Below are 245,495 nucleotides of genomic sequence, written 5' to 3' on the forward strand. Positions count from 1 at the left end.
AAAAAAAAAGCAACTCTGTTCCTGAAAACATGCATCCTTGCCCCATCCTTGTTCCCAGGAGCAACATTTTTTACAATGCTTTTAGATCGCTGGCCAAATGCCTGAGATCATTATTGTGTGCCTAAATCTGCATTATCATTTTGTTGCAGCTCGTCAATAGATTATCCAGAACCATTTCAAAAATGTAAAAAAAAAAATTCAAGATTTTTTTTAGGCCTCACCTCTATCTGTTGTGGCTAGGGTTGCCACCTGGCCGGTAAAAATGATGGTTGATCCCAATATTATTAATAGGGAAAAAAGATAAATATATAGGAAGGCCAGTGAAATGATCCCAATGTTATTAATAGGGAAAAAAGATAACTATATAGGAAGGCCGGTATTTTTCTAGAAAAGGTAGCAACCCTAGTTGTGGCCGTATCAATAATAATCAGAAGTGCCCAAAATCCTATCGGTTTTCCCATAAGCCCTGCCCCATGATTTAGTTGTGTGCGTTCTGAATAGTGACAGTTGGGGGTAGGGTTAGACTTCATGGAAACTGCATCTTTCAGCATCTGAGCAGGACTGGGCTGGCAAGTGCCAATGGGCTGCCATAGTCAAGTCATTAGTTATTGGGCCCCTAGGGGGCTGGATGGGCCTCTGTGCACTTGGGCCTATTTTAAGTCTCAGTCCAGATCTGGATTGGTCTGTATAAGGTTAGAAAAGAACACTTGTCCATCCAGTTTACTCAAGTTAAACCTGACTCATTGGTCCAGAAAAAGTTGAAAATGCACAATTGCAATGGGTTAATTTTACCCCACCATCTCGCCCCTCTCTATGGGTAAAACAGGTAATCCTTTGGGTGCTATCCGGTCTTCTATCTCAGGCCCTGCTCCTTTTTACTTGCGGTGGGGTGGATTTTCCTTCCTGACTCCAGTAGGGCAAATTGACCTGTTTCTGGAACCTTTTTTTTTTTTTTTGCTAAAAACCCAAAGCATTTCTTGAGCCTATCTAACCTATCTGCCAGTCATATTGGCACATCCCATCGCTACTGTAGCTTATTACAGAGTAACCACCAAGCTGAGCTCACAGGGATATGCATGGCTGCACAACACAGTTACCATAAAAGGAGAATTCAACCCGTAATAAAAAAAACCCTGCCCCCTACCCTTGGTAGACCCCCCTCCCTCCTCCCCCCAGCTTGCCTAACCCCCCCCCCCCTAATTTTTTACTCACCACTCGGCCTCGGAGTTCACGGCAGCCATCTTCTTCTTCTTCTCCGGTAATCTTCGTGTCTTGACGGCATTTTTGGCGCATGCACAGTTTGCATAAATTTCTGGTCCCGAACAACTGCCGAAAAAAAAAAAATCTCTGAAAAATTTTCGTGACTTTCAGCGCATGTGAAATTTACTCCCAACTGCGCATGCGCCGAAACTTCCAAAAAAGAAAGAAGATGGCGGCTGTGAACATCGGTAGGCTGGGGGGGGGGGAGGGAGGGGGTCTACCCAGGGTAGAGGGGAGGGAGGGAGGGAGGGGGTCTACCCAGGGTAGAGGGGAGGGTTTTTTTTTTATTACAGGTTGAATTCTCCTTTAAAGGAGAAGGAAAGCTATGAAGGCAGTTCATTGCCAATAGATTAGCCACAATAATGCAAGCTAAAATTATATATTTATTCTGTAAAATGCTTTACCAAATCTAAGTAAACAGCTCTAGAAGCTCTCTCTGTTTGTTTAGGATAGCGGCTGCCATATTAGCTTGGTGTGACATCACTTCCTGCCTGTGTCTCTCCCTGCTCACTCATAGCTCTAAGCTCATATTACAGGAGGGAGGGGGGAAAGGAGCAAACTGAGCATTCCCAAGCTCTGGAAGTCTAAGCTGGAAGAGGGAAGTCTGATACAGAAGCCCATGAGTACACAATAGAAGGAATTAAATGCTGTGTTTCTTATGACAGAGGACTCAGATCAGCATTACTTTGAGGGTTTTCTGGTGTATTTATATAGACCTTTCTGATAAAGCTTACTTAATTTTAACCTTTATTTTCTTTAAACCTTCACAAATGAGTCTTTCAGCAACAAGCAGAATAAGTGTGGTTTTAGTTTGGCTGGAGTTTGGGTTGGTCTCCATTGCATGCTGATGAGTGTGTAGGTGCTGCTCTTATTTGCTCTCACTGACATAAAACAGACTCAAGTATCCCACAAAAGGTCAGTTTGTGGTAAGTCAAACTTTCCACTGCTGTTTATGAAAGGTCCCACACACACAAGTGGCTTGTCAGTTTGACATCACGTTATCTACATCCTTCCTGCTGCCATTAGACAACTCATTATTGAAGAGCCGTAATTATCACTAGCGTGTAATCACTTTGCTTCTAATTCAAGCGTCTTTCTAAACAGATTAAAAGAACAGATACTTTATATCAAATTAATTGGCATATTAAAGAATCTTACCAAACTGGAATATATATTTAAGTAAATCTTGCCCTTTTACATCTCTTGCCTTGAACCACCATTTAGTGATGGTCTGTGTGCTGCCTCAGAGATCACCTGACCAGAAATACTGCAGCTCTAACTGTAACAGGAAGAAGTGTGGAAGCAAAAGACACAACTCTGTCTGTTAATTGGCTCATGTGACCTAACGTATGAATTGTTTGTGTGCACCGTGAATCCTACGATCCCCGGGGACGGACCATATTTTTTAAAATGGCAGTTTTCTATTTATGATTACCCAACGGCACATACTACTAAAAAATTATATTATTATGAAAATGGTTTAATTACATGAAGCAGGGTTTTACATATGAGCTGTTTTATGCAATATCTTTTTTATAGAGACCTACATTTTCGGGGGTATAGTTTTCCTTTAATGTGATTCAAATACACCATCAGGGTTTCCAATATTTGTGTTGTTTTCTTCTAGAATTGCTACACTGCTGTCATGCGGCTATCATAAGGGGGCAGATTTATTAAGGGTCGAATTGAAAAAATTTCCGAATTTTTTTTATGGTAAAAACTGTCAAATTTGACTATGGAATTATCTAAAGCTCCCTGAATCTGCCTGTGTGCCCTGACCATTACAATCTATTGACTCCCCCTTGCTGTATTTAGGTCCGGTGCTGCCCGAAGAACTGGACCTCAGCCCCCCCTGTCTGTTTAGCACAAACTATTGGAGGACCAATCATTTTTCTTTGTGTTTCTTGTACCCTACTGATGGGAGGGAGTAAATAGAACAAAAGAAAGCTTCATGTAACCTTCCTGTTGCTCATTGATAAGAATTCTTCATTAATGTTATTATCACTCACTCCATTGTAGCCCTGGATTTGCTGTGCTTTATGCCAAAGACCTTCTCTGCTGCTTATTATCGACTAATCTATAGATTTTATTATAACAAAGAGAATGTGTTGCCTGTATAGTATCCATGATATAATCACATCCATACTCCATATAATATAGACATGTAAATGGTGCTTGCTCATTATAAGTCAGTATTATAAGAAATAATGTACAGGTATGGGATCTGTTATCCGGCAACCCTTTATCTCCCATAGACTCTATTTTATCCAAATAATCAAAATTTTTAAAATAATTTCCTTTTTCTCTGTAATAGTAAAACAGTGGCTTGTACTTGATACCAACTACAATATAATTAATCCTTATTGGAAGCAAAACCAGAATTTTGGGCTTATTTAATGTTTAAATTATTTTCTAATAGACTTAAGGTATGAAGATCCAAATAATTAAAAGATCCGTTATCCGGAAAACCCCAGGTCCTGGACAACAGGTCCCATACCTGTACATATAAAGTACTTTTATATGGTCAGTGACTCCTAATGCCTTTATAGTGTACATTATTCCTATATCTTCTGTACGGTCTTTTCATCTCATATACAATATTAAATATTCCTTAAGGTTTCAGCGCACAAGTAGCTTTGACATTCCTGACCCGGGTGCGGCCATTAGCCTTGTACATTATAATTTTTATTATTGATGGGCAAAAATCAGGTTTCGCTGTGAAAAAGACGCCCATAGACTCCAATGGGTGAAAAAAAATTGTTGCACGTCCAAAGAAATTTGTCACCCATTGGGGCTCATTTATCAACACTGGGGCAATTTGCCCATGGGCTGTTACCTATAGCAACCAATCAGATTGTTGCATTCATTGTTCTTCTTGCAGCTGGCTTTAAAAAACGAATCACTGATTGGGTAACAGCCCATGGGCAAATTTCCCCAGTGTTGATAATGAGCCACATTGACTTTAATGTATTCAGCAAATTTTTTGCCGTTTTGCGAATCGCCCTCCACTAGTTTTTATTTAATACATTCCAAATTCATGTAAATCAACATTTCAGTCTCTAATCTGCTAGCAAATGATGCCGGGAAGCATATAATGTATATACACTACAGGTATAGGATCCATTATCCAGAAAGTTCCGAATCGCAGAAAGGCCATCTCCCATAGACTCAATTTTATCCAAATAATCAAAATTTTATAAATGTATTTCCTTTTTCTGTGTAATAATAAAACAGTAGCTTGTACTTGATCCCAATTAAGATATAATTAATCCTTATTGGAAGCAAAACCAGCCTATTGGGTTTATTTAATATTTACATGATTTTCTAGTAGACTTAAAAGGGTGGTTCACCTAATGTTTAGTATGTTATAGAATGGCCAATGCTAAGCAACTTTTCAATTGGTCTTCATTTTTTTTTAAAATGGGGGTCACTGACCCCATCTAAAAAAAAACAAATGCTCTGTAAGGCTACACATTTATTGTTATTGCTACTTTTTATTAATCTTCTTTTTCAGTCCCTCTCCTATTCATATTCCAGTTTTTTATTTAAATCAGTGCATGGTTGCTAGGGTAATCTGGACCCTAGCAACTGGATTGCTAAAATTACTGAAACTGGGATTCGGCCGATTCTGCCCGGCCGAACTGAATCCTAATTTGCATATGCAAATTAAGGGCGGGGAGGGAAACCACGTGCCTTTTTGTCACAAAACAAAGAAAAAATTTTTTTCCCCTTTCCACCCCTAATTTGCATATGCAAATTAGGATTCGGTATTCGGACTAATCTTTCGCAAAGGATTTGGGGGTTCAGCCGAATCGAAAACCCTAGAAATAATGGGGCCCTAAGATAGGCAGTGCCTTTGCACACAGGGGCCCATTTTTCTGTTGAACTTATTTGTCCCAATGCAAAAAGAACACAAGACGGACATGTTGTTTTCCATCAGACGGACACTAGTGATCGACCCAGATCTGGCTTCCTCCCGTTATTTATGGATACGCCCCACAAATGACATCACAATAGGGCAGGGGCGTGACTATAAAAATGGAAGCCAGCAGCATTAGGTCACGATTGGGGAGAACGGGCAGAAGAGCTCACACCTAAACCCACCCATGACCGCAAATGTTGCAGCGAGATCAGCCCCGAACCCACTCCACCTGCACATCACTAGATACCTCCGCTGTAGCAGCTGCCTTTCACTTTTATAAATCATAATGTGCAGAAACCACATTTAACTTGTACCTTTCTTATATATGAAATATGAACTTCAAATAAAAATGTTTTCCAAATGCCTCTCTGTCTCAGCAGCCTGTATGGTGGGGCTGATAGAATTGCGGTGCTTTTATGGGCTGTTCTAGTAAGGGGAGGTTCCTATGGATAATAAAGTGATTACATGTGAATTATAAAGTCAGTGGTATAAAGAAGTGTAATATTGGGGGGGGGGCAAAGAAGCTGCAGTATTTATACACTCCGGATCAGGGTTGGAAGGACTGTAAATACATTATGCTGCTGACACATGTTCCAAGTCAAGTTATCCAGGGGCAGATTATTATATATGTTATACCACCCCACCCCGATTTTAATCATGTAGTGCTGAATGAGAGAGACACATGGGTATTTGAGCTTCTCACTGCAGTCACCACTGTGCAGCTTCTCCCCTGCCTTGTTACATAGCACTTGTGTCACTCACTGCTATTTGGGATATGAGAGCCCACTGACTCTCGCTGTATTTAATTTATTTGATAAACTAGGGCTCACTGACTCATTTTATATATTTATATCAATATTTAATTTATTTGAGATATTAGGTCTCACTGACTCTCGCTGTATTTGATTTATTTGAGAAACTAGGGCTCACTGCCTCCTACTGTATTTAATTTATTTGAGAAATTAGGGCTCACTGCCTTTTATTATACAGCTTTTTGTGTCTGGGTGACAGGTCCACTTTAAAAGGTTGAACCTGATGAATGTGTGTCTTTTTTCAACCAAACTTACTATGTTACTATGTTTAATACATACATAAAGAATATGCTAGAATAACTTTTTGTTTTATTTTGAGCGTAGACCCCATTTAATTAAGTGCGCTAAATGTTATCAAAGGTTCATTGTAAGGTGAACTTCCCCTTTAATAAGAAAGGGAATATTTGTGAAGACAGTATGACGAATAAGTGTGCGAATTTCCCATTTCCAATGAAAGCAGTGATTACAGAAACTTCTTTAGGAAACTGGTTGAACAACCCCCCCCCCCTCCCCATTTCGTGCACAGATTGTTGTTCTGTAGAAAGACACAAGGGATGGTGTCAGTCCTGGGTGTAAAGTGCAGCCCCAGCCTTCTCGGAAGTCTCCCCCCGCCTCCTCTTTCCTGTAACAGCAGCTTCTAATTGATAGTAATGGGGAAGTTACACTCAGCTTGGGGAATTACTGGCAGAGCTCGGAGCACTTCTCATTCATTAAGCCATGTGTCCAATCTACCTGCTGCTGCTGCTTCTCTCCCTCTTCATTACAGGTGAGGTCTTTGTAACAGATTCAAAGGTATTGTCTGAATTTGGGACTGGCAGCTCCTGTTTGTTTGGCTCTATTTCCCCTTTATAAAGAGGCGCTGGGAGTTTCAAATGGGAAGCCGGACCTGGAGATTCCCTGGAAGAGACAATGATTTCATTTTAAGGGGATCGCTGCTGCTTTTGGGGGCAAAATACTTACCGTAAATAATGTCTTTTTTTTTAATATGAAGTATAGTGATGGGTTCATCATGTTGGGGTGGGGGGTTTCAAGGCTAAAATAATTAAATTAAATTTTAAAATCTTTCAGCCAAAAATGATCCCAAACTAAAAAATTACATTAACATGGGGCATTTCAAGTTATTTTTTAGTTTGTTTGAGCATTTTACATTATATTTACTTACTGTATATCAGGTCAGTACAGGTGTGGGATCTGTTATCGAAAATGCTCAGGACTATCCGTAACCTCTCTGTAATTTGGATCTTTATACCTTAAGTCTACTAGAGAATCGTGTAAACATGAAATAAACCCAATAGGCTGGTTTTGCTTCCAATAAGGATTAATTATATCTTAGTTGGGATCAAGTACAAGCTACTGTTTTATTATTACAGAGAATAAGGAAATCATTATTAAAAATTTGGATTATTTGGATAAAATGGAGTCTACGGGAGACGGACTTTACGTTCTGTAAAGCTACAAATCTATTGCTACTTTTTATTACTCATCTTTCTATTCAGGCCTCTCCTATTCATATTGCAGTCTCTTATTCAAATCAATGCATGGTTGCTAGGGTCGTTTGGACCCTAACAACTAGATTAAAAAGCTAAATAACTCAAAAACCACAAATAATAAAAAATGAAAACCAAATTGTCTCAGAATATCACTCTCTACATCATACTAAAAGTTAACTCAAAGGTTGCAGTTGTACGGCAGGGTTGCCAAAAGAGCAAATTTTTACCTTGTTTTGTCAATGAAACTGGGTCAAATTGAATGAACCAATCATTTGCTCACCATGTCATAGATTTTGTGGTCACCTTCGCATAATGGTTTAATAATTAGTGGTAAGCATCATTTTCCCTTTGTTACTGCCTAGAGTTACACAGATTGTTATCCACAAAAATCCCCAAAACCTTTTCAATTAGGAAACCCCTGGTACACTACTATTTAGTGTATCCCTTGCACTTTTATCATTTTTGCATAATCTTGCACTTATCAACACTGGACCTCATTTGCCAGTTTGCTGCCCAATCATTCAATTTCATCAATCTCTCTGCTAAGTGGTGGGATCCTATGTGGCTGTTCCCACCTCAAGGTCATCAATAAACAAATAAAACAAAAGCAAAGGACCCAGGACATCAGCGATGATCTTAGGAAAAAATACACCATTTGAATTAGGTAGAAAAAAAAGGATTTTAATCTCTAATTCCATCACTAAATAAGATTACATTATTTTGGGGTGCTGGTGCAGTCACAGTCCCTGCACCCCCTTTATTTGCAGGTTCAACAAATCTCAGGTTTGTGTTGCAAAATTTAGCAAGTGCTCCACTATGACTATTAAAAGTGAATCCATGCCATACGCGTTTAATAAAGCAGTTTCCCAGGATTAACCCCACTAATTATGTTTGTTAATTAAGTTAGCTTTGTTCCATTGGGTAACTCCCTTGTTGTTTGGGTGATTTGCAGTGTTTGGAAGAGTTCCCAGGCCACAGAATGTCCGGATGGATTCAGTGAATTTCATGAACATCCTGCACTGGGATCCTCCCGCCACTAATGGAAGCGCAGCCTACACTTACACAGCGGAAAATAAAATGTAAGATATTATCATTCTGCAGAAATCAAAGCACAGGAAATGTTTATTTCAGATCCACTGGTAAATAAATGACATAGTAAAGGGGAACTATCACGAAAATTAAAATCTAATGTAAGTTTCCTCATGCTGAAATAAGAAACTTTCTAAATACAATCAATTAAAAATTCTGCCTTGTTTCTGAAATAATCAAGTTTATCTTCACTATTCCTCTCTCAGCATCTGTTTCTCTTCATTCTGTCTTCATGCAGCAGTTGGGTGTCAGATGAATGATCAGGGCCGGATTTCCCTGTTCGCTGCCCCGAGACCTCCAGGTCCTAGCGCCGCCAGCCGCACGTACATCTGCCCACCAACGTAAGCGTGCACACCATTTTGAGCGTATGCATACACTTTATCGCAAGGGAACTCAAGAGTTCCCAATGCAGTTTACTAATCGGCGCCGCACCTAAAATTCCGTGGCCCTAGGCCCGGGCCTCACCACAAATACAGGCCTGTGACTGATCCAATATATATCATAGGGTGGGCTTCCTTTCCTAGCAGATGTATTAGAGCTCACTCAAATAACTGATTCCAGTACAAACAAAATCTAACAAAACAACTGCCTTTTGCACAAATCCTGCATGTAGAGAGACATGATGTCTGGTGATTTTAATAGAGTGAGCTCTTATACATCTTCTAGGCAAAAGGAGCCCCCCTATAAGATATATTGGATCATTCATCTCACTCCCAACTGCTGCATGAAGAGAGAATGAGGAGAAACAGATGCTGAGAGAGGAATAGTGAAGATAAACTTAATTATTTCAGAAACGGTACAGAATTTTTAATTGATTGTATTTAGAAAGTTTCTTATTTCAGTATGTTTAATTTTCGCGATAGTTCCCCTTTAATAAACATGTGATATTTATTCTGACTCAGTGGCGTAACTAGAGTGCTCCAGGCCCCCCTGCAAAAAAATCTTCAGAGGGGCCCGGCACACTCCAATCCCCATCCTCCCACCCACTTCCTGTCCTGCCTCTGCTCTTCCCACATCCTGACTCCACCCACTCCTGCCCGACTTGCGTCCCCCTTCCTCGCCGCCGGTAAGAGAGCGGCTGAGGAGGGTTTTTTAATTACTTATAGAAGAAGCAGACCCCACAGTCTGGCCTCCATCTTCCCTGGGCCCTCCTGCAACTGCAGGATCTGCTCCCTCTATAGTTACCCCACTGTTCTGACTTCCAAACACATAACCTGCTTGATGGGGTTAATTTGGTGAGGAAAGGGAGGGAGCAGGTGGAGAGACAGGTAGGGACTGTGTTGTGCACTGGGCCCCTCCAAGCATTTTTTTGGGGAGGGACAATACACTTAAGTGATGCCACTTCCTTTGAGAGCTTATGTATGTGTCACATTCATGTAGCACAGAGGGGTAACTGCTGCCCAGTAAATGCCCCTGGATGGCATGCTATGGGTTACTTGACAAGTAGCAAAGTTAAGACCATGAGTCTTGAGCAGGGTCCGATTGGGGGGAGCCACTGCCGCAGTTTTAAAGGCCCCCTTCATGAGCTGCAAACCCTCCTCCGGCTCATACCTTTTTATTCTTGTGGCCACATCAGGGCCAGGTAGGGAGGATTAGGAGCAGAGACAGCGTTGTCTGTCAGGGAGCCGGTATGGGCTGGTGGGGCCCACAAAGGCCAGGGCCCACTGGGTTTTGTCCTGGTGTCCTGCCAGCCCAGCCCGACTTGAGGGACGGCCAGGGGCACAAAGAATAAAATTTCCTGAAAGACACAGGACTGCCTCACTTCTTACCCTGCAATAAAGCAGCAATTCTGTCTTCCTTTATGGCAGAGATTATATATATGCAGCAAGCATAAGATCCAGTACATTCCAAGCCTCGGATACAGGCACAGGGCCAGAGTTTGTACATTGGGCACCAGCAGGTCCAGACTGAGAATTAAAATAGGCCCTGACATTTCAGGTACATAGAGGCCCAATCAGCCCAGAGAGAGGCCCAAACAGCCCCCACCAGCCCACTAAATACTGACTTTTTATGGCACCTTATAGCAGCCCCTCTGGCATTTGCCAAAACCCACACATTGCCAGTCCAAGCCTGGGCACCAGGTAAGGCTCATGGCACATGTAACATTATCACTTCCATGGGTTTTCATTTAAATTTGATCCAAACATCTCAACTCGCCAGCCATGTCCACATACTCGTACTAAGTCAGTTGGAATAAAGTGAAAAATCTGAATTTCATGAGATTCCTATTGGATAGAGTAGGAGGAGAATGAATGTTGGCATTTTTTCAGGCTTCAGGGGCGTAACTACAGAGGAAGCAGACCCTGTGGCTGCAGGGGGCCCCATGAGTACCTACTTAATGAGCAATTTTAACATATGTTGGTAAAACAGGATAATCTCTGGATATGTTGGGGACCCTAAAATGTATTTGTTGTGGGGTCCAGTAACATCTAGTTACACCACTGTCAGGCTTCCTTAAATGAAAGCAAGAAATGGCCTTGTTGCTACTCCACAAACCTGACATTAAGTTTCTTTTCCAGGAATGTCCAAAGAGCAACAAAATACAATACAATCTGCCAGACTAACGATACGCATTGTGATTTATCGGTTATTAATTACAAGTCCATAGTGCGGGTGAGAGCTGAGCTTAACGGCAGCATTTCTAAATGGGTGATGATTTCCTTTAATCCCTACCCACAGAGTAAGTTTCCTCTTCTTCTTCCTTTCAAACTGTGTCTATATCTCAGTTATGCCAAGGGTGCCTTGTCTATTGGGAGAGGAACAAGGGGGCAAATTTACTAAAGGGCAAAGTGACTAAGGCTGGTAAAAATTCGCCAGCGTGAAGTAATTTCGGTACTTCGCCGAATAACTAATGGGCGCAGACGTAACTTCGCTAGCGAAGGAGACTGATGCTGGCGCTCATTCACACTCAATCGCCAGGCGAAGTTGGGCTCTGGCGATTTGACGTAACTACGCAAATTCACTAAGATGCGGATTTTACTGAACGTTACCTCTTGCGCCAGACTTGCCTTCACCACCTCAGACCAGGCGATGAGCAATAGAGTAGATAGGACTTCCTCCAATTATTCTAAGTCCCAAAAAACTCTGGCATCTTTTCCTTTTTTCAGGGTGATAGGCTGCAAAAGAACATCATTTTTTGGGGGGTACCCGGCTTCCCCCCTACATATCCTAACATATGGCACATAAACTATACACTGGGCTCATGTGTAGGGCAATATAACAACTTTATTTTATTTTATTAAGGTTCCCTGGGCTTGTGTAGTGTAATGTATTTGCTGCAACATATACGTCCATTGAAATTTAAATTTCCGCGGTATGCAAATTAGTCAACGCTAGCGCAATTTCACTCTGCTTGCCGAATTAACGCTAGCGGAAATTCGCCAGCGGTCGGCGCCCTGGACGCAACTTCGCATGTTAGTGAATTAGCGTTGTCTGAGTGAATTTTCGCCTGGCGAAGTGTTGTGCTGCCTGCGAAGCCGTCGCTGGCGAATTTTTGTCGCTTAGTAAATTTGCCCCAAGGTGTTTCATCTGCAGGTGCTTCACTCAGAAAAATAATATAGTTTGCCACAGGTGCTCCTGTATGGGTTACCACTAACCGTTCCAGGAGCAGAATGGATGGATGTAATGCTGAGGGTTATAAATGGTGTGGCCACCTTTTTCTGGTCTGATCTTTTGGCCAAACACCTTCCATGCCCAGTTCAAAAGAATCTACAGCAATGACATGGAAGTGCCAATGTGTAAATCTGGCTTCATGTTCTTTGTTCCTGCAACTGGCGCTAGAATTTCTAAAGGAGAAATAAAGCCTGACCCCCCCTCCAGAGACCTCCCCCTTTTCCAAACCACTCCTTTAAAGGGCCACCTAAAAGTGGCCACTTGCTGAATCTTGTTCTGAAAAGCAGGGTTGTTACCATTTTTTGTGATACACCAAGTCCTCCTCTCTGCAATCTCCTGGCAGGAGCATGGGCAGGACTTGCCTTCAACTGTCTGTTCTCAGTGTCAGTCAGTGGAGGGCCAAGCCAGCTGGGTGCCATAAACAATCTGGCCGGGCACGTGGCACACACACACACTCGTGCCAGCACAAACTAGCACATTCAGGCAGGTCAGACAATTGGAGACGACCCTTGTGTGTGGTGGGCAGACACAACGGCCAGTGCCGGATTTCAATGACCGGCGCCCCTAGGCCGCACGGTCCGACCAGGCGGCCGCGCGGTCCTAGCGCCCACCTCACCTCCCCTTCCCAGCGCGCCGGCGAAAAAACGCCGGCGCAGCTGCTTTAATTTAATGGGGATGCACACGTCCCCATAATGCGGCTGGGCGGCATGCCACCCCTATTTTTTTGCCGCCCTAGGCCCGGGCCTATGCGGCCTTGCCGCAAATCCGGGCCTGACAACGGCCACCAACCCTGCAGTGCTACACTGCTTTTCAGCACAGGACAACAATTAGGGGGTCCTCAGTGCTGTGGTTAGGGAAGGCTTTAGAGGGGCCATATGCAAATTAGGATTCGGATTCGGCCTGGCAGAAGGATTGGGCCGAATCTGAATCCTGCTGAAATCTTGGCTGAATCCCGAACCAAATCCTGGATTCAGTGCATCCCTACTTTATATTAATAGAAGCTGCTGCAGGTTTATCTTCAGACTTATCTGGGGTCTCCATAGGCCCACAGTATGATTTGGTCATTTAACTGGGGCCAAACAATTGGATCAGCCCAATATGACCGGGGCAGGTGGTCGAACAAGTGGATCTTCTGCTGTATTTGGGAACACTGGAATGTTAATCCCTACCAACATCCATACCACCTTCTGGTTTCTAGGATAAGAAAGTACCTGTAGAACAAAATGATACTGAATAAATATTTAAAAAAGAATAGAATAATATTGTATCCAGTAACCTACCTCACTTACAGGTAACCCAACTTTCCATTCTGTCTCTGCACCCAGCTGTTATCACTGCCCCGGAAGTAAAAGTGGCCTCACGGGCTGGAGACCTGGATGTGAGCTTTTTTGGCCCCATGAGAGGATCTGACGGCACGTCACTGAGGGACATATATGGGAGTTTCAAATATAAACTGTTATACTGGAGACAGAGCGAGCCTTCAGTTGTGAGTAGTCTGTATATTACATTAACTATTAGTGTATTTAGCACCATGATCGTATTTTGTAGCTGAAATACATCTGATTCTTGTGTTTCTTTTAGGTCACCAGCATGGACTCTTTACAGAACTTTGAAACTTTGGCCAACCTAGACAAATGGACAGACTACTGCATAAGAGTCCAGGCCTATGCCCCCGATTATAACAATACTGGAGAATTAAGCCAAGCCATTTGTGAGAAAACCACTAATGATGGTAAGAGCAGTTAATAAAATTACATCAGCCTTAAAGAGGGCTGCACTGTAGTGATGTGTGGGCTGACCCCTGGTGACCAGCAGGTTAGGTTGACCATTGATTGTACAGGTTTGGGTTGAGATTTGGCCATCGATTGTGGGTTTATAGGTCAGACTGGTGAAGAACTCTCCTCCACTGCTCCAGAAGATTCCCTGTCTTGGAATCAGAGGTTCACACAGAAGATGCGGGTGTTGGTTGGACGTGGGTCCTACAGTGGTAACATTTTGCAGGTTAGGGTCAGGTGCAGGTTGTTTTTTATGACCAACACATCACTACTGCACTAGGGTATTGTATGTATGAGGTTATTATATACACTGAGAGTTATGGGGCTAAATGTTAAAGCATTACCCCAGCCATATTACCCTACCACCACCATTTTACCCTGATGTTAACATCTTGCCTTCTACAATGCCGCACTCTTCCTAACGATAACTGCTTTCTGTTCGGTCCCCATCATGTGCTTGCCGGGCTGCCATCAGGGGGTATTTCTGTAAGGGGCTCTGAGAAAAAGGCCATTGGAGGGGGGGGGGTTGGCATATGCAGGTTTGTTTGAACAGATCAGCAGGGTGGCTATAGATGCATGGGACTTTTTTTATTGAGGTCCACTAGGGTGGCCTGGCCGGTAAAAATGATGGTTGATTCCAATGTTATTAATAGGGAAAAAAAGATAATATATAGGAAGGCCGGTATTTTTTTCTGGAAAAGGTGGCAACCCTAAGTTCCACTTACATAACTAGTCTACAGAAGATACAGACCCTGTTGTCGCAGGGGGGCAGGAGTGTAGAAGGCCCATTAAGGTTGTTATTAATTAGCAAGTTCAATATATCTTGGTAGAATAGATCAACACCAATATTTTAAATTTAATTTGCAATGGGGCCCATATAGTAAGGCCATTCTGCTGGTTGACATGGCCAACAATGGGCTAATAATTGGAACACCCTGCTAAATTGGGGTCCATGATTACTGATGGTGGACCTGTGTGAGGCCCTGGCCAGTTTACCCTATTCCGACCCCATGACAAGCTCCTCCTGCCCTTCCATTGAAGCAGCCATTCATCCTTGCCCACAATAATTGCTACTTGTACCATGTTGAGGTTGGACAGTATAAAGGAAACAGCAGGCCAAGACTGATCATGTCCTCTCTCTCTCTTTCTCTTTGCAGGTTTTATTCCAGGGTGGAAGATTTCTCTTGCCTTCTTAATCCCCCTATGCCTATCCCCAGTGATCATTGTTGGATTGTTTTATTTAGGCTCCAGGATAAATAAAGTAGCTAAATATCTGTTTGTCCCTAAATACTCCTTCCCAGAGCATCTGAAAGAGGTTTGTATTTGATCGAATGTTTTTTTTCCTTCCAACCAAAACCTGTTTGTGCCTTAGTGTGTGGGACTTATAGCCCGCAAGTGCTTGGAGCATCTTAATGGGCAAACATGCTTAGAAAAGCCCTTTGTTTGTTGTGAATGGTTTCACATTCTCTACTTTTGCTTTTATTATAGCAAACATGTCTCATTTTGGGCAGACAAACTAGCAATTTTGTTAAGAAACAAGTAGCCGTGATTAGTGATATCTAGTAGAGCAGGGGTCCCCAGCCTTTTGAACATGTGAGCAACATTCAGAAGTAAAAGGAGTTGGGGAGCAACACTAGCATGAAAAATGTTCTTGGGCTGCCAAAAAATGCTGTGATCAGCCATTAGGTAGCCCCTATGTGGATGGTCAACCTACATTGAGACTGTTTGGCAGTACACCTGGTTTTTATACAACTATAACTTGCCTCCACGCCTGGAATTAAAAAATAAGCCCCTGATTTGAGGCCACTGGGAGCAACATCCAAGGGGTTGGAGAGCAACATGTTGAGCTACTGGTTGGGGATCACTGCAGTAGAGATTCACTGTGGCTATGATCAACAGTCCTTTGGTTGGGTTTTAAAGGAGAACTAAAACTTAACTAAAGAAGTAGCTAGAAATGTTGTGCATTATGTTTGGGGTTTCTATACAAGCCCAAGGCAACCACAGCCCTTTAGCAGTAAAGATCTGTGTCTCCAAAGATACCACCCAAAAACATGTTTTAGTTTTAAAGGAGGCATATAGGTTGTTACCCCCCCCCCCCAATATTGTAGGCAATAATATAAATAACATATGGTGCTGGTTTTTACTGTGGGATAAAAATGATTATCTTGAAAAATGACTCCTTATTGGAGCACCCTGTAGATCTGCTAGGGTCCCTTGTTTCAAGTGAGGGGTGGGTGTGTCCTAATGGTCCCTGTCAGAAGCACAGCAGGAGGGGGGCAGCCAATCACAGCCCTGCAGTCATACAAGTGAAGACAGGCTTCAGTTCCCTATCAGGTCAGCCTAGCTGCTGATTGGTTCCTCTCCTATAATGCAGTGAGCTGAGTGCCAGCGGCTCTCCTGCACAGCCTGGGAAAGGAGGCAGCAGGAGTGGTAAAACATAGTAGGGATTAGTAGGGTTTTTACACACATTTTTAATAAATCAACCTGAAACACTACTTTTTTTCAGCACATACCATCTATATTGATATTTTTATATGATTCAGTGTATAAAGTACAGGCGCATTCTTGTTTTTCCCACAATATGTCTCCTTTAAATTTATTTGTAAATGGGTCTCTGGCTTTAACGTCTGAACAATGTAGTAGAAGTAATTTCTCCCCTGTTAATGAGCTGGCTTCTGCTCCATTGTTTCAGACAGAACTGAGAGTGCAGAGAACGTGAACAGCCAGATTAATAGATGCCGCTTGCAATACTTTTACATATAACTTCATAACCACTGCATATTTCTAAATACTTAAATGTATGGGAATTTGTTTAGAATCATCTTTATTTCTCAAAATAAAGATGTTTTGGGGGTGGAGTTCCCTTTTAGAAAGCACCTGTAGAACCCCCATTTAATTTTTTTCAGGGGACCAGAACAAAATGGTGTAAAATTCAGGAAAATGTAAAATCAGGGAAATGTATTGAGCATAATATATACACTAGATGAAACCACAAAATGATAAAATAATCGAAATCTTAAAATCAGGGGATGTAAAATTGAGGTTCCATTGTATATTAAAGCTAATGTACCTTTATTCCTTATTTCTCTAGTACCTAAGCCAGCCTTTCTACAGCCCTCCACACCTGACTCAGGGCCCCGATGATGGAGGCGACCCATGTGGAACACTGACTTTGGTGTCGGAGGAGAATCTGGAAGTGTAACTGCAGCCTCGGCTTTTCCCTATTTGCACTTGTGTGTTTGCTGAACCACAACAGACGCACCTTAACTCAGGAATGTGTTCATGTGTAACGAGTATGAATTGTGACGCACAGTGTGTGCACATTATATTTATATAAAAGGGCACTGGTATATGGAATTACTGGAACCTGGAGACCTTTTCTCAATATAACAGGACCTGGTGCTCATGAAGAATTGTTAAATGCATTGTGGGTAAGAACATTGGCAGTTTTTTGCATGATCCCAAATCTTTTCACTGTATACACAGTGTGGGACTGGTATCCCAGGGTACCGGAGAAGCTCCCAGTTGGCCCCAGCCCAGGGGAAGTCCCATCAGCCCATTCTTATTTCCACCATGGGCCTATATTTAAAGGAGAAGGAAAGGTCCAATCAATGGGGGGTGCCAAATGTTAGGGCACTCCCCAAGTCTTGGAATCACTTACCTGATACCCCAGGCTGGTGCTCCTGCTGGCAGAAAACTGCACTGTTCCAGGGACCTCTTCTCCCATTATTTCTTTGTATGGTCACGCATGCAGGGTTAAGAATTGGACTTAAGCAAAAAAAGCCGGTTACTGTGCATGCATCGCCTATGGGATTTTGAAGACATTGGAAGGGAGGAACAGGATCACTTGCTCTCTAGTGCCCCAGGCCGGTGTAGTTTTCTGCTAACAGGAGCACTGGCCTAGGGTATCAGGTAACTCATTACAATCCCTGGGGGTGCCCTAACATTTAGAACCCCCAATCCAATGGACCTTTCCTTCTTTAAACCTATAGCATCTGGAACTGTCTATAGCTAATTGCAGTCAGAGTGGCCCCAGGGTCTCTGGTGGGCCCTAGGAATAAGTCTATAGTTAACTCTAAAGTTGAGTATGTCAGCTTCATAAGAACAAGGTTTGCCAGAAAAGTAATTTGGACCTTGTTGCTAAAAAAAAAAAAACCAACGCCGTGAAACCATTATCCACCTTATTGTACAGGACATGTCTGATAGGCCCAGGCCGTATCCCAGCTATCTATAACACGGCCACTATTAGTGCATTCTGCAGCCACTGAAACCTGTACATCCCACTGGGTTCTTAAGGGCCACATTATGTGATGCTGCCTGATGCTGCTTCTTGACCCAGATTGCTTGCCATACACTTGACATGAAAGGTCATCCACCACTACTTTTCCCTGTTTACCCATAAAAGCCTGAGGGGCACATGTTCCAGCGCACTGGCCCACAGCAACCAATCAGCTATTTCCTTTGATCAGTCTACTGCAGGCAGAATACTGTGAGCAAATACCTGATTGGCTAAGAAAACACAAGGCAGAAGAAAGTAAGAGCAGGAGAATCATATCAGTAATCTATTGCTATTCCTTTGAAGATTCCTATTGGAATAAAGACATAAAGGCCTTTGGTAATCGATATTATATAAATAATATTACATATGTGAATCGTACTTATGGGTAACAATAATGCAGAATTTTTTATTTAGAATCTTTCTGTTTTTTATGGTTTCTATTTAACTGGGATTGAGAATATTTAAGAGAACTTTGTATGTTCATTTGATCCAGAAGTCAGTTTTTTTAGTTCACTTTTACGACTAATGCTTCTATGAACTCTTGAAAAAAAAAAACCCACAAAAAGTAGGACTCCTTGAAATAAAAGGTGTTTAAAACCATTCCAAAAACTACACAACAGTATAAAGCAAGACCAAATGCTATTTAGGCCATGGAAGTGCAAGGTAACTGCCGTTATCCTAATACTTGAGGTTTATTCAGTGGATATATATTTATAATACACAAAAGCCATGGATATCTTGTAATTTATATCCTTATAAACAGTGAGTAGTGATGTCATCAGTTATAAACGGTGAGTAGTGATGTAATTTCAGTCACATGACTCACTGAATTATGTGTATTATAATAAATAAAGTCCCCCCTGTTTCAAAATATGAGGATATTATAAGTTATCTCGGTGTATATATATATATATACATATATATATATATATCTTTACTGTGTATACTTTGTCTCTAGTGTCATAGGTACTGTGCCTTTATTTATTTATCTTTTTATTTAATTTGTCTCTGATGTCATAGGAACTGTGCCTTTATATATATTTATCTTTATATACTTTGTCTCTGATGTCATAGGTACTGTGCCTTTATAAATATATCTATATATACTTTGTCTCTGATGTCATAGGTACTGGGCATTTATATATATTTATCTTTATATTCTTTGTCTCTAGTGTCATAGATACTGTGCCTTTATTTATTTATCTTTTTATTTACTTTGTCTCTGATGTCATAGGAACTGTGCCTTTATATATCTATCTTTATATTCTTTGTCTCAGATGTCATAGGTACTGTGCCTTTATATATATATTTATCTTTATATTCTTTGTCTCTGATGTCATAGGTACTGTGCCTTTATAAATATATCTATATATACTTTCTCTCAGATGTCATAGGTACTGGGCATTTATATATATTTATCTTTATATTCTTTGTCTCTGATGTCATAGGTACTGTGTGTATATATATATATATATATATATATATATATTTATCTTTACTATATATACTTTGTCTCTGATGTCATAGGTACTGTGCCTTTATAAATATATCTATATATACTTTGTCTCTGATGTCATAGGTACTGGCCATTCATATATATTTATCTTTATATTCTTTGTCTCTGATGTCATAGGTACTGTGCCTTTATAAATATATCTTTATATACTTTGTCTCTGATGTCATAGGTACTGTGCCTTTATATATATTTATCTTTATATACTTTTTTTTCTGATGTCATAGGTCATGCGCCTTTATATGGTCATCTGTGAATACCTCAATTATGCCTTTATTTATGAGTGGGGTGCATTTTCTCCTGCACAGGGTACATGAATTATTCAACGGCACACGTTATGTTGAAAACCCAATTCACTACCGTATGTTTACCGACTAGGTGCTCTCTCTAATCTGACCTGCTAATAAACACCATTATTATGTTCCTGTTTGTTTATGTATTGTGCCCATGCCATTCAACTGGTGCAGTGGGAGAGTTTACCTCTGGGACACCTGCGGTTACTGCAAAATACTGACTAACAGCAGGAACGGCACTGGGTAATGAAAAGCAGCATTTAGTTCAGTGGCAATAGGTGCAAAGCAAGGGCAGATAATGGATAACAACCCATGGATCAATCATTAACAGAACTGGAATTTACTGGCAGAATGTTTGCAAACAATGACATGTACAGATACACGGGGGATTCAGAATGAGACTCCTCCATTTAGTACAATAATAAAAACATTTTGAGAAATAAAGGAACTGCTAATTTGCCAGATACCTTAAAATCCATGGCGCCAGCATAAATATATCAACACGTTAATGTCAAAAAGCCCACACTGTGAATCTAGGCCCTTTAGAAGGCAACAAAGTACAGATCTGTTATCCAGAAAGATCCACATTACAGAAAGATAACCTCCCATTTTATCCAAATAATCCAAATTTTTAAAAATGATTTCCGTTTTCTCTGTAACAATAAAACAGTGTATTGTACTAGATCCCAACTAAGATACAATTAATCCTTATTGAAAGCAAAACCAGCCAAATGGGTTTATTTAAGGTTTACATGATTTTCTAGTAGATTTAAGGTATGAAGATCCAAATTACAGAAAGATCCATTATCCGAAAAGCGACTGGTCCCGAGCATTCTGGATAACAGGTCCCATACCTGTAGTTGATTATGAACCCCGTCTGAGATCAACTAGGATAACAATTGTTAATTGAAATTCCTGAGGATTCTCCACCAGGGTGAAATTTGCTGTAAACACAAATGTAGCCGTCCTAGAGACAGTGGAGTAACTATAGAGAAAGCAGACCCCACGGTTGCAGGCAGGTCGGACTGGCAATTTGTGGGTTCTGGCAAATGCCAGAGGGGCTGCTGTAAGATGCTATAGACACTCACTATTTAGTGGGCTTGTGGGGGGCTGTTTGGGCCTCTGTGCGACCTGTTGGGGCCTCTGGGTACCTGAAATGCCAGGGCCTATTTTGGTTCTCAGTCCAGACCTGGTTGCAGGGGGTAGGGCCCGGACAGCAGGGTCAGCTTCTCTATAGTATTCAAATCCACGTCCCTGCCGCTCTTCTTCTTTAAAGGAATTGTTCAGTATAAAAATTCAAAACTGGGTAAATAGGCTGTGCAAAATAAAAAAATGTTTCTAATATAGTTAGTTAGGCAAAAATGTAATGTATAAAGGCTGGAGTGACTGGATGTCTAACATAATAGCCAGAACACTACTTCCTGCTTTGCAGCTCTCTTGGTTTCCTCTGATCGGTTACCAGGCAGTAACCAATCAGTGACTTGAGGGGGGGCCACATGGGTCATATCATATCTGTTGCTTTTGAATCTGAGCTGAATATCAATTGCAAACTCACTGAACAGTGGAAAAGAGGAGAGCACTCAAACTCAGATTAACTGCTTGTGATTAATATTTATTTAAGCTGCTGTACACGACATGTTTCGGGCTATAATTGTCGTGTACAGCTCTCCTCTTTCCCACTGAAAGTCTAATAGTTTTGGATGTTCGGTACATCTACTTAAGAGGATTGATGCATTCATCTATAAAGAGTTAATTGGCTGAGCGTGGATTCCCACTTCCTCTACAAAACTCACTGAACAGTTATGTCCTATGTGGCCCCCCTTATAGTCGCTCACTATTGCTATGCTTTTAAAGTGCAGTGCAATAAACGGGAATCTGTGCACGGAACCTTTTTTCCTCTACACATAAATGAAATGATCAAAATGTTGTGCTTCACATGGCTGAGCATTTCTCTGCCAGCCGAGAGTGTCTATATCACCAGCGCTGGATTTGCTGGACGGGCGTCCCTAGGCCACACGATCCGCATGGTCTTAGCGCCCACCCTCACTACCGCCAGAGCATTGGGGAGCAGCGCGTCCCCATAGAGCAGCTGGGCAGCATGCCTCCCTGAAAAATGTGCCACCCTAGGCCCGGGCCTGTATACCACTATGAACCACCAGTGCAGCCAACCATTGACTTTAATGTCACCCACCTGTAATTACACATTTAAACCAGAAAAATGCTTGTGTGTTTTTTAGTTCTGACCCAAGGAGCCTGTAAGTTCTATGATCCGTGGGTTCTACCTCCAGCTATTGTAACGTATCATTTCCAACAAGCTTTTTGCAGGGAATTATAGTTCATAATGTGTTGGATACCTTAAGATTTGTAGAGCATTTTTCTTAAAATTGAACCTCAAATGTTTCCAGCAATGCCATAGGCTCCTTTAAAGTGTAATCACACTGAATTTGGAGGGAACACCTAATCCTTTTCAGCCTCTCTCTCTTGTCTATTCTCCTTCATTACAAGAATCTGTCAGGATTCACTTTCCACAATGGAAATAATATCATACTGCTCTTCTGCCGAATGCAATTCTTTGCTTTTTTCTAGATGTCCATTCCAGGGGGGTTCTTGCAAGTACTAGAGAAAAAGAACAGCAATGGGTCACATATATTGTTCTAGTGAAAGGGAATGGGTCACAGAATATTTCTAGATATATTCCTTCACTTGTTGGAACGGGCACAGCACGATGAGAATAAGACAATTTGTTGATAATATATAAAGGGTAATTATAATATAAGGGGAATATTCTATTTAATACCAAAAATTAAAACGTAGGTAAAGCTTCGTGTTCAGTATAAACATGTAAGGGGGCATATTTATCAAGGGTCAAATTTTGAATTCGAAAAACTTCGAAATCCGAATTCAAAAAGACCGACTGAAATTTAAGTCAAAGTTTTTTTTTGGCCAAATAAGTCAGTTTACGATCAAATAAGTCCATATTCGGCCGAATTTTGAAATGTACAAATCGAAGTAATAGCACATTGGATCTAATTCAAATCAAAGTTTTTCCCACAAATTGACTCCAAATAGGAGGTCCACCATAGGCTAAAACAGCAATTCAGTAGGTTTTAGATGACGCATGATCGAAGTCTAATTTTTAAAGAGACAATACATGATGAATTAAGAATTTTCGATTTTTTTTTTCTAATTCGAATTGAATTTGGATTATTCCCTAGTCGAAGTACACGAAAAATAGCTCGTTATTCGAAATTCACCTCAACCTTTGATAAATCTGCCCCTAAGTGTATGACAACCTTAAAAGGCAATACAGGTAAGGGAAACTTTTATCCAGAAAGCTCCAAATTACGGAAAGGCCGTCTCCCATAGACTCTATTTTATACAAATAATCCACATTTTTAAAAAGTTATTCCTTTTTCTCTGTAATAATAAAACAGTAGCTTGTACTTGATCCCAACTAAGATATTATTAATCCTTATTGGAAGCAAAACCAGACTATTGGGTTTATTTACATGATTTTCTAGTAGACTTAAGGTATGAAGATCGAAATTAGGGAAAGATCCCTTACCTTGAAAGCCCTAGGTCCCAAGCATTCTGGATAACAGAACCATACCTGTATTACCATTATGTCAACAGCACCACACATAAATGTGTCCCTAAGGGTAAGTCTGCACCTAGACTGCATAGAATCAGTTTTGTTTTTTAAAAACATTTTTCATTAAAAAAGGTAAAAGTGGGATTTTGTTATTTTGACTTTACATCCCCTTTAAAAACAAACATCTTATTGGTTGCTATGGGTTACTGCTCCAGTGCAAACTTAGTGCCTTTTATTACATATGGGGGGCATGTGTCTATTTTTCAGTCTCGAGCACTATGCTTCTATATGATAAAGAGGGAAAGGAGTGCGTCTCACCTGCTCTATGTCGGGGGGTATATTGTATGGGGGATACAGCCACGTTTTGATACGTCCGCGGTGCCTGGAGAAAGCATAGCTGAATCCCAGGAATATACAGCAGAGAATAATGAGTCCCACAGAAATAAAAATAACTTTGTCTGCAGTGACACCTGAAATTAAAGAAAATCTGAATGTAAGATATAACATTGTGCATTTTTCACCAGTTACAGGCATGTACTAATACATTCAGGTTAAAGGGATGGTTCACCTTTACATTAACTTTTAGTACATTATTTTATAGAATGGCCAGTTTTAAAGGGATACTGTCATGGGAAAACGTGTTTTTTCCAAAATGCATCAGTTAATAGTGTTGTTCCAGCAGAATTCTGCACTGAAATCCATTTTTCAAAAGAGCAAACAGATTTTTTTATATTCAATTTTGAAATCTTACATGGGGCTAGACATATTGTCCGTTTCCCAGCTGCCCCCAGTCATGTGACTTGTGTTTTGATAAACTTCAGTCACTCTTTACTGCAAGTTGGTGTGATATCACCCCTCCCCCCAGCAGTTTAACAACAGAACAATGGTTAAGTAACCAGATAGCAGCTCCCTAACACAAGATAACAGTTCCCTGGAAGATCAAAGACCAGCACTCAATAGTAAAAGCCCAGTCCCACTGAGACTGATTCAGTTACATTAAGCAGGAGGAATAACAGTCTGCCAGAAAGTAGTTCCATCCTAAAGTGCAGGCACAGATTGCTGAAATAAAAAGCTTAATAACTGAAGAAAACACAAATAATAAAAAAATGTCATGTTCTTTATCATGTTCTTGCTACTGTCATGTCACAATGATACACCCATCATGTCTGACATTTAGCATTATTTACTGTACAAACGTATATGGATGAAATGACAACAAACTCACTCTTGACTCCTTAAAACCAATTGCAAACTGTTTCAGAATATCACTCTCTACTAACTAAGAGATAGTTCAAAGCTGAACAAGAGACAAAACTTCATGAATATATGTCCACCAGAGGTCACTGTTTCATTAAAGGAGAATTCAACCCGTAACATAAAAAAAACCCTACCCCCCTACCCTACGTAGACCTCCCTCCCTTCCCCCAGCCAAGCTGCCCCCCAGGGCAAATGCCCCTAACTTTTTACTTACCCCTCGGTGCAGATTCTGTCCTCGGCATTTCACGGCAGCCATCTTCTTTTCTCTGTTAAACTTCGGAAGCGGACCGGAATTTTCGGCGCATGCGCAGTTGGAGTAATATTCCAGTCCTGAACAACTGCGCATGCGCCGAAAGTCACGAAAGTTTCAGAAATCTTTTTTATGTTACGGGTTGAATTCTCCTTTAAAGCTTTGGGGTTTCCTTGTCAGAGCAATCATTGCTGCACCCATGCATATAAACTAAAAAAATGCAAATTAATAGTTTCCTGGACAATGCGTTTGGGCTTATTAAGAACAAGAAAAGCCCTACAGCATCTGCCTGTCTGTCCTTGTTCAAATGAAACGGGGTGGGATATAATTGAATCATCTATTAAGTCATGGGTGGCTACTACCTAGTGTGACATCAATTATCATAACAAATATATTGTTGAAGAGATAGTTCACCGCTAAATTAACATTTACAAATCTTAAAGAATATTCTTTTCTGTGCAATTTTTGAATTGGCCTTTTTTTAATAGTATATGGGGTATTTGCTTTCTTTTTATGCTTTTAAAGGGGGTCACGGACTTCAGCAGCCAATAAACTATATGCTCTGCGAGGGCTACATTTTAAGTGTTATTTTGACTCTTTATTAGTTATATTTCTATTCTGGTTACTCCTATTCATCTTCCAGTCTCTCACTGAAATCACTGCCGGGTTGCTAGGGGAAAATGGACTCAGGCAACCAATTATCTTTCAAACTAGAGGAGCTGCTGAAAAATAGCATTCAAAAACCATAAGGGTCTGGCCACGCAGGGAGATTCGTTGCCTGGGGGCAGGCACACGGGGGGCTTCACTTTCCGAAGTCGCCTGAAGTTTCCTTGTGAGGCAATTACAGGCGACTATGGAAAACGAAGCGTTCTGTGTGCCTGCCCGCAGGCGATTTACATTTAACCTTTTGTGCCTCAGTGTATAATATAATATAAGGACAAGGAGCCTTTTCATATGTATGTTGATTACCTGGAGCTCCTGGTGTTTTTGCACAAACTACGTGGCTTGTCTCCCCAGTCAGATCGGGAATAACAGGAGGAATCTTCATGACAGCAGTTACATTCACGCAGTACTCAGCTGAGGCCTCCAGATCTTTCAGTTTAAGCAATGTATTGGTCACCCACAGCTCTGTCTGATAAAGCAGAAGAAAGAGCAAGAAGTGAGAGTCCTGATGCTGCTCTGTGCTGGACATCAGTGATAATAGTGATCTTGGGTCTCTGACTTACTTAAAATTCGGACTTACTGCACCCCAAGCTTCATTATATCTATTATATTCTCCACTATCTTTCCACACCCCGGGCTAATTTCTGGGAACTGCATTCTATGATATATTTAGGCATGTGGAAGGCTTGGGTTCCCATGTTACCCATTACACAGAGGGTGATGCCATAATGTTTGAGAGCTCACCTTCACGGCAAAACCTTTTCTCCAGTATTGTAGCAAATACTTCATACTGTACTCTGTGTTTGGTGGTAAAGGAGACTCAAAACTGACATAGAGAGAGTTGGGTTCTTCCTCCCTGGTGGTCACCATTAGAAAATTTACAGGACCTAGTTTGGCTGCAACGAGACAAAGATCACATGCTGTTAGAAAAACATTGCCTACCTGCTTCCCAGCTCCATATGCTTATGATGTCGATATTAAAGCAGAAGGAAAGGCTAAAACTAAGTAAGCTTTATCAGAAAGGTCTATATAAATACACCAGTAAACCCTCAAAGTAATGCTGCTCTGAGTCCTCTGTCAAAAGAAACACCACATCTATTTCCTTCTATTGTGTATACACGGGCTTCTGTATTCTGCAGAATAAATATAGTCTTATAGCTTGCACTATTGTGGCTAATCGATTTGCAATTAACTGATTTGGTAGCTTTCCTTCTCCTTTAAAGCACATTTAATATTCTAGTAGTCGGGAACTCCTGCCCAGTGTAGAATTTGGCTCGGGGCACTGAAAAACTCATGCTTGTTAGCTGAAGAGTATGAATATTACATGGATTATTTCAGGACTCCCTGTCCGAATGGATCTACTTACTGTGACTTGCTGCTTGGAATTCAGATGTTTCAGTCCAGTTGGAATGTGCTGGTCCGCGTTGCGCTCGTACTCTTACAACAATACGCCACTTAAATTCAATCTCTTCTGTGAAATCACACACTGGCTCAATAAGATTCTCACAAAGGACAATATAGTCATCCTTATTTCCCCTGGAAAAGAGTAAAGTGCAGCCAGATATCAAGTAACTGGTTGGCAAACAGTGTGGTAAGCGTTTATTTACTGCCATGAATATTATTTAAAGGGATACTGTCATGGGAAAATTTTTTTTTTTCAAAATGCATCAGTTAAAAGTGCTGCTCCAGCAGAATTCTGTACTGAATCCGTTTCTCAAAAGAGCAAACAGATTTTTTTATATTCAATTTTGAAATCTTACACGGGGCTAGACATTTTGTCAATTTCCCAGCTGCCCCAAGTCATGTGACTTGTGCTCTGATAAACTTCAATCACTCTTTACTGCTGTACTGCAAGTTGGAGTGATATCACCCCCTCTCTTTTTCCCCCCAGCAGCCAAACAAAAGAACAATGGGAAGGTAACCAGATAACAGCTCCCTAACACAAGATAACAGCTGCCTGATAGATCTAAGAACAACACTCAATAGTAAAAACCCATGTCCCACTGAGACACATTCAGTTACATTGAGAAGGAAAAACAGCAGCCTGCCAGAAAGCATTTCTCTCCTAAAGTGCAGGCACAAGTCACATGACCAGGGGCAGCTGGGAAATTGACAATATGTCTAGCCCCATGTCAGATTTCAAAATTGAATATAAAAAAATCTGTTTGCTCTTTTGAGAAATGGATTTCAGTGCAGAATTCTGCTGTAGTAGCACTATTAACTGATGCGTTTTGAAAAAAACATGTTTTCCGATGACAGGATCCCTTTAAGCTACAGTAGGGCAATCACTCATGTATCTGCAACCTTGCTATAAGCTCTTGTCAGTCAAATCTGGAACTCAAGTAAGGCCTAAATGTCTAAACAAATGTCTGAAAATATGTGGTTATAAGAGAATAGTTATTATATTGGGCTGCTGTAAGGTACTAGTGGGCTCAGGTATATGGTTGGTGATACATCACAACCCTTCCCCCAAAAACACTCAAAGAGTTTCTACCCCAACCTGCTTAAAGAGGAACGAAATAAGAAGTTTTCTAAATATAATCAATTAAAAATTATGTACCATTTCTGAAATAATCAAGTTTATATTCCCTATTCCTCTCTCAGCATCGGTTTCTCTTCATTCTGTCTTCTTGCAGGAGTTGGGTGTCAGATATTCATTGACAGTTAGATCCAATATATCTAATAGAGGGGCTGCTCCTTCTGCCTAGAAGATGCATTAGAGCTCACTCTATTAAAATCACCAGACATCATGTCTCTCTACATGCAGAATTTGTGCAAAAGGTAGTTATTTTGTTAGATTTTGTTTGTACTGGAATCAGTTATATGAGTGAGCTCTAATACATCTGTTAGGAAAGGAATCCTCCCCTATAAGATATATTGGATCACTCATCTGACACCCGACTGCCGCATGAAGACAGAATGAAGAGAAACAGATGCTGAGAGAGGAATAGTGAAGATAAACTTGAGAAACAATGCAGAATATTTAACGGATTGGTAAAGGGGGGCCCAGCGACGCCTCACTTACTTGATTAGGCGGCCCCCCATCTTTCTGAGAGCTGCTGACTTCGGGAAGGCATGGACGTTTAAGGGGCCCTGGCCACCAATTTTCTCATAATGTGGGGGAGGGGGGCCTGCCATTAATTTTTTTTTCTCATGTTGGGTCCTAGCCACCAATATTTTTTAATCGGGGGGCCCTGGCCACAAATGTTTTTTATGGGGGGCCCTGACCACCAATATATTTTTATTTTTTTATTAACATGTACCCTAGATACCAATATTTTTTTGTTTTTTTACTGTGTGGTGTGGGGCGGATCTGAAGGTGGGGCTTGCGGTGGGTGCAGCCCAGGAAATTTTGTCGTATGGGGCCCTGCGATTTCTGATTGTGGTCCTGCATGCACCCCTATCCTTGGGTGTAGGATTTTCTAGTGTGGTTATACAGGGACAGAAATACACTGCTGTGTTTTGAGTTTATGTTTTTTCACTATATAGGCAGTAATGTATCCCTACAAGCCATGAAATTCCAAGGTGACATCATAAGCACGGATTATAACCCATGAGCACCGTTTATAATGATATTTCGTATATGACTTATATAGGAGCCAACAGCAGTTAGACGGTGCATGTCTCTGTATGTATGATAACTGGATCCTCTAATCATACTCACCACATCAAGTGCACCGTGTAGGTCACATTTTCCAATAAGATGGGATCCCAAAGCAATTTGTGCTGCAGATTGTAGGAGTCAATGTGTACATTCTTGGGTGCTGGTAACATGAAGATGCCATCTACAAAATAGAAACACAGCAGAAATGTTATGCTCCGATATAAACCTAGGGCAATATGAATAAAGCGACGTACTGCACTCAATGGGTAAGTGACACAAGCAGCCCCCATGCAAGTCTTTCTTTCAACTTCATCGACTAAATAACTATTTATATCAGTTACAGATTACCATAAGGTCTGTCTGGGCAAAGAATTTAAACAGGACCCACAGCCATTCAAATGTTATTTTCTTATTCAAATCAATGCATGGTTGCTAGGGTCATTTCAACCCCAGCAACCAGACTGCTAAAACTGCAAGCTGGAGAGCTGCTAAATAAAAAGAGAAATAACTCAAAAATTCCAAATAAAAACCAACTGCAAGTTGTCTTAGAATATTACTCTCTATGTCATACCAAAGTTTCATGGCGAACAACCCTTTTAATTTACGTCTTATCAAAACAGACAGATCGGCCGTAACTGGTTCACGCTCAGATCCAAGTGTAATTGGCCAGAATTATTATTTTGGCTTCAACTGTGTGCGAGGGAAAGGTGGGCTATAATCTCTGTAGACAAAGCGTAAATGTTGGTGCAGGGCACACGGGTAAACTCACGTTTTGATCAGATCAAAGGTAGTAGATAAAAAATTAAAACTTTATTTATATAGTCATCTCTCGCCTGACGCGTTTCGTGTCGCTGGGACACTTAATCATAGGCTTGAGCATTTCGAGACATGGATCAGTATTTAAAGGCTGAACCGCCAATCAAAAATGAGGGGGAGGAGAAAAGGAAAAATGACATCACATTATTCATCTAGTCCAAATTTAAAGGCAACATGCGCCCAATTACAAAAAATACACAAAAAAATCAAAAATATAAATAAAAGAAAAAAACTAAATACAATATAAAAACAATTATCGTTGAGCAAGATGATTATATAATTGCATTGTAGAAAAATTCTATAATCTCTGTAGAACACTGCAGATCTCTGTTTATCTTTGGACAGACGGAATCACAGCACCATGCAAATCATGTATAATCTTAAAAAGCCTTTATTGGATTTTTCTGGCTTGGATCTCAAACGAACAACGTTTCAGGCCTCCATGGCCTTTTGTCAAGTTAATGAACTACTGCAGATTGCAAGGTTTTATACTCACACATTAGATCGCCCTCTATAGGTGAGCGATCAGAATTAATTGATACAAAGAAAAAATGTATATACACATAAAGGCAACATTGTCAGATACATAGTAGTACATAGATAAAGTGTCCACTTATTTCCTGGTAATTGCATTCATCACGGTAAAGGTTTGAATCTCATAGTACAGTATCTGTAAAACAATAAAAATGACCAATATTTATAAAAAATTTTTGATCATAATGTTATGATTAAAAACAACCTTTAAAATTCTATCGGTATATGGGATGCAAGTCATATTCGCGATTAAGGCCATGGGGCTCCAGCGTTTCTAGGCGGCGTATCCATTTAGCTTCTTTTTTAAGTAACATTTTAACACGGTCACCACCGCGGCGAAGTATTGGAATATTGTCTATTACTTGAAACTTTAATTGCTGGACCCCATGACCCTTTTCAGCAAAATGACTGGAAACCGCCTGATCCAGTTTTTTAAGTTTCACTGCGGATTTGTGCTCACGTATTCTATCCTTGATGGCACGGGTTGTCTGCCCTACATACAATCGGCCGCATGGGCATTTAATCACATAAACTACAAAAGTAGTATTGCATGTGTAAAAGCCATGAATTTTTATCGGGGTGCCCTTCCGCGGGTGATATACGACATCCCCTTTAAGGACATTGGAGCAACAGTTACACGACAGACAGGGGAAGGTGCCATTATTTCTAGGGCGTAAGACCCGTTCTTCCCTTAAATTTCCTCCCAAATCTGATTTAACCAAAGTGGATCCAATGGTATTGTTCCTTTTGTATGACATAAGTGGCATATTTTGGAAAGATTCTACCTCAGGGACCCCATCTCTTAGTATACCCCAATGTTTTCGTATAATCTTGGCGACCTCTTGGCTCGCTGTATTGAATTTAGAAACAAAAGGGATACGTTTTTGATCCCTTTTGTAATCACATTGGGGATTTACCAGAGGATCCTCAAACCCCTCACGTTGCTTTTTAAGAATAATTATTAATAATCAATGGTTATGTCTTGGAGCATAGATCTTATTTAAAGGACACAAATGACTTTTTGCTTAAACTACAAAAATTTACACATATTCCGTCGCATGCGATCCTGGTCACGTTCGATGTGGAGAGCCTCTACACCTCCATCCCTCATGATGGGGGTCTGGAGGCTGTCCGCATCGGACTGACAAGGGATCCTACCATGGATGGATCACAAAAAAAGTTTATCATGCAATGTTTGGAATTGGTCCTTTGTAATAATTATTTTATGTTCCAGGACAGCTTCTATATACAGAAAAGGGGTACAGCAATGGGTTCAAATGTGGCCCCGTCATACGCGAACATGTTCATGAATGAATTCGAACAAAAATTCATATACTCAATATATTATTCAAGCAACATTGTGTTGCATGGTTTCGTTTTATCGATGACGTGTTCGCTATATGGACGGGGCCACAGTTGACCCTTAATGCTTTCCATCAAGAGATCAATGCTGCCTTACCCTTCATTAAGTTCACTCTGAATTCAGATAGTGAACAGATTGCATTTTTGGACACTTCCATCATTAAGAAGGGTGGCACTTTGATTACAGATCTGTTTCGTAAATCCTCAGATAGAAACACTCTGCTCCATTACAATTCATTCCATCCTATGCAAACTAAAAAATCACTACCCAAATCGCAATTTGTCCGCGTCAAGCGGATTGTGACAGAGGGCAGTTTACAACAGGAAAGACTGAATGAAATGGAGAATAATTTTTTGCAGAGAGGTTATCCCCCAGGTCTTCTTAAAAAGCAACGTGAGGGGATTGAGGATCCTCTGGTAAATCCCCAATGTGATTACAAAAGGGATCAAAAACGTATCCCTTTTGTTTCTAAATTCAATACAGCGAGCCAAGAGGTCGCCAAGATTATACGAAAACATTGGGGTATACTAAGAGATGGGGTCCCTGAGGTAGAATCTTTCCAAAATATGCCACTTATGTCATACAAAAGGAACCAATACCATTGGATCCACTTTGGTTAAATCAGATTTGGGAGGAAATTTAAGGGAAGAACGGGTCTTACGCCCTAGAAATAATGGCACCTTCCCCTGTCTGTCGTGTAACTGTTGCTCCAATGTCCTTAAAGGGGATGTCGTATATCACCCGCGGAAGGGCACCCGATAAAAATTCATGGCTTTTACACATGCAATACTACTTTTGTAGTTTATGTGATTAAATGCCCATGCGGCCGATTGTATGTAGGGCAGACAACCCGTGCCATCAAGGATAGAATACGTGAGCACAAATCCGCAGTGAAACTTAAAAAACTGGATCAGGCGGTTTCCAGTCATTTTGCTGAAAAGGGTCATGGGGTCCAGCAATTAAAGTTTCAAGTAATAGACAATATTCCAATACTTCGCCGCGGTGGTGACCGTGTTAAAATGTTACTTAAAAAAGAAGCTAAATGGATACGCCGCCTAGAAACGCTGGAGCCCCATGGCCTTAATCGCGAATATGACTTGCATCCCATATACCGATAGAATTTTAAAGGTTGTTTTTAATCATAACATTATGATCAAAAATTTTTTATAAATATTGGTCATTTTTATTGTTTTACAGATACTGTACTATGAGATTCAAACCTTTACCGTGATGAATTGCAATTACCAGGAAATAAGTGGACACTTTATCTATGTACTACTATGTATCTGACAATGTGCCTTTATGTGTATATACATTTTTTCTTTGTATCAATTAATTCTGATCGCTCACCTATAGAGGGCGATCTAATGTGTGAGTATAAAACCTTGCAATCTGCAGTAGTTCATTAACTTGACAAAAGGCCATGGAGGCCTGAAACGTTGTTCGTTTGAGATCCAAGCCAGAAAAATCCAATAAAGGCTTTTTAAGATTATACATGATTTGCATGGTGCTGTGATTCCGTCTTGCATTGCTTTTCCGGTTGGAGTGGACAACCTCGCACGTGCACCTGCTTGATAAATTTGTGGTTTGGGTGAGTGCTGACCAATTGTTCCAGTTTATCTTTGGACAGAGACAACTTTCTAATTTTGGTTCTGTACATTACCACAATGAATTTTAAATAAAACAACTCAACAATGCCATTGTCTGCCAACTGCAGACTTTCAGCTTTAATTCAGTGGGTTGAACAAAAAGATTGCATAAAAATGTGAGGAACTAAAGCCTTTTTTTAACACAATCACTTCATTTCAGAGGCTCAAAAGCAATTGGACAATTGACTCAAAGGCTATTTCATGGGCAGGTGTGGGCAATTCCTTCATTATGTCATTATCAATGAAGCCCTGGAGTTGATTTGAGGGGGGGGGGTGTTTGTATGTGGAAGATTTTGCTGTGAACAGACAACATTTGTTCAAAGGAGCTCTCCATGCAGGTGAAACAAGCCATCCTTAAGCTGCAAAAACAGGAAAAAAAAAAATCTGATAAATTGCTACAATATTAGGAGTAGCAAAATCGACAGTTTGGTACATCCTGAGAAAGAAACTGGTGAACTCAGACAAAAAAAAAAAAAGACCTGGACGTCCACAGAAGACACCAGTGGTGGATGATCACAGAATCATTTCCATGGTGAAGAGAAACCGCTTTACACAACAGCCAATGAGTGAATAACACTCTCCAGGAGGTCGGCGTATTGATATCCAAGTCTACCATAAAGAGAAGACTGCATGAAAGTAAATACAGAGGGTGCACTGCAAGGTGCAAGCCACTCACAAGCATCAAGAATAGAAAGGCTAGATTAGACTAGCATCTAAAAAAGCCAGCACAGTTCTGGAAAAACATTCTTTGGACAGATGAAACCAAGATCAACCTCTACCAGAATGATGACAAGAAAAAAGTATGGAGGAGGTGTGGAACAGCTCATGATCCAAAGTATAGCACATCATGTATAAAACATGGCGGAGACACAGAACACACCGGCACAGCATGGGTATTACTATGCGGATGCAATATTTCGGGGCGTAACGAAACGTTGCATCCGCAATAAACGAGCAAGGTGAAACCTGCTAGTAATACCCATGCTGTGCCGGTGCTGTTTTTTGAGGTTGCCCAATTCCTCTGTCATCGAGCACCTGGGATTCGTTTAATTTTGGACGGCCAGGGTGTGCGAGTGTAAGTTTTTCTTTTTTGCTAAAACATTTAGGAGACAGTGTGATGGCTTGGGCGTGCATGGCTGCAAGTGGTACTGGAACACTAGTGTTTATTGATGATGTGACACAGGACAGAAGCACAAGAATGAATTCTGAGCTGTTCAGAGACACTGTCTGCTCAAATCCAGTCAAATTGATTGGGAGGCGTTTCATAATGACCCAAAACATACAGCCAAAGCAACCCAGGAGTTTATTAAAGCAAAGAAGTGGAATATTGCTGAATGGCCAAGTCAGTCACCTGATCTGAACCCAATTGAGCTGCATTTCACTTGTTGAAGACTAAACTTGGGACAGAAAGGCCCACAAACAAACAGAAACTGAAAGCCGCTGCAGTAAAGGCCTGGCAGAGCATTAAACAGGAGGAAACCCAGAATCTGGTGATGTCCATGAGTTTAAGACTTCAGGCTGTCATTGCCAGCAAAGGGTATTCAACCAAGTATTAGAAATGAACATTTTATTTTCAGTTTTTTAATTTGCCCAATTACCTTTGAGCCCCTGAAATGAAGTGATTGTGTTATAAAAGGCTTGAGTTCCTCACATTTTTATGCAATGTTTTTGTTCAACCCACTGAGTTCAAGCTGAAAGTCTGCAGTTCAACTGCATCTGAGTTGTTGAATATGTCGTCACACTTAAAATCTTAATTGTGATACCAAATGTCCAGAGTCAGTGGCAAACTGCCAGATTTTTTTTCCAATGTTTCCAAATATCTTGTTCAATGTCATTAGACATCACATTATAATGAGTAATACATGAAATTCTATTTTCCTTTTTAAATCTCACATCATTATTTAAAATGGCCCCATCATGACACGTCTCCCACAGGTCACCCCTCTCACAACATGTATTCCTCATTTCATCCAAGCTAATGTCCAACCTTTCCATTTTCCAATCTATTCTTTATCTATTCTATTCTTATCCTGCACAACTGAGATTCCAGTAAGGATTTTTTTGATGTGAAAGGGATACTGTCATGGGAAAAAAAATTTTTTTTTCAAAACGTATCAGTTAATAGTGCTGCTCCAGCAGAATTCTGCACTGAAATCCATTTCTCAAAAGAGCAAACAGATTTTTTTATATTCAATTTAAATTTCTGACATGGGGCTAGACATTTTGTCAATTTCCCAGCTGCCCCCAGTCATGTGACTTGTGCCTGCACTTTAGGAGAGAAATGCTTTCTGGCAGGCTGCTGTTTTTCCTTTTCAATGTAACTGAATGTGTCTCAGTGGGACATGGGTTTTTACTATTGAGTGTTGTTCTTAGATCTACCAGACAGCTGTTATCTTGTGTTAGGCAGCGGTTATCTCATTACCTTCCCATTGTTCTTTTGTTTGGGGGGGGTGATATCACTCCAACTTGCAAAACAGCAGTAAAGAGCGATTTAAGTTTATCAGAGCACAAGTCACATGACTGGGGGCAGCTGGGAAATTGACAATATGTCTAGCCCCATGTCAGATTTCAAAATTGAATATAAATTGAATATGGAGCAGCACTATTATTAACTGATTAACTAATTCATTTTGAAAAAAAAATTTTCCCATGACAGTATCCCTTGAATGAGTAATAAGTCAGTCGGTTTTATAGAGGTCTGTTTCCCATCTCCCATTTTTCTCATATACATTCAAATCTAGGAAAATAAACTTATGCCGGTCATATTGCATTGTATCATTTCAAACATGGGAGAAGCTTAAGCTGGCCATAGAAATGCAGATTTTATTCTTTAAAGGGGTCCCTTCATCCCAAAAAAAATATTCAAAATCCTATTGTATCACATTCAAGCAAAATAAACTTTAATTACACTATATAAATTATTTGAATCTTGTTTCCTTTAGTCTGGGAAGTCATAATTCTAACGAGCAGGCAGGAGCCATTTTGTGGACACTTTTAAAGACAAGCCTTGCATCATCTCAGAATCTTGTTTGTGCACCAGAATGGGGGACCCGATGTCCACTGGCTACACAATTAATAGTGAAGAAAACAGGGGAATGTGGGGAGAGCAGCGACATCCAATAACTGCTGAATGGAAAGTGAAAGTAACTGTCTGCCCCGCCTCTATGCCTAAGGACAAAGAGGAGGGGCAGACAATATTTGATTGACAGCTGAGATTTTTAAATGAGCTTACAACAGCTATGAATGCATTAATAAAATATAGAAATTGGATTTCATGTTTAATTTGAAAAGAACTTTTATTATACAGATTTTTGTGTCTGGATGACAGGTCCACTTTAAGTGGCGAACGCTGGTTTGTGTCAGTCTGCCGATCTACAACTAACAATTCAGATCAAGTAGGAAAAATAACAAATCAGACGATGTTCTGGCCATTAATTCACAGACAGCAATGGGACGAAAATTGATGTCCAACAAATAGAAGTGGCAGTTACCTATTGATATTGTCATATAGGCAATACATGCAGAGATATTATCGTTAGCCAATATAAATCTTTTAACCTGTCCAATTGATTAAACGAACGATCTTCAGGGTATGAAAAATGTTGGGACAATCCACACACTGTCCAAAATTGTATGAATCTTTGTTTCATATGACTGTATATTTGCATCTATGGTCAGCTTTATTCTGTTCTCCAGGGCCAGGCCCTCACCAAAATGCAAAAATATCATCTATATGTCCTAAGCAATATTTACATTTACACAAAAGATTCCTCAAATACTTTACTGTAGGTGGTGACCTCTATAATTCTCTTCCTGTATAGTCCCACATGGGTCACATTTCCTAAACAACCATCAATCAGCAGATCAGGGGTATATGCCATCATTTAGGTCCAGAAATACCTGCTGCTCTCCAGTTTATTTGGATTTCCCTGCCTTGTATTTTGCAGCCACTTAACTAACTTCACTAAAAGCCATTGTTTTTTGTTTTTGTAAAATGATAACCTCTGGAAGTAATTTGTGGCATTTGCGTTATCTTGTTGCCGCAAGTAGAAAAATTGTGCCCGTGGCAGGTTGTTAACAGTCAAGAAATACTTTGTGTAGTTATGTGCCCAAACCAGTTTGATATAAGAAAGAGTTGAGTGGAAGGAGCAGCCGTGTTACAGAATTACAAATTGCACTTGTGACTACTATGAGTAATCAGTATAACCAGGAGGAGGAGAGCACCAAGTCCCTCATTCTTGGATTCAACGGAATCCTCCACAAGAAATTCAGCCAAATGGTCATCAATGCCCTCCTTCCCCCCCCCCCCAAGAACAACCCCTGACAGGGGTATCAGTTGTTTGGATTTGTGTACAGCCTTCCCTTCCCAGTTGTGCTGTGTCTCTGGCTGTTCTGTACACTGGATTGCCTGACCCATAAATACCATTATTAGAACCTCAGGGACTCAACAGGACTCAATGCACAGTGGCTGCTTGTGCTGTACCTGTGTATTAGGGAAATGTTTTGTTTATAGCTCTGGGTGTTACAACTTTAACTGGCGTTACTCGTATTAAGCTTTCAGCAAGGAATATTCACTAACTTGCTAGAATATAGACAAAGCCTAAAGCATTAATCATATCAGCTGAATGTGCATTACACAAGCTCTGGGAAAGGGTAAGTCACCCCTGTGAGCCAAAAAGCTAGCATTCTGCCTTGGGTCTATATACTCCCCCAAAGGGGGTCCAGCCTGCAGGCCAGTTAGAGGGAGATTAATAACTGGAAATTCGCCTCTTAAAGTTACCAGGAGTGTTTTTTTGCCACCCCTGGTAACTGCTGGGGAGCTGCCGTCTAAAGCAGAAACGCCCCTGGGTGACAGTTACCCCAATGTTTCTATATATCTGTAACCTTGTTAAAAACTAAGAGGCCCAGTCTGAAGGCCAGTTAGGGGGAGATTTGGGGTGAGTGCTTATTTGTGCCCTGGGTACCCTTGGAACTATAGCAGGGTGACTGTTACCCCAATGTTTCTATATATCTGTAACCTTGTTATGAGCTAAGGGGGCCCAGCCTGAAGACCAGTTAGGGGGAGATTTGAGGTGAGTGTTTATTTGTGCCCTGGAACGATAGCAGGGTGACTGTTACCCCAATGTTTCTATATATCTGTAACCTTGTTATGAGCTAAGGGGGCCCAGTCTGAAGGTCAGTTAGGGGGAGATTTGGGGTGAATGCTTATTTGTGCCCTGAGTACCCGTGGAACTATAGCAGGGTGACTGTTACCATGCTATGTTTCCATTTATCTGTAACCTTGTTAGTTGTTATGAGTTGCCCATCATGCAGTACATAAGTTCCTATTGTCATTTAATTTGTTTTCTAATCAGTAAACTTTACCCTGGGTGCAGCGCACCCACAGATATAGCAGAAAGGTAACTAATGTGGTTGTAAAGGTGACAAACCAAGATGGAATTAGCAGGGTTGCCATCAAGGGGGCACAGGAGGGACTATTGTCCCAGGCATAGCAAATTTGCGTTCTAAGGGGGCCCAGCCGTGCTGTAGAAGAAGCTCCAGAAAAGAACGAAGAAAACTGTTCCTAAGAAAAATGAAGAAGCCACAAGGGAGAACAAAAAAGAGGTTGCGACGGAAAAAAATTAAGAAGACCGCTCTGGAGAAGAACAAACTGCTCTGGAGATAACCGAAGAAGCCTCAAAGGAAAAGAGCAAAGAGGTTGTGACAGAAAAGAATGAGGGATCTGAGATGAAAAAGAATGAAGAAGACTGCTACAGAGAAGAAACCGCTACGGAGCAGAAAGAAGCCGCAAAGGAAAAGGACGAAGATGACTGCTTACAGAGTTGGATGAAGGCCATCTGCCAAAATGTAAAGACAAGTACCAACGAACACCAATATTCTTTTTTTTTTAACCACCTGACCTCTAATTAACAGGAGGTATTCCCTGGCCACCGATGTTTTTTTTTTTTTAATATAGGGACGGTGTGGCCCAGAAAATGTTGTATGGGGGCCCTCGATTTCTGAAGGTGGCTCTTGGAATGTCCAGGCGGATGGGTCAGTTCATGTGAACCGAACTGTGAGGCTGAATATCAGTAGGGAGAGCTCTGTCACACACCAGCCAATACACTGTGTAGCACAATGTGGGGTTCAGCACCCCCAAAACCGCTCTGCAGGTACTTTCTGGGCTCCGCCCTCTTTGCTTATGTGACAGACAGCACCACCTTCCCACCACTCAGGGTTGCCAGGTTGGCGGGTTTCCAGCCAAATTGGGCTACTAATTTAAAGCCCAGATAGGTTTTGAAAGTGAAAACTAGCCAAGGTATGGATTTGGGCTACTTTTTGGGCCTTTGAAAACCATGTTTTTTCTTGCACTAATGTGCCAAGCCTGCGTCTCTCAATGTATTTTTTGTTTAACAATTTGCCAACTGACAAGTTTAATGTAAGACTACAATACCCAGCATGCAATGCCTTGTATCGAAGACGGGAGTTTCAAAGAAGGGAGTTATCAGACTTTGGGCTCCGTATCCCAGTCTACTGTCCCTCTTAATCATGCTCACATTTTCCGGTGACTTTCCTCAATTTCAGACAATTTTGTGGCAAAAATCTGCTGGCCACCAAAATGTCTAGCCGCTGAGCTGTTTTACCAATATTTATTGGAATTGTATAAATATTATACCTCCTGCCCCCCCCCTCTGTAGTTACGTCCTTGGTGATGGGCGAATTTGTCCCATTTTGCTTAATGTAAAAATCTGCAAAACAGTGAAAATTTGAAAAAGGCGTATTTTCATATATTCTTTAATTTTTAGACTTTTTTCTCTGCTCATATTGTGCTATTTTTATGCTACTTTTGAAGTGCCTCTTGGCTGGATTTGTAGCTGACACCTGGCAACCCTGTCACCACTCACCACTAGAGATCAAAAGTGAAAGCCTGTCTTAACCCTTTCCTCATCCTGTCACACCTTTTGCCTCCAGAGCTCCAGTCAGACACAAAGACATTTAGCAATTACTCTCACACAGAAACACAGACTGGTTTATGAGAAATACATATAACTCTATTCCTCAGCACTAGCAGACAGATACATAGACTGGCCCACAGACAGAGGGGACAGATTAGCAGGACAGACAGACACTTTGATGTGAGGGGACAAAACCACAGGGTCCCAATCACAGAATTCCCGAGCCACGTGACACACAGATTGCGGAAGTGATTGTATGAGGGCACAGATGATTGTATGAGGGCACAGATAAGGGCATGACAGGAAATATCAGGGTACGTACTTGTGCGCAGCAGTAGGAGAAGGATGAGGAGCAGCGATCGAGGGGAACACTCTGTGCCCATAGTTGGCTCTTCAGCTTCCTCTCCCCGGTTTCCCCTGCAACGCGCCGCGCTGTGTCCGCTTCATGCCTACTCCGTGTCCTATGCTGCCAGTCACACGGTGCTCCAACCTCAAGATCCTTTCCCTAATGCCTGTAATCTGGAAATTCCCCAGCCCCTCCCATTATCTTGCTCCGCCCCTATCGGCTGTCCAGGCCCATCAGCCTGTGCGGGGATGTGTACAGAAGAGCTGCCTGCGGGCTGGAAGTTCTTAATGATTCGTAATGGGGGTGGCACTAAGGAAACTGCTCAGGAAAAACCCGAATTATATTAGATAACATGTCCTAACTGCAAGTCTCCTCCCATTAGCAGAAACAGAAAGTGGGATGAAAAGAACTGCTGCGCGCGCATGGTGACTTTGACCACGCCCACACTATCCCCTAACTGCAACTCTCCTCCCATTAGCAGAAACAGAAAGTGGGATGAAAAGAACTGCTGCGCGCGCATGGTGAGTTTGACCACGCCCACACTGTATCCACGCCCTTAAATTCTATGCCCAATTGCCAATACAGTATCCACCCTGAATACCACGCCCACATCATATTCATGCCTCAATACCATGCCCACGCTATATCCACGCCTCACTATCACGCCCACGTTATATCACGTCTCTATGCCACGCCCACTCTATATCCACGCCTCTAAATACCACACTAGATTTACCAAACTATCCCCAAGACCTGCCAGCAGTATAATCATGAGATAGAATGAGTAATGTGCAAGTTAACCACAGACATGACGGCACAGTCACTCTATAAAATGGATATTAAAGGGATAGTAACTTTTAGTATGTTATAGAATGGCTAATTCTAAGCAACTTTTTTTAAAAGTTTTTTTTAATTATTTGCCTTGTTCTTCTGACTCTTTCCAGCTTTCAAATGGGGGTCGCTGACCCCATCTAATAAACAACCGCTCTGTAAGGCTACAAATGTTGTGTTCTCACTACTTTTTATTACTCATCTTTCTATTCAGACCCTCCCCTATTCATATATATATATTCTCTTATTCAAATCAGTGCATGGTTGCTAGGGGAATTTGGATCTTAGCAACTAGACTGCTAAAATTGTAAACGGTAGAGCTGCTGAATAAAAAGAGAAATAACTCAAACACCACAAATAATAAAAAATGAAAACTAGTTGGCAAATATCACTCTCTACACTAGGGGTCCCCAAGCTTTTTTTCCCCGTGAGCCACATTCAAATGTACTTAGAGTTGGGGAGCAACACAAACATGAAAATGTCTGAGCTGTGATTGGCTATTTGGTAGCCCCTATGTGGACTGGCAGCCTACACAAGACTCTGTTTGGCAGTCCACCTGGGTTTATGCAACAAAAACTTGTCTCTAAGCCTGGAATTAAAAAATAAGCACCTGCTTTGAGGTCACTGAGAGCAAAATTCCAAGGGGTTGGTGAGGAACATGTTACTCCGGAGCCACTGTTGGTAGGGTTGCGACCTTTTTTAAAAATAATTACTGGCCAGTGGTGGGAGCAGGGAACTAAAGGGGCGGGCTATGACGCAAAAAGGGGCGGGCCACGTTGCCAGAAACCAAAAAAAAATGTACGTTTTCACCGGAGGGCAAGGGCTTTTGTTAAGTGTGTTACCGGCAGCTATATTGCCAGTAAATTGTAATACCAGCCCCATTGGGTTCGGGAATCACTGCTCTACATCAATCAAAAAATGACATCAAAACTCATTTTTAAAAAACTCTTCAGACATGCCAGTATAATTGCTGCATGAATGGCCAATGAGCACCCCACACATGCCAGTATGATGAATGCAAAGAATTGAAAGCATTAAAGGAAAACTATACCCCCCCCCAAACAATGTAGGTCTCTATAAAAAGATATTGAATAAAACAGTTCATATGTAAAACCCTGCTTCATGTAAATAAACCATTTTCATAATAATGTACTTTTCTAGTAGTATGTGCCATTGGGTAATCATAAATAGAAAATTGCCATTTTAAAAAATAAGGGCCGCCCCCCTGGGATCATACAATTCACTGTGCACACATACATACCAAATAAACTATACTTCTAAGGTCACCTGAGCCAATTAACAGACACAGTTGTGTCTTATACTTCCACACTTCTTCCTGTTACAGTTAGAGCTGCAGTATTTCTGGTCAGGTGATCTCTGAGGCAGCACACAGACCATCATGAAATGGTGGTTCAAGGCAAGAGATGTAAGATATTTACTTAAATATATATTTCAGTTTGGCAAGATTCTTTAATATGCCACTTAATATGATATAAACTATCTGTTGCTTAAATATTCATTTTGGGGGTATAGTTTTCCTTTAACTTGCACAAGCACAATGACACAAAGTTGTTGTTCTTTCCCAGCACTGCCACACTGCTCATCTCTGCCTTTGCTGAAGCAAAATTAAAGGGGTGGTTCACCTTTAAGGTAACTTTTATTATGTTATAGAATGGCCAATTCAAAGCAACTTTTCAATTGGTTTTCATTATTTATTTATAGTTATTTGCCTTTTTCTTCTGATTTTTTGCAGCTTTCAAATGGCCGTCGCTGACTCCCTTCTAAAAGACAAATGCTCTTTAAGGGTTCAAATGTATGGTTAGTTATTTTTTATTACTGATCCATCTATTCAGGCTCTCTCCTATGCATATCCCAGTCTCTTATTCAAATCAATGCATGGTTGCTAGGGTAATTTGGACCCTAGTTACCAGATTGCTTAAGATGCAAAAAGAGCTGCTAAATAAAATAAAAAAAAAAATAAGTCAAAAACCTTCAATAATAAAAAAAGGAAACAAATTGCAAATTGTCTCAGAATTTCCCTCTTTACATCATACTAAAAGTTATCTCAAAGGTGAACAACCCCTTTAAGGATAGCCGTGAGTTCCACAGTGAAACACAAAACCAACTTTGATTTTCACCTTCTCTTTCAACTTCAGCAAGCTAGGTTTTCCTTTATAGAAAAGGGCCAGTATTTACCACCCCCAATGACTTCGGCGTTTGCTGTTCTTTAAAGGGCACCTGTAACGTAAAAATTGTGTCCCACTCCAGAGATGTGGACAGAGCGATCAGTGGCTGGTGGGGCCCTGGTCAGGTCTGGGATTTAAAATAGACCCTGGCATTCCAAGTACCTGGAGGCCCAAACAGCCCCCACCTGCCCCTATGGCATTGTACAGCAGCCCAGAATCTGCAGATTGCCAATACAGGCTTGGTCCTGGGTGCTGCCCCTACCCACCTGTCTGCCCTGGTTTCACCCCCACCCAAGCCCAGTCCCCTTGTTTCTAAGGCTGGGTCCTTAGGGCAAGGCCAGACATGGCGTTTATAAAAAAAAAAAGCTCCGTCTGGCGTAAATACGCCACTGAAACCACACGCGATCGTCACCATGCGTTTTTCAGCAGGTAGGTTTCTTTTCCCAACATGCATTTCTCATTGTTCTCGTTCCCCATAATTCCGCTGGCTGGAAATAGAAAAGCTATTTAGAAATAGAAAAACTATTTACATGCAAAATGGAGCAGGAATGATTGTCCATACACAACGTAATTACGTCACCGGCTGTAAAAAAATATATGCGTCATTTATCTTGTGAGAATTTGGACGCCATATTTAAAATACGCTGCGTATTTGGTAAAGTGTGGTTTCAAACTTGCAGATCCCATAGAGTCTATTGATTTGGTAGTTTCTTGACGTATTGGCATTTCTGCTAAAAAAAAACTCCAATACTGGTGTCCCCTGGTGGATTTCAGCTTGCAAGCGTCCTGTGAGAATTGCCATAGTGCGTTTTCCATTAGTTTCAGTGGAAGTGAAGTTTATGCGTATTTACGCCCAACAGAGCTTTATTAAAAACTCAACATAAAAACGCCACATCTGGCCTTGCCCTTATACCTATAGGCCCTGTGTGACTACCAGGATAGACCTAATGGAGATCCAACACTGGGAGCAGCTAACAGAGCCTGCACCCGATAGTGAACTCACTAGTGATGGGCGAATTTATTCAGCAGGCGCAAATTCGTGGCAAATTTCCACTTTTTTTGGACACTGGTGATGGAATCTGTGTCAACATCTGCGTTTTGCGAATTTTTCTGGACAAATTTGCCCATCACTAGAACTCACTTATGTGTGCACGGAAAAGATATAATTGTATACAGAACAACCCTCACACTAATTTTTTGTGAGTCTCCACCCCCTCTTACATCACTTGATCTAAAGTTCAGGGGCAGAGAGATTAGATTTCTTCATGGACAGTATTGTGCATGCTCCAACCATGGGGCATATTTATCAAAGAGTTAAGTTAGCGATCACCACAGTCGTCTAGAGTGAAATTCCGTCACTCTCCATTAATTTTGAAAGGCATATTTATCAAAGGATGAACTTTCACCCATTGATAAATGCTCTTTTAAAAATGCCATAGAAATGAATGGAGAGTGGCAGAATTTCACTCTAGAGGACTGTGGTGATCTCTAACTTCATTCTTTAATTAATATACCCCCATGAATCAGAGGTAGGCAGGTGAGACAGAGGGTAGTGTAAGTTACATTCAGGGCAACAGGACCCAGGGATGGGTATGGGTGCTAGACACTCTATATAGAGGAAGTACAGTACAAGTATGTTTCACAACCTTTCTACAGGAAACAGCTTGTGGCTTTCTCTAGTCTCTGTTTGTGCTTGTGGTTTTTCCACTTAAACAACAGACTCCACATGTTACCACCCAAAACAGTGGCTTTGGTTTACAGCGGCTTAATCCCCCTTACATGTAAATCTGCTCATTTGGTACAAACTCCTACAAAATAACTGCTCAATACTGAATACTGGCAACTCCAAATCGGATGGATTGAACTTCACAGGCAGGTGTGTCCAATCATGAGAAATGGTATTTAAAGTGGCCAATTGCAAGTTGTGCTTCAGTTTGACTCTTCTCTGAAGAGTGACAGCATGGGATCCTCAAAGAAACTCTCAAAAGATCTGAAAACAAAGATTGTTCAGTATCATGGTTTAGGGGAAGGCTACAAAAAGCTATCTCAGAGGTTTTGTCAGTTTCAACTGTAAGGAATGTAATCAGGACATGGAAGGCCACAGGCCCAGTCGCTGTAAAACCCAGGTCTGGCAGGCCAAGAAATATACAGGAGCGGCATATGCGGAGGATTGTGAGAATGGTTACAGACAACCCAAAGATCACCTCCAAAAAACCTCCAAGAACATCTTACTGCAGATGTTGTATCTGTACATCGTTCTACAATTCAGCGCAATTTGCACAAAGAACATCTGTATGGCAGGGGGATGAGAAAGAAGCCCTTTCTGCACTCACGCCACAAACAGAGTCTCTTGTTGTATGGAAAAGCTCATTTAGACAAGCCACAGTCCTTTTGGAACAAAGTGCTTTGGACTGATGAGACAAAAATTTAGTTATTTGGTCATAACAAAAAGCACTTTGCATAGTGGAAGAAGAACACTGCTTTTTAAGAAAAACACCTGCTACCTACTGTCAGATTTGGTGGAGGTTCCATCATGCTGTGGGGCTAGTTCAGGGACTGGGGCCCTTGTTAAAGTCGAGGGTGGTCGGATAAATTCAACCCAATATCAACCAATTTTTTCAGGATAATGTTCAAGCATCAGTCACAAAGTTGAAGTTACTTAGGGTTTAGTTATTCCAACAAGACAATGACCCTAAACACACTACGAAATCTACAAAGGCATTTATGTAGTGGGAGAAGTACAATATTCTGGAATGGCCATCACAGTCCCCCGACTTGAATATCATGGAAAATCTATGGGATGATTTGAAGCAGGCTTAAAAGTAAGGAATCAGACATAAACAAGTGCTTCTTTTAATGCTTTTCTCTTAGAAGTCACTGTACAAACCAGAAATGTCTAAGCCACAACCTGTTGCTGAACTAAAATAACCAAGCAACAATTGTAGCTCAACAACAGATGCAAAGCTCCAAGGTTAACAGCTCTGGTATATACCATGTAGTGTGCCAAAAAAAAGTACACATTAAACAAGGAATTGGAATATTTCACAATCTAACAGCACCTCAGGCTGCCCATCACTACCCTAAACTGCCAGGGGCCTTTTTTCCATCTTGTTTCTTTTGAACCAATGAGGGCCTTGAACTGTGTATCAGACATTCTGCATTGTCTGCAGGCACATTTGTCTTAGTTAATATTAACTGTCTTTTTTTCACTTTAATATTTCTGAATCAAGTAGATTCTGCCCCACTTGAAGGCCATGAAATCAATATAGGAAAATATCAGTGTAGAAGTCAATCAGGCTTGGTTTCCAGAATATGTAGGACAGCAAATACATATTCATCCCAAATTTCATCATAACTAGGCAAGGCTTTCAGATGTATCTTTAAGTCCGATCCTTTTAACTGGCCTTCAGGCTGAGCCGCCAGCCATTGTTCCAAGCCCCCTGGGGGCAGTGCCACAGTTTTAAAACCATGTCTTTAAAGCAACAAACATTAAATGTTTCTTGTGTGAAGAATCTCTGCACTTCTTTAACAAACCATTCATGAAGAACCCTGATTGTAAGTTTGACTTTCCGTAGTTCCATTCCATGACTGAAAGTTTTTCTTGTTTACAAGTGGAAACCTAAGCTCACTCAGACTTTGACATTCAAGGTAAAACAAGTCTAGAAATGGTTTGAATCCATACACATTGGCAGATGCTTTTACTGGTGCTAAGAGCCATCCAGCACTGCATTTTGGCAAAGTCGTTTCTATGCTGTGGGAAAAAAAGCTGGTTCTTGGTTTAATTATCATTGAGATCCAATCTTCGTATGTGCTCTTTATCCATTGTCTCCCAGGTCCAATGCCTTCACTGAACTATAGAAAACAGGTTAATACAGTTCAGCTTTAGATTCCACAGTGAATAATGTTGTACCAAACAAATCCCTGCAATGAAAGTGTTGACAAATACTCCCTAGGAAAAGAAAATCTCTACCTCATTAGCCCATTCCCCATGAGTTCAGCACTTTCAGAAAGCGCCCATACTCTCAAATTCCTCTCCAGCAATGTGAGCACATATGAGATGCAGAAAGGAATAATCATTTATGTCCTTCCAAAAGCCAATAGCTTGGTGTTATTAGGAAATAGTTTGGTAGAAAGACTTTTCATCAGGCATCTGCTTTAAGTCCCACTCCTCATTACAGGAGTCCTTTCTATCATAGCCGGATCCATGTTCCACAATGGAAATATGATCATAATGCTCTTCTATTTCACATTGGTCGCCTTTTAAATACTGGAAAGAGGTATCCTGCAAGAACTAAAGAAAGAACAGTCCGTATTAGTTTACCATTATTAAAACTAGGGATGCACCGAATCCAGGATTAGGTCCAGGATTCGGGCATTTTCAGCAGGATTTGGCCGAATCCTTCTGCCCGGCCGAACCGAATCCTAATTTGCATATGCAAATTAGGGGGAGGGAAATTCCGTGCCTTTTTGTCACAAAACAAGGAAGTAAAAATGTTTCCTAAACATATGCACTTGCATTTATACTAAATTGTTTGTGAAACAGGGGACCAGGGAAGTGCATTGAAAAATAGCACTTCCCTTATACTTAAATATAAATTATATTTAGCCTTTTGAGTGCTCCCACAACCCCCTATTATTGTATAAAAATGTTTTCCCCTTCCCACCCATAATTTGCATATGCAAATTAGGATTCATATTCGGTTTGGTATTCGGCCAAATCTTTCTCTAAGGATTCGGTCGAATCCAAAATAGTGGATTCGGTGCATCTCTAATTAACACACATTTAGGTAAATATAAATAAATCAGCATATTCCGCAGCATTGTACAATAGTGGTTGTACAATAGAATGGTGTATACATCAAATATACAGATTGGCTGCAGGGCAATTTCAAGTGTTGTGTTGCCTGTGCTTTTTGCAGGTTTGTGGGTAGGGTTGGCACCTGGCCGGTAAAAATTACGGTTGATCCCAATGTTATGAATAGGGAAAAAATATAAATATATAGGAAGGCCGGTATTTTTTTCCAGAAAAGGTGGCAATCCTATTTGTGGGTGAATGTGAATCATAACAATGTGCTCAGTGAAGAGTGACAGTCTACATTCCCTCGCATATAATGGGTTAAACAGGGCAGACTAGCTTTACTCTGTAGAGAGTAGAGTTTTAGGAAAAATCAAAGTCTTTTTCTAAATGTTTTCCATTATTTCGACTTCAGTTCTGCAGCTCTTCGGCTTTGAAGTTAAAATGCAATGGACAAATTTACTTCGGCAACTAGGCAGCAGTATGACAGTCAGACAAGTCATAAAGTATCATTAAATATCACAAAATTATTAGTCAGGGTCAGTGATCTCAACAATAATTTTTTTTTGTAGGCTGGAACTCCTGGATTATTTTGCAAGAGGAATGCTATTCTGCCTATAGTACAGGTATGGGACCCGTTACCAGAATGCTTGAGACCTAACAGATCTTAAGTCTGCTAGAAAATCATTTCAATATTAAAGTAAACCCATTAGGCTGGTTTTGCTTCCAATAAGGATTAATTATATCTACGGTTGGATCAAGTACAATGCACGTTTTTATTTTTACAGAGATAAAGGAAATCATTTTTAAAAAAAATTGGATTATTTGATCCTTTCCATAATTCAGAGCTGTCTGGATAATGGGTTTGCAAATAACAGATCCCATGCCTGAACTGAATAACAAAGACAAGATGGCGCGCATACCTTTTCGACGTGGTATGGTATTGTCAAAGGAGGAGGAGGCAGCAACTTCTTAATCATTTTGTGGTGTTTGTATAAAGCCAAGGAACAGACAGAGATAACGCAACAAGCGCACACAAGTCCGACCACAAGCCAAATGTAGCCCGTTGCTGTGAGAGCTGTAATGTAAGATATTATACAGCCTTGTTAGTATAAAGTATACAGGTGAAAAGCATTTCATAAACAAGTAACCCCATAGCAATTAATCATTATGTACTGAACATCTTAAAGTGATACCGAAACGTTCCTATAAAAAACATAGGAACGTGTCCATATCAAGGAGGTGCTGCATGCCGAATATTTTCCTCTAAAAGCCACCCCCAGCCTCACAAACCTTCGTTAAGCTGACCCTCAGACGCTGCTAATGGTTCTTCTGCGTTGTTTCAGTGACGCTGGGCTGGGGGCAGATCAATCCTTCCATAGGCTAATTACAAATGAAAACAGAACTGCAGCCTATGGAATCGCTCAGCCCACATACCATAGTAACTGAAGCAATGCAGAAGATCCATTAGCAGTGGCAGAGGGTCGGCTTCACAATGGTTTGAGGGGCTGGGACCGGCTTTGAGGGGGGCTTTTTAGAGGAAAATATTTGGTGTGCAGCACCTCCTTGATATGGATACATTCCTATGATTTTTATAGGAATATGTCGATATCGCTTTAAAGGGGAAAGTCACTTTACTAAATTTACTTATTTGCTTGCTGTAAGCCATCACGCTATGAACGTTCTGCCAACACATTACAGAGGAAATGTAGTGATTTTTTTCTAGATTTTTATCAAAGCAAGGGAGGGGGAATAAAGAGGGAGAGGTAAGCAGGGGAAGGGTAAAATACAATGGGGGTTATTTATAAACACTGGGCAGTAACCCATGGCAACCAATCAGATGATTGCTTTCAGTGCTCAACCTACAGCTGGCTGAAAAAAAGTTAATCACTGATTGGTTGCTATGGGTTACTGCCTAAGTGCAAATTTGCCCAGTGTTTATAAATAACCCCCAATTTGCGCTCTAGGCGGAAATGTAGTGATTTTGAAGAACGACAGATTTAGAATATTCTACAGGTCATGTAATGAATCTGTTATTACAGAGAATCTGGATAATGGCTTTTCTAATGTTTTATTGTGGCGTGTTAGTAAATAGCCTGCTTTCAATAGGATGACTCATGCCGTCTATAACAGGGAAGCAGCATGAATCGTTTGACTGAACTTTTAAACTGCATTCCAGTGTAACCTACAGGATATGTCCCTGATGAGTCGTTTGCTATAAGGTTGGTGATGCATCGTGTAAAAACACCAAAATAACCAATTTGACAAAAAATGTATTAATGGGGGAATATTGTTTACTGCAGCTCACATTACCAGTGGATGATTTGTAAAAAAAAGTTAGCGTACTAGCGAGTAATAAAATATAATGGAACTAGCTAGTCCTGGAACAAAGCAGCCTCCATTCCCCGCCCTTTGGATGGTACCTGCAGCAATACTTAAAGGGAATCTGTTGTCATTTTCAACTTTTTTTTTGCCTTTTTATAAAGAGTACACCTCTGACAAATAAAATGTTAATTCACAATTCAATAAATCAGTTATTTTTATTTTGCCATGGGGGCTTCCATATCTGCTCATTATATATTCCTCACGTGCTGCACTAACAGCAGGCACAGCATTACCTGTGTGCTTGTGCTCACTGATCAGCCAAGTCTTACTTCGACATGAGGAGCTTGCTGGCTGAGAGTGGTCACATGGTCTGCAGAGAAGCTGCTTTCACTTCCAAATTACTGCCTTTTCTCCAGCATCCAGGAGCGGCCCTCCTTGCACAGAACACTATCAAACCTCCTGCTCTTCAGTAAATTCACTCTGCATTCCTTAGAACTAACATTTACAGAGTTGGGAGGGGGAAATTGTACTCTTTACTGCAAGTGTTTGTTTGTTTGAGGCTGGTTACTTGCAAGATAAGGTGAAAGAGCTGTTTCTTGCAACATAAGGTGGCCATACACGGGCAGATAAAGCTGCCGATATCGGTCGTTTGGACCAATTTGACAGCTTATCTGCCCGTGTATGGGGGCTTCCGACGGTTCTTCCCGATCGATATCTGGCCATAATATCGATCAGGAAGGTTTGATTTTTAACCGACCGACCCGTTGGAGCCCCTTGGCGTATCGTAATTCGATCGTTTGGCCATACGGCCGAACGTTCGAATTACCCCCGATATAGCCATGCAGTTAGTGGCATATTGGGGAAAGATCAGCTCGTTTGACAACATATTTGAGTCTATGGCCAGCTATAAGGTGAAAGAGCTGTGACCATGTTCCCTCTGCTATCCCATCCCCACACAGACCTTGCTCAGTGCCTGCAATGTTTATTTTTGATGGACTACCTATGGCCTTCTCTTGCTCTCCTTTCCTGAACTATAGAAACCAACCCTGAACTATTTAACCCTTCCTACACTTCATCCTTCTCAGTTTTTCCTGCTTCCCAAGTATGTTCTTTTTTCTGTTCCCTATCACCAGTCTTAGCAGTGCACTCCTGTTATATAAGGTATAAATAAACCATAAGCCAGTTCTATTTGTAGGACCTGCACTAATTCAATGATTCCCAATGGCACTCTGCACTGCCACAGCTCTGCTAACATTTCCTAGCCCACCACTGCCTTTCTCCTCCCTGTCCACTAACTGCCCTTCAGACTGGGCCCCCTTAGCTCTTAACAAGGTTACAGATATAAAGAAACATTGGGGTAACAGTCATCCTGCGTTAATTCCAGGGGTACCCAGGGCACAGATAAGCACTCACCCCAAATCTCCCCCTAACTGGCCTTCAGGCTGTGCCCCCTTAGCTCTTAACAAGGTTACAGATATAAAGAAACATTGGGGTAACAGTCACCCTGCATTAATTCCAGAGGTACACAGGGCACAAATAACACTCACCTAGGGTTGCCACCTGGCCGGTATTTCACCTAGCCGGTAAAACACCTGCCAAGGCCGGTATTACAAATTTAGCGGCAATGTAGCTGCCGGTAAATTTGTAATACCCTTAAAAAAGACCCCTCGACCCGCCCCCTGTAAACTTAGCTTGTCCTTCGGTTTTTGTCCTGGCCGTGCTGTGCCCCTGCCCCTTTGCGTCACAATCCCGCCCCCTTTGACGTTACACCACACCCCTTTTTGTACCCGCCCCCCACCAGCCGGAAAAAGAATTTGCAAAAGGTGGCAACCCTAGACTCACCCCAAATCTCCCTCTAACTGGCCTTCAGGCTGGGGCCCCCTAGTATTAGACAAAGAAAGTTACGACAGTGCATATTGCATGTTATTATTACACACTGAAAATACAGTGTTTCAGTGCCCCATAGCAAGTACAGTAAGGTACTGTATAATTCAGTCCAAGGCTGTGGAGCAAAGCACTGGTAACAGCAGGCTCCTCCCAGTCCAGTAAGCAGAATCCTTCTGGAGAGGTAGCTGTTATCTTGATACCTGCCTATTGTTCAACTGACAGGCTGACCAGACAAGGCTCTGTTTACATTACAGCAGCTGGTAGGAGGGAGGGGTGATATCACTCCAACTTGCAGTGCAGCAGTAACGCGTGCCTGAAGTTTATCAGAGCACAAGTCACATGACCTGAGGGTACCTGGGAAATGTCAAAATGTCTAGCCCACCCAGCAAATTTCAAAATTGAATATAAAAAAAACATTTGCTCTTTTGAAAAACGGATGTCAATGCAGGATTCTGCTGGAGCAGCACTATTAACCGATGCATATTGAAAAAAAGACAGTATCCCTTTAATGGAGAACTAAACCCTAAAAATTAATACGGCTAAAAATGCCATTATTTATATAATCACCTTATTGTACCAGCCTAAAGCTTCAGCTTTTCAATGGCAGAAATGATCCAGGACTTCACACAGGGGGTCACCATCTTGGAAAGCGTCTGTGACACTCACATGCTCAGTGGGCTCTGAGCAGCTGTTGAGAAGCTAAGCTTAGGGCTCGTCACTAATTATCCAGCAGAAAATGAGGTTGGTCTGTAATATAAGCTGATGCTACAGGGCTGATTATTAAATTCTGATGCTAATTGCACTGGTTTCTGTGCTGCCATGTAGTAATTATCTGTATTAATTACTAATCAGCCTTATATTGTGACATTTCTATTCTATGTGTACTGTATATTGTGAGTGGGTCCCTAAGCTCAGTAAGTGACAGCAGCACAGAGCATGTGCAGTGAATCAGCAGAAAAGATGGGGAGCTACTGGGGCATCTTTGGAGACACAGATCTTTACTGCTAAAGGGCTGTGGTTGCCTTGGGCTGGTACAGAAGCACAAAACATAATGTACAACATTTCTTCCTGCTTCTTTAGTTAAGCTTCTCATTCAAAGGGCTATAGGTTGGGAATGGTTGCCCATACACTATGGCTTGTTTTCTATTACACTGCATCTTCCAGAGGATTCACTGGCATCACTGAAATTATTGCTGAATACCTGGAGCTGCTGATGTTTTCTCACATACAGTTTCACTTGGCTCTCCAACAAGATTCCAAACAGAGGCAGTAACTTCCACACAGTATACAGACATGGGATCCAGATCCTTCAGTAAAATATGAGTATTTGTGCTCGAGATTTCTTTCTGATAAGAGACACATACAATACTTTTACATAATGAGTAGGTAATGAAGGTAAGCCAGTTGCGGGACATAATGTAGGAAACCTTCTGGTGATTATGCCTCTGAAAGTAAGCTTACCTTTATACAACCTTTTAACATGTTGCAGATGGTGATATCCTGAGACCATTTGAAATTGGTCTTGATTTTTTTAATTGAAAAGTTGCTAAGAATAGGCCATTCTATAACATATTAAAAGAGAACTTAAAGGTGATCTCCTCATTTAAAGACATTATAAATAGATTGCAATTTGTTATCTGTGGAGAATGCTACTTTATATGTATTCTGGCTTGAAAGCACTTGTATATAAATGGTTAAATTAATATTTTATATGTAAAGTAACACACTGCAAAAAGGTGGTGGCTCAGGGTAACCCCCCACCCCCAAGTAACTGAATAAGAGAAAAGAGTCTACGAGATAGGTTCCAGGCGTTTGGGGTTAATTCTCCCATTGACAACGTATGGGCAGGTCATCCTGAGCTTGTACCTTGGTTACACTTATAACAAACTCTTAAAGGGGAACTATAGCGAAAATGAAAATTTAATATAAGCTTCAACATACTGAAATAAGAAGTTTTCTAAATATAATGAATTAAACATTCGCTACTGTTTCTGAAATAATCTTCACTATGCCTCTCTCAGCACCTGTTTTTCCTTATTCTCTCTTCATGCAGCAGTTGGGTGTCAGATATTCATTGACAGTTAGATCTAATATATCTTATAGTGGGGGGCTCCTTTTGCCTAGAAGATATATTTGAGCTCACTATTAAAAATCGCCAGACATCATGTCTCTCTACATGCAGAATTTGTGCAAAAGGCAGTTATTTTGTTAGATTTATTTGTACTGGAATCAGTTATTTGAGTTAGCTCTAATACATCTGCTGGGAAAGGAGCCCCCCCTATAAGATATACTGGATCTGTCAATGATTATCTGACACCCAACTGCTGAATGAAGAGAGAATGAAGAGAAACAGATGCTGAGAGAGAGATAGTAAAGATAAACGTGATTATTTCAGAAACAATGCAATATTTTTAAATAGTTAGTTAGTTGCATAGTTAAACCGGGCTGAAAAAAGACAAAGTCTATCAAGTTCAACCCCTCCAAACAAAAACCCAATATCCATACACACACCCCTCCATACTTTCACATATATTCTATATACCCATATCTATCTTAACTATAGAGTTTAGTATCACAATAGCCTTTGATATTATGTCTGTCCAAGAAATCATCCAAGCCATTCTTAAAGGCATTAACTGAATCAGCATCACAACATCACCCGGCAGTGCATTCCACAACCTCACTGTCCTCACTGTAACGAACCACCTACGTTGCTTCAAATGAAAGTTCTTTTCTTCTAGTCTAAGTTCCTTTCTTCTAGTCTAAAGGGGGAGGCCTCTGGTACCGTGATCCACTTTATGGGTAAAAAGGTCCCCTGCTATTTGTCTATAATGTCCTCTAATGTACTTGTAAAGTGCAATCATGTCCCCTCGCAAGCGCCTTTTTTCCAGAGAAAATAACCCCAACCTTGACAGTCTACCCTCATAATTTAAGTCTTCCATCCCTCTAACCAGTTTAGTACCACTTAGTCTCTGCACTCTCTCCAGCTCATTTATATCCCTTTGAAGGACTGGAATCCAAAACTGCACTGCATACTCCAGATGAGGCTGTATACTCCAGATTATATTTAAAAAGTTTTTTTATTTCAGTCTGATGAAGCTTTTATTAAATTAAAATTTTTGTGATAGTTCCCCTTTAAATAAAAGGTTTCTACTGCAAATTTTGCTATAAAATGTAGTTTTCAACTGTAAACCCTCTTAACACCATTCTGCATATAATCTCCCAAAACGTCCCTCAAATAGAATGGGCCCTTCAAAGGGATTCTATGGACCCCAGTATATCCGAGGGCTTCATACTTGTTTGCATACCATCATTTACCCCCTTCCCCCCATGCATGCCCATATACCTGCTCACCTTGAGGCTCTCGTTACAGTATGTCCCCAGCTACAAACCCACATAATTTGGTTCAGTTACCCATGATAACCACATTGTGCAACCAAAATAAAAAAATGTGTTTGAATATCAAACCTTACCTCTTTACCAGAGCTGTTTTTCCAGTAATGCAATGTAAACTTCATTACTGAGCCATGTGGAAGGATTTCCCTTGATATAGGGGGCTCAAAGCTGACAGAAATGGCATCATGCACTGCTTCTCTTGGCAACAGTTTGAGAGATTTCACAGGCCCTAAAGTAGCTGCAAGGTAATAACAGAACATGTTGAGACAAACCAACAATATGGGGCAGATTTATCAAAGGTCGAAGTGAAAATTAGAATTTCGAATTCAAATTTTCGAGTTTTTTTTAGAGCCGAAACTGTCAAATTCAACTAGGGAATTGTTAAAATTAGATTTGAGGTTTTTTTTTAAAAAAAAAAAAAAAATTCAAATTAGATTTTTGAGATTTATCATACACTGGCCTTTTTTAAGAACTTAAATTCGACTATACGTCACCTAAAACCTTCTGAATTGCTGTTTTAGTCAATGGAAAACGTCCTGGGATCAATTAGTAGTTGTTTGCAACATTCAAGTTTTTTTTGGTGAAAAAACATTGAATCATGTTTTTAAACTCGAATTCGGTTCGATTTTTTCGATCCTTTTCACCAAAGTTTTGAAAATTCTATTTTTTTTTTTAAATAAATGTCGACTGGTCAAATTTCGAGTTCATGAGAGTTTTTAAAAACTCACATGAACTCAAATTCGACCTTTGATAAATGTGCCCATAAGTGTGCATACACAAGCGTAATGGCATACGGGCCCATTCAAATCATTTTGTTGCATATGTTTTTATTCACAGTTGGCAGGCGGCTGACAAAACCTCCCATTCATTGCCTGCAGGTGCATGTGATTATTGCTCCAAAATGCATTACACAGAGTTTTCGAGCAATAATTACCTGGCCCCTGAGTTTGTATGGGAGTGTCACCATATTCACAATTATTCCATTTCTTGTCCATTACCATTAGAAATCTACTTACTGTTTCTTGTTGCTTGAAACTTTGGTGTTTCACGCCATATCGAACTTAGGTTACCAACTTCGGCTCTGACCCTTAGAATGATCCTCCAATTAAATGGAACAAGAGCTGTAAAGTTACATTCTGTCTGTGTAGTTTTCTTACAAAGGGCTAAGTAATCATTATCCCCTTCATACCACCTGCAACACACAAGAATGATTCACATGTCTAAGATCTCATTTGGCGTACAGGTTCAGTAAGCCAGTGAGCTATGCAATACCAAATGTTAGAACAGTAAAACATTACAAACAATAAACATAAAAAAAAGCTATATAATAAAAATGTATGAATACATCTATCATGTACTCCTTCCTACCATGGGAAGTAGGGTGTCGGCTATAAATACACTTAAAGCAATAAAATGTGTTGATTGCAACTGATGGTCAGGCATGCATTGATTTGAATAAGAGACTGGAATATGAAGAGGAGAGGGTCTGAACAGAAAGAAGAGTAATAAAAAATAGCAATAACAATACATGCATAGCCTTACAGCGAATTGTTTTTTTTTTTAGATGCGGTCAGTGACCCCCATCTGAAAGCTGGAAAGAGTCAAAAGAAAAAAGGCAAATACATTAAAAAAAACTATAATAAATAATTGGAATGTTGCTTAGAATTAGCCATTCTATAACATACTAAAAGTTTACTTTAAAGTGAACCACCCCTTTAAATAAACCCAGGACGGTTTGCCTCCAATAAAGAGTATTTATATCTTAGCTGGGATCACATACAAGGTACTGTTTAATTATCGAAGAGAAAAAGGAAAATAATTTAAAAATGTGAATTATTTGTTTAAAATGAAGTCTATGGGAGATGGCTGTAATTTGGAGCTTTGTATTTAACATAATACTTACGATCTGTATTCCACCATGTAGGTTACATTTTCCACTTTCACAGGATCCCATTGAAGTATTTGCTGTAGGTTGAATGAGCTAACGCTCACATTTCCAGGTGCAGGTAACACAGAAACAGCATCTAAAAATATATATATGTATAAATATATTTTTAATATTTATGCAAGTAAAACTACACAGCCTCACCATCTAATTAACAATGATGATAAAGTTATAATGATCATTTTGAAACAAATGAACCAGTATATAAGATATATAAAAGACAACTGCCCCACAACATGTAAAATCTAGATTAAAGGAGAGGGAAAGGTTAAAAACTAAGTAAACTTTATCAGAAAGGTCTATATAAATACACCAGTAAACCCTCAAAGTAATGCTGCTCTGAGTCCTCTGTCAAAGAAAACACATTTCTTTCCTTCTATTGTGTAAACATGGGCTTCTGTATCAGACTTCCTGTTTTCAGCTTAATCCTCCAGGGCTAGGGCTTGAGCATGCTCAGTTTGCTCCTCTCTCTCCCTCCTCCGCCCATAGCAGTAATCTGAGCTATTAGTGAGCAGGCACAGAGACTCAGGAAGTAATGTTACACCAAGCTAATATGGCAGCTGCTAAGCAAACAGAGAGAGCTTGTAGAGCTGTTAGAATAAATATGGTGATATAGCTTGCACTATTGTGGCTAATCTATTGGCAATAAACTGCTTCACTAGCTTTCCTTCTCCTTTAACACTGTGTCAGTTTAATGAGGGATCTACCCACTGCTGTGTAATAGATATACCTAAAATGTATAAGGGGAATAACTGCAATCCAATCATGTGCATTCCATCAGCTTAAAGAGATAAACATAAGAAAACCAGCAACACTGAGCTTAGGGTAAAAAAAATGTTTATTGCAGCACAAACAGTGAACATGATGTTGTGGCCCAACCGGGATCTTTCTCAAGGATTAAGAAAGGTTACAAGTGGATCAATACATTGCTGGTTTTCTTTACAACATATACATTTTTTTACCATGCACCCAGGTATGAGTACTGGTATGGTGTGCCACCAGTGAGGGTGTGGAAGGTGTATATGCCATCCCTTGTTGGCACTCACCAATCATAAGGTACATGCCAGGTGCTGTCCATACAACCAATATCTAAGCAGATGAGAGCGCCTACGACAATCCCATGTAGAAAAGCAGTTTGGAACAAGGCCGGGGCTCCGTTTGGAACAGGGCCGGGGCTCCGTTTGGAACAGGGCCGGGGCTCCGTTTGGAACAGGGCCGGGGCTCCGTTTGGAACAGGGCCGGGGCTCCTTTTGGAACAGGGCCGGGGCTCCTTTTGGAACAACGTTGAGTCCCAGCTTCAACTTTTCAATTGGTCAGCATTATTTATTTATCATAGTTTTTATTTGCCTTTTTCTTTTGACTCTTTCCAGCTTTCGAATGGGAGTCAATGACCCCCATTTAAAAAAAAACAAACAAATGCTCTGTAAGGCCACAAATGTATAGTTATTGCTACATTTTATTCCTCATCTTTCTATTGAGGCCTCGCCTATTCCAGTCTCTTATTCAAATCAGTGCAGGATTGCTAAGGTAATTTGGACTCTAGCAACCAGACTGCTGAAAATGCAAACTGGAGAGCTGCTGACTAACAAGCTCAATAACTTAAAAACTACAAATAAAAACCAATGGCAAATTGTCTCAGAATATAATTTTCACACAAAGTTAAATCAAATCAAAGGTGAACAACCCCTTTAACTGGGGAAAATATTCAAAACACAACTTGGTGTTAGCACATAATTCCCTTTTAGGCATGTACATTACATTGTATGGAAGTTGCATACCACACAGCATTAACCACTTCCTGTTTTGTTCCACATATTGCACTACAAAGGGTGCTCAGCATGCAGCTGATGAATGACAAATATAAATAACACTGGTACTGGAGAAAACCCTGATTGTGAGCAAAATTGGATCCCCAATATCAATGCCCAACATCACTAATGCTCTTGTGGCTGAATGGAAACCAATCCCACAAACTAGAGTCCTGCAGCAGGTCGGGTTACCAACAAAAAAATCGGGTAACCTGCGGGTATGCGGCAGAACTTTCTGATGCTGGTATAGACGTGGGTCGGCAGTTCTGCAGGTCTTCTCAATAGCGATTTTTACTCCTTTACGTGTGTTTTAAAATCACGCCTATTTCTAATTATGTCACGTCCAGTTTATGACAGCACTTCCTGGTTCTTGGTGGTCAGCTGGTCGCAGATCGGGTTGCGGATAAGGCACTTGCGGGTCAAGTCGGGTAGTGTGTAAAAATGTGGGTTACGGGTGCGGGTTATGGGTCCAGGTCGGGTTTCAAAAATTGGTTCCGGGCAGGACTCTACCACAAACAATGTTCCAACATGTAGTGGAAACCTTTGCAGAAGAGTTCAGGCTCTATTAATCACCTTGGTTTGGGAATGATATATTGGGCAGGCAGGTGTCCAGATACTTATAGCAGTCTAGTCAATCAGAGCCATTGTTGTATCTGTCAGGATAAGTTACATGAAGTTCATAGGCATCCAAAGGACTGTGTGTGGGAAATCTCTGTCATATGCTTGTCATTACCTCTGGGCCATATTAATAAAATAAAAAAGTCTGTCTACAGCAAAATCAACAATTAAAGGAGACATAAAAAGAATACAGCTGGAAATTCTTCAATATTCTAAATTTACCGTACCAGAGTTTCGAAAGCCCTATAACTGCAATGATGCAGGCCTTCAATGCTGTCCACATGATTTCCCTATCTCAGACCAGCTCTTGTGTGTCAGTGGCACTGCACATGCTCAGTTTGCTGGGCTGCTTGTGAGAAGCGAAGCTTAGGAGTCGTATGAACCAATCAAAGCACTAGCAGAGAGTCAGGTTACACCTGTCATAGAAGCGGATGCTACAGGGCCCGATATTAATGAATTCACATTAGGGATGCACCGAATCCAGGATTCGCCTTTTTCAGCACGATTCTGATTCCGCCGAATCCTTCTGCCCAGCCGAACAGAATTTGCATACGTAAATAAGGGGTGGAGAGGGAAATCACATGACTTTTTGTCACAAAACAAGGAAGTAAAAATAATTTCCCCCTCCCATCCCTAATTTGCATATGCAAATTAGGGTTCAGATTCAGTTCGGTATTCGGTAATCTTTCTCGAAGGATTCAGGAGTTCGCCCACATCCAAAATAGTGGATTCGGTGCATCCCTAATTCACATGCAAATCCTCTGGTTTGGATGCCACACAATATGATTGTAAATGAATTACCTTAGTATGTTGTGCCTACCTATACTAGTAAACTGTGCGTCAATGCAGAGTTGCAGTTCTTGGCTAAATGGGCAGGGGCATGCACACACATTTACCAAAGCAGATATTCATTTGCACAATATTTAGCGGGCAGCTGATTTTCCTTTCTCCAGTTTGGAACTGAAACGGTTATTTGGTTGCTAGGCGGCGCCTACACAGCAACTGGGCACGGGTTTAAAAATGGATCGAAAAGCAACTGATACACAGCAACTGGGCACGGGTTTAAAAATGGATCGAAAAGCAACTGATAAAAAAAAATCCAATAAAAATCCATAGTGACTACACAGCATTTTAAAATTCAGGTGAGAGGCAGAATATAAAGGAAAATCATTCAGAAAACCCAAAAGACAGAGAAATAAAACCAGTACAAATATATATTTATTATTCTATATGTTAATTTTGAGGGAATGCAATTTAGGGTAATTTGGACACTAGCAACCAGATTGCTGCAACTGCAAACTGGAGAGCCGATGAATAAAAAGCTAAGTACATTAGAACCACCATTTTACATTTTTCAAGGAATCAATGATGTAAAATCCAGGAAAATGCGTTAAAGTAACTTTTTCTTCAAGTACAGAAAGGATATAAGCACAGGAGTCCATTATACTTGGAGATACAGTATTTACTGTGTTAAAGGAGAACTAAACCCTAAAGTTAAAAAACCCTACCCCCCCAACCTACATAGACCCCTTCCCTCCAGCCAGGCCCAGATTTGTGGCGAGGCCACAAAGGACCTAGGGCGGCAAATTTGTAGGGGCGGTATGCCGCCCAGCTGCATCGTAAAGAGTACCGGGAGTAAAAGTTCCACAGTGGTCCGGAGGAGGGATTGCGTACAGTCAGGGGCGATCCTGGCCCCTCCTCCGCCTGAGGCAGCAGCAGTTGCTGATGCCCCCCCCCTCCACCGGAAATTCACTCTTAAAGTACCAGGAGTAGCATTTTTGGATAGGATAGGATAGATGAAAAAATACTAGTTTTGTAGGCAATTATAAGTAATATATGGTGTTGCTTTTACACGGTGCTAAAAATTAATAGTATCTTTAAAAATAGCCCCTATAATACAAAAAAGCCATGAATATCTTGTAAATTATATCCTTATAAATGGTGATGTCATCAGTTAGAAACGGGGAGTTCTGATGTAATTTCTGTCACATGACTCACTGAAACCAGTGTATTATAATAAATAAAGTACCCCCAGTTTCAAAATATGAGGATATTAGAAGTTACCTCGTAGTTCCATGACCTGTATAGAAACAGTCGGCCTTCGGCCTCGTGTTTTTATATGGTCATGAAACTCCTCGGTACCTTATAATATCCTTATAATTTACAAGAGGGGGTACTTTATTCACTATATATTGGAGCTCCCTATAGATGTTCTCTGGTCCCTGTTTGTGTTTCAAATAAGGGGTAGGCATGTCCTAAAGGTCCCTGCCAGAAGCACATTAGGAGGGGGACAGCCAATTGCAGCCCTGCAGTCACACAAGCACAGACAGGATTCTGTTCCCTATCAGGTCTGGCTAGTGGCTGATTGGTTCCTGTCCTACAGTGCAGTGAGCCGAGAGCCACCAGCTCCCCTGCACAGCCTGGGAATTCAGGGAGCAGGAAGTGAAAGAGAAGGGAGGGATTATTATGGGTTTTGCAGAAATATTCAATAAATCAGTCTGAAACACTACTTTTTTAAGCACAATTGTTCTATATCTAAATGAGTATAACGCACTGGTACATTCTTATTTCTTACACAATATGTCTCCTTTAAGCATTGCAGTGTTAAAGGACCAGTTCAGTGTGAAAATAAAAACTGGATAAATAAATAGACTGTGCAAAATAAAAAATGTTTCTGATATAGTTAGTCAAAAATGTAACGTATAAAGGCTGGAGTGACTGGATGTGTAACATAATAGCCAGAACACTACTTCCTGCTTTTCAGCTCTATAACTCTGAGTTAGTCAGTGACTTGAAGGGGGGCCACATGGAACATATCTGTTGAGTGAGTTTGCAATTGATCCTCAGCATTCAGCTCAGATTCAAAAGCAACAGATATGACCCATGTGCAGAGCCGCTTCTGCCATGAGGTAAGGTGAGAGAGACCCTTGCCTCAGGCGGCAATGAGCAACCAGTTACAAGGGGCGGCAAAAAAGCCGCCTCTTGTAACTTTAAGAGCTAGTGCAGAGAGCACCATTGCACTTAATACACTAGCGATACTGCCCCCTTAGACCCGCTCCAACGCTAATTTTTAGAGGGAGAGGAGGGGGCGGCATCTGGGCTGCTGCCTCCGGCGGCGGCAGCCCCAGAGTCGGCGCTGCCCATGTGGCCCCCCTCAAGTCTCTGATTGGTCACTGCCTGGTAACCAGGGTAACCAATCAGTGGAAACTAAGAGAGCTGAAAAGCAGGAAGTAATGTTCTGGCTATTATGTTACACATCCAGTCACTCCAGCCTTTATACATTACATTTTTGCCTAACTATATTAGAAACATTTTTTATTTTGCACAGTATATTTAGCCAGTTGTTATTTTTACACTGAACAATTCCTTTAATGTTACACTATGGGGGCCATGTGCAAGTCTCTCTGTCAGTCACATACACAATCTAAAGCAATAAGTGATTGGTGCAGGACTGTATAAGGGGCAGACTAATAGGAATTGATCATTTACAGGCAGAACCCTGGCAGAATATACATCTGGTGCCTATTTGAAACCTCTATATTTCAGAAATAACATTCATAGATGGGAAAAATGCAGTTTTTGGGTAAATCAGGACAAAATGTTGTTAAAATACAGGAAAACATGACTTAAAACCAGGGGAAAAGATTATAAATTATTATAAATTGGTGGGAACACAAATAAAAAATGTAAAATGAGGGAAAACTTCAAATCAGGGGGCTAATATCAAGGTTTCACTGTAACTCAAAAACTTCAAGGAGTGTCCGGCTCCCTAAATGCAGCTCCGTGTGAAGCCAAAGACACATAAACCCATTCACCCACCACCCCTAGGAGGAGGCCAGGCTCTTAATGACACAAACCGTAGCCCTGTATTGTCTTCAGCTGGGCCCCGTACAGACAACTGGTCGGTGGTACCTGTGCAAAGCAGAAGGACGAGGATCAGAGGCAACGCTTGACTGAAACAGGCCGTGGCCATATTTAGTTCGGAGCATTTCAGCTTTCTTTCCTGGCTTTCCCCTGTGCCTGTACCCACTCCGGCTTCTTCATGTCCTTTCCGTGCTCGTTGTGGCAGCGTACTGATAGGCCCTGTCTTATCCAACGCTTACAACTCTTAGACCCGCCCCTCTCGACGCTAAAGATCCCTTTCTGCACTTCCCGCTTCTTAGGGACTTTCCTCAGGCAGCAGCGGGATTAGGAACTTTTTATTGGCTTAAACACGCGTCAGTCAGGGGCAGTCAGAAACACGTGCCAGTCATAAGTGTAGTGTAATAATAGTGTCCCAAAAAAATAAAAATATAAAATCACAATGCCCTGCAAACGTTTATAGAGTCGCAGGACAAATGTATTGAAATGTGATATTTGAGTTTACCACAGAAAAACACACCACTTAGCCTAATGGGATATTTGAAAGTGATTAAAACCATTTGGGTGAGTTTTTCTGTGGTAAACTGAGCTCTAATCTCACATTTTGCTAAATCTTCTTTCTGTATATATATAAAGCATATATATAAAGCAGCAGCATTGTGTGGTAGGAATTGCATCCTGAAGAAAGCTGTAAATGAGAAGCGCCAGGGCCGGCTATAGCGGAAGCCCCTAGACCCGCTGCTGTTCACCGCCCCTGTCCCCTCCCTGCTCCCCTTATATGTGCAAATTTTCATCATCGGGACTGGAGCAGTGGGGATTAATGGACGGGAAATTTAAAAAGCTATTGTATCTCCTGCTCATCCCCAGAGTTTCATAACCAATGTGGGTGTGGTTGGGCAGCATGCCTCCCCCTAAAGTCCTGCCGCCCGGGGCCTTGGTGGCCTTTCCACAAATCCAGGCCTGAGAAGCCAAAGTGCTAGTGGATTTATTATGTACTTTATTTCAGCCTTGAGGACTGAAGTGGCCACTGTATATTCTGGAGCTACAGGCCCGGGTTTGTGGCGAGGCCACATAGGCCCGGGCCTAGGGCGGCACATTTTTGGGGGCAGCATGCCGCCCAGCCGCCTGTGCTCCTGCTTTTGCGCCAGCGTGTGGTAGTGCGGGCGGGCGCTAGGACCACGCAGATCGCACGGCCTAGGGGCGCCCGCCCAGCGAATCCGGCGCTGTGGAGCTATAGTAGCCTCTGAGGGCAATGTACTGGCACCAGGCCCGGATTTGTGGCGAGGCCACAAAGGCCCGGGCCTAGGGCCGCAAACTTTTAGGAGCGGCATACCGCCCAGCTGCTTGCTGAGGAGCACCAGTGCTCCAGGTTTGCACTTGCGGGAGGTGCGGGCATGAGGACCGCGCAGCCTAGGTGTGCCTGCAATACAAATCTGGCTCTGACTGGCACTGAGGGTGTACTGGGCTGTGTGGGGGCATCAGGCAGGCATAGTGTTGGAATCTGAGTGGACAGTAATTCTCTCAAATAAATCATTCCCTTAAATTGTCATTAAAGATTGCCCTTCTGCTCAAGGCATTAACATAACTACCTGGCACAGGGCCTGGGTGCAGCTGTGTAGTTGCCCCCCCCCCATAAGCGATGTTTGCGGCGGATTTGCTTGTGCAACTACCAGTAGTTCCACCACTGGTCCACTTGGGCATTGCAGGGTTGCCTGGTTGGCAGTTTTCCAGCCAAATTGGGCTACTAATTTAAAGCCCAGGTGGGTTTTGAAAGTACAAATTAGCCAAGGTACAGATTTGGGTTACTTTTTGGCCCTTTGGCTGGTTTGTACTTTGGAAACCAGCTAAAGTTTTTTCTTGCCCTAATGTGCCGAGTCTGTGTCTCCTGGACAATTTTTTTTGTTTGTTTTTGTTTAACAATTTGCCGACTGCCAAGTTTATTTTAAGGCTACAATACCCAGCATGCAATGGGATGGACTAGTGCAGAAGTTGGGAGTTACCAGATTTTGGGCTCTGTACCCCAGTTCCCGTCCGGTGACTGCTAGCCACCAAAATGTTTAGAGTAGGGTTGCCACCTGTCCGGGTTTTGACCCGGACAGCCCGGTAATTTGAAGGGCTGACCGGGTCAAAACTTCCTGCCCGGTTTTCCAAATTAGGAAAACCGGGCAGGATTCCCCGTGATTGACACTGCGATCGGCCGATCGCCGCATCATAGCCACAGCCACTGATGGTTTAGAGGTTGACCTGTTTTACCAATGTTTATTGAAATTGTATATGTATTAGCGCCTTATTGGGCCCCTATACCTCCTGAGCCCCCCTCTGTATTTACTCCCCTGGTGATGGGCAAATCTGTCCCATTTTGCTTCATGGAAGTGCCTCTTGGCTAGTTTTGGACCCATTTTGTAGCTGACTTGGGCCGGTTTTGAAAATTAGACCTGGCAACCCTGGGGCACTGAGCTATTTGCAACATACGAGAAGTCCATGCATAATGTCCAGAGCTGTCGACTCTCCTGATTTTATCAGGAGTTACCAGATTACGCTTTTCCCCCGGTCTCCTGTCACTCTAATGCATTTCCCCAATTTCTGGCAATCCGGTGTGCACATGTGCTGAACATTTCAGTGGCGGCAGAGGAGGAAAGTGCACATGCACAGCATGGTTTCGGCGGCTTCAGGAGAGGTTTTGTGTAGCTCCCCCCAGTGAGTTTCTAAATAAATTTGACAGCTCTGAATGTCCCACATCTACCGTGAATAAAATCCTTATACTCCTTGTCTATAACAACACAACTACAAGTGTGAGAGTGAACTGATTCCCTGTCCATAGGATCATTTAAATACATCTATGTACTTGGTCATAAGCTCTTGTCCATGTGTTACAAAACCTGCAAAACCTGGATTTGAAGGAACAACACTGACATTGGCATAACTATAGGTTAATGGACCCCATAGCAAATTCCGTTTAGGGCACCAATATTGAAATTGATTCTATCAAGATATATTGAAATTGCAGTCAAGAATTCTTGGGAACTTTCTCATGGCTTGCAAACACATAGAGAAGGATTTATCAAGGGTCGAAGTGAGTTTTCGAAATTAAAAACTTCGAGTTTCGAGCTATTTTTTGTGTACTTCGACTGGGGAATAGTCCAACTTCGATTCGAATTTGAAAAAAACTTTGAAATTCGAATATCGAAATGTATCATATACTGTCTCTTTAAAACTTCAATCATTCGCCATCTAAAACCTGCCGAAGTGCTGTTTTATCCTATGGGGGACCTCCTAGAACCTATATGAATAGGAAATCAAAGTTTTTTGGGGGGAAAACTTTGAATCGAATTTGATCTAATTCGCTATTACTTCAATCGTACAATTAGAATTTGGCAGAATACGGAACTCTTCAACCCAAAAAGACTTCGACTTCACTTTGGTTGGTCTTTTTGAAATCGAATTTCGAAGTTTTTTCAATTCGAAATTCGACCCTTGATAAATATGCCCCATAGTCACCTTCTGGCTACCTTAAAAGGGTACTGTCATGGGAAAAAACATTTTCAAAATGAATCAGTTAATAGTGCTGCTCCAGCAGAATTCTGCACTGAAATCCATTTCTCAAAAGAGCAAACAGATTTTTTTATATTCAATTTTGAAATCTGACATGGGGGTAGACATATTGTCAATTTCCCAGCTGCCCCAAGTCATGTGACTTGTGCTCTGATAAACTTCAATCACTCTTTACTGCTGTACTGCAAGTTAGAGTGATATCACCCCCTCCCTTTTTCCCCCCAGCAGCCAAACAAATAACAATGGGAATGTAACCAGATAGCAGCTCCCTAACACAAGATAACAGCTGCCTGTTAGATCTAAGAACAGCACTTAATAGTAAAAACCCATGTCCCACTAAGACACATTCAGTTACATTGAGAAGGAAAAACAGCAGCCTGCCAGAAAGCATTTCTCTCCTAAAGTTCAGGCACAAGTCACATGACTGGGAGCATCTGGGAAATTGACAAAATGTCTAGCCCCATGTCAGATTTCAAAATTGAAAATAAAAAAATCTGTTTGCTCTTTTGAGAAATGGATTTCAGTGCAGAATTCTGCTGGGGTAGCACTATTAACTGATGTGTTTTGAAAAAAACATGTTTTCCGATGACAGGATCCCTTTAAGGGTATGCATTTTATAGTTGTTTTCTTCATTCAATGTGGTTTGATGCTGCTTAACAGACAACCTAATTTTTCACAATTCTCTCCATTGCTATAAAACTACTCGGCAAACCTCACACCTTGAGGAAACTAGAATTTTTTATTATCTTCCCCTGTTTGCGGTTTTATAGGCCTCTTTCTTTTGCTTTTGCTTGCTACTCTTGCAAACATCAAAGCTCAGGGTCGAACTAGCACACCAGGGTTACTGGGAAAAACCTGGTGGGCCCCAGTCCTACTGGGCCCCACTCACACCTCACAGCCTACATTGCTGTTGGGCACCACTGTTACACATTGCTCTGCTGGGCCCCCAACAGTGCACAACCCACCTTCTTTCTGGCCCTGCCACCCATTCACCCTGCTGGGCCTGCCTCTGGTCACATACTGTGTGGTAAAGAAAATCTTAAAGATGGCTGTGCATTCCACTGTGGAATGCCTGTCCCATCACTTTGCTTGGATGCCAGGACATCACCTGCTGGCCAACTGTGCCACCCGCCCATCACCTTGTTGACCCCCGCTGGCCTTGTACTGTGGGAGATTAAAAAAATGTTCCACTGTGGAACGCACGGCCAATCGCCCTGCTTAGCCACCGGTCATCCCCTCAATGGCCCACCCTTCTGTCACCTTGCTTGGCCCCGGTGCCCATCGTCGTGCTGGTCCCTCTGGTGCACTGTGCCACTGAAAACTCCTTTGTAAAATGGGGTAGAACAGTGAACTATCGTGATTATTTTACTGTTCATTTTTCTACCACCCATTCAGGTGGCAACCCTACTGTAAACATTTTGGTTGCTAGTGTGTCTGGGATTAGTATGTTTATTGTCCATTTTCTGCAGTGACTGGTTTACTGGCATGTATTTGGTGATCTTACTTGTCTGAGGTTAATATGCCCATTCATTCATATATCAGCCCTGTAGCTTCAGCTTATATTATTGGCCTACCTCATTTTCTGATTGATAATTTGTGACGACCCATAAGTTTAGCTTCTCAACAGCTGCTCAGAGCAGAACAGATGGCTCTGCTTGAAAACATCCATCCAAGTGAGGGGAGTTCGCAGGGGAATGTGCATACACAGAATTTTATTCTCTATCAGCAACCACAAAGCAGATTGACTGTAAGGCTAGATTTTTTATTGTTTATTGATTATTACTGCTTATCATTCCCCAACCTTCTCTATTCTAAATCTTCTATTCTGCCATACAAAGAAAGATCTGAGGTGCTTGGTGAGTGGACTACACTATATGGCCAAAGGTATCTGGACAACTGCCTATCCAGACCAACAGTATTAATATGAATTTGGTCCACTATTTGCTGCTGTAAGAACCTCTACTTTTTTTTTTTTTTTTTAATCATTTTTAGTTTTATTTGCAGATAAAAAGACAAAGAAAGGAATTGTACACAAACGTGGTTCTAGATTTGTAGTCACTGGGAGTATCCCAGCCTACAGAACTCTGAAGACACATAGTACTTCCACATTGTCATCCGAACCGTACAATAAACAACAATAAACAGTTTTGTTTCAAACCTTTTTGAGTACTGTCATAGTGGTTGACATATCAGTAAGGGGGTAGAGGACACACCAGAGGAAACATCAAGGCGGGCAAGAGGCGGGCACTCTGTGGAGAAGGGTACATTGTATAAGAGGTTATGTCATCCCTTCCATTGTGGGTCAAGGGAAAAAAAAAAAAAAAAAAAAGGGGGGGCCGTTAAGTGGGCAAAACGTTCCGGTACGCCATCCACGGTGTCCAAACTTTGTAGAATTGTTTCTGGGAGGCCATACGTATGCTGGTCATTTTTTCCAGGAGGAGCATGTTATCTAATTTGGTTTTAACCAAGTGGAAGTCCAGAATCAAAGATTTCCATGAGGATGCTATAACCTGTTTGGAGGCTGAAAAAATGTGGGTGATTAATTTCCGTATATGTTTATTTCCTCCTGGGATCCTCTTATGGATCAGTGCCTCCGCCGGGTTTTTCCTGAGCGACAGACCAGTAACGTTAGTTATTAAAGTGTATATGTGGATCCAAAATCTGGCAGCTTTGGGGCATTCCCACCAGATATGCATAAAGGTACCTTGGTGACCACAGTTCCGGAAACACAATGGGGAGCTAGTTGGGTACCATTTCGCTAGTTTAGTAGGTACGAGGTACCATTGGTGCAGTATCTTTTGAGAGGTTTCCTGGATAGCAATGTTAATAGAACAATGGGTGGCATCCCTAATTATATCCAGCCATTGATCCTCCTCCATACAAATTCGTAAGTCTTTTTCCCAAGCAGCTATAAACCCCAGGTGTTTCAAGGGGGTAGGATGATTTAGAAGATCATATATAATAGAGATGGAACGTTTCTGAGGAAAGTCCTGCAAGCACATCCTTTCATATAAGGTAGGGGCCGGGAACTTTTTCTCCTTCCATAGGGCATGTATATAGTGCCTAATTTGGTGATAGTGCAAAAATTCGCTCTGTGGGATATCATATTTATCACGTAGTTGTTGCCACGTTAGTAGTTCCCCAGATTTAGTCAACGAGTGAATTGAACGGAGGTTATGTTCCGACCACCAAAAATAAGAACCCGAGTGGGACCCTGGAGGAAAGTCAGTGTTCGCTTCGAACTGTGCTGCCGGAGTATGCGGGGAGCGAAGTCCCTGGGCTGAAAGCACCGTCTTCCATATCTGTAGTGAGTGGAAGACGATTGGATTAGTGCCATTCTTCTTGATCTGTGCTTTGGTCCATAGAAGGTTCCTAATGGAGTCCTCTCCAAGTGTCTCCTGTTCGATGTGGACCCACAGGGGGATATCAGTCGAGCGATGCCAGTCTACCATTGAACTCAATTGAGCTGCACGAAAATAATTTTTCAGGTTGGGAATTCCCAGGCCACCTTTGCTCCTATGTCTAGTTGCTGTGGAAAAATTAATACGGGCCTTTTTCCGATCCCAGACAAAGGCATTGATAGCTCGTTGGAGGGAGATCAACATTCCGGCAGGAGGAGAGATCGGGAGCGTTCTGAAAAGGTACAACAGATGGGGTAAAGCTGACATTTTAATAGCCGAGATCCGCCCGAGCCAGGAAAGTTTCAGGTTGCTCCAAGAGGAAATCATTTGTAAAATCCGCTGTGACGTTCTGTTGTAGTTGCTTGGTGCAAGAGCTTTGTAATCCTTATGGATATGAACCCCTAGGTATTTTATAGTTTTCAGCTGCCACTGCAGTTGAAAGTTAAGTTCCAGAAGTTTAGCCGTGTGGTGGGGGATATTAATGTTAAGAGCTTCAGTTTTGGACGCATTGATATGGAGCCCAGATATAGTCCCAAAAAGCTGAAGTTCGTTATAGAGAAATGGAAGGGATGACATAGGGTGGGAGACCGTGAGCATAATATCATCAGCATACAGTACACATTTGTAATCCACCTTACCCACCTTGATGCCCGTAATTTTGGGCTGGGCCCGGATTGCTATAGCTAGAGGTTCAATGGCCAGGGCAAACAGCAGGGGGGACAATGGGCACCCCTGACTAGAGATGTCGCGAACTGTTCGCCGGCGAACTTGTTCGCGCGAACATCGGGTGTTCGCGCTCGCCGGAAGTTCGCGAACGTCGCGCGACGTTCGCCATTTTGGGTTCGCCATTGTTGGCGCTTTTTTTTGCCCTCTCACCCCAGACCAGCAGGTACATGGCAGCCAATCAGGAAGCTCTCCCCTGGACCACTCCCCTTCCCTATAAAAACCGAAGCCCTGCAGCGTTTTTTCACTCTGCCTGTGTGTGCTGAAGAGATAGTGTAGGGAGAGAGCTGCTGCCTGTTAGTGATTTCAGGGACAGTTGAAAGTTTGCTGGCTAGTAATCGTTTTGATACTGCTCTGTTATTGGAGGGACAGAAGTCTGCAGGGGTTTGAGGGACATTTTAGCTTAGGTAGCTTTGCTGGCTAGTAATCTACCTTCTACTGCAGTGCTCTGTATGTAGCTGCAGTGGGCAGCTGTCCTGCTTCTGATCTCATCTGCTGACTGCTGCAATAACAGTAGTCCTTGTAAGGACTGCTTTTATTTATTTTTTTGTTGTTTTACTACTACTACTACTACTACTACTACTATAAGAGCCCAGTGCTATTAGTCTAGCAGTGTTGGGGAGTGGGACTGGTGTGCTAATCTGCTGCTCCTAGTAGTTCAGCAGCACCAACTTTAATTTTTTTTTTTAATATTCATTTTTTTTTTATTTTACTTTTTTTTATTTTACTACCGCTGTAGTAGTGTATAAGTTGACCTTTTAGGCATTATTTGCCCTGTAGGCATTATTTGCACACTGTTTTCTTCAACCCGCCATCGAGCTGTGTGACCTTGTTCCCATTCTGTCTAAATATCCATAATATTACCGTCTCCAGAAAAAACACCGGAGTCACTTTTTTCAAGCAGCATTCATATATTTTACGTAATCCGTATCCACCGCTGTAGTAGTGTATACGTTGGCCTTGTAGGCATTATTTGCACACTGTTTTCTTCAACCCGCCATCGAGCTGTGTGACCTTGTTCCCATTCTGTCTAAATATCCATAATATTACCGTCTCCAGAAAAAACACCGGAGTCACTTTTTTCAAGCAGCATTCACATATTTTACGTAATCCGTATCCACCGCTGTAGTAGTGTATACGTTGGCCTTTTAGGCATTATTTGCACACTGTTTTCTTCAACCCGCCATCGAGCTGTGTGACCTTGTTCCCATTCTGTCTAAATATCCATAATATTACCGTCTCCAGAAAAAACACCGGAGTCACTTTTTTCAAGCAGCATTCATATATTTTACGTAATCCGTATCCACCGCTGTAGTAGTGTATACGTTGGCCTTGTAGGCATTATTTGCACACTGTTTTCTTCAACCCGCCATCGAGCTGTGTGACCTTGTTCCCATTCTGTCTAAATATCCATAATATTACCGTCTCCAGAAAAAACACCGGAGTCACTTTTTTCAAGCAGCATTCATATATTTTACGTAATCCGTATCCACCGCTGTAGTAGTGTATACGTTGGCCTTGTAGGCATTATTTGCACACTGTTTTCTTCAACCCGCCATCGAGCTGTGTGACCTTGTTCCCATTCTGTCTAAATATCCATAATATTACCGTCTCCAGAAAAAACACCGGAGTCACTTTTTTCAAGCAGCATTCATATATTTTACGTAATCCGTATCCACCGCTGTAGTAGTGTATACGTTGGCCTTGTAGGCATTATTTGCACACTGTTTTCTTCAACCCGCCATCGAGCTGTGTGACCTTGTTCCCATTCTGTCTAAATATCCATAATATTACCGTCTCCAGAAAAAACACCGGAGTCACTTTTTTCAAGCAGCATTCATATATTTTACGTAATCCGTATCCACCGCTGTAGTAGTGTATACGTTGGCCTTGTAGGCATTATTTGCACACTGTTTTCTTCAACCCGCCATCGAGCTGTGTGAGCTTGTTCACATTTTGTCTAAATATTGATAATATTATCGTCTCTAGAAAAACCACTTGAGTTACTTTTTTTCAAGCAGCATTCATATATTTTACGTAATCCGTATCCACCGCTGTAGTAGTGTATACGTTGGCCTTGTAGGCATTATTTGCACACTGTTTTCTTCAACCCGCCATCGAGCTGTGTGACCTTGTTCCCATTCTGTCTAAATATCCATAATATTACCGTCTCCAGAAAAAACACCGGAGTCACTTTTTTCAAGCAGCATTCACATATTTTACGTAATCCGTATCCACCGCTGTAGTAGTGTATACGTTGGCCTTGTAGGCATTATTTGCACACTGTTTTCTTCAACCCGCCATCGAGCTGTGTGACCTTGTTCCCATTCTGTCTAAATATCCATAATATTACCGTCTCCAGAAAAAACACCGGAGTCACTTTTTTCAAGCAGCATTCATATATTTTACGTAATCCGTATCCACCGCTGTAGTAGTGTATACGTTGGCCTTGTAGGCATTATTTGCACACTGTTTTCTTCAACCCGCCATCGAGCTGTGTGAGCTTGTTCACATTTTGTCTAAATATTGATAATATTATCGTCTCTAGAAAAACCACTTGAGTTACTTTTTTTCAAGCAGCATTCATATATTTTACGTAATCCGTATCCACCGCTGTAGTAGTGTATACGTTGGCCTTGTAGGCATTATTTGCACACTGTTTTCTTCAACCCGCCATCGAGCTGTGTGACCTTGTTCCCATTCTGTCTAAATATCCATAATATTACCGTCTCCAGAAAAAACACCGGAGTCACTTTTTTCAAGCAGCATTCACATATTTTACGTAATCCGTATCCACCGCTGTAGTAGTGTATACGTTGGCCTTGTAGGCATTATTTGCACACTGTTTTCTTCAACCCGCCATCGAGCTGTGTGACCTTGTTCCCATTCTGTCTAAATATCCATAATATTACCGTCTCCAGAAAAAACACCGGAGTCACTTTTTTCAAGCAGCATTCATATATTTTACGTAATCCGTATCCACCGCTGTAGTAGTGTATACGTTGGCCTTGTAGGCATTATTTGCACACTGTTTTCTTCAACCCGCCATCGAGCTGTGTGAGCTTGTTCACATTTTGTCTAAATATTGATAATATTATCGTCTCTAGAAAAACCACTTGAGTTACTTTTTTTCAAGCAGCATTCATATATTTTACGTAATCCGTATCCACCGCTGTAGTAGTGTATACGTTGACCTTGTAGGCATTATTTGCACACTGTTTTCTTCAACCCGCCATCGAGCTGTGTGACCTTGTTCACATTTTGTCTAAATATTGATAATATTATCGTCTCTAGAAAAACCACTTGAGTTACTTTTTTTCAAGCAGCATTCATATATTTTACGTAATCCGTATCCACCGCTGTAGTAGTGTATACGTTGACCTTGTAGGCATTATTTGCACACTGTTTTCTTCAACCCGCCATCGAGCTGTGTGACCTTGTTCACATTTTGTCTAAATATTGATAATATTATCGTCTCTAGAAAAACCACTTGAGTTACTTTTTTTCAAGCAGCATTCATATATTTTACGTAATCCGTATCCACCGCTGTAGTAGTGTATACGTTGACTTTGTAGGCATTATTTGCACAGTGTTTTCTTCAACCCGCCATCTAGCTGTGTGTATTATCGTTTCCAGAAAAACCAACTGAGTTTTTGTTGTTGTTGTTGTTTTTTTTAAAAATAATGCCAGGCAAAGGCAGGCCGCCACGCAGAGGCCGTGCTAGGGGCCGTGCTGCTATGCAATCCTGTGGCCCTAGCAAATTGCCCAGTTTTAAAAAGCCAATGACCCTGAACTCCCAAAATGCTGAAGAGGTAGTTGACTGGCTTACACAGCACACCCCATCCTCTACCGTTTCTAACTTTACCACAACATCCTCCTCATCCTCCACTGCTATGGCCACCCCACGTAACACTTCCTCCACCACCGGTGCCCCTTCTTCACTGGGGTCAGAGGAGTTATTTTCCAATGAGTTTCTTGAACTGAGTAATGCGCAACCATTATTGCCAGAAGAAGATGAAGGAGATGAGGACCTTACACCAGATTTAATTCTGGCAGAGAACACGATAGAGATGGACATAATGAGTGATGAGGAGGAGGTCCCCGCTGCTGCTTCCTTCTGTGATGTGTCAGAAGAAATTGATGCATCTGAGGAGAATGATGATGAGGAGATTGATGTTTTGTGGGTGCCTAGTAGAAGAGAGCAAGAGGAGGGTAGTTCAGATGGAGAGACGGAGAGTCAGAGAGGCAGTAGGAGAATAAGACTTAGAAGAAGCAGGGAGGACAGCCCGCAGGGATCAGTAGGGCAACAGCATGTATCGGCACCTGTGTTCAGCCGGCCAACGCACCCGCCATTGCCGCCAATACCGCAAACTCCGCCAACTTCTACTGTTACCGCCAGATCGCACACTTCCAAAAAGTCAGCAGTGTGGGATTTTTTTAATGTGTGTGCCTCTGACAAAAGCATTGTAATTTGCAATGAGTGCAGTCAGAAACTGAGCCTTGGTAAGCCCAACAGCCACATAGGTACAACTTCTATGCGAAGGCACATGAGCGGCAAGCACAAAGCACTTTGGGAGCAACACCTCAAAGGCAACAGGCAAACTAAAAGCCACACTCCTTCTGGTCCAGCATCTTACTGCTCTACCTCTGCTCTCCTTGACCCGTCTGAACCACCCTCCACTCCGCCTTCCACCTTGACCACCTGTTCCCATTCCCAGTCATCTGCCACCAGCCAAGTTTCTGTGAAGGCCATGTTTGAGCGTAAGAAGCCAATGTCTGACTGTCACCCCCTTGCCCGGCGTCTGACAGCTGGCTTGTCTGCACTCTTAGCCCGCCAGCTTTTACCATACCAGCTGGTGGACTCTGAGGCCTTCCGCAAATTTGTAGCAATTGGGACACCGCAGTGGAAGGTACCCAGCCGCAATTTTTTTTCTAAAAAGGGAATACCACACCTGTACCAACATGTGCAGAGCCAAGTTACCGCATCTCTGTCACTTAGTGTTGGGCCAAAGGTCCATATGACTACTGACGCATGGTCCTCCAAGCATGGTCAGGGCAGGTATGTCACCTACACTGCCCACTGGGTGAACTTGGTAATGGCTGGGAAGCAGGGAATGGGTAGCTCAACAACAACAGTGGAGTTGGTGTCACCGCCACGGATTGCACGCGGTTCTGCCACCACCTCTACTCCTCCATCGCTCTCTACCTCGTCTTCTTCTTCTTCTTACTCTGCTGCTGGGTCCTCCTTCTCCTCCTCCACACCTGTGCACCCCCAGCTCCCCCTAGGCTATTCGACGTGCCAGGTACGCCGTTGTCACGCTGTCTTGGGGATGACGTGCCTGGAAAGCAAAAACCATACCGGATCTGTACTCCTGTCATCTCTGCAGTCACAGGCCGATCGGTGGCTGACCCCACACCAACTGCAGATCGGAAAAGTGGTGTGTGACAATGGAAGCAATCTGTTGGCAGCGTTGAGACTAGGCAATTTAACACATGTGCCCTGCATGGCACATGTGTTAAATTTAATAGTCCAACGTTTTGTCTCCAAGTACCCAGGATTCCAGGACGTTCTCACCCAGTCCAGAAAGGTGTCGGCCCATTTCAGACGTTCCTACACAGCCATGGCACGCCTTGCTGACATTCAGCAGCGCTACAACATGCCAGTCAGGCGTTTGATTTCTGACAGCCAGACTCGCTGGAATTCAACGCTCCTTATGTTGGAACGTCTGCTGCAACAACAAAGGGCCGTCAACGAGTACCTTTTTGAACTGGGTGGTAGGACTGGATCTGCACAGCTGGGGATTTTTTTCCCCCGTTACTGGGTGCTTATGCGCGATGCCTGCAGGCTCATGCGACCTTTTGAAGAGGTGACAAATATGGTCAGTCGCACCGAAGGCACCATCAGCGACCTAATACCCTTCGCTTTCTTCCTGGAGCGTGCCGTGCGACGAGTGACAGATGAGGCTGTAGACCAGCGTGACGAGGAGCTGGAAGCGCACGATTTCTGGTCGGAATCACCAGAACGAACCCAGGCACCTGCTGCAACGCAGGGAGAGGTGCCAGAAGTGGAGTCAGAGGAGGAAGGTGGCTTTGTGGAGGAGGAGGAGGAGGACCAACAGGAGCAGGCTTCCCAGGGGGCTAGTGGTGACCTTTTGGGGACCCCTGGTCTTGTACGTGGCTGGGGGGAGGAGACCGTGGATGATGCAGTCCTTGATAATGAGGAAGCGGAGATGGATAGCTCTGCATCCAACCTTGTGAGAATGGGGTCTTTCATGCTGTCATGCCTGTTGAAGGACCCCCGTATCAAGAGGCTTAAGGAGAAGGACCTGTACTGGGTCGCAACGCTACTAGACCCTCGGTACAAGCATAAAGTGTCAGAAATGTTACCAACATACCACAAGTCCGAAAAGATGCGGCATTTACAAACCAGCCTGCAAAACATGTTGTACAATGCTTTTAAGGGTGATGTCACTTCAGGAACTCATCAACATTCCAGGGGCAGAGGTGCCAGTAATCCTGCCACGAGCACACCTGCAAGGACAAAGCCCTTTGGCCAGTCTGTAACGTCAGACATGCAAATGTTTTTCTGTCCAAGGCAGCGCCACAACCCTTCTGGATCCACCCTCAAAGAACGCCTCGACCGGCAGGTAGCGGACTACCTGGCATTAACTGCAGATATCGACACTCTGAGGAGCGATGAACCCCTGGACTACTGGGTGCGCAGGCTTGATCTGTGGCCAGAGCTGTCACAATTTGCCATGAACCTCTTGTCTTGCCCAGCCTCAAGTGTGCTCTCAGAAAGGACCTTCAGTGCAGCAGGAGGGATTGTAACTGAGAAGAGAACTCGCCTAGGTCACAAAAGTGTCGATTACCTGACCTTTATTAAAATGAATGAGGGGTGGATCTCGGAGGGTTACTGCACGCCGGAAGACTTGTTCTGACTTCTATGCAGCTGTCCTTCTCTTCAAGCCTCATGACTCCACACACAGCTGTCCTTTAGCGTCCTCCTCCTCCCTCCGCCACCGTTACAAACTAGGGTGCAAACCCTACTGGTTTAATTTTTTCTGGCCTCTGTGCTTCAGTGGCTGCAACCAAAAAAATGCATATTTTCTGCATTTATATGGCATAATTTTTCTGGCCTCTGTGCTTCAGTGGCTGCAACCAAAAAAATTTATATTTTCAGCATTTATATGGCATAATTTTTCTGTCAACTGTGCTTCAGTGGCTGCGACCAAAAAAATGCATATTTTCTGCATTTATATGGCATAATTTTTCTGGCCTCTGTGCTTCAGTGGCTGCAACCAAAAAAATTTATATTTTCAGCATTTATATGGCATAATTTTTCTGGCAACTGTGCTTCAGTGGCTGCGACCAAAAAAATGACTATTTTCAGCATTTATATGGCATATTTTTTCTGGCCTCTGTGCTTCAGTGGCTGTGGCCAAAAAAACTGGGCAAACAATGCCTACAAGGTCAACGACGTTGACCTTGTAGGCATTGTTTGCCCAGTTTTTTTGGCCACAGCCACTGAAGCACAGAGGCCAGAAAAAATATGCCATATAAATGCTGAAAATAGTCATTTTTTGCCATACGTTGACTCAACGTATATGGCAAAAAATGACTATTTTCAGCATTTACGTGACATATTTTTTCTGGCAACTGTGCTTCAGTGGCTGCAACCAAAAAAACTGGGCAAACAATGTCTACAAGGTCAACGTATGGCGAAAAATTACTATTTTCAGCATTTATATGGCATATTTTTTCTGGCAACTGTGCTTCAGTGGCTGCGTCCAAAAAAACTGGGCAAACAATGTCTACAAGGTCAACGTATGGCGAAAAATGACTATTTTCAGCATTTATATGGCATATTTTTTCTGGCAACTGTGCTTCAGTGGCTGCGTCCAAAAAAACTGGGCAAACAATGCCTACAAGGTCAACGTATGGCAGTTGTTTAAAGAGAACAGTAGATTACTAGCCAGCAAAGCTACCTAAGCTAAAATGTCCCTCAAATCCCTGCAGACTTCTGTCCCTCCAATACAGAGCAGTATCAAGCAGATTACTAGCCAGCAAACTTACTATCATCTGTCCCTGAAATCACTAACAGCTCTCCCCCTACACTATCTCTTCCAAGCACACACAGGCAGATTTTTCAGATACATTTTTGCCCTTGATCCCCCTCTGGCATGCCACTGTCCAGGTCGTTGCACCCTTTAAACAACTTTAAAATCATTTTTCTGGCCAGAAATTTTTTTTTTAGATGTTAAAGTTCGCCTTCCCATTGAAGTCTATGGGGTTCGCGAACCGTTCGCGAACCGCTCGTGTTTTTGCGCAAGTTCGCGAATATGTTCGCGAACTTTTTTTCCGACGTTCGCTACATCCCTACCCCTGACGTGTGCCCCGCTCAATTGAAAATGTAGGAGAGCTGAAACCCATGTGGTGCACTGATGCTGTGGGTTGGGAATAAAGCGCCTTAATAACGTTAAGGAAAGGAGTAGGAAAACCACTGCTAGCTAAAGTTTTGCGTAGGTAGACCCATGACACCGTATCGAACGCTTTTTCTAGGTCTAATGATAAAAGCATAGAGGGGGGTGTTCCCTACCTTCGCAAGGTGTAGGAGGTTGACAATTCTACGTAAGTTATCCGAGACTTGCCTGCCAGGGATAAAGCCAGATTGGTCTCTATGAATTAAGGAACTCAGTATGAGGTTCAATCTCGAAGCCATAATTTTTGCCAAGAGCTTAATATCCAGGTTCAGTATAGAAATGGGACGAAAGTTTTTGCAATTGGTGTGGTCCTTGTCAGGCTTAGGGATCACTGCTATGCGGGAGGTGAGAGTTTCAGGGTGGAAATTGTGCTTGCCTTGCAGAATATCATTAAAAAGATTGAGCAGCCAAGGTGCTAGCAGAGGGGCGAAAGTTTTGTAATATTTCCCTGACAAGCCATCGGGACCTGGAGTTTTCCTAATTTTGAGGGATTTGATAGCCTGTTGTATTTCCAGGGGGTCTATGGGGGTGTTAGGCTTTCAATCTGTAGCTCCGACAGGTGTGGCAAGTTATGTTGTCTCAGAAAATCATCGATTTTCTGTCCCTCAACTGGACCTTGGTTTTTATACAGAGTCTGGTAATAGGAAGCAAATTCCTGGACAATTTTGAGAGGGTTTGCTGTTAACTGGCCATTTTTTGCCCTGATTTGGGTAAACGGAAAGTGCAAGGATTTATTAGAAAGGCGACGGGCTAACATGGTGTCAGCTTTATTTGCCTTATGGAAATATTTTTGTTTAACCCACTGTAGTCGTTTGACCTCTTGTTCTGTTAATAGCAAATTTATTTGGGTACGGAGTTGGACTACCTGTCTTTTGAGCGGGAGGTCCCTAGGATTCAGTTTAAGGAGGTCCTCCTTACTCTGTAATTCAGTGGTGAGGTTGTTGATGTTTTCCTTCTTTGCTTTTGATTGCCTAGCTCTAAGCTGTATAAGCACCCCCCTAATGAATGCTTTATGAGCAGACTAGAGAATGGGACTAGAGATATCGGGAGTAGCATTGGTAGTAAAATATTGTTTTAGTTCCTGTTGTATAGTAGCAGTTAAGTGGGGGTCCGAAAGCAAGTGGTCATCTATTCTCCAAGTGAAGGATTGTGGTTTGTAGACCAAATTAGATAATCGCACAATAACCAAGGAATGGTCGGACCAGGAACAGGAGCGTATCTGTGAGTGTAAGATCAGAGGGGTTAGGTGTTGTTGCAAAAGGACCATATCTATTCTGGAAAAAGAGTTGTGAGGGGAGGAAAAGAAAGTGAAATCTTTTAGTTGGGGGTTGCATTCTCTCCATACGTCAACGTACCCATGGTCATTTAATAGCTTGGCAAAGTAATGGGGACCATGCATTCGTTTGTTATGGGACCTTTGTGCTTGGGTTTGTCTATCCATATGGGGATTAAGGACTTCGTTGAAGTCTCCACCTATTACAGTGGGACCCCTTCTGCATTCGTCTAACAACGTAAAAAATGATTTATAAAAGGTGGGTTGGTGATCGTTCGGCCCATAAACCACCGCTAGTGTGACAAGTGAGTCCTGTAAGAGACCATTTAGTATCAAAAAACGGCCATCAGGGTCAAGTTTGGAATCTTGTAGTTGAAAGTTTATTCTCTTGTGAATGCATATGGCTACTCCTCTATGCTTTTTAGTTGAGGAAGCCAGGTAGACATGACGGTACGCATGATGGAAATACTTAGGTGTGGAGGTTTTAGAGAAGTGGGTCTCTTGTAAAAACACAACGTCAGCTCCCAGCTGGTGATAATGACGGAAGGCCATAGATCGTTTGGAGGGGGAGTTGAGGCCCTGAACATTATGTGTAACACAAAGTAAAGCCATCATGCATTCCATGAGAAAAAGCCTATGAGAGAGTGCAGCATCACACATATGGGTTGTGGGCAATAGCAAGGTGGGTCTAAATTAATGGGTAGTACAGCAGATATGTAACACAAAGTGACCAGTAAACCGCAAGTTGGTGACCTTAGTACCTCTACATGGATATGACAGTTGTTCAAAACAGTAAAGGGAGAAAAAAGAACATTAAACAGTAAACAGAAAACAATAAGCATATGAAATCGAATAGAAAAAATTCGTGGAACATCGTCCAGCAAAAGCGAGGTCCAGCTATCGTCCATGCGGGACAGCAAAGGCCTTCGGGTCGGGGGGGGAACTACCAGCCGGTGGACCCCCTATGATAACGTGAAAAATAGTTACCCAGAGCCAAGGAAGTTCAGCCATGATGTGGTAGATTGTTGTGCCACAAAGGCGAGATGGGACGGTTGTCAGCGCTCTTTGGAGGGGATGGAGGTATTGAAGAGGTGGGTGATGAACCAGACAGCTTAAGACGGGTCAGAAGCTCTAGACCGTCCTGCGGTGTGAGGACGGAGTATTGATGGTTGAGGTGAGAGAAGGATAGTTTGAAGGGGTACCCCCAGCGGTATCGGATCCGGTGAGAAAGCAGTATGGTGGTCACTGGCTTCATAGATTTTCGGCGTTGTATAGTTACAGATGCGAGATCCGCATAGATGGAATACTTATGGCCTTTGTATTCTAAGGCAGGTGCAGATCTGGAGGCAGTCATGATTGCTTCTTTGGAGGTGAAGTAGTGGACCCTCGCTATAACATCTTTTGGAGGGGCACCTTGAATCTTAGGCCCAAGGGCCCTGTGGACCCTGTCCAGGAGCAGTTGGTCAAGGGTCAGCTCTGGTACGAGTTCCAGCAGTTGTAGGATCTCAGAGTGTAGGTCCTGTACCGTGTCGGGTAGGCCCCGAATTCTAATGTTATTGCGGCGTGACCGGTTCTCTGAGTCCTCCATCCGATCATGCAGCTCTGTCAACTGCTTTTGTAGATCAGCTATCTGTTGGTCGTGAGAGTTTACTTTGGACAACACTTCGTCCACTTTGTCCTCCACTGCCTCAGTACGATTCCCCAGGTCGCGGAGCTCCTGCGTCACGTGGTCTGTTATCCGCGTTGCTACCGCCGTCAGTTCCGCCTGTAAAAGTTGTTTAAAGCGGTTAATCAGCACCGCGTCACCTGAGTAAGTGGGCGTCGGTTCAATGTCCGAGTCCCCTTTATCGGAATCTTTGTCCGTTTGTGGGGAGGCCTGAGGTGGTGTTTTCGCGCTGGCGGCCATTTTGGATTTCGGGGCCGCGTGTGACGGAGAAGACTGAGGAGAAGAAACTTTACTTTTTGCAGCCTGTCGCTTAGGTCTTCCTCCTCTAGTCATATTCCGGAGGTCGTAGTCGTCACTTGCAGATGGGTTATGTGCCTGGGTAAGTGCTAATTATCGCTCATGGGGATGACCGGGTGCGGAGCCCTGAGAGGATGCGACTGCTCAGTTCCGCGTCATAACCACGCCCCAGAACCTCTACTTTTTAACTAGATTCTTGGTCTCCTGGCTAGCAGTTACTGTTCATATTTATCCCACAGGGTGCTCAATTGTCAAGAATACCATTGCACTCTGTAGCCTGAAGGTTTTCTTTCAGTAAAACAAGGGGCTCTATCCAAAACCATCTACCACCACCATCAACGTTCAAGTGTTGGTTCATCTTCAAGTTAACTTTTAGTATGTTATAGAATGGCCAATTCTAAGCAACTTTTAAATTGATCTTTGTTATTTTTTATATATTTTTTTTAATTATTTGTCTCCTTCTTCTGACTCTTTCTCTTTCATCTAAAAAACAAATGCTGTTAGTGTAAGTTTTTTATTTTGTTGAGTTTCAAAAACCAACTTACTGTTCTTTGTCTTCAGCCTATTTTTCCTCTTCTTATTCTTCAAAGCTGTCACTCTTACAGCTTTGAAGCTGACCAATGTTTAAGAACATAATCATGGGGTCACCCTGAATGAAACAGCAACATTTGTTGGATGACCCAAAGATGGAGGAGCCAACAACAGCCAATCAAATTTCACCCATTGACTTTAATGGGAAAATTTAAAATGCCACAGCTTTGAAGCCTGAATCACATAGTCATGAAAAGATGATATTTGTCAGATGCCCAAAAAAAGGCGGAGCTATAAACAGCCAATCAGATTTCACCCATTAACTTTGGGGAAATTGTACCTGCTGCCATTCTCATGTTATTAATTCCATTCTTTAATATTAATACCAGGGTTCCGATGGTAGGGGGGGCTGGCCACTTTTCTAGTCATGGGTAACTGCAGTTCAAGGTTCGAAACTCCTCACAGTAGGTTACTAGGGGACTGCAGTTTTAGGTTTGAAAAAGTGGGCAGAGCCAACAACCAATCAGATTCAGTGACTTCACATGTTTTTCAAATAAACAAAGATTGTTCTCAAACTTATCTTTCTAGTTGTTATTTCTACTTTTTATTTAATAAATTAAATGTAGGGCACCAAATTACCTATTCTATCAAAATATATTGAAATTGATATTTAGGGCCTATCTGGGTCCTCTAGGCCCCTGAGACCCCCTGCAACTGCAGTGTCTGTTTACTTTATAGTTATGCGTTTTGACTGGCAGTTTGCTTATAGATCTTTATGGCATCCAGATTCTTGTTATTCATACAGTAACAGAAAACTGTTCTAGGCAATGAGGAACAAGCATTTCAGCTTATGATTTCTGTTCCCCAAAACGCTCACATTTTGACGTGGTCGATTTCAGTTTCCTGCTGTAAATGTTTTTAATACCACAGAGGGATGCAATATGCAAACACCATCTATCCCTTTTATGTTGGACATGATGGGAAATGTCTGATGGGAAATGCGTTTTTCTAACCGCAGTAGAGTGTAATTGTACACCAGGGCAGAAATCAGATGGAAGGATGGGAACTCACATGCCGGCATCATCTTCACACTAGCAGGTTTTCTTTAGTGCTGAATGGTCACTGAAATCTATGACTTGCCTCTCATGTTCCAGAAAAAAAAGAGAGGTGCCAACCCTGTGTTCACGTAATGGGATTCCATATTCAAATAGAAGACCTGTTGGAGGGAATAAGGGGCTTGTGGCTAGTCCTATTTAAGCAAACAATTCTTGTTTATTTTTCTAATTAAATCTTTTGTCTCGATATTAATGAAATAGTACCTTGTAATTGGTGGTAGCTAAGTCTGGGGGGGCTAATTTAGAAAATGTCTATTTGCGCTCATAGATACACCCAAGGCCGCCATCCGGGTGGTACAGGGGGCCCGTGGGTTTTTGTGGCTTAGGGGGGCCTGGCCGTGCTGCATTTACTTGTTCAGCCGGGCAGAAAGCAGATGCAAGGGCGGAAACTCACATGCCGGCATCATCTTCACACTAGCAGCTTTTCTTTAGTGCTGAATGGTCACTGAAATCGAAGTCCAAGGAAAGCTGCATGGGGAGCTGTACCAGGACTTAGACTTCAGTGACCAATCAGCAGTACAGAAAGAATATGCAGGCACCTAAGCTATCACCCTCCCTCCTGAAGTCTGCATTTCCCGGACAGCATTGAGGGGCTGTTAATTAAGTAAGTAAAGTATGGGGCAATATGTAGGGGGCCCTGGCCACCAATGATTTATTTAAATTAGTAGGGGGGGCTGGCCACCAGTGTTTTTTTTTTCTTTATAACATGTAGGGAGGCCTGGCCACCAGTGTTTTTTTATAACTTGTAGGGGGGGGTGGCCACCAGTGATTTTTATTATAACTTAAAGGAGAAGGAAAGCTACGGAAGCATTTTATTGCCAATAGATTAGCTGAAATAGTGCAAGCTAGAATGCTATATTTATTCTGTAGAATGTTTTACTATACCTGTGTAAAAAGCTCTAGAAACTCTCTGTTTGTTTGGGATAGGAGCTGCAGTGTTAACATGGTGTGACATCACTTCCTGCCTGAGTCTCTCCCTGCTCTGGGTTTAGATTACAGTAGAGAAGGGAGGGGGAATTGGAGCAAACTGAGCATGCTTTTGCCCAGGGCAATGAGGTTTAAACTGAAGGCAGGAAGTCTGATACAGAAGCCCATGTGTACACAATAGAAGGAAAGAAATGTGGTGTTTCTTTTGACAGGGGACTCAGAGCAACATTACTTTGGGGGTTTACTGGTATATTTAGCTGGACCTTTCTGATAAGGCTTACTTAGTTTTAACCTTTCCTTCTCCTTTAAGAGGGGCCCTGGCCAACAATGTTTTGGTTTTTTTTAACTTGTGGGGGGGCTGGGCTCCAAGGTTTTTTTTTTTTTTTTACTTGAGCAGGGGGCCCTGGTAGGGTTGCCACCTGGCCGGTAAAAATTATGGCTGATCCTAATGTTATTAATAGGGAAAAAAGATAAATTTATCGGAAGGCCAGTATTTTTTTCCAGAAAAGGTGACAACCCTAGGTCCTGGCCACACCTGACCAATTGATTAAACCAAATGACTTATTAGTACATAAGAAATTCGGGCAAATTCTATGAAGTGCCGTTTAGAGTCGTAACCAGCTTAAAAAGAGTCTACCTTGATGTTGTGGCAGACTTTATAATCCTTTTGCCAAAAGTGTTTTCATTGTTTTAGCGCTGGTGTCTGTGGCCTTTTTACTTATTTGCTGCCATTGATATTCTTGAAACAAGGGCTGATACACCAATGCTTTACCATCTACAGCTTTGATATGGAACCCTTATGAAATGTTGGACCTCTAAAGGGAAGCTTGTAACAAAAGAGCATGACTACTGCACTAGATGCACCCATTTAACAATATTAGGTATAACTGACCTGCAGGCAGCCTCAAACTGTAAAGGTTGCTTATGCTTGGCATAAAATACATCTAATAGGGGCGACATAGTACTTCTTGATCGTGGGGAGTCCCATGTATGTCCCTCGAACACAGAGCATATTCTTTAAGCTTTTTGTGAAAACCACCCTGGCCACCGGCTTTCACTGGATCTCCCTCTCAGCAGCAGAGGCAAGACAAAAGCAGTTTTACAAAAGAAAATAAAACAGCACTTTATTTAGAATCCAGTTCTATAAAAACATATATACACAAACAGGAAACAAAGACATTTCAATGAAGTTCTGCCTTCTTACAAAGTGTCCTCACTGAACACACTCACATTATACACCATCATCTCATGCCAACTATTTTTGTGTCGGCATCTTTTCGTCCCTATAGAAAATCACCCCATTTATCTGTAAAATGTCCGTAATAAAGAAGAGATGTGTTCATTCATAACACAAATGTAAAGCACAACAGTTATTTTTTCAAGAAATCTATCGGGCAACATATTAAGATGTTTAAAAATGCATTTTGTTACAACAGCGTCCCCTACTGGTCAGTTCCTCTGAACATCAGACCGGCCCTCTTTCTTTGTTGGATCATGGTTTAAAACTAACCGTACAGATTTCCTCTAATATCTTGGAATCTTAAAAAAAATGTACTGTAATTTTCAAAAGTGTTTAGAATAGCACTGTTGTCAATGATACATTCACATATTTTAAAGGTTTATGTAGCCTAATGTTTAAATGATTCAGTATTTCTGATCTGCATCTAGCCATTTGGAAAATGGAAAATAAATGTGCTTTATTTGTGTAGGACAGACAAGGGAAGCAATGAAGAGAAATAAAGGAGATTTTTTTTTGTGTTTGTGATGGCCAGGAGAGGTAGAAAAGACAAGGGAAAAGTAAAGTGCTTTCGTCCATAGATACTTAAAAAAAAAACATGACACTTTCACAAAAATGGCAAACCATTTAATCCCACCCCATAACGTTCAGGCCCCACAGCAGTCCCAGGGTCTGCTTTCTCTACAGTTAAGGTGGCCATAGACACACAGATCCTATCGTACTAATCGAGGATTAGTACGATTTTCGGATCGTGTGTGGCGTGTGTCGACATCTTTCGTCCGGCGGAGAACGGTCGATCAGTCAGGTTTGATTTTGAGCCGACAGATCCCGCCGGAACCCATGGCACATCGTAATCGGATCGAACAATCAGATTACCCCCCATATAGCCATGTTTGTTAATGGCATATCAGGGAATGATCCGCTCGTTTGGCGAATGCAGGATTCGGTTTGGGACTCTGCCTTTTTCAGCAGGATTCGGACGAATCCTTCTGCCCGGCCGAACCAAATCCTAATTTGCATATGCAAATTAAGGACGGGGAGGGAAATCTTGTGAATTTTTTTTCACAAAACAAGGAAGTAAAAAATGTTTTCCCATTCCCACCCCTAATTGGCATTTACAATTAGGATTCGGCCGAATCTCTCGCAAAGGATTCGGGGGTTCGGCTGAATCCAAAATAGTGGATCCGGTGCATCCCTATTTATTACATTCCTACAATAGTGTTTTGTTTATTAAAAGAACTTGCTATCCTTCATTTTATTAGATATAATTACTATCTTACTTGTTAGATAAATTATTTCTGTATTGGTAACACTTGTACTACTATGTAGCTGTGCATTTCAAACACCGATTTTTCATGTTTATGTAAAACAAATAAAATGGTTATGAAATGAATTAGGACGTTTTCCATACCTGATTTACTGCCCCGCTTTACAGTTCCAGCTGAACATCCAGTAGTCCGCAGTTCGGTTTACTAAATATTAGCCATATTTAATTTATGACTGTATAGTGCCATGCTATTAATTAATATGTGAAATGTGAAACTTTGTATATTTATCTAGCCTGTGTTTCATACATCACATAATAGGACTGTGGGCTGCTGTATTATATGTGTAAACAACCAATAAAATATGTGAGTCAGGCGTCCATATGAATGGCTGTAGAGGAGGCTACATTATCTGTATGGAGAGGCCACCTCCCATAGGCCTCCCCTGTAGCTTCATCTTCGTTTGAGTAATTACCCGAGTCTGCGCTGCTTTCTTTCAACGAATATTTATGATTTTGCACATGGTCTTCATCAAGCCCACTGTTCCTAATTATATAGCACACATCTGTAGCCTCTTCTTCTTGAAATACAAATGGAATTTTGACACGTGAATCAAGCATACCCTGCAAATAAAAACAACAAAAAAAAAAGTGAGAAAGTGAGAGAGAGAACGTCAGCTGTCGAGATAAAAAAACAGATCGATAGCCATAAACACTTTTGCTTGGTATGATACGGTATATTGTTGTTGTCCCAAAGCATAGCTCAATTAGAGCCGTTCAGAGCACACTGTGTATGGTGAGGGTTTCAGAGACTAAGCGGATATTGACATGGACCAAAGCATTCTGCGGCCATGGTGGTACATTTGTAGCATAATACATATGCAAGTAAGTTACATTTTACTTATACCTTTACAGGAGAACTAAACTGTAAAAAATGAATTTGGGTTAAAAATGCCATACTTTATATACTGAACTTATTGCACCAGCCTAAAGTTTCAGCTTTTTCAATAGCAGCAATGGCACAGGACTTCAAACTTGTCACAGGGGGTCACTGATTTCTGAGCTGCCATGTAGTAATTATCTGTATTTATCACTAATCAGCCTTATATTGTGACATTTCTATTCTGTCTACAGTATATTGTAAGTGGGTCCCTAAGCTCAGTAAGTGACAGCAGCACAGAGCCTGTGCAGTGAATCAGCAGAAAAGAAGATGGGGAGCTACTGGGGCATCTTTGGAGACACAGATCTTTCTGCTAAAAGGCCTGTGGTTGCCTTGGGCTGGTACAGAAGCCCAAAACAATGTACAACATTTCTAGCTACTTCTTTAGTTAACCTTAAGTTCTCCTTTAGGCAAAATGCTTTTGCCAAACCATTCTTTACTCAAATTTTGCCTTAGCAAATTGTGGCCAAAACATTTACTCTCAGGACGTCAATATCATGTAATTTAGTTGATGCAATGCACAAAGGCAGCCCTGTACAATTACATGTGTAAAAAAACATGGCTCCCTTGCTTCTCTATATGGTGGGCCTTGCACATCATTAATAATATTAGGTGCAACTAGCTGCTGACCCAAAGCACTAGATGCTTGCAACAAAATTGCCCTGTGCATTTAGCAATCCCTACTGGGTTTTGACACATGAGTTTATGTCTGTTTTCTAACCTAGAGTTTGCTGTTGCACGTTGAAACTACAATACAACAGACGCTGCAGTTGTGAGTGGGCCCGGAGGACGGGACTGTGGGGTCTGTTGTTCGGTACAGGGAGGAGGGTCTGAGGGTGTGCACTAGGCAGGTCTGGACTGGCAATCTGTGGGTAGCTGTAAGATGCTATAGACAGTCACTATTTAAGAGATGGTGGAGGCTGTTTAGGCCTCTTTGTGGGCTGTTTGGGTACTACTATAGTTTATATAAACAAGCTGCTGTGTAGCCATGGTGGCAGCCATTCAAGCGCATGGTTTCACAGTAGATAACAGATAAGTACTACTATAGTTTATATAAACAAGCTGCTCTGTAGCCATGGGGGCAGCCATTCAAGCACAGGATACACAGTAGATAACAGATAAGTACTACTATAGTTTATATAAACAAGCTGCTGTGTAGCCATGGGGGCAGCCATTCAAACACAGGATACACAGTAGATAACAGATAAGTACTACTATAGTTTATATAAACAAGCTGCTGTGTAGCCATGGGGGCAGCCATTCAAGCACAGGACACACAGTAGATAACAGATAAGTACTACTACAGTTTATATAAACAAGCTGCTGTGTAGCCATGGGGGCAGCCATTCAAGCACAGGATACACAGTAGATAACATAAGTACTACTACTACAGTTAAGCATTATATATCAATCGCTTAAGGGCAATGGCACAGTGAGCCTTTTCCATTATTGCCATTGGCAGAAACCTTTGGGTGTTGTGTCTGCTGCTGCCCTCCATGTCACAGACAGCTAAACAGTGTAAATACAATACCCTATTGATGGACGTTTCACATAACATACATTTTCGATGCTTGATGGAAGTTTTCCAGCAGGGTAGAATATATGCCTGATGTATCGTTTGAAAGGACAAGCACAGAGGTAAACAACCACTGCTGAAACAACTATGCTTACAAGGAAGCCAATACCAATCCCCACACTCCAAACTGTCCGAGCACCTGAAAAACATGTTCAACATTAAAATAAGGTGCTCAATTGAATGCGGAAATGGCTGGACACATATAACGGATATCACAGGTATGGAACTAATGGCATTGTGGTTGCAATATCCATTTCTACTCCTCAAAACTGCTTATATGAGGGTTAAAGATGTTTTATTTTTGGTTTTAAGCGAATACAAAGTGTGTGTGTTGCATTGGGATCTTTTTGGCTACTTTCAGCCCACCTTACCAAACCCAGTGGTTTTTAGACTTTTCTGGTCCGACATTAATGGATCCTCAGTAACTCCTAACAACACTACCTGCTCTCTTATTACTGGTTAACAAGAAATAAAGTGAAGGGAGAATTAAAGCACTGGGGTAGCCAATGTTGGACAGCTGCAGTGCATGTGTTCCATAATTGCACCCGTGTTACAGTGCCAACTTACTGACGATTACTCATGTATCCACTGTACCAACTAGGGATGAACCGAATTTGCATATGCAAATTAGTATTTGGTTTAGCCGGGCAGAAGGATTCGGAGGAATCCTGCTGAAAAAGGCCGAATCCTGAACCGAATCCTGAACCGAATCCTGGATTTGGTGCTTCCCTAGTACAGAGTACTGAGCAGGGACATGCATAAAACCTTTACTGTGCTCTCTATATTGTACATATGCCTTGGATGTAGTTTAACTAGGGTAATCGGCAGCAAGACAGATGCTCTTCAGGTAAGTACCTTGCACCCCGGGCCAGTGAGAGTTTTCCACAAACACTGAACCAGCCCATGGAGTAAGGTTAGAGATTTGACTCACAGACCAACATATTGGTACTTACCAGTTTAACATTTATTTTAAAGTAATCTACAATAAAATACCCACAATAAAAGAGCCTTTTAGGCAAAAATGGGAAGGTGCTCTACACTTCAGTTAGCCACTGGCAACTACATGATTTAGTTGCCCCATGGGAGATAAACTGATACTTCTGTAGACAAACACATTTCTTACCAGCCCCTGTGGTGATGCACTGCTTCTTACTAAAAAGGCCTCTTCTTTTAGAGTCTTGGCATTCAACACAAGCTTTCATGCAATATGTGGTTGATGATTCCACTTCTATTGCAAACCTTCCCAATTTCTCCTTTACGGATTTCTCCTGCCATAAAACATTGAATTAATCACAGATTAAAGGGCACTACAGTACAATACATTAAAAAAAAAAAAAACACACACACACACACTTCGGTGATTGGTTTTTCTTTTGTCATTTAAGAACTAAACCCTAAAAATTAATATGGTTAAAAATGACATATTTATATACAGAACTTATTGCACCAGCCTAAAGTTTCAGCTTGTCAATAGCAGCAATGATCCAGGACTTCAAACTTGTCACAGGGGGTCACCATCTTGGAAAGTGTCTGTGACACTCACATGCTCAGTGGGCTCTGAGCAGCTGTTGAGAAGCTAAGCTTAGGGGTCGTCACTAATTATCCAGCAGAAAATGAGGTTGGTCTGTAATATAAGCTGATTCTACAGGTTTGCTGATTATTAAATTCTGATGCTAATTGCACTGGTTTCTGTGCTGCCATGTAGTAATTATCTGTATTAATTACTAATCAGCCTTATATTGTGACATTTCTATTCTATGTGTACTGTATATTGTGAGTGGGTCCCTAAGCTCAGTAAGTGACAGCAGCACAGAGCATGTGCAGTGAATCAGCAGAAAAGAAGATGGGGAGCTACTGGGGCATCTTTGGAGACACAGATCTTTAGTGCTAAAGGGCTGTGGTTGCCTTGGGCTGGTACAGAAGCACAAAACATAATGTACAACATTTCTAGCTACTTCTTTAGTTAGGCTTTAGTTCGCCTTTAAGGGGTTTAAACAAGAAGAGATTTTCAAGGTGTCCGATACAAGTCTGCAAGGCCTGCCTGTAGTTGCAGCCAGACAAATGTCAGCTCTGAATTTACTACACCATTCTGCAAGTGGCTTGCTTGGTGGAATATTGAGATGCCAACCTCCACTGTTACCATAAGCCAGTAATGAACTAGCCAGTCTCAGCTGTCGGTGGTGATAGGCTGGACAGGAACAGTCAGGTTCAGCCTTTTGTGGTAAGCCTCGCTGAATTGTCTTATAGTCCATAATGCTCAAGACTCGCTCCAGTCTGTCCTTACCTGTACTAATAACTATATCACATGGGGCCTCTCAAGCCTTAAATTAATATTAGCTTCAGCATGCTGAAATAAGAAACTTTCTAAATACAATCAAATAATTTGGTAACGTTTCTGAAATCATCAAGTATATCGTCACTATTCCTGTTACAGCATCTGTTTCTCTTCATTCTCGTGTTGGGTGTCAGATGAATGATCCAATATTAAAATCACCAGACATCATGTCTGTCTACTTGCAGAATTTGTGCAAAAGGCAGTTATTTTGTTAGATTTGTTTGTACTGGAATCAGTTATTGAGTGAGCTCTAATACATCTGTTAGGAAAGGGAACCCCCTATAAGATCTATTGGATCATTCATCTGAAACCCAACTGCTGCATGAAGACACAATGAAGAGAATCAGATATTAAGGAATAGTGAAGAAAAACTTGATTATTTCAGAAACAATGCAGAATTTTTAATTGATTGTATTTAAAAAAAAAAAAAATCTTACTTCAGTATGAGAACTAGAGATGCACCGAATCCAGGATTCGCTCTTTTTCAGCAGGATTCGGATTCGGCCGAATCCTTCTGCCCGGCCGAACCGAATCCGCATATGCAAATTAGGGATAGGGAGGGAAATCATGGGACTTTTTGGCAAAAAACAAGGAAGTAAAAAATGTTTCCCCTTCCCATCCCTAATTTGCATATGCAAATCAATCCCCTCATCATGCTCCACTTGTTATCTAACCGAATCTTAATTTTCATATGCAAATTAGGATTCGGTTCGGTATTTGGCCGAATCTTTCGCAAAGGATTCAGGGGTTCGGCCGAATCTGAAATAGTGGATTCGGTGCATCCCTAATGAGAACGCTTATACAGTATTAAATTATAATTTTCGCAGTTCCCCTTTAAACTAGCTATAAATTCTAAGGTTCAGTTTCAGACATTTTCTTATGGGTATTGTACTACATGGCTGGGCTCACGAACAATTAGCTGCATGAATTGAATCTAAGCAGAAAAAGCTTATTTTTTATTGCAACTATAACCTTTGTACTGGCAGGCAGTGCACAACATGACAAACAGGTGCAATGCTTCCCCTTACCCAATACCATAGTTCCTTGGAAAACCAAAAATGCCTTTTTATTTACCTCTCTGTCGGATTTACTGTCCTTCCAGTATATCAGATTGTATTCCCAGTCACATGTGTTCTTTAAGTAATTGTTGTGAAATGCTTTGGGTTCCAGCAACTTGATCTGCAGCATTGTGGCAAGTAACTCTGTGCTCATGTCTGAAGGGGGCCCAATTGTGGCTTTTGGAAAGAAACAAACAAACAAAGGGTTAGAGGAAATCCTTGCAATTTCTGCAGTTGATCCTCCGTGGCCCCAACTGATTGCACCTAATTACAAATGTACCAGTACTGTAACATGATTTGTTACTCAATCCAATATTTCTGAGCAGATCACTTTGTTCTAAGCTTTTCACTTTGATTCTGCTTCAGTAAAGGGATAGTGACCCAGACATGGACGTAACTTGGGATCTTCAGTTCCTACTGTCCCCATACCTGGTCTCCCAGCCATGCACATCTTTAGGCTATTTGCCCTTGCCCCCACCCATGCATCAACAACCATTGTAAATGTGCGTGTGTGGCAGTGGCTTAACTAGTGTGCCAGGCCCCCCTGCAAAAAAAATCTTCAGAAGGGACAGGTGCACTCAGATCCCTATCCTCCTGCCAACTTCCTGTCCTGGCTCCGCCCACATTCTGCCTCTGCCCCACCCATGTCCTGCCTGACTCTGCCCAATCCTGCCCGACATGCTTCCCCCTTCCTCGCTAGTAAGAGAGCAGCTGGAGAGGAGGGAGTTTTTTTATTAGCTATATAGGAAACTGAGCCCACAGTTTGGGCCCCCCTGCAACCAGGGCCGCCATTAGAAATCACGGGGTCCCGTACAACAACATTTTCAGGGGGCCCTTAGCCACGCCCACACTGGCGCCCACCACAGATCCCGCCCACTACACCGAGCCCCACTCCATCCCACCCAAAGACCACACAGACATCAGCGCTAGTTAAATAAAAATTGGGTATTTTAATCAAATTGGAAGTAGAGGTAAACATTAATGGTAAGCATGCCGGAGTCCTCTAGTGACCAAACAGAGGTACAACCATATACTTAAATAATTCTCCAAGGCATGCTGACAAGTTAAAAAATATAGTTTATTTACATCAAATATTAAAATACATGAGAAATAACCCCTTTAGCGCCTAACGCGTTTCATGCTTACCTAGCACTTAGTCATAGGCAAAATCCAACTGGATTTCATGCTTACCTAGCACTTAGTCATAGGCAAAATCCAACTGGATTTTGCCTATGACTAAGTGCTAGGTAAGCATGAAACGCGTTGGGCGAAAAGGGGTTATTTCTCATGTATTTTAATATTTGATGTAAATAAACTATATTTTTTAACTTGTCAGCATGCCTTGGAGAATTATTTAAGTAAATAAAAATTGGGGCCCCAAAAAATATTTTTTAAAAAAACATTGGTGCCATGGGACTATAGAAGATTAAAATAATACATTGGTGGCCAGGAGATTCAAAAAATAAAAACACACATTGGTGTTTAGTAGAATTGAACTTGTGGCTTCAGTACTTCAACTTCACCTCCTTTTGTGACTTCTGGTCTTTTCGCCGCTTCGGGACTTCGGCTGTTTTCGTGACTTCAGGTCATTCGGCCGTTTGCCTTTTTGGCACTTCCGCATTTCGGGCACTCTCAAGGGGGGGCCAGGATTTTTCAACACTGCCAGGCCCCAATTCATGCCCCGGCAACTTGTCCCCCCTGTCCCCCATGATGGTGGCCCTGCGGGGTCTGCTTCTTCTATAGTTACGCCACTGGTGTGTGGGGGGAGGGGGGGAATCTTGGTACAAATGTGGGAGTGGGTTAGTGGGTTTGTTTATACTGGGCACCCTATCCCTGTGGGTGCCCTTATGGGGCTGGCTCCCCCTACCGTTATGACACTGGCCCAGACCATCTAAACACTGAATTAAAGGGGTTGTTCACCTTTGAGAACTTTTAGCATGATGTAGAGATATTCTGAGACAATTTGCAATTGGTTTTCATTTTTTATTATTTGTGGTTTTTGAGTTATTTAACTTTTTATTCAGCAGCTCTTCAATTTGCATCTTAAACAATCTGGTAACTAGGGTCCAAATTACCCTAGCCACTTTGTTACATATTTTTTGGACTTGTCCTATGATTGAACAATACTGGAAACGTGTTCTCCAAATATGCTCGCACATAGCTAATGGGAGGGACCTTAATGACCCCTCATATTCTTTATTATTCCACATGTCCCCCGAAGATAGAATAAATTTTACCAATTCAGCACTTCCTCATTTGTTGAATGCTGCTAAACTGTTAATCCCTGGACGTTGGAACACGCAACATGTGCCCACGATCAGGGACTGGCTAGCGAAAGTAGACGAGATTCAACAATTTGAGGAACGCTCCGCACGTACTGAGAAACAATTGAGGGTCTATTCTGCCCAGTGGATGACTTGGTTCTTATTCAAAGGTGAAAGGGAATACAAGCAACTCGTACTCTGAATGCAAGTGTATTTTTATTGTATGATTTCAAGAAAGGATATTAAAGTACGTTACTAGTGAAGCAGGCGCCCCTTCCCCTCTTCTATTCTTCTTTGTAACCCATTTATTTCAGTTATGCGTGACAATGTGCTATTATTAGAAACAGTCTCATAATGTATATACTTTCTGTATGATCGTACATGTTAACAATGCACTGTAATGTTCGTATTGGGTTTTCCTTTTTTTTTTTTTTCTCTCCCTCTTTCCTTTTCTTCCCTTTTTTCTTGTATTACAAATAAACATATATTTGAAAATAAAACCAATTACCCTAGCAACTATACATTGATTTGAATAAGAGACTGGAATATGAATAGGAGAGGCCTGAACAGAAGGATCAGTAATAAAAAGTAACAATAACAATACATTTGTAGCCTTACAGAGCATTTTTTTTTTTTTTTTTTAGAAGGGAGTCAGCGATGCCCATTTGAAAGCTGCAAAGAGTCTGTAGAAAAAGGCAAATAACTATAAAAAGTAAATAATGAAGACCAATTGAAAAGTTGCTTAGAATTAGCCATTTTATAACATAATAAAAGTTACCTTAAAGGTGAACCACCCCTTTAAAGTAACTTTTAGTATGTTATAGAATGGCCAATTCTAAGCAATTTTCAATTGGTCTTCATTATTTATTTTTTATAGTTTTTTTAACTGTTTGCCTTCTTCTTCGGACTCTTTCCAGTTTTCAAAATGGAGGTCACTGAACCCGCCTAAAAGCCAATGCTCTTTAAGTCTACACATTTATTGCTACTTTTCATTCCTCATCTTTCTATTCAGCCCCTCTCCTATTCAAATTCCAGCTGTTTATTCAAATTAATGCATGGTTGCTAGGGTAATTTGGACCCCAGCAACCAGATTGCCGAAATTAGAAACTGGAGAGCTGCTGAATAAAAAGCTTAATAACGGAAAAACCACAAATAGTAAAAAATGAAAATCAATTCAAGCTGGATATTATCCGATCTGTGGTTCATTAAATATGTTTTCTTATTATGTTTTTACAGTTTGGGTTATAAATAGTTTACAAGAGACCTTCCTCAACTTCTTTCTTGCTGCAAGTAACCTTCTTGCAAGCACCTTTATTAAACATAGTGCTAAACCCTCAGAGGAGAGGAAATGTGTTTAGGAAGTACCCTTTAACTGCAAGAAATGGTGGCAAGAATAATCAACTTACTGTCCTGAAGGGGATGAAACCGCAGAGCTCTGGAGAGCGTTCTATTCTTGTTATCAAATGATGCGGCTATACGGAAATTATAAGTTCCAAAAATGTATATACTGGAAACATCACAGTGGAGCATGCTAATATTTTCACATCCATTCACTTGCTTCCAGCCGTCTGAGAATGCTCCTTCTGCCCTGAAAAAACAAGCACATATTCACGCTTATTATTATATACACTTTTTTTACCCTAAAGTCTTAAAGGAAAACTATACCCCCTGAACAATGTAGGTCTCTATAAAAAGATATTGCATAAAACAACTCATATGTAAAACCCTGCTTCATGTAAATAAACCATTTTCATAATAATATACTTTTCTAGTAGTATGTGCCATTGGGTAATCATAAATAGAAAATTGCCATTTTAAAAACTAAGGGGCGCTCCCTGGGATCGTAGGATTCACGGTGCACACAAACATACCAAACAAACTATACTTGTAAGGTCACATGAGCCAATTAACAGACAGAGTTGTGTCTTTTGCTTCCACACTTGTTCCTGTTACAGTTAGAGCTGCAGTATTTCTGGTCAGGTGATCTCTGAGGCAGCACACAGACCATCACAAAATGGTGGCTCAAGGCAAGAGGTGTAAAAGGGCAATATTTACTTAAATATATATTCCAGTTTGGCATGATTCTTAAATATGCCACTTAATATGATGTAAACTATCTGTTGCTTAAATATTAATTTTGGGGGTATAGTTTTCCTTTAAACAGAAAAAAATAGATTTTTACATACCACGTTGGGTCAGTGAAATTTGTACGTATTTAGTTCAAGCCCCTAACAGTTGTTCAGGGGCCCCCTCAGTTTATAAACAAGGTTACCAAAATAGGAAATCAGGAGTTCATTCAGCCTAGCCATAGCTTCAAGAGTATATAGGACAGCAAATAAGCGATAATCCCACTTTAATTTTAAAGGAAATGTAAACCCTCAAAAAAAGATTGTTAACAACTTTTTTTTTTGCATGATTTTTTTAACGTTAATAACAGTTATTACATTGCTAGTATAATGGATTTTAAGCAATAGCACCACCTGCTCCTCACTTTGGTCAACGACTACAGACGGCTGAAAATTAATTTCACGAGAAAGATAAAGTCCTGCAATGGTGAAATGCTAAGAATGCAGAGCAACTTTCCTTATCCCATATATTTCACTTTCTACTCACTGTGTCCAGTTGTCCAAAATGAACAGCAGGGGACACAGTTGTATCAAATGCTTTAAGCTGGCCATAGATAAAAGATCAGATCGTGATCGTGAGACCACGATTATCTCAGAACGATCGTACGAATTGTCCATCAACTAAAAAGACCAATTTGCCAGGAAAACAAAGGGGAGCTGCCTGCTTGGCCCTGCAAACATGGATAGATTGCACTGGGACCGACAAAGATTTTTTAACCTGGCCGATCAATTTCCTGACAGATGTCGGCCGAAAAATCGTAAGATGTTCGATCGTTCAAATCCCACTAACCGCACGATAATTTCGAAGGATTGGTCGGACTTCGCTAAAATCGGTCGATCGGCAAGTGAAATCTTTGCGTCTATGGGGACCTTTATACTCATTATAATTCAGCTTAAGAGATTGCTCTGATCTTTCCATATGTGAAATAAAAGTGATCTCAAAGTGATACACAAGAGGATACGGTATATGGCCGCGAGTGTAGCCCCAGCATGCGGAGATGGACATTTAACAACCAATTACACAGAGGAGATTTCCTGTGTGAAATTAAACCATGGCCACTGCCACAGGCCTCTCCAATGCAATTCTTTGTGCATTATAATATTGTATAATATTATTTTATTAATTTTAGGGGTGTGACAAGCTGACTGCGGTACATGTAATTTTTGGGGGGAAATTAGCAATGGTAGGCAGTAAGCAGAGGATCAGGAGCATAAAGACAGGGACACAGCATCTTCAGCCAAAAACACAGGTCTATTCAGGCAAACTTTACCCAACATTCCAGTTTGGGGAAAACTAGCAGGGGGGCGGGGTGAACGACGTTGCGATTGGGACATACAACGTTGTGGTCAGGGCCCATGATGTTGTGGCAGTGGCGTAACTAGTGTGCCAGGCCCCCCTGCAAAAAAAAAAATCTTCAGAGGGGACAGGTGCACTCCGATCCCCATCTTCCTGCCCACTTCCTGTCCTGGCTCCGCCCACATTCAGCCTCTGCCCCACCCATGTCCGCCTGACTCTTCCACTCCTGCCCGACTTGCTTCCCCCTACCTCGCTGGAAAGAGAGAGCGGCTGGAGACCTTGCAGCGTTCCTCTATTGGGCGGCTGGACACCTTGCAGCGTTGGGGAGAAATTAAAGGCAAAACACACCTTTTCACACTTCTCTGTGGTCACGGTACCACAAGGGGGTTATGTAATAAAATGATAATAATAAGTCTGCCCAGGAACCGTTACCATATAAACCAGCAAATAGCATTTACTGGTCACCTTTTAAAAGAAAATCATCTAATTGGTTGCAATGGGTTACTGCTCCTGGGCAAACGTAGTAACTTTTATTACATGGGGATTAGAATTTTAATTAGTCTCTTGGGAGAAGACGCATGCCAGAATATAGGTCAATTTATGTCCCCAAAATAAAAACATTTTCAGGTATGGAGTGGTGTATTGGTGCTTTACAATTAAATATTCTACAATAGAAATCAATGAAAAATTACTGTTATGGTACAAGCACCACATTCAGTGTCTGATGTGAGAATCTGACTGTCACATGCTCATACCTCACCTGAGCTCCACCCACCAGGGAATGTCATATTCTCATAATGACTTTGAGACTGAACACAATTGTGAAGAACACACAAACATACACAACAAAATCTATACAAATGTACTTACACCATTTCTACCGAGAATGTCACGTTTGGATACAGTGAATCATCCCAGTCCCATTTTAACATGTAGTTTGTGTTTAGAGCGTCGATTGTTACATTCTCTGGATACGGCCGGCCATCCAATCCTGCAATACATTTCACATTTTGCTTAGTGACATCGCTGAACAAAAGCTAAAACAAATGAAGACCAACTGCGCAAATACCACCACCTACATCAAAATTAAAGCCAATTCAAAGGTGAACTATTTGCCAATGTATTTAATGGAGAAGAAAGCAAACAGAGAGGGGGAGAACTTTAAATATATCAATGCACATAGTTTTCCAGATAGGACTGACTCCCCCTACAGATGCAATAAGTATTCAGGTATGGGACTTGTTATCCGGAATGCTTGGGGCCTGGGGTTTTCTAGATAAGTGTCTTTCCGTAATTAAAAAATGTATTCAATTATTGAAATATTAAACAAACCCAATTTGACAGCTCTGTTCCAGCAAGCATTAATTGTATCTTAGCTTGGTACAAGGTACTGTTTTATTATTAGAGAGAAAAGGAAATATTGTGTACAGCTTTGAACAGTTTGATTAAAATGGAGAGGTCTTCCTGTAATTCGGAATTTTCTGGCTAAGGGTTTTCTGGTTAATGGATCCTACAACTATACTGAAAATACGGGACATCACAAGAAGTGGAAAGGGACATTCCGATTCAGCTTTCTCTACCAGTGACAGATGTTTCTATTTGCCCCAGGAAAGTACATTGCAATGTGCCTCGTTTAGTGTGTGCCTCACACAGTGAAGCTGAAGCGGAGGTCAGTATTTGGGGATGACCTTGGCCTGTGTGTGATTACACAAAGGGCAATCGGAATCAAATCAATGGAGCAGAGGCTCGGGATTCGGCCTTTTTCAGCAGGATTCGGATTCAGCCGAATCCTTTTATCTGGCCAAACCGAATCCTAATTTACATATGTAAATTTACATATGTAAATTAGGGGCGGAGAGGGAAATCACGTGACTTTCCATCACAAAACAAGGAAGTGAAAAAAATGTTCACACTTTTTTCTTTCCTGCCCCAGTTCGTTATTCAGCCGAATCTTTCAAAAAGAATTCGGCCAAATCCCAAATAGTGGATTTGGTGCATCCCTACTTTTAATCCCACCTAAATAAACTGCAATACCTTGAAACAGAAAATCCATACTTAGAGCAACAACTAAACATTTTCTGCATGCTGTATAAGAAAGCCACCGATCTAATCTACTGCCTCCACCAGCACTTGCAGCAATTTCCCATGCATATTAGTATAGGTTAGTCTACACTGCATAGTGGTAGAATGCAGAACCTGTGTATGAATATTTATAATTTATCGGCTGATTTTAAATATATCATGAAAGAAATAACTGTAATTAAAAACTAGCACCCGTAACCAAAATACATCATTAAACCCAGTAATTATCACTTCCCCTGTTGTCTGCTTCGACGCTTAACAGCTCAATGCAATTACATCTAATACAAGTGTCCCTTGACAAACCTTCTGTATAACAGTACACAGTAATTGTTATAGTATTTCCATATACATTTTAGGTAAGGGGTGTGACAAGTATTGTAATGGGCATCAGAGGACAAAATGTAAGGGGTAAATGCACTGACCAATCATTTAGATGTGTGTGGATGCTGCTGCTCTTTAAATCAAGTTTACTTGCTTTTTTACTTGCTAACCAGAGCATTTTCAGGTTTCAAAGTGCTCACGGTAGAGTCCTGTGCGGGTCGATTTTTTGGAACCCGTACCCACAAACTGCAATCCGCAACCCGGACCCGCAACTCGCATTCTTACCCATTTGGACCCGCATGTACCTTATCCGCAACCCACTGACCATCAAGAATCAGGTGTCATTGTAAACCAGAAGTGACATCATCGGAAGTAGACATGATCAGAAAAAAGGAGTAAAAATAACTATTGAGAAGACCCGTGGCCAGACCCACGACCCGCGTCTATACCCGCAACCGGAACCTTTACCTGAAACCCACAGGGTACTGCAGGTTTTTGCGGGTAACCTACAGGTACGACCCGCTGCAGGACTCTAGCTCACGGCTGCACTTGTACTGAAATAAGCAAGTTAGGCTTTAGGGCAAGGCCAGACGTGGCATTTTTACGTTGCGTTTTTAAAAAAGCTCCGTCTTGCGTAAATACACATAAACTGCACTACCACTGAAACTAATGGAAAACGCACTATGGCAATTCTCACAGGACGCTTGCAAGCTGAAATCCGCCACGGGGCGTCAGTATTTGGCGTTTTTTTTTAGCAGAAACGCCAATATGTCAAGAAACCAAATCAATAAACTCTATGGGATCTGCACGTTTGAAACCACACCTTACTTAAATACGCAGTGTATTTTAAATATGGCGTTCAAATTGTCGTGAGATAAATGACACACATATACGTTTTTACGGCTGGTGATGTAATCCATTTTGCATGTAAATAGTTTATCGATTTGTAAATAGCTTTTCTATTTCCAGCCAGTGGAATTATGGGGAACGAGAACAATGAGAATGCATGTTCGGAAAAGAACCTACGTGCTGAAAAACGCATGTTGACGGTCGCATGTGGTTTCAGCGGCGTATTTATGCCCGTCTGAGCTTTTTTAAAAACGCAACGTAAAAACGCAATGTCTGGCCTTGCCCTTAGGCTACATACGTCCTTGTGCCAGGGTTATTATTATTATGTATTTTTAGAGTGCCAACATATTGCACAGTGCTGTATACAGGAGCACCAGACCGAGGGATAAATCTAGATGTGCTGTTCCTAACATTTTGGCACCGCCCCAGTGAAAAGGGCCTTCCATGTCCTTTATAGCAAGTTTCTGGTGCCAACTATATGCCATCAAAGTTCCTGAAGTTTCGAACAGTACAGCCTGACTAGCTATTTAAAAAAATGTTGTTGTTTTTTTATTCCGACGATCAGACAGAATTCACATGACACCCTAATGATATAGATCTCAGTTTGCCGACTGGTCATTTGGTTATAATTTCTCATACCAATGTTCTTCTGCAGCCAGTAGATCAGAAAAGTCTCATCCATTAAGCACTGCTGAAGAATAAATAAATGCATTTCCATGGGCTGAAGTAGGCTAAATTATCTGAACGTTGCACTCACCATGTTGTGCCAAATTCCAAGTATCAAGATAGGAAGAAGATCACAGATCTATGCCCCATCTAAATGGAATCATCCCAATATATAAAGTCCCCACTGTGCCAAAGCGCTGTCTAATAGGGGACAGCAGATATCCCGGAGCAATAAAGGGACACTTACCTAGGGCTTCCACTGTAAAACACTTCTCAGGACTAAACATTCCGTTGGTCGGTGTTATGGAGCCGAACACAGTTACGTTGAAACAGTAGTTTTCCCCAGGAGTGAGGTCATACAGATGAAATTTAGGATAAAAAAATTTTCTCTAAAATTAAAGAAAACAATTTCTTTGCAAACTGGGATAAAGAACTACAAGAGATGCTAAATTATGGCCAAAAGTTATAGAAATATATTCTGAACAAAAGAAAGCCTAGAATCCTGTTGTAATGATTATGGGGCAGATTTATCAAGGGTTGAATTTTCAAGGTTTTTTTTTATGGTAAAAATTTGACTAGGGAGTTACTCAGATTTGATTTGAGTTTCTTTTGAAAATTTCAAATCCAATTTTCAAGATTTAGCATACATTGGCCCTTTAAGAATTCGAATTCAACTATTCGCCACCTAAAACCTGCCGAATTGCTGTTTAAGTCAATGCGAGAGCTCAATGGGAGTGGTCCAGGGATCAATTTGGAGTTATTTGCAAGCCTTTAAAAATTTCGTTTGGTTGAATTTTGAATTCATGGGAGTTTAGGGGAGTTTTTAAAATTTCAACCTTTCATAAATGTGCCTCTAAAAGCTCAAGTCTCCCCTTCACATTAGGTCCAACCTTTGGTCAGGGCCCAGGAAGGTTACAGAAAGCTATAAAATAAGCATTTCCTACAGGCCAATAAAAGCCTTACACCACAGATATCGGGCTGAAAAAAAAAAAAAAAATTATATATATAAAAATTATATATATATATATATATATATATATATATATATATATATATATATATATATATATATATATATATAATAATATATATATATATATATATATATATATATATATATATATAGGTTAGAGACTGCTGTTGGGCCTCGCCTATATATATCATTTTTTGCATTAGTGCGGTCCACTCCTGAAACGCCTACATTGATCTTAGGGTCAAACAACTTAAGACTAGAAAATTGAATTAAATATGCAGATAGTGCTAGTTACGTTCACTATTTATAAATGAACTTTTTTGTTTGAGAAGAAGATCCACCAGAATTCCTAAACCGGCAGAGGAAATCAAAGATTTCACTTTTTATCAAAAAAAAAAAAAAGGCTCATAAAAAATAATAAAAAAATTACAAGTGAATAGTGTTCATTAACTGGCTTGTTGAGCTGTTTTACAGAAATATCTGGACTTGGTGGTTATGAGGGTCATTAGTCATGGTGGCCAAGCCCAGACTGGCAATCTGTGGATTCTGGTGAATGCCAGAGGGGCTGTTTGTTAGATGCCATAGACAGACACTAGTTATTGGGCCTCTGGGGGCTGTTTGGGCCTCTGTGTGGATTTGGGATGCAACAAATCCAGGATTTGGTTCGGGATTCGGCCAGGATTCAGCCTTTTTCAGCAGGATTCAACCTGAATCCTAATTTTATATATGCAAATTAGGGGCGGGAAATCACGTGACAAAAACAAGGAAGTAAAAATGTTTTCCACTTCACACCCCTAATTTGCATATGCAAATTAGGATTTGGATTTGGTTCGGTATTCAGCCAAATCCTACGCAAACGATTCGGGGGTTCGGCTGAATCCAAAATAGTGGATTCTGTGCATCCCTAGTGTGGACTGAATGCCAGGACCTATTTGGATTCTCAGTTTGGACCTGATGGAGGCTCAGAATGCTCAGCGCCGGTTCCTGTTCTTCGGGCTTAGCTTCTTTTGTGACAAATATTTCAAACACCCTTAGATGATCTTTGTGCCCCTCCCTTGCTGCTGCACTGGTGGAAAGACTACATTTCTAGCTCAGTAAAACCTTTCAATGTTCTACTTCTGGCAGAGAATGCTTAGGTAAACACACCAATGCAATACTGAACCCTGGCCATTGTGCAACGTTTGTAAGAATCAAAGTGGCCTGAAATGTTGTTGTAATGCCCCAAGTGCTGAATAAAGGCAAGAAACGTATGATGTCGTTAGATAAAGCCTGTGGAAAGTGACCATGGGTGAACGTGCACCTTATTAGACAAGACTTCATTAGATTTGTGCGGACTACCTATATGCACTGGGCTTGCTTATAGAAAGGAAACTACCAGCAAATTAGGGTTGCCCAAACCAGGCTGTTTCACCCAAACAGCCTGGTTTTCTGATGGGCTGTTCGAGGCAAAACTTGCTGATCAGTTTTTCAAATTTGGAAAACCAGGCAGGATTTCCTGGGATTGAACCAGTGATCGGCCAATTGCCATGTCATAGCCCCGTCCCCGACATCACAGTCCTGCCCCCATAACATCATGGCCCCCGCTCAGCTATGGCATTGCCCCGCCCCCACTGTATTAGAGCCCTGCTTTTGGGGGGGGGAGAAAGGTGGCAACCCTACAGCAAATACATTTCTACACATAAGCAGGAAAGATTGTAATTGTAACATCTATTGCAACCTTAAAGGAGAAACAAACCCTTAATATAAAAAACCCTACCCCCAACCCTACACAGACCCAGTTCCCCCCTCCACCCCAGCCTAGCTGCCCCCCCAGGCAAATGCCCCTAACTCTTTACTTACACCTCCGTGCAGATTCTGTCCAGTGGAGTTCACAGACGCCATCTATAGCCATCTTCGGAATGAGACAGGCGCTTCGGCAATTTTCACGAGTTTTGGCGCATGCGCAGTTGCTCCAACTGCGCATGCGCCGCTTTGCTGGTCTCATTCCAAAGATTACTGAAGAGATCAAGATGGCGCTTGTGGACATATTAGTGTACGTTATTAAGATTTGCTTATTCTAATCCGGTGATCGGAGCCTTACCTCCTCTACTGAGTGGTTTGTCCCAATGAACAAGATATAGTATAACACAGCAGCATACCGATCTCCTTGCTTTTTAGGCAGGATAGTTTCTATTCTGACGCCCCCATCAATGTGTTCCACACGCACAGCAATTGGAGGAGCAGTTTCCCCTAAAATACAAAGGTTTGCCATCGGCTTTTCAAATGCTGCTTGGACTTTTAAATTATTAGCTTTAGTGTCTTTGCTTTTTTAAGTGTAATCTCTGGTGGGAAACTAGAAGGGTTGGAAAGTTATAGGTATGGGATCCCTTATAGGGAACCAGAACAAAACCAAAACACTCTAAATTACGGGGGGGGGGGATCTCACATACAGTCCATTTTAATAAACTAATTCTACTTTTAAAAAATATCCTTTTTTCTCTCTAGTAATAAAACAATAATTTGTACTTGATGGTAACTAAGCTGCATGAATCCATATTGGTGGCAAAATAATCCTAATGGGCTCATTTAAAAGGGGTGGTTCACCTTTACGATTACTTTTAGTATTTATAGAATGGCCGACTCTAAGCAACTTTTCATTTGGTCTTCATTATTAATAGTTATCGTTTCTTAATTATTTGCCTTTTTTTCTGACTCTTCTCAGCTTTCAAATGGGGGTCAGTGGCCCCATCTACAAAACAAATGCTCTGTAAGACTACAAATGAATTGTTATTGCTACTTTTTATTACTCAGCTTTCTATTCAGGCCTCTCCTATTCATATTCCAGTCTCTTATTCAAATCAAGGCATGGTTGCTAGGTACAGTAGCTTGTACTTGATCCCAACTAAGATATAATTAATCCTCATTGGAAGCAAAACCAGCCTATTGGGTTTATTTAATGTTAACATGATGTTGTAGTAGACTAATAAGCCTATTGGGTTTATTTAATGTTAACATGATGTTGTAGTAGACGAATAAGCCTATTGGTTTTATTTAATGTTAACATGATGTTGTAGTAGAATTAAGGTATGAAGATCCAAATAACAGAAAGATCCGTTATCCGGATAACCCCATGTCCCGAACATTCTGCATAACAGGTCCCATACCTGTATTTTTATTAATAGATGCTATAGCTGTATTTCATTGTATACCATATTAGCGACATTTCTATAAAAGAGCTCTGGCTTCCTTACCTGCTACCTTTGCAGAAAATATTACTGGATCAGAGGACGAAGAACCAATTTGTGACATTTCAGCTCGGACTTGTACTTTGTAATCCTTATCAGTATCAATGAGCGCTGGGTCAATGCTACAGTTGTGGTGAGAGATGTGAAGGCATCCGGGGACACTGCTCCAAAACTGGGCAGATGGTTTCTTTTTTAATCTAGGATACAGTATAAAAGTATAGGGTGTGGTGCATGTATAGACAGAGGAATAATGTATGCTCTTTGCTGACACTCTGTACATTTGAGATACATTGGCCTTTCTCGATTGACTTCACATATATCTGGCTCTTGTTTTCCTATAAGACTGACTGGCCTCACGTTGATATGTCAGTGAATATTTCCACTTTATTTCACTGAGACAGAAAGTGAAAGCAGCAGCAGCAGCAGCAGCCGAATGGGGGGAATTTCCAGGACAGAGACAGAAACCGATTGCTAATTATGGACAAAGCAGGGCTGACTGTAGTGAGTAGAATCATGAAAACTCTATATATTTATTATGCAAGCCTGTAAAATACATCATTGCATTATAATACACAAAAGCCATAAATATCCTGTAAATGATATCCTTATAAACGGTGAGTTCTGATGTCATCAGTTATAAACGGTGAGTTCTGATGTCATTTCTGTCACATGACTCGCTGAAACTTGTGTATTATAATAAATAAAGTAGCCCCAGTTGCAAAATATGAGGATATTAGAAGTTACCTCGAAATTCCATGACCTGTATAAAGACACTGAGCCTTCGGCCTCGTGTTTTTATTTAGTCATGAAACTCCTTGGTAACTTATAATATCCTTATATTTTACAAGAGGGGGTACTTTATTCACTATATATAAGCCTCCCACAGGGCTGTCCCAGATAAATATGTAATTATCATACCTCCCAACATTTTGGAAATAAAAAAAAGAGGGACAAAAAAGTTGGCACATGTAGTGCGGCAAAAAAAAAAAAAATGACCATGCTCATTTTTTTGCCCACACCCCCAATTACCATGTTCATTTTACAAAATTTGTCAGGTTATGAAAGTTTGAACATATTTCTGTGTTTTTTTTCCAGTTATTACAGTTTTTCTAATAAAGGTGAATTGTCCTTTATGCTGTGAGTCTTTCTCCCAAGGGACCGGTAATCTTATATTGTTACAATTACTTATTTGCTTAGCTCAAAATTGTTACAAAAGAGTCTTATCTGAAGCTGTGGCTTTTCTGGGCTCTCTACCAAAAGCCAATTAAGTTAGAAACTGCGGGTTGAGCGGTCAAAAGAGGTACTGTCCCTGTAAAAACGGGACAGTTGAGAGGTATGATATCCAGCAGTAAAACAAGAACTACCCTATATTATGTTATATAGACCTCTGTCCCTACTTTATTCATGCAAAGACCTTTGCCACTGGCTTAGCAGCTGCTGCTGGACTACAACTCCGAGTATTCCCTGCAAAACAAATCATAAGCATATTTATATTTAACTAACGTTTTTTGTTAACTAATCATAGGTAAGCAGCTGTACCCGTCTGGCTCCCCCATACCCACTAACCATATTTATCTATAAGCAACCTGTAATCATGCGGCCTACACATTTGTGCTGTATACCACTAAGCCTATGGCACACAGTTTTTTAGTATTTTTTTCCACATTAATAATAACGCTACAGGTTTACATACTTGCGGACAAACACTGAAAATGTCACATTCTTAGCGTCCTCCCTATTGCCATTATTCCAGTCCCACACTACAGAATATTTGTCGGGGAGCGTATGGACTTTTACGTTGAAGGGCGGCTCCAGGTAAGTTAGACCTGCAAAAGAGGGAGAAGGGGTTTGTGGAGAAGGATAGCATGAATAACGGAAAGAGGAGGTTGCACAGAGAGGAAGCCATTGCTAAAAATAGCAGAATAGTTGCTGTAGTCTATAGAATAGACGAAGAGAGAGTGAAGCTCACACAGAGAAGCTGAAGGATACAGGAGGATGCTGGGAGTTGTATTTCTAGTGTTCTACAATGGCTACTATGACCAAAGCACATTCAAATGTATAGCCCCTTCCTGCCTGCATGCGGGTGGTCACTAGTAAGCACAGGACCTGGTACAGGGGATGACGATTAGATGTGGGTGCACATCTACAGCAGGTGGTAACTAGGGATGCACCGAATCCACTATTTTGGATTCGGCCGAACCCCCAAATCCTTTGCGAGAGATTCGGCCGAATACCAAACCCTAATTTGCATATGCAAATTAGGGGTGGGAAGGGGAAAACATTTTTTTACTTCCTTATGTTACGACAAAAAGTCACGTGATTTCCCTCCCCACCCCTAATTTGCATATGCAAAAAAAACGTGAATCAAACGATTTTTCAGAATTGGTATGATTTCTGCCGAAAATCCCGAAATTTTAGGATTTTTGTTTTAAAAGTGCAAAATAGTTGGATTTCCAGGCTAATTCCACCACAGACCACAGAAAATTCTAAACAGGGTGGGGGAAACTTCCAAATTGGGTGGGGACCTCTCCCATTGACTTATATACAACCTCGGTTGGTCTGAAATGCCCAATTTTCGGATTCAGACTTTCCATACTTGGGGTAAAATAAATCTAGAAAAAATTAAAGTTTTTCTTCCAACACTAAAAATACAGATTTTATAGTAAAAAAAAAAAAAAGAATTTTTGGCATTCGGATTTAATAAATAACCCCCGTAGTGTTCTTCCTTGAAAATTATCCACACAGCTATTGGCTTGGGATTTTGCCTTCCTATCACTAGTATAAAGTCAAAGGTTCTGTGTGCCATTAATATCAGAATTGCAGTCACAAAAGCATTAATCTCCAAGTAAAATTTACATACACAAGAGCCCCAGTCCATATAACAAGCTTAGTTTGTGTCCCTTGCAACAAGAATAAATGTTCCCAGGAGATGTCACTTCCTCTCAGTTTATCCCTGGGGGTAGCCCTCTAGGGGCCCAAAAGTCAGAGATGCAGCTGCTTCATCTTGCCCAATCTACGGTGAACCCAGCAAACTCTTACTCACAGGCTGGAGACTCTATGGCACCAGCATAACTACCTCCCATGATTCTATGGTTCCAGATTTCTCTTTGACCTATGCCAACTGCATGTTTACTAGTGGCGCTCTAAGATCAAAGACCATAGATCCCAACATTTGAGTTTCCAAAAACAGGCAAATTAGACTTTACCCCTGACCAGCCCAGATTGACCCTCAATTCAACCAAACTCTGCCCACCAAGCCAGTGCCCTTCCAATGTTCCCAGTAACAGTTTTCTGGCACCACTGGTGGTTAAATTGCTTCTGAAAAAAGACCAACCCAGTAGTATTTTATAGCAGGTGCCACATGCATACCTCCCAACTGTCCTGTTTTAATCTGCTTATACGTTTCGCGAGTGTGGGAGGAAACTCACACAAACACCGGAAAGTAGAATCAAACCTAGGACTCCAGCACTGCAAGGTAGTAATTCTAACCACTTAGCCACTGGCCTACCTTGTCCTTTAATATCCTGTGTGGGTGGTGCTGAGCCCATATCAACCATAATGGTACGACACACTCCCGGCTGATGCATTTAGCATTTGGGTTGCAGCCCTGTGCCTTTATATGGGCATGGAACTCCTTTGTCACTTCTAGCGCCCTTATATATTGTACAATAGGGATATATTATTTGTCACGTTGAGGCGGACACCAGTGTTCTAGAAATGACTAATCCAGCAGACGCAGAGATGACTAAAGGCTTTGTGTTCAGATATCTGCGGTGTTTATTCGCATGGAAATCACTATATAATCTCAGGGGGAAAAAAAAACAACAAAGATCAAACTGACCACAAACTACATAAATGCATCAGGCAGATTGTAACTGCCTCAGTCTGTGGCTTTGTGATGGGAACATCCACTTTCCCTTTGATTTTGAACAAAATGCTATAAATCTGAATGTTGACGTGTGTTTAGTAAATTAGCTAAACTTCTCTATAACTCATTGGCCAAAATCAATGTTATTTTATTTTTAAATCACAGCACCTTAATTAATATCAATAGATCATTTTCTTGTCAGATCCCTAGGTCCCCCATAACCTACCCAAGCCCATTTTTTTTTTTAAGGGCTGCCCAGGTCAAAAGGGCCTGCCCAGTTTTCCAAAGTAGGAAAACCGGGCAGGATTCCATTCCCTATAATTGACCCGGCGATCGGCCAATTACTTCATAGCCCCGCCCTTGCCATCACGAACGTCCCCATTCGGCATCACAACCCCGCCCCTATTGTGCCACGGCTAGGGTTACCACCTTTCCTGGAAAAAAATACCGGCCTCCTTATATATTTATCTTTTTTCCCTATTAAGAACATTGGAATCAACCACCATTTTTCATCAGCCAGGCCGGTAAACTACCGGCCGGGTTGCAACCTTGGCCACGGCCCACCCCCCCGGCCCAGATTCAACCGGGCAACCCGGGGGAGGAGGGTCGGAGGAAGAGGCCAACTGGAGTGGAAGGCCCTTTGCCAGAGTTTTCTGGTGGCGCCTGCCTTCCCCAGTCCTGGATTACATTATTTTTTTTTTTTATCTTGTTAAAGGGGTGGTTCACCTTTAAAGGAGAAGGAAAGCAAAGTAGTTTATTGCCAAAAGATTAGAAACAATAGTGCAAGTTATAACACTATATTTATTCTGCAAAATGCTTTACCATACCTGAGTAAACAGCTCTAGAAGCTCTCTCTCTGATTGTTTAGGATAGCAGCTAACATATTAGCTTGGTGTGACATCACTTCCCATAGCTCTGGGCTCAGATTACAGCAGGGAGGGGAGGAGGGGGATAGGGAAGCAAACTGAGCATGCTCAAGCCCTAGCCCTGTGGAGGTTTAAGCTGAAAACAGAAAGTCTCATACAGAAGCCCATGAGTACACAACAGAAGGAATTAAATGTGGTGTTTCTTTGACAGAGGACTCAGAGCAGCATTACTTTGAGGGTTTACTGGTATATTTATATAGACCTTTCTGATAAAGCTTACTTCATTTTAGCCTTTCCTTCTCCTTTAAGTTAACTTTTAGTATGTTATAGAATGGCCAAGTCTAAAGAACTTTTTCAATTGCTCTTCGTTATTTATTTATTTTTATAGTTTTTTTTAGTTATTTGCCTTCTTCTTCTAACTCTTCACATCTTTCTAATAGGGGGTGACTGACCCCATCTAAACAAGTACTCTATAAGGCTACAAATTTTTTGTTATTGCTACTTTTTATTACTCATCTTTCTATTCAGGCCTCTCCTATTCAAATTCTAGTCTCTTATTGCTCAATGCATGGTTGCTATGGTAATTTGGACCCTAGCAACCAGATTGTTGAAACTGCAGAGCTGCTGAATAAAAAGCAAAGTAACTCAAAAACCACAAATAATAAAAAAAATTGCCTCAGAATATCACTCTCTACATCATACGAAAAGTTAAGTCAAAGGTGAACAAACCCTTTAATGCAATAAAAGTTACAAAAAAAACCCCATACACCTAAGGAACACATAATTAACACTGCTATAAACATATGGCAAAATGACTATACAAAAACAACTGGGGGGGCACCTTGTGGGTCTGTGGCTTGAGAGGAAGTTCTGTGCTCATTACAGCTTAGTTACAAACAATGGCTTGTGGTGAGATATTTCTAAGCACTAAAAAGGTCAGTTTAATGGAAAATATAACAAAGGTCCCAACAGAGATGGTTTCGCTACTTATATTTGGAAAGCATGAAGGGAGGTAGTATTCTTAGTAACATATGCAAGTTATCTCAATGTGTCTCTGTGTTTGTCTATTATGGAGTGCTCAAAGCTTTTGTTGTACAGCCGAGGGGGTGTTGGGTGCTTAAAGGGATACTGTCATGGGAAAAAAAAAATTCAGTTAATAGTGCTGCTCCAGCAGAATGCTGCACTGAAATCCATTTCTCAAAAGAGCAAACAGATTTTTTTATATTCAATTTTGAAATCTGACATAGGGCTAGACATTTTGTCAATTTCCCAGCTGCCCCAAGTCATGTGACTTGTGCTCTGATAAACTTCAATCACTCTTTACTGCTGTACTGCAAGTTGGAGTGATATCACCCCCCTCCCTTTTCCCCCCAGCAGCCAAACAAAAGAACAATAGGAAGGTAACCAGATAACAGCTCCCTAACACAAGATAACAGCTGTCTGGTAGATCTGAGAACACCACTCAATAGTAAAAACCCATGTCCCACTGAGACACATTCAGTTACATTGAGAAGGAAAAACAGCAGCCTGCCATAAAGCATTTCTCTCCTAAAGTGCAGGCACAAGTCACATGACCAGGGGCTGCTGGGAAATTGACAAAATGTCTAGCCCCATGTCAGATTTCAAAATTGAATATAACAAAAATCTGTTTGCTCTTTTGAGAAATGGATTTCAGTGCAGAATTCTGCTGGAGTAGCACTATTAACTGATTCGTTTTGAAAAAAAGATCCCTTTCAAATGGATGACCTTTACCTGCATTCAATATGAAGTAAAACCAGTAGCACACTGATAAGATTGAAAGGTGAATCCGTTATTTATTTAGCCCAAATGCATACAAATTGAGGGCAACGTTTCCGGCTACACTGAGCCCTTTATCAAGCCTTAATGTGTCTGTGCAACATCTGTAATATCTTTCCTTAGAAACACTAAGGGTAAGGCCACACGAGGAGATTCGTTTTTTGTAGCCTGGCGACTAATCGCCTCGTCTTTTGCGCGTCTATCTCCCTGAACTGCCTCGGCGTTTTTCCCCATAGGCTACAATGAAAAGTCGCCTGCGCTAATGCACACGCGGCAACGAGGCAACTTTGGACGACTATTGAAAACGAATCGGCGCGTGTGCATTAGCGCAGGCGACTTTTCGTTCTAGCCTATGGGGTAAAACGCTGAGGCAGTTCGGGGAGAAAGTCGCGCAAAAGACAAGGCGATTAGTCGCCAGGCGACAAGATCTCCCCGAATCTCCTCGTGTGGCCTTACCCTAAGAGCTAAAACACATCTCCTCTTCTTCAGGGCGAGTAATCTCCCCGAACTGCCTTCCCGCCAGCGGGATGGCACTTGGATCACTTAATTTTCCGAAGTCGCCTCACAAGGAATTTCATTATAGCCGGCAGGAAGGCAGTTCGGGGGAAGATTAGTCTCCCCGAAGAAGAGTGGATTTGTCGCAGGTCGACTAACCTCCCTAAATCTGACTGTGTGTCTCTGCCCAGACTCCAGATTTCAAATGGGGGTCACTGACCCCATCTAAAAACAAATGATCTGTAAGGCTACAAATGTATTGTTATTGATACTTTTTATTAATCTTTCTATTCAGCCCTCTCCTATTCATATTAATAAAAAAGCAATTGCAAATTGTCTCAGAAGATCACTCTCTACACCAGGGATCCCCAACCTTTTTCATCCGTGAGTCACATTCAAGTGTATTAAGTGTTGGGGAGCAATAAGCATGGAAATAGTTCATGAGGATGCCAACAAAGGACTGTGATTGGCTATTTGGTAGCCCCTATGTGGACTGGCAGCCTACAGAAAGCTCTATTTGACAACCCAACTGGTTTTTATGCAACCAAAAGTTTCCTACAAGCCTGGAATTTAAAGGGATCCTGTCATCAGAAAACATGTTTTTTTCAAAACGCATCCGTTAATAGTGCTACTCCAGCAGAATTCTGCACTGAAATCCATTTCTCAAAAGAGCAAACAGATTTTTTTATATTCAATTTTGAAATCTGACATGGGGCTAGACATTTTGTCAATTTCCCAGCTGCCCCTGGTCATGTGACTTGTGCCTGCACTTTAGGAGAGCCATGCTTTCTGGCAGGCTGCTGTTTTTCCTTCTCAATGTAACTGAATGTGTCTCAGTGGGACATGGGTTTTTAATATTGAGTGTTGTTCTTAGATCTACCAGGCAGCTGTTATCTTCTGTTAGGGAGCTGGAAATCATTTTTAAATATTTTGATAAAATGGAGTCTATGAGAGACGACCTTTCCGTAATTCAGAGCTTTCTGGATAACGGATCCCATACCTGTACAATACCATACTCTGTTGCCTCTCAAATAAGAGTTGTGGGTCAATACGGGGAGACCAGGCTCAAAAGTTATTTCAGCTTGCACTTGTAGCCAATTAGTAAGCACACCCCCTGTAAATATCACAGTTAGATTTATTATATGCAGCGTTATATTCACAGCTGTGCCGCTTCACAGGGAGCAATGTATCTAATGCACTGAATGTTTCTTTTTGTAGCACTTTATTTGCGGCTGTAGTTCACTAGAGCGATTGGCTTGGTCAGTGATATTAAAGGGGTTGTTCACCTTCCAAACACTTTTTTCAATTCAGTTGTTTTTAGATTGTTCCCCAGGAATAAAGACTTTTTTCAATTACATTATTTATTTTTTACGTTTTTTCCAAAGTCTAAGTTTAAAGGGATCCTGTCATCGGAAAACATGTTTTCTTCAAAATGCATCAGTTAATAGTGCTACTCCAGCAGAATGCTGCACTGAAATCCATTTCTCAAAAGAGCAAACAGATTTTTTTTATATTCAATTTTGAAATCTGACATGGGGCTAGACATTTTGTCAATTTCCCAGCTGCCCCTGGTCATGTGACTTGTGCCTGCACTTTAGGAGAGAAATGCTTTATGACAGGCTGCTGTTTTTCCTTCTCAATGTAACTGAATGTGTCTCAGTGGGACATGGGTTTTTACTATTGAGTGTTGTTCTTAGATCTACCAGGCAGCTGTTATCTTGTGTTAGGGAGCTCCTATCTGTTTACCTTCCCACTGTTCTTTAGTTTGGCTGCTGGGGGGGAAAAGGGAGGGGGTGATATCAATCCAACTTGCAAAACAGCAGTAAAGAGTGATTGAAGTTGATCAGAGCACAAGTCACATGACCAGGGGCAGCTGGGAAATTGACAATATGTCTAGCCCCATGTCAGATGTCAAAATTGAATATAAAATAATATGTTTGCTCTTTTAAGAAATGGATTTCAGCGCAAAATTCTGCTGGAGCAGCATTGTTAACTGATTCATTTTTAAAAAAATGTTTTTTTCCATGACAGTATCCCTTTAAAGTTGAATGTTTGTGTCTCTGGTGTTTGAGTCTGGCAGCTCAGTAATTCAGGCGCAGACTCTGAACTGTTACAATTTTGCAACATTTAGTTGATCCATTTCTCAGCAGCATCTCTGGAATATTAGCAACTATTGTATCAAGTCTAACAACTGCCTGTAATGAAACACAGAGATTCTGCTCAGCAGGGACAAAGATAAGAAATGTATCAACTAAATGTATCCATTAAGAACAGTTTACAGGGTCGGCGACCCCCCCCTCCCAGAGCTGCTGTAGAAGGAGAGAAATGACACTTTACACTTCAATATTAGAAAAACCGTCACACATAGAAAATAGAAAGTCATTGGAAAAAGTCGTTATTTCTGGTGATCTATCTGAAACCAACTAGTTGTTTGAAGGTAAACCACCCCTTTAATGAATTTGCTGAGGTGCAAGGGAAAGCATTTCATTGGCTGGGAGGCAGACGAGCATAGTTCTGCAACAAACTGCACAGCAGCTTCTTGGAAGCAACAAAGTAGCAAACACACCACATGACCTCCAAGAAACACTTTCTACATTCAACAAAGTGAAGCCTTCGTAAATCAGAAAGTATTTACTTGTCTCATGCCAAACACACAGCACTGCCTAGATACCAAAATAATCCTTTGGCCAACTTTGCATCCAGAACCGCTGGTTTATAGCACAGATCCAGCCTAATGGTTCAGATGCATATATCCAAACTTGCAGACAAGATCGAAACAGTCTGTCTGCAAGTTTGGATATATGTCTCTGAAACATTAGGATGTATCTGTGCTATAAACCAGCGGTTCTGGATGCAGAGTTGGCCAAAGGAACATAAAGGAGTGATTTGCACGTCTCCTTCCATGATGCCTTATGGGAGAATCAAAACTCTTACTTTGGTATCTAGGCAGTGCTGTGTGTATGGAAAGTGTGTGTGGAAAGTAAATACTTTCTGATTTCAGAAGGCTTCACTTTGCATTTAAATTGCTATTGAAACGCTTTTTGGCTCTTTTTAGCCCTTCTCATCCTAACAATGTTCGGTTTCCCATTTTGCATACATTCAACAACAAACAACAGACATGATCGCTTGACCTTTATTAATACATCCATCAGGGGCACAGATACATTGTGTATGAGCTGCACTGAGCAGGGAGGGGCAAGAGTTAATGTGCGTCAGTTATCTGACAAGTAAAGGCATGAGGCACACAAAGTGTTGGGATGCAACAGGCGTCTCTCTGTCAGGGGGCACAAACCCCTTATTACGGATGAATTCTTAGGGTTCTCTAGCCATGAAACTGGGAGTAGGAATTTACTACCTACTGCCCAAAAAGTGACACTGAACTGAAAGGAGAAAGTATAGTTACAGGGTAATATATCAAAGAACAGGCACTGCTGTGTGAGACAGTCAGAGGCAAGTGAGAGTGCAGTGATACTGTGTGAGACAGTGAGAGGCAAGTGAGAGTGCAGTGATACTGTGTGAGACAGTCAGAGGCAAGCGAGAGTGCAGTGATACTGTGTGAGACAGTGAGAGGCAAGCGAGAGTGCAGTGATACTGTGTGAGACAGTGAGAGGCAAGTGAGAGTGCAGTGATACTGTGTGAGACAGTCAGAGGCAAGTGAGAGTGCAGTGATACTGTGTGAGACAGTGAGAGGCAAGTGAGAGTGCAGTGATACTGTGTGAGACAGTGAGAGGCAAGTGAGAGTGCAGTGATACTGTGTGAGACAGTGAGAGGCAAGTGAGAGTGCAGTGATACTGTGTGAGACAGTCAGAGGCAAGCGAGAGTGCAGTGATACTGTGTGAGACAGTGAGAGGCAAGCGAGAGTGCAGTGATACTGTGTGAGACAGTGAGAGGCAAGTGAGAGTGCAGTGATACTGTGTGAGACAGTGAGAGGCAAGTGAGAGTGCAGTGATACTGTGTGAGACAGTGAGAGGCAAGTGAGAGTGCAGTGATACTGTGTGAGACAGTCAGAGGCAAGTGAGAGTGCAGTGATACTGTGCGATACAGTCAGAGGCAAGTGAGAGTGCAGTGATACTGTGTGAGACAGTCAGAGGCAAGTGAGAGTGCAGTGATACTGTGTGAGACAGTCAGAGGCAAGTGAGAGTGCAGTGATACTGTGTGAGACAGTCAAAGTACAGTGATACAGCCTTGGAAGTCAAAAGCAAAAAAAAAAATAATACATTGAATGGCATCAAAGGCAGGTGAGAGTTAGACAATAGGCAAGAGCACTAGTCAGTCAGTGACATTATATACACACAGATACCTTAAAGGGAGGGAGACTGACGAGTAGCCAGACAGACACTCACACACAGGGACAGGCAGTAATCCCAGCATGTCATATCATAAAGATTATCCCCCCCAAAAAGTGCCAGCACTTATAACCAGAGAGCAACCAAAGCTTTACCGCGACAGAGGCCTGACATAGAGAGACCCAGACAGAAGCCAGACATAGAGAGAGAGAGCAACACAGGCCAGACCCGGGGAGAGGCCAGACCCAGGGAGACAGCAGTCATAGCCAGGGAGAGTGACAGCCCCAGGGAGAGTGACAGCCCCAGGGAGAGTGACAGCCCCAGGCAGACAGCAGTCATAGCCAGGGAGAGCGACTTTGGAGTTTAGCAGAGGTTTCTCTCCAGTTACACTAAAACTGTTAGCGCTATCCACAAGAAGACAAGGAATGCCGGGAGTTGCACCTTCATACACAGAAGCCCCGGCTCCAATCCCAGAGAGCGCAGCGGAGACACAGCGCGGACTAACCTGATGTCAGTGTTCCGGTCCAGGGCGGCAGGAACAGCAGGAAGCAGAATTGTGACAGGAATAAAAGGCCCGGCTCCGCGGCCATCACTGCGCCACAAGTCTCACCGCATTCCCGTCTGCCTGTGTGAGGCCGCACGCACTGACCAATATCAGCGGAGGTGTATCACAAATCAGACCCCCTCCCACCGCTTACTCAAACAAGCGCCTATTGGATAGCGTCTCTGTTTGATCCCGTGCCCCCTTGTGTCCAATGGCAGTTCGACTGTAAGTGGGGCCGTCAAATCTCTAAAAGCAGACAGCTGATTGGTTGCTCTGGATTAATACACCTGGGCAAAGAGTAATTACCTGTACAGTTTATAATGTGCCACTGCCGCCAGCAGTCTCTCTGCCCAACATCCAGTGAGAATTTGCCTGTGGCTGTAGCTTCTGATAAATGCTTCTAACAATATGTCAGTCCTACAGGCAGTGTGTAATTGCTTCTAGTAGTGTGAATAGTTGCCTGTAGCTGAGTGGAATTGCCTCTAGCAATATGGCTGCCCCACAACAATTGTGTAGTTGCCTCTAGCAACGTGTCTTTCCCACCAGCAGTGTGTACACTAGTTGCCTGTGCCATGTTTCCTACATAGGGTTGCCACCTTTTCTGGAAAAAAATTCAGGCCTTCCTATATATTTATCTTTTTTCCCTAAAATAACATTGGGTTCAGCCATAATTTTTACCAGCCAGGCCGGTAATATATATATAAGATGCCATAGACCAGCGGTCCTCAAACTTTTTTAACGGGGCCAGCGCACGGTCCCTCAGACTGTTGGGGGGGCCCCACTATACTTTGAAAAAAGCAATATTCTGCTCATACTTCAGCGCTACTCGGCTCCTACTTTAGTTCCACTCGGCTCCTAGTTCGGCACTACTCGGCTCCTACATTGGCAGTTCAAGGGGGGCCTGGCTAATCCAGGAAACGCAGCACGGCCAGGCCCCCTTTAACATATAGAAGCCATCGGGCCCAGGACAATGTCCCCCCCCAGTGCCCCCCTGATGGCGGTCCTTCGCACATAACTACGTATCTGTCTCTCCTTGAGAGCAGGGATTTGGTTGATGGTTCCCCTGTAACCCCAGTTACGACCCCGACATGTGCGGAGGGTGCGTGCAAGAGGAGTACCTGGATCGGGTGAGTGACACACTGCTACTAAGTTGCCGCTTGCAGATCCTCTCTATTCCTTGGCCCCAGTGCGTTACATCACCGCGTCCCCCTTACTGACGCTAATGACACTGGACGTGACTATAGCGGGTTGGGGGCCGAGTAAATAGCCTTGGAGGGCCATTTCCGGCCTGGGGGCCATAGTTTGAGGACCCCTGCCATAGACAGTCACTATTTATTGTTCTGGTGAGGGGCTGTTTGGCCCTCTGTGTACCAGTCTACCAGTCCCAGTCCTGACCTGCTGACAGAACACCCATTGGGCCCCGGTGACACAACCACAATCCTTGCAGGTGGTGGTACTGGGGACCTCAGTCCAACCCTGCTCCCCCTTTCTGAACAGGGTGATTTCTGATGATGCCTCAATCCCATTTTGCCAAAGCCACACACATACCTCCCAATATTTGAAAAATGTAAAGAGGGACAAAAATATCAGCTGCGCATAGCACTGCAAAATATTTGACCACTTCCATTTGTGGCCAAATCCCCTAATTACCATATCCATTTTACAAAATCAGGTTATGAAAGTTTGAACACATTTCTGGGAGGTTTAGGGCCATATTTTATGTGCTATAACAGTACCTGCTTAAATAGTTACAATTGTTTCTTTACTTATCTGAAATGTATTGAAGTGCAGCCGCTCTGTGTTCTTGGCTCTCCACCAAAAAGCCTCTAGTATTAATTACGTTTCAGAAACTTTGTCTTTTTCTGGAGTCAGTGCAGGAGATCAAAGAAAACCCACTCCTGGGGTATAAACAGCGCCGATTCTGACTATCCTGCAATGCCGCCCCCACTCACCGGCTTACCTGTCGGGAGGGGAGGCAGGAACACTATTGCGGAGAGCGTAATTGTGCTCTATCTCAATAGTACAGCCGAATTTCCAGTTTAAAAACCGGAAATTCTGCTCTTAAAGGTGCAGGAGCAGCTTTTTGCCGCCCCTGGAATCCTATCTGGCACTGCCGCCTGAGGCGAGCGGCTCAGCGCCCCTGGGTATAAATATATGCAACTAATAGAAAATTGTGGGTGAGAGATCTCAGCAATCTAGCAATATGTAACTAGTGAAATATCCCACAATATATATGCTGGGGCATTGCACTGCTGAGAACGTGAGAAGATGCCCAGGTTTGCCTTTAAGAAAGGGCTTTTTGGATGTTCACCCTTGACAATGTGGCACCTGAGGGCCTCAGTACGGAACGGGAACTTAAGTGCTTCAGTTCCCCTTTAGGATATGTATAGCCCGTTTATTTGTATAGGCTGTCTCTGCTATACACGTGCATCAGGATGTTTGTATGTGATAACATCACCAATATTTATTTCCTCGTGTATGGATATTATTTTAAGAAAAATATATGGCAGTTCATTGGAGATGATCATAGCTGACTTTATTGTATGCCAGAACAAATTAGCTGATCTTTCAGCGCAGTTCAGTTTTCCCCATTCATTCCCCTTGGATAGGTGCACCTCTCAGCAATATGTCTTCACTGCTGAGAAAATGCTTTTTCTGTAGAGATATCCTTCCATCTCTTTGCATCTTTATTATAACATTTATAATGATGCATACTATCTTATTCTGTACAATATATTATATTACCCTGCAGGTAAGACCGAGTCAGCAGTTTATTGGCCTGTGTGTGGGGTCATCCGACGGGCGTCCCCTGCTCGTTTGGCGACATTGCCAAACGAGCGGATCTCCCTGTGTATGGCCACCTTAACTCAAGGAAGCCATAATTATCTTCAAGTTTTGTGGTCTTTTTGCATTTCCAGTTTCGAATTACCATTGCACATATCCATATTCACTTTTTTGCCCTATTCAATCTCATTCATAGCTGACATCTGTCCCAAATTTCCTCGTTAGCCCGGGTTTTGACTTTTTTCCCAACTGCAAAGAAGTATTTCTGATTTCTTTCACTCTATAAGTAATTATATTTATTGAGTATATGGGCAAATACACATATATATCCATGAATCTTGGGCATGCTCAGTATGATAGGTGTGGCATATTATGCCCCATTTTTTGGGAAACTATCACATGATATAAAGGGCAAGTGATTCATGTTCTTTTACACTATTGGACAGAAGAAGGAAATATGTACTTCCCCTAACATTTAGGGATCTGAAACTTGAGAGCAAGGTATTTTATACATGGCCTACACTACAGAGAAAGAAACCAGCATTTTGGTAATTAGAACTTTATTTAAATAGATTATTTGAATTGATTCAGTGTTGTTAGAAAATATATCTGCTTGATAACTACAGGTCCAGGCAGTTGTCACACTTATCAAGGCCTATAAAGAATCCTTCTGCTTTGTCTTCAATACTGACTATTGCTTCACTGGGAGTGGTAATAGTATTTGACAGGCTGATATAGTGGATTTGTTTGCCATCATGATTCTCAGTAATTTGTGTGAAGTGTAATTTCTTTTAAAAGTTGCCTCAGTGAGGCAATTTCAGGCAACTATTGAAAACGCATCGCCCTGTGTGCATTAGCGCAGGCAACTTTTCATTGTAGCCTATGGGGAAAAACACTGAGGCAGTTCAGGGAGATAGTTGCTCAAAAGACAAGGAGATTAGTAGCCAGGCGACAAAATCTCCCTGAATCTCCTCGTGTGTCCTTACACTAATAAACTGGGTTAATGTAATAATATAATTAAAATGCAAATTTTCTGCCATTTTCTGATTGAATACAGGTTTGTCAATCCCTCTTAAAGGATTCACTTTTAAATTCACTTTAAAGGGATACTGTCATGGGAAAATTTTTGTTTTTCAAAACGCATCAGTTAATAGAGCTGCTCCAGCAGAATTCTGCACTGAAATCCATTTCTCAGATTTTTTTATATTCAATTTTGAAATAAATGGGGCTAGACATTTTGTCAATTTCCCAGCTGCCCCATGTCATGTGACTTGTGCCTGCACTTTAGGAGAGAAATGCTTTCTGGCAGCCTGTTGTTTTTCCTTCTCAATGTAACTGAATTTGTCTCAGTGAGACATGGGATTTTACTATTGAGTGTTGTTCTTAGATCTACCAGGCAGCTGTTATCTTGTGTTAGGGAGCTGCTATCTGGTTACCTTCCCATTGTTCTTTTGTTTGGCTGCTGGGGGGTAAAAGGGAGGGGGGTGATATCACTCCAACGTGCAGTACAGCAGTAAAGAGTGATTGAAGTTTATCAGAGCACAAGTCACATGACTTGGGGCAGCTGGGAAATTGACAATATGTCTAGCCCCATGTCAGATTTCAAAATTGAATATAAAAAAATCTTTTTTTGAGAAATGGATTTTAGTGCAGAATTCTGCACTAACTGATTTATTTTGAAAAAAAAATTTTTTCCCATGACAGTATCCCTTTAAGTATGATTTAGAGAGTGAAATTCTGAGACAGTTTGCAACTGGTTTTCATTTTTTACTATTTGTGTTTTTTTGCGTTATTTAGTTTATTTAGCATCTCTCCAATTTGCAATTTAAGCAGTCTGGTTACTAGGATCCAATTTACTTTAGCAACAATGCCTTGATTTGAAGAGACTGGAATATGAATTTAAAGAGGGCCTGACGTTGCTTAGAATTAGCCATTCTATAACATACAAAAAGTTAACTCAAAGTTGAGCCATCCTGTAAATGTTATTATCACCACAGGTAAGTCATATCCAGACAGGGCTGTCTCTTCCCTATGGGCACCAGAATAATATTCCCCCAGCCCGCCACCGGATACTTGCTGGAAAATATGGTAGTAGAGCTGCGAGAGGGTAAATGCATATCTAACAATTGGCGCATTAGCAGGACAAAAAAAACTCCCTCCTTCTAGGGTTGCCACCTTTCCCCCCGATGAACTCCAGGGGGAGACGGAGCATTGATGCGGCGGGGCAGTGACGGGGCCATGACGTTGTGGGGGGGGGTCAAAACCGGACAGGTGGCAACCCTACCTCCTCCCCAGCGGCAAGGAAGGGAGATGCAAATCGGGCTGGGGTGGGAGGAGGCGGGAGTGGGTGGGGCAGAGGTGGGATGCGGGCCCCTTTGAAGACTTTTTTTGCAGGGGGGTCTGATGCACTCGAGTTATGGGGGCCCTAAAATGATTTTTCTATGAGGAACAGTAACTTCTAACTACACCTGTGGTCATTTCCCCACTCTCTTCAAAGTTAGTTATAGACAGAATGGTGGTTTCAAGTTGTTGACTGATGATTCTAGTCTCTTACTTCCCACTCCAGGCTCGGGCTCCTTAATTTTGTGCTCTGCAAAGACCCCTGCAATAAAGAAGCAGATGTAGTTATGAAGCGTAATACCCTTCCAACTAGTGAATACAGTGCCAAATAAAAAATCACTGCAAATGATATTTATTATATAAAACCCAGTATCTATTGCACTTTGTGGTCTTTGGTTCTGACAGTCCTGGAACCCAAGGTTCTGAGTCATTTCAGGACCAGTCTACTTCCTCCAACTCGAGATTTTGGCATCTGAAAGGCTGCGATTTTCTGTGAAAGCAGCAATAGAGAATGCAAATTATTTTTAATAAAAATTCTAATTCCCGTAACTAGAAAAAGACCAGTGTGAGTCAGAGGTTATTGCAGCAGAGATCAAAAGGACCCTGGGGTGGCATGCTGCAAGGCATGAGAGTTTGGCTCGATGGCATCGAGTGCTGCTGGTGCTATTGGTTTTGAATTCGTATTCGGCTGCTATTTAGCCACACTGGCTCATCATTATTGGAACAGGTCCATATCTTGCCTGCTGGGTTCATGGCTCACTGTAGTGCTTCCTATCATTGTCACTGGGAAGCAATTAGTGTTGTACTGGATTTCCCTAAATCCTCTGCTTTACCCACGGGTCAGGTGGTTTTGGGCCTGCTCAGCACATCTTTAGCAGGGAGTGAACCCCCCCCCCCAGCCACCATGTTGCTTCACTGCAAAATGCCCCACCAGCTGCCTCATTTATATACTTGTGCCTGTCTACCTCTACCCTTCTGGTGATGTCAGACATGGGCGGGTTTGGTGCAGATATATAAAAAATGATGACGTTGTGGGTCAGGGAGTGTTCGAGTTGAGTGTGCAATGAAACTCTTTTTGACCTGTCACTGATCACCAGAACTAGGGGTAAACAGAAGAGGCAGCTGCCTAGGGTGCAATGAAAGAGGGGGCCCACCTCTAAAATTGTCTTCTGCCTACCCCTAGTCCATGTTCCCAACCCTCAGTCTTCGTCCCCTTTCTTCCCTCTGGCACCCACCCCTCCGTCACTCACCACTACCTCCCCTCCGTCGCTCTACTCCATTACTCAACCCTTCCCCCTTTCCTCCCCTCCATCGTTCTCCACCAAGTCATTCTTCCCTACAACATGGTCGGGCACGAGCGCTGGGGGTAACCGTAGTTTGTTTTTTTTCCTTTTTAATTTCCCCCCGCAAGTGCCAGGACGCCTGCACCGGGAGGGAGCTCCCGGTTTGATCGGCCATGTTGGGGCATGTGCATAATGAGCAAATGCCGCAACCCGTCAAGTTATGCACATGTGCGTGACGTCAGAAGCTCGTTATGCGCTTTGAACAATATAGTAACTCACACCGGGAGCTCCTTCCTCGTGCGACTGTCCTAGTGCTGGAGAGTTCAAATAAAAAAAACTACCGTTACCCCCAACTGGAGTGTAGGCTCTACACCTTAGATTGGGGCTCCGTTTAAGAATATACCGGCTCCCAGCCTTGGCAGGTGTTTTACCAGCTAGGCTGGTAAAATACAGGCCGGGTGGCAAACCAATATTATGAATAAGGATGCCACCTCGCTGGTATTTCAAAGGTTACACTTTGAGGCCCATTTATCAAAGTCCAAATTTATCTCAATATTTTCTGAAAAAAACTCAGACCAAATCCGTACAGGTTTTTTCTCCTTATTTATTAATACACTTTTCCAAAAATGTTGTTTGCCGGAAAAAACCTGATAACTCTGATTTCTTCTGATTTTTGCCTGAAAACCACAAAATCTTCGGATTATTGCGCGAAACCCGGCTCAGATCAAAAAATCTTTGGGACTGCTCCCATTGATTTATATGCAACCTCGGCAGGTCTAAGATGCCAGATTTTCGGATTCTGAATTTTTCCATCCTCGAGGTATAACAAATCCCGAAAAATTTGTGTTTTGTTTTTCCACTAAAAATTCGGAGTTAATACTAAAAAAAAACAACAATTTTTTGGGTTTTTGGCATTCTGAGTTTAGTTCATTACCCCATTTATGTGCCCAACCTGCAGCTCATTACACTTTTCCTGAGGCTGTTGTAGCATTCCCATGTAAGCAGTAAAAAAAAAAATTTTGCGGATCATTAAAATACAGGCTTTTATTACATGTTGCAAGCTATCAGCATACAAATGACTACATACAAATCTTCATGCATCTTTAATTCAATATACAGAACTTGTGCAGAGCAGACAGGCCACCAGATCACAGCAATCAGCTCTCTGCTTCATACACAGTGAATGCTGGAGGAAAAGGATAAAGCTAGGTGCTGCCTATCAGCCCGAGACACAAAGGAATGTGGAATAGACAGTTATAGTAAGCAGATGGGGCTTCGGTACTGGCAGTGGTCTATCTGAAAAGTCCCACCGGGCCAGCACCTCCTATGCCTTAGCAAGCAGTTACTCATTCAATATGTATATTGTGTTTAGGCTAAGTAAATGATGGTCTGGAATAAATTCTAATGACTTTAGACCAGGAGTTTATCAGCCAGCGGCAAAGTGTACCTGTAAAGGCAGGTTATAAATACACAAAGACGCTGCAACATAACCCCAGATTCCCCTCAGTTTACTTTCTCTATTTACAAGTATACACAATACTATGAGTTACCACACTGCTTATCTTAGCAGAAATATTCTTTATAGATACGAGTGAACAGCCACTAGGGATTATGTTGTACAGGTATGGGATCCATTATCCGGAAACCCGTTATCCAGAAAGTTTAGAATTACAGAAAGGCCCTCTCCCATAGACCCCATTTAAATTTCTACAAATGATTTCCTTTTTCTCTGTAATAATAAAACAGTAGCTTGTACTTGATCCAAACTAATAATTCTTATTGGAGGCGAAACCAGCCCATTGGATTTATTTAAACTTTACATGAGTTTCTAGTAGACTGAAGGTGTGAAGATCCAAATTACGGAAAGATACGTTATCCGAAAAGCCCCATGTCCCAAGAATTCTGGATAACAGGTCCCATAACTGTATAATAATGGATTTAATGTGGATTTTCTATGCCATTAACAGTACTCAGATTATTACAGCCTGTCACAGACAAAGTGGCTGTTAGTGCTGTCCCTATTACTGTTACAATTTAAAATCTCATTAAGGGTAAGGCCAGACGAGGAGATTCGGGGAGGTTTTGTCGCCTGACCACTAATCGCCACGTGTTTTGCGCGACTATCTCGCCAGGCGACAAAATTTCCCCGAATCTCCTCGTCTGGCCTAACCCTAAGAGTGCAGCTGGCCATGCATTTAAAGAACCACTCATTTTGGCAAGGTTGCTGGGGCTAAAGTTGTAGGGTTGCAGCATCAGAAGCAGCCTCTTTCTTTCACCTGATGGTTACACTAACCAGCAGGTGGCGCTGTTTTTACAACTTATTCATAATAATAGTACATGTATCCCATAATATCTTGGAATAAAAAAAAAATGTACATTTCAAAATTTCTTAGAATAGCACTTGTATCAATCTTACAATCACTTATTTTAAATGTTTACTTATCCTTTAAGTCACAGGAACAAGGTTTAATCAGGGTTGTTCAGATTTCCCACCTTGGATTGTGGGATAGTTTAAGCAGCATTAATAATTTTAATAGCCCCTTCTGCCTCCGAATTCAGATGAACAAGCAACTTTTGCCTCCCTTATCGGTCAGTATTTGCACCTAATTTGTAGGTTTCATGAACACCCTTCCACTGAGGAATATGTCGGCACTTTATGTACATCTTAATTACAATTATAGTAAATGGCTCCAACGGTTTTCAGCTTTTATACAAGTTAAAATTCAAATAAATACATATTTGAAGGGATTATTGTTCCTGTATGTTTATCGCTCACACAATAAATGCAGTCAAGGTGAGGGATCTGGGATATGGATTTAAAATCTGCTAAAAAAATAAACTTTATATCTATCAAGTTTAGTAACAAATAACTTATATCCCTTTAAATTTCAGTAACGGAAAAATAATAAACACACCAGTGCCTTTTGCTTGACTGAAGGGTGGAAATGCATCTATTTGCATCTTCCTCTCACTCTGAGAACAACTATGGGAAGAAAGTCTGAGCATCATCTGTTGTGCATCAAAGGGGAATTTATCTCAAGTAGGGGAATGTACTGAGCGGATCTAATATTATCAAACAAGTTGGATATGTGACATTTGGAACATTTCACATACATTTTGTTGTGGTTCCACAGTTGGTGAAACAACAATTAGTTTCAGTTAAACCCCTGTCTATTTAAAAAATGCCTACACACGAGCAAAGATGCCAAATGACCTGAAAGGCTTTTCACTTATAAGAAAAACAGCCTCAAATATATAAAACTCTGGGAGAAATAAGGTGCAAATTGACATTACAAGAAAAAAAAGACAGTATAAAGAGGAGGTGTTTATGGCATGGAAGATCTATGCCTGTATACTCATCCGCTGTACCTTTGTTATTTCAGTAGCACTGCACATGCTCAGTGTGCTGCAGGTTTACTTAAAGGGGTGGTTCACCTTTACGTTGACTTTTAGTATGTCGTCGAATGACCAAGGGGCCCATTTACTTAGCTCGAGTGAAGAAATAGAGGAAAAAAATTTTTTTTGGCTACTTCGACCATCGAATGGGCTACTTCGATTCTAACTAAAAATCGTTCGACTATTCGATAGTCGAAGTACTGTCTCTTTAAAAAATTCTTCGACCCGCTAGTTCGCCACCTAAAACCTACTGAGGCCAATGTTAGCCTATGGGGAAGGCCCCCATAGGCTTCCTAACAATTTTCTGATCGAAGGAATAGTGCTAAATCCTTCGACTTCGATTTTCAAAGTCGAAGGTTTTCAATTCGGCAGTCGAATATCAAGGGGTAATTAACCCTCGATATTCGACCCTAGGTAAATCTGCCCCCTATTGTAAGCAACTTTTCAATTGGTCTTCATTATTTATTTTTTCATAGTTTTTGCATTATTTGCCTTCTCCTTTTGACTTTTTCCAGCTATCACTGACCCCATCTAAAAAAGCAAATGCTCTGTAATGCTACAAATGTAATGCTATTCCTACTTTTTATTGCTCATGTTTCTATTCAGGCCTCTCCTATTCATATTCCAGTCTTTTATTTAAATTGGTGCATAGTTGCTAGGGTAATTTGGACCCTAGCAACTATATTGCTGAACTTTGCAATAGGGAGAGCTGCTGCATAAAAAGTTAAATAACTAAAAAACCACAAATAAAAAAACATTAAAACCAATTGCAAATTGTTTAGGAATATCACTCTCTACATCATACTAAAAGATAAATCAAAGGTGAACAACTCCTTTAAGTGCTGATCATTACATACAGTACAAAGGAATCAATGATTTGTGGGGAGCAAGGAGCAAAATCACGTTGCTATACAGAAAAAACAACAGATTTTTAGTGACAGTATCTTTAGACTGGTAGAGTAGCTCTACACATATAACACATGCATTATTTCTACCCAAATCCTTACTGAGCAGTTCTTTTAGCTGTTGATAAATGACAGCTGAAAACTCAGAATATAGATACACTGCTATGTCAAAGTCATGAATTAATACTAGAGTGTTCTAATAAGAAAGCTTAATCTTTCTTGCCTGCTCTCAGACAAAAACAAATCACTCCATCAGACAATGGAGTTTCCCGATAGACTTCAAAACAAAACCCTGGAATTCTCTCAACCCCATGTCATCGAATCAGATAATGAACTGCCCATACCGTAAAAAATAACTCATCTCTATTATAAATTATCTTCTTTCATACTATACATTATCCTCTTTTTTGGACTACAGTGTATGGCAATAATTATACATGGAAGGGGGTAACAATGTACATAAGGAAGATAAGCAGATTGGCAAGTGTATAAAATAATATTCACGGGGCATAGGGGAAGGAGAGGTTGACGAATCTTCCAAACTAATGAACATTTATGACCACAACTCTTCCGTTCTTCCAAATTTGTAAATCAGTGTGCTGTATGGAAAGACAAAGAAACATAATTAATTACATATGAATAATCAAATATATTTGCATGCACACCCACATTTAAGGATTATCCTACATTCATATAAAATATTAATTATATAGGTACCCATGATCTGGAAAGGAGTTTAAACTGACTTTTATTATGACTTAGAGAGTCATATTCTGAGACACTTTGTATCTGGTTTTCATTTTTTATTATTTTTGGATTCTGAGTTAGTTCAGCAGCTCTCCAGTTTCCAATTTCAGCAATCTGGTTGCTAGGGTCCAAATTACCCTAGCGACCATGCGTTGATTTGAATGAGAGACAGGACTATGAATAGGAGTGGGACTGAATAGAAAGAGGAGTAATAAAAAGTAGCAATAACAATATTTCCTTTTTCTTTGTAATAATAGAATGGTACCTTGTACTTAATCCTAACTAAGATATAATTTAATGAATGTCTAAATACATTTTTAGTATATATAAAGTATGGAGATCCAAGTTACAGAAATACCCTTTATCTGGAAAATCCCAGGTACAGAGCATTCTGGATAACAAGTCCCATACCTGTATAGCATAATATAAAATCTCTGCTGTATTATAGAGACAGAGAATAAATAATAATATAATAAATAAAGTACCCCTTGTTGGAAAACATAATACAGGTCATGGAACTCCGAGGTAACTTCTAATATCCTCATATTTTCCAACAAGGGGTACTTTATTTATTATAATACACAGGTTTTAGTAAGTCATGTGACAAAAATGAAATCACTACTCACCTTTTATAACTGATGACATCACTAGTCACCGTTATAATTACAAGATATTCATGGCTTTTGTGTATATACATTTCCTGTACAATGTACAATTAAAAAGAAAACTTTGTGGCTCGTTAAAGGAAAATTTTTAACTAATAAAAGAAAACATATAGGTATAGGTTTTGTATAGGTATTGCTATTGAAAGCAGTGTTTGTCACTTTCTATTCTCTTCCGTTAGCTGTGGTTTTTGAAACAATTCAACGGACTGACAGACCTGACTTGCTGGAGGAGACTTGCTTTTGCAACACTGTTTAAAAAGCAACAATTTGCTTTAAGATTAATTTGTAAACGTAATTGCTTTTTTTTTTTTTTTTTAATAAAGTCACATTGGAAAGTTGCTTATAATTGTGTTTTCTTTTATTAGGCAAAAAATCTTTTTGGGGTTGACATGTCCTTTAAGGTCAACATAAACCCCTATTTTCAAATATGGTACATTTCCCCTTTACATAATTCGTAGCACAGCAAACACTGAATTGCAGTCACGTGTATATACTTTATACTACATTCTTTTGATAATGCAGGATGAACGTCCAAAGGACTGGAGCACAGGGATCACAGTGACATTGAAAACAAAAGAAGTAGCAACTAAAATAAAATAAAGAGGTGGGTAAATTCCAGTACAGAAATGACAGGTATCTACTTCCCACTTACCTAAAAAATATTAAAGCATTCTGGAAAAACACAGCTAGGCCTGGGTACACATTGAGTCCTGCAGGAGGAACAGACACATGTATGTGGAAAGTTTGCTATTATATTCATATGGACAAACGACAGCAGCAGGGGAACACAATCAAGAGAAAAACCCCTACTGCTTACAGGAATACAGAAATATATATATTCTTTGGCTTGAAAATGTTAGCTTTTCCGCGCCAGTAGCCTAGCAGTCTGTAAACACAGCAGTTAAAAGAAAAACGTAAGCCTAACAATGAATATGGCGGAAAATGTAGTGCAATATCAGTAATAACCCTGGGCTTTATAGTTGTTCAAAGGAGCTTGTGTTTTGATTACCATCACAAGTAGCGACAATTAAAACTCTGTGTGGGGAAATGTATTTGGCAGGTTTTTCTTTGTGATTCTGTAGCAGAAAGTTTCAAGACACTGTGAGGTTTAATTTTGGTCTCCAATAGATATCTGAAGAAAAATGCGCCACACATCTTTCGGCCAGGAAAACTATACCCCCAAAATGAACATTTAAGCAACAGATAGTTTATATCATATTAAGTGACATATTAAAGAATCTTACCAAACTGGTCTATATATTTAAGTAAATATTGCCCTTTTACATCTTTTGCCTTGAACCACCATTTCGTGATGTGTGCTGTCTCAGAGATCCAATCAACTTTCCCCCTCCCTGAGCTTTTAACAGGTACCTGCCCAGCACCCCCCTATTGTTGCGCCCTAGGCAGGTGCCTCTTCTGCCTACCCCTAGGTCCGGCCCTGGGCAAGACTAAAGGCTAGTGAATGATTATTTGCTCTCCTACTTAATCCTAGAAGCTTAAAGGTTAATATGGTAAGATTTGGGGTGATCCCTTATTTTCTTCCTCAGATATTCATGGAACTATGGGTCAGATTTATTATGAGCCATGGAGAACCCGGACTAAAAGTTGGACCTCATAGGCAGGCTGGAGTTAAAAAAAAAAATACAGGCTTAAACCCTTGGTTATATATAGACTTAAAATAACAGGCAGGTTATATATAGACTTAAAAGGTTGAACATGTCTTTTTTACAACCTAACTTACTATGTTACTTAGTGTAAAATAATCATAAATTAGCAATTAATTGCCCCAACATACTAGTCAGCCTCCATTAAAGGAAAGGAACAGTTCAGTGTAAAAATAAAAACTGGATAAATAGATAGGTTGTGCAAAATCGTTTCTAAAATTTAGTTAGCCAAAAATGTAATGTATAAAGGCTGGAGTGACTGGATCTGTAACATAACAGCCAGAACACTACTTCCTGCTTTTCAGCTCTGTTGCAGCGCGTTGAATCGCGCCGAAAACGTCCATGTAGTCCTACCCTTATACATTACATTTTTGGCTAAATAACTATATTAGAAACATTTTTTATTTTGCACAGCCTATTTATTTACCCAGTTTTTATTTTTATACTGAACAATTCATTTAATAACAATTTCAATAAAAGCAGAAGAACACTAATAAACTACGGGTAGACTAAATTTTTTTCTTTTAAGTACTGTCAGCCTGCTGCTTCTCACAAAGCTCTACTGCCCTGGCGACAGGCCTGTGTAGCTTTGCCCACAAATAGAGGCATGGGACTTTATGGCTTGTCATTTCCATTTTATGTATTAAAATACTAACACTTTGTGACACTGACCTTGTGTGACATAAGCTCCAAAGAGAATCCACATAGAAGCAATGAGCGATCCAAACATCAACATAAAGCCAATAAAGAGCCAGATTCGGGCACCTGAGTGTCAGAAAATAAAAGGTATGTGTTCAGCTTGGTGCAGGCTAAGCAAGTCAGCTGTAGTTTAACCACGTCGTTGTCTTCTGAGACAGGGTTAGTGGCTTGGACACGTCTCTTGCAGGCACAATCTTCCATTATGCTTTCATATAGGTCCTTTTGAGATTCTAAGCTCTAATGAGCAGCAGCCGCTTATATTTTTTTGTCATGTAATCTGTATGTTCAGGGTACGCTGCAGAATATGTTGGTGCTTTAAAAATATATGTTACTAATAATAACTGTAATAATAATAATAATGATAGAGAATGATAATGAATCCAAAAGACAAAGAGGACTGTAAATGGCACCCTCCATAGCATGACAACTCCCTAAATTTTCCCATAGTCTGAACAGAATGATATCATAATACTGGTATGGGACCTGTTATCCGGAATGCTTGGGACCTGGGGTTTTCCGGATAACGGATCGTTCTGTAATTTGGATCTTCACACCATAAGTCTACTAGAAAAACTTGTAAACATTAAATAAACCCTATAGGCTGGTTTTACTTCCAATAAGGATTCATTATATCTTAGTTTGGATCAAGTGCAAGCTACTGTTTTATTATTACAGAGAAATAGGAAATCAATAACAAAAATTTGGATTATTTAGTTATAATGGAGTCTTTCCAAATTCGAAACTTTCTGGATAACGGGTTTCCAGATAACGGATCCCATACCTGTACTATGCTTGTATAGGTACAGGTATGGGATCCGTTATTCAGACACCATTTATCCAAACAACTCCAAATTACAGGAAGGCTGTCTCCATTGTAAACAAATAATTAAAACAAATTTAAATGATTTCCTTTCCTTAAACAGTAGCTTGTACTTGATGGTAATAAGCTGCATGAATTAATCCATATTGATGGCAAAACACTCCTATTGGGTTTATTTAATGTTTAAGGGCACAGCGATAAATCTCCTCTTCTTCGGGGGACTAATCTCCCCGAACTGCCTCCCCTGCTTTCCCGCCGGCTAGAATGTAAATTGCCAGCGGGATGGCACTCTTTTAAAAGGAGAATTTAACCCTTAATTAAAAAATCCCCTACCCCCAACCCTACATAGACCCCCTTGCCTGCTCCCCCCACCCAGCCTAGGTGATACCCTGGATAAATGCCCCCAACTCATTACTTACCCCTCAGTGCAGATTCGGGGCATCGGAGTTCATGGGCGCCATCTTCTTCTCTTCAATAATAAGAGCGGTGTATCGGCGCATGCGCATTTGGAGCAATCTTCCGTTTCGCGGCAACTGCGCATGCGCTGAAAGTCACGGAAATTGCCGAAGTGAAGGAAGAAGACCTGAAAATTACCATGCCAGAAGATGGCGCCTGTGAACTCCGATGCCCTGAATCTGCACCGAGGGGTAAGTAAAGAGTTAGTACTGTAAAGAAATAGCACTTGCTGTTACCTTTTCCCTAAAGATGTTTGTCACATTTACTGACGCAGGGAAATGTCCCACCGGGCAACTGCCTCACATTTTGTTGCTGTGACCTTTCTCGAGCAGCATCAAAACTTGGGGGAACTGGCACCTCTCTCTCTTCCCATTGTGAACACTGAGAACTGCAGTTATTATTAGCAAGTGGAAATAGCTGCTGCTGACTAAACATGCTTCTATGTGTCGGCCAACTCCTGTGCAGGCGCGCCCTGCTTGCGTTGACTCCTATTGTCTGCACCATAACAAAAGCAACAGCAAGTCAATCATCCAGGGTCACCTACCCTCAATAGCAATTTATTACCTGTCCTTCCCATACAGCCATCACTGTAACTGTCTCCTCTCACTTGCGCATTCGACACCGCATTTATCCTGAAACATAAAGAATACAAGAGAGTGTGAACAGATATAAATGATTTAAATAAAAATAAACAATGCATGTATTTAAAGGGATCCTGTCATCGGAAAACGCATCAGTTAATAGTGCTGCTCCAGCAGAATTCTGCACTGAAATCCATTTCTCAAAAGAGCAAACAGATTTTTTTATATTCAATCTTGAAATTTGACATGGGGCTAGACATTTTGTCAATTTCCCAGCTGCCCCTGGTCATGTGACTTGTGCCTGCACTTTAGGAGAGAAATTCTTTCTGGCAGGCTGCTGTTTTTCCTTCTCAATGTAATTGAATGTGTCTCAGTGAGACATGGATTTTTACTATTGAGTGCTGTTCTTGTGTTATCTTGTGTTAGGGAGCTGCTATCTGGTTACCTTCCCATTGTTCTTTTGTTAGGCTGCTGGGGGAAAAGGGAGGGGGTGATATCACTCCAACTTGCAGTACAGCAGCAAAGAGTGATTGAAGTTTATCAGAGCACAAGTCACATGACTTGGGGCAGCTGGGAAATTGACAATATGTCTAGCCCCATGTCAGATTTCAAAATTGAATATAAAAAAATCTGTTTGCTCTTTTGAGAAATGGATTTCCGTGCAGAATTCTGCTGTAGCAGCACTATTAACTGATTCATTTTGAAAAAAATTTTTTTTTCCCATGACAGTATCCCTTTAAACATGTGGTCCTGGCCTCCATCAGTATAATCCATAATATGACCATATAGGAATATGCATGCCTATTACTATGCAGCTGAATATAAATTGCTTTATCCCATACAATTAAAATATGCTTTTTAGTGCTAAAGGGTGTATAACCCCATGTACAGAAGATATAAGCACTTACATGAAGAATGCGACTGTAGAGAAGACCCCGCAGGTATGAAACGCATGGTTGAGTTGCTTCTGGTCGGGGTAACATACTGCAGCATCGATCATAATCCACCAGCCTGAGAAAAACTGAGACAGAAGAAGCAAATAACACTGCAAATTAACTGTTGCAGAAATATCTCTAGCGGTTCTTTCACTGGTTAAGAAAAGGAAAAACAAAATCCTTCGATGAACATTCAAAGCCCTTCACTCCTCTGCTCCTCTCTACAATTCTGCACTTGTCTTACTTGAGTTTACCACCTAAGTGAGACATTTCTCTCATTGGCATCAGCCACCATTACAGCCAGACCAGTAAAAAACCTGCCAGGTGGCAACCCTACTCATGTACCTGGTAGCCTACTCTCAGAGCCACCATATTTTTACACCATCCACACCCACTACCATCTCTCATCTTATACCTTTTTACCTTGCAGCTCCTTACCTTTGGAATTCTACCCCTGAATTTCCCCATAGGGAACACTCACTCAATCTTTTGAAAACAATAGTCAGATTCTAACTTTTGGAGCACTAGAACATATCTTGTCTGGTCCAGTCCTGGCACATAAAGGATAACTCAACCCCCAAATTATAAAAAGCCCCTACCTAGTAAGCAAGACTCCCTGCTTCCCCTTGCATATTTAAATAGGTCTGAAAATGTCCCTAAAATGTTCCCACCTAACAGTGAAGAGTAAGCGCAGCGGAGCTTGTGGACGGCATCTTCTCGATCTTCGGGTCCTCTACGGTTGCCAATTTCTGGCATTATGTTGCATGCGCAGTCGGTACATTCCGGAAGACTGCTCCAACTGTGCATGCGACAGTACGGCGCTCTATTACAGATGAAGACTTGCAATCCGGAAGATGGCACCCACAAGCTCTGCTGCGCTTGCTCTGCACTGTTAGGTGGGAACAATTTTAGAAACATTTTCAGACCTATTGAATCGGGAGGGAAAGCAGGGAGGGAGGACTTTCTTGCTAACTAGGTAAGGGCTTTTCTTAATTCTTGGGTTGAGTTCTCCTTTAAGGGCCAATGCTCAAACCTCTGAACATGTTTTCCCTTGATTTGTGTCTGTATATTATCCACCTGCTTAGACTGTAAGCTCTACGGGTGAGGGGCCTCCTTCCTACTGTATCTTTTAGTACATGGCATGTAATCTCTGTATATTTATACTTATTTATTACTGTGCTTGTTACCCATTTATGATTATGCTCGTCCCCCCTGTATGTCCTTTTCTACTCTGTAAAATTTTACAGTGCTACGTATTCATGTAGCACTTTAAGAATAAAGATATATAGATAGATATATATATATATATATATATATATATATATATATATATATATATCCATCCAAGCCTTTCTTGAAGCTATCAAATGTATCTGCTGTACAACACCTCAGGGGAAAATTCTCACGTGAAAAAAGCCCTTTCCTCTAATCTCAACGGATGTCCTAACATCCTCTGGAAAGATCTACCAGTGAATAAGGCATCAGACAGACAATTTGGTCAAGTTTGTCCAACAAATAAATTGAGAGATTATCTGGAAGTGAAAGGAAAACGATATCACGGTGAAGACTTTGGACTGGGTGGATTATTTTTGCTGTAGTCACAGAGCAGTGAGAGTTGGGCACTGAGCTTGGCTAATATCAGTCATAGTCTGTGTCAATGTATCAGAGGAGAACGTAGAAAGATTGCAGCCAATGTTTTGTTTATCCAAATGAACAATACAGGCGGCACTCCAAATGAATGTGAGGAGGTTTATTGTAGCATATCAAGGTAACAACATCGCCTTAAGCGTTTCGGGAAAACATTCCCTTAATCATAGGCATGTTTTGTTTATGGCACAAAGTCCATAAAGGAAAATAAAAAATCCCCACCGACTCACCAGCACGCCTGCAACCACTGAAGCGATCGTGTTCCGCTTTTCTCCCCAGTCGATGCACTCACACTCAGGCCATCGGAAGTTGTCCAAGAAGCCGGCCATTCTATGGCTCAGTGGTGCCTCCTTCACTAGCAGATTCTATGCTGGAGTTTCATCAACTGGAAATAATCCTCAGCATGTTAAAATCTCCAAAGGTTGTCACTTGTACAGTTACAGTGGTAATGAGGACACTGAACAAAATACACTTCTCAAACTTATATTTCCTGTGAGTGTTATAGGAATTAGAATTCAGCAGTGTCTTCGGGGGGGGGGGTTCGTTTAGGGAACTCCATATTCACATTTTCCTTCAGAATGCCATTATTACAGAAACTACATAAGCTAGAATGGTATTACGGTATCTTACTTTCTTTAAGATGAACCAGTGGCTCCTGAGTAACATGTTACTCACCAACCCCTTGGATGTTGCTTCCAGTGGCCTCAAAGCAGGTGCTTATATTTTGATTCCTGACTTTGAGACAAGTTTTGGTTGTATAAAAACCAAGTGTACTTCCAAACAGAGCCTCCTGTAGGTTGCCAGTTCACATAGGGGCTACCAATCGACAATCACAGCCCTTCCCACAGGAAGATTTTTAAAGCTTGTGTTGCTCCCCAACCTTTTAACATCTAAATGTTGCTCATGGTTAAAAAGGTTGGGGAACCCTCCTCTAGGGAGTAGTCCCTGTAATGGAGACAGGCATTCCCAGCTGGCTGTGCCCCGTGCCTAACTCCTAGTTTCCTGAACTAAGACACAAAGAAAAAGGCCTGAGGTCAGACCAAATACTGACCTCAGCTTCAACTCCACTGTGTGTGACCGCACACAGGCTGATCAGATTCAAATCAATGGAGCAGGGTCCCTGAGTAGATCTGCTTCTCTCAGCCTGAAAAAAAAATATGCAGGCTGACAACAGCCGGACCCAAAAGCCTGTGTGCCCATAGCCTTAGGGAAGTGATAGAATAATGTAAGGCTAGCCATCCAGAGAGACAGTGGCTTAGGCAAGAATAAAGGCAGCAATATATAGGCCAATCCTGTATGGTATCTGATTGGAAAAGAACTCATCCCAGCCAAACAATTAGAACAGCAGGACACAAAGAGGAGCTGGGCTCCACTTCACCTTTCCATATAGTAGAGTATCATATGCTGGCAGGTATTGTGGATTGGAACATGACATTTTTAAGTCTGCCTGATCAGTCTGGCTCTTTGGACCACCACCTAAAATTATACAAATTGATAGGATTGTGTAAGGCCAACTTAGGTACAACGTAAAAAAGGAGTTGTATCAGCTGCTTTTACAGCAGGGGAAGTAAAGTTTAAAATAGAATAAGGCTAGAAATGCTGTATTTTGTATACTAAACATAAACATGAACTTACTGCACCACAACAAATGATTTAAGCTTTCAAAGTTGGCCACAGGGGGTCACCATCTTGTAACTTTGTTAAACATCTTTGCAAGACCAAAACTGTGCACATGCTCAGTGTGGTCTGAGCTGCTTAGGGATCGTCATAAATTATCAAAACAGCACATGTCAAATAATATCTGCCAGAAGCCAATACAGCAAGACTGATTAATAATCAGAATATACAGACTGCACTGGGTCCTGTGTTGTCATGTAATCTAATGGGAATTTTCTACATTTTGTATTGTTAAATACAAACTTTCTCCAACTCTGCAGAACCAGTGGCTACAGTAAACTAATCCTCCAAATAAAATCCCAGTTACATCTGGCTCCATGATCTTTGTCCCTGCAGCTGGAGTTGGAAACAATGAAGGGGTTGTAAAGCCAAAATAAAATCCAATACAAATCTCTACAAAGTAGCCGACTGCTCTACAGGGAAACAAACAAAGCTGCTTGAGTTCTGCATGGCTGGAAAGTAAGGCGGGGGCTCCCCCTGCTGTTCATAAGTATGATTGTTTCCCTGCAGAGCAGTTAGGGACCATCTGACAATTCCTATCCACAGCAGTAAATTAAGGAAGAATTTCACTGCATACAGTCAGATTTGTTATAAAAACCGAACACATTTTTAAATTAAAGTATATTGGAGGTAGGTATCTTTTTCATCAAAGAAAGTGAAAATTGGATTTTAGTTTTTTTGCCTTTACACGCCCTTTAAGTAGCCCCATCAACTAGCCGATGCAGTTCGCGATCGCCAGAAAAATCAAACCACCCTGATCAATATCTTGGCCAGATATCAATCGGGGAGACCTGTTGAAAGCCCCCATACACTGGCAGATAAGCTGCCGAATCTAAAGACTAAAGGACCGATATTGGCAGCTTTATTCTGCCCGTGTACGGCCACCTTAAAGGAGAACATAACACTAAATATCAATAAGGGTAAAAATGCCATATTTTATATTAGGGATGCACCGAATCCAGGATTCGGTTCGAGATTTCAAATCCGAATTATAATTTGCATATGCACATTAGGGGGAGGGAAACCACGTGACTTTTTGTCACAAAACAAAAAAGTAAAAAATGTTTTCCCCTTCCCATCCCTAATTTGCATATGCAAATTAGGATTTGGATTCGGTTTGGTATTCAGCCGAATCTTTCGTGAAGGATTCAGGGGTACGGCCGAATCCAAAATAGTGGATTCGGTGCATCCCTATTTTATATACTAAACTTAAGTCACCAGCCTAAAGATGATAATAATAATAATAATAAAAAAACATGACCTTGTACTTGATCCCAACTAAGATATAATTAATTCTTATTGGAAGAAAAACCAGGTTATTGTGTTTATTTAATATTTACACGATTTTCTAGTAGATTTAAAAGATCTAAATTACGAAAAGATCCATTATATGGAAACGCCAGGTCCTGAGCACTCTGGATAACAGGTCCCATACCTGTACTGTGCATTATAATGACAGGTATGCCCGATTATATTCCTGTTACACAGTATACAGTGCAATTTAAAGTGACAACTTACTGTTATTAAAGGGGTTGTTTGCCTTTAAATTCATTTTTAGTATGATGTAGTGCAGAGTCCCCAACCTTTTTTGGCTGTGAGCCACATTTAGATATAAAAAGAGTTGGGGAGCAACGCAAGCATAAAGAATGTTCCTGGATGGGACAAAATAAGCGCTATGATTGGCCATTTAGTAGCCTCTATGAAGACAGGCAGTTCTTATGCAACCAAAATTGCCTTCAGACCTGAAATTGAAAAATAAGCACCTGCTTTGAAGACACTGGGAGCAACATCCAAGGGGTTGGTGAGTAACCTGTTGCCCACGAGCCACTGGTTGGGGATCACTGATGTAGAGAGTGATATTCTGAAACAATTTGCAGTTGGTTTTCATTTTTTATAATTTGTGGCTTTTGGAGTTATTTAGATTTTTATTCAGCAGCTCTCCAGTTTGCAATTTCAGCTATCTGGTTGCTAGAAGCCAAATAATCCTAGCAACAATGCATTGATTTAAATGAGATACTGAAATATGAAATTCTCATTTCTGACATCACTGCCCCCTGCAGGCCCGGACTGGCAATCTGTGGGTTCTGGCAAATGCCAGAGGGGCTGCTATAATGTGCCATAGAAAGTCAGTATTTAGTGGGCTGGTGGGGGCTGTTTGGGCCTCTGTGTGGGCTGATTGGGCCTCTGTGTACTTGAAATGGCAGGGCCTATTTTAATTCTCAGTCCGGACCTGGCCCCCTGTATCATGTTAAACCACAACCGAGTCCCGGGTCTCCTCCACACAAACCAGAAAGACACATTTATATCTGGGCCGTACAAACTGTGCTTTCCCAAAGCCTGGGGGCTGTATGTGGGATATGTTCCCTGTCAGGCCTGGACTGGCAATCTGAGGGTTCTGCCAAATGGCAGAGGGGCTGCGGTAAGATGCCATAGACAATTTAGTGGGCAGGTGCGTTGGGGGGCTGTTTGGGCCTCTGTGTACCTGAAATGTCAGGGTCTATTTTAAATCTCATTCCGGACCTGTTCCCTGGGCACCACCATAACTAATGGCAACCCTGGCTATATTGAGCTGAAACCGAAACATTTTGTGTAAAAAATAAGAACGTACCAGTGCATTATACTCATTTAGATATAGAAGAATTGTGCTTAAAAAAAATAATGTTTCAGGCTGATTTATTGAATATTTCTGCAAAAACCCTAATCCCTTCTCTTCCACTTCCTGCTCCCTGAATTCCCAGGCTGTGCACTGGAGCCGGCGGCTCTCAGCTCACTGCACTATAGGACAGGAACCAATCAGCAGCTAGCAGGACCTGATAGGGAACTGAAGCCTGTCTGTGCTTGTGTGACTGCAGGGCTGTGATTGGCTGTCCCCCTCCTACTGTGCAGGGACGGTTAGGACACGCCCACCCCTCATTTGAAACACAGACAGAGACCAGAGAACATCTATAGGGAGCTCCAATAAAGAGGCTATTTTGAAAGAAAATTAATTTTTAGCACCATGTAAAAAGCAACACCATATATTATTTTTGATTGCCTACAAAATTAGTTTTTTTTTCATTTATCCTATATGTTTCCTTTAACAGTTCGGTTTATCAGAAGCAGTGACATACAGAATTATATACTGGCTAAGGGCAGAGATACAGGCTGCAATTCGGGGAGATTAGTCGTCCAGCGTCAAATCTCCTCTTCTTCGGGGGGGACTAATCTCCCCGAACTGCCTCCCCGCCGGCTAGAATGAAAATCACCGGCGGGGTGGCACTCGGATCGCTTCGTTTTCCAAAGTCGCCTCACGAGGAATCTTCGGGCGACTTTGGAAACAAAGCTCTCTGAGTGAAAAATTGCCGGCGGGGAGGCAGTTCGGGGAGATTAATCGCCCCGAAGAAGAGGAGATGTGTCACCGGGCGACTAATCTCCCCGAGTCTGCCGGTGTGTCTCTGCCCTAATTGTGCATGACAACTGCAGGAGCTGGAACAGGTTATAGGAAGCAACAAGCAATCTCAGTTGCTAGGGCTCACATTCCTAAGCAATCAGGCAGCAGTTTGCAAGTCAGAGGCCAGACTCAACTAGATAATACGGAATGCATTTTAGGACATCTTGCGGAAAATTCCTGTCCTCCATGCGATGTCTTACGGCTTAGGAATGCTGCATCGGCTGCTTTTACCGTCACTCATCCTCCAAATTTGCAGTCATACCGCCGTCCTCTACCCTCCCTTCTCAGCCGTCAACCAAACGAACTCCGCCCTCAGTCCTCCGCTGTACCTGCTCAGCCCTCTTCCCAGTTTCCTCAGCACTCAGCCTTCCACTTTACCTGTTCAGCCCTCCGCACTTCGCCCTCAGAACTCATCCATCAGTCTTCTCTCTAAGCTCCTAAAGTGGTGAGCGAGCATTTTCAGTCCGAAAAAGCGGAAATGCGTTTAAAACATCTCTATAATAATACTGGCGAAGTGCGGAGGGATGAAGCGGTGAAGCGGAAGGATGAGGGACCGGGTAGAGGGCTGAGCAGGGAGGGAAGAGGGCGGAGGACAGAAGACTGAGGGCAGAGTTCGTATGGCTGATGGCTGAGAAGGGAGGGTACAGGACGGAGGTATGACTGCAGATTTGGAGCATGAGTGACGGTAAAAGCACCCGATGCGGCATTCCTAAGACGTAGGACATTGCATGGAGTACAGGTATTTCACCGTAGGATGTCCTAAAATGCGTTACATAAGATACTAAGAAAGGAATTAAGTAAATAGGGTGATATTCTCATAGAGACAGGTCAGTCAATCTAAATCATGATGATAATGAAAGTTGTACTTCCCCTTTAAACAGAAGGCATGGGCCACTTCCCCTTACAGGAATCAGTAGAATTCTCTGCAGAGCCAAGTTCCTGCCTAGGACTGAGCAAAGGAAGGAGGGGAGAAGCAACTAGCAAACATGCCCTGTCCATCCTGCAGCTGGCACACCCCCATCCCACAATGGCACGACCCAAAATGTATCCGACCCCCTGGAAAAGGTTCCATACACCCATTATGTAGCCGGTACTACATTTCCCAGCAGCAGCACCGTCTGACAGTCCCTCCGCAAATCGCAACTCAGAACTGGAGCCGGACATCCAGCGCGCAGCTTTAGATTGTTACAGAACTAAGTGAACTCAGTGACCCCCCCCCCCCCCAGTAGCCGGCAGTCTTGCGGCTCTACAACTAGAGCGGGCAGCATAAAGTAATAACCAGATCTACCTACTGACAGATCCCTCTGGGCTCGATTCGCTTCCGCTGGCTCTGACACAGTGGCTGAAAGGGTTAAACCGCCTTGCCCTCTGGGTAAATGCTAGAGAACGAAGCGGCTTTCAGAAGGGCGTGATGTCACGGCCAAGTGATCAAAATGGGGCGGGACGTAGAGCTGTCACACGAGGGCGTGTCTAATGCCTGTTACCGCTTGTTTGATAATACCACGTGACAGCTTGGAAAGACGCAATCCAAAGTAAAAGAAGGGGGGGGGGGGAGATTTGTGCTGATCGCACTGAAGGTAAAGGGACAGTAACACCAAAAAAATGAAAAGTGTTTTATAATGTACTGTTACCCTGACTGGTCTGCTTTAGAAACACTACTATAGTTTATATAAACAAGCTGCTGTATAGCCATGGGGCAGCCATTCAAGCACAGGATACACAGTAGATAACATATAAGTACTACTATAGTTTATATAAACAAGCTGCTGTGTAGCCATGGGGGCAGCCATTCAAGCACAGGATACACAGTAGATAACAGATAAGTACTACTATAGTTTATATAAACAAGCATCTGTGTACCCATGGGGGCAGCCATTCAAACACAGGATACACAGTAGATAACAGATAAACACTACTATAGTTTATATAAACAAGCTGCTGTGTAGTCATGGGGGCAGCCATTCAAGCACAGGATACACAGTAGATAACAGATAAGTACTACTATAGTTTATATAAACAAGCTGCTGTGTAGCCATGGGGGCAGCCATTCAAGCACAGGATACACAGTAGATAACAGATAAGTACTACTATAGTTTATATAAACAAACTGCTGTGTAGCCATGGGGGCAGCCATTCAAGCACAGGATACACAGTAGATAACAGATAAGTACTACTATAGTTTATATAAACAAGCTGCTGTGTAGCCATGGGGGCAGCCATTCAAAGCTGAAAAAGCAGAACAGGATACACAGCAGATAACAGATATGCTCTGCAGTATGAGATTCTATAGAGCTTATCTGTTATCTACTGTGTATCCTGTGCTTGAATGGCTGCCCCCATGACTACACAACAGCTTGTTTATATAAACTATAGTAGTACTTATCTGTTATCTACTGTGTATCCTGTGCTTGAATGGCTGTCCCCATGGCTACACAGCAGCTTGTTTATATAAACAATAGTAGTACTTATCTGTTATCTACCGTGTATCCTGTGCTTGAATGGCTGCCCCATGGCTACACAGCAGCTTGTTTATGTAAACTATAGTTGTGTTTCTGAAGCAAACACCCCAGTTTTACAAGTGCAGCACAACTGTGCATTATTTTGTCTTTCCTTTAAAAAAATAAATAAATAAATAAAAAAACTTTTGGTGTTACTGTTCCTTTAATAGAAAAAAGGTCACCCATCTCCACGGATCAAGAAGATTGAATTTCTTACCTGTAAATTGTCTTTTCTTCAGGTCCCCTCAGGCAGCACCACAAGAGATGGCCCCTCCTCCTAGGACAGGAAACAAGAACAAAACACCCCCCCCTTCCTGCTATCCCCTGTGTTAGTTTACAAGAACAAGAGACACCAGGCTGCTTAACAGAAATTTTAATTAAGGGGAGGGATAATGGTGCTGCCTGAGGGGACCTGAAGAAAAGACAATTTACAGGTAAGAAATTCAATCTTTCTTCAGGTCCCCGGCAGCACCACAAGAGATTTTGCAAAGATCAAGGGGAGGGAACAAAAGCCGCTTGTAATACTTTCTGGCCAAAAGCAGCCTCCCTTGAAGAAAAAATGTCCAGCTTGTAATGCTTAGAAAATGTATGCATCGAGGTCCACGTCGCAGCTTTACAAATTTGTTCTGCCGATGCCTCCGCTCTCTGCGCCCACGATGTAGCTACTGCTCTTGTAGAATGTGGTTTAATTCTGGCAGGAGGAGACAGACTTCTTAACTCATAAGCCATACTAATAAACTGCTTAAGCCATCTTGAAATCGTTGGTTTCGAAGCAGCTAGCCCCTTTGAAGGGCCTGCAAAATTAATGAAAAGGTTATTAGATCTTCTGTATTGTGCCGATCTAGACAAAAAGAACACCAAACAGCGTCTGACATCTAGTTTATGAAGTTTGCATTCTTTACTTCCCACTGGATGTGGATAAAATGAAGGAAGAACAATCTCCTGAGACGAATGAAAAGTCGAAGCCACTTTAGGAACAAAGGTGGGTGGAAGCCTCATTACAACTCTATCCGGAAAAATCTGAAGATAAGGTTCTTCAATGGAAAGACTCTGTATTTCGCCCACTCTTCTGGCCGAAGTAAGGGCTACTAAGATTACAGTCTTTAAGGTCAGGAACTTAATGTGAATTGATGATAATGGTTCAAAAGGGTCCTCAGATAGAACCGACAATAGAAGGTTCAGATCCCATGGCGGACAGATATCTCTGACGGTTGGTTTCAATCTGCCTGCAGCTTTAATAAACTGCTTAACGAGGTGATTTTCAACCCAGTGAAACACCTTTCACTGCCCCCAAGGCCGCCACCTGAACTCTGAGCGTAGCTGGTTTCAACCCTAATCGAAAACCATCTGAAAGGAACTGTAGAATCTGGGGAACCGAAGCCTCATGTGGATCAATAGAATGATCTCCGCACCAGAAAGAAAACTTCTTCCAAACTCTAGAATAAATTTTATTAGTTCCTGCTTTCCTGCTGTGAACCATAACAGCAATAACATCTGAGGATAATCCTTGTTGGATTAACGATTGCCATTCAGGATCCACGCTGATAGAGCTAGTCTGCTGGGGTCCGGATGGTACACTGGCCCCTGGTGAAGCAGAGTTCTGCTGGAACCCAAAATTAGTGGATCTTCCTCCGCCATTTCCAACAGGAGAGAGAACCATGCTCTCCTGGGCCAATATGGAACCACTAAAATGACTCTGGCTCTGTCTAGCCTGATCTTCCTCAGAACCCTGGTTATCATCGGAAGTGGAGGAAAGATGTAATTCAGACTGCCTCTCCAGCACTGGAGCATGGCATCTATCGCTGTCGGTCTGTCCTGAAAATATTGGGAATAAAACTTGTTCAGCTTGGCATTTTCCCTTGTGGCCATAAGGTCTATGGTCGGACGACCCCACCGGTGAACAAGACGTTGAAACACTGATGGACTGAGAGACCACTCCCCCGGCACAACTTGCCTGCGGCTTAGGAAATCCGCTCTGATGTTGTCCGAACCCTTTATATAAATCGCCTACAGGGTCTGCAGATGAACTTCTGCCCAGCAAAGAATTTTCAGAGTCAATTCCAGAAGACTTTGGCTGCGGGTCCCACCTTGTCTGTTCAGATAAGCCACTACTGTGGTGTTGTCTGTTCTGACTTTTATAGCCTGACCTCTTGTCAGATGTGCCGACACTTTGAGTGCTCTCCAAACAGCCAGGAGCTCCCGGTGATTGGAAGAGAGAGACGCCTCCTGCAGAGACCACATGCCCTGCCAGACATTTTGCTCTAGAGTCGCTCCCCACCCTTGCCTGCTGGCATCGGTGGTGAGAATGAGCCACTGCTGAATGACCCAAGGAACTCCTTTGGACAAGTTCAGACCTTTCCACCAACTGAGCGAGTGTCTCACATGAGGAGGTAGCTTTATAGGATTGTCCAGAGTGCTCTCTGTGCCATCCCAACGTCTCAAAATTGTTCTCTGAAGAAGCCTCATGTGCAGTCTGGCCCACGGCACTGCTTCTATAGTCGCCGTCATTGCTCCCAAAGCTGACATGGCCTGCCTGATCGAGACTACTCTTCGCTGAGAGAGACTCGTCAAGGAACTGCACAGGCTGACCTTCCTCTGCTGAGGAAGGTAGGTACGACACTGTTCCGAATCCAACAGGACTCCCAAGAACTGTTTCCTCTGAGAAGGAATGAGATCCGATTTCGGGTAATTGACCTTCCAACCCAAGGTCTCTAAGCAAGAAATCGTCCTTTGCAGATGACTGAGAAGTAGATCTTTGGAAGGCGCCTTCAATAGCCAGTCGTCCAGGTAAGGCACAATAGGAATGTTCTGGGTTCTCAGAAAAGCTACTACCACCACCAAAACCTTGGTGAAAATGCGAGGAGATGAAGACAGGCCGAATGGCAGGGCTGCAAACTGATAATGACTTAACTTGTGCTGATCTTTGATGGCGATTCTCAGGAATTGCTGATGTCCCTCCCAAATCGGGATGTGGAGGTAGGCGTCCTGAAGGTCGATCGTCGCCATGAAATCCCCCTCCTTCAGAATTGAGACTGCTGACCTGACACCTTCCATCCTGAAATGAATTTTCTTCATGAAGGTATTTAGGTAAATTAATTGATAATCATTCGAAACTTGCCTGACCGTTTGGGGACCAAAAAAACTGAAGAATAAACTCCTTTCCTCTCTTCGTCTCGAGGAACAGGAACCAAAACACGGGATTGCAGAAAATCTTGAATTCCCCTGAGGAGACATGTTCTTTTCACAAACTCTCTGGGAACTCTTGTACAAAGAAAACGAGGTCCTGGGCGAGAGGCTAGCTCGAGCCTGTACCCTTCCCGGATAATACTTAGAACCCAAGGATCGCTGGTGATCCTGGTCCACCCGTGAAAAAAATAACGAAGCCTTCCCCCTACTGGTCTGGACAAGTTGGCGTCAGAACTGATCCGTCTTGCGAGATTCTTCTGACCTGTTTCCTTTTGAGTGAGGTTTACCTGACCTACCACGGGTGGGACGAAAAAAAGGCTTCTTCTTATTTCTAGATCCTTTGAATTGGTCTGATGGATGAAAAAACTTTTTCTGTGGAAAAAAACGTCTGTCCTGAGGTAACAACTTCTTCGTCTCACCTAATTTAGCAACCAGAGCCTCCAACTCTTTACTAAAAAGAAAGGGACCCTCAAAGGGCATGGCGCAAAGCTTATTCTTCGATGCCAGGTCTGCTGCCCAATGTTTTAGCCATAGCGCACGCCTGCCTGCTACAGCCAGAGCAGAAGACCTAGCTGCCATTCTAATGGTTTCCACCGAAGCATCGCACAAATAATCTGCAGCAAGCTTGATAATCTCCAACGAAGACTTCATATCCTCTCGGGAGACTCTATCCTCCATATCTTGATCTAGCTGACTAAGCCAAAGTCTAATAGACCTAATGACACAAGCTGTAGCTACCCCAGGTCTAAACACTGCTGCAGAGGATTCAAAGAGTTTCTTGAGAGCAGCATCTACCTTCCGATCCATTGGGTCCCTAAAACTGGCTCCATCTTCCACAGGAATAGTCGTCTTTTTTGCCAATCTGGCGACTTCAACATCGACTTTAGGCGGAAGATCCCAAGCTGCCGCTACCTTTCGTCAAATGGAAATAAAGCTTTCAATTTCCTAGGCAGTACTAATTTCTTTTCAGGCTTCGACCACTCCTTAGAAATTATACTTGAAATCACCTCATGCACCGGAAAAACTCTGGGCGACTTTTTACGACCTAGAAAACATCATATCCTGCTTAGAGCGTGGCTTATCTTCATCTTTCAAATCCATCGAGGATCTAACAGCTTTCACGAGATGATCAATATTCTCTACTGAAAATACATAAGCATCCTCTCTGATGTCCTCATCAGACGAATCCACAAATACTTCATGTACATCTGCCGCCTCCACCTGGCTGGCCCCTGAAGTACTTGCTTGAGGCTGAGCTTGAGCATTAACCTTAAAAGTCTCAAGGGTCTGCTGCATATTAACTTTAAACCATGACATGAACTCTGACATAGCCTCGGGCACATCTTGCTGAAAATTTTCCTTCAAACAATCTTGACAAATCCTCTTCGGAAAGTCCGGAGGAAGTCTTAACTTGCATAAAGCACATCTCTTGGATCTTTCCCTTTCTTGGTCTCTACCTTCAGAGCGAGAGGACATGGCTACAAGGAAAAACAAACACTATATAATAACCCCTAAGCAACACACAAACAGTAGAAGTAAGGTTACTTACCAGAACACAGCACCTAAACACATTAGCTGCAATGCAGGGAGCCACTCCAGCAAGAAAGAGAAAGAAAAAAAAAAAAAAAAATTTTTTTTTTTTTTTTTAAAACTGTCGCCGGATGGTCACGTGACCTCCCGCAACCCGGAAGCGCACACAGCGCAAAGACGCGCACAAAACTAATACCCCCGCCGCATACAGCAGCACTTGCCTGAAGAACCGACGGAGGGAGGGAAGCAACCTGCGGCTCAGAAGGAGGAGATATCAACACAAACCTCCCTTCTGCCGCACGAACCCCTCCAAACAGTCAAAGACTGACTCCTCTCCCACACGCTGGCAGGAGGAAAAAACGGAGGGAGGGGAACGCACCAGGAACCCACAGCTAGGGGTGAGTGGTAAAGATATGGTTGCTTAGCCCCCCTAGGAATCCTGCTGGACCCCTAATACTCACCTGATCCTCGGAGGACAGGAAACAAGAACACAGGGGATAGCAGGAAGGGGGGGGTGTTTTGTTCTTGTTTCCTGTCCTAGGAGGAGGGGCCATCTCTTGTGGTGCTGCCGGGGACCTGAAGAAACTTAAAATTGTAGTAGTACAATGGCTCCTATATAGCTCAGGTAAACTAATTGAGGTAATACAACTGGGAAAACTAATTGAGGCTACATGTGGATATACTCACCTTCTCAGTATGTTTAAGAACTCTTAACCTTTGGTACCCAAGTACTTTAATAGCCTGTAAGGAAGGACAAGGCTTAGAGCAGTGGTGTCCAAACTTTTGGCTCGCCGGGCCACATTGGAAAAAGAAAAATTGTCTGGGGCCGCAAATGAAATACACAAACACGTTTGATTTGTAAAAGTAATGGAAATACACAGAAAAGAACTACAATGCCAGTTGAATAACCAGATGGAACTATACACTGGAATATGGGACGCCTGGATATTAAATAGACTTATTATTATATTATTATTACTGGCCAATGGGCAGAGTCCCTCCTCCTCCTATATCCTTTGCAACAAGCTGGGCCGCATTCATATGCATCCTGGGCCGCATGTGGCCCCCGGGCCGCAGTTTGGACACCCCTGGCTTAGAGTTTCTGCTCTTAATATTGTAAAGCACAGATATTTTACACAACACAAATCTAGAGCTTTTACTCCAATACAATACATACAATACCCAAGTCATTGGCCAAATTAACCATAGCACCAACACTATTCCCACAGCTAAAGCTCCACCTTGTTTCTTCTCAACACAACTCTCGAGCCACTGCATATGACTGTTTGCTCTGTCGTTCATATACTGTACGGATGCAACAAGTACACAAACTGATGTTTCACAGAGAGGAGGGTTGGTGGAGCACATCATTTGGTGATATTAAGCCCCAGAAGGAAAGTCTCAAAGAAGTGCAGAAAGATGGCATGTTATGAACACAGAGATCCTTGGGTAACATTCTCCTTCATACATTTTTAATGAGTTCCATAAGTTCTTGGGCACTAGACTGTATGACAGTGTGAGTCTTAGGATAACTTGTATATAGTGAGCTGCATATTAATAAGTAACTTTCCCCATCAAGAATATATAATATAAACATTTACACAGAACAAAAAGAAAAAAAAACAACACACATTGGGTAAACAATTCTAAATATTCGAGTTATCCCTACAGGATTCATTGTTGCCCATTAAATTCAACATTACGTACCTCGTCTGGCATGACATAGGAAACAGCATCTATTGCCCTCTTTGGGCTGTAGCAGGTAGACACAGCTACTTGTCCAAGGGAACCCTTGATGTGAACCACTAATATAAAAACAAGGAATTCTAAATAAAATATATTAACTTGAAGAGGGCAAATTAAAGGGGGAAGTAAACCCCAAAAAAAAAAAAAATGCAGGGCAAAAAATGGCCAGTTAACAGCAAACCCTCTCAAAATTGTCCAGGAATTTGCTTCCTATTACCAGACTCTGTATAAAAACCAAGGTCCAGTTGAGGGACAGAAAATCGATGATTTTCTGAGACAACATAACTTGCCACACCTGTCGGAACTACAGATTGAAAGCCTATCAGCCCCCATAGACCCCCTGGAAATACAACAGGCTATCAAATCCCTCAAAATTAGGAAAACTCCAGGTCCCGATGGCTTGTCGGGGAAATATTACAAAACTTTCGCCCCTCTGCTAGCACCTTGGCTGCTCAATCTTTTTAATGATATTCTGCAAGGCAAGCACAATTTCCACCCTGAAACTCTCACCTCCCGCATAGCAGTGATCCCTAAGCCTGACAAGGACCACACCAATTGCAAAAATTTTCGTCCCATATCTATACTGAACCTGGATATTAAGCTCTTGGCAAAAATTATGGCTTCGAGATTGAACCTTATACTGAGTTCCTTAATTCATAGAGACCAATCTGGCTTTATCCCTGGCAGGCAAGTCTCGGATAACTTACGTAGAATTGTCAACCTCCTACACCTTGCGCAGGTAGGGAACACCCCCTCTATGCTTTTATCATTAGACCTAGAAAAAGCGTTCGATACGGTGTCATGGGTCTACCTACGCAAAACTTTAGCTAGCAGTGGTTTTCCTACTCCTTTCCTTAACGTTATTGAGGCGCTTTATTCCCAACCCACAGCATCAGTGCACCACATGGGTTTCAGCTCTCCTACATTTTCAATTGAACGGGGCACACGTCAGGGGTGCCCATTGTCCCCCCTGCTGTTTGCCCTGGCTATTGAGCCTCTAGCTATAGCAATCCGGGCCCAGCCCAAAATTACGGGCATCAAGGTGGGTAAGGTGGATTACAAATGTGTACTGTATGCTGATGATATTATGCTCACGGTCTCCCACCCTATGTCATCCCTTCCATTTCTCTATAACGAACTTCAACTTTTTGGGACTATATCTGGGCTCCATATCAATGCGTCCAAAACTGAAGCTCTTAACATTAATATCCCCCACCACACGGCTAAACTTCTGGAACTTAACTTTCAACTGCAGTGGCAGCTGAAAACTATAAAATACCTAGGGGTTCATATCCATAAGGATTACAAAGCTCTTGCACCAAGCAACTACAACAGAACGTCACAGAGGATTTTACAAATGATTTCCTCTTGGAGCAACCTGAAACTTTCCTGGCTCGGGCGGATCTCGGCTATTAAAATGTCAGCTTTACCCCATCTGTTGTACCTTTTCAGAACGCTCCCGATCTTTCCTCCTGCCGGAATGTTGATTTCCCTCCAACGAGCTATCAATGCCTTTGTCTGGGATCGGAAAAAAGGCCCGTCTTAATTTTTCCACAGCAACTAGACATAGGAGCAAAGGTGGCCTGGGAATTCCCAACCTGAAAAATTATTTTCGTGCAGCTCAATTGAGTTCGATGGTAGACTGGCATCGCTCGACTGATATCCCCCTGTGGGTCCACATCGAACAGGAGACACTTGGAGAGGGCTCCATTAGGAACCTCCTATGGACCAAAGCACAGATCAAGAAGAATGGCACTAATCCAATCGTCTTCCACTCACTACAGCTATGGAAGACGGTGCTTTCTGCCCAGGGACTTCGCTCCCCGCATACTCCGGCAGCACTGTTCGAAGCGAACACTGACTTTCCTCCAGGGTCCCACTCGGGTTCTTATTTTTGGTGGTCGGAACATAACCTCCGTTCAATTCACTCGTTGACTAAATCTGGGGAACTACTAACGTGGCAACAACTACGTGATAAATATGATATCCCACAGAGCGAATTTTTGCGCTATCACCAAATCAGGCACTATATACATGCCTTATGGAAGGAGAAAAAGTTCCCGGCCCCTACCTTATATGAAAGGATGTGCTTGCAGGACTTTCCTCAGAAACGTTCCATCTCTATTATATATGATCTTCTCAATCATCCTACCCCCTTGAAACGACTGGGGTTTATAGCTGCTTGGGAAAAAGACTTACGAATTTGTATGGAGGAGGATCAATGGCTGGATATAATTAGGGATGCCACCCATTGTTCTATTAACATTGCTATCCAGGAAACCTCTCAAAAGATACTGCACCAATGGTACCTCGTACCTACTAAACTAGCGAAATGGTACCCAACTAGCTCCCCATTGTGTTTCCGGAACTGTGGTCACCAAGGTACCTTTCTGCATATCTGGTGGGAATGCCCCAGAGCTGCCAGATTTTGGATCCGCATATACACTTTAATAACTAACGTTACTGGTCTGTCGCTCAGGAAAAACCCGGCGGAGGCACTGATTCATAAGAGGATCCCAGGAGGAAATAAACATATACGGAAATTAATCACCCACATTTTTTCAGCCTCCAAACAGGTTATAGCATCCTCATGGAAATCTTTGATTCTGGACTTCCACTTGGTTAAAACCAAATTAGATAACATGCTCCTCCTGGAAAAAATGACCAGCATACGTATGGCCTCCCAGAAACAATTCTACAAAGTTTGGACACCGTGGATGGCGTACCGGAACGTTTTGCCCACTTAACGGCCCCCCCCTTTTTTTTTTTTTTTCCCTTGACCCACAATGGAAGGGATGACATAACCTCTTATACAATGTACCCTTCTCCACAGAGTGCCCGCCTCTTGCCCGCCTTGATGTTTCCTTTGGTGTGTCCTCTACCCTCTTACTGATATGTCAACCACTATGACAGTACTCAAAAAGGTTTGAAACAAAACTGTTTATTGTTGTTTATTGTACGGTTCGGATGACAATGTGGAAGTACTATGTGTCTTCAGAGTTCTGTAGGCTGGGATACTCCCAGTGACTACAAATCTAGAACCACGTTTGTGTACAATTCTTTTCTTTGTCTTTTTATTTGCAAATAAAAATAAAAATGATTGAGAAAAAAAAAAAAAAAATGCTAAATGAAAAAATAAATAACGAGCAGATAATTTCTCCCAATATGCCCACTAACAGCAGGGTGATGTCAGGTTACAACAAAGAGAATGGGGGCAGACGGGTTGTAAGACCGCATCAACAAGCCGATGTCCTCGATCGAAGTAGAAAAATCAAACCTGCCCTATCTATATCAGGCTGAATTTTGGCCAGATATCGATCTGCGGGGGGGGGGGACCGTTTAAAGCCCCCACACATAGGCAGATAAACTGCTGAATGTGTCTAAAGGACAAATATTGGCTGCTTTAATCTGCCCTTGTATGGCCACCTTAATACTATGACAATGTAGAAGTCAGCTCTCCTCCAGCCTGATATTGGTGAAAGGACCCCTCCTCCACTATATCACGTTGGTTTAAAGGGGAAGGAAACCTAGTTGGTGCAAAAACCCTCCCCCCCCTCCCTCCCTCCTCCCCCCTGGCCTACCCGTCCCGCTGGGCAAATGCCCCTAACTTGTTACTTACCCTTCTGCGCAGGTCCAGTCCTGGGAGTTCACAGACGACATCTTCTTCCACGCGATCTTCTTCCTGCTGTGAACAGCGTTTTGGCGCATGCGCAGTAGGATCATTTCGCCGTTATGGATCTACTGCGCATGCGCCAAAAGTCACGCGCATGCACAGTAGATGCGTACCGGCGAAATGATCCTACTGCACATGCGCCAAAACGCTGTTCACAGCAGGAAGAAGATTGCGTGGAAGAAGATGTCGTCTGTGAACTCCCTGGACTGGACCTGCGCAGAAGGGTAAGTAACAAGTTAGGGGCATTTGCCCAGCGGGACGGGTAGGCCAAGGGGGGAGGGGGGAGGAGGGAGGGTGGGCAACAAACGGGAGGGGGGGTGGGGGGTTTGCGCCGACTAGGTTTCCTTCCCCTTTAAGGGCTGGAAGTACTTTAATGGTCAGGTTTTGTGGGTTTATCCCTTTAACAGTCATAAGACAATTTAAGTCTGTCTTCCCTAAAAACTTCCAGTAGTAAGGAAAGGGGCCAACAGCAAGTAAGACTTTTTAGTGACTATAACGAATAGTTTTCGTCTTTAAGGCAAATCTAGCATTCATACATCTTTAGTTAAGGACACTGCTTTTGAACCTCATTTTATAGAGGGAGCAGACCCTGGGGGATAGATGGCAGTGAATTGCTGGTTGACTTGGGATCATTACTTGCTAGGTCTGCTCATCAAGAATTACATCAGGAACTTTTGCACATTCTGCTGGAAAATTTAGGCTGCTGGGGGTTCTGGGTACATATTACACCCATGTTTTTACAAGTTACCCTTATTGTAGATTTGCAGTTCCTGCAACCTACTAGAATTCCTCTAGAATTATATGGATAAAAATGGATATGTTACTCCACCTGACTCATAGGTCTCTGCTTTTTGAATATATGGTGTAACCAACTTTGTAGGATCTCTTTTTTTGCGTTCTCCCAGAAGTTCTTCCTCGGCTAATCTATGTTCTAACTTTTCATAGTAAGCCTAAAAAGAAAAATATCCAAAACATATTTGTAAACAGTTAATTCAGGATGCAGTCTTTAAACACAAAGTCATACTTGTATTTGTGCCTTGATTAAAAACTGGAGAGAGAACAATCTTACCTGATAATAGTAGTCATCCAAATGTGGATTTTCCCTTTGTAACTGAATCATTTGCAGTTTTATTACCCACTCATTTTCCTTTTGAGACATTAAGTTTGCGTAAGGGTCCGGTCTACTCTCCCACTGTTTCCGATTTGAACTGAAGACAAAAGAGTATATCAAAATAGTAGATGGAGCTTTAACACAAGTTAAAGAAAGTTGTACAGTAAAGTGTTCTTTACCTTTGTGGCCTCTGCCGTTGGCTGAGTATCCTTCTATGCTGGGGATGCAACTGCGTGACATGACCTGGAACCCTACAATATTTTAGGGAATGGGGGAAATACTGTTGAAACCAAGGTTTCAGAACACTTCAGTTTATTAGAACCCAAAACATTATTTCAAAGACCAGAATAGATTTGTAACAGTCAAGCTGGCCATACACAAGAAGATAGACTCATTTATTGAGGTCCAAGACAAACCAGTATTAGCCTTATTTGGCTGTTTAGGTAGTAGGCAAAGTTGACCTGATGGTTTGGTCCAAAACCAACAGTAAGATTGTAAAGTGTCCTGCACTATTAGGGAAGTCTACATCTGGGACCAGACAAGGTACTTGGGGTTTTCCAAGTGCCCTGATCAAATATAAGTCGTAATTTTGGCCCCATATACAGCTGAATTAGTTTTTTCGCTTTCATCCATATGTGACCACCTTAAATCAAAAAACATCAAAAGGGGGAAAAAAAGTTAAAGAGACTTACTTAAACCTTTGAAGTGCATTTCCCATAGGGCTAAAGAACGGGGAGAAGCTTGGGCTGGGAGACATTGGGCCAAAGTGCATCCTCACCATTTTAGGAGTCATTGGTCGGGTTGGAGTGCTGACATTGGCCTAAAGGGAGTCTGAGACACAAAACTTGGAGACTGAAGGTGGGAGAAAAGAAACTGAGGCATGCATCTACTGAACACTGTAATAAAAGGCAATTCATGTGTGAATACCACTAGCTACTCAACTATAAGACAAACACAGGAATGCTTTTGGAACAATTTGCTAAATTTACCATTACAGCTTACTATTTTTACATATAGCTTGGGAGGATAGACAAGATCAGAGATGGGTATGTTGCCCGAATTTCAAGATAAATACTAGGTGGTATAGATTAATCACAGACCGTTGTCTACTTCTGTAAACTGCTTTTCTTTCAGCACAAACAATATTGTCCAGTCAGGTCCCCTATAGCCTCATCACTCTTAATACCTGATTTGGGGTGAAGACTTGTGGACCTCTCCTTGGTGGTGTGAAGGGGAATGATGGACGCATTGAGCGAGGTACAAGAGGAGATTGCTGCATTGGAGATATTAAGATTTAATGTACTGCATTTGACAAATTAAACCAAATTTGTTCTTCTATTTACTTCCAAACAAACCTAGAGACACTTGTTTTTAACACTTTCTAAGATAATGTTTCTGACATTCTTACCTGCCTCGTGAATCTTGATCTGTAAGACTTGGGAGACATAAACCCCATTTCTGGTTCTTGGAGCCTTGGTGAAGACATAAATCCTCTCTTCAGAGGAGACCCCAGAAACTCTAGGTTTGTAGGTGGCAGGTAAGGTGCCTTTTCCATTACGCGTAGAATTGCTTTATCCTGGGGAAGGAAAGTAGACACCTTTGGAGAGACCTCCCAAAGGCCTGAATCCATTCCATTCTATGGTAGAAGAAGGAAAAAAAATGAATAAACCTAATTTTGTGAAAGCCAATAGGCCACCAAAAAAGTACACATACTTGATCATAGTCAGTTCACTCCATGTAGATCCAATTCCACTGTCAACAACTGCACTGTCCAAGCTCTACAAAAAAAAAGATCACATTATTTTAGAGAAAAATCTTGCCATAATTGGGTTTATGAGCAAAAACCTACTCAAACACTTAAGGGTCCTACAGGTGTGGGACCTGTTATCCAGAATGCTTGGGACCCGAGGTTTTCTGGGTAACGGATTTTTACGTAATTTGGATCTTCATACGTTAAGTCTACTTTAAAGTCATGTAAACATTAAATAAATAAAATAGGCTGGTGTTGCTTCAGGATTAATTACCCTAGGTGGGATCAGTGTCAGATTGGCCTGGCGGGTATACCGCGCAGCGCCATCTGCGCGGCACCTATTCACTGAGGAGCACGCGGAGCAGCCCCTTCACGCATGCACGCTCGGCGAGTCATAGTAGGGGGGCACGTCAGAGTAGGGGGGTCGGAGGGGGCCCTGGACAGTAGTCCCAGTGGGCCTCGGGCCCCCAGTCCGACCCTGGTTAGGATCAAGTACAAGCTATTTTATTATTACAGAGAAAAAGGAAGGCAGTTTTAAAAATTTTCATTACTTGGATAAAATGGAGTCTATGGGACACTACCTGAATTTGGAGCTTTCTGGGTAACTGATTCCATACCTGTACCACCAGAAACTACATAATACAAACTAAATACCCCAAGGTATTATGGAAGATAAATACCTCCAGTGTTGGCTTTCCATGAAATGCCTTCATTACTGCAGGGTCTCCAAGTTCTGAATCCTCCATGGTTGAATTCATTGTATGACCTCCAGAATCAATGGAAAGGCCACATGATCTTCATGAGATTCCACCACAATCTTTACGTCAAGCAGCGGGGCCTTTTCAGAGTCTTTTGTTTCCTTTACAGGTTGTGGATTTTCAGGTCCCTCTTCTTTTGGGGCTTCAGGCAACTGAACAGGATTTTTATGGTCATCTTCCGGTTTGGTGGGTTCTTCGTCGGACTCTTGGTCTTAAACATAAATAAATTAGAATTGTCATAATTTATTGTGAGAGAGAGGGAAAACCTTGGTTCTTATTGGCTGATTCATTAAGGGTCGAATATTGAGGGTTAATTAACCCTTGATATTCGACTAGGAATTGAAATCCTTCGACTTCAAATATCGAAGTCGAAGGATTTAGCGCAAATTCTGCGATCGTACGATCGAAGGATTATTCCTTCGATCGAACAATTAAATCCTTCGAATCGACGATTCGAAGGATTTAAATCCAACGATCGAAGGAATATCCTTCGATCAAAAAAACTTAGGAAAGCCTATGGGGACCTTCCCCATAGGCTAACATTGACTTCGGTAGCTTTTAGCTGCCGAACTAGGGGGGTCGAAGTTTTTTTTAAAGAGACAGTACTTCGACTATCGAATGGTCGAATAGTCGAACGATTTTTACTTCGAATCCTTCGATTCGAAGTCGTAGTCGAAGGTCGAAGTAGCCCATTCGATGGTCGAAGTAGCCCAAAAAATACTTCGAAATTCGAAGTTTTTTTACTTCGAATCCTTCACTCGAATTTAGTGAATCGGCCCCTTAGTGTTTTCTGCCTTTACTGATATACATGATAAATACAGTGAAAATAGAGGTGCCTGTAAAAACCAAGCCAAAAACCAAACAAAACACAACTTGCACAATGGGTGATTGCAAGAGATGCTTTATACCACTCCTATCCAAGCCACTAACTTAATAATGCAAGTATCAAAATAACCCTAGATTGAAAATTAAGATTTACATATTTGTAAAGATTTCACTTTTTTATATGGTACATTTTTTAACCTAGTCTTAGTTAAAATTGTTAAAGAACATACGCATATACACATACCAAGATCATGGTTGCTATAAATCTGAACTGCAACAAGCTGAAGAACAGTGCTGTAAAGTAGCCATGAAGGGCAGTTTTAATGATTCATGGAACTCAGACCCAAACCTAACCACATTTTGCCTTATGGAAGACACCAAGGTAATCCGTAGATCAACAAAGCCAGTGTATTTGAGCTCTGCAGACCTGACTAATTCCATAGAAATTAGCCCAATGCAGGACAAAAAATACATTTAAAAGGAAGCAACTTGTGTTTAAAGGGGTAGTTCATCTTTAAGTTAACTTTTCGTATGTTATAGAAAGGCCATTTCTAAGCAACTTTTCAATTAGTCATTTTTTTTTTGTAATTTTTGAATTATCTATCATCTTCTTTTGACTCTTTCCAGCTTTCAAATGAGAGTCACTGAAGGCTACAAATGGATTGATATTGCTACTTTTTTATTACTGATCTTTCTATTCAGACCCTCTCCTAATTCTAGTCCAGTCTCTTATTCAAATCGATGCCTGGTTGTTAGGGTAGTTTGGATCCTAGCAACCAGATGGCTGAAATTGCAAACTGGAGAGCTGGAGCTAAATAACTTAAAAAACACAAATAATAAAAGAAGAAAGCCAATTGCAAATTGTTTCAGAATATCACTCTCCATGTCATACTAAAAATGTTAATATAATGGTGAACAACCCCTTTAAATTCTTTCCACGCTTCATCTCTCCGCTGATTACTATCCTTTGGATAGCAGATGGATTTAATAGGGAGGGAAGTAGTATTGACAGCGTTAGAAGAATAAAAATATAGTATCTCTGTACTTCCTTATTTCTCCTTAAACAACATTCTTACTCTATACATTGGGACCCCCCAAAAAAATTGGTCATTGTGTTGCTTTTTTTTTTTTAATTTCTACTGCGAGAAAAGTGCAAAGGGTGCATCTCCCTATAGCCTTATGCATTTGACTGCAGGATGTTGTGTGATCTCGGGGATTCCTGCATTAACACTTTTTTTAAAAATTGATTACAGTTTGATTTAACATGTAAACTTCCGAAGGCTTAGATTGGAAACTTGCTTGGTAATTAGTATTAAGTCATCAGACCACACAGGAAGCAGAACTAAAAATGATAAAAAAAAAAAATCTATCTATCTATCTATCTATCTATCTATCTATACATAGCACAATTGTGCCCCAAAATCTCCTACCTAAACCAAAAGTCACCTCATTGTACAGATCGATGTCTTCATCTTCTTCAACCATTTCCTCCAGCAAGGCTCCCTCTTCTGCCAGGTAAAAATCTTCTGGCAACTTTGTATGGAAGAATTAAACCATGGGTCAGGCAAACATTCAGTTTTGAGAATATAGAATTAAAGCCTATTTTATGAAAAGGATTGCGAAAACAATTGTGTCGATAATAGCGACCCAATATATACAGACGGGCAACACTTATGTCTTCACGACATATTCTGTGCCATCCTAAATATTCCTAGTCTACATTTGTAACACTTACAATTTGCTCGGAGCTGAGATTCATGTTTGCGAGTAGTACTGGAGTATTTTCACCTACAAACAGAGAACAAAATGATAAGATGCTATAAGCATAAATTGAAGAAGAGGCTGATACAGATCAATCCACTATAACATTACTGTTATCTGTATATTTCCTACCTACAGTTGGCAAACCCTTCTTTGGTGGTTTTCAACATTAGTGTAACCCTAAAAAAGGTAAGAGCCTGGTTTTGCCATGCTGAATGTATCATAGCGTGGAAAATTGAGTTAGAATTATGTGGTGTAGGTTATGCATGGTGTATATGTGAAATATACATAAAATCAAAGAATATGCAATAAGGTGCATGACTTCTCAACACATCAAAAGGCACAGACAACTTTAGTAGCAGGATCATCGACATCTTCAGATTTCATAGCAAAGGTTTCCTTCCTCTGGGCAGATGGAGGCACAAACTATGTATGGAAGCCGACCCCGCGGTGGCATCCTAGCAGATATAATAGGATTTAATAGCGCTACAGAGTCTACTTTCTCTGTAGTTACACCACTGGGTGGGAGTCTGAATTTGAATTACAGTTTGGTCTAATACAGTCTTTGGGGAGGGCTTCCTTTTACTAAAAGATGTATCAGAGCTCACAGTTTTAAATTCATGTCTCTCTACATGCAGGGTATATGTCAAAGTCTGTTACATGTTTCTTTGTGCTAAAATCAGTTATTTGAATTAGCTCTATTATATCTGCTAGGAAATGGTGCCCCTCTAAAGACACATTAGATCTGCCAATCAAAATCTGATACCCAACTCCTGCAGGGAGAGAATGAGAAAAACTTCTCAGTTAAAGAAACCCCCAACAAACTGCCATTTAGCGTATAACTTGCATTTATGTTATTTTTGCCAAAGTGCATAACCTTGCGTTTATTAACATTTTCCAGATTGTTGCCCAGTTTTCCAGTTTAGTCAAATCACTCTGCAAAGTGGCAGCATCCTGCATGGAACCTATAGTTCTGCACAATTTAATATCGGCAAAAACAGAGACCTTACTTTCAATGCCCACCTCCAGGTCATTAATAAACTAGTTGAAAAGCAAAGGATCTAGTATAGAGCCCGGCGGTACTCCACTAACAACATTGGTCCAATTAGAAAATGTTCCATTTATTTACCACCACTCTTAGTAGTCTTTTAGCCAGTTCTCTATCCAGGTACAAATACTATGTCCCAAGCAAACATTCCTTTTGCTTGAGCAAAGTCCAAGTAAATCACATCCACTGCCATCCCAGAATCGAGGTCCCTGCTCATCTCATAAAAATAAATTAAATTAGTCTGGCAAATGAAAGACTCTTAGCTGGATATAAAAGGCTTCTGTGCCAAAGGGGGTGATAAGGTACTAGTGTGTCCAAGGTTTTGTATATACCACAATTGTCTTTGTTTATAGGTTTTATTTATTTATTAATTAATTTTAAATGAATAAATCATCATTTTCAGATATTCATTTTGTAACACACAGATTCCATGATTCCTACAGTAGTTTTATACTTATCGCTAACAAAACTAAGAAAACAAAATCTGGAAAGGGGTACCTAAACTTTTGCATTCATCTGTGGCAGTTTGGTTGGACAAATAATGGAGACTGAGGTACCACTAGATCAAAGCATTAACTTAAAGAAAAAAAAAATCTCAGGTTCAACGCCATACACCTGTGACACTCTAATCCAGTGGTCTGCCAGCAGGGATGCCCAACAATTGAATTTGGGAGGACAGTAAAGAAATCCATATTTCCCTAAACTGTAATTATTTGAAAATAATTATTTTAAACTGTAGTATGGGACCAGTTATCCAAAAAACCATTACCCAGAAAGCTCAGGAGTTTATCTCCATAGACTACATTTTATCCAGATCTAATTTTTTTTTCATGATTTTTATTTTCTTTTTCTCTGTCTTGCACTTGATCCAAACTAAGATGTAATTAATTCTTATTGGAGGCAAAACCAGCTTATTGGGTTTATTTAACGTTTATAGGATTTTCTAGGAGACAAGGTCTGGAGATCCAAGTTCCAGAAAGACCTGTTAAATGGTAAAACCCAGGTCACAGAATTCTGGATAACTGTATTGTGCCAGGTCCCAGCATTACACCAGCAGCAACCTTTAGGCTCCCCCATTATTTTAAAGGAGAAGTTAAGACTAAATAAAGTAACTAGAAATGTTGTACATTATGTTTTGTGCTTCTGTACCAGCCCAAGGCAACCACAGCCCTTTAGCAGTAAAGATCTGTGTCTCCAAAGATGCCCCAGTAGCTCCCCATCTTTTTTGCTGATTCACTGCACATGCTCTGTGCTGCTGTCACTTACTGAGCTTAGGGACCCACTCATAATATACAGTACACATAGAATAGAAATGTTACAATATAAGGCTGATTAGTAATTAATACAGATAATTACTACATGGCAGCACAGAAACCAGTGCAATTAGCATCAGAATTTAATAATCAGCCCTGTAGCATCATCTTAAATTACAGGGGAAGCTCATTTTCTGCTGGATAATTAGTGACGACCCCTAAGCTTAGCTTCTCAACAGCTGCTCAGAGCCCACTGAGCATGTGAGTGTCACAGACACTTTCCAAGATGATGACCCCCAGTGACAAGCTGCTATTGACAAGATGATGCAATAAGTTCAGTAAATATAGCCATATTTTTTTTTAGGGATTAGTTCTCCTTTAACACAATAGAACACAGATACAGCCAATATGACCACCACCATCTTTATGTATAAAAACAAACATACACAGAAGAAAAATGCTGCCATATGCTTTTATCTACATTATGCAAAACAAATGCATACTGGCCCCACAAGAAGACTGATATTCCTTTTTGGGGAACACTGGAAAGTAAACTGGTGTCAGCCATGGCCTCTCTGTGCTCCCTGGAGCTGTTGCATCTGCTGCATTTATGTGGTTAAACCTTTAAACTAAAACTAGTTTCAAACATTCGACTATACTTCATACAAACACACCTGGTCCCACTCAAACAATTAAGGAGACACTCAAGGGGTTAAGAAAAATCTGAAATATTGTAAAACATGAATATAGAATTGCTTTAGTATGTATAACTTCCTACCTGTAATGCTGGTTTCCTGGCTTAGCGCTGAACCATTTAGAAGACACACAATGAAGTACTTTCCCAGTCCCTAAAGAAGTCCCCTTTGCAGGTGTTGATAAATCACTGTGGGCCACATCAATAGCAAGGAACAAGTTTCAAGAGTAATGTGTGTTAACAGGAGGGTTTAAACAAACTCTGTTACACCTATCAGCCCAGGCTTTTCCCCCAAACAAAACAGTAAACACAAACTTCTCCCCCTGCCTAATTACTAAATATGGCACCTAAAGCATCTCACCTGTACTTCTGCCTCCCCTGACCAGGTGTACAACCCACTTAAAGGGACAGTACGGAAGAAGACTAGCTTTACACTGGGATGACGTAAGGAGATCTGAATACCCACAAGAAAAAATTTAGATGGTTCCAAGACACAAAATGTAATGTGTCCAAAATGTAGTGGTCATTTTGAAAATTTTTGGTGTATTTTTTACTGACTGAAAGAATACAGCATAGCCAGCAAGTAATGCAGGGCCATGTGTGCACTATGTAAGAAGCAATACACATAAATGTAGGGCTGCAGATATTTCACTGCTGGTCTTGTTAGTCTGGTCTTGACTAACCCCATGGCATTAGGGTGATAAATATCATCGAATACAAAAGGGGGGCTGTGGGAGCACCCACATTGCTTAATAGAAATGTATATAAATATAAGGGAAATGCTACTGACAATCAAATGGGTCAGTGCACATTCCCTGGGCTCCTGTCTAAGTAATTCAGTAGATATGTAAGTAATTCAGTAGGGCTGGTCCACGAAGTGGAGGATCGTGATATCACAGGGGCGGGGTCATGTTGATGAGGGGCGGACCTAAGTGGTGGAGCGTGGAATCGGTAAGTATTCTGCCTCTAAAGAAAGAAAGGGGAGGGCTGGGGGTGCATTGGAGGCAGGCCAGGAGCGGTTTGAATGGTGATCAAAAATTTACCGGCAGCTACATTTGCCGGTAAATTTGTAATACCTGCCCCGGTCTTTTCTGGTATTTACCCTAGACAGGAGTAGGGTTGCCACCTGGCCGTTAACAATGATGCTTGATGCCAATGTTATTAATAGGAAAAAACGTCAAGAATATAGGAAGGCCGGTATTCATATCCAGAAAAGGTGGCAACCCTAGACAGGAGACTGGAGCACAGAGCCCAAAATTTGGTGACTCCCGAGTTCTACAAGTCAATCCTATTGCATGATGGGTATTGTAGTCTTATATTAACCTTGGCAGTCTGCAAATTGTTAAAGTAAAACTACATTACCCAACATGCACTGGGAGGCACAGTACTTTGGCTGGTTTCCAAAGTACAAATAGGGGCAGATTTATCAAGGGTCAAATTTCGAGGGTTAAAAAACCCTCAAAGAAAAATCCTTCTAATTGGAATATCGAATTCAAAGGATTTTAGCGCAAAAGTTTCGATCGGATAAAAATCATTCGATAAAAACCTTCGAATCAAACAATTTTAAGCGATCGATCGAATGATTTTTATTCGATCAAAAAAAACTTAGAAAAGTGCTCTGGAAGGTCCCCATAGGCTAACATTGCACTTCGGTAGCTTTAAAGGGGTGGTTCACCTTCATACAACTTGTTGTTTTCAGATAGATCACCAGAAATAACTTTTTCCAATGACTTTCCATTTTCTATGTGTGACCGTTTTTCTAATATTGAAATGTTAAGTGTCTTTTTTCACCTTCTGAAGCAGTTCTGGGATGGGGGTCGCCGACCCTGTAAACTGTTCTAAATGGATACTTTTAGTTGATCCATTTCTTATCTTTGTCCCTGCTGAGCAGAATCTCTGAGTTTCATTACAGGCAGCTGTTAGACTTGATACAATAGTTGCTAATACTCCAGAGATGCTGCTGAGAAATGTATCAACTAAATGTTGCAAAATTGTAACAGTTTAGAGTTTGCACCTGAAGCTGTCAGACTCAAACACCAGAGACACGAACATTCAACTTTAAACTTAGATTTGGGAAAAACAGTAAAATATAAATAATGGAAAGTAATTGGAAAAAGTCTTTATTTCTGGGGAACAATCTAAAAACAACTGAATTGAAAAAAGTGTTTGGAAGATGAACAACCCCTTTTATGTGGCGAAGTATGAAGTCGAAGTTTATTTTAAAGAAACAGTACTTCGATTATCGAATGGTCGAATAGTCGAACGATTTTTACCTCGAATCGTTCGAATCATTCGATTTAACCAATTCGATGGTCGAAGTACCCAAAATTGAAATATTTTTGCATTCGAACTATTCACTCTAGCTTAGTAAATCTGCGCCCTAGGGTTGCCACCTTTTAAAAAATTTTTCACCAGCTGGTGGTGGGGACGGGAACAAAGGGGCGGGCCGTGACTTAGAAAGGGGCAGGTCGTGATGTAGAAAGGGGCAGAACGTGACATAAAGGGGCGGAGCCAGAACGAGTGATTGACCAGAAGGCAGCAAAAAAGGTACATTTTGAGCAGGTTGGGGCAGGCCAAGGGCTTTTGTTAGGAGTATTACAAATTTAGCGGCAGCTACATTGCAGGTAAATTTGTAATACCGGCCTTGGCAGTTGTTTTACTGGCTAGGCCGGTAAAATACCAGCCAGGTGGCAACACGAAGTACAAACCAGCCAAAGGACCAAAAAGTAGTGGAAATCCGTGCCTTGGCTAGTTTGTGCTTTGAAAACCCGCCTGGGCTTTAAATGAGTAGCACAATTCAGCTGGAAAACCACCAAACTGGCAACCCTGAGCACTTGAAATGGCCAGGTTTTGTCAAAGTATGGGAATCACATACTGTAGGCAGAATAACTGCATTTAGGATTTATTCAGTATCCACAGTGGCCAGGTGACATGAACACTATAAAGTTGATGAATGTATAACTCTTTATTAGGATAAATTGTCTATACTGTGTGGAAAGTTTAAACAAATGATCACTGAATAAGAAGGCCCTCCACAAAATCAGGGAGCACAGTCACCAGGAAGCACCCAATCTAAATTTTACTTTGAATATAGTTCCCTGAGGCCTACACCGGAAATAGCGTGAAAAGCGTCGGGAGAGCGCACGTGAGAAGGGGTGTGCGCGCATCCTTCAATTTTAACACCAGGAAGCGTCCCCGCCGTGAGACAGTCCCCCCCCCCACTCAAGTGCGCGCATTGTGTTGATCTATTAAAACATCTCGGGGGCGCGCACGTACGTACGCTCGTGTGTCGGAAAGAACCAGGGCGAAAAAAAAGACCCAGAAGGAGGAGGAGCATGAGGTCTGGGGCGCTATGGCGACCAACATAGAACAGATCTTCCGTTCTTTCGTGGTGAATAAATTCAAGGAGATCCAGGAGGAAAAGCTGAACAGGTAAAAGCCGTAGGTGCGAGGGGGGATACAAATGCAGGGGGTGTAATGGCGCAGGCTTCGGACTACTGGTTACATTCGCTTTCTCTGAGGGCTGTGAGGCAACTGGAGCAGAGATTTGCAGGCCCGGACAATATCCCCGGTGTAAGCAGTGGAAACCGGAGGAGGCGGGGCCTTTGGTGCCTGACACGAGTTAAGGGAACCATTGCTACGTTATACCCAGGGTAATCTAACCCACTCTGTTCTAACCTTTACTCCCCGGCTATTGCTCAGCCATAACTCCTAAACAATTTTACTTTCGTACGGCAGAGGATTCTGGGAGTTGTAGTCCAGCAAAATCCGGTGGCCCAAGGTTAAGAAACAGGGGGCTAAGTATCCCCATTGACTGACTGCGCAGAAAGTGTATTGTCTTGGCCCCTTAGTGTTATAGGGCAGACTTAGCTGAAGGAAGCATTGAAACCATAACATGTAACTATTGCATAACTTCATTATGTATCTCAGTAATGTCCTGGCTGTGGCCTTCCTGCTGTTCTGCTGTAACTTCTAAGGGTTCACTGGGGATTCTGGGATATTGGTTATCTGTACAGAACTAAGTCCAATGACACAGTGAGCACTTTAATTGCTTGGCAGAATCGGCATTAACAATGTTTTCATTTCATGGGAAGTATCTCACAAACTGCCTCTGGCCAATAACATCCCCAAATGGCCACAGGTAGTTTGTCTTGACATTGGCAACCGCTTTCACTAGATGTCAGAAGCTTAAATGCCCAATGGCTACAACTCCTGTACAATGTGAAGTGTGAAACAGATGCAGAGACTGTTCTTATGGTGTTTGTCATGGGTCCACAGTTTATCAGGACCCTCTGGGTGAAAAAAAATGACACTTAGATATTATTTTAATTCTATCTATCTATCTATCTATCTATCATCTATCTATCTATCTCTCTTATCTTAGCTATCTACTATCTATCTATCTATCTATCTATCTATCTATCTATCTATCTATCTATCTATCTATCTATCTATCTATCTATCTATTTATCTGTCATCTATCTATCTATCTCTCTTATCTTAGCTATCTACTATCTATCTATCTATCTATCTATCTATTTATCTGTCATCTATCTCTCTCGTCTCTCTTGTCTATCTATCTATCTATCTATCTATCTATCTATCTATCTATCTATCTATCTATCTATCTATCATCTACAACTCCAGTTATTGTGCTATGTTGAACCCTAGATACTGACACCAGAAATTAAACTTTTTTAACATCTAGCATAACCTTGTCTTTGCATGATCTTTATCATTTGCTATAAAGTTATTTTGCCTGATGCTTTTACATTCCCTATCTGATCCATTTCCTCTATGAGGGTGGCTGCCATATTTGTGCAGCAGGAGTCCGTTAGAATTAGATACTCTGATTGTTTGAGATGGGACAGTCAGGTTGGCAACACAGTCAGGTTTAAGAACTTCAAGTAACAATTACTTAGAAAAGTAGAACTAGCTGCGTATAAATTGACATTACCTAAAGGTAACTTTAAATGTGCGTTAATATTTTGAACAGTAGTTTTGTGTCCGTATTCCCTTTAATTCTATCTTATCTATCTATCATCTATCTATCATCTATCTATCATCTATCTATCATCTATCTATCATCTATCTATCATCTATCTATCATCTATCTATCATCTATCTATCATCTATCTATCATCTATCTATCTATCTATCTATCTATCTATCTATCTATCTATCTATCTATCTATCTATCTATCTTTCTATCAACTCCAGTTATTGTGCAACGTTGAACCCTAGTCTCTCAGTGGGATAGTTCTAGTTCTCAGATTGGATGTTCTTGAGCTCCTTTACCAATACTTAAAGGGGTTGTTTACCTTCAAACAACTAGTTGTTTTCAGATAGATCACCAAAAATAACGACTTTTTCCAATTGCTTTCTGTTTTCTAAGTCACAGTTTTTCTAATATTGAAATGTAAAGTGTAACTTTTTAAGTTCTAAAGCTGCTAAGGGAGGGGAGTCTCTGACCCTGTAAACTTCTCTAAATTGATACATTTCTTATCTTTGTCCCTGCTGAGCAGAATCTCTGGGTTTCATTACAGGCAGCTGTTAGTGTTGATACAATAGTTGCTAATATGCCAGAGATGCTGCTGAGAAATGTATTTAATGTTGCAAAATTAGTTCAGAATCTGTACCTTGAATTAATGAGCTGCCAGACTGAAACACCAGTGACAGGGAAATTCAACTTTAGACTTTTTTTGGGAAAAAAATAAATAATGGAAGTAATTGAAAAAAGTATTTTTCTGGGTAACAATCTAAAAACAACTGAAATGAAAAGTGTTTTGAAGGTGATCAACCCCTTTACACTTTTAGTATTTTATAGAATGACCCCTTGTAAGCAACTTTTCAATTTGTCTTCATTATTTTTTTTTTATAGTTTTCTAATTATTTGCCTTCTCCTTCTGACTCTTTTAAAGGGATACTGTCATGGGAAAAAAATTTTTTTCAAAATGAATCAGTTAATAGTGCTGCTCCAGCAGAATTCTGCACTGAAATCTATTTCTCAAAAGAGCAAACAGATTTTTTTATATTCAATTTTGAAATCTGACATGGGGCTAGACATATTGTCAATTTCCCAGCTGCCCCAAGTCATGTGACTTGTGCTCTGATAAACTTCAATCACTCTTTACTGCTGTACTGCAAGTTGGAGTGATATCACCCCCCTTCATTTTCCCCCCAGCAGTCAAGCAAAAGAACAATGGGAAGGTAACCAGATAACAGCTCCCTAACACAAGATAACAGCTGCCTGATAGACCTAAGAACAAATAGTAAAAACCCATGTCCCACTGAGACACATTCAGTTACATTGAGAAGGAAAAACAGCAGCCTGCCAGAAAGCATTTCTCTCCTAAAGTGTAGGCACAAGTCACATGACCAGGGGCAGCTGGGAAATTGACAAAATGTCTAGCCCCATGTCAGATTTTAAAATTGAATATAAAAAAATCTGTTTGCTCTTTTGAGAAATGGATTTCAGTGCAGAATTCTGCTGGAGTAGCACTATTAACTGATGTTTTTTGAAAAAAACATGTTTTCCGATGACAGGATCCCTTTAAGCTTTCAAATGGGGGTCACTATCATCTAAAAACAAATGATTTGTAAAGCTATACATGTATTTTTATTACAACTTTTTATTACTCCTCTTTCTATTCAGGCCCTCTCCTATTCATGCCAGTCCCTTGTACACATCAACACATGGTTGCTAGGGTAATTTGGACCCTAACAACCAGATTGCTGACATTGCAAACTGGAGAGCTGCTGAATAAAAGCTAAATAATAAACAAAAAAAAAATTAAAACCAAATACAAATTGTCTCAGAATATCACTCTCTAGATCATACTACAAGTTAATTTAAAGGTGAACGACCCCCTTAACTAATACTGAGGTCCCAGCCTACCTGCAACTAACTGGGCCCCCTCGATCTCTAACTCCAACAGCTTGCAAAGTTTTTCACATTATTATAAGATTTGACAATTGGCAATTGCAGGAAGGGTTAAGGATGCAACCTCCTGTAGATGTTGGGCCAGTGTTAATTTATGATAGGTCATCCTAATTAGTTTGTATAGGTAGCACAGAGATATCTTAACTTGTGTCCCTCCAGTTGTTGCTGATTATTAGATCCCATTGATGAGGTTTAATAGCTGCAGACCCTTTGGAGATTTTACTACTTCCCAGAAGCTGAAGGATAAATTCCTTTGTACACAAGTAACGAAATGCATCAGGCACAGCAAGCATTGAGCAGTACCAGGGCTTTACAGTTAGTAAACAGTTTAGGGAAGGGAGGGGGTTGATATCACTCCAACTTGCAGTGCAGCACTGACTGAAGTTTATCAGAGCACAAGTCACATGACTGGGGGATGATGGGAAACTGACAATTTGTCTAGCCCCATGTCAGATTTCATAATTAAATATTAAAATATAAGTTTGAAAACTGATTTCAATGCAGAATTCTACTGGAGCAGCACTATTAACTGATGCATTTTGAAAAAAAACATGGTTTCCCATGACCGTATCCCTTTAATGTGTGAAGTATCTTCAGGGCCAGTGTTCAAGGGTTGGATGTTTATGTCTAGACTCTAAAGCAAGGCAACATAAAACCAGTGCCTTAAAGATATAATGTCATTTTTTGAGAGAGGCCCCGGAGGATGTGTGTTATATTACAGCTATTGAGCACCTTACCAGGGGCCAAAGTTTCCAAGGATCAATAACAGAATTGTATGTTACATATCGTTAGGGCACATTGTCAAAAGTTGGTCAGGTTTGCCCAATCAGCTTTGTATAGTCTACTGCAAGTTTGAAAATGAAACCAACTAGAGTCTGGACAGGTAAACAAGTACTAAGTCCTGTCAAAAAAATGTTGGCAGTGTGAGTTGGTGCATAGGGCAGCTTTACCTTACAAAAGCTCTGCAGTATTAGGGCTGTGATGTTCCAGGTAAACATCAATGCTTTTCTGCCTCAAACTCCTTTTTATATGTATGTGCTCAAACCGACATGCTTTGTGTCTATACAGGGCTGCTGCCACTGGGAAGAGGGACTGCAAGTAATTAAGAAGGGGACTGGGTGCCAGAACGTGTGCGTACATCCTTTTGTAGATTGTAAAGCATATAGTAGCCCTCTGTAATATGGAAAGCTGTGTTTGGGTGCTAGAAAATTCTGAAATATAGATGTGACAGCACTTGCCTGGTATAGAAGTTCTTGATCTCCCCTGGTGCTTTTAATGCCTTTGCTAAATCAGAGGCTATCACTTCATTAACAGGTTGGCTTGGGTATGCCTAACTAAGCACTTTAGCTGACTGGCCAAAATAGGACATCAGATTGATGACTTCCACTGCATGACAGTAGTATTCGAACTCACTCTGAACCCCAGTATTAGCCTCCCAACCGCTAAAGAGTGAGTGTGGCCAGTGCAAGCTGTGTCTAGGCACTACTGAGGTTGTGAATGCATGTGGCTTCAGTGGTCCCCAACCAGTGGCTTGTGAGCAACATATTTCTCACAAATCCCTTGCATTTGGTTCTTAGTGGCCTCAAAGCAGGTGGTAATTTTTCAATTCATAGCTTGGAGTCATGTTTTGGTTGCATAAAAACTAGTTTTATGGCCAAACAGAGCCTCCTGTAGGCTGCCAATCCACATGGGATAGCCAAATAACCAATTATATCCTTAATTTGGCACCCCAGAAAGTTGTTTGCTTATGTTGCTCCCCAACTCTTTTTACATTTGAATTTGGCTCACGGGTAAAAAGGTTGGGGACCACTGCTCTAAGGTTTTGGAGGTCTGATTGCTGATTGTAGATTGCATAAAGATCATATAATGGCAGAATAATAGATCTGATTCACTATGAGGGTACACATTTGTCAGTGGTTAAATAATAATTTTGTTAAAGGGTAAGGAAAGACTTAATCACTGTGGGGTTTTTTAGCCCCCCACCTTCCAGTAATTCTAATCTCTAACCTTAGACTTCAGAGATTTCAGATGTGAATATCATATGATGAAATTCTTTCAAGCTTCTGTTCTGTTGCTAGAAAAATAAGTTTTATTCACTTTACTACCCTATTTAGCAGCTTATTTAGGGCAGTGTTAGCATCCAATGCTATTGTAGGCTGCCGAATCATAGCCCCTTACTATGCTGGTAAGGAATCATTTGTGAATTGATGAGCAATATAAATTGCAGTTGTACTGGGGTTGTCAATAAAGATCTGATGTTATGTATGTTTGTTTCTAAGTGAGTATGTGCAGCCCCCTATTACAGTGCCAGAATAAGTGGGTGGCTAACCTGAAGGCCAGTAAAGGTTGAGTTCTGGGAAGACTGACAATTTGCTCTGATACACCTAAAGGTGGCCATAGACATAGATATGCCCACATTGAAGTGGGCGATATCGGGCTGATCTGATTGTGGGCCCTATGGTCCAACGATTGGATCATAATAGATCACATACAGTTGGGCAGACCGCGGGGCCGCATTGATTTTTTTAACCTGCCCGATCGAGATCTGCCTGTCTTTCAGCAAGATATCGATCGGGGAAGCCCATCAGATGGCCCCACGCAGACTCGGTCTGTCAGCAGCTTTTATCGGCCCATATATGGGAGCCTTAAAGGTGGCCATACAGGGGCAGATTAAAGCTGCAGATATCTGTCCTTTATACCATTTTGACATTTTATCTGCCAGTGTATGGGGCTTTCAACAGGTTTCCCTAATCGATCTTTGACCAAAAATAAGGCAGATATCGATCGGGCAGGTTTGATTTTCTATGTGATCAAGGATTGAATTGGATAGTTGATGCAGTCCTCGTCCCGTCGGTGCCCATTTCCTTTGTTATAATCCGACTGTTTGGCCCTAGGGCCTAACAACCGGATTAACCCGATATCTCCATGCCATTGGTGGGGATATTGGGAAAAGATCTGCTAAGTAGATCTTTTTTATGTATGGCCACCTTAAAACCCAGGTTGATGGGCAATAATGGTGACATTTTTAGTTGAAAATTTGTTTAATGTTCGATAATTGTAGAAATATGGGTGCCTGGTTCATTCAGCTTTGTTGTTGTCTGTCTTTAACTTTGTAATTAGGAAAAGGTACGGTATCCCTGGATAAACTTTGTGTGTAAAAAGTCCGTTGGGACCCCTGATTGTAAGCGTCTCTACTGGGTCAGGGACCAATGGGAATATTGTATAATCTCTGTAAGAAGCTGAGGTCTTCCGTATATAAATGAAAATAATAGGTGCTCTTGCATTAAACTGCTGTATTGTCTTGTCATAATGTGACACTAGATGAATTGCACAGTAAACACATTATTGTTTCTTTGCCACACATATTGATGATGCTAAAGTCATTGTGTCCTTTTATAAAGCATCAGTTCCAGAGCTAAGTGTTGGGCTGACATAAATTCTTATTTGCATGTAATATGTCCGTCAACATAATGACTGTGTAAGTCTAGTTTGTAGCTTGATATATTCTGCATTGGGTCAGCAGTTCTGTGATATGTTGTGTCTAAATGATTACTTGTTGCGTGTTCTGTTTACGCTGCTTGCTGCTAAGGGACAGATTTATCAAGAGTCGAATAGTCAATTGGAATTAGAATTTTCGAGCCTAAAAATTCACATATTCAAATTTTAATCCCCCCTATTCAAATGTGAGATTTATCATACCTTGATCATGAAAAAAGTCCTAATTTGAATATTCACCACCTTAAACCTGCCGAGATCATGTACATGTTAATAGCCCTCCTGACATTCAAGGTTTTTTTTTTTTATTGGGAGAACATTTAGATTGTACAAATCGAATACGATTCGAATTTTCGGTTTGGAAACATTTGATCGAATATTAGCCATTCGAACTCGGAGTCAAATTGTGAGTATATTCGAATTTTAAAAAACTCGCATGCATTTGAAATTTGTTCATATGCTTACTTTTGGTGTTATTGATTACTTTAGGCTTTCCATACTGTATAGCAGACTGTATTGCCTTCCAATGGCTATAGCTCCCAAAACTGTGTAAATGTTAAAGGTATTCTGTTATATGGCTGAATTAAACAAGGTGAGCAGGCCAGAATTATTCTGTTGTATGACAAAGTCAGCAGGCCGGATAACTTATAGATTGATTTTATCATCTAAATTGTAATACAGAATATATGTATTTTGTACCTAGTGCGTAACTTTTAGGGCCCATACACATGTTGGCCTCTAATGTTAATAAAAATGCCCCTTAGCGTGCATTTCATAGGAGATGTTTGTTTTCTAACTTGTAGGTGACTATTCAAATCTAATTGTTGATAATAGACAACATCGCCTTTGAGGTTTGTCTCCAATAATAATATATGCCCCTAAATGTATACAGGTATGGGACCTGTTATCCAGAATGCTCGGGACCTGTTTTTCTGGATAATTTGGATCTTCAGTTGGGATCAAGTACAAGGTACTTGATCCCAACTGTGTTTCTGCTTGTCACAGTGACATTATGGTGAAAGTTGTTGCAGACTGCTACTCATGTTAAAGGAACATTAACACCAAAAACTTAAATTGTTTTAAAGTAATTAAAATATAATGTACTGTTTCTCTGTACAGGTAAAACTGGTGTTCTTCAATCTGGAACTTATCTGTTCTCTACTGTGTATCCTGTGCTTGAATGGCTGCCCCCATGGCTACACAGCAGCTTGTTTATATAAACTATAGTAGTACTTATCTGTTATCTACTGTGTATCCTGTGCTTGAATGGCTGCCCCCATGGCTACACAGCAGCTTGTTTATATAAACTATAGTAGTACTTATCTATTATCTACTGTGTATCCTGTGCTTGAATGGCTGCCCCCATGGCTACACAGCAGCTTGTTTATATAAACTATAGTAGTACTTATGTTATCTACTGTGTATCCTGTGCTTGAATGGCTGCCCCCATGGCTACACAGCAGCTTGTTTATATAAACTATAGTAGTACTTATCTGTTATCTACTGTGTATCCTGTGCTTGAATGGCTGCCCCCATGGCTACACAGCATCTTGTTTATATAAACTATTGTAGTACTTATCTGTTATTTACTGTGTATCCTGTGCTTGAATGGCTGCCCCCATGGCAACACAGCAGCTTGTTTATATAAACTATAGTAGTACTTATCTGTTATCTACTGTGTATCCTGTGCTTGAATGGCTGCCCCCATGGCTAAACAGCAGCTTGTTTATATAAACTATAGTAGTGTTTCTGAAGCAAACACAAAAGTTTAACCAGTACAGGTCAGGGTAAAACCCTTTCATTTTTTGGTATTATTGTTCCTTTAAGTTTCTCAAAGATATCTGAGATAGTCGTATATATGTTATTTTTCAGATGTGTATATAATTTGCATAGGGAGGGAATTTTGGGGCATTTGTTGCAATATTTTTAGAGAGATAAATGTGCATTTATTATGGGCAGTGGCACGCAAACATTTTAGTTGTTTTGCATGCCAGGTTTGCAGGGTTTCAAGTGCTTTTTGGGTTCCATATTTGTTACCTAAGTAAACCAGACCATAAAGGTTTTGTAAAATATGTAAATATTTTTTTTTATTCACAATGAAAGAATGTAATTCTGAGCAATTTTCCAGTGTACAGTAATTGATTTTTATCAATGGCTTTAAACTTATTTATACATGTAATTGCTGGTGAAAGCAGTATAATTTGAAAATGACTATTGTTATAACGACTATTTAGTTTGTCGCTAAAAATTGTGTTCATTCATCAGGCAACACTTTATTCTTGGATTTACGTCTTCTTTTAATTGCTGAGTTAAGTGAAATAAAAATAAAAGTCAATTAAGAGGATATTATGGGATGATGGATGTCTTTTCATAGACTCCCATGGTGCCCTATCAAGTCTTTATAATTTTAGACTCATTTAAATCTGTTGGAGCTTTTTGCCAGTGTAGAGATCTGCACAATTGTCTAATAGTGGGAGGTTTAAAGGAAAATTAAAAACCCCACTACCCTACGTAGCCCCCCCTGCTTCCCCCCACATAGGGGATTACCTCTGAAAGTGCCCCTAATTCATTACACACACACATATAGGTGCGGAGGAGCTAATGAGCGCCATCTTCCATCTCTTCTGTATTCTTCGGTAAGTGAACATCGTATTGGCGCATGCGCAGTTGGTGCAGTCTTCCATTTAGTAGCAACTGTGCATGAGCCAAAAGTGCCGGAAATTGTCAAAAGGAAGGACAAGGACCTGAAGAATACTGAACAGCTGGAAGATAGCGCCCATGAGTTCCACTCTGCACCTATATATGAGTAATGAATTAGGGGCACTTTCAGGGGTAATCATCTATGTGGGGCAGAGGAGAATCCGGGAGGGGGGGCTATGTAGGGTAGTGGGTAGGGGTTTTTGTTATTTGGGGGTTTAGTTCTCCTTTAAACCTACCACTATTAGAGGAATATTCTCATATTTCTATACAGGTGAGCCTATTCCTCTTGGCTTGCCCAAAAGGGTGTATATTTATGGGTCTCTACTTGCGTTTGACCTGGAGTGGATTTTCACTGCACAGCAATGCCATGTTTTCATGCGTTGTACGCTGTCCTGTGGTTCTTTTTCCATGGCAGCAGTTATCCACACAGAACCCTGTAAAAGAATTGGCTTTGATAATTCTTTTCTGTATTATGCAGGTTCAGTGTCTGGTATGGTATCATTGATAAAGACTCCTCCATGGCAGAAGTTGGGTTAAAGGGATACTGTCATGGGAAAAAAATTTTTTTTCAAAATGAACCAGTTAATAGTGCTGTTCCAGCAGAATTGTGCACTGAAATTTATTTCTCAAAAGAGCAAACAGATTTTTTTATATTCAATTTTGAAATCTGACATGGGGCTAGACATTTTGTCAATTTCCCAGCTGCCCCAAGTCATGTGACTTGAGAAATGCTTTCTGGCAGGCTGCTATTTTTCCTTCTCAATGTAACTGAATGTATCTCAGTGGGACATGGGTTTTTACTATTGAGTGTTGTTCTTAGATCTAACCGGCAGCTGTTATCTTGTGTTAGGGAGCTGTTATCTGGTTACCTTCCCATTGTTCTTTTGTTTGGCTGCTGGGGGGGGGGGAAGGGAGGGGGGTGATATCACTCCAGCTTGCAGTACAGCAGTAAAGAGTGATTGAAGTTTATCAGAGCACAAGTCACATGACTTGGGGCAGCTGGGAAATTGGCAATATGTCTAGCCCCATGTCAGATTTCAAAATTGAATATAAAAAAATCTGTTTGCTCTTTTGAGAAATGGATTTCAGTGCAGAATTCTGCTGGAGCAGAATTAACTTTCTTTGTTGTGTTTGCATGCAATACTCAAAAATGCACTGTAAACGCAAGTAAAATGCCTTTGGTTATGTATTTTTTTCAGTTTAAGATTGAAGAGGTCCAAAAGCCTTACTATAGCGCTTTAAAACATAGCCAGTCTGATGAGCATTAGCAATTGAGGTCCTGCTAAAACCTGATAAAACGCCAACAGGATTTTTCATGTCTGTTTTAGTTTTTGTATCTGTTAATTGGGCTTTTACATTGTAGGTCACCAACTATATATGTTTTTATGCCATCCTTTGCAGAAAATGTTGTCCAGACAATTGACAGTTTCTCTAGTTTTTCTAAAGATCAAATCCCTTTAATTAATTTATTTAAAGCACTGAAGCTCAGAAGTATATTTTTAACATAACAATATTTTCTGTGCATCCAGTTTTTGCAGCTATAAAAGCTTAAAGGAATTGTAGAAAGTGGAAAAATTAAAACTGTGTAAATAGCTGAATGCTGAGGATCAATTGCAAACTCACTGAACAGTTATGTCCCATGTGGCCCCCCTTAAAGTCGCTGACTAACTGAGAGTTATAGAGCTGAAAAGCAGGAAGTAGTGTTCTGTTCTGTTAGACATCCACTCACTCCAGCCTTTATATACTTTATTTTTGGCTAACTATATTAGATACATTTTTTATTTTGCAAAGCCGATCTACCCAGTTTTTATTTTTACACTGAACTTTTTTTTTATATTAAGTGTAGCTTAGTCTAATGATGCTGGAGTGCCTCAATTTTCAAGCATCTTTACATATTCTCTATTGGAATGAGATTTACAAGATACAAGATTGCTTTATTTGTCAATACAGACCATATACAGTTATACAGCATATCAAAATTACGTTTCACTTGTGTTAGGGATCATTGTCTTGCTAAAAGTTGACCTTCCTTGTCTACAGTGGATTTGAAACGTATTTGTTTGGATTAATTTTGCACCATCCATTCGTCCTTCTTTTAAAAGATGTCCAGTCCTTGTTGATGAAATCTAGCCCTGCAGCATGATGCTACCGCCACAATTCTTTTCTTTAGGTATGGCTCAACCATGTGATGAGTTCTGCATTATGGTGGTCTGTCAAGTCATCTGGTCGAGAATGGGGGAAGAGGCTTTTTGGTCAGATGTTAAAGATGTAGATTTCTGGATTTATATGTATGAAATATGTGGATCAAACCTAACTCTTTAAAAAAAATGGTGACAGAGGTATCTTCCTGTGGGCAAAGTCTATGGGACTGCTATGGACTGTATATATTAGTTTTCCAGCCTATCAATGGTTTGCCCCCCAGTCCTCCAGCCTATCAATGCTTTGCCCCCCCCCAGTCCTCCAGCCTATCAATGCTTTGCCCCCCAAACTAGAGTCCTGCAGCGGGTCTGGTACCCTGCGGGTTGCGGGTTGAAGTTCTGGGTGCGGGAAATAGACGTGGGTCGGCGGTTCTGCGGGTTTGCGGGTCTTCTCAATTTTCACTCCTTTTTTCTGATCACGTCTACTTCCGATGATGCCACTTACGGTTTACAATGACAGCACTTCCTGTTTTACTCCTTTTTTTCTGATCACGCCTACTTCCGATGATGTCATTTCCAGTTTACAATGACAGCACTTCCTGATTCTTGATGGTCAGCGGGTCGCAGGTCCCAATGGGTCGCAGGACTCTACCCCAAACCTGACATAAAGTATAGGAGGTAGTGTCACTGACTAACACAGACCAGTTGTGTGGAGACTGGGCTCAATTTCTGGAAAGGGAAGTAAGTGCACGGTAGCTTTTTAAAGGCAAAATCACACATTTATGTTCAATTCTTATGTCGCAGTCTCTTAGTCGCTTTAAAATAGATGCTGCAAATTGTTCGTTCAGATAGGTGTAAAGCTGCCCATAGACATGCAGATTTTATTCTTTGTATGACGAAAGATAGTTTGTTTCAATGTAACGATCTACAACTAATCATTCAGATTAAAAGCAAGAAAAATAACAAGACAAAATGCTGACTGATATTGTTCAAAAGTTATGTCCGACAGTCAACCATTGACAGAAATCTTCTATCCTGTCAGATCGACTAAATAAACCGATCACCATGGTGTGAAAAATTTCAGGACAATTCTTCTTACTCCACACGTTCCTAAAATCATAAGAATCTTTGTTTCGTATGATTGTACGACCAGACCTAAAAAGCTGTATAATAAAAGTCCTTTTCTAATTACACGTGGAATCCAAATAATTTTTTTTTTATATCAAAGCTATTGTTAACCCTTTAAAAATCTCAGCTGTCAATCAAATATTGGCTGTCCCTCCTCTATGCATAGAGGTTGGGCAAGCAATTACTTTCACTTTCCATTCAGCACTTCCTAGATGTCACTGCTCTCCCCACATTCCCCCGTTCTCTTACCCGTTTAATTGTGTAGCCAGGGCATGGGGATGGACATCAAGTCCCCTATTCTGGTGCACAAACAAGATTCTGAGATGATACAAGGCTTGTTTTAACAGTGTCCACAAAATGGCTCCTGCCTGCTTATTATAATTATGAATTCCTGGATGGAAGGAAACACGATTCAAATAATGTTTACAGTGTAATTAAAGTTAATTTTGCTTGACTAACATGATAAAATAGGATTTGGAATCATTTTTTTGGGTGACGGGTCCCCTTTAAGTTGCCATGTTGTGGCTATGGAATTACTGTATATCTGCCAAATTGGAAGATGAGTGTAAAAGGGGCCATAGACTCACCAATAACATGGTACAATGTCCGGCGCGTGTATGGCGGGAGACCAGCTGGCTATCTGCAGAAGACTTAGATATTGGCCAGCTTGTCAATTGGGAGACTTTGAAGGAACCTGAACATCGGCCACTGTTAGTGCTGAATCGTCCGATACAAGTAGAATTCTATTGTTTGTATTGAAAACTGCGAATGGTCACAGGAAAGATCAAAATTGTTATATCTATGGCCAACTTAAGTGTTCAGAGTGGACTTTGCAAAGCCTCAGTCTTTTGTCCCAAGTGATATATTTTTTATATATTTTTTTTTAAACTTATCACACACTTCCCGTGGATGCTGCTCTTGTGTTGTTCCACATGCAAACCAACTTGCTTCCCTCTTAATCAACACTGCTGAAAAGGCCAGTCACCACAAAAAAGTGTAACTCGGTTTTATACATTTGTAGATTGTGTCTGAAAATAAAATATGTCTGTTCAACTGTAGTGCTATTATGTATGCAAGTTTTTTTTTTTCTCATATAGTAGAGGCCGTGAATGAACTGACAACAGTAACACCAAAAATGAAAGTGTTATGAAATGAGTAATGAAAATGTAATGTACTGTTGCCCTGCACTGGTAAAATTGGTGTGTTTGCTTCAGAAACACTACTATAGTTTATATAAACAAGCTGCTGTGTAGCTATGGCGGAAATTGAAAAAAAGCTATATGGCACAGGTTAAATAGTGTTTAAAAGATAACATTATGTTCTATAGAGCTTATCTGCTGAGTAACCTGAGCCTTTCACCTTTAAATGGCTGCTCCCATTGCTACACAGCAGCTTGTTTATATAAACTATAGTAGTACTTATCTGTTATCTACTGTGTATCCTGTGCTTGAATGGCTGCCCCCATGGCTACACAGCAGCTTGTTTATATAAACTATAGTAGTACTTATCTGTTATCTACTGTGTATCCTGTGCTTGAATGGCTGCCCCCATGGCTACACAGCAGCTTGTTTATATAAACTATAGTAGTACATATATGTTATCTACTGTGTATCCTGTGCTTGAATGGCTGCCCCCATGGCTACACAGAGGCTTGTTTATATAAACCAGGGGTCCCCAACCTTTTTTTACCCGTGAGCCACATTCAAATGTAAAAAGAGTTGGAGAGCAACACAAGCATAAAATAGTCCCTTGGAGTGCCAAATAAGGGCTGTGATTGGCTATTTGGTTGCCCCTATGTGGACTGGCAGCCTACAAGAGGCTCTACTTGGTACTATACTTAGTTTTTATGCAATTAAAACTTGCTTCCAAGCCTGGAATTCAAAAATAAGCATCTGCTCTGAGGACACTGAGAGCAACATCCAAGGGGTTGGAGAGCAACATGTTGCTCGCGAGCTACTGGTTGGGGATCACTGATATAAACTATAGTAGTACTTATCTGTTATCTACTGTGTATCCTGTGCTTGAATGGCTGCCCCATTGCTACACAGCAGCTTGTTATATAAACTATAGTAAAGTTTCTAAAGCAAATATAACAATTTTACCAGAAAAGGGCAACACTACATTATATTTTTATTACTTCAAAACACTTTCATTTTTTGTTACTGTTCCTTTTAGATGCTGCATTGACCAAAGTTTTGGGTAGTTATTTTGAACGGGTTGTGATACTAATCAGATATTTAAAATGCCAGTTGTACATACATAACCTGTGTTATGGGTCGCAGGATTATCAGTAAATGGATTCCATGCAAAAATGTAAACATTTTTTACCCCCTAGACTACAATATTTTAAATAACATTACACCTCGGTTTCAGGTTTCTGATGTTATATATATGTTAATGTAAATATTGTGTGAATTATCTGCAGATAACCTTTCTTCTCTAAAACTTATCGAACATACTTTTTGCTTTGTCAGCGAGAATTCTGAAACCTCCCAAAATGGTGAATTGACCGCACAGATGTCCGGAAACCCATCTGAAGAGACCATCACAGACGTTCAAGACAAAGAGCAAATGCAGTCAGAGTCTACACAACTAGAACAAACAAAGAGTTTAGGTAAAACGATATTGTTTTTATTTATAGCATAGTTGTGTGTGTCTTTTTTTAAAGGTGTTTTTTTAAAGGTTTAGTTATGCGTGTGTCTTAGTCCTAATTTTTTTTTTGTTCTTTATTCTCTCTAATCATCTAGGCCTTTCTCAAGAGACTGAGTTGCTGCCTAATTCTTTAAAGGAACAGTAACACCAAAAATATAAGTGTTTTAAAGGAAAGTCAATATAATGTACTGGTGCCCTGCACAAATTTGGTGTTTACCAGAAAAACAGTTATAGTTTGTATAAACAACATGGCCATGGGGGAGCCATTTAAGCACATGATACACAGTAGATAACAGATAAGTACTACTATAGTTTATATAAACAACATGGCCGTGTAGCCATGGGGCAGCCATTCAAGCACAGGATACACAGTAGATAACAGATAAGTACTACTATAGTTTATATAAACAAGCTGCTGTGTAGTCATGGGGGCAGCCCCAAGGAGGTTGCCTTGGGCTTGTACAGAAGCACAGAACATTTCTCGCTTACTTCTTTAGTTCAGCTTTAGTTCTTCTTTAAAGTGATAGTGAGTTAACAGTAGCTGCTTTTATTCATAGGACTAAGAGTGCTTTTATACAGGTCATGGTGACAATTTATTTTAACAGGGTGTAGAATATTTGTTTCACTGAGCAATGTTTAGAAGTATATCATTGTATAGGATATTCATGGCTCTTGTCTGTTTAAAATATATTTCCTATTTAATTTCATGCACTCACCTGTGTGGGCAAGCATCAACCTTAGTGGGGCATGAGGTATTATACACTGGCAATTTTCTGTGGAAAAAAAGTACGTCATAGACTCTCACTCTAAAAATTGCTTAAGAAATAATCACCTGGCGTAACGTCTCCCAGCCAATACTTATTACAATTTCATCACACTAAGCATAAAAAGTTCTTTTGGATATATTGCACTAGCAAATTGATGGTTCAGTCACAGTTGATTAGTCAAATTCATTTATCGACATTAAAAAGCTGTATTTGGGGCCCTTTCTCCTTTTAAGTACTGTATAATTTGGCATGATTATTTTCACTTTCCCAGTTCAAACCCACTTCAACAGCCACACAAATCAAAGCTGCATTTTTTTGTGTATTTTTAATGTACCCAGATTCAAGAACCCTTTGCTTAATCTATTGCAAGAATTAAAAATCAGAAAAATAGTCCATAATATGTAAGTCCATAAGCCATTATAGACTTTTACTTGATATCATATGAATACTCAGACCCATTTTGCTGGGCACATCACCCAACAATTTTCTCACCAATGCCCACTGTCACTACCAAAATGTGCCAATGAGAATTATTCTAACAGAGGCATCTTGGACTATGCGCTATAGTGACAGAGGTGTAAAGTACTATTTGCTTCTTAAAAAAACAAAAATGTGTGTTAACCAAGGTTAATATCCAATAGATTTCACTTTGTAATAACTTCAGTTGCATAGTAATGCATATCTGCGGGTACAGTTCTGTGCTTGTTTTTGGATAATACATGCATATCCGCTATCTGAAAGTCATCATAAGTCTTTGGGTAGTAGATTTATTATTCATTCCTCAGATTTGGACATATCATTAATAAAATGCGAGAGTATTTTTTTTTTTTTTTTTGAAACTGTCAGTTTTTATTTTTTTAAATCGTGTGGGGGGAGGTTGGAAAACAGGATCGAGGTTTAAGGTGGCCATAGACGCACATATAATATCGTATGAAACTAATTTTCGTACAATATTTGGTGCGTGTATGGTGCGAAAAGAGGTGACCGATATCGGCAAAAGACTTGAATATCGGTCAGCTGTGTTATATTAAGGGCAGAGACACGCGAAGATTCGGGTAGATTAGTCGACCGGCGACAAATCTCCTCTTCTTTGGGTGACTAATCTCCCCAAACTGCTTTCCCGCACTTCGGCTGACATCAGAAAACGAAGCACTCAGAGTGCCATCTTTTCAGGAAGATTAGTCGCCTGAAGAAGAGGCATATTGTCGCCGGGCGACTGAATCTCCCCGAATCTTCGTGTGTGTCTCTTCCTTAAGAAGTCATTTTAATTTCTCTGACTATAATTCCTTAAGTTCCTTAAAGGAGAACTAAAGCGTAACTAAAGAAGTAGCTAGAAATGTTGTACATTATGTTTTGGGCTTCTGTACCAGCCCAAGGCAACCACAGCCCTTTAGCAGTAAAGATCTGTGTCTCCAAAGATGCCACAGTAGCTTATTTTCTGCTGATTCACTGCACATGCTCTGTGCATGCTGTCACTTACTGAGCTTAGGGACCCACTCACAATATACAGTACACATAGAATAGAAATGTCACAATATAAGGCTGATTAGTAATTAATACAGATAATTACTACATGGCAGCACAGAAACCACTGCAACTAGCATCAGAATTTAATAATCAGCCCTGGGCATCAGCATATATTACAGGCCAACCTTCTTTTCTGCTGGATAATTAGTGATGACCCCTAAGCTTAGCTTCTGAACAGCTGCTTAGAGCCCACTGAGCATGTGAGTGTTGTAGACACTTTCCAAGATGGTGCCCCCCTGTGACAAGTTTGAAGTCCTGGATCATTGAGGCTATTGAGAAGCTGAAACTTTAGGCTGGTTGAACAAGTTCAGTAAATAATATATGTCATTTTTAACCACATTAATTTTTATGGTTTAGTTCTCCTTTAAGGTTAAAGCCTAACTGTCTGTCTCCAGTAATGGCTAGTTTACTGTGGCTTCCTATGCTCAACTTCCTGAGTTCTTATCAGCTGCAGTGGCAGCTATCATTATCAGTGCTTTTGTTTCTGCCTCTTCCTAAGGGTGGTGGCACACGGGGAGATTAGTCGCCAAACGACAAATCTTTGCTCCAACGGGCGACTAATCTCCCCAAAATCACTGGCGGGATGGCATACATATTGCTTCCTTTTTTCCCTGAAGTCGCCCGAAGTTTCCTTGTGAGGCAACTTAGGGCGACTTCAAAAAACGAAGCAATACGTGTGCCATCCCAACAGTGATTTGCATTCTTGATGGCATTTGTGGAGATTAGTCGCCCAGAGTAGAGACGATTTGTTGCTTTGCTACTAATCTCAATGTGTGCCACCACACAAAGCAAATTTGAAAAGCCAAAGCAATGCATAATTTTACCACCTGCGATTTGCGTTTTGCTGATGGGAAAGCATTCCGAGGAGATTATGTTGTGGTTGATTTATATACTCCTCTACTACTGAGTGAACAGGACACAGTAAGCAAAGAAAAATTACTTTGCTAGTGTGACCATAATTGCAGCCTGATGCAAAATGTTAGTCTGACTCAGAATTTCTTTTTGCATCAAAGTAGTGTGTTAAGCAAGTGATCAACTACAAGACAAAGCAAACAAGATAAAAACTTGTCAGAAATCCTATGTACCAACAAAAAAAAATGTTTTAATTTTTATTTACCGTTCTACACTTCTTGATGCTTTGTTTTTTATTTATAGACTTAGAAGCGGAGTCTGCATCAAAGGAGTTAAAAAGTGGTGACGTTAGTTCTTCTGACGAAGTAAAGAAAGATGCCTCACGAAAAAAGTCCAAAAAGCATAAAAAGCACAAAAGCAAGAAGAAAAAAAAGAAAAAGAAAAAAGAGAAAAGCGAGAAACGGTCAAAATCTGTTTCAAGTGCTGAGGACCAAGACAATGTATCAGAACACAAAGCAGTATGGAAACCTGCATTTGAAACTCTTCCAAAAGAAGACGGTAGAGTAGATGTTTCAAAAGCAGTAACTACTGTTGAGGAAAACCATGAAATTGGTGTAAAATCGTGTGGATTTGTGCAAGAAGGAAATCTGGATTCTGACAAGATAAATCAAGCTGTTGAAAAGGAAACCTACATTGATTCAGAATTTTTTGGTCCTAAATGCCCTAAGGAAATTAAAGGAGATCTTTATAAAACATGCTCACCCCTTGAGGAAGGGGCGAGTAAAGAACTCTTTGAAACACCAACCACACATAAATCCAGTGATAATAGTAAAACTCTCAAACAGGATGAAGCAACGGATATGTTGGATAACTCCGTCAATGCACACTCAACAGCAAAACATATATTTCCATCATCTAATTCTGAAAATGAATTGCTATTGGAACATGAAAGCATAGCTGTTTCACAAACACAAAGTGTTGATTTAATCAATACAAAAATGGACTCTATAGCCAGTGCTCCAACAGCATCTCTACCCTATGATAATACTGTTCTACACAATTCTGATAGGAGTAAACTTAAATGTCAGTCAAGATCTAGATCAACTAGCATAAGTAAACTGAGATCAAAAGAAACATGTTCAAGTTCTAAATCTGTAACAAAAAAAGACAAATCTAGATCTAAGCCTCTTGGTAAAGGCTGTTCCTCTGGTATAGGACGCCAGTCAAGGTCCAGTTCTTTGGGCAGGAGACAAAAGTCTCACTCAAGCTCTGTAGGAAAAAGGAAGTGCTCACACTCCAACTCTCCAGTGCATAGAAGAGAATCACGCTCAAGTACTCCTGCTCATCAGTCTAAATCCCCAATACGGAAGTGGTGGTCGAAGTCTATAACCAGAAGAGAGAGGACTGTGTCTGTTTCACCTGTAAGACGTCGCAGGTCAAGAACTAGATCTAATGCAAGGAGACGTAGATCGAGAACGAGATCAGCTGCAAGGAAACCTCGTTCAAGAACTAGATCAGTGGCAAGGAGGCATCGATCAAAAACAAGATCCGTTGCAAGGAGACGCAAGTCTGGATCCAGGTCTACAAGCAACAGAAGAAAGTCAAGGTCCAGATCAGCTAGCAGGAGGAGAAGACAAAGATCTCAATCAGCTAGCAGGAGGCGAAAATCAAAATCGTTGTCAGTTTCCAGGAGAAGGAGATCAAAGTCTAGGTCAGTTGCCAGAAGAGGGAAGTCCCAGTCAAGGTCTCTTACAAGAAGGAGGAGGTCCAGGTCTGGATCAGCTTCCCGCAGGCGGAGGTCAAGGTCTGGGTCAGCTTCCAGAAGGCAGAGATCTAGATCTGGCTCTGCTAGCAGGAGAAGGAGGTCCAGGTCTGATTCAGCTGGCAGAAGGCACCGGTCGAGATCTGGCTCCATTGGGAGAGGGCGGCGGTCGAGATCTAGCTCTGCTGGCGGGATGAGACGCCGGTCGAGGTCTGACTCTGCCAGGAGGAGGCGCCGGTCGAGGTCTGGCTCTGCTCGAAGGAGGTGCCAGTCGAGGTCTGGCTCTGCTGGGAGAAGGAGGCGATCGAGGTCTGGCTCTGCCGGGAGGAGGAGGAGGCGGTCAAGGTCTGGCTCTGCCGGGAGGAGGCGGTCAAGGTCTGGCTCTGCTGGGAGAAGGAGGCGGTCGAGGTCTGGCTCTGCCGGGAGGAGGAGGCGGTCGAGGTCTGGCTCTGCCAGGCGGAGAGGGAGGTCGAGATCTGTTTCTGGCAGGCGGAGGAGACGGTCGAGGAGTGGTTCTGCCTGCAGAAGGCAGAGGACAGGATCTAGGTCAGCACCCAGAAGAAGAAAGTCAAGGTCTTGCTCAGCTACTTCAAGGTCTGGGTCAAAAAGATCAGTATCTAGATCAGTTGCAAAGAGAAACAGATCAAGTTCAGTGTCACTTTCCAGGAGACCAAGAACAAGGTCTGGGTCCGTAACTAAAAAGCAGAGGTCCAGGTCTAGTTCAGATTCCAAGAGAGAGAGATCAGGATCAGCTGCCAAGAGGAAACAATCAAGATCTGTAGCCAAAAGAATGGAATCTAGTACAGCTGATGGGAGGCGTATATCTCGGTCTAGATCATCTTCTCAAAAACAGAGATCACAATCTGCCTCAGGAAGTAGAAGGTCCAGATCAACAACTGATTCAAGGAAACAAAAATCAAGATCCAGATCAGCTGAAAAGAAATTCTTTGAGGATTCACCAGATCATAAAGTAGATCATTTGGAACTAAAAATTAAATCCTCAGGATCAGATTATAAATCAAAAGAGAGTACATCTCAGGAACAAACTACATCAATGAATTGCCCCAAAAATATTACAGATGAACAAAGAGTCCTTGGGCAGTCTGCCTCTTTAACCGATTGTTCTGATAAGGATCCACTCTCCTGGACAGAAATATCTACAGAACCTCTCAAACGCAGCAAAGACACAGATCATCAAATAATTGATTCAGATTTGGTTGACGATAGTGCCACTGGAAGACCAGACCCTCCTAATGAAAGTATTTGTGATGCCAATGATGAATCAAACCAGATGGAAGTTGCTATGGAACTGGACAGCTGCCATTCTGATTCAGATAAATTCAGCACAACAGAGGAGGAATGTGTTTTATCAGATGTTTTTAAGAAAGTTCCTGATGACTTAAATTCAACTTCAGGTATTGTTACACAGTGTTTTTTGGAACAAGAGCCTAATACGTCTATGTTGACCAAAGGTACAGTGTTTAACTCGTATTTAAACGTGGATGAATCTTCTTTCAATTTGTGTCCAAAATCTGAAGACAAACCTTTTGATCTAGAGATGACGAACAAGCAGCAACGTGTTACTGCTTTTACTGTGGCAGGAGAACTAACTCAGTCCCATAATATACTAAACGCTTTACCTCATTTGCAGAAACCTGAATCTCAGACATATTCAGAGACAGAAATCAATGATTCTGGAGCCACAGCAAGTTATAAGTATATTTTTCCCTTGGACTATAAAGCAGAGAATGTGGAACTCTCTGATCATGCACCTGAAATGGCACAGGAGAAAGGGCGATCTTATTCCAGTAGCTGTAATTTACCCATTTTACATAATATGCCAGATTCTGCTGTGTCAAATAGACATGAAAACCTGAATTCAGATTTGTTCAAAGACCAACCTTTTATATGCTCTTTACAGTTAGTGTCTGACACAAATGATTGTTTGCTTGTTGATAAGAAAAGTCCTGTGGTTAGATCTGAACCAGAACATTCTGATGGGGGTGGTGCTATTCAATCTGGCAGTGAAACATTGTTAACAGACAGTAGTCACCCTGATAATTCACCTCAAACCAGACTAAATATGAATGCTTTGTCTAAGGAAAAAATATACAATCAGAAAGAGGAATCTTTTTATGACCTTGAATTTTCCAATTGCAATGCAGATGTAATGCAAAACAGTCCTAAAAGCTTTCAGACTGATGTGTCACCTGAGCAGCATTTTCAGGAAAAGACATTAAGTTATGTTGGTGACATTTGCACGAGTGGCGTGGATCCTAATTTTGAACTTGAAACTGAAACTTCATCTAAAGAAACATCAAAGCTTTCAAAGGACAAGAAGCTTACAGTTGACAATGAGGATATACAGTCTGTTAAAGATGATTTAAGCTTGCAGCATACACCAAATATTCTTTCCATTGCAGAAAATCAGAAACAGCCTTTAGCAAGCTCAAAAAACACAAGTTGTCCTATTGACAAGGTTGCCACGTTTGAGAAAACACTTTGCAAAGGTTCTTTGTTTTCTTACCCTCTTGCTGAAGACTTCTCAACAGTCAACAGTGTGCAGAAAGCATTTCAGTTGCATGGTAGTATACACATCAAACCTGATGAATTTAAAGCACAAACTGAGCAGGTATTGCATGGCATTCCTGGAGATTTTGAGAAACTGTCCAAAAACTCTCATGACCCTGAAATCATTAAAAATAATGCTGCTGATGGTACTGATATCCAGGGCACTGCCCAGGTTGGCCAATTTAAGGAAATCTGTACTGATTTTGAACGGACTGTGTTATCTGAATTGCCATCTACTGGATCCAATGAGCAGCCGTTACAGATAAACTCTGAACTTAAAGGAAAGGAAGATTCTGTACAAAACATTGAATGCAGAAATGAAATTAAAACACCCATTTGGCAAGTTGATATAGTGTATCCCAAAATAAATCCTCCGCCTACACACTTACCATCTGTTGATACTGAGTTAGTAATTCCAAAAGGAAAACCCATCTGCCCTGGTCAAACAAGCTGTGTATATTTTCCTGATATACCTGATTCACGCATAATCTGCACACCTCCAGACAACAAAACAAAGTTTGAATATATTGCAGATCATGGCATTGATTCTGTGATGCAACAGAGTGCTAATGTTTGCAAATCAACTGTCCAGTTTGGAAGGGCCCTTAAAGACAGTGTTCTTAATAGCATTCATACCACAACACAAGAAACCAGTGACACCGAAATAAGGAAACCTGAAAAAGATATAGTGGTTAATCCTCTTGTTCCTGACATTGTAGATGTTCAGCAGTTTTCTCAGAAGCCAGACGATAGATTCTGTATTATAGCAAAGGGGCAAAATAATTTGAGTAAAAGTATAGTTTATGAACATTCATCTGCTGAGAGTGGCATAGATGAACAAAAATGTCTCCAAGAGGGAACAAGGGAGCATTTATACATTTCCTCTCAAGAAGAGCCTTCTATTTTTGTGCCTGCTGAAGAAGAATCCGCTATGTCAAATGACAAATTTGCAGATTGCAGTCAACTAAAAACTTGCAGGGAAGATAACTTTATAGAGCCACCTGCTGAGCAAATACCTCTTGGAATGAGTGACTCTATATTTAAAAATCAAGAATTAGATGATGGATGCAAAATTATCACTGCTAATATAGTGAAGCAAGACTTCTCTAATGTAGAGTCCGTAAAAGAACATCTGTCGGATAAATGTTTTGAGGATAAATCAAATTCTGCTGGCACACACAACGTTAAAGAAAGCTGCTCTAATACAATCTCTCTAGATAATTCCACTTTTACCTCAGATTTTAAAAGTCCTGTCTGTGCTGTCACTGATATAACCAGGGGGAGTGTACACCATTCCTTAGAGTCTGGTTTACCTGATGTTTGCTCTTCTTCTTGGCAAAGTAATTCAAAACAGAAGTGCAGCAATGATCAAAAGATTTTAAAATCAACTGTCACAAGAGATAATCGTTTGGGTGCAAGTAGTAATCATCTTGAATTGGACAGCTCAAAGACAAATCAGCCAAATGAATCTGAAGGCCCTGCTTCAAATTACGAAGCCATTTATTCACAGTCTACAGTCTGTGATAATAAGGTAAGCCCTCAAGGACTATCCAACGCACAAACACCTACTGGTCAAGAGACTCAGTCTGGTGAAATTGTTGCACAAAAGTATATCTTGTCGGTGCCACTGAACTTTAAATTTAGCAGAACCTTTAAGCCTTTAAGTATATCTGCTCTTCATGATAATGCTCATACAATAAACTCTCCTGTAACTCAGCATTCAAAGCAAAGTCTTGTAACTGGGTCAGAAACATTGCTGTCAAGTAAATCTGCAACTCTAGATCAATCAAAGACAACTATCCCTACCCCAGAGTCTAATGCCTTGTCTGTCCCTGAGCCAGAAGGGGCTTGTGACTTGTCTCTGCTTCATACACCTGAGTCCAGTGGGCAGTCTGTCTCTCAGCCATCTGAGCCTGTTTCATGTACTGAGGTAGAATATTTTCAAATTGATGCCAAAGCAGAGCCTTCTTTTTCTAGTACAACTGCCAAGCCTGCTTTCCCACAACTTTCAAATCCTTTAGCAAAGGGTGTCAAGCAAAGGCAGTATCGTTCAAGGTCCATGGCTCAAGATAGCAGATCACCATCTGTAGATCGAGACCAATCACCTTCCAAATCTGCTTCCAGGAAAAGGTCACATTCCAAATCACGAAAACGACGCTCTCGTTCAAAATCTTTGAAGGGCAAACACAGCAGCTACAGTCAAGGCAGGAAGAGACGATCTCGGTCAAAGTCAAAAACCAAAAAAAGACAATCCCCTTCAAAGCAATCCTCCAAAAGGAGGCGTTCTCGTTCCAAATCAGTTAAAAGGCAGTCTAGGTCACCATCTCGTGACAAGAGGCGTCCCCGGTCAAAATCAACAGGTCATAGAAAGCAGTTGAGCTCCAAATCACCAACCAGGAAAAAGCGCTCTCACTCTAGATCAGATACTAGAAGGAGGCATTCAAGAAAGAGCTCTCGTTCTAAGTCACCAGTTTGGAAAAATCGCTCCAATTCTAAATCTGTATCAAAAAGCCCCTCAAAATCTGCATCACAGAGACGTCACTCAAAATCTAGACTACCAAAGTGCTATTCACGATCAAGTTCTAGGTCTGCATCACCTGGTAAACATTCTGGAAGAAGAAATCGTTCCTCATCAAAGTCACCAACTAAACGTCGTTGCAGCCGATCAAGATCACGTGGACGCTGGGGTAATTCCAGGTCCAGCAGAAGAGGTCGAAGTTCTCGTTCTCCCTCAAGAAGGAATCGCTCTCGTTCAGGGTCTCAGCAGTCTCGATCCCTGTCAGACAAGAATCACCAAGGGTCCAGATCACCAATACATAAAAAACATTCACGTTCACAGACAAAACTGGATAAATCTCCTTTAAGTAAACACCCATCAAAATCAAAGTCACCACCACCTCCACCACCTAAAAAAAACACTCAGTCCAAATCTACAGCATTCAAACATAGCATTGGTTTGAAGTCCCTTATTCAAAAGCAGCTATCTCAAGCAAAATTACAGAGCTCCAATAGTAAGTTATCTTCTAAGGAGCAGTTGACAGTTGCAAGCCTAACTACAACAACACAGTTGCCAGCATCTAGTCTACCTGCTAAAACTCCGGTACCTGTAGCTAACCTGCCATCTAAAACAAGGTTGCCTGAAACAAACATGAACGCTAAAGCATTGCCACCTCTTTCCAACCAGCCTCAAAAAAATCAGTTGCCACTGCTCAACAAGGATGCACCGCTGTCTGTTCTGAACACAAATGCAAGAGCACAGCAGCATGTAACTGACCTTGCTACAGAAACACAATGGCCTGTTGCAGATATAAGCACTGGAGCACAGTGGGCCATACCTGATATGGCAACAGGAGGGCATTGGGCCCTATCTGATATGACAGCTGCAGGACACTGGACCATGCCAGACATGACAGCTGCAGGCCAATGGGCTATGCCTGATTTGTCATCTGGATCACAGTGGCCAGTAACAGATATGACTTCTGGCCCACATTGGACTATGTCTGACATGTCCACTGGAACACAGTGGCCTGTATCTGACCTTTCCTCTGGAACGCAGTGGCCTGTATCAAACCTTTCTTCTGCAACACATTGGCCTGTGTCTGATTTGGCAACAGGTGCTCAGTGGCACATGCCAGACCTAGGTGTTGGAACACAGTGGCATATGCCAGACTTGACTGCTGGGGTGTCAATGCCTGAATTGACTGCAAGTACTTCAATACCTGACTTGACTCCTAGTTTCCAGATGCCTGATTTGCCACCAGGTACCTCGGTGATTGACTTGGCTCCTCCCCCAGCCCCCATACCAGCCGTGGCTCCTCCCCCAGCCCCACTGCCAGATGTTGCTCCTCACCCAACCCCCTTGCCTGACTTGGCCCCTCCCCCAGTCCCCTTGCCGGACTTGGCCCCTCCCCCAGCCCCCTTGCCGGACTTGACCCCTCCCTCAGCCCCCTTGCCGGACTTGGCCCCTCCTCCAGCCCTCTTGACGGACTTGGCTCCTCCTCCAGCCCCCTTGCCGGACTTGGCTCCTTCTCCTCCAGCCCCCTTGCCTGACTTGGCCCCTCCTCCACCCCCAATGCCTGACTTGGCTCCGCCACCACCACCGAAGCCTAACTTGGCTCCTCTCCCTGCCCCAATGCCTGACTTGGCTCTTGCAGCACCACCCTTCCCAATGCACCATTTGACTTCTTTATCTCCAGTGCCTGATTTGGCTCTTTCTCCAGCCCCAGTGCCACACTTGGTTACTGCAGCCCAGATGCATGACTTGGCTCCAGTACCAACTCCATCCCTGACCCGCGACTTGTCCCTTTCTTCAGCCCAGATACCTGACTTAGCTCCTGAAGTAACTCCAGAACCATTACCTGACTTGGCCCCCTCGGTCCCAGTGTCGGAATTGTCTTCTTCATCTCCACCAGTTTTTCAGCCTCTGCATGAATCAGTTGATAATCAAAATGCTTATTTGAGTGAAGATAGTGCTAAGGAAGATCAAACAAAAACACTATATGTGATTTCCAAAAGTCCTGTTGACCGTAATCCATTTTTATCTGCTGATGAATTGGTTAAACCTGGTCTCTGCATTGCAGCTAAATTTCCTGCAATAAATGAGAAATTCCTGCGGGGAGAGCATTCTGAGGACCATGAAGTCATGCCCGTTGGAGCAGAGGCTAGTGCTGGTTGTGACTTACTGAAAGAATCCTATGACAACTCACTTCATCCTCTGCTTGATATAGCTCTTGTTCTTCCTACTAAAACTCAGCTGTCTGTACCTTCTGCTTGTCCTGTGTCAATGAAAATGTTGACCAGCAATAATGACCATCCTCTTGTGCAGCTCAGTGACCAACCCAGTTTGCTATTGATTCAGGAATCATTTGATGAACCTTGCCACCCACAAAGGAAGGAGCAGTGTCCTGCATCCATTTCAGGCTGTCTACAGGGAGGTTCAAGTGACCGTTTTGAGCAATCTCTGAAAAGTAATCACGAGGACCGATCTAGAGACATTCGGTTAGATGAGTATGGTATATTAACCAGTAGTCCTCTCCATAATGACCTTGCAAGCCACAGCGGCACCCTCTTAAATGAACCCTGTGTGAGCCTTCCACTTTCCCAAGTGATTGAGTCATGTGAAAGTTCTAGTCGGTATCTATCAGAAGAGGCATGTTTTAGTACAAAATGTTCACCAACCACAGCGTCTTATGCTATTACAAATGTCAAAAGTCATTCCAACTCCCTTCCAGATGATTCTTGTCTTGTCCCTAACGAGCCCTTACAGGATGACAATATAGTATTCCTAGAACAGCCATTACAGCATCAGTCATGTTTATCACTTCTCCCTCCCGAGCAAGACAAGACTTCTTTATGTGTAAAAGAATCCTTTGATAACTGTCCTTGTCTAAGTGCTGACCAGACTCTGCAGGAAAAACCCTTGGGCTGCCTTGACCAGTCTCTGCCAGATGAATCTTCATCTGTCTTTAGTTTTCAGTCTTCAGTTGATAGGCCATGTTTGAGTCCTGACCGGCTCCTGGAGATCAGTGTACGGCCCCACTTTCTACAGCAGACGGAGTCAAATACAAATCCTGATCAATTCCAATTGCTTGAAACTGGCAGGATCTTCCAGCAGCCTGTGTTTGCTGAAACGATGTATCATGAACCATCTTTGCCACATAAACTTGTTGAGAATTCTAATCTGCTGGAAGATGATAAACTTTATGAAAGCCCTGTCACATACAGTTCTGATAAAGCCTCTGCAAGTCCTAGCTTGTTCAGTGATGATGCAAAAGAGAAACTGACATTCGCTGACCCCCCAGGGGGACATGTACAGCAAACATCTGAGGAACAATGCCAAAGAACTACGCTGCCAGATGAAATGTTTATAAAGAATGATGACCCTCTTTCAAACAAATACTTTGTTTGCCCCAGCATTCCTTCTGTGGGTTGTGGCAGTATTAATACTGAGTATATAGCTCAAGATCTAAAGAATCCAGATCAACTCCTGCAAAACAAATCTTGTCATAGTCCCAAGAAGCCACTGATAGAACTTGCAAGCAGTGGCCAGTTAGTTCAGAAGTCATACATAAACACTGACCAATTTACAACAGTTGAACAGTATGGATATCCTGATAAGCAGCAGCTCAATAAAGAAATAGTGAACACTAATCCTGTGATGGTTAAATCCATATTGGGCCTAAAAGATCCTGAGCCTTGTGAGAGCATCAAAGATGCACTGTCCCCTAAGCTCCATGCAATATCTTCTGAGACCTGTATTACCTCCACACATCCTCTTGAGCCTTGCAAGAGTCCCAATCAAATCCATACACATGAGCCGTGTATAGTTATTGATCACTCCTTTGTTAGCTCTGAACAGCCTGTGCTTCCTGAGTTGAGTTCTGTCATGACTTTGCTGCCCAAGCCTTCTGCAAACTCTAAAGAGCTCCTGCCTCTCAAGTCGTGTATGGACTCTGGCCATACTTTGCTATCCAAGCACAGTGTAAGTCCTGACAAGACCATATTTTTTCAACTTGCCTCAAGCCCTTACCAGACTACAGAAACCTTGGTAAGCTCCAACAAGGACACATCTCCTAGCCAACTGGCAAGCCCTGGCCAGGACCTTCCTTATGATGCCTGGAAAAATCCTGAACAGTGCTCAACTACTGAACCATGCCTTCCTGCTGCAGACTGGGAAAGCTCTGATCCTGCATTTTGCTCTAAAACCTGGCCATGTGCTAAGTATAGCCAGCCTAATAAGCCCTCTGTGCATGGTGAGCCCTGTGACAGCATTAGCCAGGTCCCACCACTAGGTAGTCCTGTCCAATCCCTGCTTGACCAAGCATGTGCCAGTCCCTTACTTCCCATTACTGATAAACTTAGTGCCACCCCTGAACAGCCGCTGTCTGACAAATCCAATTCCAGCCTATGCTATCTTTCTGATAATCCTTGCACACGTTTGCACCAGTCCTTAGCTCCAGAATTTTCTGAATATGAACCATCCCGTGAACCTGTACAGCCCCATGGAAAGTCTGATGAAGTGATTTTACCCTGTAGCATTGTGATCCACAGTGAGCAGAACCCTCTGATAAATCATGAACACACTTCGTCAGAGGTAGCCTGTACACAGCTAGTCTCTGTTGAACTTTGTCCTTCCATTCCTAACTCTGATCAATATCTGATACCTGATGCTAGCCCTGTTAAACCTATTCAGAGTGATCCATGCTCCAGGCCTAACATTACTCCAGAGGACTCTCTTTCAGCAACTCACAGGCCCTGTGTCGGTTCCCCCAGCATGCTGCAAGATGAATGCTGTGAAAGTTACGATCACTTAAGCGTAATTGAGCAAAATACAAACTCACAGTATACCTTAGTGGACAAAAACTATGGAAGCCCTCTCACCCCCGAGTCTGTTCAGATATTGCAAACCCCTCTTATGGCAAATGAGCTTTCTTTGAGCCCTTGTCAGATTGAGCAGGATGACCAGTCTGTGACAGATTATTCTAATGAGAGACCTCTGTTGGTTAAAAAAATTCAGTCCATAGAACCTGAAGCCTCGGCAAGCCAAGAGCCCTCAACCCCTGTACTAACTGTATCTAAAAAATCTACTTTGTGCATCGGTGCTAATATTCTTTTGCAACGCCAAACAATTTCAGTGGATCCAATATCGAGCTTGCCCCATGATACTACCTTTTCTGTTGTGGAAAAATCCATCACAGACAAAACTGATTCTTTTATAACCTCTGAGAAGAAAGATGATGCAAAACATTTTGCAGCAGAGGCATTAATATTGCATTCAAAGGCCATACCCTCTGTAGAACATGATACAGATAGAGAAGAACCTGTAACAGTGCTAGACAAGGCTGAGGAAAGTTCTCGTGTTGAGAAGCAATTCAGAATTACGCCACCAGATTTGTTGCCTTATGACTCGGATCAGCCAGCTCTTCCAAATGACACCTCTGATGCTGTATTAGAGCAGATTGCTTACAATTGCCAACCACCACCTGAACTGCTGCCATATGACTCTGAGCAACCTGCAAACGCCTATCTGGGTTTATCTGAAACTCAGTCTGAACATGCTTCTCCGGTCTTTCACACACCACCTGAGCTGCTGCCTTATGATTCTGAGCAGCCTGCTGTACTGCACACAAACAATGAATTGCCTTCCATTAACCTGCCTGCAAGCCTTTCTCAGGCTGAGTCCACTTCCCAAACAAGTTCTGTTCCAGATTCTCTTCATTTAGATGAATGCATGCCTGGGAATTTTCAGTCAGAGGAAGAACAACAAAGAACTCAAGAACCACAAACAACCAAAGTTTTATTTGAATATGGAAGCATTGCTGATGTGTCTGAATTTCCTATGGACAATACTCATGAACAGTTAGAATGTGAAAGTGCTGCCAGCTATCAGTCAGAGGTTTCAAACACTCCAGCCTATATGACCTTACACTCTGCAGAATGTAATTTATCCACACAAATATCTTCTGAGAACACAAAATCCATAAATACATCCTCTGAAAAGCAATTTTCTTCAGCGTTGCCCATCATTTTGCCAGAGTCCACCAATGAAGGACAGATTGATTTTAATCAGATGCAGTCTAATTATATGGAACCAGTTGAATCATCCAGATCTGTTGGAGAGGATGCTTGTATAACTGAATTGCCCACTGAGCTTTCTGTAGCTGGGAAGCCACATGTGGCAGAATTCACTTCTGAACAGCTATCTGTTGCTCCTGAAGCTCTTGTGCATCATATTTCCCTATCAGAGTTTGCTACAAAGGCAGAACACTCTGCATCTATATCTGCCTCTTTAACAGGCCAGCGGCCTTTATTAACAGAGCTATCATTATATACAGAGAGTCAAGTAAGTGAAGTTTCAGTTGCTGGTGAGTCAATCACAACTTCTGAACAAAGTAACATTCCTGCCTTAGAGTCTCCAGTCCTTCCGCAAGAAGCATCATTCAAACGGTCACGTTCTAAGTCTATAAATGACAGGACAAATTCACGGTCTCGATCTAAATCTGTCACAAGTATGAAACGTTCAAAGTCCAGAACCCAAAAGAGATCGAGATCCAAATCAGCCACTTCATGGAAAAGATCTCGTTCAAAGTCTGTTGCAAAAAGGCAAAGGTCACACTCAAAGTCAGCTGTAGAAAGCAGAAGGTCACGCTCAAAGTCTACAAAAAGATCACGCTCAAAGTCACATATGCAGAGGAAGCGTTCCCGGTCCAAGTCTACTTCACGCAGGAAGCGTTCACGGTCTAAACCGGATGCCTGCAAAAGACGCTCGTGCTCAAGATCTGCAGGACGCAAAAGGCGTTCCCGTTCAAGGTCTGTTGGTCGCAAAAGACGTTCTCGCTCAAAGTCTCCAGTACGCAAAAGACGGTCTCGATCTAAATCTACTGGCCGCAAAAGACGATCAAGATCAAAGTCCACTGGACGCAAAAAACGTTCACGCTCCAAATCTTATGGCCGGAAGAGGCGCTCACGCTCCACTTCTGCATCTCAGAGACGGCGCTCACGATCTACAACATTGGCTCGCCACAGGCGTTCTAGCTCAGTATCTGTGGCCCGCAGAAGGAGATCACGCTCAACATCTGCAACCCGTAGGCGAAGGTCTCGCTCAACATCTGTAGTTCGAAGGAAGCGATCCCACTCATCTTCAGTCGCCAGGAGGAGGCGCTCACGTTCAGTGTCAGCTGGTCCCAGAAGGACTTCTCGCTCCGTGTCTGTTCCTAGAAGGAGGCGCTCCCAGTCTGTGTCAAGAAGGAGACGCTCACGCTCCCAGTCCGTGACGAGAAGGAGACGCTCCCAGTCTGGGTCCAGAAGAAGGCGATCCCGCTCAGCATCTATGTGTAGAATACAGCGTTCTCCCTCAACATCTATAACTCGCAAAGGTCGTTCACGCTCAGTTTCTGTTGCCAACAGAAGACGCTCACGCTCTGCATCTGAGGCCTGCATTAAGCCTTCACGTTCAGTGTCTGCAACAAGAAAGAAGCGATCTGTTTCTAAATCATTGACTCCAAAATCACCAACTTACAAGCCATCTGCTGTGTCAAGATCAGAGCGATCTCGAAGTCATTCACAGAGTAATGTCCTTCGTAAGAGGAAAACACGCTCAAGATCTTCATCAAGAGACAAAAATAAATTGAGTGAAAAAAGACGAAGAAGATCAAACTCTAAAGACCACTATAACCTTAAATCTAGACGCAGAAGTCGAACACCTCCTAGGCGGAAAAAATCAAGATCTCCTGTAAAAAGAATGTCGCCTGTTAGGAGAAGGCGATCAAGGTCCAATATAAGGAGAAAAAGCTTCAGCAGGTCTCCTGTTCGCCGGAAACGATCAAGATCTAGGGACAAATCTATGGAGTCCAGCAGGTCACCTAAACGTCTCACTGACCTCGGTGAGTGTATTCTTTTTTTTTTTTGTCATATTAAGAGTAGCACTTTGAAGTTATGTAAGCTATGGATCCATTGGTTATATAACTAGTGAATGATATTAAAACCAAGGAAGTTAAGCTGACCATACAGACAGATTTAAATTGCTGTCATTGCCAACAAAAGGTTTTCAACCAAGTATTAGAAATGTACATTTTATTTTGTAATTTGTCCAATTACTTTTGAGCCCCTGAAATGAGGTGATTGTGTTAAAAAAGGCTTTAGTTCCTCACATTTTTGTGCAATCTGTTTGTTCAACCCACTGAATTAAAGCTGAAAGTCTGCAGTTCAACTGCATCTGAGCTGTTTCATTTTAAATTCATTGTGGTAATGTACAGAACCAAAATTAGAAAAAAGTTGTCTCTGTCCAAATATTTATGGACCTAACTGTAGATAGCAAAAAATAGTAGTTGTCTCTCTAAATGATTGTTTTATTGCAAATATTCATTTTGTTTTGGATCTATCCCGACTGTGTTGATCCCCATGGCAACAGCAGGAGGGAGGTTCCATATATTAATTACTCTCTTTTTAAAGAAGTGTTTATTTGCCTTTCGGTTTTTCATCATCTGAGTTAATGTTGTGTTCTATAGTTTTAGCTGTGTTCCGCTCCTGGAAAATGGTTCTGTCTTATTGTATTCCTCTACTGTTTCTATTTCTCTCTCTTCCAACCTGTATATTTAACCTTGTTTGTCTATGGTGATAAAAACTGAATACAAATTTTAATAAGTCACTTCTCCTGCAGATAAAGCTCAGCTTCTTGAAATAGCCAAAGCGAATGCTGCTGCTATGTGCGCTAAGGCAGGTGTGCCATTGCCATCAAGCTTGAAGCCTGTAATTACACCGGTCACTCCTGTGGAAGAGAAAATTACCCTTCGCTCTTACGGCGTTACCATTCAAGAACTTACTGAGGTGAGTGTTGATGTTAACAGGGGCAAACTTGTGTTTATGAGGTAATGTGAATCCGGCTTTTATCTGGCTGTGTACAACAAATACAGCAGTGTAAAATGACCTGGAATTTGAGGTCCATACAACAGTCTCTACTGAATATGCAGACAGGATAGATTGCAGGCTTTTCCCCCAAAATGTGACCAATGGTTTGCTGAACAAGAGGCAGATACTTGATTATGTGCACCCTTATGTTCCTTTAACGTAGTCCAATTTTGGATAAAATTACATCTGAATTTTGAGTACAAGTTAAAGAATAAGCCTTCAGGTTCTCAGAGAAACATCTGTCGATTCTATCTAAAAGCACTATTTTTTGTGTTATAATATGTTCTCAAAACAAATTAGTTTCCCCCCCCCTAAAGTAATAGTGTAAAAAAAAAAGTATAGTATTTATGGTAGTAACTGTCCTGTTCATGATTTCAGTCATAGGGCTTGTATATAGTGTTCCCATGCCACAGTGGTATAAAAAGCTTTACCCTGTATAGAGTACGTTCTCATTAAAGCGATACCAACACATTCCTATAAAAATCATAGGAATGTAAAACTCCCAAACTTGGCTGCCCTTTTATTAGACACCAGTGGGATCACCCGACTATAGCTGGGAAGGGTGGGAGCTACAACATGGAGCTGGTCACTGCTCCTGTATAACTATAACTATAACAAACAAGTGAAAGTTGTGCTCACCACTAATTTTTAAAACCATTAGGCGGGGGTGCAATGAGGCTGTGACCACAAAATACATATAGACAAATACAAGAGTCCTCTGCACTCAACCCATTATCAATATATTTAAGACAGAGACATTTTGTGCATACTGCTACTGAAAAATGCCTTACCCTTTAAGCAAAACAGGGATATATATATAAAATATATTGCAATATATTTAAGATGGCCAACTAGGTCAAAGTCATCCCATATCTGGCCAGTCCTATGCTCAATTTTCATCTGATTCATTAAGAATTCTATTGCTTCATTATACATTTTACAAAGGGACTAAGTTTTACCTGCAACTTACTTGCTGCTTTCAAAGTAAAACTCCCAAACTTGGCTGCCCTTTTATTAGACACCAGTGGGATCACCTGACTATAGCTGGGAAGGGTGGGAGCTACAACATGGAGCTGGTCACTGCTCCTGTATAAACTATAACAAACAAAGGAAAGTTGTGCTCACCACTAATTTTTAAAACCATTAGGCGGGGGTGCAATGAGGCTGTGACCACAAAATACATATAGACAAATACAAGAGTCCTCTGTCTTAAATATATTGATGATGGGTTGAGTGCAGAGACATTTTGTGCAAACTTTTGTGAAGCCGACCCTCTGACACTGCTAATGAATATTCTGCATTGTTTCAATGATGCTGGACTGGGGCGATCCTTCCATAGGGTGAAGTCCTGTTTTAATTTGTAATTAGACTATGGAAGGATCGCGCCACCCCCTGCCCAGCGTCACTGAAGCAACTGCAAAAGAAGCAGTGTCGGAGGGTCAGCTAAACGAAGGTTCACGGGGCTGGGGGGCGGCCTTGGGGGGCTTTTAAAGAAAAACATTGGGTGTTCAGCTCCTCCTTGATATGGACACATTCTTATGATTTTTATAAGACTTTGTCAGTATCACTTTAAGCTTATAGCAAATGAGCATATACAATGCATATAGTGCTTGATGAATTTTCCCAGGGAATAAAAGCGACAAAATGTGTATACACAATCGCTTCCTAATTGTTGATAGGATCTGCTGTCACTGATATAAAGCAGCAATTAATTCCGGCTGTTTGATGTTGTCCTTTCTAAAGGTGGCCATAGACGTAGAGATAGACGTAGGCTCTATGCACCACGATCGGATCAGCCCGATATCACCCACTTCAATGTGGGCATCTCGGGGAGAGATCCGCTAGTTAGGCGACATCACCAAACGTGCGGATCTCTCCCCGAGAGATGGGGGCCTTTAGGATGTTTGCAAAGCCACATATAAGGGTTTGATAAGAGTCAGCACAATCTTTGTGACATTAATCTAAGTATATACATGTATCAATATCTGGTCTCCGTATCTGGCTATTTATGTTACAGAGAAAACACAGATAAAAATTTGTAAACATTTTGTAAAAAACTGCTTTTGAATGGTAAGCTATAATAATTTGCTTGAGGAGCATACACTTGACAAAGAATTATCCTAGATGACAGCAAAAACAGCTGATCTGTTTTTCATAAACATTAACCTTCCGTAGATTTCTTCAGACCAGGTTCTGCACTTGTAATATCCGTTAATGCAGTGTGTTCCAAAATATTGCAATTTAGCTAGCAGGGAGTGAGATTTTGCAACAGTGCCATTTTCCGATGATTTTAGGGACGACGTCTGTTGATCTTTTTCTAATAATGCCCATCTTTTTTTTGCTGATGAAAGTTTTTTTTTGTCTCCAATGAAGAAATGTAAGCAAATTGCTCAGAGCAAAGAAGATGATGTGATTGTAAATAAGCCTCACGATTCTGATGAAGAGGAAGAAGAAAGGCCTTTTTATAATCACCCCTTTAAAGTCAGTGACCATAAACCTATTTCATTCAGCTTATTGGTGAGTATTCTGTGTATTGTGCAGTAATATCTCATGAGCAGATTTGTGTACCTGATATAAATCTCTTGTGCCTGCATCATTAATCCTGCCAGCACTATGTGTTACGACAGTATGTTCAAAATCATGGATTTATTTATGATACGATCCGTCCTTCATAACAGGAAAATCAGAGCACCTAGTATCCACAACCCTCAGAAAATGCTGAGGAAGCCTATTCCAGCAAAGGGAGTAAAACAGATTTGCAGTGCTTCCCCGATACCAAATAATCTCAATCAACCACTGCTTATACATGCTGAATATTTGCCAGCATCATGTTGTGTAAGCCGTGCTTGACATTCAGCAGAACTCATTTAAAGGAGAACTAAAGTCTAACTAAAGAAGTAGCTAGAAATGTTGCACATTATATTTTGGGCTTCTGTAACAGTCCAAGGCAACCACAACCATTTAGCAGTAAAGATCTGTGTCTCCAAAGATGCCCCAGTAGCTCCCCATCTACTTTTCTGCTGATTCACTGCACTGTGCTGCTGTCACTTACTGAGCTTAGGGACCCACTCACAATATACAGTACACATAGAATAGAAATGTTACAATATAAGGCTGATTAGTAATTAATACAGATAATTACTACATTGCAGCACAGAAACCAGTGCAATTAGCATCAGAATTTAATAATCAGCCCTGTAGCATCAGCTTATTTTACAGGCCAACCACATTTTCTGCTTGAATATTTACAACGACCGCTAAGCTCACAATATACAGTACACATAGAATAGAAATGTCACAATATAAGGCTGATTAGTAATTAATACAGATAATTACTACATGGCAGCACAGCAACCTTTGCAATTCTCATCAGAATCAGCCTTGTATCATCACCTTTTATTACAGGCCAACCTCATTTTCTCCTTGATAATTTACAACGACCCCTAAGTTTATATTCTCAACAGCTGCTCAGAGCCCTCTGAGCATGTGAGTGTCACAGACACTTTCTACTTTCCCTGTGACAAGTTTGAAGTCCTGGATCATTGCTGCTATTGACAAGCTGAAAATGTATGCTGGTGCAGTAAGTTCAGTATATAAAATATGGCATTTTTAGCCATATTAATTTTGTGTTTAGTTCTCCTTTAATCAAAACCAGTTAATCAATTTAAAGTACAGTCAACACTTCCTGCCTCTATGGTACCTCAATGGTGCAGTTGCGTCATAGTTTGACCTACCAGCTTCCTTTTTTGGGAAGGGATTCCAAGTCCTTTTTTTTTTTAAAGTGATTTTTTTCCCTATTGTATTTATCTATATAAATTAACTATTGAGAGAAGAATGTATTTCCCTTGAATTCATAGAGGTGTTTCCAAGGCTGGTTTCACACAATGCTGATCCACTGCCTTCTGCCTATCCGTGTACACCCATGGTGGATCTCAGCACAAAAATGCATACAGTATAATTTTCACAACTAAATCAGCCTGTATTTGCACTGGCAGAATGATGTTCCTGATGGGGGCAGTAGGGTTAGGTGTGTGACATTAGCCTAACTGTCCTATCTTCTGTATGAAAGCCATTGTTCTTTCTCCTTTTTAAAACTACTCCTTATCGCCTTTGAAAAGCTTCTGTTGCTGTCAATTGCTAGACATCTTGGCTTGTGGAAGAGAGCTAATGGCAACTGTGTTCTGAAATAAACCCTGAAATGCCCAAGCCTGACAGTTGTTTTTTGCAGGGTGTAGAATTATTTTGAAGAAGTAATTATCTGTAAGAGTTCTTCTTCAAATGCTGTATTTGATTTGTTTTACTTGGCTGGATAATTAGTGACGAGCCCTAAGCTTAGCTTCTTAACAGCTGCTCAGAGCCCACTGAGCATGTGAGTGTCACAGACACTTTCCAAGATGGTGACCCCCTGTGACAAGTTTGAAGTCCTGGATCCTATTGACAAGCTGAAACTTAAGGCTGGTGCAATAAGTTCAGTGTATAAAATATGGCATTTTTAGCCATATTAATTTTTAGGGTTTAGTTCTCCTTTAAGTCTAATGACATAAGGGGGCACAACAGAGAGCGACCAACTGAGGAGAGGTAAATCCCTAAAGTTCTTTCATAACCTGTACAGATTTTTTCCCAAGCTGAAATACAGGTATAAGACCTGTTATCCAGAATGCTCGGGACCTGGGGTCTTCCTGGTAATGGATCTTGCCATAATTTGAATCTCTATATCTTAAGTCTACTAGAAAATCATGTAAATATTAAATAAACCCAATAGGCTGGTTTTACTTCCAATAAGGATTAATTATATCTTAGTTGGGATCAAGTACAAGCTACTGTTTATTATTACAGAGAAAAAGGAAATTATATTTAAAACTTTGGGCTAATTTATTATAATGGATGCTATGGGAGACGGCCTTTCCATAATTCGGAACTTTCTGGATAACAGGTTTCCAGATAACTGATGCCATACCTGTAGTTTATAACACTAATTTTCAATCTCTATTAATCCAATGTAGGGATGCACCAAATCCACTATTTTGGATGCGGCCGAACCCCCGAATCCTTTGTGAAAGATTTGGCCGAATACCGAACCGAATCCAAATTGGGAAGGGGAAAACATTTTTTACTTCTTTGTTTTGTGACAAAAAGTCACACGATTTCCCTCCCAGCTCCTAATAGCATATGTCAATTAGGATTTGGTTCAGTCGGGCAGAAGGTTTCGACTGAATCCGAATCCTGGATTCGGTGCATCCCCAATCCAATGTCAACTATGTTGTTTGTTTTCGTATTGATCCATTGTTTACATACTAATTATATATATATATATTTTTCCCCCTCAAGAATCCTTCTGTAAAGCCAGCCCCAAAAAATCAGGTAACTTTGACTAAAGAGTTCCCAGTCTCATCTGGGTCTCAGCACAGAAAAAAAGAGGCAGACAAAGTATACGGCGAATGGGTCCCTGTAGATAAAAAGACAGAGGAAAGCAAAGACGACGTGTTCACTAACACAGGTCCTACACAGGTAAGACACATGTAAGACTTGGGCAACAAAACCGGTGCTTGCTTGCTAAATGAGAGGCACTTCTTTTTGATTGTGTTGCATATTTTACTCTTGCCTTGTAAATGTGATTGTTCAGTCATTTATACTAATAAAGTTCTACAATTCCACTCTTGATGTACGATAAAGTCACACATAGTCGCCTCTTACAAAAACAGGTGTTTCTCCCATACGTGCTACTGTAGGAAGCCATGTGTTAATCCAATGAAATTATCTATATACAAAAATGCTGCACATTCTGTCCTATCTGTCATGCGTTTTCATGTCTTACTGTACAACAAACGCAACAAACATTTCAATTTGATCAATAAGGAGACTTATTATTATTAACTTGTATTTGTACACAGCCGACATATTTTGCAGCGCTGTAGAAATTGTCATTGTTTAATTTTACAGTCACATTACTATGACTCAGTACTGCCGAACATCTAAGCGATTTTTTGGCTCCCAGGACTAGTACTGCATAGGCATCTTTATATGACCGTTTCACTTTAATACAATTTCTTCCCCAACACATTTGGTATATTATAAACTTTCTAGACCACTTTGCAATGTGTTTATTAAAGGAGAAGGAAACCCCCTGGGCGCAAAACCCCTCCCCCTCCCATGTGTTGCCCCTCCTCCCCCTGGCCTACCTGTCCCCCTGGGCAAATGTCTCTAACCTGTGAACTCTGTGGACAGGACCTGTGCAGAGGGGTGAGTAACAAGTTTGGGGCATTTGCCCAGGGGGGACAGGTAGGCCAGGGGGGAGGAGGGAGGGGGGGCAACACAGTGGAGGGGGGGGGTTTGCGCCCAGGGGGTTTCCTTCTCCTTTAAAGGTGAAGGAAAGCTACTGAAACAGTTTATTGCCAATAAATTAGCCACAATAGTGCAAGCTAGAACACTATGTTTATTCTGCAGAATGTTTTACATACCTGAGTAAACAGCTCTAGAAGCTATCTTTGTTAGTTTAGGATAGCAGCTGCCATATTTGCTTGGTGTGACATCAATTCCTGCCTGAGTCTCTCCCTGCTCACTCATAGCTCTGGGTTCAGATTACAGCAATGAGGGGCGGAGGGAGAGAGGAGCAAACTGAGCATGCTCAAGCCCAAGCCCTGGAGGTTTAAGTTGAAAACAGGAAGTCTGATGCAGAAGCCCATGTGTACACAATAGAAGGAAAGAAATGTGGTGTTTCTTTTGACAGGGAACTCGGAGCAGCATTACTTTGAGGGTTTACTGGTTTATTTATATAGAGCAGTAAACGGTCCCATATTTATTTAAAAACAACCACGAATCACCCCACTATCCCTTGGTTTTTATCCTTCTAATTCCAGTGGAGGTCTGACTGCAGTCAGTATTCAAAAATTTCACAATATCCAAGGAATAGAAAAGAACCCCCACTAGAACAATCTAAACTAAGGCAGTCACAAAGTATTATTGACACACTTATTGATAGTCGATTAAATAGTAAGCACTTGAATAAACACCACTAATCAGTGCATGAGGTTGAATATACCACTTATTGAATTTTTATAAAGTGCTGTGCAATAAGTTATAAAGTGCGGTGCAAAAAATTAATAGTGGAGCTTAAAAAAGCCAAATTTCTTCTTTACCACAGTAATATCAGGCAATTAATAAAGTGATACCTGAATTGATCACTAATTTCTAAATTAAATGTAATACTAAGAAAAATTAAATTGATTCATATAATTAATTTACTAAGATGAGAGTATTGAATACATTAAATTATAAAGTGCTACAGTGCTGAATAAGTTAGTAATCCTTCCTAATTAATAAGGTTCAATTCGATAAATTAACTAGGCTGCCATTAAATAGGATAAAAAATAAAATCAATGCTCAAATTCATGAAGAAAGGAGGAAAATGAAAAAAAGAGGAGGTGGAGTTGTCCCAAAACTACTACCTAGTTTGTTCTATCCCTGGGACACCACAAAGGTGGAGAAGGCAGAGTAACCGGGACTGTGGTCTCGTAATTAACTAAGCCCTAAGCTGATTTGAGAGGCTAAAATATCCTGTAAAACCACAATTCCGCGGTCTCCTGGGAGTTTAGTATTGCAGAGAAAGAGAAGGAGTTGAACCGAGCAAGGATTCTTTCCACCACCCTCCACGAAAATTGTTTAACCCCAAGTTTTGTAAATAGTTTTAAAAGATAACCAAGATCAGGAAATGAAACGCCGACGCGCGTTTCGCTATGTTAGCTTTGTCAAGGCGTAATAATCATATTTTATAATATAATATCATATCATATTTATTGGTATTGTACCAAACAAAAAACATTATTTTGGCCTCTACATTGTCTTGTAAAAGGTTTTATACTGTTACATCTTGAATAAAGAAAATAAACCGAACCGAGAAATCGATTCAGTGAATTTGCTCAAGATTCTCGAAACTCCTGATTTATACGTTTGGTTTAGAAAATGACTCTTCAGTGTTATGTCGTCAAGCAGAGAGCAGATGTTCCTTTACATTTATGCTGTCAGAATTTTTGTTTGTTTTTATTTTTTTAAACAGAGAATTGCTTTAAACCTTTATGAGAATCCAGTTTCATTCTCTTGATCTGTTTAATTCTGGAAACTTCTTTCAGAGATGCACCCTCCTAGGCTTATTTAAAAGCAAGAAATGTGAACTTTTCATTTAAATAAAGAAAGAACCCAAATTGCCTACAAGTACCCCTGAAGTGTGGAGTACTCTGGTTTCCAGTGGAAATGAAGGAGCCTTTATTTCTAGACTGGCCCTTTACCATGCCTCTTAAAATCAACTGTTTAGCATACTGGAAACCGTTTAATCCAAGTATCCTGCTTCCCAGGAATTGTGTGTTAATCGATGAAATGATTTGTGATTCATGCATTTATAAATACATCTTGCAATATGGCGTTTTTTTGTTTTACAGTTCTAGATTGTTTGAGGAAGGTGGATTATCCACAGTTAGATACCTGTTGCCAAACCAACGTTCTGATGGGCTGAGACCCCCCCTCTTTAATGGCCTCACATGGACCTAATGCTTCCAGTTCCTGAGTTCTGATTGGTTGCAAACTGGTCATTAAAGAACGCTAAGGACTGATTCCTTACAACTACAGGAAAAAGCAAAGAAAACCAGCCCCTCCCCAGATGTGCAGAAACCATGTGCAGTTCAACACCACAACGGACATAAAAAATGTATTTTTCTTTTTTGTGTGCAAAGTTGTGAACCTGCCCAGCATGAACATGAGCTCTACTCGTGAATTCTGTAAAGATGCCCAATATCGAAAATGATTAAAAAGAACACAAAGCTCCATAACAGACATTTCAGTTGTAGTAAAAGTGAGAGATTTCACGCAAAACTTTTTAGAACATCAGCTCTGTTTTTGGTGAATGCTAGCGCCTCACGTTTGTATACACACACACCTGTCTTACTTGGTTAAAGTTTTTGGGTGCCGCAGTACAGATTTCAGGTGTTTCAGTGCATGAACCTCTGCAATAACCAATTGTGGTTTTTCTACCCATGCTCCTTAAACCGTACTTGCACTAAATTAGTCCCTGCTTTTATTACGGTTATTTTTACTGTAACTCGGCACTAAGTAAGGCTCTGGGAGTTCCTACTACTCTTTAAACGAGTTTATTTAAGGAACAGTTCTCGAGAACTTTAACCAGACCTGTTAAACGCCAGTAGCGTAATTAATCTGAAAAAACCTTTATCTAATGGTATAGTAGGTAATCTACATGCTGTGTTTTGTTTCCATAGTACAATTTATAATATAGTAAGGCTTATATAGAAAGCAATATTCACTTGCAATTTACCGTATGTAAAGGACATTTTGTTTACGGAAGAGACTCAATATTAAGAGAATAGATTCCTTAGAACCACTATACCGGCCAATGATCTTAAGCTTCTGGTCCGGCGATTTAAAGGTCTGTTTTTAAGTAGGCAATTTACCTTTTTATTTTGGTAAATACTTAATTTATGGTTAATGCACATTTTTCTGAAATCAATGCATCATATGGGCTGGTTTTTGTACAAACTCATGACTTTCACACCATATATTTTCCATATTTCCTCACATTGTTGTGTGGAGGTTTAATTCCAACAACCTTTGGAGCTCAGCACCGATTTCCCGGATAACAAACGGCAAAAGGATTCTAACCAGTTTGCCCCAACCACGATAGTTGAAGAATTTCATCTTCTATGTGGAGTTAGCTTCCATGATAAAAACATTATTTTCATGAAAATTGAAAGCGCCTTGGATGAGGATTTGCTTAAGCATCTTCTGAATGTAAGAATCTACCTTTCAACCTCTATTTAAGATCTAGTGGCATTTCTGAGAAACAGCAATAACTTCTGGAACCCTTCTAATATAGAGGACCACTTTATAAAAGCCAAGAAGCTGGCGAAGGGCAAACTATTTTCCTCTCATACGTCTTAAGCAACCAGATAAAAGATGGGGGTCCATGCAGAGAAATTTAAAACAGCCTGGCATGTGACCCTGGCAGTGAGAAAAACTTCAATTTCTTCACATTTTATTACTGTTTTTTTAGCAATCCCAAGTGTGCTTTCATTCAGCTTTGCATACGTCCAGAATTTAGCATTAGAAAAAATGTGAGAAAATAATATTTGTATCCTCTTCGATTTAGAGTAAAAATCTCATTTTGGTACTAGTTCACCTTACTAGTTGACTTGGTAAAGACCAGCCTGGCTCTGTATGAAGTGTTTGGGGTTTTTTGAAGCAATATCATTCCAATTTTAGGGTTTCTTTACTAAATGGCATTTGTTTTAAGTACTGCAGGCTTAGGAAACACAAAGTCTTAGAAAGAGAATGTTGTCCAGACCAGTGTTGTGCTAAGGATATATTGCATGGTCCAGATTTGTTCTGTAGTCGCCAATTTTCTGCACGTATAACTATATCCCCTGAGTTTGCAGTAGTGGGCATTAACCATGATCAACTAAACGTTAACATGCTTGTCATTGAGTAAAGACTGAAGGAATTTGGAAATACATAAAAATAGTAGTTGTCAGTCGAAGTAATAAAGCTGTAATATACTAACTCTATAGATGGGGCTGTGACTTTATGTAATTGTAATCCAGTTGTTTTCATCATAGACTTTGGTGTTGGCCCCAATTTAAAGGTTCAGAAATGTAAATTGCAGAAGACTGAAGGTGGATGTTGTTTTTTCCTTTTTTTATTTGTTTATATATGTGTATACAAATCCTTACAGCCACACACATGCTTGGGCTTTTTTGGTTCATTTAGAACTGTTAACTTGCATCAGAGGAAGGACCTTTGTGCTTCGAAACATGTAGTGGTGTAATAAAAACGACATTTATTCACACTGGAAGTTTCCTTCAGCTTTCATGATACTGCTGTGGAGATGGCTACTCTACTAATCTGTTGAAGAGCCTGACCTTGTCATTTGGAGGATCGGTTGGGAAGTCAGCGCTGGAGACTTTGCCCCTTATCTTCTGTTTTCCAAGCATGGTTGCTAGAATTTGTGTTTCTCAGCTAAGGGTTACTAATGGAAAATGTCATTGAAGACAAGTCTGTATGAGCAGGTTGAATTCAACTTTTAAATAAGAAATAAAATTCTCATACTTGCATAAAACTGAATTTCGGCTTAATCCCTCCACTACCAGCCTGACCTGTCCTCTTTCTGCTCTTGGTAGCATAGCAGCTAAAACTGCTTGTATATATGTTTCTATTGTAAATTGGCTCCATATTAATTGAGATACAGCTGTACATACAGATGATGTTAAAATGTGTGAAAATATTTGCATAATGGGCTGATTATTTGTGTGCTTTTATTTGAAGTAAGAACATTTTTCCCATTTTTATTGGGATATGATTTGTTTGTGAAAAAAAACCCCATGTGAGTTTCCTTTATTTTTGTTTGTTGTGTCTGCTTATATCCAGATTCTGTAAATCCTTTCAGAAAAAAAAAACTGTCCATCCATTTTGTCCGTCGTGTTAGAAAAACAAAATTTGCTCATGAAACTGATACACAAAAGTCCCTCTTAGTGTTTATGTTGACGTTGTGTTCGTAATCCATTTAAACGATTCCTAATAGGCGCAAAAAGAAAAATGTAAGTAAATACTAATAAGTCAACACTTCATATAACTGGATATAATAACCTCCGACTATCCGCTGCAGCAGTATGGGATGAAAAGATGCTTTGTTCAAATTTGGCAAATTGCTTTTTTTTATATAATTTGCAGAATACCATAATCTACTCTGATGTATTTTTTTTTTTTTATTATATTCTAATTCCTGCAGCTATACTTAAGTAGTCTGCAGAGCGTTTCTAAATCTTATGAAGAAGTCAACATAAACAAAAGTACCCATGTATCTTATCATGAGAACTGTTCATGTCAGATACCAAATAACTTGTAAATGTTTTGGTTTTTCTTTTTTTTTTCCTGGATATGTCTTTTTGAATGTGAATAAAGAGAGAGTCCAATCACGCTTGGTCAATGTCTAATTTGCCTTAATGTTGAAGTTGCGGAGACATGTATGTGCCCTGGAAGTATAGGGCCCCCATGAAGCCCTAATTCATATGCAATATCAATATATATATTGGAAAAACAGGTCAACCTCTAGACATTTTGGGGGCCTGAAAAAATTATTTGCTGTGGGGCCCAGTAGTATCTAGTTACACCACTGATTGCAGGAACTGCTTGCTGTGTGTATTATGGCTATGGTAGATGAGGAAATTAATAGCCTGCAACAGTTCTCCTTCAAATAATGGGCTACTTCAGAATAACGAATCGCTACGTTATCCCCACCAGCGATTGATATTATTGCCGGTAGGGCTTTGTTTTTTCCGAAGTAGCCCAAAGCTGTTTTAACGAGGCAACTTTGGGGAAAAATTAAGCTCCAAATATGTTTTCCCACTGGTGATTTACATTATTGCTGGTGGGGAAGCGTTTAGAGTAGATTGTCGTTGCCTGCAGAAGATATTTATCTTGGATGACTAATCTCGTCTGCCATCAGCCTTAGAGCGCACATAATTAATCATAAGCATAAGTGGTAATATGCACTGTTCTTTGTAAGCTTTGCTCTCATACTTTACTTTCATTTTGTGTTGAAATTGATGAGACATCAACACATGGTGTATCTGCTGTCATCAATGGAAGCTTCTTTCTGCAACTGGAGATGATCAGAACAGCTTAGAGTAGAGTAGGTGTTGGACTAGGCCGACACCAGAGAATCTTGTTTGTTGTCCTTAGCCAAGGACAATTCCTATCAGCCCGTTATTTCCACCACAGATCTATATGATCGGTATTCAATTTCGCATTTTCTGCATCTTAATGTGGAGAGTAGGCCTTAAATTTCAGGTTCTTTCTGATGGGTCCTAGCATGCCAAGTAGCCCCTGTTCATCCCAGAGCGAGTTTTTACCACATTTCTGCATTATGCTGCGATCACTTCAAGGCAACATGCTTTTGAAACTGGCTGCCATCAATTGGGATCATCTACAATAACATTTATCATGTACCAGACACCTGGTTGATCATCTTGAGGATGGCTGTTGCTTGGCAGATCCGTTTGGTCGCTTGCTGGCACAGTCAGAACAAGATGTGGCTTACAGCAATTTGCTCTGCCTGGAGCAGCTACAGCATTTTGTTGAGAGAAGTAAGTAAGAAACTGTAGTAGCAGGTCCCTTTTTAGAGCTTCCACCATCATTATCTCAGAGAGAATAAAAGTAGCAAAAACGTTCAGGCTATTAACATATTCTGCAATGGGTGATGATTTTGGGACTTTTGGCTCAGCACTCCTTTGGTACAAACAACTCAACCAAAATCACCTCCTTAAAAATACAGTAAGGAATCCTCCGTGTTATTGGCATAAACTGTAACAATGAAAGCCAAGAGCCTTTTGTATTTAGGCCCGGATTTAACCTTCATCTCTGAATCTTTGAGACCATAAATTGTTTAGAGGACAGTAATACATCTTAAAGTTTTTTTTTTTTGTTTTTTTATTCCTGTCTTACAAAGAAATTTCCATGAATTAAGGTGATCAAAGAGACTGAGAAAACAGATTGGGGGCTAATGTTAAGAAGCTCTGATTCAGGGAATCACTGTTCATCCCATTAGACTTGTTGAGACACTTATTTGGGTAAAAAGAGAAATCTGTAACTCCAATCATAAATCATCAGTTTTTTACTACTTATTTGTGTTTTCATTTTTGGGAACAAGGTATCCTTACTAACTTTATTTAATAGATTTGCAGTACTTTTGAGTTTTATATAATGAACTTTCATATCCAAAATGTTTGTTGATGGCTTATCTTGTACTGCTGTTATTGCCTTTTGCAGCCAACTGCCATTTTTTAGAAAATCAGGGATCTGTGGTGGGTGTACTTTAGATTAATTAGATTAATAGTGTTGGGCTCTGCAGCAAAACACTGTCACAGGCTATCAAGGGGCCCTAGATATTCAACAGCAAGACGCCACTGAGAAGATTTAAAAAGTAACATATTTGAGTTTAATACACCAAATCTATAAATATATATCCATGATAAATATTTCAGATGTCCGATTATGACACGGAAGTAATGTATCTGTTTATTCAAGGCAAGATCGGGGAGACCAAGGAACCGACTTGGAGCAATATGATAGTCAATGGAGAAAGTTAAAAGAACTGTTTGACCGTGACTACGATAGATTTGGGGAAATGGTCAATTTGCCATTGTATGGCAGGAAATGTTATGTAGGAGGGATGGGAGTGGCATTCAACCAAATGGCACCAAAACCTAGAAAATAATATAGCTGGAAAATTCAAACTGAAAAGAGTAATTATTTCTCCAAAACTATGGAAGTTCAGTAATTCAGGTGCAGATTCTGAACTGTTAACAATTTTGCAACATTTAGTTGATACATTTCTCAGCAGCATCTCTGGAGTATTGGGTACTATTGTATCAATTCTAACAGCTGCCTGTAATGAAACTCAGAGATTCTGCTCAGCAGGGACAAAGATAAAAAATGTATCAACTAAATGTATCCATTTAGAACAGTTTATAGGGTCGGCGACCCCTTCTCCCAGAGCTGCTTCAGAAGGTGAATCATGACACTTTAAACTTCAATATTAAAAAACATAGAAAATAGAAAGTCATTGGAAAAAGTCGTTATTTCAGGTGATCTATCTGAAAACAACTAGTTGTTTGAAGGTGAACCACCCCTTTAAGGGAACTTGGAAAACCTCTTGTTCTGCTGAAAGTGGTGATACAAGGTGCGGGATAAGTGCGTTTTCCAACATTCACACACTAAAATGTATGCAACATTATACCATGTCGAGATTAGTTGAACGTTTACTACAACCAGGGTTTGCACATCTTGCATGTGTACATCTTGCTACGATCATATTTTAGCAAGTGGCTTGAATATATCCTTATTGGTTCAACTGTGATTCTAAACCGTTTATAGATGTATATTGTTCTTCTAGTCTACATAGATCTTATAAGCCTGTGCTTATAAGATTTTTCTCTCCCTAATGACCAATTTCAGTGCGATCCGACAAATCCGTCAAATTATTGTGAGGTTAGTGCCAACGAACAATTGTGCGTCCAACATAGGCAGAAAATCGATTCATCCATTGTCCAATTGTTTGCAGGTCCAAGCAGACACCTACCCCCAGTTTTCCTGGCTTCAACTAGATGATATCACTTGAAATGGTAGTTTTAGTTGATGGATTAATTGTACATTTAAACGATCATTTGGTCCTACGATAACAAAAATCTTAACGTCATTGGCCACCTTTAATTCATTAACTGAATTTGAATGAATTTGAAATAGTGTGTGTTAATGGGGACCCTGGACATGCCTATGTACAGTTGTGTTAAAAAATTATAGCAGTCCAACGTAACTTACCTGATCAATCACTGTTTTTGGTAGAAATTATATTTCTACATGACAAATAATTTACTATTAGGTGTAGTAGAATAATAGAAACCCAACAGTCATGCGATGCATGCTGTGCATTCTGTGTAATTGAATAATTTATTGAAGCTTGTTCCAAATAATAGCAGTTCAAAATAATAGCTTGTTCCAAATAATAACAGTGTGGAGTTCAATTAGTGAGGTCATTCATTTTGTGAAAAGACAGGTGTCAGTTATGGCCCTTATTTAAGGAAGGAAGGAGCAAATGTTTTGCTGGTTATAGTTCATTTCTCTCTGAAAATCTGAGGAAAATGTCTTGTTCCAGACATTGTTCAGAACTGGGCACTTTGATTAAAAAATTGATTGGAGAGGGGAAAACATAGAAAGAAGTGCAGAAAATAATAGCTGCTCAGCTAAATGATCTCAAATGGCACCAAAATACTGAAAGACACGGAAGAAAACTGTAGAGAAGACTCGGCCAATGATCAGCTCCAAGAAGATCAAATAAGGTGTAAAGTTACCTGTGAGTCCTGTTACAATTAGAAGGCGCCTATGTGAAGCCAAGTTATCACCAAGAAGCCCCCGCACAGTCCCATTGTTGAAAAAAAGACTTGCTGAAAAGCTTGCAAAGAACAGGACTGGCCTAAAGAGAAATGGTGCAACATTTTGTGGACTGATGGATGAAGGATTGTTATTTTTGGGTCTAGGGGCTGCAGACAGTTTGTCAGACGACCAAAGATCAGGGATCAGTTCTAATACATCAAAATACTTGGAGATCATGTTGCCTTATGCCGAAGAGGAAATGCCATTGAAATGGGGATTTCAACAAGACAATGACCCCAAACACACCAGTAAACCAGCAACATCTTGGTTCCACACCAACAAGATTGACGTTATGGAGTGGCCCAATCCATGGACCTTAATCCAATAGAAGACTTGTGGGGGTGATATTAAAAATGGTGTTTGTAAGGCAAAAGCAAGAAATGCAGAAGAATTGTGGAATGTAACAGGTTGTTGGAAGTTGGTGGACTCCATGTAACACAGATGTGCCGCTGTTCTCAGAAACACTGATTATACAGCTCAATATTAGTTCAGTCCTTCAAAGGAAAGCAAAATCGTGTAACATGTTTCAGTTTATACAGTGAATGTTTGAGTTTGTAAAGAAGAATGCCGGGACTGCTATTTTTTTTTTTTTTGAACAGCCTAATATTCCCTTTTCTTCACTTTCTGTAAAGGAATAACACAAATTTGATACATTTGTCTTCATGTTTTGATTTGAAATAGAATGTGCAGAGTTCCCAGTGCATTTGTGTGTATGGAAATAAAAGCTATTATATGGATTTTGAGCTTTAGTCACTTTTAAGCACACTGCTATTATTCTGAACACAACTATAATTTAGAATTAGGACATTTATGGGACAAAATGCTTGAAATCGACCCAAAACAAATAAAAAATGTTGCCAAGCACTTGCTCCTGTCAAGCAACAAACGTAAATTGCTTGGAAATTATTTTTTTTTTTCTTGTACAACATGTGGATCCGGTGATTGATAGTGATTCTTCTTCACTGTGAACGGGACACGATTTTAAGTGTTTAGTCCCAAAAATATATCCGCATGTAGTTTGCACTCCATGGTCTAAAACTAATTGCTTGGGTGTCAGAATAATAAAGCAATTTAACATATAAGTTTATTAGAAAGGTTTCTGGTGAGACTGACCGTCTTCATGGTTTGCCCTTTAATGTAGTCATTTGTGGGCCGGCCCAACACCTGAGGGTTGGCCGGGTCCAGGCCGACTAGCACAAAATGGTCGGGTCCGGGTCGAGCTTTTCTCCTGCTCTCCCCGCCCGCGACCTACCAGTTCTGGCGCCGGAATTTATAGACTTCCACTCGCCTCTTTTGTGACACCACTGCGGGGCGGGAGCTGGTTTTGGAGGGGTTGGGTGCGGGTCGAGAAATTCGACCGGCTCATCAATACTTTTTCTTTTTTGTGTACTTTTTTTTTCTTTCTTCCATAGATAACTTTATGCAAATCAGAGAACGCTTCCATATTACTTATCTAGCCAAGAGCTGTAGAATGTATTGGACCATGGGACAGGGTTGATGTTCTGCCTTGTCAGTGGTAATCCTGAGTGTCTGTAGCCTCCCAGTCATATATAGCCCGACATTGCTGATATTAAAGGAATTGTTCAGTATAAAATAAAAACTGGGTAAATAGACAGGCTGTGCAAAATAAAAAATGTTTCTAATATAGTTAGTTATCCAAAAATGTAATGTATAAAGGCTGGAGTGACTGGAGGTCTAACATAATAGCCAGAACACTACTTCCTGCTTTTCAGCTCTCTTGGTTTCCACTGATTGGTTACCAGGCATTAACCAATCAGAGACTTGAGGGGGGGCCCACATGGGTCATATCTGTTGCTTTTGAATCTGAGCTGAATGCTGAGGATCAATTACAAACTCACTGAACAGTTATGTCCCATGTGGCCCCCCATCAAGTCGCTGACTAACTAGAGTTATAGAGCTGAAAAGCAGGAAGTAGTGTTGTGGCTGTTATGTTACACATCCAGTCACTCCAGCCTTTATACATTACATTTTTGGATAATAACTATATTAGAAAGATTTTTTTATTTTGCACAGCCTGTCTATTTACCCAGTTTTTATTTTTACACTGAACTGTTCTTTTAACAGAAAACCAACAATGCTTACACTTGGGTTTGTTATCTCTTTAAAATAATAGGTTGTTGCGTATATCCCTATCTCTAGTTGGTTGTAGCTCTACTGCCAGACGTTGCGATGGATTTATTTATTATTTTATTCAAAAAAACAAAAAAAATCATGTCTGTTAAAGGGGTTGTTCATCTTTAATCAACTAGTTGGTTTCAGATAGATCACCAGAAATAACTTTTTCCAATTACTTTCTATTCTCTGTGTCCCAATTTTTCTAATATTTAAGCGTAAAGTGAAATTTTTCACCTTCCACAGCAGCTCTGGGAGGGGGGTCGCCGACCCTGTAAACTGTTCTAAATTGATACATTTAATGGATACATTTCTTATCTTTGTCCCTGCTGAGCAGAATCTCTGGGTTTCATTACAGGCAGCTGTTAGAATTGATACAATAGTTACTGATACTCCAGAGATGCTGCTGATAAATGTATCAAATGTTGCAAAATTGTAACCGTTTCGAATCTGCACCTGAATTACTGAACTGCCAGACTCAAACACCAGAGACACAAACATTCAACTTTAAACTTAGATTTTGGAAAAACAGTGAAAAATAAATAATGGAAAGTATTTGAAAAAAGTCTTTATTTCTGGGAAACAATCTGAAAACAACTGAATGTGTAATGTCTGTATTTGTAAAAGTTGCCCCTCTATGCCCTCCAAGGTCATGTGTTAAAGTGAACCCATAAGATTATTCCCAGGTTGCACTGAATATTCCGAAAACACATTGCAGTTGGCCATTAAATTGAACTGTGTGTTGGAGGGTTGACAATGACAGCTGTTTTCTATTATAGTGTAACTCCTGGTTTAAGGAACAGTAACGCCAAAAAATGTACGTTTTTTTAAAGTAATGAAAATATCATGTAGTGTTGCCCTGCACTGGTAAAACGGAGGTGTTTGCTTCAGAAACACTACTATAGTTCATATAAACAAGCTGCTGTGTAGCAATGGTGGAAATTGAAGAAAGGCTATATGGTACAGGTTAAATAGCTGATAACCAATAACACCATTATGTTCTACAGAGCTTATCTGCTGTGTAACCTGAGCCTTTTCTGCCCCCATGGCTACACAGCAGCTTGTTTATATAAACTATAGTAGTACTTATCTGTTATCTACTGTGTATCCTGTGCTTGAATGGCTGCCCCCATGGCTACTCAGCAACTTGTTTATATAAACTATAGTAGTACTTATCTGTTATCTACTGTGTATCCTGTGCTTGAATGGCTGCCCCCATGGCTACACAGCAGCTTGTTTATATAAACTATAGTAGTACTTATCTGTTATCTACTGTGTATCCTGTGCTTGAATGGCTGCCCCCATGGCTACACAGCAGCTTGTTTATATAAACTATAGTAGTACTTATCTGTTATCTACTGTGTATCCTGTGCTTGAATGGCTGCTCCCATGGCAATACAGCAGATTGTTTATATAAACTATAGTAGTACTTATGTTATCTACTGTGTATCCTGTGCTTGAATGGCTGCCCCCATGGCTACACAGCAGCTTTTTTATATAAACTATAGTAGTACTTATCTGTTAACTACTGTGTATCCTGTGCTTGAATGGCTGCCCCCATGGCTACACAGCAGCTTGTTTATATAAACTATAGTAGTACTTATCTGTTATCTACTGTGTATCCTGTGCTTGAATGGCTGCCCCCATGGCTACACAGCAGCTTGTTTATATAAACTATAGTAGTACTTATCTGTTATCTACTGTGTATCCTGTGCTTGAATGGCTGCCCCCATGGCTACACAGAAGCTTGTTTATACAAACTATAGTAGTGTTTCTGAAGCAAATACAGCTAGTTTTAACAGTGCAGGGCTACACTGCTTTATATTTTTATTACTTTTAAACCTTTAAATTTTTTGATGTTACTGTTCCTTTACATGTCTTACCTTACTGTGATTGTACATTGCCATGTTGTCTGAATTTGAGCCCGTCACATGCACTGGAGGCCAAATTATCAAAGATAATCAAGTTAGTGTGTGCACATGTTGTGTGCCTATAAGCTTCTAAAGGAAAGTCTTTTTGTCTCCTTGTAGCCCGTGGACATTACTTCTGCTATGAATGAACGGGCACTTGCCCAGACCAGGCTCACGGGAAACCCGTTTGACATGGAAGCCTTGATCTTGCTGAACCGTGCACAGGAACAGGTTGGTGGTTGTTTCATTCCGTTGCCAGTTCAGAATGTTGTAAATTAACTCACTCTCAACTAGGGATGCACCGAATCCACTATTTTGGATTTGGCCGAACCCCAAATCCTTCGTGAAAGATTAGGCCGAAAACAGAACCGAATCCGAACCCTAATTTGCATATGCAAATTAGGGGTGGGAAGGGGAAAAATGTTTTACTTCCTTGTTTTCTGACAAAAAGTCACGTGATTTCCCTCCCCATCCCTAATTTGCATATGCAAATTAGGGTTCGGATTCGGTTTGGCCTGGCAGAAGGATTCGCCCGAATCCTGCTGAAAAAGGCCCAATCCCGAACCTAATCCTGGATTTGGTGCATCCCTACTCTCAACTAGGAAGCAAGGACATCAGTGGAGATAACGAAGGATTCATCTAAATACATGACCATCTTTTGCAGGGCAATTGTAAAGGTCACGTTAAAGGATCAGTAACATCCTTTTTTTTTTTTATTAAAATATTTGTTTGTGTAGAAGGGGAAAAAAAAACCCAGACATATTAAACGTTTAAATCGCTAAGTCATTATTAAGAAATAACCTACCGAAACTCCGCTTGCGCTCCTCTTCAGCACTTCCTAGATGTCACTGCTCTCCCCACATTCCCCTGTTCACCATTTAATTGTGTAGCCAGGACATGGGGATGGACATCAGGTCCCCCATTCTGGTGCACAAACAAGATTCTGAGATGATACAAGGCTTGTCTTAATAACAGTGTCCACAAAATGGCTCCTGCCTGCTTGCTATCATTATGAATTCCCAGACTGATGATTCAATATTTTTTTACTGTGTAATTAAAGTTCATTTCACTTGACTAACATTATAAAATAGGATTTGGAATAATTTTTTTTGCTTGACGGGTCCCCTTTAAGTGTGTAGAATCTGTGTTGAAATCAGGAGATTTGCAGGCTTATGCTTGGGTACAGTAATATGTCTTCAGTATTACGGCATTGTGGAACTGCCACTCCATCATTTAAAGGGTATAGGATCAGTTATCTGGAAACCCGTTATCTAGTTTCAAATTATGGAAGGGTCATCTCCCACAAACTCCATTTTATCCTAATAATCCAAATTTTTAAAATGAATTTCCTTTTTCTCTGTAATAATAAAACAGTACCTTGTACGTGATCCCAACTAGTAATTAATCTTTATTAAAAAAAAAACAGAACCAGCCTATTGGGTTTATTTAACGTTTACATGATTTCCTAGTAGACATAAGGTATGAAGACCCAAATTACAGAAAGATCCATTATCCGGAAAACCTTAGGTCCTGAGCATTCTGGACAACAGGTCCTATACCTGTACTCTTTGAGGCCTGTTGATAAAGTCGAATTTTAGAGATTTTAGAAACCACGATTAAACTCTTAATTCTTTAAAACCATGAGTTATCAAATGATCAGAATATAAAAAGTATGATTGGGAAAAAATGTTGAATGATGCATTAAAGAGTACTAAATCCCCTAAAAAAAATATTTTTTTTTAGGATTACTAGCATAAGAAATATGAAAACCTCTAAATGTCTGTATATAACACAAATTTTAGAGATTCATGGATAAAAATTCTAATGATCGTAAATAAGGCACACTAATTAGACTTGTCCAATTGTCTCAAGGTAATGGGGCTGTCTTATTTGGAAAAATGTTTAGTTACTTGGAGGTAAAATAAAAGCAACCTTTCTTCTTTACATTTATCCCTTTAAATTTGATATTGTCCCCGTGCTGTTTATAACTCACAAGTTTACTTTTAAGGGGAACTCCGGCTTCCAAACCAAAATTTGATTGAGGCCACATAACACAGAAACCCTAATATACCCATCACAGTTACCTGTTTCTTCAAAAAGTATGAATAAATGTTATTTTCTATGCTGAATTCCAGCTGTTTAACAGTTCTTCTCTTTCTGCATCATTTGAAATCCTGGCAGGGAAGGAGGGACTAAAACACTGATGTTACAAATTGTAACAACTTCTCCACATCTTACAGACAGCATGCAGGAACTGTGATGTTCTTATTGAAATCATGTGTGCAGGGAATTGTGGGGTTTGAAGGATGCAGGCTGAGGACAGATGGCTGTTGATACAAAGTAACAGTAGTCAGTCAGCTCAGCAAAGTAGTCTGAAAGATCAGCAGGTGGCTGGGCTTAGGGAACTGTCAGAAACCATTAAAAATCATGAAAAGTCTGCATATTTTTTAATTGATGTATATTGCAAAGTTGCTTGAAATTATGTTTACTTTTCAAAAAGCTTAAGTTATGTTTTTGTGGAGTTCCCCTTTAATGAAAGCTGAAGTAGTTAGACTGAAGCTGCAGTGTGTAGTTGTGAGGATAGCTTACACAGTGTATCTGGGGATCGTAAATTGACCCTATGCAGCTACAAAAAGAGTGCATTTGGAGTCCCACTTTTAAGGTATGGTTGTCTTATAATTATACAAAAGAAACAATACAGAATAAAGACGCGCACAGACTTTTTTTTCCCCTCTAAATAATATCTAGGTAGCTGTGAATTTCTGCCATATGCAAATTAGGATTCGGTTCGGTATTCGGCCGAATCTTTCAAGAAGGATTCAGTGGATTTGGTGCATCCCTAGTAAGTCCTCATATGGGCTACCAAGTAGCTAATTACAGCCCTTATTGCGCACCCCTCGGAACTGTTCTCATGTTTTCTTGCTTCCCAGTATTTTTATATTTAAATGTGGCTCATGGGTAAAAAAGGTTGGAGACACCTGTTCTAGAGTTAAGTCTATGCAGCCTGTAAGCAGACTGGGGGCCTCCAAATTCTTTGTAGAGCTACATCCATCTCCTGGGCCTCCAGATGGAGAGCCCTGGTCTTAAATATGGCTAGAAATGGTGAATATTATGAATAATATTATTTTCAGCAGGGTTCGGATTTGTCCGAATCCTTCTGCCCGACTGAGTGAATCCTAATTTGCATATGCAAATTAGGGGCAGGGAGGGAAACCGCGTGACTTTTTGTCACAAAACAAGGAAGTCAAAAATGTTTTCCCCTTCCCACCTCTAATTTGGTTCGGTATTTGGCCTAATCTATAGCAAAGGATTCGCCCGAATTTGCCCAGGATTCGGTTCGGCCAGTCAGAAGGATTCGGCAGAATCCTGCTGAAAAAGCCGAATCCCAAAACTGAATCCTGGATTCGGTGCATCCCTACTAATTAGCATATTCATATGGTCATGGTACAGGCCCTGTTTTCTGTATAACCAGATCTGAATAGGTTTATAAAGGAGTATAAAGTTATACATATATATTATTATATCATCCGCAGAGCTGCCCAGCAATGTTGGCCCCACATTTATCTCTGTTGCTTCTGTCATTACTGCACATGTTTTTACACAAGATAAATCATTGGAATGGATTTGTGAAGTGTGTGTTCTGCTATTTAAAGTGGCAGGGAACCTCCTTTCTGAAAGGCACAATAATTAGTACAGGTATAGGATCCGTTATCCAGAAACCCATTATCCAGAAAGCTCCGAATTACTTAAAGGGGTGGTTCACCTTCAAGTTAACTTTTAGTATGTTATAGAATGGCCAAGTTTTCAATTGGTCTTCATTATTGATTTTTTTATAGTTTAATTATTTGCCTTTTTTTCTTGGCTTTTTCCAGCTTTCAAAAGGGGGTCACTGACCCTATCTAAAAACAAATGCTCTGTAAGGCTACAAATGTATAGTTATTAATACTTTTTATTGCTCATCTTTCTATTCATTCCCTCTCCTATTCATATTCCAGTCTCTTATTCAAATCAATTCATGGTTACTAGGGTAATATGGACTATAGCAACCAGATGGCTGGACTGGAGAGCTGCTGAATAAAAAGCTAAATAACTCAAAAACCACAAATAATAAAAAGTGAAAACCAAAATGCAAATTGTCCCTCTCTACATCATACTAAAAGTTCATTTAAAGGTTAACAACCCCTTTGAAGGCTGTCTCCCATAGACTCAATTTTATCCAAATAATCCACATTTTCAAAATTTTCTCTGTAATAATAAAACAGTAGCTTGTACTTGATCCCAACTAAGATATAATTAATCCTTATTGGAGGCAAAACCAGCCTATTGGGTTTAATATTTACATGATTTTCTAGTAGAAGGTATGAAGGTCCAAATTATGGAAAGATCTGTTATCTGGAAAACCCCAGGTCCTGAGCATTCTGAATAACAGGTCCCATACTTGTACAAGGCCAGTTTACAGCTTAGACTGACTTTGCGATAGCGATGCACCGAATCCAGGATTCGGTTTGGGATTCGGCCTTTTTCAGCAGGATTCGGATTCGGCCGAATCCTTCTGTCTGGCCGAACCGAATCTGAATCTTGGAGGGAAATTGTGTGACTTTTTGTCATAAAACAAGGAAGCAAAAATGTTTTCCCCTTCCCACCCCTGATTTGCATATGCAAATTAGGGTTCGGATTTGGTTCGGTATTCGGCTGAATCTTTCACAAAGGATTCGGGGGTTCGGCTGATTCTTTCACAAAGGATTCGGGGGTTCGGCCAAATCCAAAATAGTGGGTTCGGTGCATCCCTACTTTGCGACAGACTGACAGGTTTAGGAAAAGCTAAAGCCACATTTTGAAAAAATGTCACTGCGTGAAAGACAAAATCTGGCAACTGTTCTGTTTAAAAGACAGTTTCACAGTGGAGTTAATGGAGACAAGTTTCTCTCCATTTTTATTTTGCCTCGCTATCACCACTTTTGTGAATTCCCCCCTTATATTTAGACCCCTGCTAAGCAACTATTCCTTCTTGCATGTGTTTTATGTTTATGGGGTTGTAGCCTTATTATTCTGCTTCAGCCTGAACATGCTCTCTGGTTTTCTGGGTCACTGATCCTGGCAACCCAAAGACAGATTAATTCAGAGAGTTCTACATATTTGTATTTGGTTATATTTATACTTTGGTTACTTACCTGTTCGTCTACCATTAATGCTTTCAAGTCCTAACAATAACTAATCTAAATTCCAAGCCTGAGAGCTAAAAAAAAGGGTGTAATATAAAAAAATGAAGACTAATTATAATTCATCTTAAAATACTGTTGTCTAAACCATGCTACGGGTTTATTTTAAGATGTTCCCTTTAAGCAAGAGGACACCATATGAACTCCATAGTTATTGAGGGTCACTCCTTTTTAGGGTCCAGCTTTTCATATGAGGTTCTGTTTCTTACATCGGTTTCTTGCTTATTGGGTTCATTTCCCCCTCTAACCCCGGATTGGGTTTTTAAAAATAAAAAGGTCAGACATTTTCATTTCCTTGTCAGGGGAAAAACCCTAATTGTCAGGAAGCCAAAGTATTTGAATAAAGAAACCAGATGTTTTTTGTACCCAAAGGCTAGAACCCAAAGGCTAGAATCCAAAGGCTAGAATCCGTTGTCTAAACCATGCTACGGGTTTATTAATGTTCCCTTTAAGCAAGAGGACACCATATGAACTCCATAGTTATTGAGGGTCACTCCTTTTTAGGGTCCAGCTTTTCATATGAGGTTCTGTTTCTTACATCGGTTTCCAGCTTATTGGGTTAATTTTCCCCCTCTAACCCCAGATTGGGTTTTTAAAAATAAAAAGGTCAGACGTTTTCATTTCCTTGTCAGGGGTAAAACCCTAATTGTCAGGAAGCCAAAGTATTTAAACCCAAAGGCTAGAACCCAAAGGCTAGAACCCAAAGGCTAGAACCCAAAGGCTAGAACCCAAAGGCTAGAACCCAAAGGCTAGAACCCAAAGGCTAGAACCCAAAGGCTTGAGCATTTTTGAATCAGCCCCTTAGTGTAAGCAAGGCAAAAATCAAGTTAACCAGTAACCAACATGCTTGTGTATGGAATACAAATACTAAATACAATTTTACATCACACTTAGATCGACGCATGGGCTCAGTCTACGTCCCTACCTGGACAATTCACAGGTAGCACCGGCGCTCAAGTACTTTCTGCAGATGAAATCAGCAACAGCGGTCCCCAGGCCTGGCTGAAAAAGGTATTGATCAAGCAAGTGGCTGTGTTAGTATAGCTCCCACCTGTTGGTTTTGTAAGATGTGCGGAACAAGTAGAAGCCCAATAGTTTATATGTGCTCTTCTAATGTCATTGTAGAACCTACGTCAGATATTGAGACATTCATGTGAAATCTAAACCTAACCTTGGTTAAACCTGCCCATTACCCTTAACACACAAGTGTTATTAGTATCTTTTAAAGACATGCCCTGTATAGCATCCAAAATTTCATGTTAATGCACAGGTTTGGCTTTCAAATTGCCGATGTTGTCCTGACATCTAAATGAATTATTGCTCCAGCGGCCCATGTATCTGTGAGCCACGGTAGATATTGATAACGTTTGTATGAACTGTCTGTTTCACTGTACCCCAAACGGTTTGCTCACATGTTATCAGGAGGCAGAACCTTATTTTGCTTTCATGCCATTAAAACCGGAGAAGGTGTTCACACAATCCCTGAAAATACAACAGAAGACCAATCATAAGGTCACCTTTCAGGCCAAGATACAAAGTTTGTGCAGGATCAAGGTACTGTCCTAAAACCTTACATTGAATATTTCATGAGCTTAAATGTAATTATTGGTTGTAGACATAAGTAGATGGTTTGTGGTGAGGAGCAGCCTCGCTTGGCATGCAGAGAAGTTGGGAAGCCAGTGGAAAGAGGAGGGGACCCCAGCACGAGATGAAATGATATGAGTCAGCTTTGCAAGGTGGAGGATCCATGGGACACATGAACGTCAAGCTTGTTTGGTTCTTCAGGAGTTCCAGTATGTCTTTCGCAAAGAAGATTTCTCAGGACCGTGATGCTTGATGATGTGCCTGCTTCCCACCCCTGCATGCCTTAAGCTGCTGCTTTTGTACCATGTTCATCCATATGTCCACTCTTTAGATTCCTTTATTTCTTATTATTGACATCTGATGTCATTTATTTGGCATACATTCCTAGTGCCTGCCCATTTTATAAACAAGATCAATCGACCCTCCCCCTCTCCAGGAAAAAAAAAAGTAGGTTTCTGACCTGTATCATGTGAACTGACTGCACTGGGGATCATAGAGAGGAGCAATGCAGTTACATTGCCGTCTAAATTTCGCTTGTGGCATTCGGCTTTGCCTAGAGAACTGCATTGCACAATGTTCTTTAGCTGCGCTCCAGCAGGTACAGTGAAACAGGTGTTGATGTTACAAATTCTATCCTTGCAAAGCAGGTACAAAAGCGGGATCGGACCCTGGTGTGACTTTGGCTGGGATTTATAGCATTCTCAGCATGGTTGCCCTTCCTGCGAAAAAAGGGGAGAATGCAGCTCGTAAGTAAGTAAACACTTCTGGGTGCACAGAGCGACTAAAGTGGTATCCCGAGTGTCTCCTTGCATTGGCATGATCTGATACTGTCCTAGGTATATGGACATTACAGGTCTGATTTGTAGTGTACGCTCTTTATTCCACACCTTTACCCAGTTGTACATTGCTAAGTGTTGGAATGATGGTGTAAAAAAAATTAAATTCTAACCCGGGCCAAAACCGCCTTAGTATTGTTCCAAAATTCCTTATGTCCTGCAGCCCTGGACCTACTGAAAATGACAGACTGGCATTTGCCCAGTATTTCAGGTTTCAGAATCAAGGTAGGACAGCTTTTTGCTTGGGTGAGCACTGGGGTACAAGAGAGGTGACTGTTCACAGACTAACCTGTGAACTTTCACCGCTCTATATGGAAACTTGTTGCAGGGTCATATCCTGTAGATGTCTTCTTGCCACGATCACTGCCTGCCGCACTCTTACAACTCTCCAGCCAAAGAGGTGTAGGTAGGTAACACTTTAAGGAGTTTTTACAACTGTGATTAGCTTTGCGTTGTAAAAATATTACTTTGGTGCATATATCTGGCTAGCGCTGTAATCTGTAATTGCAAAACACTTGGTATTGTTGGCAGTTTGGCCAAAGAAGTGTGTTTAGATGGTATCTCCATTAAATGAGTCTTTATTGGAGCCTTTTATTGTTTTTCCTTGTTCAGAATTCCACTAAGAAGTAATCATACTCTTCTTAATGGTCAAACTAATATTTTGCATGGATGTCTCCCTTTGTTTTTTTGTTCTGTAGGATCAGTTCCTTAAAGCAGCACCTGTGAGCGGTGGGAGAGGAGCGCTTCTTATGCGCAAAATGGGATGGAAGGAAGGCAAGGGGCTTGGTAGACATAATGAAGGAAATGTTGACCCCATATTAATTGACTTTAAAACTGACCGCAAAGGTGAGACCTGAACGTTCTTTGAGTATGCATTTTCTATATTGTTTTTTGCTTTGTTCGTGGGGTGCTTGGTCATTGGTTGCTCAACCTTGGCAGACTAATCAGATATGTTGTTGTATAGGCATGTCCTTCTTTTTGGACATATAGACAAATACAAGATTCCTCTGCACTCAACCCATTATCAATATATTTAAGACAGACATTTTGTGCATACTGCTACTAAAAAATGCCTTACCCTTTAAACAACACAGGGATTGTTTGTCCATATATTGCAATATATTTAAGCTGGCCAACTACATCAAAGTCATCCCAAATCTGGTCAGTCCTACGCTCTATTTTCATCTGATTCATTAAGAATTAATTGCTTCATTATACATTTTACAAAGGGACTAAGTTTTACCTGCAACTTACTAGCTGCTTTGAAAGTAAAACTCCCAAACTTGGCTGCCCTTTTATTAGGACAGCTACAAATACATAGCAACAAAAACTCTCCAGTCCTTGTTAAGTTGTTGCTGCAGGCTCCTGACCGCACAATAGATTCCTGCAAAAGGCCTGGAGGCACCAGTGGCTTGAGAACCTTCTTCATAAAGATCATGTAATAATCATGAAAAATCACAACTAGGAGTATATAGTATATAGTGGGTAGCAGGCCCGGACTGGCAATCTGTGGGTTCTGGCAAATGCCAGAGGGGCTGCTGTAAGGTCTCATACACAATCACTAGTCAGTGGGCTGGTGGAGGACTATTTGGGCCTCTGTGTACTTGGAATGCCAGGGCCTGTTTTGACTCCCAGTCCGGACCTGGTGGGTAGAAAAGTAAACCGGATATAGAAATGAAATGGTTTCTCTGTCATTTTTTAAAAATGGCTGGAAGAATGTTTCATTGATTTCTGTCTTGACTGATATACCCTGTATTTTGGTTTGATAGGTTTGGTTGCTGATGGTGAAAAGGCATCTAACAAATTGGCTTTACCAATGATGAAGGATCTGTCTGGTGAGTGTATTTTTTATTTTTCTTACTCAATAGGAAGCTTTATTAAAACAAGTTTTTGACATAAACGTTTTGTCTGATTCCACCTGTTATAGTAAGTACAATTGTTTACGTTTATTACATACATGAAGATTGGTATCACATATTCATTATTAGCTTATTCATATCCGACCACCATGGATGCTTCCCCCCTGGCCTTTATTGCTTATTTTAACGTTTGTCTCACCTCCACTTCAAACCTCGATTACCAGTCAGTGTCGGGTATTTCCATTAAGCTTTTCCAGTGTCTCCAGATTTGGATGTATTTAAGCAATTGCCGTCTTTTATCTAGAACAACCCGTTCCAGTGATGCCAAGTCCTCCATTGCTTTTTTCCATTCCTGTAATGAGGGCGGCGTTAGGTCTTTCCAGTGCAGAGTGAGCAGTCACCGTGCCAGGAATAGCACTTTGGCTAGAAAATATCTTGTATGTCCAATTGTAGACAAATAAGATGCAATGTCATTCCAGTATAGCTTCACTTTTTGACATGTGTGCATTAGAGTGGTTGTCTCTATCTTACACCTTGGGCACCTGGGGGAAGGCAATATTTTCATGACATGCAGTCTTTGTACCGTGTAGTAAGCTCTATGTATTGAGTACAGCTGGGCTAGACTATGTGTGTATGAGTTTGCCACTACTTTGGGAGTACTCAACACTCATTCCTCATCAGATATTATACCTACGTCCTCCTCCCAATCTCCCCTGGCCTGTATTTTACTGTCTACATATAGTGTTTTACACAATTGCTTATACAGGACAGAGGTTTTCCTTTTAAAGTTAATTTCCATCAGGGTGTCAATAATTGGGGAGTTAACCACCGAGTGGTCGGGGTGTCGGAAAAGTCTATCAGGGTTGTGGTGCACCAACCACTGCGTGAGAGGGAGTTCTCTGGTTGTGTGTAGTTGCTGCAGTCATATGACCTGATCCATCTCCCATACATCTGCTATGGTCACTATTTTAAGCTTGTACCATATTCTGGGTGGGGTATGGGAAGCCAGCTCCGGGAACATAGAATTGCCCCAATGTGGGGTCTGAGGAGCAAGTTTATTGTAACCCACCGTTTTGTGCGCAATGTGCAGGATATTACTCTGTAGATATAACAGGGGCACTTTGGGTCTCCGAGGTTTTTTAACCAGGAGGGCTGACCAGGGAGTATCTGGGTTCTCTGCTGCCTCTGTCCACAGCTGGAACGGTGGGGGGAAGTATCATAGGAGGGTATGTGTAAGTTGCGCAGCTAAATAATAATAATAAATAATACATATATAGGTCCTGGAGTGCCATGCCTCCTTCCTCCCTAGGTCTCATTAGTGTGGAAAGGCACCGGCATGTTCTTGAGGAACCCCAAATAAATTTGCTGATCAGGCTGTGCACCCCTGCAAATAGCTTTTTTTGGTATAAAAATTGGTGAATGCCAAAGCGTATATATAGCCACTTGGGCAAAATAAACATCTTTATCAGTTGTACCCTATCAGCCGGTCCCACCGGGAGTGTCTCCCACATTTTGAACGTATGCTGGGTCCATTGGATTAACGGCTCCATGTTCAGTTCCTGAAACTTTGTGATTGATAGTGCAATCTGGAGTCCTAAATATGTAAACAAGTTTTCAGTCTGTAGGGTGTGCTGCTCAGGTTTAATTTTACATCAGCAACCTGCGATTAAACAGACAGTTCTGCTGTAGAGACCTCCCGTATTGTACATGTAGAACATTGGAGGTTGCAAGACGATCGAAGTGACGATATAAGACATAGTTTAGTCTCATGCAACTCGACTTTGTTTCTGATGGATACTTGGGCCAAAACCACCTCAATTTTTTGATCACATCATTTCAGGAAAGCATCCGATTTCTGCGCTGATGGAGCTTTGCAACAAGAAAAAATGGTCTCCACCCGAGTTCGTCCTTGTGGATGACACAGGCCCCGAACATCGCAAGAGGTTTCTTTTTAGGGTAAGTACCTTTGGATCATTCAGTTCCGATGGGTGACTAATACTGTCCATAGTTGAGCCCTCTCTGCCAAAACGGACAAGAAGAATGTAACTGATGACATGGCACTTATTTGGCAAAAAAATCCCCTGCCTCGTGGTTCTAGTTACTAAATCCTAAATTGTATGAAATTGACAGATTCAGAGCATATGTATTAAGTTTGGCAATCAGTCAATAGTAGTTGATCTAGAGGAGGGATTTTAATGACTAGAAAGGATTGATAGTCGGCCTTCTTGGGTCTTTTCCTTTCACTGGATTAATGTTCAGTGGTTCCACCTAATTCATTTCAGTTGTGTGATACTTTCTCTAAAACCGTTCAGCCTGTACTAAACGTTGTTCATCTGCAGGTGACAGTTAGTGGTGGGGTGTACCAACCAAATCAGCCCAGCCTCAACAAAAAACTGGCCAAAGCCACGGCGGCGGCAGCTGCTCTTCAAGCGTTAGGTGCGCTACCAAAGGAAAGCATGACGTCCACCGCCAATTTCCGGAGCGCTTCTACCAGCACTTCATAGCAGGAGCTTCCTCTCAACTCTATATCAAGTTGTTCCAGGAAAGTGTTGTCGTAATGATCAAGTGCCCAAGAATATTACGCGTTTTACAACGGAAATGGTTTTGTAAGAGTACAGATGTTCCTATTTTTGTGCATGGACTAGTGTTTTGTATCGCAGCGCTGGGGAATGTAAATCTTGTTTGTGCCTGTTGTAGATTCCGCCCGACCTTAGAGGCGTCTCGTTTGCTGTGTTTTGCAAGAATGTTGGATGTAAAACGTTTTTCTTTTTAAGGAGGAAAGAGATTTGTTTAATGTGAATAATTCTATATACATATGAGCATTTTAATGTAGTGCAGTCTAGGGCCAATAATAAGCAATAGTCAACCCTCATTTACTTTATCTGGCCGCCTGGGGCAGCTGAAGTGATTTAGGTTGCCTATTGCTGCTCTAAGTGGCATTTTGACATTCATTCCTTTCGTATAACAGCCTCTTGGCAGATTGTCACTTAGTGAAATGATCCCAATTTTCCCTGTAATGGCAGCCTTTACACATATCCGGTGCATCACTTGAGTATATCATTCTAAGCTGTGCATGCTTGTGCTAGCAACATAGATGGAGCAATGGATGTGTTTGAGTGGGTTGCGGAGCAGTGATGTGTGGGCTGTCCCAGAAGCCGCGGGATAGGTGGCTTTGAGTCGACTTCCACACATATTTTGCGGGTTGTGGTTGAAGCTCTTCCACTCGCTCCACCTGCAACCTTACTCTGCTGCCTCCATTTATAGGTGCGCCCCTGCCCTGCTCCCTTATATGACATAAGAAATGGTGGGGTCAGGAGCTTTAAATAGAAGCGCTGGCACATCACTGCTGTCTAGTATCACTCAAATGCCCCTCGTTGGTTTCTTTTTGGTGTAATGTGATTGCAGCAATAAACATATCATGTAACACGTTTGGGCATAAGAGCATTTGCTACTCCTGCAGCCATATTGGGTTCAGGGCAGATTCGGGGAGATTAGTCGCCTCTTCTCCAAGGTGACAATCTCCCCGAACTGCCTTCCCGCCAGCTATAATGAAAAATCGCCAGTGGCACTCGCGTCGCTTCATTTTCCGAAGTTGCCTCACGAGGAAATAAATCGCTCCAAATGCCATTCCACTGACAATTAAATTTTAGCCGACGGGAGGCAGTTTGGGGAGTTTGTCGCCCCGAAGAAGAGGCGATTTGTCGCCAGGGCAACTAATCTCCCCGAATCTGCCCGTGTGTCCTGATCCTTACTGCTCGGAGTTGGCTCTGGCACATTTCATGGCCTCCACATCCTTGAATGATAAAGATCATTTTGCTTCGGTTCTGCCTGTGCTACTTGGTTATTGTTCTTGTTTATGATTTTTTTTACCCTCAGATATTTTTAAGATCTTGATGTAAAATGTGGCTTCATTAAAGGAGCCATCCTCTAGCCAACGCAATGGCTTCTAAAAGGTGTGACATTATTGTACATAAGTAATAAAGTCAAACTACATTTCTTTGTGGCATTTTCTGTTTTATATCGAATGGGGGATAAAACTGTGTTAAAGGAACAGTTCGGTGTAAATGTAAAAACTGGAAATAGGCCGTGTGGATATATAACGGAAGAGAACACTACTTCCTGCTTTTTAGCTCTCTAACTCTGAGTCAGCAACTATATTAGAACCATTTTTTTATTTTGCACAGCCCATCTATTTACCCAGTTTTTATTTTTCTACTGAACTGTTCCTTTAGGGTTAGTTCACACGAGGAGATGTGAGGAGATTTTGTCACCTGACGACTAATCGCCTCTTCTTCTGGGCGACAATCTCCCCAAACTGCCTCTGCGTGTCTTCCCATCCGCTATAATGAAAAATCGCCTGCGCTAAAACACACGCGGCGCTGTGTTTTCAGAAGTTGCCTCACAAGGAAAGTTTGGGCGACTTCGGAAAACGAATCACCGCGTGTGCTTTAGCGCAGGCGACTTTTCATTTTAGCGGATGGGAAGACACGCAGAAGTAGTTCGGGGAGATTGTCGCCCAGAAGTAGAGGCGATTAGTCGTCAGGCGACAAAATCTCCCTGAATCTCCTCGTGTGAACTAACCCGTAAAGGTCAGCAGGGCTTATAAAGGTGACGTGTATGTAATTTTGGACACCTGGAGACAAAACGAAGGGGAGGTAAACAAAGATCCTTTTCTTGATTAGACTAAACCCTAATCTACACCTTTAGCATTAAACATTGTGTTGGCTATCAAACCCCAGCCCATAGTCATACACGAATCTGAGCAAATTACGGCTCTGACTCTCGGCCCAATTAACGAGAAAATATCCCTGTACGTTGATGATTAACTCATATCTAGCAGATACTGAAGATTCCCTTCTAGCCCTTATTTAAAATAGCGGAACAGTTTAGAGAATTTTCAGGGCTAAAGATAAACTATATCCCGATAGATAATCAAGTCTCCGCAACCCTCCCGCCAAATGCTCAACTATCGTGGGTGCAGGATCTTGGTCTTAATATACATGCAGAGACCTCTCCTGGTTCGTACAAAACAACCTTAACTCTATAGTTTCAAAACTTTGTGGGGGAGAATCAACCTCACCCCAAATTGCTTTACTATTTACATAATGCTCTAACCACATCCCTAAATCAGTATTCCAAAAAAATCAGTCTGATTTTCCCCTTCATATGGAATCGTAAAGTGCAGAGAATTGCCTGGGTGATATGCCGGCCTAGCACTACCCAACTTCCAACTATACTATCTGGCGTCCCAAATATACTATTTCTACCCAGACCCATAACACTAATATGGCATTGCAAGCCAACATAGAAGGGTCGTTCTAAGGATTAAATAATCTAACTCTGATGCAGGGAACATTCCATCTAACATGATCACACCTCTCAGAGCTTGGTGCCAAGGGTTGAAATCTCTTAAAGAACCGATTTGCCTTACGCCCTCTCTGCCACTTATACAGGTATGGGACCTGTTATCCAGAATGCTCGGGACCTGGGGTTTTCCGGATAACGGATCTTTCCGTAATTTGGGTCTTCATGCCTTAAGTCTACTAAAAATTAATTTAAACATTAAATAAACCCAATAGGCTGGCTGATCAAGTACAAGCTACTGTTTTATTATTACAGAGAAAAAGGAAATCATTTTTAAAAATTTGCATTATTTGGATAAAATGGAGTCTGTGGGAGACAGCCATTCTGTAATTCGGAGCTTTCTGGATATCGGGTTTCCGGATAAGGGATCCTATACCTGTACCAACTTCCCAAACTTCCGCAATTTAGAAGATTTTCTCAAATGGCATTGAATACCTGGGCAACCCACTACTAAATAAGTTTGTATCATACCCCAAGGTCAAAGCCAAATGTGCTCCTGGGTGCTTTCCTGGGTGATTTGGATCTCTCTCTCCCCAACCCTGACAATAGAAGACTCCCTTGCGATAGCCCAACCGACAAAGCTGGTGTCTAAACTATACCACAACCTTTTAGCTTGTATCTCTCCCCCATTACAAACAGCACAAATAATGGCAGATACTGGAACTTAGCCAGGAGGACTGGGCTGAAGCCATGGGTACAATGTAGTCTAGTATAATAGTATAATACCAGTAAAAGACAATGATATTTGCCCCAAGTGCAGAACTCCAGCGGCCAATTTTATAAAAATGATCTGAGCCTGCCCAGTAATAAACACCTATTGGTCTCTGATAATGGCAACCCTAGCAACCACCCTCGACTTCCTACAGGTACTGTCTCCTATGGTGTGTCTACTGGTAGTAATAGACCAACTAGTACCTACTGTTAGGGCATAACTGTATTGTGCAAAGAAAAATTATTGTGCATTGAATGGGACCCACCCTCAGCCCCACGAGAGACTCCTGGATAAACGTACCCAGTGCTGTAAGACCCCTGATTAAGCTCACACACACACAAAGCCAGGGGTACTGCCCATGAACTGGACACAATATGGAGCCCATGGTGGGAGTCGGGCCCTGGCACTCAGAGTGACAAGAAGCAGGAATGAGGGATTCCTTTTGCAAGTAAATACTTGAGTGACTGGACCAACCTGTAAGTAAGGAGTAAAGACTTTGATGCAAAATAAATCCAGTGACACGTGAATGTAACAGAAATGTTTATTGTTTTGTCAATGTTTAGTGTTTATAAAACACAGTATTACCTATAAAAAATAAAAAAAAAACATGGCCATACATGAAAGTGATTGAGAAAATGAGAGAAACATCTAAAGATGGCAATACAATATCAGATGCACTCGTTTCATCTTTCTTTGACATACTCACCTCAGGTGGACAATATAGAGATTTAATCTGATCGTTGACCCCCAGGTCCTGAATCAGCAGATGTCTGTGAGGCCACATTTACAGGAGATTTGTTGGTCAGAAAGATCAGTCTGATGACCAATCACACAGTTTGCTTCTACTAATCTATAGGGCCCAGCCTGACCAGCCACTAATCTATAGGGACCAGCGTGGCCAGCCACTAATCTATGGGGCCCAGCGTGGCCAGCCACTAATCTATGGGGCCCAGCATGACTAGCCACTAATCTATGGGGGCCAGCGTGGCCAGCCACTAATCTATGGGGGCCAGCCACTAATCTATAGGGCCCAGCGTGGCCAGACACTAATCTATGGGGTCCAGCGTGACCAGCCACTAAAGTTAGCACAGAGCTGTCATGGAACACTAGCCTTAAAGTTGTTTTTAATGTGGTCAACACCAAAAGAATTCAGTTAGACATTGTTGGACTGAACTGAAATGAGCTGAAGAGGGGAGGAAAGAGTCAGCAAGAGTAAATATTCTATTCATTATGTAGTAGGGATGCACCGAATCCAGGATTCGGTTTGGGATTCGGCCAGGTTTCGGCTTTTTTCAGCAGGATTCAGCCGAATCCTTCTGCCTGGCCGAATCTGAATCCTAAATTGCATATGCAAATTAGGGGAGGGAAATCGCGTGAGTTTGTCACAAAACAAGGAAGTAAAAAATGTTTTCTCCTTCCCACCCCTAATTTGCATATGCAAATTCGGATTTCGGTAATTTGGCCGTATCTTTCGTGAAGGATTCAGGGGTTTGGGCTGAATCCGAAATAGTGGATTCGGTGCATCCCTAATATGTCGAATATTCTAACCTTCCACATTTTAAAAATTCTATAAACTCTAAAAGTGGAAATTTAGAAATGGATAACCCTGGTATATAAATTGCAGAACAATTAAAACAGACTTTCAGTATAGACGCCGTATAGGATATGTAGACTCACCGTCACAGCTGGGGGGTGGATGGGAGTATTAAACAGCAGTTGGCTCGTGAGTGGTGATGGGCGAATTTTTTCGCCTTGTTTTGCCACGGAAATGACGCCCATAGACTTGTATGGCGTCGTGCGCCAAATAAAATTCGCACGTGACAACATTTTTTGGACGCCTATTGACTTTAATGGGTGTCGGCATCATTTCACCGGCGGCGAATTTTTGTCGAAACGGGTCAAATTCGCCCATCCATTCTCGTGAGTATAGAGTCCTGCAGAAAAGGTTCCCTCTGCGCACACTGAAGTAACATAGTGAGAGAGTGGAGAGAATGAGGCATAATAGGGCCCAGTATCTCGAGGCTAAACTGATCCTTATATCCAGAGAGAACCTGTGGCTTCACATTCACACTCCTGACCTACAGACGAGAAGAACAAATGTCGGACCAGCCAAGTACACAAACAGTGAAACACCCAATACATTGTGTACAATTTTACAGGGAAAAATAAATCAGGTATAATTCATGCCATCATTAAGTTATCTTAGACCTGGGATAACCAAATATATGTACAGGTATGGGATCCGTTATCCAGAAAGCTCCCAATTTACGATAAGGCCGTCTTCCATAGACTTCATTTTATCGAAATAATCCACATTTTTAAAAATGATTTCCTTTTTTCCCATGACCGTATCCCCTTAATGAATTATTAAACTCTTGTGATTCCTTTCTTGACCCCACATACGTGATAAAAAATAAATATAAATTAAAAAAAAAAAAATAATATCACTCTGTCGACTCGGTGTGTTTTTGACGATAAATTTTCAGTTAATAGTTGATTATCACAATAACTTATAAAGTGCCTGTTTTTCTTAATTCATTAATTATTATCGATTGTAAAGTGCCGGTGCTCTTATCAATTCATTGGATCCAACCTTTCACTCCATGTTTATAATTAATCAGTTGTGTTATAAATTATAAAGTGACCAGGGCTGGTTGTTCAGTGAATTATTAACAATTATAAGTCTTCAGATACGGAGTTTGCCCAGTAGCTCCTTGACTGTAAGTGAGGAAACTGGAATATAAATAGAAGGTCGAGAAATTGAGTTAATTTTTCTATGTCCCTAGAGCAACACAAAGTGGGAGAAGGCAGAGACTGAAGGGCTGCGCTCTCGTTTATTCATCTTTTCTATCTTAGTTCTACCGTAAAAAAAACGAAAAACCCTCCAGCTCTTAGAGAGAAATATAGATTCAAGATAGAGCTGAGGAAAAGGTAAAACTGCAATCTCGATTCACCAAGGTGAATAAAAAGTTAAAATCAATCACGAGACGAGACTCTAATAATAAGGAATTGGCGCATCATAAAGCACAACAGAAGCCACAAAAAGTGTATTTAAAAAGCAGATTCAGTTATCAGAGCCAACTGTTCATTGTTATTTCTGCTTGAAGTGTTAGTCCAGCCTAAATAAAGGCTCAGTGTCGGACCGGGACACCAGGGGCCCACCCAAAAACCCTTACACCAGGGGCCCACCCAAAAACCTTTACACCAGGGGCCCACCCAAAAACCCTTACACCAGGGGCCCACCCAAAAACCCTTAGACCAGGGGCCCACCCAAAAACCTTGAGACCAGGGGCCCACTCTTAAGTATTATTTTCTTCCTCTCCTCACTCAACCTCTATTCTACTATTCTCTTTTCTTTACATACTATAACCTAGTATTCCATCTATTTAGCCTCTTTATTCTCATAGAAATAGGGAATGGCCATGAAATAGGCCAAATGTTTAGGGCCACTGACACCTGGGCCCACCGGGAGTTTTCCTGGAATCCCTGTGGTCCAGTCCGACACTGTAAAGACCTGATGTAAAAACAGCACAAACAATTGTAAAAAGACTTGTACTTTAAACGTGAAGGCACGTACTAGAGATAAGTATCTGTACATAGGAAAAGAGGAGGAACAACACTAAACAGCAGCTATAACAAACAGTGACTTATGTACAACAACCACCACGTGTAACATTTCCATGTAGAGAAGTCTTAATAAATATAATAATTACTTCTGCTTTTAAAAGTGGATCAGCAGTGGCAGCAGGAGGATCTCCCCAAATGACATCTTCAACTGAATTAAACTGCTAATAAAATATAAAAAACGTTAAAGGAAAACTAAACCCTAAAAATGAATGTGGCTAAAAATGGCATATTTTATATATATTGAAATTATTGCACGAGGCTAAAGTTCCAGCTTGTCAATAGCAGCAATGATCCAGGACTTCAAACTTGTCACAGGGGGTCACCATCTTGGAAAGTGTCTGTGACACTCACATGCTCAGTGGGCTCTGATTGGCTGTTGAGAAGCTAAGCTTAGGGCTCGTCACTAATTATCCAGCAGAAAATGAGCTTCCCCTGTAATATAAGCTGATGCTACATGGCAGCTAAATGACTGATTTCTCACTCTCATGATATGCGTATAAAACTGAAGTTTTAAAAAAAATCAAGCAATGTTGGATGGTGTCGCAGCGTTCATCTGATACAACACCACTGTCAGATGCAGACACAGACACAGACACATACAGCTTCTGCATCTGACAGTTGTGTCGTGTCGGATGAACGCTGCAACACCATCCGACGTTGCTTGTTTTTTTTTGTTTTTTTTAAACTTCAGTTTTATTCGCATATCATGAGAGTGAGAAATCAGTCATTTAGCAGTCATACAATAAGACAGTTCAATATTTCCGTTTTCTCACCTAAGCAAATTGGGCCATATTATAAAAGGCTTGTGTTTTAAGTTGATTTGTAACTGGTTGGTTACTTGTTAACAGCAGTGTCAATATGCAGCCCTCTTTTTTCATGACAACCTGTGTTTTAACTCTTAAAGGAGAAGGAAAGGCATCCTGCACTTGGGGTGCCAAATGTTAGGCAGCCCTAAATGATTGTATTCAATTGACTTGAAAACCCCCGAAAAGTTGAGAAAAAGAGAGCTTACTATTTGCCAAAGAACACAGTGACTGGCCTACAGAGAAATCGCACAAGATTTTGTGGCCTGATGAAAACAAGATTGTTCTTTTTGGGTCTAGGGGCTGCAGACAGTTTGTCAGACGACCCCCAAACAATGAATTCAAGTCCCAGTACAGAGTGAAGCCAGTGGCACAAGCATCATGATATGGGGCTGTTTCTCATACTATGGTGTTGTGTCTATTTATCACATACCAGAGATCAGGGATCAGTTTTAATACATCAAAATACTTAAAGAGATCATGTTGCCTTATGCTGAAGAGGAAATGCCCTTGAAATGGGGGTTTTAATAAGACAACGACCCCAAACACACCAGTAAATGAGCAACATCTTGGTTCCACACCAACAAGATTGACGTTATGGAGTGGCCCAATCCCTGGACCTTAATCCAATAGAAAACTTGTGGGGGTGACATCAAAAATGCTGGTTGTAAGGCAAAAGCAAGAAATGCAGAAGAATTGTGGAAAGTTGGTGGACTCCATGTAACACAGATGTGCAGCAGTTCTCAGAAACACTGATTATACAGCTCAATATTAGTTCAGTCATTCAAAGGAAAGCAAAATCTTGAAACATTTTTCAGTTTATACAGTGAATGTTTGAGTTTGTAAAGAAGAATCAGGGACTGCTATATTTTTTTTTGAACAGCCTATAACACAAATTTGATACAATTCTTTTTGT

The 245,495-nt window shown here is 41.3% G+C and overlaps 6 protein-coding genes and 1 pseudogene across 15 annotated transcripts; 2 read left to right on the forward strand and 5 right to left on the reverse strand.

Annotated features, from left to right (window-relative positions):
- Positions 1 to 6,524: 6,524 nt before the first annotated feature.
- il10rb.S (interleukin 10 receptor subunit beta S homeolog) lies at positions 6,525 to 20,175 on the forward strand. Of its 2 annotated transcripts, XM_041583179.1 has the most exons (8): positions 6,525 to 6,760; positions 8,437 to 8,563; positions 8,812 to 8,914; positions 11,093 to 11,253; positions 13,511 to 13,671; positions 13,767 to 13,917; positions 15,118 to 15,275; positions 17,052 to 20,175. In XM_041583179.1, exons 2-8 carry the CDS (start codon positions 8,524 to 8,526, stop codon positions 17,160 to 17,162), a joined length of 885 nt encoding a protein of 294 aa, XP_041439113.1. In that variant the 5' UTR covers positions 6,525 to 6,760; positions 8,437 to 8,523; the 3' UTR covers positions 17,163 to 20,175. The 2 variants fall into 2 exon arrangements, with proteins under 2 accessions (XP_041439113.1, NP_001087014.1); NM_001093545.1 differs by lacking the exon at positions 8,812 to 8,914 and having other exon boundaries at positions 6,672 to 6,760; positions 17,052 to 18,115.
- Positions 20,176 to 20,362: 187 nt separating this feature from the next.
- On the reverse strand, positions 20,363 to 41,167 carry LOC100101283 (uncharacterized). Its single transcript, NM_001099874.1, is given in 7 exon segments — positions 20,363 to 22,661; positions 23,956 to 24,107; positions 26,114 to 26,276; positions 26,552 to 26,703; positions 27,174 to 27,343; positions 29,472 to 29,592; positions 41,031 to 41,167. Coding segments are annotated over 7 exon segments (924 nt in total). The 5' UTR covers positions 41,092 to 41,167; the 3' UTR covers positions 20,363 to 22,556.
- Positions 41,168 to 46,908: 5,741 nt separating this feature from the next.
- On the reverse strand, positions 46,909 to 64,983 carry LOC100037016 (interferon gamma receptor 2). The gene is made up of 7 exons (XM_018248887.2): positions 64,758 to 64,983; positions 58,378 to 58,498; positions 57,491 to 57,666; positions 56,552 to 56,712; positions 54,280 to 54,424; positions 49,790 to 49,944; positions 46,909 to 48,362 (listed from the first exon to the last, which is right to left on the reverse strand). The coding sequence occupies exons 1-7, from the start codon at positions 64,816 to 64,818 to the stop codon at positions 48,183 to 48,185; spliced, it is 999 nt and encodes a 332-aa protein (XP_018104376.1). The 5' UTR covers positions 64,819 to 64,983; the 3' UTR covers positions 46,909 to 48,182.
- A 24,396-nt stretch (positions 64,984 to 89,379) lies between these two features.
- LOC108709230 (interferon alpha/beta receptor 1) lies at positions 89,380 to 120,921 on the reverse strand. 2 transcript variants are annotated; one of them, XM_018248888.2, is made up of 11 exons: positions 120,704 to 120,921; positions 110,580 to 110,712; positions 108,893 to 109,083; positions 107,743 to 107,891; positions 104,937 to 105,078; positions 101,642 to 101,762; positions 98,755 to 98,936; positions 95,101 to 95,261; positions 92,815 to 92,959; positions 91,676 to 91,830; positions 89,380 to 89,799 (listed from the first exon to the last, which is right to left on the reverse strand). In XM_018248888.2, the coding sequence occupies exons 1-11, from the start codon at positions 120,786 to 120,788 to the stop codon at positions 89,548 to 89,550; spliced, it is 1,716 nt and encodes a 571-aa protein (XP_018104377.1). In that variant the 5' UTR covers positions 120,789 to 120,921; the 3' UTR covers positions 89,380 to 89,547. The 2 variants fall into 2 exon arrangements, with proteins under 2 accessions (XP_018104377.1, XP_018104378.1); XM_018248889.2 differs by lacking the exons at positions 104,937 to 105,078; positions 107,743 to 107,891 and having other exon boundaries at positions 120,704 to 120,912.
- A 10,390-nt stretch (positions 120,922 to 131,311) lies between these two features.
- On the reverse strand, positions 131,312 to 146,205 carry tmem50b.S (transmembrane protein 50B S homeolog). 3 transcript variants are annotated; one of them, XM_018248891.2, is made up of 7 exons: positions 146,060 to 146,205; positions 139,895 to 140,049; positions 137,991 to 138,103; positions 137,066 to 137,133; positions 135,199 to 135,291; positions 133,515 to 133,572; positions 131,312 to 132,049 (listed from the first exon to the last, which is right to left on the reverse strand). In XM_018248891.2, exons 2-7 carry the CDS (start codon positions 139,991 to 139,993, stop codon positions 132,004 to 132,006), a joined length of 477 nt encoding a protein of 158 aa, XP_018104380.1. In that variant the 5' UTR covers positions 139,994 to 140,049; positions 146,060 to 146,205; the 3' UTR covers positions 131,312 to 132,003. The 3 variants fall into 3 exon arrangements, with proteins under 3 accessions (XP_018104380.1, XP_018104381.1, XP_041439347.1); XM_018248892.2 differs by having other exon boundaries at positions 146,064 to 146,200; XM_041583413.1 differs by lacking the exon at positions 146,060 to 146,205 and adding an exon at positions 140,716 to 140,739.
- Positions 146,206 to 158,201: 11,996 nt separating this feature from the next.
- Positions 158,202 to 163,779, reverse strand: LOC108709232 (annotated as a pseudogene).
- A 6,034-nt stretch (positions 163,780 to 169,813) lies between these two features.
- Positions 169,814 to 238,069, forward strand: son.S (SON DNA binding protein S homeolog). 6 transcript variants are annotated; one of them, XM_041583415.1, is made up of 13 exons: positions 169,815 to 170,036; positions 185,483 to 185,622; positions 189,110 to 190,913; positions 190,944 to 203,521; positions 204,298 to 204,464; positions 206,919 to 207,062; positions 209,874 to 210,053; positions 224,696 to 224,806; positions 230,689 to 230,805; positions 232,913 to 233,060; positions 233,984 to 234,049; positions 235,914 to 236,029; positions 236,413 to 238,069. In XM_041583415.1, exons 1-13 carry the CDS (start codon positions 169,957 to 169,959, stop codon positions 236,575 to 236,577), a joined length of 15,816 nt encoding a protein of 5,271 aa, XP_041439349.1. In that variant the 5' UTR covers positions 169,815 to 169,956; the 3' UTR covers positions 236,578 to 238,069. The 6 variants fall into 6 exon arrangements, 4 of the variants coding, with proteins under 4 accessions (XP_041439351.1, XP_041439349.1, XP_041439348.1 ...); XM_041583416.1 differs by adding an exon at positions 174,616 to 174,677 and having other exon boundaries at positions 169,823 to 170,036; positions 189,110 to 203,521; XM_041583414.1 differs by having other exon boundaries at positions 189,110 to 203,521.
- Positions 238,070 to 245,495: the final 7,426 nt, after the last annotated feature.

This window comes from Xenopus laevis, chromosome 2S (assembly GCF_017654675.1).
Source record: "Xenopus laevis strain J_2021 chromosome 2S, Xenopus_laevis_v10.1, whole genome shotgun sequence".
Taxonomy (NCBI): Eukaryota; Metazoa; Chordata; class Amphibia; order Anura; family Pipidae; genus Xenopus; species Xenopus laevis.

Coding starts and splice junctions, on each gene's coding strand:
- tmem50b.S (XM_018248891.2), bottom strand. CDS start 139,993: ATGGCCGGCTTCTTGGACAACTTCCGATGGCCTGAGTGTGAGTGCATC. Junction 135,292..137,065: donor TGGCTGTATGGGAAGGACAG/GTAATAAATTGC, acceptor TCTGACACTCAG/GTGCCCGAATCTGGCTCTTT. Junction 132,050..133,514: donor AATGCTTTAATATTTTTTAG/GTAAGTGGGAAG, acceptor CTTTCCATACAG/CACACTGATTTACAAATTTG.
- LOC108709230 (XM_018248888.2), bottom strand. CDS start 120,788: ATGGCCGCGGAGCCGGGCCTTTTATTCCTGTCACAATTCTGCTTCCTG. Junction 105,079..107,742: donor CAAACCACTCAGTAGAGGAG/GTAAGGCTCCGA, acceptor CTTTAATTTTAG/AGAAAATTTTTTTATCCTAA. Junction 89,800..91,675: donor TTCCATCAAGCATCGAAAAT/GTATGTTATGTG, acceptor TTTTATTTGCAG/GGTATGCTTGATTCACGTGT.
- LOC100037016 (XM_018248887.2), bottom strand. CDS start 64,818: ATGGCCACGGCCTGTTTCAGTCAAGCGTTGCCTCTGATCCTCGTCCTT. Junction 56,713..57,490: donor GTTTCAAGCAACAAGAAACA/GTAAGTAGATTT, acceptor ATTACCTTGCAG/CTACTTTAGGGCCTGTGAAA. Junction 48,363..49,789: donor TACCATACCACGTCGAAAAG/GTATGCGCGCCA, acceptor TTCTTTCTTTAG/TTCTTGCAGGATACCTCTTT.
- il10rb.S (NM_001093545.1), top strand. CDS start 6,712: ATGTGTCCAATCTACCTGCTGCTGCTGCTTCTCTCCCTCTTCATTACA. Junction 8,564..11,092: donor TACACAGCGGAAAATAAAAT/GTAAGATATTAT, acceptor TTTCTTTTCCAG/GAATGTCCAAAGAGCAACAA. Junction 13,672..13,766: donor GACAGAGCGAGCCTTCAGTT/GTGAGTAGTCTG, acceptor TGTTTCTTTTAG/GTCACCAGCATGGACTCTTT.
- son.S (XM_041583414.1), top strand. CDS start 169,957: ATGGCGACCAACATAGAACAGATCTTCCGTTCTTTCGTGGTGAATAAA. Junction 210,054..224,695: donor CTAACACAGGTCCTACACAG/GTAAGACACATG, acceptor GTCTCCTTGTAG/CCCGTGGACATTACTTCTGC. Junction 236,030..236,412: donor GCAAGAGGTTTCTTTTTAGG/GTAAGTACCTTT, acceptor GTTCATCTGCAG/GTGACAGTTAGTGGTGGGGT.